At 42.5% G+C, this 288,358-nt stretch overlaps 4 protein-coding genes, 3 long non-coding RNA genes and 1 other non-coding gene across 33 annotated transcripts; 4 read left to right on the top strand and 4 right to left on the bottom strand.

The window, feature by feature from the left end:
- Positions 1 to 23,075: 23,075 nt before the first annotated feature.
- NEUROD4 (neuronal differentiation 4) lies at positions 23,076 to 33,683 on the bottom strand. Its single transcript, XM_013997595.3, has 2 exons — positions 33,177 to 33,683; positions 23,076 to 26,166 (listed from the first exon to the last, which is right to left on the bottom strand). The coding sequence occupies exon 2, from the start codon at positions 26,155 to 26,157 to the stop codon at positions 25,162 to 25,164; it is 996 nt and encodes a 331-aa protein (XP_013853049.3). The 5' UTR covers positions 26,158 to 26,166; positions 33,177 to 33,683; the 3' UTR covers positions 23,076 to 25,161.
- A 39,155-nt stretch (positions 33,684 to 72,838) lies between these two features.
- Positions 72,839 to 72,945, top strand: LOC146403203 (U6 spliceosomal RNA). Its single transcript, XR_014804723.1, has one exon. It is a non-coding gene; the product is annotated as a U6 spliceosomal RNA (small nuclear RNA).
- A 374-nt stretch (positions 72,946 to 73,319) lies between these two features.
- Positions 73,320 to 202,617, top strand: TESPA1 (thymocyte expressed, positive selection associated 1). 20 transcript variants are annotated; one of them, XR_014803295.1, is made up of 12 exons: positions 73,320 to 73,527; positions 74,283 to 74,325; positions 80,805 to 80,854; positions 81,476 to 81,529; positions 82,273 to 82,309; positions 82,856 to 82,954; positions 87,552 to 87,760; positions 89,454 to 90,262; positions 91,563 to 91,656; positions 105,149 to 105,390; positions 160,853 to 160,960; positions 174,506 to 177,091. XR_014803295.1 is itself a non-coding variant. In XM_084955848.1 (11 exons), the coding sequence occupies exons 1-10, from the start codon at positions 73,365 to 73,367 to the stop codon at positions 105,355 to 105,357; spliced, it is 1,767 nt and encodes a 588-aa protein (XP_084811974.1). In that variant the 5' UTR covers positions 73,320 to 73,364; the 3' UTR covers positions 105,358 to 105,390; positions 200,958 to 202,617. The 20 variants fall into 20 exon arrangements, 13 of the variants coding, with proteins under 13 accessions (XP_084811974.1, XP_084811973.1, XP_084811969.1 ...); XR_014803292.1 differs by lacking the exon at positions 160,853 to 160,960 and adding an exon at positions 108,518 to 108,580 and having other exon boundaries at positions 82,841 to 82,954; XR_014803293.1 differs by having other exon boundaries at positions 160,757 to 160,960; positions 174,506 to 176,117.
- On the bottom strand, positions 128,053 to 133,593 carry MUCL1 (mucin like 1). Its single transcript, XM_021091753.2, has 4 exons — positions 133,078 to 133,593; positions 132,559 to 132,594; positions 129,339 to 129,506; positions 128,053 to 128,257 (listed from the first exon to the last, which is right to left on the bottom strand). Exons 1-4 carry the CDS (start codon positions 133,226 to 133,228, stop codon positions 128,223 to 128,225), a joined length of 390 nt encoding a protein of 129 aa, XP_020947412.1. The 5' UTR covers positions 133,229 to 133,593; the 3' UTR covers positions 128,053 to 128,222.
- Positions 148,800 to 151,845, bottom strand: LOC100523787 (uncharacterized). Its single transcript, XR_002343972.2, has 3 exons — positions 151,805 to 151,845; positions 150,096 to 150,188; positions 148,800 to 149,007 (listed from the first exon to the last, which is right to left on the bottom strand). It is a non-coding gene; the product is annotated as an uncharacterized LOC100523787 (long non-coding RNA).
- Positions 202,618 to 259,767: 57,150 nt separating the features above from the next.
- Positions 259,768 to 262,827, top strand: LOC146403202 (uncharacterized). The gene is made up of 3 exons (XR_014804653.1): positions 259,768 to 259,851; positions 261,572 to 261,610; positions 262,723 to 262,827. It is a non-coding gene; the product is annotated as an uncharacterized LOC146403202 (long non-coding RNA).
- Positions 262,828 to 277,863: 15,036 nt separating this feature from the next.
- LOC146403200 (uncharacterized) lies at positions 277,864 to 284,202 on the bottom strand. 7 transcript variants are annotated; one of them, XR_014803284.1, is made up of 5 exons: positions 284,042 to 284,202; positions 282,984 to 283,258; positions 281,301 to 281,816; positions 280,343 to 280,511; positions 277,864 to 278,311 (listed from the first exon to the last, which is right to left on the bottom strand). It is a non-coding gene; the product is annotated as an uncharacterized LOC146403200 (long non-coding RNA). The 7 variants fall into 7 exon arrangements; XR_014803287.1 differs by having other exon boundaries at positions 282,984 to 283,114; XR_014803286.1 differs by lacking the exon at positions 281,301 to 281,816 and having other exon boundaries at positions 283,950 to 284,202.
- On the top strand, positions 281,265 to 283,601 carry LOC146403201 (glycosylation-dependent cell adhesion molecule 1-like). The gene is given in 4 exon segments (XM_084955840.1): positions 281,265 to 281,365; positions 281,996 to 282,040; positions 283,007 to 283,231; positions 283,471 to 283,601. Coding segments are annotated over 4 exon segments (465 nt in total). The 5' UTR covers positions 281,265 to 281,301.
- Positions 284,203 to 288,358: the final 4,156 nt, after the last annotated feature.

The raw sequence follows: 288,358 nt of genomic DNA, 5'->3' as shown, positions 1-288,358 counted from the left end.
GAAAAATGTGGAACAGGGAAATGTGTGTCACTTTGTTGTACAACAGAACTTGATGAAACATTATAAATCACCTATACTTTAATAATAATAAAAAAAATAAAGAAAAATGTAGAAGTTCCCATTGTGGCTTAGCGGGATAAGAACCCATAATAGTTTCCCCAAGGATGTAGGTTTGATCCCTGGCCTCATTCAGTGAGTTAAGGATCACAGACATGGCTCGGATCCCATCCCGTGGAGCTGGGGCTGTGGCATAGGCCTGAAGTTGCAACTCTGATTCGTCCGCTGGCCCAGGAACTTCTGTATATCGCAGCTGGGGCCATAAAAAAAAAAAAAAAAAAAAAGAAAAAGAAAAAGAAAAAAGAAAAATTTTAAATGTAACAGTATTATTTTGAAGTGGTTCTGCATTCTAACTACTTTGACATTAGATGGGATCTGATGAATTCCTCTACCTCAGCCACTGTGTTAAGCTCTCCAGGGCTTCCTTTTTTCATAAGTGGTTGAGCCCTTTAATTCGAAAAATCCTCTTCTTTCTTCTCTCATTTAACTACATGTCTCTTCCCTCCTTCCTCTATGCTTCATTAGCAACAAGTCTTCCACACATTTCTCCATTTTATTCTCCCCCAATATTTTTTAACCTGATAAATGAATCGCCCCAAGTCTACAACTCTAGGAAATCATTTTCAACTTGATTGTCACCGTTGTTCTTACCCAAAATGCACGTTCCAGAGTAGTCATGCCTATTAAATGAGAATCTAAGGTTTTAGCCCTAAAACCTGCATCTCGGCAAGCTCTCCTAGCCTTCCCCCCACCCAAACCCATACCAGGCCATGCTGATTATGTGCTAAAATCTAAGTACCAATGAGCTCTCTGAAAGCTCTCCATAAAAGTACTTCCCATTTTCCACTCTCTAAAATTAAAACTTCTACAGAGCAATTTTAAGGGAAATTATTACAGTATTAGGATGGGGGAAGAGCATCAGAAATGAAGATTGTGACGTAGAGAAGCAGGTTGGATTATGAACAAATTTGAAATTTTTGAACTTAACTGAGTCATATCTCATAACGCATACATTAAAAAAAAAAAAAAAACCTCCTTCCGTCTAATTTCAGGGACTCCTTTAGAAGGTTAAACTAGTTTCTGTGTTGTAGACTTTAAAGCTGACAGAGAACAACAGGTTACTCTTAGCGCCTTAAAGGAGTGAAGAGTGGCTTCTGGGCCAAGGGATGCAGTGCAGGAGAGTGGGGATGCCTTCTGGACCTGTTCTCAGAGGCAGATGCTATTTCCTCTGGAAGTGTAGCACGTTTGCTGGCAAAGGAAATCTCCCTCCAGGGCAGGCAAGGGAGGACAATAGAGCCACGTCACCACCCACCATCTGTCGTGAAAACAGACACCAGCTGACAGAGAGGGAAGCTCAAAATCCTGCTCCCACCCCCACACCAACGTCAGCAACCTCACTGCCTGACCTCCCGAGATGGGGGCTGGGAAAGACGAGGTAGGGATTATCCTGCGGGGGCCTACAGAGATCAAGTTCGGGGTCACCCTGCCCAGATCACTGTAGTTCTCTCATCAGGCCCTCCAAATCATCAAATCTTCACTCTCATCTGGGAGATGAAGGGGGAAGCCACGGCAGATAAGCAGAGATCAGTGTCCTAGAGCCCAGAAACACAATCCCATTTCTGGGTGGCCAGTCTGCCCTGTCTCTGGATATTCAAGGCTCCAAGAGGACTCGAGACATGGGAAAGTCAACCTTGGATAACTGGCAACAGAGACGATCTAAATGGTTTAATTGTCATTGCAACAATCAGGCAAAGAAAGGAGGGTAATATAAATAGAAGACCCAGCGTAAAGGTGGCTTCCTGGAGAGGGGCCTTCAGAGCCGCTCCTTAGGGAAAAGGCTTGGTTTTCAGTAAATATTTTATGCATTATTGTGAGGCCACTAGAGTTGGGAGTCCTAGGTTCTCCTACAACTTAGGTCTGTCCAAGGACAAGTTCCTTCCTTGCTAAAGAACCAGGTCTCCGCTCATCGAAGTTATGATGTTGGACAAGTTCTCAAGGTGATTTTTCCAATTCATGAGTGACACAGGCAAAAGTTTGGGTGGAAGTTCCAGTAATGCTGAAAATACACTCAAGGGCTCGGAGATAGAGCCAGAGAGTTCCCAAATCTTAGAAAATAGAATAATTTCAGCCCCCTCCTCCCAGTACCAGCAGGGCAACCTTTAATTTACAAATGGCCTTGCTCAGTGGGATCCAGCATTGTCCCAATCTATGGTGTAGGCCTCAGCCTCAGCTCTAATTCAACACCTAGCCCAGGAACTTCTATATGCCTCAGGTGCCATAAAAAGAAAATAAAAGTTCCCCAAACCATCCCCAAAACTACACTAATGCCCTAGGTTTCTGCCTCTTATATATGAGGTATAGAAAGGCCATGAGATTTTAGAACTTTATACTTAAAATCCAGAAGAGGAGTTCCCGTTGTGGCTCAGGGGTAACAAACCTGACTAGTAACCATGAGGTTTGGGGTTCGATCCCTGGCCTCATTCAGTGGGTTAAGGATCTGGCGTTGCCATGCGCTGTGGTGTAGGTCACAGACACGGCTCAGATCCTGCATTGCTGTGACTGTGGTATAGGCCAGCAGCTGAAGCTCCAATCTGACCCCTAGGCTGGGACCCTCCATATGCTGCAAGTGCAGCCCTAAATTAAAGAAAGAAAAAAAAATCCTGAAGAAGTATCAGATTAGTGGGGAAATGGTTCAGAATCCAGAAAGACCTATAAAGTTAGGTGAAAGTAAAGACTGTGAAAGGCAGACAGGGCTGATTATTCAGGGACCAGTAATGAGGAATATGAGTATAACCATAGGATATACTTCAAAAGATCATTCCTTTTTTCAGCAGAAAGAACAAGCAAGATATATATGTACATACCCATTCTAGTTAAGTCAAAGCCCCAGAGGCTGTACACAAGCAGAGCAGTGGGTAGGTAAATTATCTATGGATATTCAGTTAACAGTCATCCAGTTGGCTCCACAGTTCTGGCGGACATCCTTGGAAGGGTCTAGGAAAAATGCTGAAGCCACAGTGAAAATCAGGAAAGAAATTGGATCACTGAGGAACAGAGCAGAAAACTTACATTCCTAAGAAACTGGATGCAACACAAAGGTATTTGAAATCTAGAAAAGTCCAAGAATATAGTTTTAAATATTAAATCAGATGACCCCAAAGAGAAAAAGCTTGCAACCATATTGACTCAATGGAAGACATGCATAGAGGTTTTCGATTATTGTTCTTGACTGTTATCAGATCTGATCCCAGAATCTAAGGCATGAGAAGCTTGTGAATGGAAATTGAGTAAAGATTAAAGATATTCGAGGTAAAAAGGCAGAGAACTAGGTAGGACTCTACATGAATTAGAAGTAAGGGGATTTGTTGTAAACCCAGCCTTGACTGTAATATTTTCCCTTTTCATTGAGTTTCTAAGCTGATCGGCCCCCTTCCAGCTCTGATACAGGACTGTATCCCAAGTTTATATGGGCTGTTATCCACAAATAGTCTAGGACTGAGATGGCCTGCATGGTTTTTTTCAAATCTGTCTTATTCCTAAGCAGAAAGCCTTAAAAATAATATGTATTATCTAATCTAAATTCAGAAAAAGATGAGAAACTCAGGGTCACTGTGAACTCAGCCAAGGCTGCAGTGCCTCATACAAAATCCCCAATTTTATAGGTTCTACTTCAAGGACTGACCTTTGTTGGAAGGTAATTACCCAAAAACCTGTCTTCCAGAGCAAACACTCAAATTTATATAAAAGAATGAATTAGCTAACAAAAATGCACTAAGCTAATGCGATTATTAATTATCAGAGTGAACCTGGAAAAATTATGTCCTCTTTCTGTGATCGAGCACCATAATATGTAAAATGAAGTTTATAATTAGTTCCTCAGACTCCAGTAGAGTCAGGAAAAATTCTCCTTTATTTTGTTCACCACCACTGTGAATCATAGCAGCAAGAGGTGGCCAGCTATCTGTTAATTAAATTAATTTAGTTAAATTAACCATCAGAGTAGCCTTTTGATAGAAGTACTATTATTATGCCTATTTTTTTGGTGTCGTTTTAGGCAGGTGGGCAAAGTAGGGACACAGCTAGGCCCTGGGCCCTAGTTGCAGCTGCCTACCTCTGTCTAAGGGCCTTGGGCCAGAGAAAATGCCAAGGTCATTCTATGCCAATCACACAGACCTTCTTACTCTTAAGTCACAGGCTGGCATAGGCCTTGGGGTCATTACCCTCACCCCTGCCAGTGACCCAGGCCTCACAGTCATCCTCTAAGATCAAGGGCCATGGGTTTTCCCTTTCATATGACCTCTTGGGGTCACAGTCTGCTCAAACATCCAACCTGAAGTTTTTTTAATTTTTTTGCTTTTTTACAACTGCACGTGCAGCATATGGAAGTTCCCAGGCTAGGGGTCAAATCGTAGCTGCAGCTGCTGGCCACAGCCACAGCCACAACAACACAGGATCCAAGGCTCATCTGCAACCTGCATCACAGCTCATGGCAAAGCCAGATCCTTAACCCACTGAGCAAGGCCAGCAATCAAACCCACATAATCGTGGATACTAGGCATGTTCATTACTGCTGAGCCACAATGGGAACTCCTATTATACCTATTTTAGAGATGAAAATCGAGTCCCAGAAATGTTAAATAAATTACCTAAGGTCAAGAAAAAAAGATAGTAAAGGACAGATCTAGGATTCAAATCCAGGAATTCTATTGTCAGATCCCAGGACAGTGCTCCAAAGTTTATCTCAGAGAAATGAGCATCCTTCTCCCCTCCAATTTCCCAAATGAAGTTAATTAGCAGAAAACATTCATCATGAGTCTAGGATGGTCTACTTTGACATATGTAGCATAAGGTGTGAGTTATGGCTTCATACCTGATATACTTATCTGCTTTCTCATTTTATGCTAGCCCTTGCCATGAAACACACAAGACCATGTTTTTAAGAGGAAATACATTTTATAGAAATAATGTTGGAATTATTAAATTAAAATTTCCTGGTCAAAGCATAAGAGCAAAAGGTAAATGTGAGAGAAGACACCTAGCACACCGGCTGCATTAGAAACTTCAGTGCATCCTTACTGCTGCCTTTACCCTTTACCTTGCTGCCCACAGATACTTGGGATCAGCAGGGCCTGCATGAGAAGAGTCCTGCAACCTTCAGTCTAGACCCAGCTCTCCCATTCATAACATCTGACCCTTGATAAATAATGTAAACTTTCTCTTTTTTATCCCTAAGTTGTCCCCTGACCCTAAACCACTTGAGATGCTCAATACATTCCCCCATGAGAACCCCATGATGGGGATGAGAGGTGGAGTATTATTGCCTGGGGGATGTCGTTGTCATATCAGACCTGTGAAGCAGAGGGTTGTCCATGGAAGGGAACCTTGAGACCTTAGGTGTGACCAAGGAGAGGTAAAAATTACCATGGGTCAGAAAGTCCAAACTCCCCAGCCACAATTGAATCAGCAATCCTAAACTAGGTAAACTGACAGAAGTTAAGGGAAAATAATTATTGACAGTCAGTAAAGGGAAAGGAGAAGAAAGCTGGCTACAAGTATACATAAGACAAAATGACCCCCACAAAACAAACAAAAGGAATCCTGAAGCCGTTGTTAGAATTAAAGAAGTAGGAGCTCCTGTTGTGGATCACAGGTTAAGAACCCAACATAGTGTCCATGAAGGTGTGGGTTCGATCGCTGGCCTGGCTCAGTGGGTTAAAGATCTGGGTGATAATGAGCTAAAGTTTGTGAACAAATGTAAACAAAGAAGGGTAAGGCACTGGTTGATGGGGATGTAGGAATGTTAACAGTATGAGAGAGAAGGCAGAATGCCGCGCCCAATGACTCCACCAAGGACCACAGTCTGTAAAATAGAGAAAAATAAAAATTTTCAAGGCGAAATTAAAGTTCGTAGTAGGAGGAAAAACTTTAAGAGAGCACTGGGTTGTGTTCGGTGAGCTCAAACCTCCAGACCCAGACAAACTATACATCACAGTGCCAAAGAAAGTTAAAAATCTGATTGGTGAATTGTTCTTTGTAGTATTTAAGACACTTCATCAATGAGACAATGGTCCCACAATCTTCATAAGAAGAAAACGGTCTTGTTGGTCCCATTGTGGCTCAGCAGGTTAAGAACCCGACTAGTAGCCATGAGGATGTAGGTTCATTCAATCCCTGGTCTCACTCTGTGAGTTAAGTGATGTTGCCTCAAGCTGAGATGTAGGTTACAGATGACACTCAGGTCCAGTATTGCTTCGGCTGTGGCCTGGGCCTCGGCTGTAGCTCCAATTCGACCCCTAGCCTGGGAACGTCCATGTGCTGCAACTACAGGAAGAAGAAGAGGAGGAGGAGGCAGGAGGAGGAAGGAAGGGAGGGGGGGAGGAGGAGGAGGAGGAAGAGGAAGGGGGAGAAGGAGGAGGAGAAGTAGAAGAAAACAGTTTCTTCAATCTATAGCCAGTGAGATTGACTTGATTCTAGAATAAAGTTAAAAAATGGATGGCACAGCTCACAACTCCTTTTATCTTTTATCCTGTCTTATTCAGTATATTTCTTGGGGCAATTGCTGAAGAAATCAGTTATGTTTGGATTTAAGCCTGCAATAACCACTTTTTGTTTTATTAGCCCACTTTCGTTTTACTTCAAAGAGAATAAAATACAGGCAGGTCTCTGAGGACATTTTTTTCCTAATAGAAAAGTCTACGTAATTCAGATAGCAATGGATCGAATTAACACTGTTTATTAAAATTTATGTGTAAAAAAATTTCCAAGTGAAAAAAGGAATTATTTCAATAAAATGAACAGCCTACTAGAGGGATAAATTAGGAGTTAGGGCTGAACAGATATGCACTACTAGATATAAAACAGATAATCAACAAGGATGGGGACTCTTCAATATCTTGTAATAATCTGCAATGGAAAAGAATATAAAAATGAATATGTATATATGTTCTTTACAATTATACATATACACACACATATACATATATAAATGAATCACTTTACTGTATACCTGAAACCAACACAATACTGTAAATCAACTACACTTCAATTTTTTTTATTTTTTTATTTTTTTATTTTTTTTATTTTTTTTTATTTTTTTGTGCTATTTTTTGGGCCGCTCCCGCAGCATATGGAGGTTCCCAGGCTAGGGGTTGAATCGGAGCTGTAGCCACCGGCCTACGCCAGAGCCACAGCAACGGGGGATCCGAGCCGCATCTGCAACCTACACCACAGCTCACGGCAACGCCGGATCGTTAACCCACTGAGCAAGGGCAGGGACCGAACCCGCAACCTCATGGTTCCCAGTCGGATTCGTTAACCACTGCGCCACGACGGGAACTCCCCAATTTTTTTTTAAATGAACAACTTACTGTACTTTATACACTCCAAAGCCATCACAAAATTTGGTTGAACTCCAGCAGATATTGTTGCTTTCCTACCCAAACATCACTTCTGTTTACCTTGTTCCCAGTCCTGTGAGAAGAGCTGAAGGGAATAAACTTGGAAAATTTGTTGTATCTATGTAGGAAGGGAGGTGAAATGAAAATACATAAATGAGTGATAATCTAAACAGGAAAGTGTCATTCAAAACAGAAAATATATGTATTTTCTACCTTATGGTATTAGCCTCTATTCTTTCCGAAAATTCTTGCTTGTCTTAGGAAATAGGCGTGTAAGTGTGCATGTTTGTAGATATAGGTCATTTATGTAGTACTGCTCCAACAGCTAATTGCTGACAATCTGAATCATTAAAATATGTATGCTACACACTTGCTCTTGGAAAGACTTTTAAGGCTTCTTGCTTTGTAGTGTTTGTGCTACTCTGAATACTATCAAAAATTTCCTTGAATTGGCTTGCTGGAGACTTTAAGATATTATTCTAGATTCAACAAAATAAAGTGGGAAAGGTGTGCTCTTAGATGAAGAAGGTGGGTCCTCGCCTGAGACCAGCCCATGGCTGTGGGAAGAAGATGTAAGATGTAGGAAGAAGATGTAAGACAATAATGCACTTTAATGGACAGAAACAGAGCAGGGAATGAGTTTAGAAACTAGGAACCTTGAAAGCAGGCATTTGCTGATGTGCTTTGGAATACTCCCATGGCCTATGCGAATACTCATTTATTGTGAATAATTTCAATTTACTTGTTAATATTGTATTGACCTTAATTTACCTAAGTCTTTAAGAGATAGCATAAGGAGGAAGATACTCAAGAGTAGAAGAAAGAGTATCCGGTGACATTTACATGCTCTCTAATATCTGGAGGAACAGCATCAGGTCACATCTACAGTCCCAAGCCATGAAATGAGATGTTTCATTGCAAAACTGGGATGAGCTGGAAAGAGAACATAATCCTGAGGAATCCTTTCCAAGAGAATGATTATAAAGGGATATGATGTAATCTCCTCTACCTTCCTTTTCCATATGTCCTCGAAAAAAAGGGGACTTTTAGAGGAAAAATAAAACTAACACTTTAGTGATGCTATTTGTTGGATCAGTTCATGCACTCAAGAACTAACAATGTGCCAGGCAGCAGTCAGGGCTGATAGTTGGATAGTTTATATCCATTGCCTATCTTTCAGAGTTATTATGAGGGTGAAATAAATAGAAAAGGAGAAAGCACTGCATCAACGAAAAAAAAATGCCTTTGAGTGGAACTAAGTATTAACCCTATAATCTATTCACTCAACAAATATCATTGAACACATAATTGTTATCAAATATTACGAAGGAGGCTGATAATACCAAAATTTGTTGTTAGTTGTCGCTACATACTAATTAACATGGGTCATTAGAAGCCATCTCATGCATGCCAGAAATCAAAATGTAATATGAATATTATTAATGCAAGTGAGTAGGTTGTTTAGAAACAGAAGGGCAGTTGGAAGTAATACCACAAGCTTTTTTTTTTTTTTGAACTTCATGCATTTGCCCTGATCTAACAAGCTGTCCATCCCAAAGATAAGAATCATCTCTGGCTGCCTGGAAAATCAGTTGTGATCTCATCCTTCCCCTTCTCTAGAAAAATGCACAATTGTTATTGGACTAGTTTTCTTTTGTATGGAGGAACAGAGATTCATTTCCTGCCTCCATTATTTTCCAAGGTGGAAACTGAGACATTGGAAAACAATGTGCGTGCAACCAACACCACCAGTTGCTATCTGATAACATAATTTTTAAAAATTAGAAGGCCATGTCAAAGTGATTGCATATATACAGTTCTGACTTGTTTTAAGGAAGCCCTTAATTACTCTTTTAAGAAAGGAGAAAAGGGAGTTCCCATTGTAGCTCAACAGGTTAAGAATTTGACTAGTATCCGTGAGGATATGGGTTTGATCCCTGGCTTCACTCAGTGGGTTAAGGATCCGGTGTTGCCATGAGCTGTGATGTACGTCGAAGACGAGGCTCGGATCCCATGTTGCTGTGGCTGTGGCATAAGCCGGCAGTTGCAGCTCCGATTCCACCCCTAGCCTAGAAACTTCCATATGCTGCAAGTGCAGCCATAAAAAGAAAAAGGAAGAAAAAAAAAGAGGAAAACAAGGAAGGTTTGCTCTAGAAGAGTTTGCGTTTTAAATTTTTCCAATCATTCCAATGACAAATTAACTGCCACTCACTCAAAATATATAACTTGCTTTTCAAAGCTATTTTTATTTACAATAAGGGGTGAAGGACTGGAGAGGGCTGTACTTCAAGATCCAAGGCCCTGGCAAGGATTGGCAAGGGAGCAGCTCATAGCTGTGAAGAGGTTATATGTTCTCCTGACCACAGTTACTAGCTTCCAGCTATTATCTCTCTTTAAAAAAGGATCACCCCAGGGATTCAACAAAGTTATCTATTTCTCAGCTCAGGGTACAATTTAAATGCAAAAATGGAATCTGAATATTTAATTATGTAAGCCCCAGGTAAGGCAGCTGCCTTCCCCAGAGAACAAATTATTGAGGAATTACCCTATTAATTGTGTGGCTGCCTCCTTGAGCCAACATGAATATGCAGGTGAGACTAAGACCCCACCATCCTCTCTGTTGGGAACTGGAAGCAAACCACCAATTTCTCATCATCTTCATTTCCAGCAGAAACCACCTTTGCTCACATCCCCCACACCTCAGTGAATTGGCCAGGATCCTATGAGGATTGAAGAGGAGAAAAGCAGGAAAAAGATAACTAAGTCTCAGGCCAAGATCGGAAGGTTACAGTTGAATCCTGACTAATGATCATAACCACTCACATCAGTGCCTTGAGGAGGCTTGGAGTGACTGTCTTAAAACTAGATCCACTTCGAGGATTAAATCCATGTTAGTGAGTATCAGCTTTGCCAAATAAGAAGAGCTACGGATTTCAGAGAGCAGAGTATAAAGGGTGAGAATAAGGTAGGACAAAATCAAGTGCATAAACAAACATTGTTTGATGGAGAACCTCTCTTGCTATGTATGAGGATCATTTATTTCTTGGCACTGGTACTGGTGTCATTAGAGGTGAGGATAAGACATGGTTATGAAGAATTTAAATGAGAAAGCAAAAGAATTTAAACATGGATCTTTCCATACATCTCTCTACCTTCTTAGGTCTCTACTTAATCCAAGCCCATGTAAATAGGGATTTTTATTTTCCTCTCTTGGAATTCAATGAGATAAACAGTACTCTCTCTTAAAATTGGGAAAATTCTTCCTAATATCTAAACTTCTCTGTTCTCGCATTCAGACTACGTCCCTGACATCCATGCTATATCATCAGAATGTAACAATTCGGAGTTCCCAGAATGGCTCAGCGGAAACAATCTGACTAGCATCCATGAGGACGCAGGTTCTATCCCTGGCCTTACTCAGTGGGTCAAAGCTCTGGAGTTGCCATGAGCTGTGGTGTAGACTGCAGACATGGCTCTGATCTGGTGTTGCTGTAGGTGTGGTATATGCCAGCAGCTATAGCTGACTGGAATATCCATATGCCATGCGTGGGGCCCTTAAAAAAAAAAAAAAAGAATGTAACAATTCCATTAATAAAATTTCACTGAATATGTCATGAACTTTAATAGATCATATAAGGTAAAATCCTAAAACCCAAGCCTTAGTTCCCACACCTGTTGGCAGATTATAAGAGCAGAGGGTCAGTTTCCTTCCTAATCTGAAAAATGGAAATGATAGTGCCCCTGCAAGGGGTTATTGTGGGGCTCAAGCTAAATGAAATGGTGAGGGCAAGCTTCCTGAACTATAACTGGTACACAGTATAGGGTCTATGTGTAAAGCACTGAGGTAGGTTTGCTAACTATACCCTGCATGAGTATCCATGATGTGGATCCATGATGTGGCAGAGAAACATCAGGGTGCTTGAAGGGGGCCATAGCAGGGAAGAGAGACACTAGAATTGGAAGAGGCTGTCTTGTGGACGTAGCACCAAGTATAGTTTTGAAGGACTGAACCAGCATTTGAAGGTCTCAGATGATATGATAGTGTGAGTTTGCAGGGGGAGGTGAACAAAAAGGTTCAGAGTTGGAATTTGTAATTTGGGGATGCTTTCAACTAATCCTACATAGGCAACTAGCATATAGGAGGTCTTGCCGAGTAGAGATACACGCACAGGAGTGCAAAAAGCCCAGAGAAAAGACCTGAAGTTTTTTTAGAGAAAAGATCAAGCAGGCCTCTCTGGTGAAACCTCTACCCAGCCATGCTGATCATTCAGGCCCTAATAGCTCCAGAGGAAGGGGGTTGGAGCCTGTGGGAGGGGGCAGGGGACCTACAGAAGAGGATGGGGTGATGACATCAGGCCCGGCTGCTGAGTATTCCAGCACCTGCCAGGGATGCCCTGGGGACGCCAGGTCTGCCCTGCTGGGGCCCAGCTGCCACCCGGGCCCTCCTGACATCTAACAATGGGCGGTTGAGAGGTCAGGAGGGAATAGGGCAGGCATGACAATGAGATTCCGATGCTATAGAAAGAGGAACAATTGGGTTAGAGGGAGAGAGAAGCCAAGTGTTTTGGAACCGTGCAGGACTGAGGCGGGGGGCCGGGGGGGGGAGGCAAATGTGAGGATAAAATTAGAAGGACTGGAATTTTATGGGGGTGTCAGGGAATGAGGAGGAGCAAGTCTGTCTCTGATTATTTTGTTCAGAATAGAAAAGGTCAGTGTGGCCAGAGAACAGGCTTCCTTGCTCCTGACCTTGGGGTTGGTCTGTCACATACACTGATCTGCTCTGCCACAGGAGTCTGATCTTGTCTCCAGCACAGTCACTTATTCTTCTGTCCGCTCCATGAATGTGTATTAAACTCTTGCTGTGTATTGAGCTCTTTGCAAGGTACTAGGGACAGAGTTTTGTCATTTCTCTTCCTAGTACTGATGAGCCAACTGTCTTCAGGGGAGGTGGATTTAGAGCACAGGAGTGTGGCAGTGCATAGAATGCACTGCAGAGATGGTGGGTGTGGACACTATGGGTGGGAGCTGAGGAGCTATTAGCTCACAGAGCAGGGGAACCTCATCCAGCCTGGGAGATGTGTGTGTGCTGGGAGCAGGATCAAAAAAGCTTCCCAGGGCAAGGGACATTCGAGCTGCATCTTGAAATGTAAGCAGGTCTTTGGCAGGCAAAAGACCAAGAGAAGCTGGAAGGTCATTCTGCGGAGAGAGAACAAGTTAGTTAGGAACCAACTAGAAAAACACCGGTCAAATAAGGTCTTGGATTTTGCAAAGGCTTAAGCTGAAGCCAAGGGTAGGTTATTCAGGTGATTTCAAGGCTCTGGGGAAAAAATTTTTTTAGTCCAAGAATGATCTGGAGACTTACTTCCCTTATCTTTGCCGGAAATAGCATCTCCTTTGTCTCTGATCTGCCACTCTCTTTCCTGTGTGCAGAGATGCCCCATGGATGCTGGTAGAGGATCTCTTCATCAATATATTCAGAAGGGAAAAATGTTCCTTTGTCTCCATCCATATTCGAGGACAAGAGAATAGACATCTGGGGTAGCAAATGTGACCGGGGTAGGGTCTTTAGAGAAAACCAGTTAAAACCTTGAGTATGCTGCATAAGAGGGGTCCCCCCAGGTTTAGATTTAAGGGTTGAGGAAGATGTTGTGTGGGTGAAAAGCAGCTTGGTGAGGGTGCAACTGATGGTGAGGAAAGAAACCAGTGTTCCTGGAGTGCAAAAAGCTGGAAGAGATGTCTTCTTTCCCTCCAAATCCTAAACCTGGTACTTCCTTGGCTACTGTCTAGGGTCCAGAGATGGAGAGCACTTTCTTCTCACATGAAGAGTCTAAGTCCCTCACAGCAACTGCCTAGAGTCTTGTGTTGTGATGGATTGGAGATCCAGGCTCAGTAGGAAAGAGTCCTGCTTGATTAATGGTATCAGTAAGGGCAGGCATAGAGGAAGTGGTGGAAATCACTTTATGTATGTTCCATCCTGTGTGAAAACCCACAATTTTTTTTTTTTGTCTTTTTAGGGCCACACCCAAGGCATATGGAGGTTCCCAGGCTAGGGGTCTAATTGAAGCTGCAGCTGCCAGCCTACTCCACAGCCACAGCAATGTGGGATCCAAGCCACATCTGCAACCTGAACCACAACTCATGGCAACACCAGGTCCTTAACCCACTGAGCGAGTCCAAGGATCGAACCCACATCCTCATGGATGCTCATCAGGTTTGTTACTGCTCAGCCATGATGGGAACTCCCTCCACAATTTTTAGGTGGAAAAATTGGGATAACTGAGAACCTTAGAAATCTGTAGCTTTAGAGAAATGGCATAAAGCTCTGCCATATGTATAGCCCTAACCATATAATGAAATTTAAATTTAAATTAGTTATACTTAAATAAAATTAAAAATTTAGTTTCTGGGCTGCACCAGCCACATTTCAAGTGCTTGATACGAAAGCACTTTTCTGTCATTGCAGACAGTTCCATTGAACAGTGAGGTAGAGAGTGATGGATAAAAGTACAGGCTCAGGTACCAGACTGTCTGGGTTAAATCTCAGATCTGTCACTTGCTTATTAGGCGACCCAGCTACTTTGTCCCTCTGTGCCTCAGATTCTCATCTGTAAAATGCAGACAATGCTAGCACCGATTTCATAGTATTATTCTAAGAATTACATTCTTTCATATATTAAAGGAAGAGCCTTGCCTGGCACTTGGTTAGTGCTCAATCAGTGGTAGCTCTTTTTCTTCTTCTTTTTTATTAAAGTATAGTTGATTCACAATATTTCTTCAATTTCTGTTGGACAGCAAAGTGACCCAACCATGCACAGTTCCCTGTGCTATACAGTAGGACCCCATTGTCCATCCATTCCAAATGTTACAGTGACAGTGTTCGCTCTTATGATTACTATCTGCCCATGTTTATGCAACAATCTAGGAGCAGAAATAGCTAGAAAGTTCTTGACTCCGTATCTAACTCTCTGCACTGACCCATCAGCTGCTCTCAACACTGAGCATCGTTTCACATTCAGAGCACCCTTTCTTTCCTAGCCACCCCAGGCCCCTTATTTCTGTGCAGTGGAATCTCCCATCCTGGGAACCCAGGGCCTTGCCCCACGATTGTCCCTCCCTCCCTCCCTTTTGCTCTGCCTGATGCCCACTTTCCCTGGGAATCCAGGCTGCTGAGAACGACTGCAGCTGCTATCCCTGTTTGCAGCTGCTGCTCAAAAACAGGGCAGCATGGTTCAGCGGTGCTCCCTCTCAGGACTGCTTTTTTTTTTTTTTTTTTTCGCTTATCCTTGAAAATCTTGTTGGACTGTGCCAACTGTGGGCACAGTGTCAGCTGCCCCTTGTCTGTCCCTGATGCTTCTGCTTAGGGACCCTTTGTACTCAGGCTCCAGCTGAGTCACACACTCCAGACTGCAACCCAGTAATTCCTTCTGATGGCTTCAGTTGTTATCCAATACTATTTGTACCTCCACTGGTCCCCTTTTCTCATTTCTTTGCCTCTTCTTTGGTCTGTCTTTCCATTAGCCCCATGTGATGGAGATCTCACCTGCATAGGAAGGGATGATGTTGATAATGATGACCATGACAAAGTACCATTTATTGATCAACAGTAATGTGCCAGGCCTCATGATACATGTATCATAATCATTAATTTTTTTCTTTTTTTTTCTTTTTATACCCACACCTAAGGCATATGGAAGTTCCTGGGCCAAGGGTCAAATGGAAGCTGCAGCTGAGGGCTGTGCTACAGCCACGGCAATACCAGATCCAAGCTGCATCAGCAACCTATGCCAGAGCCTTAACCAACTGAGCAAGGCCAGGGATCAAACCTGCATGCTCAGAGAGACAATGTTAGATTCTTAACCACTGAGCCAAAACAGGAACTCCATAATCATTATATTTAATGTCACAAAAGTCCTGCACCATATTGTCATCACTTGGCGGATAAAGATTTTGAAGTTCTAGGAGTTTATGAATCCTGTCCAAAGTTAAGGACAGTATGTGGTAAACCTAGTATTCACACAGAGTTTGTCCAGATCACAAACCCCAGACAGATCATTAGACCTCAGTGGCTCTGTGAACTGGAGAAATTGATTCGTCCACATCATCGCTAAACCATTTTTGTTTGCTGCACCTTGTCAGGAAAGAGGATATATCCCATGGCCACAACAAATTTCACGTGGTGGCATACGTCTTCTGATGAATGGGGGCACTCAGGAGACCTGTAGTCTTTATTCCTAAATGGGTTATGGTGATGATACTTCTGTTGCTCTGAAGATATAATCTTCAAGGAGGCTTGGTGGAGAGTGTGGTGGTGCCCAGTGTTTTTTGTGTGCTAGGAATTAACACACGTGGCTCCTGTGCGAAACAAAACAAAAGCAACAGCTGCATAATTCCTGAAATGGACCTCACCTCCCCCTCTGCCATGGAGCCCCTGGGTCCTCTGGGACAGTATCTGAAAATACTTGAGATGTCCCACAAGCAGAAGTTGCATCCACGTGCCTTTTCTCTTACCTCTGTTCTGTTCTTTTAGACGTCTCTCGGCTTTGTTCTCTCTCAGTCTCTCTCAGCCTTTACATTGCCTCTTTTCCTGTTCCTCTGGTTTTGTTTGTTTCTAAAACTCTACTCCTTCAACAACTTTAATCATTTTTGTATTTCACTCCACCTTATTTCAACTGGCCTATCTGGCTTTTTCTAAATAAAATTTTTTATCGTTAAGTTTTTGTTCTATTCAACAGCATAGCAGACACTGGGAAGACAAACTCCATGCACTGTTTACAGTCTTTTTCATTCACACATACATTTGTGCAAAAGTCACTCTGACAAAACGTCATCGCTCCCTTCTTAGGAGCTGAGAAAACCTGAACTTTATCTGAACCTCTTTCAGATCATCTGTGAAATGGAAAAAAAAAAACAAAAAAACAAAAACTTTTTTCCAAAGTTGTATGAATTCATGGGAATGTGAAGTTAACATCACAATTCCCAGTACAAGTTCAAGGGCTACTCCCAAAATTGCTTTATTTTCTTCTTATTTTGTGGAAAGGACTGCACTAGATATAAGAATATATATATTTCTTAATATAAGAAAAGAATAAAACAGTCAGAGTCCACATTGTGGCCCAGCGGGTCAAGAACCCAACATGGTGTCCGTGAGGATGCAAGTTTGATCCCTGGCCTAGCTTGGTGAGTTAAGGATCTGGGGTCACCACAAGCTGCAGCATAGGTTGCAGATGTGGTTTGGAACCAGTATTGATGTAGGCTGTCAGCTGCAGCTATGATTTGACCCTTAGCCAGGGAATTTCCATATGCCGCAGGTGTGGCCATAAAAAGAGAAAAAAAAAATGCCTCTCTTCTCAAGGAGCTTATAAGCTAGTAGAAGAGACATAGGTGGAATTTGTAACATCCTAGGATCAGTTAGCATGATTCCCTTCAAAAAGAAGGAGGTAGTAATTAAATAAACAGGAAAAAAGGAGGGGGCAATAATATAAATAAAATAAACATAAATATAAAATAAAGGAGACAAAAATATTATATTCAGTAAAGGCATTATCAAGGAGGAATTTCAGCTCAGTTTTGAAGGATAAATACCATTTCAGTACGATGGAGAAGGGAACAGTCCAGAGAAAGGCATTGCCGGGAACAAAGGCAAGGAAGAAATTTCAGTTCATGTTGATTCGAGGAATGGTAACCCAGAGAGGCAACACAAATGTAGAGATGGTGTAGCAGGAAGTGCATGGAAGGAATGGGATGGGTGGCTTCTAATAAAAATGAGGGGAGAATTAGTGAGATCATTCCTGTTATATAAACCTAAACTAAGACCAATTGTGATGCACAGGTCTTAAATGTTAGGTGGGGAAGTCTGGACTTCATTCTATAGTGATTGAAGAACCAATGCAGGGTTTTGACCAAAGAAACGACATGGCCATGGCTTTGCTTTAAGGTGGTCAGTCGGTCAGGATGGATTCATGAAAGGAAAGAGACGTTGGATGTAAAAGGCTTGGAAGTTTAAAAGAAACACTATTGCATGAGTCCAGACAGAGACCTACTGAGGGGCAGCAAGGAAGACTTTGAGGGTGAAAATGCGTGAGGGAAAGGGAAGAAATAAGGAAGGGAAATGGGAGGGGCATGCCTCTGTCCTGTTGTCTTTATCTCTGACTCTGTCATCTGCCCTGGATGGGCCTCCCTGGACCTCTGACTCGCCCAGATTCTCCCCAAGAGGATTCTTCCTTCCTCTTCTTTGGGGAAACCCAGACAATGAATCAATGCCCTTTCTCAGAGAATTTGCCAGCAGCAAGGGGAAGGCCTAGGTCTTTTCTTTTAGAACTTCTGTTCAGGTGAGAAAACAGCTTGCCTGGGAGCCACTTGGAAAAAAGATTTTAGAACCTCCTTTCAAGCCTGGCCCGTGAGCCAAACCTCTCCAGCGCCTGTCTCCTTTGCTCCTCTGGTACTAAACAGTTTTGAATCCCCCTGGTCTTCCATCTGTCTGCATGTGTCCCAGATCTCCCTGGGCAGGGATTAGGTAATTGTGCCATTCCCATCAGCATGCCCAGGGGTCTGGCAGGAGGGAAGCTGCCGGCTGGCAGCAGTGGGCTGAGCAGGAGCCAGGGGAGCGTCTGCTCCACGAGTCCCTGAGCAGCTTGCGGCTGTGCCTGGCCCTCTGTGGGGCAGCCACGTGCTGCCTGCCCTGGATCTGCCTCAGCTCAGCTCAGAGGCCAGCTCTCAGAGGAGAAGAGAACACTTACCTTTGTCAGGCTGCCCCTCCAGGTTGAACCCAAAGGGAAACTCTAGACCTTTCCCCACTTGCCTCCTTCTCTCTCCCTGCCGCCTCCTCTCCCTGTGCCTGACTTTCTAGTTCAGTTAGTAACTTTAAGTTAATGAAGGAAAGAACTTAAGGACTAGACTTGCCAAAAATTAAATGATCCAGAAAGTGTTTCCATTTGACTTTCAAGTGCATTCAAATTGTGTGTGTGTGTGTGTGTGTGTGTGTGTGTGTGTGTGTGTGTGTGTTTTCAACATGTACCAGTATGTATGTGTTAAATATATACAACTTTGGAGGAAGGGGATAAATTATGAGTTTGAGATTAACAGAAACACACTAGTATATATAAAATAGATAAACAACAAGGACCTACTATAGAGCACAGGGAACTATATATTCAGTACCTTATAATAACCTAAACGGAAAAGAATCTGAAAAAGAATATATACATATATATACACACACACGTAGATAACTGAATGTATATAACTGAATCAATTTGCTATACACCTGAAATTAACACGTTGTAAATCAGCTATACTTCCATTAAAATATACATATACATACTTTCAAATATATATATGTTAACTATATTTACATATATACCTTGATGTTCATTTATATAGATACATTAATAGTATGTATACACCACACACACACCCCTAAAATTTGAAATATATTAACCAGCATAGAGAAAGAAGCTTTACTTATAAAATATTTTTCATTCATCATCTACTATATAAATTATTTAGTATGGATAACAGAGAACATGCTGTATTTGCAGTGAAGGGAACAACATGATCAGCATCTTCCTATTCTTTCCCACCTGGGGTTGGAAAGGCCACAATTCTAGGAATAACACAGTTTCTCAATTTGACCTTTGATGAGTTTACTTTAGCTCAATGTAGATTATGGGCCTTTCAGTTGCCCAACATCTTGTAGTGCTTGTCTCTAGAGAATAAGTTCATTGCCTAGAAAATTGCCATCTAAATTGATAAGTTGAAAGCACACAATTCCTTAAGATAGCTGACTAGTAATTAGAAAACTACCCAAAGCACCCCACACCATGGTGATTTTAATGTTTTCTAGTCCACTTTTGCTTTTATTCAATCATCATTCACTCATCATCTATAGAGAAAATGTACAGTTGCTGCTCATACATATATTAAGATGAGAGAAACTTCAGGTGTCTAATGGCATAATCATTTCATTTTAAAGCTAAGAAAACAAAAGCTCAGAGAGTTTACATGATCTTGCATTGTTCTCATATTTATTTACACACTTCTACATAGGATTTTACAGTATCTGGAACCTCCTTCAAATGACTTATTTTGAAGACTGATTGAGTATTGAGAACTTAACTTTGTGACTTATACCTGGTTTAGATGCCCAATAAAAAATGATTTCCTTTTCCTTACCTTGAGTCTTTAGCCATTGTCTTCTAAAATTTCCTTCAGTTCACATTTAACCGGTTGATCCATTTATTACACACCTATGAGTTACTGACCAAACATTTTATTTTAATGTGTATTATATCAGCCATAATTGGATTCCTTCGATTTTATGAGCAACTACCTCCCTGGTTACTAGGCATCTGAGTCTATCCTTGGCCACAATTTTCTTTGCTTTATTTAACACTTGTAATTAATTTTAGCCATTTTAGCAAAGCAACTGAGACTTTGAGGGGTTAATTAACCAAAGTTATTCAACCAGTAAGTTATCCAGAATTGTCATAATAATCCATTAGCCTTATCCCAGAAAATGTTTTTTATTGAACCACAAATAAAGCAGGACTTTATTTATCTAAAACAAGAAAAAAAATTGTAATCAGATAGTCTCTGACTTAACTTCTAATTGCTTAACCAAGCTAATCAGTAAATGTCTTTGCATATCAGCTTTCTCTTCTGTCAAATAGCGTCTATAATACCTGAACTACCTGCCTCATATTCCTGTCAATATTGAATGATAACTAGGTAGAAAGGCTTTATTAAATTATACTCTGTCAAACTATAAACCTACAAAGCATGGTCATATATTTGTTTCTGTATTCCCAGCACTTGGCTTAGTGCCTGGCCCCTAGGAAATGCTCAGTAACTATTTGCAAAATTGAATTGAAAAGAAATATATAGTACTCTGTATTTGTGAGATAATAGTATTCTTTTCCTACATTAGTCTTAGGTTAGATAACAGCAAACAGTTACCACCAATTTCTAGAAAGAAAAAAAAATGCTTCCTGTTTTCCAAATTCAGAAAATTTGCCTTTGAGGATTTCTGTTAAAGAGATCCCTATGATGAGTTAGAAAACAGCATATTCCAACATGTGGAGTACTCGTCAAAAGCCTGGGACTTTGATAATGTCTTCAGTCAATGATTTGCTGTGCAAATTCAAGGGATCTTCTCTGCTCTCTTGTTCTCAATTTCCTCATCTCCTCCCATCCATTGCCAATAATATTAATAACAATAATAATAGTAAATTTCTTCCCCTGTGCTAGAACCTGAGATAAACCCTTCATTGGCATTGCCATCATGTCTGATTCTCATTTCAACTCTATGGATGTGGTGGAATTTTCATCCCCTTTTTATCAAGAATGAAATTGAGGCATTGAAATGTTAAAGAAATTACCTAGTTATCTCCTAACTCAGCCATTTTGACCCAAACCCAAGTCTGGTCAATTCAGCTCTCTTAGCTGAGGAACACTATGAAATTCCCAAGCCTGCTGCAGTCACTGCGTGCATTCCCCAGTCGTATATTAGAGGCAAAGAGAGAAGGTTATCAACAAATAATATAAAGTACCAGGGATGGTAATAAAACCACGTATTAAATACTTACTATGTGCTTTGGACATATCATCTCAATTCTTCAGAATAACCCTAAAATGAAGCCATTACTATTATTGCCATTTTAAATTTGAGAGAACTGAGGCTTTGCAATTTAACAAAGGTTATTCAACCACTAAGTTACATAACTAAAATATCATTTATTAGCTCCTAAAGCAAAGGCTTGCAATTAATGAACCAAACTATACTCCAAAGTTAGATGGAAGAAAATAAACTTGAAGATAGGATGTTTCTATGGTGATTAAAGATCATATTGTTTTCATGTCTGTAATTTCCTGTTAAAACTTTTTTTTTCTGAAACTCTAAAGCTATGTGAGATGACAGCAGGAAATTGATTTAAGCCCTCCGGAAGATGGGCACTTTCAAGAAACAAAGCATTGATCTGTGAGCTAGCCTACAGCTACATAGTCTAAATGAACAACATATGATAGAAAGTTGAGCTTTTGTTAAAGGAAAAAGAATTTTCTCTCAGATTCTATTTCATTGCTTGGGTACAGGCCATCCCAGGTCATAGATACAACAGGTGCCATATGTCACATGGACAATCTGAGAGATGTGTAAAAGTACCTCCACTTCCACCAACTCTGGCCTTTTGCAGATAAGACATCTATGTACCTACCAGGCAGACAACCACTGAACATCATTTCAAACCTTTTGGATTAACCAACAAGTCTAAATTCTGACTCTACCATTCACTAACAGTGTGAGCTTGAACTCTATGCCATAGCTTCATAATATGTAAAATGAGAATGATAACATGTCTCCTTTATAGGGATTGTTTTAGATTGAATGAACATATGTAAGTCACCTAGAAAAGCGACAGTACATAGTAAGCATTCTATAAGAGCTAAGATGTGATTGTCATAGGTATCTGTCAGTTTACCTTTATTCTTCTAGAATATTCTTTGCCAAATAAAGCTACTCTTACTAAGCATCAAGTGACATGTACATTATCATTCACTCAGTATTGCAAAAGATTGGAAAAATATAAATTTTGTAATTTAATATCATAAATTATGGGGTTTCAACATGGAATGTTAGCCAGCTATAACAAAGAATTAAGAAAGCTTTTTATGAAAATACCCAAATGTAGGTGTTGAAACAAAGTATGCAGAACTGTGTTATATTATGCTACCAATGATAGAAGAAAGAAAAGGATAATGTATGTATATATGTATGTATATTGATGTATGTATACATGTATACATTAATGTATGCATATGTGTATACACATATATGCATATATGTGTGTATGTATATATGCATATGTGTATATATTAATATATGTACCTAATATACCTAATATTTGCTTTTATATGCATAAAAGATCTCTGATAACTAGTAAACTAAAAATTAAAAAGTGGTTTCTAGTTGGAGGGTGGGTCCTGAACAAATGGAAATTGGGATGGGAGGATGACTTTCATTCTGTAATTTTTATCTCTTAAATACTTTAAACCAATTCTCTCTCTTGATTACCCAACTATATTTTATTAAAGTTTATTTTTATCATCATCATTATTATTTCTTTGTCATCAGCAGTTTATGCATGGAAAAAGGGACCCTGGAAATTTTTAACTGTAGCAATCTGAAAGAAAGAAACCAAAAGAAGAAAATATCAAGAAGCAGTTGCTAACAAACATGCTTCATGATTTTTTGAATAGTTGGTTGGTCAACCTAAATTTTGGGTAATAGTTCCTCTTCTTGTGGTCCACCTCTCTGTGAGTCCTCTAAGTCATCTGTTTGATGACTTAGATTGCCCCTAGCCCTACATTCTGTAAACAAGAAGATGCTTTTTTCTCATTTGCAGATTTGCATGGGTTGATTATGTGAGTGGCAGAGTTCTTCTAGGCTTCTAGCTACTTAGTTTAGACCTTTCAAATCTTCTGCCAAGATCAGTTGAAATATGGGGTGTGTAGATCCCTCTGACAGACCAGCCTGTGCTCTGATGCTGCTCATAGGACTTGAGTCCAAGAAAATTAATAGATGAGAGTGAGGAAAAATTCTGAAGACTGACAGTGCAAGACAAGGTCTAATAAGACTCACAGCTTTATTTCTGCTAGAAAAAAAAAAGGAAAAACATTGTTTTACAAAATATTTAAAATTGCTTTGCATTATCAGATAAAGCCCCCAGAAGAATAAGACCACCCTGGATTGGACAGTGGGTTCTGTCCAATTATACTGCATTTCCAAATTTTAATTCAATTATAAAGTCTCTCTGAACAATACCATAATAGTTCATGGGTACCATACTTCCCAACATAAACAACAGATTCCAAAAAAATAACTGGCTCATCTTAGAGTGAAGGGGAAAAACATCTAAAAGTATTAATTTGCATAGCCATTCAAATTATTGCTGCTTTTTATAAAACTGTTACAGGTAACTCTGCACCAACCCTCACCCCAAAATTCAGGAATTCCTAGCAAAATTATGAACTCCTTTCCAAATAACATCTTAGGGAGGGTTTGTAAGCACATGTACAGAACCCAAGGAATTTGCGTGAAAGAAGGGAGAAATAATTTAAATAAATATTATCTAGTGAATAACTCAGGAAACATTCATTATCTACAAACTTAAATGCCAGAAAATGCTAGCTTCAAAAAAATAGATCCCCCCACAGCCTCTTAGGAATGTAAGTGCCAGTGTAGACTCAGAAAGCACATAGGATGGCGTCATAAATAATTTACTTGTCTGTTCCTTCTAGGGCAAATCGTGGTGAAGGGAACAACTTTGGTGGCTGATGGAGTTTAAGATCTCTCTTTAAGGATACTTTTAAGTAGATTTCCAAACCAAGGGTGCAAAATACAGCAGGGTTAGTGCTACAAGGAAAAAAAGGAAAGACGATGGCTTAGACTATAAGGAGATAATAAATAAGAAGGTAAAAAGTCAAGATACACTAATAGTTTGACAGGTTTTAGGGTGTAGCTGAGCTGTTGAAAATGATATTCTAATCCATGTTATCACTTTTTATTCATTTGCCCTGTTTAGATACCTTGCCTGCTTCCTGCACTCATCCTGTCTGGTCAGAACAGGACGTGATCCACCATCATGTAAACCATTTAGGCTTCTGGTTCGTTTTAAATAATTGTCCTGGCAGACCCAACAGCACAGTGAAGTTTTAACCATGTTTTCTTTAACCAAATGAAATTCATATTGCCAAAGAAACTCTAGTGTTTTCCTTACGGGCAGGTGTGAGCTAGAGGGAGTCCCCGAACTATGGGTTAGTATCTAACAGCCATTGTATTGCTCTTGAATTTGACCTCTGTTGTTTGCTGATTCCAATAGCAGTACCTGAGTTTCATCATGAAATGGTCTAGATGACTTCTCTAAGTCCCATTGGTCATCGCCTGAGGTTTCAGTGATTTGCTTGCCCCACCTCTACTACTGAGAAAAGTGCTCTTGGAATGTTATCAAGAATCGAGCTGGTATGAGATCTCTATTATAGTTCTGAAATTACTAAGGAAGATATGTTCGGCTTTCAGCCTAACAAGAAATAGAGCTAGTCTCTTAAAGAACATTATTCACAGTGACAGCCAAGTTAGAAGTTTAGCCTCTGGAAGCTATTTTTAGATAGATGCAAAGAAGTCCTGTCATTAAGTCCTGGAGAGATATGCACCTGGTGCTCCTTTGGCAGCTCCACTTGATCCTTCCACACATAGTGTCCATTTCCTATTAATTCCCAATCCTTCCAGTTTCTAGGAGTTTATAGGAGTGATCGCCAAAGTCACAGATTTTCAGAACTCTGAAGGACTTTATAAATTATCTACACTTAAAACAAATGCCTGATTTTACCAGTAAGTACACAGAGGCCAGAAATGAAGAATCAATTGGCATAGATCATTCAGTGAGTTTTTGGCACCACTAAAATAGGACCCAGGGCTTCTGTTCTATTTTCACATGATTGTAAACAACCAAATAACTTCACTTGAGGACCCTAAATAATCAATACAATTTGAGAAGTTGATGAGAAAAGAGGGTGACAGGTGTAGGAAGGCCTAACCAGACTGGAACTATTGTGTTTGATATACATCTATAGGGTTCCATTAAGATCACTGAATCTTCAGCTCAACCGCTTGAGTTATGGGAAATATCTCCACATCCTCCTCTGAAATGCTGGTCTAATCAGTGAAGATTGTGTTGAGTTGGGCTCCCATGCCGTGGTGGGGGTAGGAATCATAGGACATATCTATGGGAACATCATAGCGGGGGGTACCAGCCTGAAATGGAGTTGAATGCATATGCCCTGAGCTTAGACTTGCAGAGGGGTAATGTGGTATGAAGCTGTAGGATTTCTCCAGGTCAGGGGAGCCATCTTGCTTCAAGGAGAAGTTCCCACTGATGCTCAGGGGGGGAGTAAGTGGGCCCTCATAAGGTGGTGTACTGCAGTCAGGTGGATGGCTCCCGAAGGATGATTCTCCCAAACTCTTGAATACTGGAGGTTTAAGATTAATAAGATGTGTTTCCATATGGCCATAAGGAGGACTGGGGAGCCCGGGAGACTGATAGTTGAAGTTGTGGACAGAGATGGTAGAGTCACAAAGAGGAGATTTCTCCTCATGCTTCTCCAGGAGGACAGACTGAGAGCCCAGCTGGAGGCATCCAGCCACCAGGTTGCTTGTGGGCTGAGAGAGCCCTTTACAGAGCATCTCCACAAAGCCCTTCCCTTCAGGTGTTTGTCCGGTTTCTAGGACCTCAGACAAAGCCCAAATATAGTTCCTAGCCAGTCTAAGAGTCTCTATCTTGGAGAGCTTTTGGGTCTTAGAGTAGCATGGCATGACCCTCCTCAGGTTGTCCAGGGCATCGTTCAGGCCATGCATCCGGGTCCGTTCTCTAGCATTAGCCTTGACTCTTCGAGCCCTGAATCTCTCAAGGCGAGCTTTCGTCATCTTCTTTTTCTTGGGACCTCGTCTCTTGGGCTTCTCTCCATCCTCTTCTTCCTCTTCTTCCTCCTCAATACTGTCATGCTCTTCAGCCAAGCTGCCAAGCATCCCATAAGCAGCTGGTCTTCTCTCCTCCTCCTTCATCTCTTTCTGAGAGCCCAGACCTTTGTCCATCCAGGATGGTGTGTTGACCAACTCTGTCATCTCCTTGGGTTTCACATAAGTTTTTGCCATTTCCAGACTCTGGAAAAGGAAACAGCAGCCTGTGAATATCTGATGTGACTTAAACTTTATTTTTATATTTAGCGTTAAAGCACCGAATTAGTATTGGAATTCAATCTATAGTTATAATTATCTAGTCCAAGTCGTCCATTCTAAATAACCTAAGACTCGGAGTTCCCATCGCAGCAAAGCGAAAACAAATCCGACTAGAAACCATGGGGTTGCAGGTTTGATCCCTGGCCTCGCTTGGTGGGTTAAGGATCCGGTGTTGCCGTGAGCTGTGGTGTAGGTCACAGATGCAGCTCGGATCTGGCATTACTGTGGCTCTGGCATAGGCCGGCAGCAAAAGCTCCGATTAGACCCCTAGCCTGGGAACCTCCATGTGCCACGGGTGTGGCCCTAAAAATAAATAAATAACCTAAGACTCAAATAAATGTTTAGGACACTCATTTAGCTATGGCATATTGTAAGAAAATCAACTAGAGAAAAAGAAATTTGGTTTGATTATTCATTGCAGAGCCAATACCTCAGTTTCATTTTTCTTTTTCTTTTCTTTTCTTTTTTTTTTTTTTTTGGTCTTTTTGCCATTTTTAGGACCTCATCCTCAGCATGTGGAGGTTCCCAGACCCTATAGGGGTCGAATCTGAGCTGCAGCTCCCAGCCTACACCACAGCTTATGACAACGCCGGATCCTTAACCCACTGAGCAAGGGCAAGGATCGAACTTGCATCCTCATGGATACTAATCGGGTTTGTTAACTGCTGAGCCACTATGGGAACTCTCCCCAAGTTCTTTATCCCATGGACATTTTGCAAAAATAACTGACATACAACTCGAACATATTTTCCTTTCTTCCCAGAATTCAGATCATAAAATGGAATAGAGTAAGAAAGTAAATTATTGTCCAAATAGAGAAATTTCTGAAAAGGGAAAGCTGTTAAGGTAGCTATAATTAGATAATATGTAAATAATAATTACAATTATTACAAAATTTTTAAAGCATATTAAACAATAACATAAGTAAACTGTTGCATATTTACACCATAAAATAAATGAAAAATTGTAGTGAGATCATTCAGACTACTTTCTATGTGTTCTGCAAAGGATTACTCAATCTCTAGTTAGAGACATGTTGCATACATCTAACCTATAACATCTCTTGTCTCCCACTGGCTCTGCCAGCTGTTGGCTTCAAGCATGTCCTCAGAATGATCCATGCCACAACTAGCTGGTACACCACGTGATCATGAAATATTTCTCTCACCATCACCAGAAGAGCATTTTGTTTTTCAGTGAGCACCTTATGCTCTGTCTAGTGCTGGTGGTGTTAGGGTTGTTAGTGACGTGGTATTTAGAAAGGATCAGGAAAAGGTTACCACGGATCATCTTCCAAATTCACCCACATGTTAAAAGTGAAAACTCTTCATTGAACATGCATCTCACACGAGCAGACAAGTCTATGGCAGCTGCTAGAATTACAAGCCAAGTCTATTTAAGATTATTTCAGTGCAGCTACTATAGTAAGACTTCATCAAAAGTGAAAAATCTGAAACAGATTTTAAACGTTAACAGAATGTAGTGATGACAAACATAGCAAGGACTGTTTCAGAGACACAAACAGCCAGACTTTCTTTAATTCACTTGCCTAACAGATACTGTTTAGTTGGAATTTTCTGTGAAAAATTTGCAATGATGAAACATTTGAAAACTAGAAGAGACTGGTGATTTGGTCAAAATTTTGCATTTTATTCTAAAAGTCTGAGTTGTTTTGAGATTGATTGAGAGATTTGTAAGTATGTAATTTACCAAATAAAAGTATCTGATAAACTCCTTGGGGCATCCTAGTTCACCAGCTAGACTTTGAAATGTTAAACCCTTCACCGTCTTTGTATGTCAGTAAGGGGAGAGCATGATAAATGTTTTTTGATCCTTGAGGCTTGAGCCTCAAATCAGTGAATGCAGAAATTAGTACATAGCATTTTAAAATATAAATATATGATTTGATTTGTTTCTGGTAATCTGAGCTTGTTTTCCTTGTAACCTCATTTACCTCCTATAAATAATTAATGTGACTGCATTGCAAAAACAGCCTATGTTTCATGTTAATCAGCAAGGAAATCATGTCAGCTTGACTTACTCACTTAATAAGGCTTCCTGGATAAGCAGCTTTATTGAAAACACACGTTGGAACCTATTGGTCAACTGGCTGCCCAGGCCAAGTCAGAAAATCCCACTTTTAATATGGATGATGGAGCTTGTGTTCTGAGCTGCACTTCTAACTCCGGCAGATATCCAGAGGGAGGGCAAAAGACCTAATTAACTTTCTGTTAAAGTAACACAGACCTTTGAGAGGCAGGTGCAATTTTGAGGCCAAAGAGAATGCAGTGGGCTTGGGAAATCTAATGTTCCACATGTCACCATAATAACATTTGTGTAGTCTTAGAGCAAAACTCTGAGGGAAAAGGGGACTGTTATGCTCATTTTATAGCCAAGGTCACTGCAGGTCAGGTAGATTAAGTAATGGAAATGCTAAGACATAGAGCTGGTAGAGCAGGACTTAAAACCCAATTTTCCTGATTTCAAATTGTACTTTTATGTTTTTTCTCCTTTCTTGTTTCATCAAAGCTACAGGAAGAAAGAGGCACTTTGACTTCAGTAGATGCCGATCAGTAGAGCCAGGTCACCAGGAAATGACCATCATCCAAAGGAAGGCTAGTTTAAGTGTGCCCTGTGGTGCCTTGTAACTCTCATATTCCAGGATTCCTTCCTCTTCCACACTGCTTTCTTGTGGCTTATACCCATTTGTTCCCCTCTTCTTTCTTTACTCTGTTTCCTTCTCCTTTGCCTCTTCCTTCTCTTTCTCTCTTCTCCTCTTCTTCATCATCATTACCACTGGGTCATATGTACATGCGTGGAGAGGAGAGAAGGAAGATGCAGGAGAGGAAAGGAGAGTCTCCTGGATTGCCCCTGAAACCGGATACCATCCTAGCCTCTGAATTTGAGTTTTTTTATCATCTCCACCTCCGTACCTCTGGATGCTAGCCAATCTCTGTCAATCCTCACACCCATCACAAAGTGAGATTAGAACACGGTAGACAGCCCTTGCCTTTAATATAGTTTGATGCTTTCTGTAAGAGTCAAAGATTTATAGCAGGTATAAATAAAGGAAAAGAACCAAATGACTTTGGCTAGAACAATAAAAAGGGCAACCAGTTTTCAGCTTTGTTCTCTTACTAACCATGGAAAGGATGTGGTGGCTCCAATTTAACTTGCTCTCTTCCCATTGATATTGGTCCTTTAGCTCTATCAGAATCCCATGAATTCAAAAGCATGGAATCTGGAGTAACACACACTGTAGTTCCCACTCTTTTAATTTCTGGTTGTTGATCTCAAACACATTACATAAGTTCTCTGATCTTTCATTTTCTCTTTGATAAAATAAGGATATGTTTTACATGGTTTTTGCAAGACAGAAGTATGAGAAGGGATTTTTAGAAACTTTAAATGCTATAAAACATCATCCATATATTTATTTGTCTTGTGTTTATTCTTGGGTTCTTATCAATCCATTCACACATTTCCTTATTCAAAAATAAAAATTATTCCTCATGGGTGAATAATAAAAGGATGCTATATTCATTACCATGCCTCTTAGTATCTGGATGGAACCTCCTCTGATTGGCTAAGAAGCTCAGCTGACAATTGCCTAATAACCTTCCCTTTTCCCCAGTGTGGCTACATAGCACCTACCCTGGAGTCAGATTACCCAAATTCAAGTTTCAGCTCAGTTACTTACTAGATTTGTGACTTTAGGCAACTTTCATAATCTTTCTGTGCCTCAGTCTCCTCTTCTTTAAAATGGGAGTAATAATAGCCCTACCTCCTTGGATTACATATGTTTAAAGATTTTCAATAGTGCCAGACTTCCTAAATGCCATGTAAGTGTTAGGTATTTTGTTCCTAAAGTTCACCCTGGGTTTTTCTGGTCAAGTGGACAAAAATAGGTGTAATCGTAATCTATGCTTAGTGTTGACTTTATGCCAGCAAAAGCCAATGGCTCCATTTCAACACCTATTTCAAAAAATCCCCTGATAAACCCAACCCCAAACTTCATAGTGAAATTAAATATCAAAGCTCCTATTCTTTTACAAAAGGGTGAAGAAACAGAGCTCTGTCAGCTGTTTCTACTGGATTGACTAAAGTTCTTCCATCATATTCCATTAGTCTTTTTCACCCTGTTTTATAATTGTGAGAAAGTAGTTGGCTGGACCCTCTCACCAAATCATGAATTTTCAAGTTCATAAAGTTTCTGGTGGAATACAGACAGCTGTTGACACTGAACATTTTTCCCTTTTTTTTCTGATTAAACAATATTTGGGATAAAATTTTCCTATAGAATCAAGTGCCGGAGCTCTGAGGAAAAAAATGAAGTGTCTCTCGAATAGAAGTAACAGCCAGGGCTCCTCAAAGATAAAGAAAAAAATAAATAAATAAACGATCCTTTGACTTTTTCCACCTAAATATCTTCAATGTGTCAAAAGGTTAGCAGGAAAAAAATCCAACTTTCGATTTGAGAGTTGAAAATTTGTGTGGTGCACTTCTGAGTTTTGATCAAGGAACCAACTCTGTTCTCTCCAGAAGAAGTACCTAATTCTACTGTCGCTTTTAGCCTGTTAATGAACCAGCTCAGAGATGCATGTTGGAACTGAAACCCTGTTCCCTCACTCGCTACTTGTATTAGCACAGAAAATTTTTAATTCTTTCACTCTTGAGGCAAAATGGAAATAATATTTTTGTCTTTCACTTCATCTATAGAAGCTTTTATGAAAATCAAAGGGACAATGCCACACAAGTACATAATAATGTTATTATGCAAATGTAAGGGCACTTATTTAATAGAAGCTGTATGAGAAAGTCTGTAGCACTATTTCACAAAAGATTGTGATACACTATTTTTAGATTTCCCCAATTCCTAGAAAAGTAATTAGCTCTCAAAATATACATGAAACAGACTCCAGTATGACAAAAATCAATGAATACTGGCTCTGGAGGCACAATGCAGATACCCCTGCCCTCTCCCCAACACATTCTGATCCTATAAAGCTCATTTTATTCTTTGATCTTGAAATCTGTATTTCCTTATGCATCTACACAGTATAACAGAATTGCCCTCCCCTTTTTGAGATCCTTCTGTGAAATTTCAAGTTTAGCCAATTCCCTTGATTCAAAATTTTCTTCCACTTTGTTTTTTTTTTTTTTTCTGTTTTTTTTAAGGCTGAATCTGCATCATATGAAAGTTCCCAGACTTGGGGTCAAATCAGAGCTGTAGCTGCTGGCCTACACCACAGCCACAGCAATGCAGAATCTGAGCCATGTCTGCAACCTACACCAATGTTTATGGCAATATCAGATCCTTAACCCACTGAGCAAGGCCAGGGATTGAACTCCTGTCCTCATGGGTACTAGTCAGGCTCCTTACCGCTGAGCCACAATGGATGCTCCGTGGTTTCATTTCTTAATCTGCTCTAGAAAAATGTTTGCTTAGGCAAATATTATGACTCCCCAATACTTTCATCAGTGGGCTGAGGTCACTGGGAGTTACTGTCATGTGGAGCTGTTCTGAAATTCATCCTACTCCTTTACTAATTTTTGAGTTGCTGTGGAGACATTTCAGTTGACAAATAAGTGACTAAAGAGCACGTGCATGTGTGTTTGTGGTGATTAGTGTCTTTCCTCTGGAAAGCTGATTGTACTAGCTTCCGCACCTGATCTTATGACTAAATCCTCGATACAGTAGGAAGGAGAGTGTTTGACTCAGTTTCTAAGGAATCTAAGGACCAGACAGACCAAACATTTTGCCCAGAGTTGCAGTCTTTACACTAAAGACAGATCAGTGTGTTGAAAAGTTGCACTGCCTGGAAATAGCCAGTAAGCTGTTCTGTGCCCTTCCTGGTCAGCCTTTTACACTCTACTACTTTCCCTCTTAATTAATACCTGTATACACACACACACACACACACCCTTATCCAGCATAGCCATGTCATACTTTAGTTTTCATAGCCTCAGATCCTAATGGTGAACTTTGCAAACAGAAGTTACTCAATCCTTCAGTTTTCCCTCCTTGTTCTTCAACATTTCATCTCTGGTCCCTCTGTCAAAAAATGAGGGAGGCATTCTAAATTTATTAGTACTTTTCTGAATATGTTTTGGGGGGTGGGCAAAAGACGCCAGGTGGAGGAGGCAAAAATATTCACGGACAGTCTCGCTGTTCTTATTTCCCATCTGAAGAAGCTGAGGAAAAGTAAATGCCCCTCCCCCACTCTGTGCCAGCCAACTATCCAAGGATTTTTAGCAGAACAAATGGGGTCAATGGTGAGAATATACCCCATGGCTTTCAAACATCTTCCCTCATTCCCAAGTCTATTTTCATTTCCTTCATCCCCCTCTACCTTGGCTTCATTCCTTGCATAGCTTAAAATACTGTGAGCAAAGTGGTGGATTGGGTCAACTCCTCCAAAGTACTTGCTGAGCCACCTCAGGAAAGCAATTAAACTGATCAGCCTTTTTCTTCTGCATTAATAAAATGGAAAAATGGGTTTGACACAATTGGGGGATAATATGTAATCTCTTTGTTTTTCATTTGGCTGCACCCAGGGCATGTGAAAATTCCCAGGTCAGGAATTGAACCCACAAGGTTGCTGAGACCTGCACCTGCACCACAGCTGTGGCAACACCTGATCCTTGAGCCCCTGTGCCACAAGGGAACCTCCTGTAATCTCTTTTTTATAAAAATCATTGAGAGTATCTATATCACATTGAGTGAGAGGTGTTATGGAATTAGTGAAATTATTAAGACTTTATTATCTGTCCCTAAGTGTTCTGACTCTGTTCTCTGTTCAAGATTCCTAAATCCTACTCCCTCCTCACTTAGCCCGGAAGAAACTTAACCTTGCCCCAACTGCTCCTCTAGGACTGCAGGAAACACCCACAGAAACTTTATAGTCCCCGTACCACCCCATCCGCTGGCTCACCTCTGTCAGTGGCAGTCCCTGGCGTGAAACTCTGTGAATCTGTGTCCTGGAGGAGACTCAGAGAAGCCAAGTCTCCCTGACCATCCAGATCATAGGAGGAGGTGCTTTTAGTGATCCATGTTAAACCCGGCCACTGCCTCTTAGCAATGCCCCTGGGTCTGGTTTCTCTGACTGCTATTTATTCTACTCCTTCCTTGGCGTTCCGTACACTCCTCCAGGACGCCTATGGGCTGATGGCCCGTTGCAGCTGGTTTAGTCGATCTTCAGTACCTCCTCTCCCTGGTTAGTTCCCTGGAGTGGAGTTTTCAGGACCACAGCCTCTGGGCAGCTCCTGCGCTCTGGCCGGAGCCACTGAGTGGCAGCCGTTTTGATTGCTTTCCCAGCTGTCCAGGGAGGGGTGATGCTGCCCGCAGTCTAACTCCTCCCTTTCCCCAGCTGAAGGACACGCCTTTTTCAAAGGGCTCCTCTGGCCAGGTCCAGCTGAGCCAATGGTTGGTTTGTTTGTCTGTTTAAATGGGGATAGAGGTTGGTAGAAGGGGAATATGGGAGGAGAGTTGCTGAAGTTGAGAGGTAAAGAAAAAGAGGACTGGAAATCTTTGTACTTAAAAAGATAAGAAATGGGAGTGGTCCAGTTTAGGCAGTAAGGGGAAAGAGAATTGGATGTATACTTGGAGAAAGAGCTAATAAGGGCAAATGAAATTGTTTCCCATGTCTGAAGAGTCAAAAAATGGGAAAGATACATGCTTAGGACACAGCATCACTGACTGTTATCTCACATATATGAATTTGGCTTTAAAACTTCCAAACTCTAGGGAGTCCCTTTGATGGCGCAGCAGGTTAAGGATCAGGCATTGTCACTGCTGTGGCTCAGGTTGCAGCTGTGGCATGGGTTCAGTCCCTGGCCCTGGAACTTCCACATGGCACCGGTGCAGCAAAAAAGAGAATAAAACAAAACTTCCAAACTCTAAAATAGAAGGAAGAAGAATCTTCCTCTCCCTTCTTTCCAACCTGTCAAACATATTCCCGTATTCCCTTTATTTTAATTAGTGAATGTAGACAAACCTGTATATATATAACTATAGTATAATATATATGTGTATATATATATATATATAGTACTGTTCTTTCAACTTTTATGTATCTTTAAAATTTAAAAACCAAAAAGCAAATGAATGAAATCTTTCATTTTGTGGACCCTTAATTCCTCAAATTACAAAGTGGGATCTGCTATTATTTTTCAAAATATCATATTAAGCCTTCAGCAGTAATGATCACTTGGAAGTAAAGAAGGGTCAAATAATTCCTAAAACTCCTGTGGCATCTGAAGTAAGATGAAATTGCTAAAAGAGAAAAAGAAAACTATACCCAAAAAGATTTAAAGGAAATATATGTGTATGCTTAATGACAGAGAGCTGTGGGCCAAGCTACCAAGTCAAAGTGTGGAATCTTCATTGCAGAGGTTGTCAGATTTGTAATACTACCTTGTGTAAAACTTGACCAATGTTAATTAAATAATTATGAGCCCATCTCAAGGAGTAAAGGATTTTGTGAACTTCCAGTGATTCTGAGGAGGAAAGGGAAGGGTGCTTGGATTAAGCAACCAGCTATATGATCTTTAATGGTCCAGCTCCACTTGCAGCATCAATTTTCACAAGTGTAAAATGACCTGATCACTTAGGTCTTTTCCATCAGTAGCAAGATAGAATTCCAAGTCCAAGCTCAACCGCTTTTTGAAATTGACTCAAAGGCAATTCTCCAGGCCTTTTGGAAATCACTTGCTCTACCAATATAATTAGCACATGTGTCTAATAGAGATAGAGAGGTATAAATATGCCTTGTTATAAGGAAAGGTGCCAAAGTTAAAACGAAAGATAGTTTTACTGCCAATAAAGTTGAAAAGAATGCCTTAGGTTGGAAACAGTTAATTTTTTTTTTTTTTTTTTTTGGGAATTCTGATCTGGGTATCATGTGACTCTTTCTCCTTCACAGAAAACCAGAAAAGAGAAATTCACGCTTTTTCCCCACTTTCATAGGAAGTTGTCCATAGGAAAATCTCTAAACTCTTAACTAATCTTTGTTGCATCCTTATCCAGGAAATACTGACTCACCAAAATAAACTTCATTTTCAGAGTCATTAAATACCACATGCCAGCCGATGGTGGATTTCCAAAATCCAAACAAGAATCCACTCCTCAGCCAGAGAAGTTTATCTCCTGAGTAATTTGTGTTTATGGTAGAGCTGAAGTGAGCACGTATAGAATAGATTGATCCCCTGTTTGTGTCCTAGAAGCCATATCCAGGGACATTTGAGAGCTGAGGATACTGGTGGTGTTAGGATCCTGCCTGCCAAATGTTTAGCAGCCCCGGGAGGAGAAGTGGATTAGCAGAAAGGTGAACATATTGAGACAAAGATGAGGGTGGGGACAGAACATTCTGTGGGGCTCCTGGCTTTCTCTGACAGATGTAAGGGACTGGACACAATAGGATTAGCTCTCAGAACACGTTCAATTGTATGTACGGGTGTGGGCCTGCGCGTGCAGCCTTGGTAGGGAGTCGAGGAGGGCACTGAATTTTTCTTTAAGAACTGCCTTTTTCAGAGGGAGGGATGGAGTCTATTTCATCAGGGTCACCCTCAGCACCCCTCCTGCATGGTTATACAGTTGGCTATTCAACTCAGAGAGAGCAGGGAGGGGAGGAGTGGGGGGGGGGGGCAGGCAGAGGCAAGGGGGTGGTGACTGAATGCCGGACAGTTGTTCTCTTTCTCTCCCCCACCCCACACAGTTCCTGGGCTCGAGGGCCCATCCCCAGCCCTTCCTTCTTTCTCAGCCGCTTTTTGTCAAGCTCTGAGCTAACCTGTTAGAACCATCTGCTGGGCGGGGAAAATGCAACCAGCGCTCAGTGCTCAGTTGCCGGCCCACAGGCCTGACGCTGCCGGGAGCCATTGAAGCAGAGAGAAGGGAGGCAACAGGCAGATTTATGGGCAGCAATCTGTTACCCTGCCCCCCCAAGGCTCCTCTGCCAGGAGACAGCTTGATAATCCATCAACCTCACTAATGAATTAATTAGTATTCCCAGTAATCCCGACCCCCAAAGGAGACCGGCCTGCGGGCCCCTAAGGGGGCTGGAAACTGCCTTCTTCAACCAGACACTGAAGACTAGGGACCAATGCCTGACATTAGGCCCCAGGGTGCTGAGCTGCAAGGCACAGATCCTGTTGTTAACGATCCCCAGATGTCCCTCCTTCTCACCTTCCCTCGGGAGATGGCTAGCTTTTGCTGAATTAAAACCAATACCACCAACAAATGGAGTCTGGAGCCATAAATTAGGGACTGTGGAGAGTAGGACAGTGAACTTCCAGCAAGTGAGTATTCTGGCTGCCTATATCCAGGCTAAAACTTAAGCAGAGCTCAAAGCTCTTCTCCAGAGATGAGTACAGGGTTAGGGATGGGAGGCAGAAGGCCAAGCAAGCACAGTCCCTGAAGGCAAGAAGCTCAGTGCTCCGGCAGGGAAATAGCACAGTATCAAAAATCATTATGAAACAGATTGGAGCACAGTGATTTGTGACATGAATCTCTACTAAATAGAGACTGGAGTAAAACAGTTGTCAGCTGAGTTTCTGAACAGTCTGGAAAGTGGAAGATTCAATAACCCTCCCTTACAAACAGCAAAGTCCTTCATTCTTTCACTCCATGATGCTGTGGGGTGAAAAATGCTTAGAGCAAGGAAACCTGTGTTCTTACGTTTTGGTCTTCCTCTACCTGTGTGACCATGATGAGTGATCTAAGCTCTCTGGGCCTCACTTCGCCCGTCAGTAATCACGTTGGATTATGATCTCTTGAGTTCCTTTGGCTCTGCCATTCATTGATGATGCCATGGTTAAATGCTATAATTCCCCTCGAGGGTGAATAACACTAGCCCATTCAAAAGTGCGCAGTCTGAGTCCTCAAGTTTGAATGGAGTAACCAATGAGGTGTGTGACGAAAGTGTGTCTGGAAACCAGGTAATAGTCTTAAGCATCCCCTCTTCTTTGGGAATCCCCAGATTCCTTGTCTCTTTGGGGAAGGACATGTGACTCATCCTTCTCCCACCTGTACATTTGGGCACTCGCAGGGCCTAGAGAGTGGCGCATTCCAGCTCTAAAAATACCTCCACTTGTTGAAATCTGTTGGGAAACCGCTGCACCTTTGAAAGCTCTGTACCATCTGCCTCTAGCATCCTTTTTTCCACATCCTCACCAATATTTGTAATTTTTAGACTTTGTGGTAATATCTTATTGTGGTTTTGATTTCCATTTCCCTAATAGTGATACTGAACTTCTTTTCATGTACCTGTTGGCCATCTGTATGTCTTCTTCAGAAAAATGTCTATTCAACTCTTCTGCCCCTTTTTTTAACTGGGTTTTTTATGTTGTTGAGCTGTATAAGTTCTTTATGTATTTTGGATATTAAACCTTTATCAGATATATCATTTGCAAGGTCTTCTCCCATTTGGTAGGTTGTCTTTTCTTTTTGTTGATGGTTTCCTTTGCTGTGCAGAAGAGCGTTTTTTTGTTTGTTTGTTTGACGTAGTCCCATTTGTTTCTTTTTTGTTTTGTTTCCCTTTACTGAGGAAACATAAGGAGTAAGATATTGTTAAGACTGATGTCAAAGAGCAGACTGCCTATGTTTCTTTCTAGGAGTTTTATGGTGTCAGGTCTTACATTCAAGTCTTCAACCTATTTTGAGTTAATTTTTTATGTATGTATGAGATAATGTTTTACTTTATTATTTTTTTTATGTGTCTGGCTAACCATTTTCCCCAACACCATTTATTGAAGAGACTGTTCTTTCTCCATTGTATGTTGGTTATATAATTATATAATACATATTTCAAAAACTCCACTTCTCTCTGTCTTTCTAACATAATTACTTATGTGCCCAAGGAACCATGTATGGACTAGAGATGTTCATTGCAGTACTGCCTTTAATATGTACTCTAGGAATACATTGACTAACCAATGGTTTAGCCAAATAATGGAATACTATTTAATTTGTATGAGTTGGTATTAAAAAATGTACTTTAAGTATTAACATACTGTGAAGGAATTAAAATGATTTTTAGAAGTATAAGTTCCATGTGATATGCTTAACTTATAAAATGTACACACATACATTAAATAATATATGTATTATACATACACAAACTGATTGACAGAGAGTCTTTATTTCATAATATCTCAGGACTAAGATAAAATAGATTGAGATTAGGTAGTTATCAAAAAATATTGATTTCTTTTTACATAAGTATAATGTATTCATATATAACTTGTGAAAGTAAGATTGATATTAAATATGCTATCTTGTGGCTCAGCGAGTTATGAACCCAACTTGTATCCATGGGGATGCAGGTTTGATCCCTGGCCTCACTCAGAGGGTTAGGGATCCAGCATTGCCATAAATTGTGGTGTAGGTTGCAAACACGGCTCGGATCCCAGGTTGCTATGGCTGTGGCATAGGCCGGCAACTACAGCTCTGATTCAGCCCCTAGCCTGGGAACTTCTATATGCCACAGATGCTGCACTAAAAAGCAAAAAATAAAAAATAAGTAAAATATGCTGTCTTTAAAAGCCTATTCCCCACTAATAGCCAAACCTGTTTTTTAGAAGAACCTGATAGCCCCCAACCCTAAACTCTGGAGGGTTTAAACGTGGTTGTATGACTCTACCAAGAAAAGATTGCTTTACCATCTCCCACCAACTCTGCTCTTATACTCTCATCCCCAGAAGCATTTGCCTGGTCTTAGTAGCAAACTTTAGGTTGAATTTAAGAGGGTTCAATCAAGCCCTGAGAAATATCTGGTGGGGGCAGTGGAGGTTTCCTAAGAATCCAGCCTTAATTTATACTACTGGAAGAAAATTAGGATAATGAGTGGAATAATACTAAGTCTTCTGAGAGGGCCAAGCACTGGCCTTGGCCTCTCAGATCACAGCCAGAGCTCAGTGACTCTAAGTGGACACTGCACCGTTACAGACACAGTCCCCTTGCATCCACAGAAGTTTTCAGTGGCCTGTTCCTGTAGGTCAGTGCTTCAGTCATGTCACCTCTCCTAAGTATTCATCAATTAAGTGAGGTAGAAGTCACTGAGAGGAAACTATTTACTTACTAACTGTAATAGTTATAGCTACTCCCTACAGGACATTTGAGTGTATGTGAGAGGATGTTTTAAGTGCTTTGCCTGTATTCATTTATTTTTATCATCACAACAGCCTTATGAGGTATTATTATTATCATCATCTCTGTTTTACACATTAAAAGATCAAATACGGAAAGGTTAAATCACTTGCCCAAGGTCACATAGTGAGTGAGGGTATACTAAATGATGGTGCTGGAGTTTGGATACAAATGTCTACCTCCACTCTTCGATATTGCCTTCCTATAGCAGATAACTATACATCCAGAGCCTATTCCCTGGATGCTCCAGGAGGCACACAAAGTAAAATGATTAACAGTGGCCTCTCTGGAGCACCTGGCAGGATGGCATTCTTATCTGCTTCCCCGTTGTCCAGGATATGTTCGGAAGAGTCATGTTTTGCCCACAAGACACTTGCCTGAGACTTTTTACCACTACAGCTGCCAATGCAATTTGAGGAGATGGTCACATCTTGGTCCCTAGAAACTCCTGCAATAGAAGAGATACTCCCCACTCATCCGGCCCTCCCTGAGCCCCACTCTGTCCCAGATCTCCTGCTCTGAAACAGTAGTTTATGAATCCAGAGCAGAAAGGATAACCTCTCTTATGAAACTAAAACATAAAATACCTTTGAGCCAAGCAGAGTGTTGAAAGAAGACCACTGTGGAAGCTAACTGTGGGAGCAGGCTGTATACTCACCTGCCTGGAACTCATCTTCCAGATGGGGTTTTCTCTTTCTCCCATTCATTTTAAGGGAAAATACCAAAAGGATACAAGAAACCCATCCACAGAGCCCAGTTCCCAAACTCTTGCATTCTGCTTCTATAAGAAATGAAATTCAACCACAAAGGTCTGGTTGAACTTCTCAGACATTTCCCCCTTCTTCCTATTCTCCTATTCTCCCACCTAGAATGACCTTTATTTCTTGACCCTTCAATTCCTGGTATGAGCTAGGAAGGCAGGGAATTAGGCAATCCAGAGAATACAAAACTACACTGGCCGATGGGGTTCAAAGGTGAGTATTTTAAGACACTAACACTGCAGTGTAGGGAAAGGATAGGGATAAAGGAGGAAGTGGACATTTGCAAAGGGTCTGTACCATGCAGTTGTTGGATCAGTAGTCTGCATATATTGTTTCCTTTAGAAATACTTAACATCCGACATTTTCTGAATGTTTACACTGAATTGAGGGTTTTATCTCCATTACTTCATTTAATTGCCATAACTCTTTGGGATGAGAGCTCTTGTTATCACTTTTTTTAACAGATGAGGAAAATGAGGTCCCTTAATTCACTCATTCTATACATATTTAACTGCTTCTTACATGCTGTAGGTCCTGGGATGTATTAGCAAGCAAGCAAATCAGAAAGAACAAGTACTTGCCCAAGATCACACAGCCAGGAAACGAACACTGTACTTGGAAAACCTCCTTATTGTTATATCCCTTTTACTTATTTTTATTGTTATTTTATCCTTTTAATCCTTAAACACTAGGAGGATAGATTTAAAGGAAAATGGAGTAAGTTAATACTGCATCTCCAAGTCACATGGGTTAGGTAAAGGAAAGGGATAGTCCTAGATAGTTACCATAAAGAGGGATTCTCTGTGGAGCTAAAGTTTCTACATCCCCCCTTTCCCTCCCCGCAAATACACACATGCACGCGCGCACACACACACACACACTCACACACACTTACATAAAGGTAATACACAACTGTAGGTTACATGCCAATTTATTGATCTCCAGGATGACCATAAGTTCTAGTTTGCTTAGTACAGTCACATTTTGTACCTGATGGAGAACAATTAGTCTGTTATTTTTAAAGCCCTTTCTCCTTTTAAAACTGTCCCGGCTTTAATGTACCCTGATCATCCTACTTGCACTCTGCACCTCGCGAGGTTCTGAACGTGCTCATTCCTGGGCTTTAGGAGCTTAGTGCTCCCTGTTCATTTTAGTTGACTGCACCATTGAAGGGGTCAAGCCTCTCACACCTTCCCCAGACTCAAAAGGATCATGATGCCGGGAGGTGGAGGGGGGTGGAGATAGTGTGTGGGGGGGCACTTTATAAATAGGAGATTTGAGGGAAGCGAGAATTGGGAAAGGTAAGGTGAGAGAGGAGAGGTTAAAAAGCAAAGACAAAGACAAAGTCCCTCTCTTCCCCATCCAGTGACCCCGTGACAAAATATCCCCAGGCTCAGCCTCTTGATATCCAGCCCCCACTCCTCCCAGCTTCCCCCAACTGAATCCAGGAGTTAGAAACCCAAATCCAGCTTTAAGGGTGGGAGCAGTTTATTCCCTGAGGCTAGAAGGGATTTAACGTCTTTAAAGGCTAAATTAAGGCTCTGAATATTTTCTGTGGTTACCAGCTGAGGCCAGGCTAAAACCACTGTGCTCTCCTCTAGAAACCTCCCACAGTAATTGGTGGGGAGAGTGCCACCTATTTATTATTAAAGATAGTGGTGAAGTCTTGCTCTAGATATTGCTTCCCCTTCCCAGACAGTTATCTATTGGTGGAATTGAAATTTTAGTCTTACCTAGACATGAGAATTGAAATGCCCATCCAAGTTCCCTGCAGTCTTAGGGCTATTGTGACTCTCTGACCCTCCCTGTCCATTTCTCCTTACTTCCCAGCTGGTCCAGAAAAACAGTAGCCTCCCAAGACGGGACTTTCTTCTCCTTTTTCTCTCCCTAACTAATGCTGCCCTCTCTTCTTCAGGCTCTGAGGGGGTCTCCATCTCATTCTCTCAGCCCCTCCCTACTGTGTGCCTTCCCCCCCCCATCTTTCCCCTTCTTTAGTGCACATGTTCCTCAATTTGATTTACTTCTGTACATTGTGTAGCTTTGCAACGGTTGGTCCTTAGAGAGCCCTCAAAGGGAGCACTCCATCTGTCACCCTTTCAGCATCCCCTCCCTGGCCTCCAGCCATCGCCCCCTCCCTCCCCCTTTCCCTTCCCAGGGGCAGTTTCAAAGGGAGCTGTGGAAGATTTAAGCACACTTCCCTTACCCCACTTCTTCCCACCTCAGCCCTCACTCAAGGCTTTTCCTTCTTTGCTTTACCCCACCCTCACTCAACGTGATTCCTGCCATCCCCTCAAGGAAAGCCTTTGAAGTCACAGAAATTGGTTGAAAAAGTAGGATCCAAGGAAGTCACTTTGCACCCTCTCTCCTACGGGGATGCCTGATGCTATATAATTAAGACTTGCTGATCTAACAGTATATTGGGTTATCGGTAAATTCAGGATTAGGCACACCGACAGTAGGGAGCAATGGTGCAGAAAATCCCAAACTGCAGATAATCCAAAATTATATCTCATGCCACAAATATCTATTTGTTCAAATCTTGTAAGGTGCCAGAGACACAAATGTGACCAAAATCGGCACACTCCAGGGATTCCAGGGATTGACAATCTAAAGGAGGCTATTTACACATGTGAATAACTTTAATCAAGGAAAAGGATGATGAGCGCAAGATGTGCTCTCAGACTCTAGGAGACGGTGTCTTGTGGCACAGGGAATGGTTCTAGAAGGAGGTGGAATCTGAGCTGTCCCTTGGGACAGAGAGACAGACCGACATAGCTTTTGCATGTATCCCCATCAACTCAGCACCAAATGAGAACTGGGAATTTAGGTGCATTTGCTCTAAAATGCCACATCATCTATTTTATATACTGTATATAGATAAACTCATAGGACTTTATTTGCTTAAGGTAAAACCCTAAGATGTTTTGTTTTGCTTGTGATTGCTGAGGAAAATCAGCAGATTTACTCATTTTATCATTTTTTGACTGGGGTTGTTTCTGGGAGATGTGTTGCGTGATTGTAAGATTCTGACAGTTTGGAACCAGGGAGATAAATAGCAAACTCATATTTACAGAGAGCTCTAAATATCTGCCTTATTTTTTTCCTCCCTTGGGCAGAAAGTCTGAATTATTTTGTGCATGGGGGAAAAAAAAGAAAAGATAAAATACCCATAGGGAGAGTGAACTTGAGTGAGGTTATCCACTGAGAGGGCTTGACTCACGTGGCTGGAGCTTATCTGGCTGGAAACAACCACAACAAAACCAAAAACTGCTAATAGCCATGTTAGTGTTAAGATGTGACTGCAATTCTTTGATCCCATAATTTCACTTCAGATAACCTATCTAAAGGAAATAATCTCAAATTGAAACTATCCTTGTGTATAAGTAAATTCATTCCTGTGTTATTTTTATAAATTAATATAGGAAAGAATTCCGTTGGGCTCAGCAGAATAACACAGTTTAGGTTAAGTTTGTGAGATAAAGCTTTACAGCTTTTATCTGGTGCTTACAGCAGATTTTGAAGACATAGAAAAAAGGGAAAAAGTAAATAAAAAGAATGTAATATTCAAAATTTTGTACATAATGTGATCTCAATTATTTGCAACATATACTAAGAAACGAAGCCTTTCTACACCCCTACAGCTTACTGTATGCAGTAACCTGATTTCCCTATTCAGGAAGCTCTTGGCCAAAAGGAAAATTCTTTCAAATAACTGCACTGTTTATCTCAGGAATTTTGCTCAAAAAAAATTTTAAGGTAATTCCCAGTGTGGTAATTAAGAATCCAATTACAGCAGCTTGGGCTGCTGCAGAGGTGCAGGTTCAATCCCTGGCCTGGCGCAGTGGGTTAAAGAATCCAGCATTGCCACAACTGTGGCATAGGTCACAGCTGCAGCTCAGATTCAGTCCCTGCCCTGGGAACTGCCATATGCTATGAGTGCAGCCATTAAGAAAAAAAAAAAATAAGTTTAAATAAACATTGAGTGGTAGTATCCAATGGTACATCCAACACTCCTCAAAATCCTCACCTCATAATCCTTGCTTTGCTTTCTTTCTCAATCCTAAATTATTATATCATTATCTTCATCCAGTCACCTTCTCACCTCACAATGAAGCTACACATTCTTCTTAAACTACACCTCCACTTTATAACTATTCTGACCCCTTACCCCTCTAAAAACAAACAAAAAGAACACTCTTAAGTCTCTGACAAGATAGCTATCCCCCTTGCCATGGAGAGCAAAAAATTAAGCTTTGCCTTGTAAACAGGGTATTTTGATAGAATTGTGGAAGAATCCAGTACTTTCAAATATTCAAAGAAAAAAGTCAGGAAAGAAATATGACAGACTTTGGTTATCCCTTAGGCAATAAGCTATGTTTGAAAATTTCTTTTTTTTCTTTTTAGGGCTGCATCCAGGTTCCCAGGCTAAGGGTAGAAACAGAGCTACAGCTGCTGGCCTCTTCCACAGCCACAGCAACGCAGGATCCAAGCTGCATCTGCGACCTACACCACAGCTCACAGCAACACTAGATCCTTAATCCACTGAGCAAGGCCAGGGATCAAATCTGCAACCTCATGGTTCCTAGTCTTATTTGTTTCCACTGCGCCATGGCAGGAACTCCAAAAATTCTTTACTTAAAACAAATATCTTTGTTCTAGGCTTCGAGGAGCTTACGCCTTTAAAATGCTTAAAACACTGCATAAGCAACTTCATGAAATGTGTTATAAAGTGTTTATGTGCATGGCAAGAGGAAAGAGTGGAGTGAGATGCTAAAGAATCCAGGGAGTTCATTTAGACTGAGCAAAAAGGAGAAAGAAGAATAGTTCAGAATAGGGACAGAGAGGAAGCAAAGTTGGTCCTTCTCTCTCTGCCTTTAACCAGAGCTACTCCATCTGGTCCCCCACTGCTTTTCCTCTCCTCCAAACCAAATGGGGCCAAGACCTAGGTATCACTCCGGTGTCTAAGGTGTGCTCCGTAACAGCCGTGTGTGTGTGTGTGTGTGTGTGTGTGTGTGTGAGAGAGAGAGAGAGAGAGAGAGACAGAGACACCAAGAACCAGGATCAGAGACCGAGACAGAGAGAAAGAGAAGGAGAGAATTGTGTGAGAAACAGAGAAGGACTTTGGCCTAAATGAGCTCCTATTCCTGTTCCCTGGGATTATGGTGACAGATCCATACCATGGTGAATAGAAGCTCCTCGAAGGGCAGGAACACCCTAGATAAATTTATAAAAGAAAAACAGAACTTCAATAAAATAGATTCATTCAATATGTATCATGCTTAATTATGAGCAATACGTCCTTCTCATTCTCAAAAATGTTTCAGTTTGGACAATACACAAAAGATTATTTTACTTTCGTGGAACATTAGAGAAATAATATATCTATATATCTGATATATATGTGTGTATGAGCTTATGAAACCAGGCTTCCTGGAAGAGGTGATGTGGCAGGTCTGATGGCCAGGATCAAGATTAACCTCCTTCTAGACCCTATAATCCTCTGCACATCTTGCTCTTGGATAATTCACCCTCTGGCCGGGGCAGGGTCAGAGGGGATAGTGGGGGGATGAAGCAGAAGAGAAGAACAGTGGAGGGATAAAAATGGCCCTGATAAAGCAGCAGGTCGAGTAAACTGCAGAGACCTGCACAGCATTTTATTTATTTATTTATTTCAGAGTTAGAAAGAAACAAACTACGTGTTCCTCTCCCATGTTCTGAAGGCAGTGCCAGTTAACCGAGCTTAATAATTCCTATTGTTCTGCAGTTGTTTCTCAGCGTTGTTGTAGGTGGCTACCATATTCACTAGCACTTTGTAAAATACTTTCTTGTGGACATGTATTTGAACCGCTTTTAGTCCATTTATAAGCAAATTGTTGGGTGTCTGCTCTGACCCAGGTCCTGGGAAAATGAATACCAATAACTCTTGTGAATCATCTGGGCTCTTAAGGACATGAGAAAGAAAAGGAGCCTGTCCCTAGCCAATTTCACACCATTTTCTAATTTAATATTTGTGATGGTTAATTTTATGAGACAGCTTGACTGGGCTGAGGGATGCCCAGATAACCTATAAAGCACTTCTAAGGGTGTCTGTGAGCGTGTTTCTGGAAGAGACTAGCGTTTGCATCAGTAGACTGAGTGAAACTCATCCTCACCCATGCAGGTGAGCATCACCCAGTGTGCTGAGGCCTGAACAGAATGAGAAGGTGGAGGAAGAGCCAGTTTGCTCTCTGGGCCTGAGCTGGGGCATCCATCTTCTCCTGCCCTCAGATAGCAGCACTCCTGCTTCTTGGGCCTTTGGACCAGGACTCAGACTTATCCCATCAGCTCCCCTGATCCTCAGGCCCTCAGACCTGGACCGAATTACACTACCTGCCTTTCTGGGTCTCCAGCTTGCACTCAGCAGGTGGTGGGACTTCTTGGCCTCCATAATCAAGTGAGCCAATTCCCATAATACATAACTAGATATCATTGGCTTTGTTTCTCTGGAGAACCTTGAATGGTGCAACACCCGCCCCCCCCAAAGCTGGGAAGAAACATGGTTTCTTCTGCAGATAGAGACTGGACTGTTCCGAAGAAAGTAAATCACCAAACGGTTAGGTGCCGCGGCAGGGCTGTCACCCACCCTGACCTGACCACAAAGTTCATGATCTTTTGATCACCTGGTGTGGTTGGGGAGATAAATATGGTCCAGGTGTGAGGAAAAATATGAAAGGCAGCCTATAAGGTATGAATAAGCCCATACAAGGCACACGCTGAGGAAGTGGCAAGAATCCTCTAGGGCTATGGAATTTCAGACCCAGCTTAGCTCGTTCTGATACACTCAATTGCTTCTTCGAAGAAGGGTCTTAAAAACAAGTGTCTGGCAGTCTAGTCATCGCCTTAGCCCCACAAGGACTGAGAGGTGCAATTGGCTCCCGCTGGGATGAGTCCTTGGACCAGCACTAGGAGTACTGGCATATCATGTTACTCAGAGAACTTTCTAAACAAGTCCCCAAACCCATCGGATTTCTGGAGAAGGGCCTGGGAGACTCAGTATCCAAGAGTCCAGGCTGGGGTCATTACATGATTCATGAGCCAGAATCTCTTAGACCACCCGTTTCGAAAAGATCAACAGAAAAGTGTATCTGGGGATCGGCAGTTAAATAGTTTTCAAATTTAATGAAACTGCATATATAAGGTAGTATTCAGTGAATACTTGCAAAATGTACAAATTATTCATCCATACCTATGCATGAGCTGTATTCTTCACAGCAGCAAAACTTAGTTAAGTGCAAGTGGGTTGCTGTAAGGTGTTATAGATAAATTTTCTTCTGGTCAATTTTTCTCTTAATGTAAGTTTGGCTTAATATAAAGCCTGTTTGGCTTTACCCGTTTACTTTTGTTATGTAAAGTTTGTACATTGCATTTATTCAATAATCAGAGCCTTTCCTGGGAAATGCAAACCTAGGTACACACGATGGTGGGTTAAGAGAGCTCAACTTGTTTCCTTCATTTTGTCTTTCTCCCTCTCTGGGCATCACTTTCCTGACATTTCTGGATGCAGAATAATTGAGTTGTTGCTTCCATGTGCTCTCCAGGTACTTTACTTCCCCACATAGCTTTATAGTAAACCTGGACACTAAAAGAGATCCTGGGGAGTGCAGCAGGTTAAGGATCCAGTGTGGTCACTGCTGTGGCTCTGGTTACTGCTGTGGCGCAGGTTCAATCCCTGGCGCAGGAACTTCTGTATGCTGCAGGCACAGCAAAAAGAAGAAAGAAAGAGAAAGAGAGAAAGAGAAAAAAAGAAAAGAAAGAAAGGAAGAAAGAGAAAGAAAAAGAAAGAGAGAAAGAAAAAGAAAGAAAGGGAGAAGGAAGGAAGAGAGAAAGAGAAGGTGGGGAAGGGAGGGAGGAGATTTCTGTGTGTCTTCCCTTACAACCTGCAACTTTAAAGACAGTTAAGTCAAGGGGAGTGGAGAGGACATAGGGACAGTAAATGGCATGAGTCTAGATACCCTACTTGACCAACGGGACCTGCTGAAAGTCTTCATGCCCTAAACATCCTTTCTATCTACCCATTTATTCAACCCATGAACATGTGCTGCACCGGATGTTGTGCAAAAAGCTGGAAATATGGAGGCGGGTAAGAAGGAGTCTATTTCCTTTGGGATTTTTATCTTATTGGGAAGTCAGAGATGATGCCCATGCCAGCTCTCCTGCAAGAGGGCTGCAGGAGGCCATTGCAGCCATAGAGAAAGAGCCACCTACCACTTTCCTTTTCCCCGTCACACGTACTAACACCTCAGGCTCCCATTTGTCGGCGCTCAGAGCAGTAGGTCACAAGTCTGTAAGTAAGACACGGTGTCTTGCTGACACCAAGTCTACACATCTTAGTACCTGTCACTATCTGATCCAAAACTTCTCAGGCCTGTAATTCACTGCTGTATTTCTCAATATTCCACTCTTTAGCAACAAGAAACTCTTCACACTTCTCTGGTCTAGTCACATCTTTTCTATGCCTTTATGCCACTTCTGATGTTCTTTCCTCCACAAGAACATCTTTTCCCAAATCACCCTTTTGGTTAATTCTTACTCAGTTTAGTTTGGAGTTCCTGTTTTGGTGCAGCAGAAACGAATCCAATTAGTATCCATCCAGTTGTGTGTCTGATCCCTGGCCTCAATCAGTGGGTTAAGGATCCATCATTGCTGTGAGCTGTGGTGTAGGTCACAGACATGGCTCAGATCCCGAGTTGCTGTGGCTGTGGTGTAGGCCGTCAACTGTTGCTCTGATTCGACCCCTAGCCTAGGAACTTCCGTATGTCAAGGGTGCAGCCCTAAAAAGCAAAAAACAAACAAACAAAAAACTAGTTTAATCACACCTCCAGGAAAGTTCTTGACACACCTAGGTTAGGTACCTGAGGCAAGTGAATTGTGTTCCCTCCAAAAAAGATGTGTTGACATCTCAAATCCAGATGCCTTAGAAGGTGATTTTTTATTGGGCATTAAGGTCACTGAAGATGTAATTAGTTAAGTTAAAATGAGGTCATACTGGAGGAGGGGTGGGATACTATCCAATTTGACTGGTTCCTAATAAGAAGACAAGACTGCCATGTGCAGACAGAGATGCTCAGGGAGACTCCATGTGAACAGAGAGGATTGGAGTGATGCATATCCAGGCCAAGGATGCCAAAGATTGCTGGCAAACCACCAGAAAGTAGGAAGAGAAAAAGAAGGATTCCCTACTGGCTTCAAAGGAGCATGGCTTGGCTGACACCTTGATTCTCAACTTCTAGCCTCCAGAACCGTGAGACAGTACATTCCTGCTATGTTGAAACTATAGCAAGTCTGCAGTGCTTGGTTACAGCTGCCCTAGGAAACTAATACAGGGTGCTTCCCCCATGAGCTCACCACACTCTGCTTTTAATTATCTATGGATTCACCCACCTTCTTCTAGATTAAATCCCTCAGGGAAAAGGACTGTCTTATTCCCCTGTGCTGGAGCATTTCTAGAATAGTGGATGACACACAAAAGGGCCTGGAAAAGTATGTGCTAAATGAACAAATGAATGGATAAAGAGGTTGAGGAGATTGGTGACTATGTGAGATGACATCTGTGATCCAGTGGAAGGTTTTTGTTTTGTTTTGTTCTTGTTTTATTTTATTTTTGGCAGTTCTACTGCCGGAATTTTTGCCTTCAGTTCTTTGGAAATCTTACCTTCTTCCTTAAACGTGCCTTCCAAGGAAATAATCATGCAAGAATAGAACATTTTTTTTTGGAGGGAGGGATATTGCAGGCAAACTTGAGAAGGAAAATAGATAGCAAAGGAAAGGGCCCTAACTGGGGGAGTTCAGGTCTTTGAGAGGCAGAGTTGTCCTCCTTAAGCTAAGAAGACATGAATTCTGGGCCCCTAAAGATCCAGAAATAAAACATTCTTCTACTTCTCAAAACTCATCCTTCTGGCTAGTTTTCTTATCTTATTCCTTGTGCCTCATATACAGATCATGAATGTCTATACCTTTCTTGCCTCTATATTTCTGATTGCTCTTCCCATAATTCTTGTCCTAATTTTAATGGTTTTCTGAACAATTTTGCAGAACTTCACTCAAGGGTCGCCACTTCAATAAGGCCTTTGCTCATTCCTACCCCAAGCCTCTGTGCCAACACTGCATCACACAAAGATTTCTTGAAGGACCTACTTGCACATCACGAAGATTTGCTCTTCTTCAAAGGAGGAATTACACCTTTACTTGCTTTAATATCCACCTCACTATGGGGCGTATGGTACATCCACAGCAAATGTTGATGGAATTAAGAAATGAAGGACTGGCAGACTTTGTCTCTAGGCAATTTGAAATCTTTATCATGTTCCAGCCACGAAGAAGTAAAGACAAAAGTTGGCAGGGGTGGGCGTGTAAACTGTGAAACAGTATTTGGTAAGGAAAGTAGCCTTCTTTTCCACTTGAGACAGACGTAAAAGAATTCAGCAACAACTAGGCAAGTGGCCATGAGTATGTAGAGAAAGGACCTTGGAGTTGGGAGGAGGGGAAGGACTCAGAAAGGTAGTAACAGAATCTCATTCTTTTTTGGCCGTGCCCACTGCATGCAAAAGTTCCCAGGCCAGGGATGGAACCTGCACCATAGCCGTGACAACACCAAGTCCTTCACTGTGAGGCCACCAGGGAGCTCCCTAGAATCTCATTCTTGAGAAGGAGTTCCAGGCCATGCTCTTTTCCCTGGCCTGATGATGGTGGCCAAGCACAGCCAAGCTAGCCAGCAGGAGGATGGATGGGATTTAGGAAGGACCTTTGAGTAAACCGCTCTTCTTTTCTTCCTGATCTAATCTAATTCCAGGGGCCCAGATTGGTTGGGAAGACAAAACCACCCAGGCAAGAGGAGTCAAATATCCTCAGCAAATATTGACAGTGCTCATTTACTCCTCATTGGGCGGGTACCCCAAAGGTGGGAGAAGAGAATTCCAGGCTGAAAATATAATTAGTCAGCCTGCTGGTTGGGGCTCTAATTTAATCTGGGCAGCTGTGCCAGGAGCCCGTATTAGCATGACACTGGGAGGCGGAGAATATAATTACTGAGCAATAGAGTAGGAGAGAAGTGAGATGGTGACCGGTTTGTGTCTGTGTTAGAGGGTGGGGGGTGGGGGGCGATGTCAGTGGAAAGGGAGGATCCCCCTGGGAGGAGGGCATAGGAAAGAGGCTTCTGTCTGTGGATGGACGGGCGACTTTAATTTGGCTTTTGAGAAATTATGTATGTGGTGCACAGGATGTGGTGTTGGTGTGTTGATGGGGGTGGGGGCCGGGTAGCTAGGGGCCAGTCCACTCTGCATGACAAAGGTGAGCTTGAGAGTTGATGGATGGGCCTTGTTGGCTGGAGTGGAGGGGAAGGGGCTGGGAGCTCTGAAGCAGATTATGGTTGAATTCTGGACAAATATTCTCAGCTACTTTCTCAGTGGGTCTGTCTACATGGGGAAAGAAGAAGACAGATTTTAAATCTGCACACTCATTATCTCCTTTTTGTCTTAAGCAACAGAAATGTGATTGAAAAAAATACTTTGTAGGCAATTTCATCTAGACTGAAAAGCTACCAGCTACTATTTTTACTTTTTTTTTTTTTCTTTGAATTTTACTTTTTGGATGCCTACTTTGTGCAGAGCTCTGGTTAAGCAGCTTATCCTCTAGTGTCTGAAATTGTCTTTAGAAAGCTCGACCACGCATTTGCTATTATAATCCCCACTTACCAGTGGAAGAAACTGAGGCTCAGAGATGTTAATTACAATACCCACAGTCCTACAGCTAGTAAGTGTTGAAAGTACAATTTAAATCCAGGCCTATGTGACTCAATGCACGATGCTATTACCCAGCAACCCAAAATAGGTGTTATCCTCTCTGTATATCTTTGGGGAAATGGAGGCTCAGAGCAGTGACATAATTTGCCTTCGCTCAAAACATGAGTTAACATCACAACTGGCAATAGAACTTGGACCTCACATAATGCTGCCTTTTTGCAGCGAGGACACATAGGGGAAAGAAGAAGATATTACTTACCGGGGAAAGAACCAGGTATCTTAAAATACATAGAAATAAAAGGACAGTTTTCCTCATCTCAATCCCACGCTCTTTTCACAATAAGTAAAAAGTGGTATTCAAACAGTCAATTCTTTGCTCACTTACTGTGCACTAGCTGATTCACTAAACTTTATACACGGATTGCACTCTCACAGCACTAGAGATAAGCACTATCATTGCCCTGGGTTCCATGAGAAGACCAGGGCTTCCAGGCCGTGCATCTCGGCCCAAGCTCACAGAGCTGGTCAATGACAGAGCACCAGGGATTCACATCCCGACAGCCCACTGCGTTCATCACCGTCTCCCTGTGAGACACACTGTTCCTTCAAGTATCACCCTTGAATCCACCCCCGCAGAGTGACATAAAACTTCAGAGAACCACAGAAACCTTCCTTTATTTCAGTCCTAAGCCCACTCCACTCATATCTCAGCCTGTTATTTGGGGAGTGGGGAGACAGACAGATATTTATTGGGGATCTTTTCTCTACTCTCAGAGTTAACTTGCCCTGTGGCTTTTAACCTTTCCCCACACCTGGGAGGTCCTGCAGATTTGTCCTCTGGCCCATAGCCTAAGGGCCTCTTGTCTTTTAAGCAAATAGCAGAGGTGAAGCTTGCCTCCACCTTTGCTTTTGTATTTTGAGGTTCCATTACTCCTTCATCTCTCTTTTCCCCAGGCTTCCCCTGGGGGCTGTGAGAGCCACTGGGCGCAGGAAGGGAGAGAAGCCAGCTCCTGCCTCCAGAGGGAGGGAGGGAGGGAGGGAGGCTAAGCTCTAGGGCCTTTGACAACCACAGCTTAGCTGGAGGAGATGGCCCTGCCTGCCTGCCTAGTCCTGCTTGCTCAGCTGCTCAGCATCTGCCCTGCACCCGGGAGTGGGTCTTCTCCAGGGTCCCTGCCAATCTCCTGGGCTCTGGCAAAAGGAGTCAAGAAGGGCGCAGATGTGTCCTGCATGCCAAGCCCGCGGGCACCAGTGGGGGGTTCCACAGCCCACATCCAGGAAGCCAGAGAGGCATCTTGCTTTCACGGGTCTTCCTTCCCCTGATGTCCCCACGCCACCCACCCCCACAACATCTTCTGCTCCCCGCGTTTTCTCCCTCAGCGCCTCAAATCCTCTCCTCCCTCCTCAGGCAAAGGCACATACTATAAGTAGAAAAAGGTTTTGACTGAAAGCTAAAAAGGTTAGTTTTGTCACTAGCCATGCGGGCAATATCTTCATCCATAAAATGAAACCGTTGGCATCTGCTCTTAATTTCAGTCACCAATTTGGGAAGAAAATGGATGAAGGATGCCCTCTTTGTATGGGCATCACAATGAGTGGAGGTATAAGCCAATGACACAGGTTTGAGAGTCAGACAGACCAGCCGCGAAATCCTGGTCTCCTGCTGAGACTGCTGGACTTCGTTTTCTTCGTCTGTACATTGGGAAGAGTACCACCTGCCTTGAAGGGTTGCTGTGAGATTTAAGCAAGGGGATGTATAAAGAAACGTCTAGAAGATAGGTGGATCGTGAACGCTTAGTACATGTTTGTCCCCTCTCAGATCCTAATGGTCCCTGAGTCCAGTCCAGAGCTGCAGGCTCTGGTGCTCATTGTTGGGCTAGTTGTACCTTGTGCAGGGGCATCCACCCAAGGGAGAAAGTTCCAGCACTGGTCTGGAAGACGGGTACCCTTTTCCCCTCTGATCTACAAAGACTGTCAACTGCTAGACTCAAGGTTAAAAGATTTCCTGAGGCAGGTTAAGACTCCAGTATCAGAGTTCTGGATAGGAAGACAAGGTTAGGAGTTAGAGATTGTAATATCTCTCTCTCTCACATACACGCACGCACGCACGTACACGCGCGTGCACACATGCACACACACACACACACACGAAGACACAGCTTCCAAAATGACATTTCTAAACATGGTTCTGATTATATCCTGCCCTATTCTTACAGCCTTGTTATATTTTTGACTCTCTACCATTAAGAAAATATAATACTGAAACTGGTAGGTAAAAGTTGAAAGTGTGAAAAAGAATAGGATATTTAGAGTTTCAGAATATTTAAAAGTGCTCGTTAATTCAGTAGGAGAATTAGGACTTCACAATGGAAGACAAAACAAAAGGAAACTACCACCTGATGTTACCAGTAATGGTGAAACTGATACCATGCACTTCCCGACGTGACGCACTGAGAGGGATGCTCATCACACCCAGCAACCTGACCTGTACTAGTCGTCTGACCCACAGCTGATCACAAACACACCCACTTGAGGGACACTCTGCAGAAATGTCAAGGTCATAAAAGAGAAAGGGAAGCTGGGGAGCAGTTCCAGATGAAAGGAGTCGAAAGAGACATAAAATCTATGTGTCATGTATGACTCTGCCCATTATGGGGAAAATAACACAATTTGAATAAGCTCTAGATGAGATAATCATGGTGTATCCATGTCAAATTTCCTGATTTTGATCATTGTACTAGATTTGTGAAAATCATTATCTTTGATTTTAGGTGAAGGGTAAAAGGGCCTAATATCTGCGAATTATTCTCAAAAGGCTCAGAAAAAAAAAGTGACTGTGTGATAAAGCAAAATATGAATATTTGACAAAATATGTCAGTCAGGGTGACAGGCATCATGGAGTTCTCCTTACTCTTCTTACAATTCTTCCAGAAGTTTGAAATTTTTTCAAAAGAAACATTTACAAAATAAAACAAAGCTCAAATGCTGAACCATGGCATCCAAGGATGTCTTAGATCTAGCCCAAACTATCCTAACAGTCTTACGTTCCTTCATTCTTTATCATACAATTCACCTTGTGTACTTGAATCTTCCCCAAGATGCCCTGTATTTTCCACCTTGGTACTTACGTCACTCAGATCTGCCAGCACAGCCTTTATTTTATTCCTTAACCTTTTGAAATTCTATTCAGCTTTGACCCAAATTAAAATTTACACAATCTGAGAAAGAACCTTCATTTACCCACCTAGCTTCCCAAGTCCATCCAATTTCCTGGGTGAATTCATCAGTTTGAGTTAGGCCAACCTTCTGAGCTGTGGGCTATTTTCAGATTCCACCTAGATAAAGAACCACAAGCAGAACTCAGCGAATGGGTGTAGGCTGCCACCTAGTGGTCTTTAGGGGAAAATCATCTGAAGAATTCATCTGTGCACAGAGGTTTGCAGGATGGGAAGCATCAGAACACAAAGATTCTGGAGTTCCCATTCTGGCACAGCAGAAATGAATCTGACTAAGAATGATGAGGTTGTGAGTCCGATCCCTTGCCTTGCTCAGTGGGTTAAGGATCTGGTGTTGCCATGAGTTACAGTGTAGATTGCAGACACGGCTCGGATCCTGCGTTGCTGTGGCTGTGGTAGGCCCGCAGCTGTAGCTCCGATTCGACCCCTAGCCTGGGAACCTCCATATGCCGCACAGATTCTGCTTAGTCTCATTTATCTCAACTGTGAGTCATAAAATCCATTCTATAGAAGGAGACTTTGAAGACTAGAGTTAAGATACATTCATTGTTTTCCCCACAGTATTCATTCAATAAATGGTAGTGAATATTATTAGAAACATAAAATATTATACTCGAAAGAACTTTAAAGATCATTTATTTTCATCTAATTATTTCATACTTAAGAAACCTGGAATCCAGGAGAGATGCAGAGCAAAGCCTAAACGACAGGCTTTTTGACTCCTCACTCCTTCGCCAAACGTAGGTCAGGAGAAAAAAGTTCATCCTGAGTGTAGCAAAAATTATGGTATGTAATTGTAGAAGGCTTTGGTTTAAATCTCATTCATACCCACTCTCTCATTTCCTCCTTCTAAGGTAGGCCTGGTCAGCTGCTAGCTCTGAGTAGGTGAGCGCAGGAGAGGCTCCAGAAGAAGGAACTGTCCCCTTGGTGCAGGAGGAGGTTGGTTGTGGCAGGAGCAGGTGCCCGCGAAACATGAGGTGTTTCCTCCATGAGGTCGACCAGAGCAACTTGCCTTTCAAAGTCAGGGTGGTTACGCTCCAGTTTTACTTTCTCTTGTGTGTGAATCACTTCCTTTCAGATTCTCTCTCTGGGCTTCTCTCTGGTTTGGTTTCTCTTCTTTCTTCTCCTCCACTTGTTCCTCTTTCTTTTTCTCTCACCCTCACAAAGAGAACTCCCCCCCTCCCCCGCCCCATTGGAGCTGAGAGTCCTGCCCAGACCGAGAGAGCTGGGGTTGACACCGCACCGTCTCCCCTCTGCGCTCTACCTCTGATGAGAAGCTGACAGTTATCCCACTTCCTCTGATTAACCGCCACCACACTGGTGCAGCATTGTAACATTTTAGCATTTTTCCAGAAATCCTGGTTCATTGTTCTCCAGTCCATCACTGGGCTCTGCCCCACACTCTCACCAGCCCCATGTCCACTCTGCCCACCAGGGTCTCTGGTCCACTCTGGGCAGGGAGAACAGTCTAACTTTGGTGAAGGCTTCCCTCTGTAGTGATGAGAGGAGGATGAAGACTTAGAAAAGAGCCCCCTCTCTTGCTCCAATCCGCTACCACCTGCCTTTCCTCATAGGAACCCAAGTTTTTGTGTACAGCCTCTAAGCCCTAACCCCACACTCAAACCCTACATTCCCCTCTTACACCAAACCTACAGCAGCCTCCAAATTCTATCAGCTGTTGTGGCTTTTAATGCCTATCCTATTTAAGATTTTAGAGTGCTGGACCTAAAGATCCCAGCTTTAAATGTTCCCCAAATCCATGAGGTCCCTAACCTGCTGGCACGTGCTCCATAGTTTCTCAAAGGTTCAACCTTAAATGCTTTCTCCCAAACCCTCTGATGGCTCTTCAGTCATTCCCCTCCTTCTTTTCCTACCACCAGTTATGGCATTGCTATGAGTGTTGATGTTACACCAGGTACCGGATAGAGAGGAGAACCCTAACAGAAAATAAATGATCTTTAAGGTTTTTTCCAGTATAATATTTTGTGTTTCTAATAATATTCGCTACCATTTATTGAATGAATACTGTGGGGAAAACAATGGATGTATCTTAACTCTAGTCTTCTTTTCTTCTGGATGGGGAGACCAAGCAGAAAATTATTCTACATTTCTTTTCCCTCAAGTCCTTGGGGTTGTCCCAGTCCCCAGAGTCCCATGACTCCCATCCTGTGAAGTCCCCAGATGCCTTCTCCCCTTCTGCCTTTACCCTCACATTCTACGGACACCAAGCTCTGTCCTGCTCAGAGTGCTTATAAAACACTGAGCTCTTGTAGTTTTCAGAGTATAGGGTCTTTTGTCTCCTTAGGTAGGTTCATTCCTAGGTGTTTTATTCTTTTTGATGTGATGGTAAATAGGATGATTTCCCTAATTTCTCTTTCTGATCTTTCATTGTTAGTATATAGAAATGCAATGTATACTCATTTTGTATTCTGCAACTTCACCGAATTCATTGATGAGCTCTAACAGTTTATAGCCAAGACATGGAAACAACCTAAGATTAAGAAGATGTGGTACATATGTACAATGGAATACTACTCGGCCATAAAAAAGAACAAAATAATGCCATTTGCAGCAACATGGATGCAACTAGAGAGTCTCATACTAAGTGAAGTAAGCCAGAAAGATAAATACCATATGATATCATTTATATATGCAATCTAAAATATGGCACAGGTGAACCTATCTACAAAACAGAAACAGACCCATGGACATAGAGAACAGGCTTGTGGTTGCCAAGGGGGAGGGGGGAGGAAGTGGGATGGACTGAGAGTTTGGCGGTAGATGCAAACCATTACATTTAGAATGGATAAGCAATGAGGTCCTAGTGTATAGCATAGAGAACTATATCCAATCTCTTGGGATGGAACATGATGGAAGATAATATGAGAAAAGGAATGTATATGTGTATGACTGGGTCACTATGCTATACAGCAGAAATTGGCACAACACTGTAAATCAACTATACTCTAATAAAAATAAAATTTAAAAACAAAACAAACAAAAAAACCCCACTGAGCTCACTACATGAATCACACATGAGACCCCAATGAGGACTCTAAGTTAAACAATGTGCTTCTAAATTAAACAGGCTTGATCAGAAAAAAGAACTTAGGTGAGTTCCTATTGTAGCTCAGCGGTAATGAACCTGACTAGTATCCATGAGGATGTGGGTACAATCTGAGGCCTCACTCAGTGGGTTAGACATTGGGCCTCGCCATGAGCTGTGGTGTAGGCCAGCAGCTGCAGCTTAGTTTCAACCCCTAGCCTGGGAACTTTCATATGCTGCACCTGTGGCCCTAAAAATCAAAGCAGAGGGAGGGGGAGGAGGAGTGGGAGGAGAAGAAGAGGAGGAGGAAGAAGAAGGAGAAGGAAAAAAGCATAGTTCACCAGACACTCAAACAATCTGTGTTTAAACCATCTGAGTATGATGAAAAATACAAACATCATTATTTAATCTAGAGAAAGCAGAATTGAAGTGGCTGTAGTGGAGACCAGCTTTCCCACAGGTAATTTCTTTGGGATGCTCCTCCAAAAATAACAAACCAAAAGAGAGTAAGACCTTTGGGAAATAGAAACTCCAAGAGAGTCACAACATATCAGCTTATTAAAAGCATCAAGAAGTTGTGCCTTAAAGAATCAGGTTTTTCTTCTGTTAACCATGTATTTCCCCAAATTATATGATCACACAAGAGAGTAAGCCCTCCGAGGGATTGCATTTTATATTGTCTCTTCTTATATCCCCTTGGATCTATCTTATCTCAGGAACCTAGAAGATCCCAAATTAAACACATTATTTTTTTCTTTTGTTGTCCACACCTGTGGCATATGTGAGTTCCCGGACTAGGGGTTGAATCAGAGCTGCAGCTGCCAGCCTACACCACAGCTTGCAGCAGCACCAGATCCTTAACCCACTGAGCAAGGCCAGGGATCGAACCTGCGTCCTCACAGAGAATATGTTGGGTTCTTAACCTACTGAGCCATAACAGAAACTCCTAAGTACAATCTAAATAGAAGTATAATTCCAGATCTCTAAAGGAATACCCTCTGCAGAGGCCTGTGGACATACAGCTCTTTAGTTCTGCTCAACTTACAAACAAGGAAGATACAGCAAAACAAAACAAAGAACTTTCCTGCTATTAAGTTGAGTGATTCAGGGGAACAGGTGTCATTTTTACAAAGTTAGCAAAGCCTATTTCTTGGAATCCTGTACACATAGTACACAGAAGCAGAGAAAAGGACGAGATGACCTTGGAGGACCCTTTTTCATGTGGGGAAAGTTCAGAAAACCCTCAATGAGTTGAACCCCCACCTCTTCCTTTAGGGCTCTACCCCGAGCTCTCTCCCCACTGTTGAGCGTTTGGTACAGGAAGAAGACAAACTCACTCAAACTCCCACATCAGTCATTTGAAGAAACAGACTCTGTGGAAAACGGCGGTCTGTAAACCCCAGGATCTGAACAAGGAGAAAGCTGAGAACTGAAATGGCAGCAGATCACTCGCATCTGGGCCTGGGCGGAGGGGCCCAGCTGCTCGGCCCAGAGCAGAGGCTGCCAGCAGCAGCTTCTCCATCATGGGACAGCCTCAGTGGGCAGCTGTGCTGGCTCGGCCCCAGGTCTGGCTGGGCAGCCTGCCAACTAGTGCTCACTTCTGTAGCTTCAGAACTCGGCCCAACCCCAGCTCATCTGTTTGATGGACACCTCGGTGCTCAGAAATTGTTCTTACTCATCAGTGTTATCAGGTTACATGTCTGGACGATAGTATCATTCAAAAGCAATTCTTACTTGGCTATGCAGCCGACAACAGTTCCCCCCAGCCCAACAAATTCTCTTACCTTTCTAATGACTTCTTACCAAAGATCTGTCACTTAATATTTTCATTTTCCATAAGAAACCACACAGTTACATGAGAGAAGAGAAAACAATGTGTGTACGTATTATAGATTTCTAGAATCAAGAGAGGCTTGGAAAATATTTCTCTAGTTGTCAGAAGAGGAACCTGATATCCAAGGAAATTAAATAACTGTTCTGTAGCTAGTATTAAAGTCCGATGGCTTTTTTACTCACTGTTTAGTGCTTTTACTAAAATTCAAAAAGCATAAGGGAGGGCCCCCTAGAATAACCAGCTGGCCATGTGATAAGGCGTTGAACTGCTGAATCGCATGGGCAGTAGAGAGCTAACTCAACATCTCGGTTAGTTTAAGGGCTTTTATTTTTAACCAGGAAAAAAAAAAAAAAACATCAAAATCTCATAAAAATCTTCTGGAATTCTGAACTGCATCTAAAAGTAAAAAGACAATCAGTTATGTTTTTTGCAAGGCTATGGAATTTGTGATCAGAGAACTTCACAATGTCCAAGATATAAAGGCTCTTAAAGTTATCAAAGGACAGAGGAAGGGTGGATGAGAGAGCGAGAAAAAGTACAATTATGGAAGAAGACCAGCATCATACAGGAAGTCTGGGTGTCCTTGCCCTCCTGGGAATCGGATAACCTTCATCCTATTTTTCAACAACTGCTTGTGAAGAAAGCATGTCTTAAAAACAAACAAACAAACAAAAAAACATACATAGAATTTTTTTAATTAACAAAAATAATTCTTAGAAATCTGTCTGGGAGTTCCTGTTGTGGCTCAGTGGTAATGAACCCAACAAGTATCCATGAGGATTCAGGTTTGATCTCTGGCCTTGATCAGTGGGTTAAGGATCTGGCGTTGCTGTGAGCTATAGTGTAGGTTGCAGACTCAGCCCAGATCCCACGTTGCTGTGGCTGTGGTGTAGGCTGGCAGCTGCAGCTCCGATTCAGACCCTAGCTTGGGAACTTCCATATGACATAGGTGCAGCCGTAAAAAGCAAACAACAACAACAACCAAAACAAACAAACAAAAAGAAACGTATTTGTGAAATGGCTTCTTTAATGAATAAGGTCCTTTGATGGATACAAGGATATAGAATGCTGGGTAAATTGAGAACTTGGTCTTAAAGAGCCTCTTAAAAATAGCCACAATTTGTTGAGCATTTGCCATGAGTTAAGCCCTGAACTAAATGCTCCAGCTTCCTGTTTTTCCTATAGCTTCACAACCACTCCTTTAGGAAGATTCTCCTTGTTTTGCAGTTAGGCATTGAGGTCTGGAGGGGTTAATTAATGTCTCCAGAACTGTAGAGCCACCTGGTGCCAGGATCTGACTCTGACCATGAAACCACACGTGTTTATCACAATGTTGACCAGGGACAGTCATTCCCGATGCTGAATAGTCCTGTGCCTTCAAAGTCATTTGATATCCCAGGCACTAAATAGCAGGAGCAGCTTCCTATCACTCTAAAAATTAAAATGCCCTGTAGAGGTGGCACTCTCCCTGTCCCCAATATGTTGAAGATAACTGTGAAGGAAAATAATGAATTTCAGAAATTTAAAATTAATTTGAAGAGTTCCATTATTTAGTTTTTGTAGTTAATGTGTACAGAAAAAAATATATATAGCGTTAAAGAGACCAAGGGAGTGCTAGGCTTGGTTTTTTACTTGTTGATTTTGAGTTACTTCTCAAAAAAGTATATATTTAGCAACTACTATGTACTGGAAAATGTGATAGACATTCTTATCCCTACATGTAAATGAATGTTGTGTGTGTGTGTGTGTGTGTGTGTGTGTGTGTGTGTATTAGAGAGACAGACAGACAGAAAATTATTTTAATCCTATTTATCTTTGAAGAAAATGATGTTTAGAAAACTTAACTTGCTGAGCAGAAATTTTATTTAGGCTTCTTTCCATGGTACTATAACTCTACTTCGAATATCCAATGAAGTAGTCCTATTGGCAATTGGAAATGGAATTTGAGAACAAGGTAAAAAGAGATCCAGCTGTAGTTACAGCCATAAAATAGAAAGAAAAAAATAAACACGTGAAAATCAGTCACAGTTAGCACATTACAGGTGTGTCTTGTACAAAAATATTGTGATAAGTATGCGTGAGTAAATGATACAAGGAAGAAAAGAGAATTAGGACCAGGAAGGAGAGATAGGAGATAACTTGAATGGTGCACCACCAAACAAAGAAAGAGTGTTAGGAGATATTATCGAGGATGTTGAATGCTGGTCAGGAGTGAAGGTGATAGAGGAATGGGGAAAAAAAAAAAATTCTAGCATCTAATAAGCCTTCTTGGACCTAAAAGCCAATACATTGAAGACATCTCAAGGGTGTGACAGATTTTTGAAAATCTTTGGGAAAGCAATCATTTATTTAAAAAGAGAAATATCTTGGCATTGGTTTGAGCATAAACACAAAACATTAAAGAAAGTCAACACAGAGAAGACAGTTGCTTACAATGGTGCCGTATTTGGAAACAAGCTTCTGGGGAATTTACCAGAGTGTGAAGGAGTTATGAAAACAGATCCACTCTGGCTTTGAGCCCTCTCGAGTGTGTGATGGGGCTGTTAGCATCTTCTCTGAGATAAATGTGAGATATTTTTCAGGAGAGAGTATTACCATTTTTAGACACTTCTCTTTCTGGGACAGAGTCTTATGTACAGCAGTGGGATTATTTGAGGCAATTATATGGTTAGAAGACCTCCCTATATACACATCCTTAAATGAGCTGTACCTTCCCCTTAATAGGAAAAGATCTGAAAGGCCGAGGCAGCTCTCTGACGGGAAGGGCTTCCTGGTGGTGAGCTCCGGGCACTTCGGCTATTTTGTTCTTCAGTCAGGCTTCTGAGCGAAAGAGCAGAGGATGTGGCTGGGTGGGAGGCGGAGACTGTACATGTGTGTGTGTGTGTGTGTGTGTGTGTGTCTGTGTGTGTGTGTGTGTTCTTATTTCCGTTTCCCCTTTCAAGCTGGCAGCAGCAGTTTAATGAAGACAGAGAGAAAGGTACAATATGCAATATGATACTTTCTCACTGTCCTCCCCTCCAGCCCAATACTCAGGAAGGGCTTGGCCCAGCTTTGATAACTGCTTTGCCTCTAACTCAGCTCTCTACCAGCGGACCGGTGAGTAGAACTTCCACCTCAGTTTTAAGACTATATTGATTCAGGATGGTGCTGGAAGATAGGAGGAAACAAGGCAGAGAAAAATCAGGCTGCAAAGAAAAGGGAAAAATCAAGAAACAGGTTCCACATCCCTGGCTTCAACCTTAAAAAACTTCTCACTGTGCCTCTTGAGACAAGGAGGTCTCGTTACCTTTTATTTCCCTTCGTGTTATCAGAGAGGTACTCTTTCTAGGGTTGGAAAACATGGGTTCCTTTGCTAACCTGAGTTAATATTTAGGAATTTTTCACATCTCTCACCTGAGAAGTTACTCTCTCTGTCCTGCTGTCCTCGCTTTCACTGTAATTTCAATCTAATCTGATTCTCACTTTGAAAAGCTCTCTAGGAGAAAGGTTTTCTTAGCTTCATCCGGGTCCTATTCTAGCATCCATAGCTCTGACTCTCGGGAATACTCAGCCTAAGGCAATTTTGCTTCTTGTGGATCTCACCACTTTCTTCAGAAGTTGTAGAAGGAAGTTGTTGAGGGGATTAAACTATAGCTATAGAAACGAGGGTAGAGGGGAGCAAGAAATTATACAATTGGACAACGCCAGGTCACATTAACTGGAAGGCATGAGATGACTAACCACCTGCCATGTTGGTTTCAAGTTGTCCGTCTCAGAGATGGGGAGATGGATGCATTGACCACTTCATGACCTATGTAATCCTGAGGGGGGATGGGGTCTCTTCCTCCAGCACACCTTGTGTCAGCTGAATGTCACCACCTGCATGAGTTCGGGGGAAGGTAGAGGAGTGGAAAGATCCTCTACCCTGGGGTTTTCCCATGCCCTTGTTGGTACTGAACCCACTAGGGGGTGGAGGGGCTAAGGTGGGTGCCCGGTGCAGAACAATGACAAGATAAAAGAGCCCCACAAAAGGGCTTCAATAAGACCTTGACAGGTTTCAGAAGAGATACCCAGTGACTCCAGCTACCACAAATGGCCCTGAAGAGAAGGGTAAGGGAACCTTCTAGACAGTACATGGCAGCGCTGAGGATAGGAGGCTGGAGGTTGTGGGCTTTCAACTCGTGTGTCCAGGCTTCATTTATTAGGCTTGACTGATTAGAGCTCAAGATCTGGTGTAATTTCCCTGTAACTTGAAACATGATTAAGAAGAGGGTAAGTCAGGCTGATTCTCTATGCTACCGAGAATATTATCAGAGATGACGAGCCGAAGCTATCACAAGAGGGCTAGAAAGAGATCTAACAAATGATTTCTTGTTCACAGCTCAAGGAGTTTAGAAACTCTTTACCACCATACTAATAACACTTTCTCATAACTCCTTTGGCCCCCTGAAATGTAGGTGGAGACCTGTGATTGAGCTTGATGTAGTGGCTGGAGACTCAACACCATCATTTTTCGTTCAAGTTTTATGATTCATATTTTATTAGATAATAGAGAGGAGGTTTGGTCCCAGCCCAGATCATGATTCATACAGCAAGAGAAAAATATCAGACGTCTATCTGCACTTGATAACTGCCAACTGTTCTGTTTTCCACCTAAAGGACAAGATCAAAGCGGGCCTTCCCGTGCCCAGTCTAGTGTGCCCTACCCACCCCCACCCACCAGGTCTAATGCAAAAAGACTTTATACACAGATTTTAGGCAGGAGAAGAGAGGGTTCTTGTAAAAGAAAAAGTGGGAAGAATAAACATGAGTACATGAGGGACAGAGCTTCTTTACCAAAAAAAAAAAAAAAAAAATAGGACTGAAGAATTCAAAATAGGAATTCATAGAACTAGCTCAATAATGGAGAAATCTGCTCATTCTCACTCTTGTTGCTAGACTGAACCACCTGTAAACCAGTCCTAATGAACTGATGTATCATATTTTTGATGCCTTGATAGCCCATCCAGATGAAAGACTCTAAGTCTCCCAACACCAAGAGCACAGAATTCCTTTTTTTCAAATGTGCAACTTTAACATTTCCTGTAGGAGTTTACAAGCCTTCCATAAAACTCATCCTCATGGTGGAAGTGGAAGGAAGAAAGAGAAGGAGAGAAAAAAAGGCTGAAGATGGTCTTTCAGGATTTGCTCAGCTAAACTTATTTATGGGAAAAAAGGGGAAGAAAAAAGAGGGAAAAGAGTTGTAAAATTGAATGAGCGTTTTTTTTTCTTGGTATTATTTATCAAATAGCATCCCTCTTTCTCCTCAAATAGATTGAACTGCTCCCTTAGACCACAGAAGTCTCAGAATGCAAAAATACTCTGCTCAAGGTAATTTTGGTTCAGATGACCTTCCAAATGGCAACGTCATGGAAGAGGGTTAGTCCTATCTGTGAAGGAATGTGAGAGCCTGTTGCAGGGGTTGGGGATATGGAGAATGGGGGTCGGGGGACAGTCAGCCTGGCTTGAGGTGAACTTTGTCCTGTCCGCACACTGAGAAACTGGCTGCCCTGGGATTTCCCACAACCCTTTGCAATGGTAGTGATGTCTGCCTTGGCTGTGAATGCGGATAAGGTGCATAAGTTTCGGAAGGTCTTATGGGCCCCATCATGGAAACTCCGTTTCCTTTTTCTCTCCTCCCACACTTGTTTTCATTCAGTCCCAATTCATAGGCACTGCTTGGGGTGTAGGCACAATACGGACAGAAGAGAAGAGAGGTCTGCCTGATACAGGTCCAGAGAGGAGGCCCAGAATGTAAAAGAAAAACCAGGCACGAGGTCTTAGAAACCAAGAGTGGAGGAGGAAGGCTGTGTGGTGTAAAGAAAGAAAGCACACACCTCGGACTCAGAACCTGTGTGTGTCCCCTTGATAACAATATTCTATGTGACTTCAGATAAGCCCCACTGCTCTCTCCCTCTCTCTCCCTCTCCCTCACCCTCTCTCTCCCCTTCTCTCTCCTCTTTCTCTCAGTTTCCTTAACTGCAGAATAAGTGATCAGGGTTAGATGATCTCTCTGACCCCTTTGGGCATAAAATAAGAACAAAGGAGACCTAGTCACTGCTTACTTTTCATCTCTTCTTAACAACATCATCCTTCTTTCACCATCTGGATTTGACATACATTTCTGTACCCGGCTGCTCATTCCTTCTTCTTCCTTCTTTCCTCAGGCCTGAAATGTTCCGACTTTAGTGAACAGTTTCGATTGAGGGAAAATTAATAATGACAATAATTGTATGTATTAAGCACCTCCTTCATAAATCAGGGACTTAATATACATTCTCTAATTTTAAACCCCAATAACCCAACAAGTTTGGCACATTCTCTGTTTTACATATGAGGAAACTTGGGTTTGGAGGGGGTAAGGACACATATGCAGTCAGTAGACAGAACCGTGATTTCAAACAAGGCTTACTCTGCCTCCACAGCCCACACTTTTTCTAGTTTTCCTTCTCAAGGGTTGACCATCCTTTCTAGGCCCCTTAAAAATACCCCCATAAAATTGTGGCACAGCTGAAACGAATCCGACTAGGAACCTTGAGGTTGCGAGTTCGATCCCTGGTCTTGCTCAGTGGGTTAAGGATCTGGCATTGCTGTGAGCCGTGGTGTAGGTCGCAGACATGGCTAGGATCCTGCGTTGCTGTGACTGTGGTGTAGGCCAGCAGCTATAGCTCCGATTAGACCCTTAGCCTGGGAACCTCCACATGCCGTGGGTACAGCCCTAAAAAAGCAAAATAATTTAAACAACAAAACAAAACAAAATACCCCCATGGCTAGATATCTGTAGGTAGAGCTGATATTTGGCAGATTTAGATTGGTAGGTCCATAGTGGTTGTTAACATGTTAAAATAGGTCCATTTCAAATTATGATAAATTCGTTGCTCCAAGCCCTCTGAATGCCCATCACTAACTCAGCTATCCCAGCTCTTCCTATAAGATTCCCTGGGCTGGCACCCAAAACTCAGTGCCATACTAGCCATGAACTTGAAGGGCCCAGTCAACAGACTCTGACTGCTGTCTCCTCTGCTTTGCCTGTGCTGCTCCATACCCACTCCTGAATGGTCTAAGTGCCACAGCAATCTACAAGGAATGTGACATTCCAGGCAGACTCACTCCTCTGAACTAGAACCTAGTTGGACCCTTGCTGCTAAACCAGTCCACCATCCTGTGAAGGCAAAATTGCTTCATAACCACCTGGTTCGGGTCAACAAGGAAAACTATGCCAATAATCAGACAAAGCAACGCTTCCTTTCCTAAGATTGTCACAAAGTCAAGTATATATTACTTCTGGGTTATCAGCCTCTCCTATGTTAGGCTACAAAATGGAGAGTTTATGTAGCAAGTGAAACAGAGAATTTACTAAAATAGTTTCTCCTTCCCTTTATATTAAATTACATTTACTGGAGTTCCCCTTGTGGCTCAGGAGATTAAGAACCCGCCTAGTATCCATGAGAATGTGGGTTTAACACCTGGCCTCGCTCAGTGGGTTAAGGATCTGGCGTTGCCATGAACTGTGGTGTATGTCACAGACACGCTCACATCCTACGTTGCTGCTGGCAGCTGCAGCGCCAATTGAACAACTAGCCTGGCAGCTTCCATATGCCGCAGGTGCAGCCCTAAAAAAAAAAAAGAAAAAGAAAAAAATTTTTAAGTAAATTGCATTTACTGCTGACACCTGCATGGTGATCTTAGATTATTTTCTGATTCTATTGTTAGTGGAAATTAGAGTCAGACCAGTCTGAGTTTAAATCTCAGTACCAAAAATCCTAAATATATGATTAGCCGGGCGAGGACTAGTCACATATCTCTCAGTGAGCTTCAGATAACAATATTTAGCTCAGAGGAGATTGTTGGGATTAAGCAAAGTAGTTTGTTTGAAGGGTTTTATGGAGAAATACAAGGAACTCTATGCATCTCCGTTATTCTGAATACCCACTGCTTTGACTTGCCCGTGGTAATAGGTAGTGAATCTCTAACGCCATCTCTCTTACAAAACAGAGATGGAAGTAGTGACGCTCTCAGTGGAGTAAGAAGAACACACCCACAAGGTTTTCTCTGCTTCTAAAGTTACTGCTTCTGATGAGGACTTTTGTTGGAAGGTACTCATTTCAAAGCTCTTAAACTACTCCCTAGTCTTAAACCACTAAGAGTGATCCCTCTTGTTAACTTCAGTCCTGTCTGCCCCAATTTCTTCTTTTTACTGAAACATCCTCAGAACAAGGAGAATGCTCTCCTGCTCTACTTGGTTGTAGTCAGATTCCAGAACACTCGACAGATTGTGAAGAAATATTTGGGGAGTAAACCTTTAGAGAAATGTAGGGCAGAAAGGACAGCAGTTCCCGTCGTGGCGCAGTGGTTAACGAATCCGACTAGGAACCATGAGGTTGCGGGTTCGGTCCCTGCCCTTGCTCAGTGGGTTAACGATCCGGTGTAGCCATGAGCTGTGGTGTAGGTTGCAGACGCGGCTCGGATCCCGTGTTGCTGTGGCTCTGGCGTAGGCTGGCAGCTACAGTTCCGATTAGACCCCTAGCCTGGGAACCTCCATATGCCGCGGAAGCGGCCCAAGAAATAGCAACAACAACAACAAAAAAGACAAAAAGACAAAAAAAAAAAGGACAAAGGACTGAAAATGATAGCAGAGGGGTAAGATAAGGCTTTGGGGTGATTCGGGCAAGTAGTAATAGAACCAGTGTGGTATTTGAGAGGGGTGTGTTTAGTGGGAGTGTCAGAGAGAATCAATCAGAAGGCATCAGGCTTCCATCCTCACAGAGTAGAGATTAAATATAATATTATAATATAAATCAATATCCAGAAAGATGGTACTCAGATTTCAGAAGGAACTTTTGACCAAAGAATAAAAATTTGGGAGTTCCTGTTGTGGCTCAGTGGATTAAGAACCTGACTAGTATCCCTAAGGATGCAAGTTCAGTCCCTGACCTCACTCCATGGGTTGAGGATCTGGCGTTGCCACAAGGCTGTGGCTGTGGCATAGGCTGGCAGCTGCAGTTCCAATTTGACCCCTGGCCTAGGAATTTCTATATGCCATAAGTGCGGCTTTAAAAAGAAAAAGAAGAAAAAAAGAAACTTTGCAGTGGAAAGTTTTGGAAAATATGTTTTAAGAGAATTTGATAATTTCAGCTTATAAAATTCAGTGAGACTTGTGTGAACCTGTTTTCTATCAGCAGAGTGTGGACATGACTAGACCCTAAGCCTTTTTCCTCTTCACTGCAAGCAATACAAAATATTATCATTAGGATTCGAGACCCTGTGGTAGGTCAGGAGCCCCTGTCCTGTGACACACGCTAGATGAAGATAATTTTTCAGCACTAGTGTGATACTTGGTCCTCTGCAGGCACAGTATCTACATGAGCCCTTTCTGTTGCAAGGTACTGTATGCCCAGAGGTAAGGTTTAGGGGAGAGGTTACCTGCAATGGTGGATGCAGGAAAGGTAGCCACTTACATCTTGTCAAATGTGGTATAAGGAGGGTGCTAGAGTTGGGTAAGCGAAAGGAGACGGCTGGAGGAGGCCTTCAAAGGGTAGATGGAATTTGTTTGAGTAGAGATGAAGGTGGATGAAACTCTGTAAGTTAAAGCAAAGAAGCAAAAAGTTCAAGAAATGCTGGGGGGGGGGGATGGGAGGGCATCAGTGAGCTCTCCTGACTGACTCTCACTCCTAGGGCTCCTTCTCACCATGGGGTCATGGGAAGCTGGAGGTCCAGGAACCCCAAAAGTCAATGTTAATCTGAAAGGAAATTTGTTAAATGGGATGTAACTCCAGAGGCCACTGGCCATGTCCTAATTCTTATGGGAAAAACTACACAAATGCATTTTTTCCACAGGTATTATTCCTACAAATATGTCTAACTCAACTAGAATAAATGCATAAGCCTTGGTATCTGAGGCACACTTCTACCACATTGAGTCCCACCAGTTCATTTCCTAGAGGATGAAATCAATACCCAAACAGAAAATCGAATCAACTTGCCAAAAGTCAATTAATTGGAGGAAAGCCCCAGTCTCCTGATTCCCAGTCTGTGCTCTTTTCACCGCACCAAACTCCATTGCACGTATAGGCATATGTTTGTGGATGACTCGTTTGGAGGAAATATCTCCACGCCCTTCTCTCTATCACAAGGTCCCCCAAGGCCTTCAAAGATGCCATCCTGATAGCTGTGTACATCCATCCTTCAATTCTTTCTAACACTCTCGCTGCTGATGTGCTTGTCTGATAATCATTTGCCACTTCCTCTCGATTCCCAGAAAGAACACCCACTTTTATCTCCCAGCAACACAGCTTCCTTCTGTTACCAGTAACCAGACAATTCTATTTCTCCCTGCCTCAGAATATTGCTGTATTTATACTGTTCTCAGGTAACGCCTCATGAACCGATCTCTCTAATCCAAGAGTGGCAGAGATGGGGAAAATCAGATAGATTCTGTTTTAGGCATCAGGAACACAGCAGTGAACTACCCAGACCAAAAAATCTCTGTCCTGATTAATCAGAAGAGTAAACCATAAATTAGATTAACAAATAAAATAAAATATCTTAGTGATAAGAACTATGAAGAAGCAAATCAAGCAGGGAAGGAACTTGGTGAAGGTGACTACTCTCTGGAGGCTCTGGAAGCCAGGCCTGGCCTCACAGATAAAATAGCTAAGAGTTGGGCTTTGAAGATTAAATGTGCCACAGGCTGAGGGAAAGGAAGAGGGAGAGGGGAGAACATGAGAAAAAGCTTAAGATAAGAGTGTAAGAGGGCAAATTAGCTTATGTGAGTATGATTTCTATTCACAGATGTAGGAGGATAGATACCCATCACAGAGGATGTTGAAGCCCAAGTAGAAACCTTCATCACTCATCTCAGTTAGGGGATTCTTGGCACTGTGCTAGGCTTTAATGTTTTCTTTCTTTCTTTTTTTTTTTTTTTTTTTTTTTTTTGCTTTTTAGGGCCGCACCCAGGGCATATGGAGGTTCCCAGGCTAGGGGTCCAATTGGAGCTGTACCCACCGGCCTACTCCACAGCCACAGCAATGCAGGATCCAAGCCGAGTCTGCAACCTACACCACAGCTCACGGCAACACCGGATCCTTAACCCGCTGAGCAAGGCCAGGGATTGGACCCGCAACCTCATGGTTCCTAGTCAGATTCGTTTCCACTGCGCCACGATGGGAACTCCAGCTTTAACGTTTTTGTTGAGAAAATGAGTCCAGAGAAAGGGATTGAATTTTCCAAGGTTATACCTTTAGCAAGGAGCAGAATAAAGCGTGGGAATCGGATGTTCCATCCATCCTTCCTTCCTTCCTTTTTTCCTTCCTTCCTTTCTTTCTTTCCTTCCTCCCTCCCTCTCTTCCTTCTTCCGTTCCTTCCTTCTCTTTTTCCTTCCTCCCCGCCTACTTTCCTGACTTCCTTTCAAATTCCCCTAATCACCAAAGAAGTTCTTCTTGTGCGCTAAAGATTTCCTGTGATTTAGGTCCATTTTCTCCAGAAATTAAAGACAATTGGCAAGTCGGCCTTTGACATTTTCTTCCCCGGGCTGTTAAATATTAAATATTTTGGAGGTGCAGGGCTAAGTAAATGCAGTCTAACAAAGTTTTTTAGACTCTTTTTCAGAAGTCTTTAGGGGCAGTTTCATCTTCATGTCATCGCAACAGCTCTGACCAAAGGGCAACAAATTCTCTCTGTTACCCCTCTTTGTGGCTTCACTCTGTGTCACAGGCTTAATTCAATCAGTTAATTTCCCCTCATAGGCACAGGCAGTGGACAAAGGGCCAGGTGCCCAGGGTTAATAAATTTCATAGTGCCAACTACTATCTCTCCCTCAGAGAAAGAAAACATGACTTAGACTGGACCTGAAGTAAAAGAATTTAGGTCAGACAGCAGTAATTATGTACTATTTTCCTCTGGATGTGTTTTGTCTGTAACAAGCAAAGGCATCCAAAACAACTTTATGGCGCTAGGAATGCATTTTATGTTCAGGATGTTCTTTTCCAAAATAGCTATTTTAGTGCCTGCATTGTTGAATGCTTCCCTGATGATTTTGTTTTTAAGTGTTTGAAAAGCAGAAGTCTCTGGAAACTGGCATTCTTACTAATTTTTTTTCGTTTTATTTTTCCTTACTCCATCAGTTAAAGGTGTAGCTACGCGGATATAGCATTTACAGCAGCTCCAAGGAATCAAGGGATAAGAGAGGGATGAGGGCTGGCCCCACCTGCACCTGTTCACTGCAGCAGGTTGGGAGTATGGCCAGTGGGCAAGAGACAGGGGGATGGAATATAAGCCAATGATTGCCCATTAGCCTCAAGTCTTTGGAAGCTCCAGCTGGACAATTGAATGATTCATCCCCTCTGTCTTACATTTTGAATAAGTGGGTCATGCCATCAGAATGTATCTTTTGGAAGAATACAGAGGTGTTGATTAGACCGTGGGAAATGGAATATTAGCACATTGGGGAACTGAGGAATTAACTGAGAACAATGGAGAAACCCAACCTGACACATTAGAAAGTGATGATCCTGAGGGTGGTAACTGCTAATTGCTTCAGGCAGTGTCTTGTTGTTTTATTGTGGGATTCCCCCACCCACCCACCCCAGAGAAATCCTATGTGAACCCCTAATATATTAAACAGGAAACAAAACAAGCCCAGAATGACTGTAGTTAGGGTGACATCCTAGTTATGAGACCTTAGAAAACTGGTTTAACCTTTGAGATCTGAGATGTCTTCATATGCCTTTATAAGGATCAACTGTCTGAAATTTACAAATTGCAAAGTTAAAGATTTTTTAATTTTGTACCCGCTTGAGCAGCACACATACCAAAACTGGAAGATGCGGAGAATGTTAGCATGGTTCCCTGGGCAAGGATGACACACAAATTCATGAAGCATTCCATATTTTAAAATATATGTATTTTTTAAGTTCAAGGGAAAATCCTGGGAGACAAAATTCTTACAGATTAAGGAAAATGTTTACTAATATAGCATTTCATCGATCACGAGAAGTAGCAATTCTTTAAGTCGAAAGTACTTTCCCAATGTCCCTTAAATCACTTGACATGTTTGAAGTTTCTGGATTTGAAAGATTTGCCCTGGTATTTAGATTGTTCAGAGCATCTCTTCTTTTGGAAGACAAAGGAGAAGCCAGATGTTTCCTCCCTCTTCCTGGCCAGAGGGGTTATGCTCCTTTTGCACAGCTGGGAAGATGCAGGGCAGCCCTGGGAGTGGTGGCTTCTGAACAGAGGATGCAGAAGGATCACTGTGTTCCAACTCTCAGGACAGTGTCCCTGCAGCGGGCGGCCGTGAAGTCTGAGCCAAGGCCATGGAGGGCTCTGTGCTGAGCCCCACATCCTGGGAGAAACGTCGGGCCTGGCTGCGTCAGAGCAGGCACTGGCAGACCCAGGTCCTGGAAGAGGAGGCGGCCGCTGCTCTGCAGGATGTCCCGGATCCTGAGCCTTCCAGCCCTGATGATGTTTTCCAGGAAGGTAAGAGGCATCAAACAGACCTTGTCTGGTAGTAGGAAAATGTGTCAGATGCCCAGGTCTGCAGTGTGGGCAGCAGGGGCCAGGTTGAGGCTTGTTTTACCTGGTTTCAGTGAGTTTAAAGGAAGACAAGTAATGTAAGATATGAGTTATGTGAGAGACGGCATAAGATTAAGAAAAAGGAAGAGGCACACCTCTGCATCTATGAATGGTTGGTATGTTTCTGTTTTGTCTGTGTAACAAGATGACGCTCAGTCTGGGTGTCTGGACTCACTGCGGCTCAGCTGTGTGGTGTCATCTTGGGCCAGTCACTCACCCCTCTAGGACATTCTTGTTTAATTGAAGTATTAGTACCTGAAATAGTAACAGTACCTTTTCCATATGCCTCTCAGAGCTTCTTTCAACCTCTTTTGGGACTATAGACATGAGATTGAAAAATTAAAAAATAAATTTAAAAATAAATCTTATGTAAATAAACCAATCCTTGCTTATTGTGTAGGAAACGAAAGAAGCACAAAAGCAAAATTGTGGTTTTTTTTCCTCTCTCTGTCTTTTTTTTTTTTTTTTTAAGAGAAGGAGCCACCCCTGTTTCTAAACCGTGGGGCATTTTCCAAGTTTTAGGGAGGAAGGGGGCAGGGAGACAAAGAAAGATGATATATCCGCTATTTTAAGGATAAGCTTGTTGAGTGGTGTGAGTTTCAGGGAGGAAGTCTGATTTCCTTCAGGTCCCGCAGTGATCTGCTGTCTGACTTTTCTAGGGAATCCAGTCAACAAGATTGAAGGCTGGCTGCAGGATTGTGGGTGAGTGCTGGTGAGGCCCCGGGTCTGAAGGTGGTTGATGGTTGGATGTGCCAACAGGCACTGACTCTTGGGAACTCAGAGACAGGGACATGAATTTGAATTGGGCTTAGTGATTAGAAGTGAGGTTGAAATGAGGGGAAGGGGATTGTAAGGATTCGGGTGAGTGGGAGGCTTGGAGCTGTGACTCAAGTGCATCATTGGGCTGAGGCTAAGGTAGGGTCAAGGTCTGGAAACATAGGCTAGATCTGGTCTAAAACCAAGAAGGATGGAAATAGGCAGCCACAGGGAATGGGTGGGCTAAATTCCAGATCCTTGCTCCCTTGCTCTGCCCTTCAGACTAGAGTCTTACACTATGTAACAAAAGAGGAGTAGAAGCCTAACTGTTCTTATGACCAAAGTCGTTCATCATTATGAATCATTATGTTGTTTATTTCTACTGCAGAACACAGGAAGGGGGGCTAAGGGTTTGCTTCCACTCATTCACAGACGAGGTGAACAAGGAACTTCAGGGCAAAATATAGTGGCTCTTCCCTGAGAAACACTTTAAAATCTGAGACTCCACAGCCCATCAGCCTATACCATTTTTGGCTCAATCTACCCAGACACAGAAGGAAAGCTTCTGTGACCTACTTAAGTATGATCATTTGTGTGATAATGAATTCTCAGAACTTATTAACTCCTGCCCGGCTCCTGGCTCCTTACTTCCCTTCCAGAAGTGTTTCAAGCTTTATATAGCCTTTAATCTGAACTCATTTATTAACAAAGAAATAAACCCACCCTGGCTTATTTGGTAGGAAATAAATAGCACTGCTTAATCCAAGGTTGTTTCTTTTAACACTGCCCTGGAAAGTAATGCAAGGAAGGATTTATTTTGTATTTTTGTTTTTTACAAACCATATTGTCCTATTGTCCTAATCTGGTTCAGAATTCATTGACTTCAAAGTCAAGGGTAATCAAAATATACAGAAGTGAAGGGATGGTGGTAATAGAAATGTTTGCAGCTTTAGGTGTGTGAGAATTGTCCTAGGATTTCAAATGCGTCCCCAGGAATGCATGTGGTGCAGTAGGTGAAGAATCCAACTGCAGCATCTCGGGTTGCTACAGAGGAGGTGTGGGTTCAATCCCTGGCCCAGCGCAGTGGGTTGAAGGATCCAGGCATTGCCTCAGCTGTAATCATAGGTCGCAGTTGCAGCTCAGATTCAATCACTGGCCCAGGAACTTCCATGTGATGCAGGTGCAGGAGAACCAGTGGGCTCAGTGACTGTCTTTATCCCCTTAATTACTCTTGAGGCTTATCAATTCAAGTCAACAATTACTATTGACTGTGTATTTGATAACTGTCTGATTGTGTACATGGCCTGGAGGGCTGCCAAGTAGTTTAAAATACACTCCTTGACCTCAAAAATACTACATTCTAGCTGAAAAGAAAAAATTCTCAGAAATACAAGACTGGGTGGGGGAAAAAACTGTAACTGCAATGTATACATCTAAGGATGACCTGACCCCCTTGCTGTACAGTGGGAAAATAAAAAAAAAAAAAAAGAAATACAAGACTGTAAATTCTAGAGCTCCCTTCTCTACCTATATTCCAAAAGATCAACCCCAAACCCAAATATGTGATGGAAAAAATAGTCTGGTGAATGAAAAACTCCAAGATTTGAGCCTAACTCTTGTACTAGCTGTGTAACCAACTGCAAGCAAACAACTAAAAACTCTGTCTCAAGCTCCTCTGCTATAAAGTGAAGAACTAGAATAATAAAGTTTCAAAAGTTTCTTGTAAAATTTAGATGATATGTGTACAAGAGATTTATGCTCAGTGGTAATATGGGAGTGGTGAGTGTCAGGGAGGAAGAAATTTTTCTCTACCTTCTGAATTCTTCGGGCTGCTGTGAGAATTAAATTGACAGGAGACAAATTAACAGAAGAAAAATCAAATAAAAGTTTAATATTATGCATACATGGGAGCACCCAGGAGAAGTGAGTGCTCCCATGTACTCACCAAAATGGGGAAACCTTAGCTTTAAGTACCATCTTCAGCTAAAGACAAAAGATGCTCTTTAAGGTACTGCTTTGGGACTTTGAAGGGGAGGAAGGCAATTCAAAGGGAGATAGCAAATGTTTGGTAAACAAATAATTACTGGACCCTGTCAAGACAATGGGATACTGAGTGGACTTTGATCTCTAGAAGTTCCCCCACCGCACCTAGTTCGTGTTCTTTGCAAATATCTCTAGTGATAGCCCTCTATTCAAATTCTTTAGGCAGCTGAGAGGGAAGGTCAAAGTTTCTTCCTAAATCTTTTGAGCCTTGGTTATTTTCTGCTTGAAATAATCCACATGCTACAGACATTTTGGGGTGGCAAATGTTGCTCCCTACATGGGGTTTATAAAGGATGGGCTTCATGCTTCTTTAAAAGTTCACAAAATAAGTCTATCTGTATACCTTGCAGTGTCTATCTGCATCATTTTAGTTATCAGGAAAATCCAGATGTGATATCGCTCAACTTTAGGATGGTGGTTCCCTCTAGGAAGGAAGAAAGTTAGGAAGGAACAGAAGTAAGATTTCTCCTGAAAATATCTAACTGTTCGAAGGCCAGTTCTGTCAGTTTTCCCATTGCACCAGGTGCCTCATTCTGATCTTTGCCCTGATATCCTTTCAGGGTGTATGCAGGTCAATGACTGCAGTGGCTAATGACTGGATTCTTATAGAACTGGATGGCAGGCAACATTCTTTATTTTACAGTCCCTTCCCTTTCAGTCTTACTTTTCACCACAGTTTGGGACGCATTTCGTGACCAATTTGTCCCGTGGCACTAGAAATACTTATTCCCAGGTCAGGCAAGGATTTCATGCATTGATAGGCCACACAATATGCTATTACTGGACTAGGTCCAGTTAACAATACTCAAAAGCCTCTGGATCACCTGTCTTACCTGTTTGTTGTGGTCTAGGCAATGGTTTCCTTTTGTTGCTTCTTCCCACATCTAGAGTTACACCATTACAATCATTGATCTTATAGCACTATGTATCTGATCAATCATGACAAGTAGCCAGTGATCATTAATTTAATTCCCAAGTCACACCTGGGAATACCAAAAAAAAAAACAGTAATCCTATAAAATAAGCAGAATCCGAGTAATATGGCTAGTACCATTAATACTTATAAGTAAGTATTTAAGCTAAGACCTTCCATTAGCTGCTACCTAGTATCACTCCAGGTCATCTGACCAGTCTGTTGTGCACCAACTGCTATCTTTAAGGGAAGTGATATATTGGCATTTCACCTAAAGGTCACCAAAGATGTGCACACATAAGGTTAGTGGTAGGTCATAGTGACCCCTGACAGGATTGAGATAGAAATATTATCATCTAAGGCATGACATGACTGGTGCCAGCAGGAGAAAAATTGATCTCTATGGTTGAACAGATATTTCTGCTATTGAGGAGACCTGGTTAATGCAAAATGCAGGTGCACAATGCACACTGGGGAGGAGGGAGGAGACCAAGTGGGCCAAGAAAAATTTTATGTTTCAATTTTTGTCTTGCCTTAAAATGAATTTTTATTTTATAAGTCTTTACAGACAGAATCTATGGAAATTGCTAGAAGCTAAACATAGCCATATCCTTCTTCTCACAGTCCAATTCTCTCTATTCTTTGCTTATGAGTTGGGTATACAAGAAGAGCACTTACCTGACTCTTCTATGGCAGACTTGAAATGATGCTAAGGGACCTTTCAGTGCAAGCATGGAGAGAGAGGAGCAGCTATGGATCTTATCCCTAGTCATTGATGTGATGTTCTAAGCAATATCCCATAGAAGGCCTGGGACTTGGGTAGGGCCATGAAGTTTCAAACCATTATGCTCAGTGAGAAGGCATCAGTAGATCCAGGCTATGTCCTTACATCCATGGTATGTCTCACTTACTCATAGAAAAGCACACATTCCAAGGGTCAGCCTGAGCTGGTCCTCATATAGTGAATATGGAAATGCCTGTCAGGGCACAACTAGAAAATGAAAATGTCACACCCAACAAAAACTTGTATCTAATGAATGATACCAATCTTTCTTTGGACAGACAATGAATTTTATTGTTGGTATTTTTTAATGTAAATTTTGTTGAAGTATATATATATATATATATATATATATATATATTAGTAGCATTTTTAATATAAATTGTAGTACAACTCGATTGGCACAAGTTTCAGTTATGCTAGAAGAATAAATTCTAATGATCTTCTGAACAGCATAGTGGCTGTAGTTAACAATATGGTATTCAGCACTTCAAAATTTGTTGATAGGGTAAATATCATATTATGTTCTTACTTCAAAAAAAAATTCAAAAGGAAACAAGAATCCTCTGGAAGTTGTTGGATGTATCTGCTCCCTTCATTGGTGATGGATGGTATCAAAGTATTTATATATGTCCAAACTCATCAAGTAACACACACTAAATATATGTAGTTTTGGGGTATCAATTATATCTCAATAAAGCTGTTAAAATATAGCGATATGAATGGTTATTGAAGTATAAAATATGTACTGGAAAATAAACGAGTATTAAATATATGGGTCAGTGAATTTTTTCAAAGGGAATGTATTGATGGAATCTGAAGTGCAATATCGCCAGCACCACAGAATCCCCATCTGTCCCTCCCATTCACTGCCCTGCTTCCGAGGGTAACCAGTACCCTGACTTGCAGCATCATTGATAAGTTCTGAATTTTTTAAACTTTATATAAGTAGAATCATACCATATGCACTGTTTTATGTGTGTTTCATTTGTTCAGCATTATGTTCATCCATATTTTGCATCCAGAAATAAGTCATTCTTTTTCATTGTTATGTAGCATGGATCATGCAATTTATTCATTTTATATTACTAGAGATTTGAGGGTGTCCCAATTCTAGGTTATTATAAATATTATTTCTTCTGATGAACATATACAGGCATTTCCATTTTTTTGCATACCTAGAAGTACAGCAGTAGTGTGTTTTATTGTAGTTATATTCATAGTAAGCTTTAGTAGTTGCATTACTGGGTAGCTACAGCATAAGCATTAAGTGCAGTAGTAAATCTCAGCATCGTAGTAGCTGACTATATTAGTAATCATAGTTCATTTTAGTAGTAATATGAAATATTAACTTAGACTAATATTTGTAATATTTTATATACTAACAAATGTTTGCAGTATTATGTATTTTTATGTAATTATATATTAGGATGAGAAGAATATACTTGTAGTCCTCGTTGTGTTATAAGAGTTACATTCTGAATCGGCTTGAGTATCAGTCCATACTTTATAACATTGATGTATAGTTTTTTCCATGAAGATGTATAAAAATCCAGATTTTAGAAAATACAGTTGATTTTTTCATGACTGAAAGGAAAATACCAACGAAGGATGTCTACATGTGTAGTGATTTGTCTTGCAAAATTTAAACATAGTTTGACCATAGACATTGAATCAGTAAGCCCATTTTCATTATCAAACCTTTCACAAAGTAATCCTCCAATAGCCTGTGAGCTGCCTGGATGGCTGGGTAGTGATAAAGGAGAAGGTTCTTCTAAGACCAGCTCCAACGGATGCGTGCCAGTCAGTTTCCCTGTTAAGTCATTTTAACAACTCTTGTCTGTTCCAGCCTCCCTTTGAGATCCCATCCAAAGCTTCATGTGCAACTTCCATTTTTAAAACTTTCAGGAAAGCCAACTATAAAATTCACTTCCTATCAGTGCTTGAAGGGAACTTAGCTAACAATACTATCTAAGCATCTAAATCTCCTTTCTTAATATTTGAGAACATAGCAGCCCCCAGGAGCCAGGATTGGAATTCAGTGCTCTGGACCCTGTTCAAAGCTCTTTCACGTGTTTTAGACAACAGGTTTCTTCCTTGTTGAAGTTGTTTCTCGTGACCATGTATGCTGATGTCCATCTGTTCTTCTGGTAGAGAGCAGTAAATGTTTGATAAGCCCATAACTCAAAATGTAGAAATGTAATCTCTAACCAAGATGCAGTTCTTGCTACTTCCTGAAAGATGTGATATTCGGCAAGAACATGGCTCAGAGAAAAGGAAGGAGGTGTGAGTAGATACAATGACCTCCTAAGGTTTTTTTTTTTAATTTCAATATTTGTATCTGTGACATAAAGTTTATGGCATCCAAGCCCCTGCTTCTCAATATATTTCTCCGGTTTTGCCTCCTCATTCTCTTTCCTATTCTACTAACTACTGAACGGTCATCGCGCAGCTGACTGGAGACAGTGTGGTCAGTACTATGACGGCTCAATCTAAAATGCAGTGCGCGCAGTACCTCTGTGAACTTGTCAGTCAAATCATCATTCTTTGTTTTCTGCAACATAAAAGCAATTTAAGTAATACTGACCCTCACTGGAAAATTACGTGAACTTATGGGAGCTATTTGAAGCAAAAGCCCCTTGGAAAATGTAGTGATTTAAAACCTATGCAATTCTTTTTGGTTTTTAGATATTCTGAAGACGGGTTTTTTGAGGAAGCAGGACAGTCGATCTGCAATGGTAAGTAGAGGCTCTATTCTTTCCTCTCTTGTTCTTCTACCTTAGACAGTGACATGATTCTGTGTGACTGGTGTGTGCGTTTGTGTGTGTGAATGTATGCATGCACATGTGTATGTGTGCAGAAGATGCTGACTATCTTTTAACTGCCTGGAGAATCCCTGTTAGTGGTCAGAAGGCAGATCAGGAGGCCCAGAAGATAGAGTAAGCATTGGCTCAGAGCCCACAGGCCGACTAGTCCTCAGAGGTTCTCTTTGGTTGTGGTTGCTGAGCTAACAACCACTGCTATGGGCATAGAGCTTAATAAAACATGTGTGTATGTTTATGTGGAGATTGCACACCCCCATGTGCTTAGTCTTTGGCAGAAAATTGTGTACATGACTTTGTGCTATAGGGGACAGGTTAATTATAGCTGAGTGTTTATGTGACTGTTTCTGAATCCAAATATGAATGTGATTTCTGAGGTAGTGTGTGGATAGCTGAGAGCGTAGTTTTGCAAACATATGGATGTATGATGTAATTGTGTGGTTGTAGATGTGCGTACAGGAGTGTGTGTGTGTGTGTGTGTGTGTGTGTGTGTGTCTAAACTTGATTTTCTGTGGCCTTTGCCTTATTATTTGACAGGGTGCTCCAGCCATGGAACCAGCTTTGAAGATGACTTGACCCTGGGAGCAGAGGGTAAGTGGCACAGTTCTCTGCAGCTGGGACTGAGGAAGAAGCTATTCATGGGATGAATTAAGGATAAATGGAAGGGGAGAATGGCAGAAAGAAGTGGCCCATCTCTGGGGTCTTATCTGTAGGAAAAGAGCAATCTCATGCTTTAATGTAAAACTTTAATGTAAAGTTTAATTACTACTTTAAATGTAAAACTCAGAAAGCATCACATCCCCAGAAATACTTACCCGCCAGGCTATTGGTCCATAATTGGAGCTTTCCTTTGGCCCCTGGGAAGATAACATAAAATCACCCTTACATTGGCTGCCCAGACATCTTTGGTATGATTTTCTGTACAGGGAGCCCAAAGCAGCCTGAGTGCTGGGTGTAAGCAAGACTGCACTGTAGGAAGATCAGGGCTGGAATAAGGGATGGAGGTACAGCCACCTACTAGGGTCTTCTGGGACCAGAGAAATGCATGTGGTGAGACAGGAGCTCTAGCCTCCTCAGAACAGAGAAAATCTTGCCTAGACACCAGGCATAGTTCAGAAGTTCAGTCTTGGGGCCAGTTTTGCTCTGCCATATGTGTCTGCCTTCCAGGTCTGTGTTTGATAATCTTTAGATACTTCCATAAAGAGCAGAGTTCATGGGGTTCAGGAAGCCTATAGTTGTGGCAGAGGGGGCTGAGTTTTACGTTCAGAAGGACCGTTTAGGTGATCTTCATTTTCCCTTCTAACTTTCTCTTTGCCTTTCTGTTCCTTGTCCAGCCACACTGTTGGCCGCCAACAGCAAACTCTTCTCCAGGTAAGTGTTAGGTTCAGCCAGGCTGAACAATGGCTCCTTCAGGAGCTACTGAACTGGGGTAGGTGTCAGAGTCAAAGAGATAAACACCAAAAGCTGGAGTTTCCGCAGTGGCTCAGTGGAAATGAATCCAACTAGGAACAATGAGGTTGCGGGTTCAATCCCTGGCCTCGCTCAGTGGGTTCAGGGTCTGCCGTCGCCGTGAGCTGTGGTGTAGGTCACAGACATGGCTCGGATCTGGCGTTGCTGTGGCTGTGGCATAGGCCAGCGTCTACAGCTCCTATTAGACCCCTAGCCTGGGAACCTCCATATGTCACAGATGCAGCCCTAAAAAGACAAAAGACAAAAAAACAAAAACAAAAACAAAAGCTGAAGATTCACAATAGAGAGTGAGATTTTCCAATGAAGAATGAAACCGTAGATGGCACTTTTACAGTAGACAGTTCAAAGGTACCCAAGAGGGAGTGAATATGCCCCACAGAGTATGTCTTGCAACCAAGGTACAGACTGCTTACCAGATTAGTGTGATTTCAGCTTTGATCCCTGCAGGAGTTTCCTGGAGACAGCCCGGCTTGGACAGCTACGGGATCTTGGCTGCAGTTTGGCTTCTAGCAGCATGACTGGTGGGACCAACAAGACTAGTTCCAGGTAGGCACTGAGTTTGGCAGGGCTGTAGGGATGGGGAAAATGAGAAGCGGAAGAGAACAGAACTGAGAACCACTGCCAGTTTTTTTTCTGGGATGTTTTACTAGAGCTTTTATGGAGTCACATACTTGAGAAGTATGAGCATATTTGCTTCAAGAATGGTAGGGGCTTCAGAGGAATCTACGGCATGGAGCTGGATGCTGTGTGTGAAGTACAGGTATCTCTTCCCCCGAACATTATACTCCAGGAATTTGTACAAGGAAGTGGTACTGATACCATCATAGATCCTGCACTTATAATAAGTGTACAGTAAATAATGAATAAATGGATTGAGTGACTGAATGATCGATTGAGACAATAAATCTCGATTCATTCAGGCAATTTTGTATCCCCAAAATGTGGGCCAGGCAATGACTGTATGGAATTGGAAGATGAAGCAGAGAAAGAGCTTGCCCTCAGGATTTCAACAATCCTATAGGGTGATTGAAACATGCACACAAATTACTTTAAAACAAGTTGGAAAACATGATGGAAAGTGATGAAAGCTATTGTTGTATAATAAAAACTTGTTTGGAATTTGGATTCAAGGTTTGAATTCAAACTTATTAACTTACTGTCTTTAGTGATTTGTCCGCACTGAGTTTTAGCTCTGGCCACACCCCATTTCAGCTAACACAGAACCTCCGGAGGTGAGACTCAAACATCTACATTTTTAAAAAATTTTTTATCAAAGTATTTACAGTGTCTCAGGTGTTCAGCAAAGTGTGGTTCAGATAGACGGTTAGGAGTTCCCGTCATGGCTCAGTGGTTAACAAATCTGACTAGGAACCATGAGATTGCGGGTTCAATCCCTGGCCTCACTCAGTGGGTTGAGGATCCGGCGTTGCTGTGAGCTGTAGTGTAGGTCGCAGATGTGGCGCAGATCCTGCGTTGCTGTGGCTGTGGTGTAGGCTGGCAGCTGTAGCTCCAATTAGACCCCTAGCCTGGGAACCTCCGTATGCCATGGGTGCAGCCCTAGAAAAGAAAAAAGAAAAAAAAAAAAGATAGATGGATAAATAGATATTCTTTCTCAGATTCTTTTCTATTATAGATTATAACAAGATATCAAATATAGTTCCCTGTACTATATAATATGTCCCAGCTGTTTATTTTATATACAGAAGCTTGTTCCTATTAATCTCACACTCCAACTTTATCTCTCCCCATCCCTTTTGTTAACCATAAATTTGTTTTCTACATCTATGAGTCTGTTTCTGCTTGGTAAATAAGTTCATTGTATCATTTTTTAATACTCCACATATAAGTGATATCATGTGATATTTTTCTGTATCTGTCTGTCTTACTTCACTTAAGTATGATAATCTCTAGGTCCATCCATGTTGCTGCAACGATGGCATTATTTCATTCTTTTCATGGCTGAGTAATATTCCATTTTATGTATACCACATCTTCTTTATCCATTCATCTGTCAGTGGACACTTAGTTTGCTTACATGTTTTGGCTATTGTAAATAGTGTTGCTGTGAACATTGTAGTGCATGTATCTTTTAGAATTAGAATTTTCCTCTTTTCCAGATGTATATACAGGAATGGGGTTGCAAGATTATATGGTAACTCTATTTTTAATTTTTTAAGGAACCTCCATACTGTTCTCCATAGTAGCTGCACCAATTTACATTCCTATCAGCAATGTAGGAGGGTTGCCTTTTCTCCACGCTCTCTCTAGCATTTATTATTTGTAGCCTTTTTGATGATGGCCATTCTGACTAATGTGAGGTGATACTTCACTGCAGTTTTTATTTGCATTTCTCTAATAATTAGTGATGTTGAGCATCTTTTCATGTGCCTTTTGGCCGTCTGAATGTCTTCTTTGGAAAAACATCTATTTAGGTCTTCTGCCCATTTTTTAATTAGGTTGCTTTTTTATATTAAACTGTATGAGCTGCTTCTATATTTTGGAAATTAATCTCTTGCTGGTGGCATCCTTTGCAAATATTTTCTCCCAGTCCATAGGTTGTCTTTTCATTTTGTTTATGGTTTCCTTTGCTGTGCAAATGCTTTTAAGTTTAATTAGGTCCCGTTTGTTCATTTTTGCTTTTGCTTCCTTTGCCTTATGAAACAGATCCAAAAAAATGTGTTGCTACAGTTTATGCCAAAGGGTGTTCTGCCTCTGTTTTCTTCTAGGAGTTTTATGGTTTCTGTTCTTATGTAACAGTCTTTACCCATTTGGGATTTATTTTCTTTATGTGATGTGAGAAAATGTTCTAATTTCATTCTTATACATGTAGCTGTTACAGTTTTCTCAGCACCACTTATTAAAGAGACTGTCTTTCCCCTCTGTATATTCTTGCCTCCTTTATTGTAGATTAATTGACCATAAGGGCACAGGTTTATTTCTGGGCTCTCTAGTCCTAGCTAAAATTTTCACTGTGTTCATCTCTCTTTTCCCTAGTTGTTTAGCATTCTTATTATTAATGTTTTGAACTATTTCTCTGGTAAATTATTCATGTTTCATTCCTTATTTTTTCTCTTGTTCTTTAGTTTGAAACAAATTCCTCTGTCTTCTCATTTTGCTTAACTTTCTCTGCCCATATAAAATCAGGTGAAGTTGGGATAGTTACCTATCCCGGTCTTGAAGAGGTGTGCATATGAAGGAGTATGCCTATACAGTCTGCATGTGCCCAGGGGCTTTGGTGGGAGAGCTGGATCTGAAGTCACATCTTCCCACAGGGTGTGCAGGACCTTAGGGGAAGGTGTGCTGCAGGTGGAGGGGCTAGAGCCAGGGCCCGGTGTGAGCCACGGCTCTTCCCATGCTCAGTGGCTTACACTACCCTGTCTGGGGCAAGATCGTGTCCTAAGTTGTTGAAGCAGAATCCCCGAGGGTCAGGTCCAAGCTGGTTCCATTCCTTCTAAGCGTGTGCTTTCCCCCATCCCTGCATTGGTACCTTTGCCCCAGCAGGGAGCAGGACTGGAGCAAGAAAAGCAGGAGCAGGTGCCCACTCTGGAGCAGTCCTGGCATAACAGTAAGAGTTTGAGATCACTTCAGTCTCCCTTCTCTGTGAGTGCCAGTAAAGGCTGCCATCACCCCATTCAGATGTAGTGCCAGGTCCAAGCCAGCCCCATCCCCCTCACCTACACGCTCTCCTCAGTCATGGCCGCCTTCACCCTACCCTAGTGGAGAGCTGCACCGTGGAGGAAGAAGAGCTGGAGTGGGTGCTCAGTGTAGGTCTCAGGAATCCCCTGGCACTCTCAGTCTCCTTCCTCCTCCTTGTTTCGGGGGTAAGCAGATATGTGCACACTCTTCATGGGCGAAGTCTAGGGTTCTTACAGCTCTCCTGTCAGTTCCAGGGATTTTCAAGCCAGCTAATGGGACTCCTCTGCCAAGTATCAGACCTCAGAGCTGGGGTGCCCAGCTTATGATTTGAACCACCCACCCCCAGGGAGGATCTCTGAGCCCATGTAATCCCCCTCCTACTCCCTGTCCCCTTCTAGGGGTGCAGGTCCTGACCTACCATTTTTATTTTCTCTTCCTACGCAATTTCATGTAGATGTTTCTTTACAGCCTTGGTTGCCTAAGAGTCTTTCTGCTAGTCTCCAGTTTGTTTTTAGCAAGAATTTCTCCTGATGTAGTTGCACTTATGATGTGCTCATGGGGGGAAGTGAGCTCAACATCTTCTTTCTTTGCCACTTTGATCTCCACCCTCCTCAGTGATCTGCTTTATGCCCACAGTTCAGATAAGGTGACTTAGGACTATGGAGACAAAATTAGCACCTAGGAGGAAAGCACAAGAATAGATCTAGGGATTCCAATTATTCTGCTATTAATTGAACAAGATAACCTTGGTTTGGATCAAAAAGCCTAGCGTCCTTTCTGAAGGGAGGAACAGTGATTAGACAAAGCTTCAAATAGCTCACAGTTCCCCTACCCCCATCTGTAACAGGCAATTATTGAACTCTAGTGTCGCCCAGCTTGGTGCTACAAAGATTTGGATGTAAACATATATGTTGGTGCTATACCAAGAGAGAGACAGATAGATAGAGACAGAGTTCTTGATCCAAAGGGTCCTACTTCTCAAAATTAGGTTTTGCACATAACCTGTGTTAAAAGGTTTTTATCCTCAGGGTGAAAATAAAATGAGTTTGATGTTACTTACAAACTCATCACCTGGCTAGTCCACACAGCCACTGGTGCAAGCTGGGTAGCAAGTTAGAAAGCACTTGGCCAAAGCCAGGTGTGTCATAGTATGTGCAAGTGGAAACTGACTGGTTAATAACACAACCACAGAATTCTTTGCATCTATACTGCTTTTGATTTTTCAAATCCATCTCATAGCAAATTTTCACTCATCTGCAATTACTATACTCAGTTGTTCCAAGTACTGTTACAGACTCTCATTCAATTGCTAAACCAGGGCTGGATTGTAATCGCCATGTTTCAGACAGAGAGTTTAGATTCAGAGAAGTGAAAGCTTTCTTCAGTCACAGTGGTCTATAGGGAAATGGCCAGAAAGGCATCTCAGTCTCCTGACAGTTTTTCTAGATACTCTGGATTACCCCGTGCCTCAAAGTTGCCCTTGTTTACCCAAACTCCCTCTTTTTAGCATCTCAGAGATTCTGGACAAGGTGCAAGAAGATGCAGAAGATGTCCTTTTCAGTCTGGGTTTTGGCCAAGAGGACCACAAAGACACTTCCCGGATTCCTGCCCGATTTTTCACCACCCCCTCTCAGGCCAAGGGCATTGATTTCCAGCTCTTCCTGAAGGCCCAGGTGCGGAGGATTGAGATGGAGGACCCTTGTCTCATGCTGGCCAGTGAGTGTTAACCACGGACCCATGCCCTGCTTTTCTTCCAGCCTCCAGACATTCATGGCAGGAATCAATGACTCTAAATCCTACTTTCTCTTAGTCAACTTCATTCAACCCTTTGTCTCTTAGGTCTGTTTCTTCCTATATTGTCTTCAGTGAAGATGGAGAATTTCAACTTCTGCTTCTCTCGCTGAAGGACGATTTCTTCAGGAGGTCTCATCACGATAACCTTCCTTAGATCTTCTTTCCTTTAGCTGAATCAAATGGAACAACGTCTTTAAATCTTATCCCCATTTTCTCTTTCTTTTTTTTGCCATTGAATTCAAAGAGGAATTTATTGTAAAAAAGGGACTTACATTTGAGGTATTGGGAAAAACTAAACTTGAGAAGTTGTGGACTTAAAAATACCATTTTCTTATTTCTTAATTGGAGTTATCTAATGTTCTCCATTTATAGCCACTACATTAAAAATAATTTCCATTTAGGGCAGTGGTTCTCCAAGTTAAGAATGTTAAACTATGCAGGAGTTTATAAAACATCCATATTCATATGCTTTTTCTCTCAGAGCAGGTGGTAGGGGGTGCTCAGGAATATTTATTTTAAACAAGCACCCCGATGATTTTTCTATGTAATCCTTCGATTACACATCTAGGGAAACAATGATTTAAGCTGTCCTGATTCCCTACTAAGGAAAGACATGAGGAGGCTTTTCTACCTCTAAGAGGAATATAAGACTAATTTATTCTGTATGTGAGAATATATTTCAAATTATATTCTTTTACAGCCCCCCCAATATAATGGTGTTTCTGACAGTGTTGTTTCATAGTCTTTGAATCAGATGCAACTTAAAACTTTAGTAAAACTACACTTGAAAGCTCCACCTACTGAAACAAGGGTTTTGAGTTGGAGAATTTTCACAACCATTTTAGATGATTTTTATGCACACTAAAGACTGAGGATGATTTATGGAATTTCTTTTATGTGCTGGATACATAATCAGATGTTAAATTCTGGAAGAACAGTCTCTAGGCAAGAGGAACGGGATCCTTTAGGACACTTAGAGTTTAATGGATATACTGTTTATAATGGCACTTTGTAACTATAGATGTGCACATGAAATACCAAAGGATACTGTTAAGATGCTTGAGATACAGCCTGAGATTCCCAAATTCCCAAATGGTGCTGATGCTACTGGACTACTGCCCGCACTTGGAGAAGCAATGTTTAGTAGAAGTAATACAGTCAATCTTAATTTATCTACCCTGTCCATTGCCTAGTAATTGCTATCCCTCAAATTTGCTGCTACCAGGAATCCTTCTATAACCCTAAAGTTTTCCTACCACCTAAGAAAATAATGTTAATTTTTCCCATTTTTAGTCATGTTTGTCATCCAAAGCGAACACTATAATAGAGACCGTTGTATACCGACAGCAGAAAGGATGTGCTAAATTAATATATAGAAAAGTTTCTCATCCTGTATAGAAGTAATCTTTAGACTGCTTAGATTAGGGAGTCGAAAAGTCAAGAAGCTCTAGAAAGGAAATCCCAGGTGTCAGAAATCTAAATGGGAGAAAAACAGGCAGAGCAATTGACACCATCTTTCTGAATTTTGAGCTTTAGGGAGATTATTGAAGGGAAAGATTCAAGAAGTAATTTGCTAATGACCCCTGGGCTCACATTCTTCAACCCTTGTCTGCAGGCAGGTTTAAGCAAGTGCAAACACTGGCCGTCACTGCTGATGCCTTCTTCTGTCTCTACTCCTATGTGTCTAAGACACCTGTCCAAAAGTTCACACCATCCCACATGTTCTGGAATTGCAACAACGCAACTGATGTGCCATCCATCAAGATTCTGACCCCAGAACCTGAACCTCACTCACCCAGAGAGCGCCTCCGGAAAGCCATCTCCAAAATGTGCCTGTACACATGCCCACGAGATCGGCTCTCACCACCTGACAACACCCCTAAAAGGAACAGTTTAGACCAAGTGGTGTGGGAGGTGATGGACAGAGTGAGAGGAGAGAAGTTGGTCCTCCAGCAAGACCCTGGGTTTGGGCCAGGCCCATGGGGAGATCCTGTGCCCCCTGTCAGGGATACAAAGCTGCCCACTTCTTCCTGTCCATGTGTCCTCTGCCCTAAAGAGGAAACACAGCAGGGGATGTCTACAACACAAGCATCAGCACAAACTTGGGATTCTAACCTCAGGATTCCCTGTTGCACACATTCTCTGCGCAGAGCAGATCTACAGTGGAATGCAGACCCTGCTCAGGTAAAGAGAGAGATGTGGGGTCTACAGGCCACCAGCAAGGAAGTCCACTCAGCCAAAGATGAGACCTTCTGGAAGAGAAAGAGCAGAGCAAGAAAGAGCCTGTTTCAAAAGAATCCCATGGGCAGGAAGGTTAAATCGCTGGACCTGTCCATCATCCAACAGAAATGGAATCCTAGCCAAGAGAAAACAGAACTGCACCGATCTCTAACCCAGCAGCTGCAAGACACCTTTGACTTGGAGGTGAGTGGCTTGGAAGTGAGGGGGAGGCTGGCAGAGAAAGTCTCTGGATTCTAGCCCTTGGGTGAAGGAAATCCATGTTCCCATTCCTTGCCAGATATACCAATTCTTGAATCACATCCAGAAATCTTTGGTCTTGAGATAGAAATTGATGGAAGATAATATGAGAAAAAGATTGTGTGTGTGTGTGTGTGTGTGTGTGTGTGTGTGTGAATGACTGGGCCACTATGCTATCTATACAGCAGAAATTAACACAACACTGTAAATCAACTATATTCTAATAAAAAAATAAAGTTAAATAAATCTTTGGGAATGGGTTAATACAGGAGGAAGGAGAAAGAGAAATGGGCCTCCTTTCTCAAGAGCATCCAGGTTTGTAGCACTGTTTTTCTAATTCTTCATCCAATCTGATCGTTAATGAAGCTCCTCATCAAGTACACCTGCCCCTATCGATAGGTTTGTGGGATCTACACAAGAGTACAGATAGAGGCCAGTTATACACTAGGCTAAACACTGTTAAATGAAACATCTTCTCTTCTGCCTTGACAAGTATGTAATCATAAAGACCTGGAAGTTCAGGTTCCAATCTGGAATTTCCACTCTTGGGACTTCAGTGCTAGAACAAGGCAGTGGGGGCAGAGCTACTCCCCAGCCCCGGCCTGTCTCTTTCTCTTCCCATGCCCAGGTCGGTCCTGTACCCTAAGGGATTTCGCACACACATATGTGAACACCCCAGCCTGCATATCCAAACGCCACACACTCCCTGCCCACAGACAAAAGCATCCACTGGTCGTCCACTCAGGCCTGGGAGTGCAAACTCTAGGAGAAAGGCTGGCCCTTGAGAAAACAGACACCCAGCAAACCAATGCATTTCTCTAAAATAGGTTTGAGGATATATGAGTAGCATTTGGGGAGATTCTGGGTATCCAGAGCATGTTCTAGAAGGAGTAATGCAAGATCAAAATGCACACATCCTCCAGGTCCACCAGCTCTTCATCCCGTGAACTCTAACATTCAGGATTCCTCTTGCCAGGGTCTAGAGATAGTAATGCTATCAAGTGCTGGGGTCTCAAGAGAAAATTCTCAAATCTTTGCCACAAGAGAAGCTTTAATGATTTGCATGGGTGTCCCCTCTCTTTGGATGTGGAGCTGCTCCTGCCTTCCTCACTACCAGGTTTCTAGCACAAGAGAAGAGGCCAAGTCTCTCAAGTACACTCAGCCTCCTTCCCCTACAGCTACCTGCCAGCTTCCACCTTTCTCCACCACTGGCGCTGACTGAATTCTGCCGGGGTCTTGGTTACAGGTGCAAAGCGACAGTGAGGAGGAGGAGAGCCATTGGCCCATCAGACCCAGGAACTCCCACTTCTACCAGACTTTTGCTGGCAAAGACTCAAGAAGTAAGTGGGCCTCTCTCTTTCTCTCTGGTTCTCAAACCTGGCTGCCCATTGTAAGACCATGGGAGGATTTTTTTAAATATTCACAATGAAGGGTCCCACATCCTGCCTTCTGATTCAATTTATATGGCCTGGACACCAGGGGCTGGTTTCTAAGCTCCTGAGGTGATTCTATTACAGCTGGGTAAATACTTCTTAGATCAGTCATTCTCCGACTTGAGCCTCAAAATCAACTGGAGGGCTTGTTTAAACTACAGATGGCTAGGTCCTAACTCCCAGAGTTTCTGATTAAATAGGTCTGGACAGGGCCTGATAATCTGCATTTCTAACAAGTTTTCAGGTGATGTTGATGCTGCTGGCCTGGAGATCACCATCTGAGAACTGTTGTGCTGTGGGATAGTCTGTGTAATCTTAATATTCAAAATGTAGTCTGCAGACCAGACGTATTAACATCACTCATCATCATTCGTTAGAAATGTAGAATTCCTGCCCCTCCACACCCCAAGACCTGATGAATCACAATTTTATTAAGAGCCTTCAGCAATTCACTTGCACATGGAAGTTTGAGAAGCATCGTTGTGGTTGTACCACCAGGTAAGGAGCAACCATGGAGATTTACCCCAGCACCTGCTTTTCTAATTAGCCCATATCATTGGATTTAGGAAAGATTCCTCAATGTACCTCACAACTATGTTCATTTAGGCTCTGGAGTTCCTTTCTGCAGCTAGGGTTTGATTACATAGCTCTCCTTCCCTCTTACAAAAGAACAATGAATCTCACATAAGTCTTTCCTCCAGATGTGAAATTTGAGTATTAACTCTTTTAAAGCTGTCCTTCGTGTTTTTTGTTGTTGTTGTTGTTGTTTGTTTTTTACATTTTGGCTAAAGATTTATTATTAAACTAGGCAGAAATTAGTGTGTCCTGGTGTTCTGCCTTATCCCCTAGGACTACAGAGAAGGTGGCCTCAGGGATAATGATTTTTCCAAGGTACTAGGAATTGAAATGTTTCTTGAATCAAGTAAATGAATCATCTTGCTTAGCATTCCCTCCATTTTTAATGTCTTAGTACTATTTACTGCACATACTACCCTGATAGCTTTTTGGAGAACACCAGAATTTCACTATTACGGATCCAGAATCACAGAGGTCTTTATGACCCTAATTCCTTTCACTCTAATTATGTATAGTTTTAAGGCCCTAATCACTCCTTCTTTCTCTCTTACCCATTACCTTCATCTCCAGGTATATAGATTGTATATATCCATCACTTACAAAAGAGGTAAATAGTAGAAGACAGCAATATACTATATGTTGAGTTTAGGATATTGAATCAAATGACCTACCCCATACTAGCTCAATGATCTTGCAGAAATCATTTAACTTTTGTTTGTTCCTATGATACTTTGCAGGGACTATGTAGAGGTAATGTAACACATTGGAATAACTTATAATATTGCTGCTACTGATAATGATGATAATTTTAGAAAAGGTAATCATTGGAATGAAATATTTAGATCAGTGGTTCTCAATCTTGAAACCTTTAAAAAAAAAAAAAAAAAAAAAAAAGCTCTTTCCTGGACCCCACCCAACAGAATTAAATACAAATCTCTTAGGTTAGCACTTTGGGCATGATTGTTTATTCTTCTTTAAAAGCTTTCCTAGTATTATCAGTTACGCAAAATGTAGTAGATTAAAGGCAAATGTATTTATTATTTCTCACTATTTTGTGGGTTTACTGGGGGGCTTCTGCTTCTCTCACTTGGGTTCACTTCCCCAGATGCTTTTGGCTAGTTGACTGGGCTGAACGAGAAGGTCAAAAATAGGCCCACCCACAATGTTGCTGACCTTGGTGCTGAACCTCAGTCCTGAGTGTCCGCCCGTTGCTCTCTCCATGTGCTGAGTCATTCTTCAGTAGTCTAACTTATCTTTCTTACGAGGATGTTCAACAAGAACTGAAGTTGCAATGCCTTTTTTTAAGGATATGTTGCAGGTTGCAACGTGTCTCCTCTACCACATGTTATTGGTCAAATCAAATTACAGATTCAAAAGAAAGGAAACAGACTTTACTTTTTTAATAAGAGTGGCAAAGTCACACTGTGAAGAGGCATGTGGGATGGGAGGGTTTTTGTGGTCATCTTTATAAACAGTCTATCACAGATAGAGATTCTAGTGCCTGGTGAGGGTTAAGAATGACTAGTTTAATTAAAGAGCTTTATCCTTGCCCATTAAAGATGCCCTGAGGGTAGGCTCTCATTTTCAAACTCATCAAAAATCAGCCACAGAGTACAAAATTTGAAAAGAAAGTTAACTTCTAGATTTGTCAAATTCAAATAGAAAATGTGGAATATATACTCCACAGCTAGGTTCCCCTGCCAAAAAAAAAATTAATTTAGTCTAAAATACTAAACTTTGTTCAAATGTTATTTGTCCAGCAGATGTCAGCCTCACACAAGAAAATGCTAAAATGTCCAGCAAAGCAAGCGATGCAGGAACTATGTGATTAATTATACCTTTCTAGATAATTCATGTGATACCCAAGACATCAGTTCCTCTCACAAACTTCTTCCATGTTTGACTAAAAAACAGTATACAAATAGATTGGAATTCAGTTGCCAGGGAGGAATTTTCTGGGAGTTATCCTTTTTTTTTTTTTTTTTTTTTTTTTTTTGAAAGGGCCGCACTTGTGACATATGGAGATTACCAGGCTAGGGGTTGAATCGGAGTACAGCCACCAGCCTACGCTGTAGCCACAGCAATACCAGATCCAAGCCGTGTCTGTGACTTACATCACAGCTCATAGTAATGCCAGATCCCCGACCCACTGAGCAAGGCCAGGGATCAAACCCACATCCTCAAGGATATTAGTCAGATTCGTTTCCGCTGTGCCACAACAGGAACTCCTGAATCATACATTTTAAATAAGTAACTAGATTCCATTTTCTGCAAGGGTGAAGGGATTTCATTACAGCAAGAGTTATTGTGCTTGGAGATGTTGTATTTCACTTATTCTAAGATATAAGTTTTTCTACATTTTAATATCTCTGAAGTAGAATGGGTCTAACAACTGGCAGTTGTCAGCAGATATAATTTTGTGTGTGTATGTATGTATAATTTTAATAAGGATGTAAACTTTGCATATAAGTGTTATTAAGGAGGCAAATATATGTAATTAAAAGTCTTAAAAATGGTAGCTTATAAGATTCAATGAAACACAGTAACTTTAGAAATTAAATGCACTTAGTCTCTCAGGTAAATTAGGAGATGATTTTTGTAGGTTTTCCTTTTATGATTCCCTAGAAGAATGATAGATCTCTTTCACTGAGGCAGGGGATTACAGTAGTTCCCAAATAATTCCAATGTTCTATGAGTTGTTTAATAATCTTCTCACAAAGCTATAAACTATTTCTCTCAATCATCCTTTAAAAGATCACAAGGAGTGAGGAATAGCTGTGAAATAGCTCAGTACTGCCAAGAGCAAAGACTGCATGAGAAACATGGGTAGAGAAGTTCACTTATCACCATCAAAGGCAGAACTAGAGGGACATATATACTACCCCTTCCAGGGTCTGTCAGTATCTCCTAGGGTCCCTCCACCTAGCTCCAGGGATTAATCTACTACTTGTTATCAGGCACAGGAAAGGTGCAAGCATGGATGGAAAGTGGTAGCAGCATCTAGCCGGTCACTTGTCGAGTTGTACAGTCCTCATGTTGCACAAAGGCATTCACTTGAAAAGGAAAATAAGGGTTGGAACTCAACTCTACTGAGTTTATCTTCCAAAATCTCAAGGGTCTTCATCTTCTGAGACGGAATTTCTTATTCCCCTAATTTATCTACATAAAGTGAGTGTCTTTCTGTAATTACGCAAAGGCACTTTTTCTGTTAAAGATATGGTCCCCAGCTATCAGCTTTCTTCTCTCCCATGGTATCACTTAGTATCTGCCAGATAAGTCCTAATCTTCCTCCAAGTTCCTGGCAAAGAATGACCCTCATCATTCTTCATAATTTGCACCATGCTCAAGAATTTCAAATTCACAACCCTCTTACTGGTGCACTGTTGCTGTTAAAGTATTTGACCTTTACCACATTTATAAGAAGCAGGGTCAAGAAGGTTTCTATTTGTGTTTGTTTGTTTGTTTGTTTGTTTTATTAGGTCTGAGATAGCATAAGACAATGTATATTCTATTTGTGAAATGATCATATCTAGAGGTTTCGTTTTATGGTCAACTCTGCTGGTGGCAGTGGAAGAAGAGATGAGCGTGATGGGTGGGGAGGCTGGTGCAGAGCATAGATAAGGGAAAAAATTAGACTGAGACAATCCCAAACAGTGGGTAACTCAGTGCACTATCTGTTTGTGAGCCAAGTAGCTACAGACTTGCTCTTTGACATAAGATCTTCCTATATGATAATATTAACAACAAACACATATATAGTGCTTATTACATGTCATACACTACCCTTAGCACTTTATAGGAATTAAAAATCATTTAATCTTGTGATATAAGTTCCCCATCTTATAGATAATGACACTGGGCAGTTATTTTTATACCAAAATAAATTCTGAAAAGTGACTATCAGATAGGAAGTATAAGGAGAAATGGGAAAAGGGAGAGGGGAGGGAGAGAGAACATCATGAGAATGTGATGATTATTTTTCTGCCTCATTTACAATTCTTACCAAGATCATTCTGTGTCTGTTGGGGAGATATAATTAAAAACAAAGTCTTCCGCCACCCAGAAACCCTCTTCAGGAGGATATAAGAGAAAGAAAACAGCTTTGTTTTTGAATGAGCACTAAACCAGAATATGATGTGCATCACGGACAATTCATAAAGAGATTGCAAAGACAGAAGGAAAGCTTATCCTCCTATATAGCCAAGAAGATACAAAGCATTATATATATGTTGTCAAAATAAACAATAACTAGTCCTCAGGTAAGAGGATTTGACAGCACCACTTTTCACATATAGTGTTTATCCTAGATTCGCCTGGTAACTGAAGTGGACAACTGTATTAGCTAGTTGCTTTTATTCAGTGGAAAAATAAATACCTCTCATATTTTTATGGCATATGGTGGTTTTGCTGTTGGAGCCAAGCACTTAAAATTAGACTCCTACCCTCCCATGAAGGGAGGTGGGGATGCCATAACCCTTAATCATTACATTTCAAATCAATGGCTTCTATATTCTTGAGAAAGACATTTTTGATTTGTAATGGTGGCAAGAGGCTTGTTTGTTTTTTTTTTTTAATTTTATGTACATGTCAAAGAGACAAATAAACAACTTACAAGTTTTCTAAAAAAAACATGCTTTAACCAGCCAGGTGAGTGTCCTGCCCCTGTGTGATACTCCTCTATGGCCCTGCCAAAGTGAGCAGGCAAGCATAGACCACACAAGAGATGCTCCTTCAGTGCATAGCTGTGAATTTCTGGGTCCCACAAGTCTGAAACCATCAGAGAGACAGTTCTTAGCAGGCTACCACCCCTAGGGAACTGCACAAACAACAAACTGAAACACTTCTTCAATCTTCCTGAGAAAAAAGGCATTTTTACTTATCCTGAACTCAGCCTGAGGAATAGGCTTCAAGTTTATCACATATCCCAGATGCTAGAGAAGTATCCTCAGGGAACACTGGCCCAGGGATACCATCTCTGTACTCTTACCTAGCCTTGTTACAGCTTGCCAATACCTCGATTATGGTGCTTATATACTCACCTGGACCTCAGATTTTTGCAACATTTACTAAGGCAATACCTCCAGTGCTCTTGGCCTGGAAGCCTGAAGAGTCTACAATTACAGTCCCACTAAACTGTATGTATCAGCATATCTTAAAAGCTGCTACCTGAGGGTCTAACTTCCAATCTACCCAAAACTAGGTGCTGACGAAGATCCCTCCCCCGGAACCCTCACAGATTATGGCACACTTCCAACAACTGGGATTTATCAAGAATAAATCTGGCTGCTTAGACAAGCACAAAGGTTTGAGAGACAACCAAGAACTAGGGTAAAGTTAAATGATAAGATTCATCTCCTACACAAGGCCACTCTTTCAAGACTGAGAGACATAGCCATTTCACTTAACCAATAGAAACAAACACAGAGTCAAGCAAAAATGAGGAGACAGAGGAATATGTTTCAAATGAAATAAAAAGATTAAAAAAAAAAACAGAAAAAACCTCAATAAAGTGAAGATGAGTAATTTACTGCAAAAATATTCAAAGTGATGGTCATTAAAATGCTCATCAGGAGTTCCTATTGTGGCTCAGTGGTAACAAATCTGACTAGTATCCACGAGGACACAGGTTGGATCTCTGACTTTGCTTCAGTGGATGAAGGATCTGGCATTGCCATGAGCTGTGGTGTAGGTCACAGACACCGTTTGGATTTGTGTTGCTATGGCTGTGGCATAGGCTGGCAGCTACAGCTCCAATTTGACCCCTAGCCTGGGAACTTCCATGTGCTATATGTGCAGCCCTAAAAAGACAAAAAATAAAATAAAATATAAAATGCTCACCACACACAGGAGTGGATAAACACAGTGAGAACTTTAACAAAGTAATAGATAATAAAGCACAAAACAGAAGTCACAGATTTGAAGTATACAATAACTGAACTAAAAAGTACACTAGTATTGTTCAATAGCAGACTGGATAAAGCAGAAGAAAGAATCAGTGGTCTGGAAGACATGGCAGTGGAACTGACCCAAACAGAGCAGCAAAAAGAAAAAAGAATTTTTTACAGCAGCTATTGATGACATTGTAAATTAACTATAATAATTTTTTAATTAAAAAAAGAATATTAAAAATGAAGATGGTTTAAAGGACCTATGGGACAACATCAAGAGGAAAAACATTCAAATTATGAGGGTATCAGAAGGAGAAAAGAGAAAGAAGATAAGAGAGTATATTTGAAGAAATAATGGCTAAAGATGTCCCTAACTTGGGGAAGGAAACAGACATCTAAATTCAGGAAGCCCAGAGTGTTCTAAACAAGATGAACACAAAGAGACTCACATGAAGATTATAAATAAAATGTCAAAAATTAAAGAGAGAATCTTAAAAGTAGCAAGAGAAAAACAACTTTTTATGTTTAAGCAAACCCTCATAAGACTATCAGCCAGTTTCTCAGCAAAAACTTTTCAAGCTGGAAGTGGCATGATATAGTCAAAGTATTGAAAGAAATAAATTTCCAACCAGAAACACTTTCCAGACAAACAAAGGCTCAAGGAGTTTATTACCACTAACCTGACCTTGCAATAAGGGCTAAAGAAATGTCTTTAAGTTGGGAAAAGAAAAAAAAGGAGCTAATTAGTAACAGGAAAACACATGGAAGTAAACATCTCACTGGTAAAGGTAAGTTTTATCTTTACTAATATATATAAAGGTAAATATATATTAAACATAGTGGATTAATCACTTGTAAAGCCTGTATGAAGGTTAAAAGATAAAACTAGTGAAAATAACTAGAACTAAAATAATTGGTTAAGGGATACACAAAATTAAGAATTATAAAATGTGAGATTAAAAACTCAAAATGTGAATGGAAAGTTTAAATGTAGAGTTTTAGAATGCATTCAAACTTAGCTTGCTATGGAGTTCCCATCATCATGGCTCAGTGGTTAACGAACCTCCTGACCAGTATCCATGAGGATGCAGGTTTGATCACTGGCCTTGTTCAGTGGGTTAAGGATCTTGTGTCACCATGAGCTGTGGTGTAGCTCATAGACGTGGCTCAGATCCCAAATTGCTGTGGCTGTGGTATAGGCCTGCAGTTGTAGCTCCAATTTGACCCCAGCTGAGGAACCTCCATATGCCATGGGTGTGGCCCTAAAGAGACAAACAAAACAAAACAAAACAAAACAACCTTAACTTGCTATCAACTTAAATATATAAAAACTCTCAACAAAGTGGTCATAGAGGAAACACGTCTCAACATAATAAAGGCCATATATAACAAGCTTACAGCCAGCATCATACTTAGTGGTGAAAAGCTGAAAGGTTTTCCTTTAAAATGAGGAACAAGGTAACGATGTCCATGTGTACCATTTTTACTCAAAAAGGAACCAGAAATCCTAGCCAGAGCAGTTGGGCAAGAAAAATAAGAGGCACCCAGACTTGAAAGGAGGAAATAAAGTTGTCACTATTTGCAGATGACATGATTTTATATGTAAAAAATCCTAAAGCCTCCACAAAAAAACTGTGAGAACTAATAAACAAATTCAGTAAACTTTGAGGATACACAATAGATATACAAAAATCTGTTGCACTTTTATACACTAACAACAAGCTATCAGAAAGAGAAATTGAGAACAATTCCATTTACAATTACATCAAAAAATAAAAATACCTAGAATAAATTTAACTTAGGATGTTAAAGACCTCTACACTGAAAACTATAAGACATTAATGAAATAATTAAAAAAGACACAAGTAAATGGAAAGGTACTTTGTTGTCATGGAGTAGAATAATTAATATTGTTAAAATTTTCATAATACCCAAAGCAATGTACAGATTCAGTACAATCTCTATCAAAATACCAAGGGTATTTTTCACATAAATCAAATAGACAATTCTAATATTTGTATGGGACTACAAAAGATTCTGAATAGCCAAAGCAATCTTGAGAAAGAAAAACAAAGCTGGAGGCATCACAGTTCCTGTTTTAAAACTATACTGCAAAGCTATAGTAATTGAAAACGGTATGGCATTGTCATAAAAACAGACATATAGATTTTTTTTTTCTTTTTGTCTTTTTGTCTTTTGTTGTTGTTGTTGTTGCTGTTTCTTGGGCCGCTCCCGCGGCATATGGAGGTTCCCAGGTGAGGGGTTGAATCGGAGCTGTAGCCACCGGCCTACGCCAGAGACACAGCAACGCAGGATCCGAGCCAGGTCTGCAACCTACACCACAGCTCACGGCAACGCCGGATCGTTAACCCACTGAGCAAGGGCAGGGACCGAACCCACAACCTCATGGTTCCTAGTCGGATTCGTTAACCACTGCACCACGACGGGAACTCCCAGACATATAGATTGATGAAACAGATAAGAGTGCCCATAAATAAACCCGCAAGTATATGGTCAACTAATTTACAACAAAGGAAGCAAGAATATACAACGTGGAAAGGAGAATCTCTTCAATAAGTGGTATTTGGAAAATGGACAAGCATATGCAAAAGTATGAAACTGGACCACTGTCTTACACCATACACAAATATTAACTCAGAAGGGATTAAAGATTTGAATGTAAACCCAGAAACCACAAAAATCATACAAGAAAACATAAGCAGTAAGCTCCTCAACATTGATCTTAGCAATTTTTGGGGGGCTCTGAATCCAGAAACAATAGAAATAAAACAAAAGTAAACAGGAGTTCCCATTGTAGCTCAGCAGTAACAAACCCAAGAGGATGCAGGTTCTATCTCTGGCCCCATTCAGTGGTCAGTGATGGCTGTGAGCTGTGATATAGGTTGTAGATATGGCTCAGATGTGGCATTGCTGTGGCTGTGGCATAGGCCAGCAGCTGCATCTCTGATTCAACCCCTAACCTGGGAACTTCCATATGCCACACTTACAGCCGAAAAATAAGTAAATAAATAAATAAAAACAAAAAGGCACCAAAAAAAGTAAACAAATGGGACTACATCAAACTAAAAATCTTCTGCACAATGAAATCAACCATCAACAAAATGAAAAACTTACTGAAGAGGAGAGGATATTTTCAAATTGTATATCTGACTAAGGATTAATATCCCAAAATATGTAAAAAGCACATATAATTCAATTAACAAGAAAAACAAACAATCTGTTTAAAAAGTATGTGAGGTCTGAATAGACATTTTTCCAAAGAGGACATACAGATCAGGTCAGCAGCCTCAACATCACTAATCATTAGGGTAATGCAAATCAAAATCACAATGTGATATCACCTCACATGTGTCAGGATAGTCAAAAAGACAACAAATATTAGGTGTTGGCAAGGATGTGGAGAAAAGAGAACCCTGTGAACTGTTAGTGTGAATGTAAATTGGTGCGGCCACTGTAGAAAATAGTATGGCAGTTCCTCAAAAAATTAAAAAGTAGAGGAATTCCCTTGTGGCTCAGTGGGTTAAGGATCTGTCATTGTCACTGCTGTAGCTTTGGTTACAGCTGTGGCACAGGTTCAATCCCTGGCCTGGGAACTTCTGCAAGCCACAGGTACAGCCAAAAAAATTAAATTAGAACTAACATCTGACCCAGCAAATGCTCTTCTGAGTGTTTATCCGAATAAAATGAAAATGCTAATTTAAAAAGATATATGCACCCCTATGTTCATTGAAGCATTATTTACAATACCAAGATATGGAAACAACGTTAAGTGTCCATTAATGAATAAATGAATAAAGAAAATATGGTGTATGTATACAATGGAAAACTCAGCCATTAAAAAAAGAAATCTTGCCATCTTCAACAACATGCATGGACCTTGAGAAGATTCCATGCTTCTATGTGGAATCTAAAAACAAAACAAACAACCATTCCCATTATGGCTCAGCAGTTAATGAACCCAACTAGAATCCATGAGGACTTGGGTTCAATCCCTGGCCTTGCTCAGTGGGTTAAGGATCCAGAGTTGCCATGAGCTGTGGCGTAGGTCACAGACACGGCTCGGATCCCATGTTGCTGTGGCTGTGGTGTAGACCGGCAGCTACGGCTCCGATTCGACCCCTAGCCTGGGAAGCTCCATATGCTGTGAGTGAGACCCTAAAAAAAAGACAAAAATATTAAATAAATAAATAATAAAAACAAAGCAAACAAAACTCATTATACAGGGAACAGACGGTGGTTGCCAGAGGGGAAGAGAGTTGGAGAGTAAATGAAATGGATGAAGGAAATCAAGTGGTACAAGCTTCCAGTTATAAAATAAGTAGTCTGTGGGGATATAATGTATAGCCTGGGTTCTATAGTCACTAACAGTGTATTGCAAGTGTTAAAGTTGCTAAGAAAGTAAATCTTAAAGAGTTCTCATCACCCACACAGACAAAAAGAAACATGCTTTAAGAAAGGGTGGATGGGGGCAAAGCCTATTTCTCAACAGGGGAATTTACGTTTCTTATTTTGAATTTGTATTTGCCATTATACTTCCTTATATCTTCATTTTTCTTCCTTTGCTTTCCCTTTATCTGTACTGCCCCATTCTTCTTCATCATCTTTTTTTTTTTTTTAATTTGCTTTTTAGGGCCACACCTGCAGCATATGGAAGTTCCCAAGCTAGGGACTGAATCAAAGCTGCAGCTGTTGGCCTACCCCACAGCCACAGCAATGCCAGATCTGAGCCATTTCTGCAACTCACAGCAACACCGGGTCCTTAACCCACTGTGCAAGTCCAAGGATCAAACCCATATCTTCATGGATGCTAGTCAGATTCTTAATCCACTGAGCCACAAGTGGAACTACCCCCATTCTTCTTTAGAGCTGTAGAAAGCAGAAGAACAATTTCTATGTGCATTACATAAAGTTCATTTTCTGAGTTATACATTTCAGATGTTTCAGCAGATTACCAAGGCCGTATCCCAAGCAATCAAGCCACACAGCTTCATGTGCCAACATTCACGTAGACTATAGTATAAACATTGCTCCTGAAGATATGGAGAGCAGAGTCCCTGGTTCCAGTCACACTACCTTACCCAGCCCCTCAGGTAGAAAATATCTCTAGTGATTATATAGCATTTTTGGAGACATCAGCTCTCTAATCATATAGAGAACAAAAACCATTTTATGCTTGATAAGAGAAGGAAAATTATTTAGCGAGACTATGTGACTAGTTAGTATCAGAATCAGAGCTAGAACTTAGGTCTCCTGACTCCCAAACCAGTGCTCTTTTCATCAGAGCACACCACTCCAAGTCTGCAGGAGTTCAAACTGTAGCTGTGGCTCAGAACAAGCCTCACTACCAATACTTGGGGCTCATAATTTGATGAAAGATATAACAGGAACATTGACAGTTACTCTGACTTAATTTCGTTAGATGCTCTGGGGACACAGAAAAATGAACTTCCCGAGGTTAACATACCCAGCTGAGTCTTGACAGATGAGTAAAGACTGAACAGGGGAAAGGTAGTAGGGGAGGTAGAAGAAGAAAGAGGACATTGGTATCCTGGGTAGAGAGAAAATATCTTCAAAGGCGGAGAGGAATGGAATATCAAAACACTGTATCTTCAGAAACTACCCCTTGTGCCTAGTGGGAGAAAGGGGATATGTGGGAGAAGATCAAAATTAAGAATAGGAAAGATAAAGATAAATCAGATTATGAAGCAAAGTCTTCTGTGTTATTTTAACTGTTTTGATCTAGTCTAGGAAGACAGGAATCTACTTGAAATTTTATGAAGGAAGTAACATGATTAGAAAGATCATTCTAGGGGAGTTCCCGTCGTGGCGCAGTGGTTAACGAATCTGACTAGGAACCATGAGGTTGTGGGTTCGATCCCTGCCCTTGCTCAGTGGGTTAAGGATCGGGCGTTGCCGTGAGCTGTGGTGTAGGTTGCAGATGCGGCTCGGATCCCGCGTTGCTGTGGCTCCGGCGTAGGCTGGCAGCTACAGCTCCGATTGGACCCCTAGCCTGGGAACCTCCATATGCCGCAGGAGCGGCCCAAAGAAATAGCAAAAAGACAAAAAAAAAAAAAAAAAAAAAGAAAGATCATTCTAGCAGAGGTATGGGAGATGGATTAAATAGGGAACCAGAGGAATGAGGAAAATCATTTAAGAGTCTACTACAAAAGACTGAGGAAAATGTAATGACCAGAAATAAGACAAGAGGACTGAGAATGGATGGGGAGAAGAGTGGGATTTTGAAATTTAATACGCACTATGGCCAAGCCTAGGACCAATCAGATTTGTGCTCATGATAGAGGGAAGAGATGAGAAAAATAAATATAGGGAAATTTTCAGGTTCCTTCTTGAGTGACTAAGTGAATATTAATGTCCTTTTATTAAGAACAAAATGCAGGAGTTCCCATCGTGGCGCAGTGGTTAACGAATCCGACTAGGAACCATGAGGTTGCGGGTTCAATCCCTGGCCTTGCACAGTGGGTTAAGGATCCGGCATTGCCATGTGCTGTGGTGGAGGCCACAGACACGGCTCAGATCCTGAGTTGCTGTGGCTCTGGTGTAGGCCGGTGGCTGGCTACTGCATCAATTAGACCTCTAGCCTGGGAATCTCCATTATGCCATGGGAGCAGCCCTAGAAAAGGCAAAAAGAAAAAAAAATGCAGTAGAAGTAACAAGTTGGAAGGCAGATATTTTAAAGTATAACTTTCAAAAGGCTCTTCTCTCCATGAAATGAGATTCCTGAAAAAGGTCACCTCTTAATCTTTAGACTTATGAAAGTATACCCATACTTTTATTCTTATTCCTTTTTACAGACTGCTGAAGAAAATGACCAAACCATTGCCAATCCGTCTTGTGCACCTGGAGCTGAGCCCTGACATTCTGTACCTAGTGTTTCTTTTCACTTTCCATTGCAGGCTTTCAACACCACCACCACGGCACATGCTCTGACAGCAGTGGCTTCATAGAGGAACCTAATTCCCACCTCTTCTTGCAGAAAGTTGTTCAGCCTCCAATATCTGGCTCCTGCTCCCTGGCCCTACAAACTCCTGATCTCAGCAGGAGAAAAGCAACATGGTACCCCAGACAGAAGACCAGAGTGAGAGACTTGGAATCTCCGTCCTGATACTGTTATGAACAACATGCGCAGAGATAGACCGTAAGCCGTCACTTCATTTCTCTGTGCTTTGGTTTTTTCTAGTATGTGGGTATTAGTATTCATGAGCTACATGATATGGACAGTGGTAAAGTGGCCAAAGATTTAATTTTCTCCCAAGCTTTGACACTCCCTGGGACAGTTAGAGGATTTAGAGATGATCCGGTTTGAGGAATAAGGGTTGCTACTAGAATACCCTCAAAGGGCTCAAGCTAAAGGAAGAAGAAGAAATCCCACTTTCAGGCTCTGAAACCCTGGTGCAACCTACAGTGGAATTCCCTCTGTGCCTCTACTCATCCCTGTGTGCCCCAGTTAAAGTCCAGGAGGTCTTCCACCACCGTACTCAAGCCCTGTTTTTCTTCTTGAGGGCTCACTTGAGAATTTCCATTTGAAACCTCCCACCCCTAAAACCAGCTTCTCCCTTTATCCCTAATTTTGTATCTTCATAGGAAAAGAAATGAGTGGGATTCAGAGTCCCTCCTCTTGGCCATTGCAAAAAAACCCACAGTATTTTCTGCTGGCAGAAAACGGTACAAATAAAACTATGTTTTTCAACCTTGGCACTTTTTTTTAAAGAGAATTAACAGTTGTGGTTTTTGTCAGACGGAAAATGCTTTGTCAGCGAATGAGGCTTAAACACCTCCAGTGCTCTACTAGGCGTTATGGGGTATGGAGCATCTTAGATACATTCTTTCCCCAAGAAAATTTTAGTAGAATGGGAGAGGTCTCTCTCTCTCTCTCTCTCTCTCTCTCTCTCTCTCTCTCTCTCTCTCTCTCACACACACACACACACACACACACACACACACACATTCCTACGGTAATGTATTACTTGGTTGCCTAATACACTGCAAGATAGCAAAGACCAGGAAAGAAGGATTCTGTGGAAAGCATAATCATGATTGTTAAAGAAAAAAAATCGTGCCAGATATGATGAGCAAACAGTCTATTTTATTTCCGTACTGTTGCCAGTATTACACAGACCTGACTGTCTGGTTGTCTAACTGGGTGGAAATGAAGGGCTGGAGAGATTTTAAGAGAGTGTCAGGCATCTTGGACCATCCACGTTTGCTGATTGTCCGTACACAAATGAAAAGGAACCTACCTACCTGGTATCTTCTTGACAGGAGGTAGTTTTGCAGCTTGGAGCTAGCCCTTCCCTCTCTTCCCCCCCCTAAATTAAGCTCCTACCCTCCTGCAGAAACTGGGAGATGTGAGGGCTCTTCTTGATATTTGCCTTTCAGAGAAATGGTTCTTAGGTCGTAGAGAAAGACTTTCCTTGGTTGTAAAAGTGGAATGAAGCTGGGAGAAGATTTACATCTCAAAGGGACAGAGGTCAGGGCTTAGAGTCAGGAAGAAACCTGTCCAAAGTTTAGTCAAGCTGAGGGGAACTTTAAGGCCATCCTGATCCTGACAGAGAACAGAAGGAGCTGACATTATTTCATCTAAAGAGCTTAATAAGACTAATAGCCCATTTGACCTCATCACCTTGAAGAAATAACTTGGGGCTGCAGAAGGGGTAACCCTTTCTTTCTGCTTTCTGGCACAGCTTCTGCCAGATGCTCCTATTAGATGCGGGAATGAATGCCTGAAGATTTCAAGAGGGCTTATTTGGAGGGCGGTGGGGACAGGATTCCAGAGGCTGGGTATGCAGGATAGCCTCTGTTCCTCAGCGGCTTCCTGGGGCTCTGTTCCCTCAGGCCCACACGGCCTGAGAGCCTGGAGTAACTGACCCTGCCCCCACGGAGGAAAAGAAACACTGCGTTCTGCCTCCCCTTCCCTTCCCAGGCGGATCCTGAAAAACTCTGAAAAGTAAATCAGAATCATTTGTGGAAGATTCTATTATTAGCCTCGGGAACAAAAGCTTCTTCCCACCGCTTGTCTCTCTCCGCTGCTCCCGCCAGCATCTGCATGGGCTCCACTTTTTGAGTGATGGATGAGAGGGGCGGGGTGTGGAGAGCAGAGCCTGCTCAGCTTTTAGGAAAAAGGGATCAGACACGTGGTAATTCAGTGGCTGATGAACTGAAGCGCAGCCACTGGAGTCTCCGCAAGCACCTTATACTCCTTTTCACAAGCGGGCCCTCTTATCAGGACTTCCAAGCTGCTACATCCCTGTGAGCCCAGCAGGAAAGGGGTTAATATCTCCATTCCACTGAGAAAAACTGAGGTCTGAGAGTCATGGGATATCACAGCTTGAAAGGACTGGTCCAGTTGTCTGTAAAGAAAAAAAGGCCCAGAGAAAGGAAAGAAATGCGTGACCAAGCACACCCATGCAGGTGGGCTAGAACTCAGGTCCTCTGATCCGGCCTAGGGGGACTTCTTTCTAGTAGATCCATTCTCGGTGCTGCCCAAGCATTTCTGCACAATCCTCTTTAACCAACACCCTTTCAGGGCTGATTTATCTCTGCCACAACCACTCCCACCCCACCCCCCAACATTTCACGGCCATCCTGGGTCACCTAATACCTTCACTGCCATCCTGCGTCACCTAGGAAGCCCTGCGAAAGGAAAAGGAGCCTATCTGGGATGTCGGACACCCACGGGAAACCGGCTGCTCATACTTGCAGCCCGCAAGGCATTATGGCAAGTGTCTTTATGCAAATTGCAGCTTCCAAGTGAATTCTAAGAATAGGCTAGAGAAAGACAGGGTTCTTACAGGGAGCTTGTTTAAAGGACAGTAATGTGCGTGGAGCTGGAGATGGCTTTCCGGAACTACATTAAGGCTTCTGAAGGCTGCTGGAGAGAAGGATGGAGGGCAGGGACCATGGGAATGGGGATGGAGGGACCAAAGGTACTTAGCTGGCTTGCAGAGACATCCATAGTTACTAAAATCTGAGGACCGAGTGGTTATTTCAAGTTAGCCCTTCCTTCCCAGGAGTCTGCCACTACTTAGAGTCACAGCTCAAGAGAGCAATGAGGATTTAAACCCTACTTGGGGCCCCAAACTCATGGAAACAAATATATTTATTTGGATCATTCACTAGCCTGCTGTGTGATTTAAGCAAGGTGCTTAAAACTCCCTAAGTTCTCCACTGTAAAGATACTGATAACTGTCCTGTCTAGTATATTGGATTGGAGCAAGTGAAGTAATGGTATAAAAGTGCTTTTAACACAGCAATATTTATTCTAGGAAGGAGTCTCAGGAGACAGAAATCCCGGACTCACAGCATCAGAATGTCAGTAAAGTGAGGAGGTAGGACCAGAATCTAGTCACTCACTGACTTTATTCATGGCTGTTGCAATAGCAGAGAGAGGCCAGAATTAAGCCTGAACACAACGCTGCTGAAACCAGAGTAATAGTTTTTGAGGGCTGAAGTGAATTAATGGAAAAGCACCAAAGGACCTGAGGAGGTGGTCACAGACCATCTGTACTTGCTAATTGGCTTTATCCAAAGGAACAATCTCTCTATCTTTGGGACAGAAGGTAGTTTCTCAACTTGCGCTAGGTGTCCTCTGATGTTAGACTCCTACCCTCCAGCAGAAACTGGGAGATAAGGGTACTAATCTTCTTTGATGATTATGTTCCAAAGAGATGGCTCCTAGGTCCTTGTGAAAGACAGCCCTGTGTTGTAAAACTGTCAAGATACTGGGAGGAGATTTACCCAAAGGAATTGAGGAAGAATTTACAATGGCAAATGTTGGGAGCTTGGGGGGGGGGGTATTTTTGATATGGTAGGGTTTTATTTTCTTTATTATGCTTTGTTTTTTACTTTTTAAATTGAAGTATAGTTGATTTACAATGCTGTGTTAGTTGCAGGTGTAGAGCAAAGTGATTCTGTTATATAGATATATACATATATTTATTCTTTTTCAGATTCTTTTCCATTATAGGTTACTACAAAATATTGAATATAGCTCCTTGTGCTATACAGTATGTCCTTGCTATTTACATATTTTATATATAGTAGTGTGTATATGTTAATCCCAAACTCCTAATTCATCGCTCTCACTCTTTCCACTTTGGTGACCATAAGTTTGCTTTCTACATCCATGAGTCTGTTCCTGTTTGGTAATAAATTCATTTGTATCATTTTTTATATTCCGCATGTAAGTGATATCATATATTTATCTTTCTCTGTCTGACTTCATTTAGTATGATAATTTCTAGGGCCATCCATGTTGCTGTAAGGATGGTTTTATTTCACATTTTTTATGGCTGAGTAACATTCCACTGTATATATTATATACAATGGATGTGGATGATATATTATCCATTCACCTGTTGATGAACATTTAGGCTCTTTTTGTGTCTTAGCTATTGTAATAATGCTGTGATAAACATTGCAGTGCATGTACATTTTCAAATTAGAATTTTCTGTGGATAAGTGCCTAGGAGTGGGATTGCAGGATGATATGGCAACTCTATTTTGAGTTTTTTAAGGAACCTCTTTACTGTTCTCCATAGTGGCTGCACCAATTTACATTCCCACCAACAGTGAAGGAGGGTTCCCTTTTCTTCACACCCTCTCCAGCATTTGTTATTTGTTGACTTGTTAATGATGGCCATTCTGACCAATGTGAGGTGGCACCTCATTATAGTTTTGATTTGCATTTCTCTAATAATTAGTGGTGTTGAGCATCTTTTCATGTGCCTGTTGGCCATCTTTATGTCTTCCTTGGAGAAATGTCTATTTAGACCTCTGCCCATGTTTTGATTGGGTTGTTTTTTCTTAAAATTTTAAGCTATATGTTGTGTTTGTGTAGTTTGGAAATTAATCCTTTGTCAATTACATCATTTGCAGATATTTTCTCCCAGTCCGTAGGTTTTCTTTTCATTTTTTTTATGGTTTCCTTTGCTGGGAAAAAAGCTATACGTTTGATTAGGTCTCCTTTGTTTATTTTTTTTCTTTTATTTCTTTTGCCTTGGGAAACTGACCTAAAAAAATTGCTATGATTTATGTCAGAGAATGTTTTGCCTGTGTTCTCTTCTAGGAGTTTTATGGTTTCATGTATTATATTTAAGTGTTTAAGCCTACAGTGGCAATTTCTCTAAAGGGAACACTCAAAGAAAATGGAGATCAGTTGCCTAGAGTCAAGAAGACATCTGCCTAAAGCTTAGTTATGTTGAAGGGACTATTAAGGCCATCCTATTCAATAATAATAATTGCATTTACTTCATAAGCTTCCTGTGAGCATCACATGATTTATTCTATGGAAGAGCAGAGCAGAGCAGAGAGCCTGGCACTTATTAATCATGAGAGAAGGGATTTAAGTTGTTATAATATTACAAATGAGGTCTGAGATTTTGTCCATTTTTTTTTTTTGAGGTTTGTTAATTCTCTAGGACATGATGACTTAAATACCAGAAAACAATATTTTTTTTCATGAAACCACTGTAAGTCTCAATTTCCTGGGCATCAGTTTCTATTCTTAGGTAGTTTTCCAAGGTGAATGTTTAACCTCCAGTCACTTTCCTGCCCTTGCTCAGCACTCATTCTGCTGAGCAAAGTTTTTTATGGCTGAGTAATATTTAGCCATAAATAGTAATTATTCACTTAAGCTCTCAGGAAATATAAACTGACTTCACAGTCTTTATAAACCAAAACAAATTAGTGATGTGAATCTTCTAGGGGTGGATAAGGCTTATGTTTGGTGCTTATTAAAATCTAACCCAACATGACTTTTATACTGTCTGCTAGTTGGCATAATCATTTCCCCCTATTACCAACCTCTTTGTTTAGTGTGAAGATGGGAATTAATAGTATGGGGGTATCCAAGGAGGACCTCTGCTTTATCCATCCTTCCTCAGTCCTGTCTTCATGAGGACATGATTCCATATGAGGCTATGATGGGAGACCTGAGCCTGGAGGGCAGATGAGTCCAGACACTTCCATTGACCCTGTTGTGTAAAGATCTTCTATCCTAAGAAAATTTCTTTCTCAGATGTTTAGTGCATAATAAATTTACCATTCCTTAATACAACTGTCTTTCATATGCATTCCTGTGACTAGACTTGGTCCCCAGTAAACAATCATATGCAAGCAGGTGATGTCTCTACATGCCAACAAACAAGCAACAAGGTTGCATGTGTTCACACCCTTGGGCCCATTACTTGTATACACCATACTTCAGTCAGAACTGGTTAGGGAGAGTTACTTAGGCCCAGCCATGAAGGCTACTTACTATTGTGTGAACCTTATCAAGTGATCTTTACCACTTACTCTCCTTGGACCTCAGTTTCCACATTTGTTAAAAATGATAATCATAATATGAGGTCAGCTCTCCTCTCAGGGTTTGTTGTGAAGACCAGATGAAAAGTAAGAGTGCTTTGCAAAGTGTAAATCATATACGTAACATGGCATTATATTATTTATTTTTCATAAGTTCCATTGAAGGCACAGCTATTCTCTTTTTATATCCTACCACTTCCCAAATGTACCTTTAAATTCAACATTATTAGTATAATCAAAATCAAAGTTACTGTATTGAAAGCATTTGAAGAAAAAATGCATTGTTCAGCATTCTTCCTTTGGCTCTCATCACTGTGAGTCAAGATAAAGTCATTTTCAGTCAGGTACCTTCTGAGCTTGGCACGTACAGGAAAAATAGAGGAATGAATATGAGATTTCGAAACCTCAGAGTCGGAAACCTTGGCTTGTGCTTCATCTTAGCTCTAACCTACCGTCTGATCCTGGACAAGTCTCCTTCCCTCTCAGAGTCCTCATCCACTTCCTGTTACACCTGTAGCAGCCCCTTAATCCATAGCCCCCTTTCCTGCCACAATTTTTAGCTCCAGAGCCTATATTATTTAACATTCTGTGTTTACTTATTTAATTTGTTTATGGCCTCTTTTTCCTTAATAGAGTATAAACTCCTTGCAGGAAGGCACTTTATCTGTTTTGTTCACCACTGTGTCCTCGGGGCTAGAAAAGCCACCTGATGCGTAAGAATCACTTTCTTTGATAAATCAATGAACCAGTGAAGAATGAGGAGATCAGATTAAATGATCTCAACTATTAACCATTGAATCTTTGATTTAATCTTGAGGTATTTCATCATTTGTTTTCACTCCACTTTGTATCATCTTCCTCCAAATGAACTATAATAAATGCTCCTCACCATCTCATGAACTTAACAGTAACCACAAAGATTCAGGAGGGATGCAAAGCTTTTCTCATACATTCAAATAAAGTCCATGTTAGCTCTTACACCAGAAATGGCTCCAAATTTGTCCCACAAATAAAATGTGTCTCCCAAGATATATTAAAACTAATAGAAGACAGGCACTGGGACATTCTCTTTCTCTGCATACCCGAAGGAAGAAGGTGAGACATTTGAAAGTGGGGCGCTAGTAGTATCTGAAGAAATAGTAGAGGAAAATTTGGGATTCACTCCCTCTGCTTGAATATCCCAATACTTCAGAAGGAAGAAAGAATATTGCTCTACCAGGCAAGAAGTGATCCTTCCCAGATGGAGAGAGAAGAGTGATATGAATTTTCTAAGTTGCCTGTTGCCAAAAGTGCCTTGAAAAATAGATTGGACTGTTTCAGTCAGTCCAATGGGCATAAGGATGATTCAGGTGAAGAGAAGGCAGATTGAGTGAGAATTGAGTTGTTGCTTTACATGATTAAGCCATGTTGTTACCTGCAGAGAATGGGGAGCAATTGTTCTTCCCTGCTGCGGAATGGGAGGAGAGAAAAAAGTTAAGATTTCAGCAGAATGAAATTAAGACTAAACCCAAGGGGGGTACTGTTAGTAATAACCATAAGACAACATAGTAATGATGACTTAGCAAGATGCTACAATAAATTTCTGCTTTACAACTCTTTGAAAACAAAAATTCTCCAAAGAATTCAAAGGACAGTGAAATCAGAAAAACTTTAAGGATTCATGGCAATTGAGATATGTCCTTAGAGATCAATATGCTTCAAGTCAGAAAGAAGTGTTGGAAGTAGAAAGAGGTAATTAATCCCACTTGACCAATTTTCCAGGTTTTATCCAAGGAAGAAAATTGGTTGAAACCACTTGTTCCCTCCATATGGCTGTACCCCCTTTAGAATGTCTGTTAAGTTGAATAATGAGAGAATTTTGTGGTGCATAAGAGGAGCATAGGTTGTTTAAATGTCAAAAGGAACACATTCAAGAGCCAGAGATATTCTACTTGAGACATGAACTGTGTGTGTGCAAATATTAGCAATTAAGAGGAAGATGGTGGCAGGTAGGAAAGAGAAAGTTCAACTAGATCTCATTTGAACCCATAATGAAATCTTGTCTCATTAAGATAAATATTAGAAGGAGTTTCCACCATGGCTTAGTGGAAATGAATCTGACTAGCATCCATGAGGATGCAGGTTCGATCCCTGGCCTCGCTCAGTGGGTTAAGGATCCGCGTTGCGGGTGAGTTGTGGTGTAGGTTGCAGATGCGCCTCGGATCTGGAATTGCTGTGGCTGTGATGTAGGCGAGCAGCTACAGCTCTGATTTGACCCATAGCCTGGGAACCTCCATATGCTGCTGGTGTGGCCCTGAAAAGACCAAGAAAAGAAAAGATAAATAATAGAAATGTATTGTTTTATGTATCTGGGAAATATAGGGATTGAGCTTTCTTCAGGTGAGGCTCAAATAATGGGACCAAAGGAATTTATTCTTTACATTCCTTGCCTCTGCTTCTTTAATGATGGTTCTATTTTCAATGAGTTTTGCCTTTCATAATCCAGAAAAGAGTTGCCACTCAATCCAAGGCTAAATGTTTCCCCAAGTATGAATAATAAAAAGAGTAAATCTCTTCTCCCTCTTTCAAAACAAAAGTTTCAGGCTTCAGTCTGATTGGTTCAACCTAAGTCACTTGGCACTCAACAGCTAGGACAAATTCTTAGAAATGTACAATTTCCCAAGACTAAATCAGTAAGAAATAGAAAATTTGAACAGATAAATTACCTATAATGCAATTGAATCAGTAATTTAAAAGCTACCAACAAAGTTGAGAACCAGATGGCCTCACAGGTGAATTCCACCAAACATTTAACAAGAGTTAACACCTATCCTTCTCAAACTGTTCCAAAAATACAGAGGAAGGAATTCTTCAAACTCATTTTGTGAGGCAGACATCACCCTGACGACAAAAACCGAAGATATCACAAAAAAAGAAAATTGTGGGCCCATATCACCAATGAACATGCATGCAAAATCCTCAACAAATGATTAGCAAACTGAATTCAACAATACATGTAAAAAATCACAAACCATGGTCAAGCGTGATTTATTCCAAGGATGCAGGGATGGTTCAATATACACAAATCATCTAGTGTCATTAACAAAACAAAGAATGCAAATCACATGATCATCTCAATAGATACAGATAAAGCATTTGACATAATTCAACATCCATTCATGATAAAAATTCTCATCAAAGTTGGTATAGGGGCAGCATTTCTTAATACAGCTAACATCCTCATCAACATTTAAAAGCTCAATGTGTTTACTCTAAGATAGGAACCAGACAAAGATGTCCACTCTCACCACTTTCATTCAACAAGATTTGAAAGTCCAAGCCAAGCAATCATACAAGAAAAAAAAGTATCCAAATTGGAAGAGAAGAAGTAAAACTGTCCTACTTGAAGAGTACTGATGATACTATATATAGAAAACACTAAAATCTGTGACAAAAAACTGCTAAATTTAATATATAAATTCATTAAGGTTACAAGATACAAGAAAATATACAGAAATATGTTACTTTTCTATACACTAATAATGCACTGTCAGAAAGAGAAAGCAAGGAAACCACCCCATTTACCATCACATCAAAAACAATAAAATATCTCATAATAAACTTAACCAAGGAGTTGAAATATCTACACTCTGAAAACTATAAGACACTACAAAGGATATTGAAGATGATAGAAGTAATAAGGTATCCCATATTCATGAATTGGAAGAATTAATACTGATAAAGTGTCCCGTCTACCTATCCAAAGCAATCTACATACTTAATGCAATCACTACTAAAATACCCATGACACTTTTCACAGAACTAGAACAAATAATTCTAAAATGTGTATGGGATCACAAAAAACTCCAAATAGCCAAAGAAATCTTGAGATGGAAGAACAAAGCTGAAGGTATCTCACTCCCTGACTTAAGACCATACTCCAAATGTATAGTCATCAAAACAGTATGGTGCTGGCACTGAAACAGACGTGTAGATCAATGAAGCAAAATAAAGATCCCAAAACCCTCCTACACTGTTGATGGGAATGTAAATTGGTACAAATGCTATGGAAAACAGTGCGGAGGATCTTTTTAAAACTAAAATAGAGTAGCAGTATGATCCAGCAATTCCACTCTGGAGCATATATCCAAAGAAAACCATAATTCAAAAAGATCCACAAACCCCAATGTCACAGCGGCACTATTTACAATAGCCAAGATATGGAAGCAACCTAAATATCCATTGCAGGGGAATGGATAAAGAAGGTGTGGTACATATAAACAATGAGATAAAAAAAAATCACTCATTAAAAAAGCATGAAAAAATGTCATCCTTACAGCACCATGGATAGACCTAGAGATTATCATACTAAGAGAAGTAAGTCAGACAGAGAAAGATAAATATCATATGATATCACCTATATGTGGGATCCAAAAAATTGATGCAAATGAACTTACTTACAAAACAGAAATAGACTCACAGGCTTCAAAAACAAACTTATGGTTACCAAAGGAAAAAGGGAATGGATAAATTAGGAGTTTGGGATTAATATATACACACTACTATATATTAAATAGATAATCAATAAGGACTTATTGTATAGCATGGAGAACTCTAATATTCTGCAAGACCTATATGGGGAAAGACTCTGAAAAATAATGGAAATAGTATATGTGTAAATGAATCACTGTGCTATACACCAAAAACTAAAACAGCATTGTAAATTTACTCCAATATAAAATAAAAATTAAATTACCTTTTAAAAAACAAAATAGGAGTTCCCATTGTGGCGCAGCAGAAACAAATCTGACTAGGAACCATGAGGTTGCGGGTTTGATCCCTGGCCTTGCTCAGTGGGTTAAGGATCCGGCGTTGCCGTGAGCTGTGGTGTAGGTCACAGAGGTGGCTCAGATCTGGTGTTGCTGTTGCTGTGGCTGTGGCATAGGCCGGCAGCAACAGCTCGGATTAGACCCCTAGCCTGGGAACCGCCATATGCCACAGGTGAGGCCCTAAAAAGACCAAAAATAAAATAAAATAAAATAAAAAACAAAATAGAGAGCCTAGAAATAAATCCACACACATATGGTCCAATAATCTACAACAAAGAAAATAAGAATATACAGATGGCCAGCAAATACATGAAAAAATGCTCAACATCACTGATTATAAGAGAAATCAAATCAAAACTACCATGCGATACCACCTCACACCTGTCAGAATGGCCATCATTAATAAGTCCACAGATAGCAAGTGCTGGAGGGGGTGTGGAGAAAAGGGAACACTCCTGCACTGTTGGTGGGAATGTAAGCTGGTAAAGCCACTATGGAGAACAGTTTGGAGATACCTTAGAAACCGATACATAGAACTTCTATATGACCCAGCAATCCCACTCTTGGGTATATATCCAGACAAAACTCTACTTAAAAGGACACATGCACCCGCATGTTCATTGCAGCCCTATACACAATAGCCAGGACATGGAAACAACCCAAATGTCCATCAACAGATGATTGGATTCGGAAGATGTGGTATATATACACAATGGAATACTACTCAGCCATAAAAAAGAATGACATAATGCCATTTGCAGCAACATGGATGGAACTAGAGACTCTCATCCCGAGTGAAGTAAGTCAGAAAGAGAAAGACAAATACCATATGATATCACTTATAACTGGAATCTAATATCCAGCACAAATGAACATCTCCTCAGAAAAGAAAATCATGGACTTGGAAAAATAGACTTGTGGCTGCCTAATGGGAGAGGGAGGGAGAGGGAGGGATTGGGAGCTTGGGGTTATCAGACACAACTTAGAATGGATTTATAAGGAGATCCTGCTGAGTAGCATTGAGAACTATATCTAGATACTCATACTGCAACAGAACAAAGGGTGGGGGGAAAATGTATACATGTAAGGATAACTTGATCCCCTTGCTGTACAGTGGGGGGAAAAAAAGGAATATACAATGGAGTGAAGATAGTCTCTTCAAAAAGTGGTACTGGGAAAATGGACAGCTACATGTAAAAAAATGAAATTAGAGTGTTTTCTTAAATTGAAAAAGTTTTCCAATCTAACATGTTTTGATTTTATTCACAGTACATATTAGATGTTTTAGATTGAAGTAGTGCTTCCTTTTATTATAATTTCCATATTAAACTATTTGAAAAACATGTAACAAGGACATCTTAAATTTGTAACACTTCAATATTCCTCCATGCAAACAAAGGTCACATCTTTTTCTAATGCCTGGCTTTACCCAACGATCACAAACCTGGCCTCAATCACCAGTGTACACACTAATTTGGAGCATTTAGATAGAGAGCCAAGCCCTGAGCGGAAACCAGAAAAGAAGCCTCAGCCTGAAAGCATGAGAGCAGCATCAAGACTTGGTCTGAAATCAAATCCTCACCACAGGTCATACCTCACAGAGGAATTGGAAGATTCTGCAGCAGTTTTGGACTGGGCTGGGCAAGGACACCTGGGTGAGTTTCCAATAAACAAGTATTAACTAGACACAGACCAACAGCAGGATCAGACACAGTTTTTAAAACAAAGAATAGGAGTGAAGAGAAGTCCTAGGGTGATGCAAGTCAGGTAGGATTTGGTGTTAGGATCAAAGGCCAGATCTCATCCTGTTCTTCTGTCAGAAAGAGGAGCTGAGGCGCACTTAGGGCTGCACAGTGACTGCCCGGCATTAGAAACCAGAATGTGTGCCCGTTTCTACTAGTCATCAATACCTGTGACTTCTGCATCCATGACTGCAGTTCAGGCTGCTCTTAAATATGACCACTTTACAAAAGACTTCATTGGCTCCCAAATTAAAGTAACCCTCAACTTGTAAGCAGGTAACTGTATTCTGTATTCATAGTAATATTTTTCACTCCCTTGTATTTCCTTTTCTCTGTTTCTTTGCTTTTGGCTTCTCTGGAGTTCTGATTCCCTTCTCAATAAATATGTGATTAGAGAACAAAACTGGGAGCTTGGGGTAAATAGATGCAGAATGTTGCCTTCGGGATGGATTAGCAATGGGATCCTCCTGTGTAGCACTGGGAACTCTGTCTGGTCACTTATGATGGAATATGTAATGTGAGAAAAAAAGAATGTATTCATGTATGTGTAATTGGGTCACCATGCTGTACAGTAGAAATATATATATATATATATAAATGATAAAATAAAATATTTATTTTGTTTAACTCTTATTTCACAAGACCTAAAAGAGTGACAAGCACAGGAGGCTTCTTCATGATTGTCAGTTAATTAGAAGGATGAATGAATGAAAGAATTAATGAAATACTAATTCATAAAATAAGCCTAAGACAAAGAGGGAGGAGTTAGAGTATCAGGAAGGGAGTGTGCTGTCAAAAGCAGGGATTTAGCAGCATGTGGATGAGAACTGGGAAGGTTGAACCTCAGGATATGATTGTGAGTTATGATGTAAAGTAGACACAGAAGGGTTAGGAAGGCAGGAACCCCACTAACAGAATTAACTATGGAAGAATTCTTCTATGGAAGAATTAACTATGGAAAAATTCAAGAAGAATTCTTTCTCATCTCAAAGTTCCGTAGTCACAGAAATCTGGATATACAGAGTTCCACAAAAAGCAGCATGCACTTAGAGATGAAGATTGATGTTTCACACGTGAGTGAGCCATAGTCATTATTCGGCTGTACCTAAGAAACCTCCCAAGTACTTGCTGCAGGGAAAATTCAGGGAAGTTCTGTCCAGACCTTCCCTGCATCTTGGTTGATTATTTGCTGTCAGGAAAGACCTCTCCTAAGTACAAATTCCCTCAGCCATTAGCTTTTCATAATTAAGGAAAAGAACACCTAAAGCTTTCCCTAATTCGCATTCTTTTCCCAATCCAGGTCCATCCCACTCACTGCTTTATACCAGTTTCCTCTAAGTGCCCCATCTTGTTCCCATGAATTTTGAATGGCTCCTCTGCAGTGGGAAACCCAGCACAGACCATAAAATGCTCTCCTGATGAAGCCAGACCATCAGAAGAGTGATGTTCCCAATGTTATCATTTTACATCGTTTCCTCTTTCTCTCTCTGGGACTATCCTAGTGTTTCTTCTTCCTTTTTTCTTTTTTCATTCTCTTGCTTTTTCTGAGTATCTTTTTTCAGAATCTCTTCCTCTTTCTTTCTCCAAGTCTCTGTCTCTCTGGAGGTCTCTGTCATATTGTTTATGTATAGCTCCCATCATCCTTCGCCCTCATCCACACACTGCTAACAAATGGCCCTTACTTTACTTGGATAAATTGTGGAGGCTGTGCAACATTCTCTGGCTTCCCAGACTCCCTTTCTAAAACTCTGAAAACAATTACACACTGAGACTGCCCTCCCAACACCTCGAGAAGACACCAGAGAAAACAGACTTCCGAAACACCCTTCCAGGATTTCCCTGCTGGCCTAGAGGATTAGGGATCTGAACTTGTCACTGGTGTGGCACAGGTCACTGCAGTGGCACAGGACCACCTGCTGCAGGTGCAACCAAACAAAAATCAAAAAACAAAAACAAAAAGAAAACTCCCTTCCTACAAATCTGAAAACAAATACACACCAAGATTGTCCTCCTGACACCTTGAGAAAACATACCTCTGGTCACTGTGTCAAGTTTCTCCTGGAATACTTACAGGAGCATTTTCTATCTTCCTCCTCATCCCCCTCAACCCACACCCTTACTCTCTCAATCTTGGAGCATCCCCTTACCCTCCTGAACATCAGACAGCACTTCTATTACAGAGAGTCCTTCCTGACACCTGAGGACAGTATCATTCTGAATACAGTGCCAAGCAGACCTTGAAATACCTTCAGTCCTCCTTCCTGCCCCCCTCTCTCTACACTAGCTTTTACCTTGTCTTCCATCACTTGCTAGACATTTACTTTGCACACTCTCAAGTATTTCTTCAAAAACTTGACCAACTCACTTGAACATTCCGGTGATTTTTATCTGGAATTACTTTTGAATAATTTAGCACTGTTGTCCAAAAAAGGGTTATGGACTTTGATGTGAGAAGCAGATTCTGGGCTGAGAATAATTCATATTGAAATTTCAAGGATATATCTCTTTTTTGAAATTTTACTGAGATATATTTGACTTACAATATTATATTACTTTCAGGTGGACCACATAATGATTCAAAAATTTTATAGCTTATACTCCATTTCCAGTTATAAAATATTGACTATATCCACCATACTGTACAATATATGCTTGTAGCTTATTTATTTTATAGTTAGTAGTTCAAATATTTTAATTCCCCTACCCCTAAGCTCTCCCTCACTCCTTCCATCATTTAACTGGTAATGACTGGTAATTAATCATTTGTTCTTGATATCGGTGCTTTTTTTTTTTTGCTTTTTAGGGCCGTATTGTGGCACATGGAGGTTCCCAGGCTAGGGATCAAATTGGAGCTGTAGCTGCTGGCCTATGCCACAGCCACAGCATCACAGGATCTGAGCCATGTCTACAACCTACACCACAGCTCATGGCAGTGCCAGATCCTTAACCCACTGAGCAAGGTCAAGAATCAAACCTGCGTCCTCAAGGATGTTAGTCAGATTCATTAACTACTGAGCCATGATGGGAACTCCTCTTTTTTATTTTTTGTATAACCACTAGTTTGTGTTATTCTTTTAGATTCCACATAAAGTGATGACATACAGTATATGTCTTTCTCTGACTTATTTCAGTAAGCGTAATATCTTCCAGAACCATTCATGTTGCTGCAAATGGCAACATTTCATTCTTTTTTATGCTGAGACTTATTCCATTGTGTATATGTACCCTATTTTTATTATCCAGCATCTTTTGATGGACACGTAGGCTCCTTCCATATCATAGCTTGTATAAATAATACCGCTATGAACATGGGGGTGCCCATGTCTGTTCAAACTAATGTTCTTATATTCTTTGTATATGTACCCAGGGGTGGAATTCTGAATCATTGGGTGGTTCAATTTTGCGTTTTTGGAGGACACTCCATACTGTTTTGTGCACTGGCCACACCAATTTGCATTCCCACCAGTAGTACTGGGGTTCTCTTTTCTCTGCGTCCCATTAGCATTGATTATTTGCTGTCTTTGGCCAATAGCCATTCTGACAAAAGACAGATGATCTCTCACGTGTTTTTGATTTGCATTTTTCTGATTGTTCCAGATTTGAGGATTTTTTTCCTGTGACTGTTGGCCATCTTTATGTCTTCATTGGGAAAATGTCTATTTAGGTCTTATATGCATTTTTCAGCTGGGTGTTTTGTTTGATGTTGACTCGAATGAGCTGTGTATATATTTTGGATATTAACTCCTTATCTGTCATTTCACTTGCAAATATTTTCTCTCACTCATTAGATTGTCTTTTCATTCTGTCAGTAGTTTCATTTGCTGTATAAAAGCATTTAAGTTTAATTAGAGCCAAATTTTGTTTTACTTTGTTTTTATTTCCATTGGTTTAGGAGACAGAACCAAAAAGTGTTGTTACAATTTAAGTCAAAGAGTGTTTTGCCTATGTTTTCTTCTGTGAGTTTTATGGTTTCAAGTCCTGCATTAACTATTTAAGCCATTTAGGGTTTATTTTTGTGTATGGTTTGGGAAAATGTTCTAATTTCAGTCTTTCATATGTACTGTCCAGTTTTCCTGGCACTACCTATTGAATAGACAGTCCTTTTTCCGTAGTATATTCTTGCTTCCTTTATCAAATGTCAATCGACCATAAGAGTGTGAATTGATTTCTAGGCTCTCTGTTCTGTTCCATTGATTTAAGTGTCTGTTTTTGTGTCAGTACACTACTGCTTTGATATCTGTGGCTATAGTATAATCTAAAGTCAAAGGTTGTGATCCCTCCAGTTGTATTCTTCCTTCTCAAGATCGTTTTGGCGATTTGGGCTCTTTTGGAATTTCATACAGATTTTTATTTTTAAGGCCTCAACCATGGCATATGGAAGTTCCCAGTATAGGGGTCAAATTGGAGCTTAGCCGCTGGCCTATACCAGAGCCACAGCAATGCAGAATCTGAGCCACATCTGTGACCTACAACACAGCTCACAGCAATGCTAGATCCTTAACCCAATGAGCCAGACCAGGGATCAAACCTGCGTCCTCATGGATGCTACTTGGGTTTGTTACTGCTGAGCCATGATGGGATATCTTCATACAAATTTCTAAGTTATTTGTTCTAGTTCTGTGAAAAGTCCCATTTCTATTTTGATAGGGATTGCATTGAATCCTTAAATTGTCTTGGGTAGTATGGTAATATTAACAATATTCATTCTTCCAATCAATGGCTATAGTATATCTTCCTATCCATTAACTATTTTTGTTCAATTATTTCATCATTGTCTTAGTACACTGATGTACCTATAGTTTTATGGATACAGGTCTTTTGCCTCCTTACGGAAGTTTATTGCTAAGGTGATTTTTTGTTTTGTTTTTGATGCGGTTTTAAATGGAATTATTTCCTAATTTCCCTCTTTTTTTTATTTTTTTTGCCCACACCTGTGGCATAGGGAGGTTCCCAGGCTAGGGGTCAAATCAGAGCTGTAGTTGTCAGCCTATACCAGAGCCACAGCAATGCCAGATCCGAGCTGCATCTGTGACCTACACCACAGCTCACAGCAATGCCAGATCCTTAACCCACTGAGCGAGTCCAGGGATCGAACCCACAACCTCATGGTTCCTAGTCGGATTCATTTCCACTGCGCCATGATGGGAACTCCCCCTAATTTCCCTTTCAGATAGTTCATTGGTAATGTATGGAAATACTTCAGATTTCTGCATATTAATTTTCTATCCTGCAACATTATGGAATTCATCGATGAGCTCTAGTAGTTTTTTTCTTGGCCTCTGTAGGATTTTCTATGGATAGAATCATGTCATCTGCAAAGAGTGACCTTTTTACTTCTTCCTCTCCAATTTGGATTTTTTGTTTCTTTTTCTTATCCAATTGATGTGCTGGGGACTTCCAACACTACACTGAATAGCAGTGTGAGTGTGGGCATCCTTGTCTCATCTCTCTACCTTAGAGGAAAGGTTTTCAGGTTTTCACCATGGAAAGATTTTCAGCTTGTCATATATGGCCCTTATTATGTTGAGAAATGTTTCCTCTGTACCACTCTCTGGATAGTCTTTACCATAAATGTATGTTGAATATCAGCAAAACAATTTCTGCATCAATTGGCATGATCATATTTTTTATTCTTCAGATTGTTAATGTGTTTACATGATTGTTGTATGAATATTGAACTATCACTGCATCTGTGGGATAAATCCCACTTGATCACAGTGTACGTTCATTTTAATGTATTTTTGGACTCAGTTTGCTACTATTTTGTTGACGATTTTTGCATCTATGTTCATCAGTGATGTTGCCCTGGAATTTTCTTTTTTGTAGTGTCTGTCTGGTTTTGGAATCCATGTGATGCTGGCCTCACAAGCGTTCCTTCCTCTACAATTTTTTGGAACAGCTTGAAACTAGGTGTTAACTCTTCTCTATATGTTTGGTAGAATCCACCTGTGAAACAATCTGGCCCTAAACTCTTGTTTGTTGGGAATTTATTTATTACTCATTGAATTTCATTACTGGTAATTAGTCTGAACTTATATTCTATTTCTTACTGGTTCTGTCTTGGGAGATTGTACATCTCTTGGATTTGGTTCATTCTTCCAGGTTGTCCAATATATTGGTGTATAGTTGTTCACAGTAGTCTCCCAGTATTCTTTATATTTCTGTGGTGTCAGCTGTAACTTCTTTTTTATTTCTGATTTTTTTGATTAGGGCTCTCTGGTTTTTTTAATGAGTCTAGCTAAAGGTTTATTACATTGGTTCATCTTTTTGAAGAAAAAAACTCTGAGTTTCATTGATTTTCTCTATTGTTTCATTAGCTTCTGTATCATTTATTTCTGATTTGATATATATGATTTATCTCCTTCTATTAAATTTGGGTTTTGTTTGTTCTTCTTTCTCTAATTCCTTTAGGTGCAAGGTTAGGTTGGTTATTTGAGATTTCTCTTGCTCCTGAAGTAAGGTTGTATCAGTATGAACTTCCCCCTTAGATTGCTTTTGCAGTGTCCCAGATTTGGGATCACCGTGTTTTCATTTTCATTTGTTCTTCTTTGATTTATTCAGTGGTCTATTGGTCATTAGAAGCATAGGGTTTGGTTTCAACATGCTTGTGTTCTTTACAGTACTGTTTTTTTATGGGTGTGTGTGGTTGACTTCTAATCTCATAGCGTGGGGTTGCAAAAGATACTTGATACGATTTCAGTTTGCTAAAATACTGAGGCTTGTTTTGTGACTTAGCTTATGCTCTATCCTGGTGAGTATTCCATGTGCCCTTGAAAAGAATGTATATTCTGCTGCTTTTGGATGGAATGGCCTACATTTATCTATGATGTCCACCTCATCTAAAGTGTCACTTAATGTTTCTTTATTGATTTTCTCTCTGGATGATCTGTCCATTGATATGAGTGGAGTGCTAAAGGCCAGTACTATTATTATGTTACTGTCAACTACTTCATTTGTGTCTGTTAATATTTGCTTTATCAAATTGTCCTATTTCAGCTGCCTATATATTTCCATACTTCTTGGGTTGATCCCTTGGTGATTATATAAGGTCCTTCCTTGTCTCTTATAACACTCTATATTTGACATTCTTTTTGTCTGATAGGGCTACCAAGGCTTTGTTTTTACTTCCATTGTGGAATACCTTTTACCATCCCATACTTTCAATATTTGTGTGTATTCTGAGCTGAAGTGAATATCTCCTAGGCATTATATATATCTAGTCTTGCTTTTAGAACCATTCAGCCATGGTTTGTCTTTCAATAGGAACATCTAGTCCATTAACTATTAAAGTAATGATTGTTAGGAATGTACACATTGTCATTTTTGCAGTTATTTTTCTTACATCTTTTTTTCTGTTTTATTGTGATTTGAGGACAATCTCTAGTGTTATGTTAGGATTCCTTTCTTTTTTCTCTGTGTGTTTATCTTTTATAGATTTTTGGTTTGTTGTTACCATGTGATTTATGCATAGTAGTCTATGTATCTGTGATTAATTTAAGGAAGTAATCTCTTGCTTTCCAATGCATTTTAACAACACTGTATTTTTACACTGTTATTGTCATGATAGAGGGTTTATTTTCTCTCTCCATCTCTTTTTTTAACAGCTGCTGCCATGGCACATGGAAGTTCCCAGGATGGGGGTCTAATTGGAGCAGCAGCTGCTGGCCTATGCCATAACCACAGCAATGCTGAATCCATGTAGCATCTGCAACCTGTGGTACAGCTTGCAGCAACACTAGATCCTTAGCCCACTGAGAGATGCCAGGGATCAAATCCACAGCCTCAGGGATACTAGTCAAATTCTTAACCCACTAAGCCACAATGGGAACTCCTGATTATGGTATTTGCCATCATATTTCATGTCCATTTTTCGTGTGTGCCCTAACTTCTTGTTGTGGATATAGATGATTTTACTACCTTTGTCTGTAACTTTCTATTGGTTCTCGATGTGGTTGATTTATAACCTGTATGATACATTTACCTTGGCCAAGGAGCTTTTCCTGTCTTAATTTTCATGTTTCTAGCTTTGGCTTTTTCTTTCTGATTTAAAAAAGTCCCTTTAACACTTCTGTACAGCTGGTTTGGGGGTTCTGAACTCTTTAAGCTTTTCGCTTTGTAAAACTTGAACTTTCTATCAGATATGAGACACTTGCTGAACAGAATATTTCTGCTTTTAGGTTTTTCTGCTTCATCACTTTAAACTAGGAATAAATGAAGATTTCTACCATCTAATACATGGTATTTACAAAATACTGCAGCTAATCTACATTATTGGAGAAGAGCTAAAATCTTTCCCCCAAAATAAGGAATTGGAATCTAGTAAGGTTTTCTGTTCTTATAACTTCTATTTGATATCTTTCTGATGTCTAGGCTTGTAGTGGGCACAAGGGAGCAAAAATAAGTAACAGGTACCCTTTTTCATTCCTCCAGAGAAGTTGCTTGGGTCCTTAAAAGGAGTAACAACAAAGATGGATCCATGGGTTGGGCAAAAAATGTAGCTTGTGTGGTCTTCCCACCCCCTTAGTGATGTTGTATGCAGGGACTATGTGAAGTACACGGATTTTCCTCCAGGCATCTCAGAAGCCTTTTTGTGTCTTATTGTTCATATTTGCCCCAACTGCACATCCAAGGAGTTATCATTAGTCCCTTAGCAGTCTTTGTATTCCGATGCTCAAGGACATTTGTCCAGGTGCAAGCTCTCCGGCAAACAGTCCCACATCCCAGATCTGAGCCTGTTTTAATGTCAAGTCCAGCTGTAACAATTAGACATTTAATAGTCTCCACTAACTCTTGTTAAGTGGGATAAGAGAATTACTTTAAAGAAAATCTAGTAGTCCTCAAATTTCAACCTCAGTCCGTTCATTAATCAAAGCATTAAGGCTGTTTTTCTTGAATTTTGCACTGCTTCATTTACTGATGGAAAGAGCTCAGGCAGTTTTAAAGGAACTCATTGGGCAAGCCTCTCAGAACCATGCAAAGCTGAACGAAGCAAATGTCAAAAGTGAGAAGAACAAAAGTACCACCCCTTGGCCTTATACCATGTGCATCCCAATTATATGTTGAGGTATTAAAGCCCTCCAGCCAAAAGCCCTCAGGAGCACAGCTATGGATGAGTTGGGTTGGATTTGGCACTCCTTGCAGTGGGGAGGACATAAACCCTGGGGAACTGTACACAGGTGCCTTACTGCAGGGGTTTTAGAACAGGCTGATTACAGGATTTGAGCCTGTGTCCCGTGATTTGGGGAGCAGTTTGGGGAAGGAGCCCTCTGCTCTGGATTGGTGACTTGAAGGAATACAAGTCACGCTGTGACTGGGTCTTAACAAAACTTATCCAGAAGGAGAAGAGACTAGAGTGAGGCAAGAGCCGCAGTTGGTAATGAAGCTGTACTCACTCATTGCAGAGAGCCTGGATGTTTAGTGGGATTTCATGGTTTGCACACCGACCTGGTTTTGTCTTTATTGATACAAAATTATGAACTGGTCAGAAGTTGAAAGTCGCCGAGAGCCCTTGAGTGATGTTGGTGTTTGTAAAATTGTGTCCAACAAGAGAGCCCCATTTCCAAACTGAGAGCCAGGTCAAACCCCAACAATCCTGAAACCCACATTCCCAGACCTCAGGATCTCCCTCCCTCTTTTCTCACCTGCTATGTCACTATAGGTAAGTAAAGAATTATGTGTCAGTTAATAATAGAGTTTAATGGAATCAAAGCAAACATTTGTGCCGAGGAAATGTTGACTAGTGCATTCACGTAAGAGAAAACTCTAGTCATGGATGATATACCTAAGAATTGTGTCTTGTTTTTAAAACTTGGATGAATTTGTAGCGAGTCCATTGATTCAGAATAACACAAGAAAGAACTAGGTAAAAGGCAACCTATCTGTCACTTGAATTGACTAAACTCTTGGACAACCATCACCTCATCACTTAGACAAATACTCTTTGGATATTGCTCATTAATTACTTTTTATTTCAAAGCCAATGAAGTGATCAGAATTAAGATTTAGATGGTAAGGCCAGAAAGTAATTGCAGATCAGCAGATTAAGGGACATTCTGGCCCATTCCAACAGGGTTAATTGCAGAAGGCCTTGGCTGATTCCATCGCAGTGACAGCTCTCAGCAAAATAGTAAGTGAAGAATTGGGTATGAACCTAAAACAGAAAAAAAGGCATTATCGGGAGTATTCAAAAATTATGAAGGGTGTGACTTCATTCCTTGGAATATGCAAGCAGACTAACAACTATCAAATGTTTCTGAACTCGTAGAGTTAAAAATACCATGAGATTTGCATTTCTGGAAGATAGACACTGAATTCCTGTCACTAAGAACTGAACATGCTGTAGCCTGGGATGAAAAGCCTTGGTAGGCAGAGAAAATAAGGGGAAAAAAGAAAGAAAAAAAATAGTTAGCATGGATTAGTTTTCCCATATATTATGGCACAATGGAATCCAGCTTTCTTCTGATAAGAGATAAACATTCCTGTGCTCACCCAGAGGCCACCCCATGCAGCTCTTTGAGGCAGTGCCAAGCATTGGCTCAAACACTAAAAGAGTCTAAAACAGATTGTTAAAGATTCCTCAGAACTTTCATTGTTTCTGTACAAATTCATCCCCTTTCTTACTACACAAGGTTCAAGGGAAAGTTTCTACGGCAATTTTTCATTTCATCGCCTGTCAAATCTTTCCTCCATAGAGATACTGTGAGATTTAAATTGAACTGTATATGTAAATTTTAGACCACACTTCCTGTTGTATATTCAGAATCAACCACAATTGACATAGGTTTCACCTGGTTGTTGAAGGAAAGAGGATAGTGCACCAGAAATAAGAAGACTGTACTGTGATGCTCAATGGATTTCCAAAGTCCAAGAGGTATTCTGAGTAACACTCAAAGCTTTCTGCCTCAAGGAAGCCTCAATGTAAAGCTCTTTTCTACTTCTGGAAAATCCTTTACAGGAAACAAAGAACTTTCTGATTTAAAAAAAAAAAAATCATAAAGAAGTACCTGACCATATGGAAGCAACGTATTTATGTCTCTCCAGTGAGATTTCTATGAAAGATGAATTTTGCCTATTATGTGTCAATATTTCAAGAGCCACACAGGTAAACTTGGTAAGCAAGTGACTACAAACTCGTGGCCTCTCTGACGTCTGTCTGTTGACTGGATTTGTAAATCCACAAGGAAAAAGAGAATAATGAAAAAAAAGAGGAAGTACTTATTGGGTGGACTTACACAATGGAGCAATGGTATGGGCAGCTGTGGTCTTGTGGGCAGTGGTCGTGGTGGGATGAGCTGCAGTGGTGGTGGGAGCAGTTGTAGCGGCAACAGCTCTAGATGTGGTGGAAGCAGTTGAAGTGGCAGCAGCTCTAGATGTGGTGGCAGCAGTCCTGGTGGGAGCAGCTGTAGTGGCAGCATCATTGGTCATGGTGGCATCATCAGGAAATGCAATTGGAAGGAAACATTCCAGTCAAGACATTTGACTCTTCCTCAGGGGAAAAAAAAAAAAAAAGATTGCCCCCCAAGCATGGACGTGCATTTCTCATTCTGAATTCACCTCTGCAAATGTCATCAGTCCTTCACACCTCTACTCTGACTACCCAGTCCTCTTGTCTCATTCTTGGTAGCCCCGTCCTTGGTGAGGAACAGAGCATTTAGGCTTTCCCTGCAAAGGGCATGAGGATGATAGAAGAGACAGGCCAATCCCTTCTCCAGGGCATGAGCACAAAAGACCTAATCCCACATGTGTCTCTATGCACAGGGACCTCTGCTCAGAAGCAGAAAGATCCCTTGTGGACTGACATTCTGGTGACTTCCCACAGAGTAACACAGAACTGCACAGTTTCCGTTGCAGCATGAGGAGAAGAAAGAATAAGGCAATGCATCGCAGATGAGAGTACTAGTATCTCCGTTCCTTGAATGCAGTGAAAGCTCCTTCCCCAGGTTCTGGCCGGGAAGCCTGCTGAACTTGTCTCATCTTTTGTGTGGCCTTGTACCCCCACCTATTGGGGCAGTAATTGTGAGAGCCACTTTAGACACAGTGGGAGGAATTGATAAAAATGAGCAAATGCTCCATCACACGATGTTCAAAGGGACTATGGAAAGCTTTATGAACATTATGAGTCTTACAGAGCTGCTAACAAACAGCAGGAGTCAGACCCCCAACTGTGAGCGAAAACCACCTCAACACCTGGGCCGCTCCATGTCCATGTCCACCCTCTAGCTGTCTGTCTCGGGCCTCATTCAAGGGAGAGAATCTCTTTTTAAATGGAGCCCCGGAGTTCCCGTCGTGGCGCAGTGGTTAACGAATCCGACTAGGAACCATGAGGTTTCGGGTTCGGTCCCTGCCCTTGCTCAGTGGGTTAACGATCCGGCGTTGCCGTGAGCTGTGGTGTAGGTTGCAGACGAGGCTCGGATCCCGCGTTGCTGTGGCTCTGGTGTAGGCCGGTGGCTACAGCTCCGATTCAACCCCTAGCCTGGGAACCTCCATATGCCGCGGGAGCGGCCCAAGAAATAGCAACAACAACAACAACAACAAACGACAAGAGACAAAAAAAAATTAAAAATAAAAAAAAAATAAATGAAGCCCCAAGGGCACATATGACACAGTGCATGAGGCCTGACCAGAATTAATGCCATTATGATCAGAGGACACAAGTCCCCAGGCTGAGGAGGCTGAAAAGAGAGACCTTGAGAATGACTGCATGAGCACGACACACAGAGCATAGAATGCACAGGACGCCAGAGGAAGAGCCTAAAAATGACTAGGAGCTCTGGTCCACAACCTTGGCTTTGAGGTTAAAGGAGGAAACAGACCTCATCCTGGCAATAAGGCGTGGGTGCCATTACAAAGAGCAAGGCTTAGAGCCCTTCTTCTACTTGACCCCTACATTCCACATACTGACCCCACCCCCTCACGTGGTTCTCATGCCCTCACTTTTTATCACTTTCAGGAATGACATTCTCTTCCTTCACTTTGGTGAAACTGCACTCCTTGTATGGCACTGGAACCCAGCCATACTTCACAGTGAGACTTGAACCCACAATCCCTGATTTAGGAGGGGATTCAAACCCCCGGTCTTTTCGTTGAAACCACACTCCTGTTCTCAGGACTTCCTGAAGCTCGGGTTCTTTGGGTCTCAGCGCAGAAAGAATTCAGGGAGAGGCAAAGTGGCAGGCAAAGCGGGAGCTTATTAGCCTAGGATGCTTGTGGGAAATGCAAGCAGGCAGGAGCGGGAGTGCAGCCCCCAGACAAAGAGGGCTACGCTTTGATAATCAAAGAAGAGTGGGCAGGGGAGCAGATCAGCTTCTTCCTCACTTGGGGGTAGACATTAAGGCTTGCATTATTATTTGCTGCTTTCATCCTACGTGGTCTAGCTGGGACAGTCCCAGGACCCCACTTAAATCATGTGGGTATGAGCTAAAGGGTGGTGACATATGCCAAACTATAGTATCCCCTCTCAGGTTTCAGTGGACTGTCCCCCTTCACCTAATTCCTTTCCACTTTCACTGATGTTCCTCTCTTAACTACATGCAGGAATGCAGCTTTTCAGGATCTGGCATTTTATAGACCTCCCAAGGCCAAATGCAGGTCTTGTATCCATTTTCCTGTGGTAAAAGATGCTGACCTAAGTCTGTTTGGTTTCTCAGTGTTCTCATTATTGCTGAGCTGCCAGGTGTTCTGGGCATTTCTTGGTTGGCGGCTAGCTTATGATGATCCCCTGAAGTCCCTCTCTATCTGTCTTCCCCTAACGGGATTGCTGCCTGTGTAAATAACTCTCTTATTCCATCCCTATCACTGGAACTAACCAGACCCTCATTTAGACACTGGTTTTCTTGTTTGGTTGGTTGGTTGGTTGGTCTTTGTAGGGCTGCACCCACGACGTATGGAGGTTACTGGGCTAGGTGTCAAATCGTAGCTGTAGGCGCTGGCCTACACCACAGCCACAGCAACGCCAGATCCGAACCAAATCTGCGACCTACACCAAAGCTCACGGCACTGCCAGATCATTAACCCACTGAGCGAGGCCAGGGATCGAACCTGCCTCCTCAGGGGATGCTAGTCAGATTCATTTCCGCTGAGCCACAATGAGAACTCCTACACAATGGTCTTATCCTCAGCCCTTTGATTGAGGGTAACCAGAAAAGCTTTACATGCACCACCCGGAAATTCTCAGGCCACAGCATCAGGCCGCGTCTTCCCATTCCTTCTGCTAGAGAAAAATAAAGGACCCCAAACTTAAATAAATCCATGCCAGAGATTCACGTTCTCTCATAAAGTGTAAGACATAAGCAGATAGGCCGTGTCCACCGTGAATGTTTGAATCTGGATTCTGACTTTCCCAGACTTGTGCTCAAGATTCCTCATAACCTAACCCCCATGGAAACTTGGAGATCAGGCTGGGATGGAAAACGGTCCTTGCAGGAAGGAGATGAGGTGCAAGTGCGGACTCACCAGTGGAGGGGCCCAGTGGAGCAGCTGGTGTACGCTCTGAAAGAGAAAAGGGGCAAGTAAGATGTGAGTGAGCACCAGTTTGGGTGTGGAGGGAGGAAGAGTGTGGACAACAATGCAGGCTGCCACAGTTGAATGATTTTAGCCTTCGCTGCATTGGCTTCAGGGGGAGCGGAGATACACACAGATAATACAAATCCCACAGAAACACAGTAGGTGGTCACTTTTGCTTTCCTGAAATAAAGTTCTGATTTGCATTCTTAAACAGAATATGCTGACTCTACTCATGAAGTTGGATTCCCAAGTTCAACTGAACAAAGATCTGACTGAATTAGGAAGAGCCTAAGGGTAGAGCCCCATCTGTGGCGAATGGTCAGTGAGAATGGTGATGGCACAGGGGAGCAGAGGAGAGGACAGAAGGTGCCAGCATTCTAGGCTCCCCCAAACCCTCCTCCACATAAGGTTCAGAACCTGATGTGACGTTCCTTCAAACCTCATTTTCAGGTGTGAGTCTTTACTTACGGCCAGAGACCAGGAAGCTGGAAGCTGCCACCAGTGCCAGGACCACCACGAGCTTCATGATGCTAAATTGAAGAGCAGGCAGCACAGATGGGAAAGCCTCAGAGCCCAGAGGAGGGTCAGACTCTGAGTCCAGAATTCCACACCCTGACATTATATAGGCAGAGGGCACCAATCAGAAGCTGCCAGATCAGAATCCAGGTTAGTTAATGTCAGGAATGTTAGTTAATGTCAGGATACTCAGAGAAACCACTAGAGAAACAACAGCACAGCCAGAGGCTCTTGGAAAGATTATAACGTCAATCTCTTGATACTGATGTAAGCTTTCATTCAACAGTTTTACATATTAAATAGTTTCCGGGCATCAACTTCTCCTCCAGGCTTCCCCTGACCTCGTACAGAGAGTGGCACCATGATTAGCAGCCCTTCTGACACGCTGCAGAAGCCCCCACCAAGCCTTCCTGATTTCCTCTAGTCTGCAGGGCTCCTTTCAGAGACTGGGAAGCTTGCTCAGCCCTGTGTCTCCTCAGTGGGGAATAATCAGGTTGAGCGACCTGGCCAAAGAGCCATCCTCTGTGAGTCAGGCTGTGCATTCTTCAAGCTGGGGCCTCCCTCCTGCACGTGTACATCAGTCAGGAAACACGTAGAGAGAAAGAGAGCCCAACACTGATGTGATCTCTCTGCATTTAAGTGTGTCTTGTGAAATTTTTCAAAATCAAAGAGAAAGACAGTAGCAACTAAACTAATGTTTGTTCATTAATGCATCCTTTGACTCAACATATTCATTCTACAAATATCCATTGAGTGCTAGATATCAGCGAAACAGCAAAGAACAAAGTATACAAAAATTCCATGTCGTGCGTCCTGTCGTGGGAGTTCATTCACTGAAACCTAAATAGGAAGAAAGGAAGGAAAGAAGGGAGAGGGAAGAAGGAAGGAAAGAAAGAAGAATGGAAAAGAATCCTTTGTATCCTACGCAACCCTGTAATAAACTGTATGGGAAAAGAATCTGAAAAGGGAATGAGGGAGTTCCTGTCGTGGCACGGTGGAAACGAATCCGACTAGGAACCATGAGGTTGCAGGTTCAATCCCTAGCCTGGCCTTGCTCAGTGGGTTAAGGATCTGACATTGGCGTGAGCTGTGGTGTAGGTCGCAGATGCGGCTCAGATCTAGCATGGCTGTGGCTGTGGTGTAGTCCAGCAGCTACTGCATCGATTAGACCCCTAGCCTGGGAACCTCCGTATGCCATGGGTGTGGCCCTAAAAAGACAAACGACAAAAAAAATTTTTTTTTAATTTAAAAAAATAAAATAAAAAGGAAATGGTAGGTGTATATGACTGATTTATTTTGCTTTATACCTGAAACACAACTTAGCAAGTCAAACATACTCCAGTGAAATTTATATAAAATAAATAAGTAAACAAAGTAAACACTTGTGACAAGGAAAAAAGAGTATGTTGTGTGTAAGGTGATTAGTGCTAATATAATAACACGGGAAATAAGGAAGAAAGAATTGGTGGAGATGGAGAGTGAGGCTATAGTTTAGATAAGTAGCCACAAAAGGCTAAATAATCCATAATGTCAAACTAAAATTAAATCCAATCACCAATTCCAATTAAAGTCATAATATATCTCCAAATAGTTTTACTTTTTTTTTTTTTTTTTTTTTTTTTGTCTTTTTGTCTTTTCTAGGGCCGCTCCCTTGGCATATGGAGGTTCCCAGGCTAGGGGTCGAATAGGAGCTGTAGCCACCGGCCTACACCAGAGCCACAGCAACGCCAGATCTGAGCCACGTCTGCGACCTACCCCACAGCTCACAGCAACGCGGATCCTTAACCCACTGAGCAAGGGCAGGGATCAAACCCACAACCTCATGGTTCCTAGTCAGATTCGTTAACCACTGCACCACAATGGGAACTCCACCAAATAGTTTTACCACTGCACTCTCCCATCACTTAATTATTTTTATAATTTTCACTCTGAAATAGAAATTAGAGGTACATGTAAGAAAGTACAATTCCCCACATCATCTAACACAATGAGATAAATGAAATTACTACTTGGGTCACTGTGTATTTCCTGAACACTTCTATGCACATATGAACTCATGCTCCTCCTTGCCTGGCATTCCACACTATCACTATTACCACTACCTTAAAACAAATTTAAAAGAATTTCTCAGTTTTCCCAATATCATACGCAAATATATATATATATACACAAATGTATGTATGTATGTTTCTTACAATATGGTGTATAATCAGCATTATACTCTGGACCTTTCTTTTTACCTTGGGCACTTGACATTATGTCTTAGAAATCGAAGTCAGCCACTGGAGATATCATTCCTATAAGTGGCTTCTTATTTTTCATTTTTAAAATTTGTATTGACGTAAGGCTGATTTACAGTGTTGTGGTTTCTTCTGCTGTACAACAAAGTGATTCATTTAAATATGTACACACATATCCATTTCTTTTCCCACATGGATTATCACAGAATATTGGGTCGAGTTCTCTGTGCAGGTCCCTGTTGGCCAATCCTTCCATATACCTCAGTGCACACACGGAAGTGGCTTCTTTATATTGTAATTGACTCTAGCATTCTCTGTTGATGGAAAGTGAGGTCACTTCTGATTTGTAGCTGACACCAATCCTGAAGCCATTTATATGATTTTCAAATGTACCCTTATGTACAAAATTTTGTTATAACAATGCAGTAGGTTGCCAGAGGTTTCGAGTAAATCATATCTGTATATCTTTTTTTTTTTTCTTTATGGCTGCACCCACAGCATGTGAAAGTTCTCATTCTCAGGCCAGGGATCAAATTCATGCCACAGAAGTGACTTCAACCACAGCCGTGACTTCGGCCACAGAAGTGACAGTGAAGAATCCCTAGCTTGACAGGCCACCAGGGAACTTCCTGTGTAGTTTTATCAATACCAAATTGCTTTCCCAAAGAGCTCAAAAAATTAATATTAAAACAAGGAAAGTAAAGGAACACTTCTTTCCAACCATCTTGCCATCAGTAAATGTACCTCAGTTTAATTTTGCCAACCTGATAAGTCAGAAGCAATACTTCTCATGCTTATTTGCATTTCCCAGATTACAGTAAATATGAGCATGTTGCATATATTTATTGCAGACATGAATTTCCTCTTTCATGATTTGATATTCAAAAATTTTAATCTATTTTTTCTGATCTTATCATTAGAAGACTTGTCCTACATGTAAAGTTTTAATATTTTAGCCTTTCATAAGTCACAGAATTTTCCAATCAAATACATTTGTTTTCATTTTATTCACAACGTATTTTTAAACTTAAGTAAACTACTACTTTGTTGTACTTTCTATGTGAAACAATTAAAAAAACATGTAACAAGGACATCTTAAATTTGTACCATTTTGATATTTTTCCATGCAAAGATCACATCTCTTCCTAATCTCTAACTTTCCCAGTGATCACAAACCCGGCCCCAGGTACCAGGACACTCTAATTTGGAACTTTAAGTAAGGGGGCCAGGTCCTGAGAGGAAGCCAAAAAAGAAGCCTCAGCCTGAAGAAAGGTCTCAGAAAAGAGTACTGAGGACTTGGTTCAAAATCAGTCCCCTTGCAGCTTGTCATACACCACACCAAGCTTGCAAGATTCAGCAACAGTCCTAGACTGGGACAGTGAGGGCACATGGCTGAGTTTCATAAAAACGAGAATTAACTACACACCAACGAACAGGAGATCAGATACAGAGTTTTTAACAGAGAATAGATGTGAAGAGGGTCCTAGGGTTATGCGAGGACAAGTAGGATTTATTTTTGTTGCAAAATTATTTGCTTTTATGCTGTGGATTCAGTCATTAGGCGTGTGCATGATTTATACCCGATGATGGGAATGAAGACTGAAGAAAGGCTTCTGGGGAAACTGCCACTGCTTATTTCTGAAAATTGTGGAGCAGGATTTTGATCTTGTTAGGATCAAAGTTCAGATCTCATCCTGTTCTTCCATCAGAAAGAGGAGCTGAGAAGCACACAGGGCAGCACAGTGACTGCTCAGCATTAGAAACCTGAATGTGTGAGCCATGTACCATGTAGAGACACAGCATGCTTCTACTAGTCATCAGGACCTGTGATTCTCTCATCCGTGATTGCTGTTCAGGCTCAAATTAAATACCACCTCTTCATGGACGACTTCGATGGCTTCCAAACTAGAATAACCCTCAACTCATGAACACGTGACTGGATTCTATTTTCATCTGCCTGATATGTTATGGTCTCATTGTCTCTTTGCTTCTCTGATTTTCTGCCTCCCTTCTCAATAAATTCGCTCAAGAGAAAAAAACATCTACTTTTTTTCCAACACTGTTTCACAAGACCTAGATGAGTGCCAAGCATTAGGTAGGCTTTTGAAAAGTATGAGATGGAGTTCCTGTCATGGCTCAGTAGTTAACGAATCCGACTAGGAACCATGAGGTTGTCAGTTCAATCCCTGGCCTCGCTCAGTGGGTTAAGGATCCGGCGTTGCCCTGAGCTGTGGTATAGGTCACAGACACAGATCCCACGTTGCTGTGGCTCTGGCGTAGGCAGGCAGCTGCAGCTCCAATTACACCCCTAGCCTGGGAACTTCCATATGCCACAGATGCAGCCCTAGAAAAGGCGAAAAGACAAAAAAAAAAAAAAAAAAAGAGTTAACTACAAGTTCGAATGAATGTGTGAATGAATATAAATCCAATAAAACAAATTCAAGACAAAAGAGAAGGACTTTGAGTATTAGGGAGGGAGGATGCTGGGGAAAGTAAGCAAGATATAGATGAGATGCTGGAAGGTAAATCCTCAGGATAGGATTGTGAGGCGTGATGTAAAATAGACTAGACACAGAAGAGTTCGGAAGGCAGGAATCCTATTCACAGAATTAACTATGGAATAATTCCAAGGGTGTTTAGGTACAAAGTTTCCTTTTCATCTCTTATTTCTTTGGTCACAGTAATCTAGATATATGGAATTGCAAAAAAAAAAAAAAAGAAAGAAAGAAAGAAAATAAGCAAACACAAAACCCCAGCATGCACTTACAGGTGAAGATTGATGTTCCCCACATGAGTGAACTATAGCCATCACACAACTGGACGTAATAAACCTCACAATACTTCCTGTACTGAAAATACAAGGAAATTCTTTCCAAACCTTCCTTGTGTCCTGGTTCATTATTTTACCGTCAGGAAAGATCTCGCCTAAGCACACATTCCCTCCACCACTGGCTTTTCCTAGTTAAGCTGCAAATCCTTTCCCTAATTCTCCTTCTTTTCCCGATCCAGGCTCATCCCACTCACTGCTTTATATCATTCCCTATACCTGCCACGCTTGTTGCCACCAATTTTGAAAGGCTTCTCCAAACTAAAAACCTACAACAAACTACAAAATACCCTTCCGTGAAGCTAAGCAATCAAAAGAGTGATATTCCCAGTATTTTATCACTTTACATTTTTTTGTCTGTCTCTCTGGGAATACTTTACTGTTTTTCCTTTATGTTTTTTTTTTTTTTTGTATTCTTTTACTGAGTATGATTTTCTGAGTCTTCTGCTATTTCTTTCCTCAAGTTACTCTACCTCTCTGGATATATTGCATACTCGGTTTGCCTTTAGGTCCCATCATCCTTTGCCCCCATCCAAACTGTGCTAAACAAATGGACTTTGCTTAGATAGATTTTACAGGCTGTGCCACATTCTCAGGCTTCCATAATGTCCTTCCACAAGTTCCCAGGTGGCCCAGTATGTTAAGGATCCAGTGTTGCCACTGCTGTTTCTAGGGTCATTGCTGTGGCAAGTGTCCATCCCTAGCCCAGGAACTGCCACAGGATGCAGGTGCAGCCCAAAAAAAGAAAGAAAGAGAGAGAAAGAGAAAGAAACAGAGAGAGAGGAGGGAGGAAGGAAGGAAGGAAGGGAGGGAGGGAGGGAGGGAGGGAGAGAGGGAGGAAAGAAGAAAAGGAAGGAAGAAAAGAAAGAAAGAAAAGAAAAGTCTTTTCCTAAAAATCTGAAAACAAATACATACCAAGATTCTCCCCTTGACAACCTAAGAAATCATACCTCTAAATACTGTGTCAGTTTTACCCTGGAATACTTAGATGACTTTTCTTGTCCTCAGCCCCCTCAACCTGCACACTTTCTTTCTCAGTCTTGGATTGTCCCTTTGCCCTCCTGATCCTTTGACACCACGTCTATTACAGTGTCCTTCCTGACCCCTGAGGGCAGTGTCACTCTGAACATGGTGCCAAGTTGACCCTGAGATCCTTTCAGTCCTTCCTGCTCCCCTCCCTTGATCCTACCGCTTACCTTAGTCTTCCATCATCACACTTTCTGAATATTTACTTTGCACACGGTCAGGTGTTTGTTGAAAAACATGATCAAGACACTTGGACATGCTGGTGGTTTTTATCTGGAATTACTTTGAATTAGTCAGCAAGATTCCCAAGAAAGAGGGTTACAGATTTTGATAAGAGGAATAGAAGGGATTCTGGGTGGAGGGTAATTCACAGTGAAACTTCAAGGACCCTTCTTTATGTTCTTTTTTTAATTTTTTTACTGAGGCGTATTGGTTTTACAAGATTATTTTACTTTCAGGCAGGCAGCGTAGTGATTCAAATTTTTTAATAATTATGCTCCACTTACAGTTATAAAATATTGTCTATATTCCATGTGCTCTAAATATATCCTTGTAGCTTATTTATTTTATACTTAGTTCTTCTTACCTCTTAATCCCCTACTTCCGTGTTGCCCTCCTCACTTCCATCGCCCAAGGGTAACCAATAGTTTTTCCTTTATATCTAGAAGCCAGTTTATTTTTGTATAATCACTAGTTTATTTTTTAGATTCCACATGTAAGTAATGACATACTGTATTTGTCTCCCTCTGTCTGACTCATTTCACTAAGTATAAAAACCTCCAGGACCATCAGCGTTGTTGCAAATGGCAAAATTCATTCTCCTCCTATGGCTGAGTGGTATTCTATTACACCACCAAGTGCTCATCAACAGAGGAATGGGTAAAGAAGATGTGATATGAGACTGTTTTTTCTCCTTGGTATTTTCTTCAATCTTTTGCCAAATACTAATTGGCCAGAAGTGTGTGATACCTGTTCTTAACCCATCGTCTGTTGATGAGCACTTAGACTCGTGTATCTTGGCAGTTGTAAATAATGCTGCTATAAAGATCGGGGTGCTTAGATTTTTTGGAATTCAGGTTTTCTTTCTCTTCACTTAAATATCCTCGAGTAGAGTGGCGGAAATGGATGTTGTACTTTTATTTTTTTGAGGAATCTTCAAACCACTTTCCATGTGGCTCTACCACCAATTTGCATTCCTGCCAAGAGTGCCCTAGGGTTCTCTTTCATACTTCTTCTCCAACGCTTGTCGTTTTGGTAATAGCCATTCTGGCAGAAATGGGGTGATGTCTTGTCATTTGCATTTGCATTTCTCTGATGGTTACAGATTTAAGCATGTGTCTTTTCATGTATCTATTGGCTATATGTATTTCTTCTTTGGAAAAATGTCTATTTGGATCTTCTGCCAATTTTTTAATTAGGTATTTGATGTGGAGTTGTATAAGCATTTCATATATTTGGGATATTTACCCCTTATTGGACGTTTGATTTGCAAATATTTTCTCTCATTCATTACTTTGTCTTTGCATTCTTTCCATGGCTTAATTTACTGTGCAAAAGCTTTAAAGTTTATGTAAGTCCAATTTGTTGATTTTGTTTGTGTTTCCTTTGCCTTAGGAGGCGGATCCAATAAAGTGTTCCTACAATTTATGTGAAAGAGATTTCTGCCTATGTTTTCTTCTAGGATTTTGATGGTTTCTGCTCTTATGTTTAGGTCTTTCATCCATTTTGAGTTTATTTTTGTATGGGGTATGAGAAAGTGTTCTAATTTCATTCTTTTACCTGTAGCTGTCCAGATATCCCAACACCACTTATCAAAGAGACTATCTTTTCTCATTGTATATTCTTGCATCTTTTGTCAAATATTGATTGATCATAAGTCTCTGAGTTGATTTCTGGACAATATGCTCTATCCCACTGAACTTTATGTCTGTTTTTGTGTCAGTACCATACTCTTTTGATAACTGTAGCTGTGTAGTATAGTTTCAATTAGGCAAGGATGATCTTACTGGCTCTATTCTTGCTCTCCAAGATTATTTGCCTATTTAGGCTCTTTTGGCTTTCTACGTACATTTTTAAATCACTTCTTCTCATTCTGCAGGAAATGCCATTTATATTCTGAGAGGGATTGCCCTGAATCAGTCAATTGCCTTAAATTGTATAGTCATTTTAACAGTATGAATTCCTCCAATCCATGATTATGCTACATTTCTTTCCACCCCTTTCTGTCTTCTTCAATTAGTTACTCAGTATCATAGATTTCCAAGTACAGGTCACTTCGCCTCTTAGGGAGGTTTATTCCTAGGAATCTTATTCTTTTTGATGCCATTTTAAATGGAATTATTTCCTCAGTTTCCCTGTCTGACAGTTCCTTATTGGTGTATGGAAACACAACAGATTTCTGCATGTCAATGTTCTATTGCGCAACTCTTCTGAAGTTACTGAAGGGCTCTAGTAGTTTTCTGGTGGTGTCTTCAGGATTTTCTCTGGGTAATGTCATGCCATTTGCAAACCATGATATTTTTAGCTCTTCTTTTCCAGTTTGGATTCCTTTTATTCTTTTTCTTTGACTGATTGATGTGGTGAGGACATTCAACCCTATGTTGATAACAGTGTTATGTGTCGGCCACCTTGTCTTGTTCCTTATCTTAGAGGAATGTTTTCAGCTTTTCACCATTGAGTATGCTATTGGCTGAAGGCTTAACACATGTGGCCTTCAGTATGTTGGGATATGTTCCCTCTATAAACATTTCCCAAACAACTTTTATCCTAATTGTATGTTGAATATTGTCCAAAGATTTTTCTGCATCTGTTCATCTGATGGTTTTTATTCTTCAGTTGGCTGACCAACTGGCTGACCAATGTGCTGTGTCACACTGATGACTTACGGCTATTCTACTATCCTTGCATCCCTGGAATAAATCCCACTTGATCATGGTGTAGGACCCTTTTAATGTCATTTTGGATTAGGTTTGCTCCAATTTTATTTGGAGGGGTTGCATCTATGCTTATCAGGGATATTGGCCTATAAACACCCCTCTTCAGACTGCTTTTGCTGCATCCCATAGATTTTGGATTATTGTGGTTTCCTTTTCTTTGTCTCCAGGTGTTTTTCAGATTTCTTCTTATGATTTCTTCAAGGGTCCACTGATGTTAGTACCATTTCATTCGAACTCCACACAGTTTTGTTGTTTGCAGTTTTTTGTATTTTTATACTTTATTTCTAGTCTCATCGCATGGGAGAGGAAAAGAAGCCCAGTATCATTTCCATTTTTTAAAATTAACTAAAGCTTGTTTTCTGACTTAGTACATGATCTATTCTGAAGAATGTCCATGTGCACTTGAAGAAAAGTGAGTATGCTGCTGCTCTTGGATGGAAAGTCTCTACATTTACCTATGATGTCCATCTCATTTAATGTGTCATTTAATGTCTCTTTGTTGGTTTTTCTCTCTGGACAATCTCCGGTCATATGAGTGAAGTGTTAAAGTCCCTTCCTTTAACACTTGACATCTGGGTGCTTTGTGAATGCCTTAGATGCTTGGTGTGTATAGAGGTGATTTTACTACTTCTGTCTTGTAAACTTCCTACTGGCTTTCTATGTGATTGATTTACTGCCTGTATTATGTATTTACCATTATCAACAAGCTTTACCTCTCAGAATTTTCATGTTTCTAGTTATGACTTTTTTCTTTTTCACATACAGAAGCTCCTTTATCACTTGTTGTACAGCTGGTTTGGGGGTCATGAGCTCTTTTAGCTTTTGCTTCTCTGTAAAACTTTTGAGCCCTCCATCAAATCTGCATGAGAGCCTTGCCAGGTAGAGAATTCCTGGTTACAGGTTTTTCCCTTGCATCACTTTAAGCTAGGAATAAAAGAAAGTTTCTTTAATCTGACAAAAGGTATCTTAAAAAATACTGCATTGAATCATATATATAATGGACAATAGGTGAAATCCTTCCCCTAAAATCAGAAATTACAAGTCTTTTCCTTCTTATCACTGGCATTTTCTACCTTTCTGGTGTTTCTATCCAGTGTAGTAGGTAGGAAGTAAAGAAATGTAAAACGTTCAGAAATAATGAAGTAAACTGACTTTACATGCTGGTATATAGTTCTGTACATATAGAACCACACATATGCACAAATATATGCCAGAAACAATAAGTAAATTAAGGTCATAAGAAAGTCATCATATAAGATTCAACTGTATTTCCACTTGTGATCAAAGGATCGTATGGATATTGAAAATTTTTAAAACATTATTGGCAACAACATCATTAATATAAAATTATTGATGGATGCATTTATTGTAATTAAGACTCTCTCAGGGAATATGAAAATTCTTTTAATTATGGCAAATAACACCTAACAAATATTGATAAATTATGTTCATTTTTTTAGGAAAAAGCTATGTTAAATATCCATTTATCTATATCTTTAATTCAATCCCAGTCAATCTTTTGAGGTTTTTTTGTTGTTGTTAAAATTGACAAATAGATTCCAAAATGGATATGAAAAAATTAAAAGTGTCATGGAGACCAAAAACCTTTAAAAAGAATAACATTATAAGACTTACACAACTAATTTCCAAACTTATACAGCTTCATTACTAAATCTTGAGATTTCTGACATAAAGATAGAAAAATAGACCAATGGAGCAGAAGGAGAATCTAAAACTAACCCCACACCTATACCGTTAATTGGTTTTGACAAAAATGCTAAGGATGGAGTTCCCATCATGGCTCAGTGGTTGACAAATCCAACTAGGAACCATGAGGTTGCGGGTTCAATCCCTGGCCTTGCTTGGTGGGTTAAGGATCCAGCATTGCCATGAGCTGTGGTGTAGGTCTCAGACACCACTTGGATCCCGCGTTGCTGTGGCTCTGGCATAGGCCGGCAGCTATAGCCTCCATTGGACCCCTAGCCTGGGAACCTCCATATGCCAAGGGAGCGGCCCTAGAAAAGGCAAAAAGAAAAAAAAAATGCTAAGGATATTCAAAGAAAATATACTGAAAAAAATAATAAAACAGAAATAACTATATGATAACAAAAACCTGACACATTTTTCATACCATACACAAAATTCAAAGGCTTGACCATAAAAACTAAAATTATAAAACATCTACAAGAAAACCAAAAAGAGCATCTATCTAAATATAGGGAATGATAACATTTCCTTGACAGAAAAATAAATAAATAAATCAGAGGAAAAGGAAAATTTAAAAACTGAATTTTATCCGCAAAATCATGTTTCCTTAATCACTCAGTACATTGAATAATAGTTCATAGCAACAATATAGTCCATAATGTGGGGAGAAAAATAATCAAGTTGACCAATATCATAATGAATTGATTGTTCCACACTCTAATTGTATCTCTAAGCTTGCCTCTATAACAGGATACGCAAAGGCTAGGGTAGCATGAATGCCCAGTTAACACCCAGGACTTACACACATTTGCAGAATACTGGGGCTACCAAGAGATGTCCAATATGATCCCTTTTCCAGTGCCAGGTCATTTCACCCACAGTCATTATTAGGCCAATCCTTTCCTCTTAATATGGATGCATTTTCTCCATTATGTCCTTTCTTTTTGTTGTCTTCAGGGACAGTGTGTCCATTAATAGGGCCTGACCTGGACTTCCCCATGCATGCTCTTTTCATGAATCCAGGTGTGTCTAGGAAGCTGTGTCAGCATTCCAATCCCTTTCATAGCTAGCATTTTTTTATTCATATTTTAAGAATATTAACTCTACTCCTAAATCCCAAAGATTTTCTTAGCTGAATATAAGTAATATTTTTTGCCTAGTTACCTAGAGCCCATTTGCCTGACAATACAGGCAACTCTTGGCTGCAAGCCAACCATCTGTCATGTTGAAATGCCTCCCAGGAGGCAGAATCCTAAATCTTTGTCCACTGGTATATAAGGAACTTTCAAGTCTACTCGATGAAGAGATTGACTCTTGCTTTCTTTCCTTAGTATTTTACCATTTGCAGGAGTCTGCTTGACTCTGGCTTCCGAACAGCAACGCTGTCCTCAACTCAAGCACTTACATTGGCAATCCAATCGTTTTGTGCCCCAGACCCCCTGGGTGAGGTCACAAAATGTTTTTGAGAGGCCATTTCCCACCAACAAGTAGTAATACAATTTGTTTCTGTATGTGTGGGACTCTCCCTGAAATTTCATTCTAAGCACATTCTTAAAAACAAGTTTCCACTCAATTAGTCTTTGAAAACCACCCACTTCTCTGCTACAGACTAAGGCAGGGGCCAAAGCTTCCTGGGGGTTCTTGGGATTTGCAGAGGCTTCCAGGTGAGCTCCTGGGAAACACCTGCTTCCAAGATGCAGGCTGAGGTGATCAGGGTGGCTCTTCCAGCCCTTCCAACAATTCTAGAATCCTCTTATTCCCTGAATTAAAATTCTCATTACCTGGAAGACCAAATAAAGAAAGAAAGAAATTTCTACTCTATGAGGGAACATTTCTGTGTCACCCTCGCTGATTATCTCCCACCATTCAGAATATGACAAAAACCCATAGGTACTTAGGGCCTCGGAGGAGTCTGATGCTCTTCAATGGTGGGGCTATTTTAGCAAACATCACTGAGAAGCTAGCTATTTTTCAAATGGCCTGGGAGAAGAATATGCCCGTGGTCGATTTCATATCAAAATCCAGGAGAACTTTGCAAAGAAATCCTGTTTGATTTCTGCCCAAGGTTCATCTGCACATTTATGACAGCAGAAACTTCAGTCATATGAACAGTCAGAACCTATGGGCTCATAGGGACTGCCTGGGGCCTGCTCTCAGTAAATCTAATAAGGGTTTCTGCTTAGGATCCTACTGAAAGTCAGATTTCCACCTGGTGGCTTTGTGAGAAGAGGCTAATGGGATTCCCAGGTTAGGAGTTTGATTTCGCCAAAACCAAGAAGGGTCCTACTGGACTTTCTTACTTCTTAGCTTGATCTAAAAATTGACCACATATTGCTTAAGTTGAGAATTTCTCTGGTTGATCCAAACACATAATTCCCAGGAATTTCACAGGTGGAATTAGGCTTTGAATATGACCTGAAAACCACTGCTCTCTAGCTATCGTATGAATAGTAAGGAAAGTTAATTCTTTTTTAGTTTACTCCTATGAGAAAGCAGTTATGATTCTATGTGTTAATTTGCCCTTAGTGGTTATTAACTCAAAATCCTCCCTAACTAGATTATAGCAATATACTAATAAACTAAATATCTTTGTGTCATTATAGTCAAGCTACACAGATTTCTATCTATGTAAATTTAAATTGTACCTGGGGGAACTGAGAAACTCTTTTGGAAGGGAAAGTGTTATCAAAGGGCATAAAGGTTCACCAATCCCTCATGGTATGTTGCCCTTCCAAAACAGTCTTTTTCATGTTTTTGACCAACCCTGGCCCATAAATCTTTAATCAATAGAAATTGATAAGAGGCCAGACCAGAGTTCCAGGCAAGGTTTACTAGGGCTGTGCTGTAGCATGCAGGACTGAAAACAAAGAACAAGTACCCCTGCTTACTCCCCAAGAGGTGTTGCTTGGGTCTTTAAAAGGGGGAACACTAGACTGGTCCATGGGTTTGGCAGGGGGCATCCTTGGTGGTGCTGGAGATGGGATCATGGTCACAGGTAGTGCCAAGGTTTTGCTCCCAGCACCTCAGGGGAGGCCATTGGTTTGTGGCCTTTTTGTATCTTATGGTTTTGTATCCCATTTGTATCTTATTGTTAGTCTTTTACAGTTTCTTTGCATTCTGCTGCTGGAGGAGATGTTGTCCAGGTGCAAGCATTCCATTAAAGGATTCCAAGTCCCAGGTCCCAGCTTATCTCAATATCACATGCAGTTCAAACCATCAGGAGACACCCCTAACTTGACCTTTAATAGTCTCCTCTGCCTATTCTTAAGTGGCATAAGATAATTTTTCTTCTTTGCTGAACAGCAGAAATTGACACATCACTACATCAACTGTACTTTAATAAAAAAAATTTTAAGGGGCTTTTTCTGCCACATACAACATGAGAATGTAGTCATATGTGTGGTTTTTGATTTAGTAAGCATCAAAATCCAAACTCAACTATTTTCTTAATTAAGGGAGAGGGAGGAGCAGACAGCAAGAGGGAGGAGAGAAAAGGGAGAATTTTTTGAGAATCATCCAAGTCCATTATAAAATGATATGGAGATATTTTGCAAGAATTACTGGCTGTACTAGGAAAACACTTTCTGAACAACCAGGTATATTCTTACAGATTTGTAAATGAAATTTAAAAAGAAAACAAGCTGCTCAAATTAGAACATACCTAAATCCTCTAAACTTTTCGGTGGTAATGTTTATAACATACTAATGTGCTGCTATGAAATTGTTGGTCTAAAAACATCTAGCTAAAACCTATTAATTTAATTGCCTTTTCTCAATAAATCATTATGAGCAATGGTTCTCATCAGGTGCAGGTTGAAATAAGGAAAAGATTTAGTAAGCATCAAATTCCAACCTCGGTTATTTCCTTAAAAATGGCATTAATGTTTTCCTGGAATGTTGCACTCCTTCATTTACTGCTGGTGAGAGCTTAGGCAATTTTAAAGGTTCCATTTAGCAAGCTTCTCACAACTGGGCAAAAAGGAGCCAAGTAAATGTCCCAAGGAGGAAGAAAAAGGTACCATGCTTTGTTTTTATATGATGTCCATTCCATTAATACATTTGGTGTCAGAGCCCTCCGGCCAAAACCCACCAGGAACACGGCTAAAGTGAAAAAAACAATTGGACTTTCTACTCATTGCACTGGGGAGAACGTAAACCATGGGGAATTGCAGAGAGATGCTGTAGTCCAAAGGTGTTCGAAAGGATTTATTGCAGGATTTAGAGCTGTAGGAGGTAATTCGGGAAATGGTTTAGGAAAGGAGGCTCCTGCTCTGGATTGGTGCCTGTAAGGGAGCTTGAGTAATGCTGTGACTGGATGACTTAACAAACCTTAGCAAGAAGAAGAGATTAGAGTGAGGCTAAAGCTGTAACAGGTAATGAAGCTATAGTCATTAGCTGGCAGTGGGGATCTTTGGTATTTTCTGACTGGTTTTTGTCTTATTGAAACAAAATTATGGATTGGTCAAAATTATGAAAGTCACTGAGAGCCCTTGAGCGATGTTGGTGTTTGTGAAATTGTGTCCAACAAGAGGGCCCCATTTCCAAACTGAGAGCCCAGGTCAAACCCTAACAATTCTGAAGCCCATGTATGTCAGGCCTGTTCCCAGACCTCAGGCGCTCCCTCCCTCTTTCTTGCCAAGTTGCTGCAGGTAAGAGATAATTATGTCTCGGTTAATAATAGAGTTTGGTAGAGTCAGAGTGAACATTTGCAGCTAGGAAATGTTGATTAGTGCCTTCACATAAGAGAAAACTCTAGTCACTTGTAATATACCTAAGGATTGTGTCTTGTTTGGAAGAAAATTGGATAAACATGTAGGAAGACCATTTATTCAGAGTAACACAAGGAAGAACTAGGTGATTGCAAACGATCTGTCAATTGGAATGATTAAGCTAGTATACAACCACCACCTCAACACTTCAAAGAAATACTCTTTTGGATGTTGCTCACTGATCATTTTTATTTGAAAGCAGGTGAATTGATCCAAAGTAAGAGAGACATGGTAGGGTTGGGTTGGAAAGTAGTTCCATCAAGACAAATCAAGGGACAATTTGGCCCACTCCAATGGGTTAAATGCAGAAGGCCTTGGCTGATTCCTTCACAATGATATCGCCTAGCACACACCTATCTTAATCCACCCAAAGACACCTGAAAAAGAAAAAACACATTATCAGGAGCATTCCAAAAAAGCAGGCAGGATATGATTCATTCCTTCAAATGGTGCTAAGTTCATTGAAGTCAAAAAGAACATGAGATGTGTATCCCTAGAAGATGGTCAACTAATTCCTGTCCAGAAGAAACTGGACATGCAGCCTCGGATGCAAACCTAGGAAGAATGGAAGTTTAGAGAAAATGGAAAGAAGACCAATATGGAGTGGTTTTCCATATACTATGGCACAAAGCAATCCAGATTTCTTCTGATAAGAGAAAAATACTGATATTCTCACCTATAGCTTACCCAGTACAGATTCTTGAGCCAGTGCCAAGCCATGGCCCAAACACTGAAAGAGTATAAAGCAATATTATAAAAGATTCCTCAGGACTTTCATTGTTTATGTACAGATTCATGGCCTTTCTTGGTGCACAATGTTCATGGGAAAGTTTCTATTGCAATTTTTCATTTCATCATCTTTAAAATACTTGTTGCATAGAGTTACTCTGAGATTTAAATTGCACTGTATATGTAAATTTTATACCACTTTGTCATATATTCAGAATTAACCACATTTGTCACTGACTTCACCTGGTTATTGAAAGAGAGGTGATAATGAACCAGGAATAAGAAGACTATACTGTGATACTTAATGGATTTCCAAAGCCCAGAAACATTCTGAGTAACACTCAAAGCTTTCTGCCATGAGGAAGCCTGAATGTAAAGCTATTTCCTATTTTGGGAAAATCCTTAAAAAGGAAACAAACAATTTTCAGGCCACATGGAGCCACGTACTTATGACTCTCCCGTGACATTTCTATGAAGGATAAATTTTGCCTATTAAGTGCCAGTAGTTCAAGAGCCATGCAGGTAGAATTGGTAAACAAGAAGCTGCAAACTTCTGGCTTTCCTGGTGTCTGCCTGTTGACCTGATTTCAAAATCCATAAGGAATTAGAGAATAATTAAAAGAAAAGAGGGCTTTTCTCATGATCTTTCCTGCCCTCAAAATATAGTCTACTGTGAGATAGGAAACAAAGAGAACCCAGGAGACCCATGAAGAAAGTATTTATGGGTTGGCCTTACTGAATATAAACCAACAACCATCAGTAGTCCTGGTGGCAGAGGTCACGGTAGTAGCACTTGTGACAGGATCCTGAGAGATCGAGGTGACAGCATCTGAAATTAAGAGGAAATCTTCCAGTCAAGAAATTTGACTCTTCCTCGGGGAGCAATATTTTTGCAAACCAAGCTTTGACCTGACCTCATTATGAATTCACCTCTGCAAATGTCATCAGTTCTATCACAGCTTGACCCTGGCTACCCACTCCTCTTTTCTTTCTTTTCATAGCCCTGTTCTCAGTGGGGAAGAAAGAATTAGGGTTCCCTGCATAGGTAATGAAACTAATAGAAGAGACAGGCCAATACTTTCTCCAGGGCATGAGCCCATAAGACCAAATCCACTTGTGTCTCTATTCACAGGGACCACTTCTCAGAAGCAACAAGGAAATCCCTTGTAGACTGACATCCTGGTAGCTTCCCATGGAATAACTTAGAACTGCATCATTTCCATTGCAGCATGTGGGGAAGAGAAGGAAGAATAAGATGATGCTTCTCAGATTAGAGCAATAGTATCTCCTTTCTTTAAATGCAGTACAATCTCTTCCCCCAGGTTCTGGCCTGGAAGGGGGTATATTTGTCTCACCTTTTGTGGGACCTTGGACCCCACCTATTGCAGCAGTAATTGTGAGACCCCCTTTAGACATAATGGGAGAAATTGATGTTATTGTAAGAAAAATAAAAATGAACAAAAGCTCCATCATCCCCTGGAACTTGGTTCAAAAGGAAGTTGGTGAGACTTATGAGAATTATCACTCCCTACAGAGATACTAACAAATAGCAAGAGGCAAACTGCACAACAGTGAACTAAAACCACCTCCACAGCTGGGGATCTCCATTTCCACACCCACATGCTAGCCATGCTGCCTCAGGCCTCATTCAGGAGAGAGAATTTTTTTTTATATTGGACTCCATAGGGTACACATGACACAGTATATTTGCCCAGACTAGAGTCAATGCCTTTATGATCAGAGGGCACAAGTCCCCAAGCCAGGGAGGCTGAAAAGAGAGAATGCCTGCATGAGCACAAGACAGAGAGCGTAGAATGGGCAGGACACCACAGGAAGAGTCCAAGAATGACTAGGAACTTTGGTCCACAACCTTGGGTTTCAGGTTAAAGAAGGAAAACATCCTTAACCTGGGAATAAGGCATAGATGCCATTACAAAGAGCAACACTTAGAGCTCTTCTTCTACTTAACCCCAACATTCCACATGCTGTATCCCACACTCCAAAGTGCTTCTGATGCCCTCATTTCTGCATCACTTTCAGGAAGTACATTCTCTTCCTTCATTCTGGGACACAATGGCCTCTCATTTACACATTGGCATATATTCAGCACTTTTATGTAGGATAACCAGAGAGATCTTTCCACACATCTCCCCAAAATTCTTGGGCCACAATCAGGTCTCATTCTCCTGTTCTCTCTGCTGGAAAAAAATAAATGATTGACCCACAGTTTCAATAAACCCACAGCTGAGATTTCATATAATCTAATAACTTATAAAAAATAAGCAGATTTTCCATGTTCATCAAGGATATTTGAATCTGGAGTATGGCTTTCTCAGACTTGTCCTCAGGATTCCTTATAACCTATCTCCAATGAAAGCTTTGACATCAGGCTGGGATGGAAAATGGTCCTTGCAGGAAGGCGATTAAGTGAAAATGCTGACTCACCAGTGGAGGGGTCCAGTGGAGTAGCTGTTATATTCTCTGAAAGAGAAAAGGGAAAAGTAGGATGTGAGTTGAACACCAGTTTGGGGTGTGGTGGGAAGAAGAGTGTGGACAATAATGCAGGCTGCCATAGTTGAATAATTTTAGCCTTTGCTGCATAGGCTGAGGGGGAAAAGATGCACAGATAATATAAATCCCACAGAAACATAGTATGTGTAAATGTGATTTACATTCTTAAACAGATTTTCCTGACTCTAACCATAAAATAGGAATCTAGGGTTGGAACTCAGCAAAGATATGATTAAATTAGGAAAAGCCTGAGGTAGAGTCAAATCTATTGTAAATGGTCAGTGAAAATAATGATGGAAGAGTCATGATGGGATTAAGATGGCAGAATAGAAGGACTGGAGCTCAACTTCTCTCCTAAAAACAACAAAATTTACAACTAAAGACTGAGCAATCTCCACCCAAATGTACCAGAAACCTTCAAAAAGATATCCTACTCCAGAAGAAAAAGAGGCCACATCAAGAGGTAGGAGGGGTGATTTCATGATATAACCAACCCCATACCTCCTGGGTGGGAAGCCCAACAGACTGGAAAGTAACTGGCTCACAGAGACTCACCAGTGAGTCTGAGCCCCACATCAAACTCCCACGTGTGGGGACCTGGCACAGGGAGAAAGAGCCCCTGGAGCATCTGACATTGAAGGCCAGTGGAGCTTGTGAGCAGGAGCTCCATGGGACTGGGGAAAATGGAGACCTCATTTTTAAAAGGTGCACACAGACTTTCAGATGCACTGGGTCCCAGGGCAAAGCAAAGTCTCCATAGGAATCTGGGTCAAACCTGACTGCAATTCTTGGAGGACATCCTGGGAAAACAGGGGTGAATGTGACTTGTTGTGGGGAGGGACACTGGAAGCAAAGCTCTCAGGAATATTCAGCAGCATGCCTTTCTCTGGAGGTGGCCATTTTGGGAAAATCTGGCCCGCCAATCAATGCTGACAAGCCCCAGGGCAAACAACAATCCAGGTGGGATCATAGCCCCACCCATCAGTAAACAGGCTGCCTAAAGACCCCCCAGGCACACAGCCACTTCTAATCCCATCCAAAGACAAAGCCCCACACACCAAGGAGGGATAGGAATAAGCTCCACCTACCAGTGGGCAGGCATCAGTTCCTCCCATCAAGAAGCCTACAGTAAGCTCCCATACCGACTTCAGCCACAAGGGGGCAGACAGCAGAAGTAAGAGAGGCTACAACTCTATTATCTGTAAAAGGTCAACACACCAAAAACCTAAAAAAATGAAAAGACAGAGAGCTATAACTCAGATGAGGGAGAAAGGAAAAAAAACATAAAATCAGCTAAGTGATCAGGAGATTCTCAGCCTCCAGGAAAAAGGCTTTAGACTGTTGATGCTGAAGATGACACAAGACATTGGAAATAAACTAGAGGCAAAGATGGATAACTTACAGGAAACACAGAGCAAAGAGATACAAGATATAAAACTTAAACAAGAAGAGATGCAAAATACAACAACTGAAATAAAAAATTCACTAGAAGCAGCTAACAGTAGAATACAGGAGGCAGAAGAATGAATAAGCAAGGTGGAGGACAGATTAGTGGAAATTACGAATGCAGAAGAGAAAAGAGAAAAAAGATTGAAAACAAATGAAGAGAGTCTCAGAGAACTCTGGGACAACATTAAACACACCAACGTCCGTATTATAGGGGTGCCAGAAGGAGAAGAGAGAGAGAGAAGGGGACAGAAAAAATACTCGAAGAGATAATAGCTGAAAACTTTCCTAACATGGGAAAGGAACCACTCACTCAAAGACAGGAAGTGCAACAAGTACCATATAAAATAAACCCAAGGAGGAATACATCAAGACACATATTGATCAAACTGACCAAAATTAAATACAAAGAGAAAATTTGAAAGCAGCTAGGGAAAAGAAACAAATAACATACAAGGGAACCCCAATAAGGTTATGGGCAGATTTTTCAGCAGAAACTCTTCAGGCCAGGAGGGAGTGTCATGATATACTAAACGTGATGGAAGGAAAAAAAACCTCCAACCAAGATTACTTTACCCAGCAAGGCTCTCATTCATATTTGAAGGAGAAATCAAAAGCTTCACAGATAAGCAAAAGCTAAGAGAATTCAGCAACAGCAACACTAAACTAGCTTTAAAACAAATACTAAAGGAACTTCTCTAGGCAGAAAAGAGAAGGCCACAACAGGAAACAAAAATACCACAAATGACAAGGCTCACCAGTAAAGGTATACATACAGTAAAGGTCAGAAATCATCCACACACAATTATGCCAACAAAATCAGAAATCACAAGAAGTGGGTACAAATGCAGGACACTGGAGATGCACTTGCAATTAAGAGACCAACAACTGAAAACAATCTCATATAAGTATAGATTCTTATATCAAAACTTTAGAAAAACTGCAAACCAAAAATCTACAATTGATACACAAACAAATAAGAAAAATCAACTCAAATACAACACTAAAGATAGTCATCAAACCAGAAGAGGAGAGAACAAGAGAAGAAGGGAAGAAAAAAGAGCAACACAAACAAATCCAAAGCAATTAATAAAATGGCAATAAGAACATACATATCAATAATTACCTTAAATGTTAATGGACTAAACACCCCAACCAAAAGACAGAGACTGGCTGAATGGATACAAAAACAAGATCCATATATATGCTGTCTTCAAGAGATCCACTTCACCTCTAGGGACACATACAAATTGAAAGTGACAGGATGGAAGAAAATATTCCATGCAAATGGGAATCAAAAGAAAGCTGGAGTAGCAATACTCATATCAGACAAAATAGACTTTAAAATGAAGAATATTTTAAGGGACAAGGGAGGTCACTATATAATGATCAAATGATCAATCCAAGAAGAAGATATAACAATTTTAAATATCGGGAGTTCCCGTTGTGGCGCAGTGGTTAACGAATCCGACTAGGAACCATGAGGTTGCGGGTTCGGTCCCTGCCGTTGCTCAGTGGGTTAACGATCCGGCGTTGCCGTGAGCTGTGGTGTAGGTTGCAGACGCGGCTCGGATCCCGCGTTGCTGTGGCTCTGGCGTAGGCCGGTGGCTACAGCTCCGATTCAACCCCTGGCCTGGGAACCTCCATATGCCGCGGGAGCGGCCCAAGAAATAGCAACAACAACAAAAGACAAAAGACAAAAAAAAAAAAAAAAAGAAATTGTGCTGGCAAAAACATAGAACTACCTGTATGATCATAAAAACTTGATTTATACCAAATACTATACACAAAAATCAAAATTTTAATCATAAAGTATAAAATAATATTCTTAGGGTAAAGCATGATGAAAAATGGTGTGAGAAAAGGAATATGTGTGTGTGTGTCTTTGGGTGGGTGGGTGGGTGTGTGTATATGGATGGTTCGCTTGAGAAAAAACATGATCAAATGAGCCAAACTATGATGAATTGATTGTTCCACACTTTAATTGTATCTCCAAGATTGCCCCTTTAGAGGATAAGCAAATCCTGGAGTAACATGAGTACTCAGGACTTACACACACAGTTACAAGACACTGGGGCTACCAGCAGAGGTCCAATACGATCCACTTGCTCATATCAGGTCACTTCACCCACAGCCATTATTAAGCCAATCCTTTCCTGTTAATATGGATCCCTTTTTTCATTACATCATTACTTTTTGTTGACTTCAGGGACAATGTGTCCACTCTAGCCAAAGGGGCCTGACTTGGCTTCCCTGAGCATGCTCTTTTCATGAGTCCAGGTGTGCCTAGGAAGCTAGGTCAGCATTCCAATCCCTTTCTCAGCCAGCAGTTTTTTTACTCATATCCTAATGCTATCAATTCCTCTCCTGCATTCTCGAGGTTTACCTTATCTGAGTGTAGGTAATTTTTCGAATAGTTACTTAGAGCCCATTTGCCTGACAATACAGGCAACTGTCAGCTGCAGCCCAAGAGTCTGTCATATCTAAATACTTCCCAAAGGACAGGAGCCTAAATAAACCAAGAACTTTTCAACTCTACTTACTGAGTGGATTTCCTTTCAATAGTAAATTAGTATCTGACTTCCAAATAGCAACACTGTACTTAATTTAGGAACTGTCATTGGTAATTTGGTCATTTTAGGCCCCAGACCTCTTGGTAATGACAGTCAGGGGGTGGTCTTTGAGAATCTTTTTTCCCACCCAACTAGTAGCAATACAGCTTGTTTGTGTATGTGTGGAACTCTCCCTGAGTGTTTTTTTCTCAGTAGGCTCATTAAAATAAATTTCTACTCTATGAAGGAGCTTTTCTGAATCACACTCATGTGTTTGACTATCTCTCTCCCATCATCTAGGACAGGACAGAAAACTATAGGTGTTATGGCCTCAGAATAGTCTGATGCTCTTCGGGGTGGGGCTACTTATATCCACACCACTAAGAAGCTAACAACTACTTGTCAAACGGTCTTGAGAAGAGTCTGAGTTGGATAGTTTTCAAATTAAAAAACCCAAAAGAACTTTTCAAAGAAATCCTATTTTATTTCTGCCAAAGAGTCCAGTCTGCCCATAGATGATGGCAGAAATTAATATCACATGAACAGTCAGAGCCTATGGGCTCACAGAAACACCTAGGGCCTGCTCTCAGTAAATCTATTAAGGTTTCTGTTTATGGTCCTGCTAAAATTCAGATTTCTACCTGGTGCCTTTGTGAGAAGAGGCGGACAGGATTCCTAGATTAGAGGTATGATTTTTGCCAAAACCAGAAGAGTCCTATTGGACTCTGACTTTCTTGCTTATTAGCATGATCTAAAAAACACGACCACACACATAATTAGAGCGATGTCTCTGGTTGCTCCAACACACATAATTCCCAGGAATTTCACAGATAGAACTAGGCCTTGAATATTAACTGAAAACTACTACCCTCTTCATCACATGAATACTAAGAGTCAGTAATTTTTTGGAGTTTATTCCATTGATGAACCAAGTATCATGATATGTATTTGCCTTTAATGGTTATTAACTCCAAATCTTGTCTAACTAGATATGGCAGTGTGCTAATAAATTCACATGTCACTAAGAGTTTGGGGTTAGTAGAAGCAAACTATTGGATTTGGAGTGGATAAGCAATGACATCCTGCTGTATAGCACAGGGAACCATATCTAATCACTTGTGATGGAACATGATGGAGGATAATGTGAGAAAAAAGAACGTATACATATATATATATAACCTGATCACTTTGTGTACAGAAAAAATTGATAGAACATTGTAAATCAACTATAATAAAAAAATTTAAATAAAAATTAAAAAAACAAACTCACATATCCTTGTGGTAACAGTATCAATGTACAATGAGTTCCATTCCATAAAAATTAAAAATTGTGCCTGGGGGAAAGAAGGTGTTACCTAAGTCTTTAAGGGTTCACCAATCCCTCTTGGCCTGTTGCACTTTCTAAATAGTGTTTATCATGTTGAGCAATATTAAAACAATCAGAGGACACACCTTGATTGGCCTTTGATTATCTCCTCTACTTGTTATTACGTAGCATAAGAGAATTGTTTTTTTAAAAAAGAAAAATATTTAATAAGCTTCAAATTCCAACTCAATCATTTCCTTAAACAGAGCATTATGTTGCTTCTCTTGGATTTTGTACTGCTTAGTTTCCTGCTGGTGAGAGTTAAGGCAATTTTAAAGGTTCTCCTTTAGCAAGACTCTCAAAACTGGGCAAAACTGACCTAGCAAATGTCCAAAATGAGAAGGACAAAAGTACCACAAGTTGTTCTTATATAAGGTCCATCCCAATTATGCATTCAGGTGTCAAATCCTTCCAGCCAACATCCCACCAGGAACACAACTATCCTGGGTTTGTTGTGAGGAAAACAGAAACCATGGAGAATCCCAGGGAGGCGCATTAGCACAAGTGTTTAGAAAGAACTAATTACAGGATGTGGGCCTGTGTGAGGTGATTCGGGGGAGGGTTTAGGGAAGAAGTCCCCTGCTGCTCTGGATTGGTGACTGTAGGGGAACATGAGTGATGATGTGACTGGGTGACTTAACAGACCTTATGCAGAAGGAGAAGAGACTAGAGTAAGGCTAAAGCTGTCACAGATGATGAAGCTGGAGTCCCTCATTAGCTGGGAGAAGGGGTGTTTAGTATTTTACGGTTTGCAGGCTGACCTGTTTTTTGTATTTATTGAAACAAAATTATAAAATTGGCCACAATTATGCAAGTCACTCCGAGCCCTTGAGTGATGTTGGTATTTTGTGAGACTGTTAGTGTCCAACAAGAGGGCACCACTTCCAAGATGTGAGCCCAGGTCAAACGCTAACAATTCTAAAGCCCACATGTGTCAAGCCAGTTCCCAGACTTCTGGAGCTGCTTCCCTCTTTCTCATCTGCTAAGTTACTGCAGATAAAAGAATAATCATGTGCCCGTTAATAATAGAGTTTAATGGAATCAAAGTGAACATTTGTATCTAGGAAATGTTGATTAGTGCATTTATATAAGAAAAAACTCTAGTCACTAGTGATATACCTAAGGATTGTGTCTCATTTCTTAAAATTGGATAAATATGTAGTAAGATCACTTATTAACATCAAACAAGGAAAAACTAAGTAAAATTCAAAATATCTGTCACTTGGATTAGCTTAGTTATTGGACAACCGCTACACCAGACCCTTTAAAAAATACACTATTTTTGATGCTACTCACTACTATTTTTATTTGAAAGCTGATCAGAGATAAAAGAATAAGTAATTGCATTAAATCAAATCAAGGGACATTTTGACCTAGCCCTGCAAGATCAATTAAAGAAGGCTGAGAATTTTTCCTTAAGAAATTTAATCAGACTGCATCAAAAAAAAAAAAAAAAAAAAAAAAAAGAGGGTTCTAATAAGGGATGAAGAGTGTGGCTTCATTCCTTGGAATCTACAAGGAAACTAACAAATGTCAAATGGCACTGAATTCAACGAAGTCTAAAAGACCATGAGAGGAGTTCCCATCATGGCGCAGGAGAAACAAATCAGACTAGGAACCATGAGGTTGCGGGTTCGATCCCTGGCCTGGCTGAGTGGGTTAAGGATCCGGCGCTGCTGTGAGCTGTGGAGTAGGTCACAGACGAGGCTCGGATCCTGCGTTGCTATGGCTGTGGCATAGACTGGTGCATACAGCTCCAATTGGACCCCTAGCCTAGGAACCTCCACATGCCATGGGTGCAGCCCTAAAAAGAAAAAAGAAAAAGAAAAAGAAATAAAAAAATAAAAGACCATGAGATATACATCCCTGGAAAATTACAGCTAATTCTTGTCCAGAAAATTGAACACACAGCCTTGGATGGAAGCCTAGATAGGCTGGAAGTTTAGAGAAAACAGTAAAACCACTATGGACTAGGTTTCCATACACTAAGGCACAGAGCAATCCAGCCTTCTTTAGATAAGAGACACATATTCATATTCGCACCCACAGGCTACCCAGGAACCAAGCATTGGCTCAGAAACTGTAGAGTATAAAGCGATACTTTAAAATAATTCCCAAGACTTTCATTGTTTAGGTACAAATACAGTCCCTTTCATTATTGCCCATATGTTCAGGGGAAAGCTTCTCATTGTAATTTTTCCATTTCTTCATCTTTAAAATGTTTATTGCATTGATTCTTTTTTTTTTTTTTTTTTTTTTTTTTTTTTTGTCTTTTGCTGCTGTTGTTGTTGTTGCTATTTCTTCGGCCGCTCCCGCGGCATATGGAGGTTCCCACGCTAGGGGTTGAATCGGAGCTGTAGCCACCGGCCTACGCCAGAGCCACAGCAACGCGGGATCCGAGCCGCGTCTGCAACCTACACCACAGCTCACGGCAACGCCGGATCCTTAACCCACTGAGCAAGGGCAGGGACCGAACCCGCAACCTCATGGTTCCTAGTCGGATTCGTTAACCACTGCGCCACGACGGGAACTCCTATTGCATTGATTCTTATGAGATTTTAATTACATCATATTTGTGAATTTTATACCACAATGCCTGTCTTATATTCAGAAGCAACGACATTTGTTATTGATTTTATCTGAAAGTTGAATGAGGGGGGAAATGAACCAGAAATTAGGAAGGCTGTACTGTGACCCTGAATGGATTTCCAAAGTCCCAAAAATACCCTGAATGACACTCAAAACATTCCACCTCAAAAAAGCTTCATTGTAAAGGTATTTTTCTACTTGGGGAAAATTCTTAAAAGGAAACAAAGAATTTCCTGGTTAAAACAAACTAACAAACAAAAACCATAAAGAGGTGCCTGGGCCATGGAGGCACAAATCTTTGTTTCTCAAGTGACATTTTTACCAAAGATGAATCCTGCCTTTTAAGTGCCAGTACTTCAAGAGCCATGCAAGTAGAATTGGTAAACAAGAAGCTGCAACTTTTGGCTCCCCTGATGTCTGTCTGTTGACCTGACTTGAAAATCCATAAGGAATTAGAGAATAATGAAAAGAAAAGATGCTTTTCTTGTGACATCTCATGCCTCCAAAATATAGTCTACTGTGAGAATGGGGAACAGAGGGAACCCAGAAGGCTCATGCAGAAAGCACGTGGAGGGGTTGGTCTTACCAGAATTAGCAGTGGTGTCATCAGCTATGGTGGTATCCTCAGGAGCAGCAATTAAGAGGAAACATGCCAGTCAAGACATTTAACTCTTCCTCAGGGAAACAAAATTTGTCCCACCCAAGCTTGAGTGTACATTCCCAATTCCCCTCTGCAAATATCATTGATTCTGTCCAACCTTTAACCTGGCTACCCACTCTCCTCCTGTCTCATTCTCCTAGCCCTGTCCTTGGTGGACCAGAAAGAATTTAGGGTTTTCCTGCAAGGGCCATGATACCACTGGAAAAGACAGGCAAATATTTATACCCACCATGAACACAAAAGACCAAATCCACATATGTCTCTATTCACAGGGACCACTCCTCAGAAGCAAGAAGTAAATCCCATGTGGACTGACATTCTGCTACCTTTCCAAGCAATAACTTAGAAATGCCCATTTTCCATTGCAGCATGAGGAGAAGAGAAAAAAGAATACAATGATGCATCCCAAATTAGAGTAATAGCATCTCCTTTTTTGAATGCAGTAAAATCTCCTTTCTTGGGTTCTGGACTGAAAGGTAGGTGTGTTTTTCTCACTTTTTGTGTGGAATTGGACCCCACCTATTAGAGCAGTAATGGTGAGAGCCATTTTAGATAATGGGAAATATTGCTACTATTCTGATAATGACAAAAATCGGCAAACATCTATCAAACACCCCGTGTTCAAAGGGAACTTTCCGAGGTTATAAGAATGATGATTCCTTACAGAGCTACTAACAAATAAGAGTCATACCTTGCATTTGTGAGCTAAAACCATCTCAGCACCTGGGCAGAGCCATCTCAATGTCCACACTCTCCATGTCCATTCTCTCCTCTGAATGAGGCTGCCTCAGTTCTCACTCGGAGGAGAGAATACTTTTTAAAATTGGACCCAACATGGCATGTAGGAAACCCAGCACTGTGTGTGAGCTCAGACTAGAGTAAGTGACCTCGTGACCAGAGAATACAAGTCCCCAAGCTGGGGAGGCTGAAAAGAGAGATCGTGAGAATGCCTGCATGAGCTCAACACAGAGAGCATAGAATGGGCAGGACACCACGGGAGGAGTCCAAGAATGACTAGGAACTTTGGTCCACAACCTTGGGTTTCAGGTTAAAAAGGAAAACATCCTTAACCTGGGAATAAGGCATAGATGCCATTACAAAGAGCAATGCTTAGAGCCCTTCTTCTACTTGACCCCTACTTTCCACATCCTGTATCCTACCCTCCCATGTGGTCCTGATGCCCTTATTTCCAGAACACTTTCAGGGAGTATATTCCCTTCCTTCTTTCTGGACCAACTGGCCTCTCATTTACACATTGGCATATATTCAGCCTTTCCATTTAGGGGAACCAGAGAGACTTTACATGTACCTCCCAAGAATTCTTAGGCCACAACATTAGAGCACATTTCCTGTTCTCTCTGCTGGAAAAATAAATGATTAACCCCCAATATATATAAATTTATCAAAAGACTTTGTGTTTTCTAATAACATTTATGAAGCAGATTTTCTATGTTCAGCATGAACTTTAGAATCTGGAATATGGCTTTCCCAGAATTATGCTTAGGATTTCTCATAACCTATCCCCCGTGGAATCTTTGACATCAGCTGAGATGACCAGAAAAGATAAAACCCACAAAACTCTACCAAAAACATAATATGTTGTCACTTTAGCTTTCCTGAAATAACCCTTTATTAACTTTTTTTTCTGTCTTTTTTTTTTTAAGGGCCGTACCCATGGCATATGGTTCCCAGGCTAGGGGTCCAAACAGAGCTGTAGCCGCTGGCCTACGCCTCAGCCACAGCAATGCAGGATCCATCTGTGACCTACCCACAGCTCACAGCAATGCCAGATCCTTAACCCTCTGAGCAAGGCTAGGGATCAAACCTGTGTCCTCATGGATGCTAGTCAGGTTCGCTAACCCCTGAGCCATGACGGGAACTCCTATTCTTAAACAGATCTTGCTGACTCTACCATGAAGTTGGATTCCAAGGTTATTACTGAACAAAGATCTGACTGAATAACAAAAAGCCTAAAGGTAGATTCACCTCTATTATGAGCGGTCAGTGAAAATGGTGATGGAATAGAGGAGCGGATTAGGGGACAGGAGGTGCCAGCATTCTAGCCTCCCCCAAACCCTCCTCCACACGAGGTTCATAGCCTGGTGTAATGTTCCTCCAGACTTTAAGTTAAGAATCTTTACTTATGGCCAGAAACCAGGAAACTGGAAACTGCCACCAGAGCCAGGGCCACCAAGAGCTTCATGATGGTAAACTGAAGAGCAGGGAGCACAGATAGCAAAGCCCAAAAGCCCAGAGGGAGGAAAGACTCTGGGTTCAGGATTCCATGTCCTGACATTATATAGGCAGAAGCTGCCAGATCAGAATCCAGGTTAGTTAATGGCAGGAATGTTGGTACTGTTGAATCAATACCACAACCAGGGGCTCTTGGAAAGATCATGACATCAATCCCTTGATACTGACATAGGATTTCATTCAAGAGTTTTGCATATTAAATATTTTCCAGGCATCAACTTTTCCTCCAGGCTTCCCTTTACCTTGTAGAAAGAGTGGCACCATGATTTTACCAGCCCTTCTGACACACTGCAGAAGCCCCCCACCAAGCCTTCCTGATTTCCTCTAGTCTGCAGGGCTGCTTTCAGAGACCTGGGAAGCTTGCTCAGCCCTGTGTCTCCTCAGTGGAGAATAATCAGGGTTGAGCAGCCTAATCAAAGAGCCATCCTCTGTGATTCAGGCTGAGCATTCTTCAAGCTGGAGCCTCCCTCCTGCACATGTACATCAGTCAGATAACACGTAGAGAGAGAGAGCCCAACACTGGATATGATTTCTCTGCATTTAAATATGTCTTGTGAAACTTTTCAAAATCAAAGAGAAAGACAATAGAAAACTAAAGTAATATTTGTTGATTAATGCATCCTTTGAGTCGACTCATTCATTCTACAAATATCCATTGTGTGCTAGACATTAGAGAAACGGCAATAAGCAAAGCACACAAAACGCCATGCCATACCCTAACCCTAACCCTAACCCTAACCCTAACCCCTAACCCTAACCCTAACCCTAACCCTAACCCTAACCCTAACCCTAACCCTAACCCTAACCCTAACCCTAATATAAATTCCTAATATATGGCATGCCTAATATAAATTCCTACTGGGAATTTATACATAAAAAGTAAACAGAAAAGAAGGAAAGAAGGATGAAAAAGAGGAAAGAAGGAAGAAAATGGTATATTATATGTCAGGTGATAAGCCCTAATAAATAATACAAGAAAGAAGAAGGAAAGTGTTATTAGAGTGGAAAGTGAGGTTATAATTTAAGATAAGTAGCCTTAAAAAGCTAATCAATATCATGTCAAATTAAGTCCAATGGACAACTCGAATTCATAATGCAGCTCCAAAACTTTTTACTAACACCCTTTACCATCATTTATGTATTTTTTTATTTTTCATTATAAAAATTAAAATAGAAGTATATGTAAAAGAGTAGAAGCCACAAGACCATCCATTACAGTGAGATAAGTGCATTACTTTGGTACTTACATATTTTCTAAAAACTTTTATGCCCATATGAACATGTGCTCCTCCATGCCTGACATTCCACACTATCACTGTTATCACTACCAAAAAGCAAATATGAAATGAATTTCTCCATGTTCCCATTACCATATGCAAATATGTATGTATGAAAATGTGCATATATATATTTCTTACAAAATGATATACCAGAATGACATTATATTCTGGACCACTCTTTCTTCCTTCTATGTTCAATCTCTTGTAATCAAAGTCAACCACTATAAATCTATATCATTCTTTCTGTTGACCTAGTTATACTATAATTGACTCTAGCTTTACATGTTGATGGGAATTAATGTCATTTCTAGTTTTTGCTGCTACCAATCATGAATCCATTGATACATTTTTTATATATATATTTGGCCATCCCATGGCATATGGAGTTCCCAGGCCAGGTATCAGATCCAAGCCACAGTTGCAAACTTCACCACAGCTTCAGCAATGCCAGATCCTTTAACCCACTGTGCTGTGCTAGGGATTGAACCTGTGTCCTGGCACTGCATATACACCACTGATCCCATTGCACCACAGTGGGAACTCCCACTGATACACTTTTTATGTGCTTTTATTTACCAAAAATTTTATATCAACACTAAAGTTCACCAGAGGTTTTTGAATTAAATATGTGTGTTTTTTGTGGTATCAAATTGCTTTCCCAAAAGACTCTAAAATTAATATTAAAAGAAAATATAGGAGTACATTTGTCCAGCCATCTCTGGTATAGGTGAATGTATCTTAATTTAATTTTTTCAACCAGATAGGTCAAAAGCAATATTTGTTATGCTTATTTGCACTTCCCAGATTAAAGTAAATTTGAGCATGTTGTATGTAATTATTGACCACTTGAATTTCCTCTTTCATGATTTGCTATTCAAATATTTTAAACTAGTCTGTTTTATGATCTTATCAGTTTAAGAATGTATCATATATTTTTAAATATTAATATTTTATCTTTTATAAAAATCACAAAGTTTCCAATCCAACACATATGTTTTAATTTTATTCACAATGTATTTTTGATGTTAAATTTAAGTAGTGCTATCATTTCATTATAATTTAGGTTAATAGGTCAATATACCCAAAATATATAAAGAGTTCATATAGCCCCATGTCAAAAAAAGCAAACAATCTGATTTAAAAATGAGAAGAGGACCCGAATAGGCTTTCCCAAGAAGACATTCAGATAATCAACAGGCACATGAAAGGATACTCAACATAGTAATCATCAGAGAATTGCAAATTAAAATCAAAATTAGACATCACCTCACACCTGTCAGAATGACCATTGCCAAGAAGAAAATGAGTTCTATTCAACAGTTTTGGAAGTCCTAGCTGCAGCAATCAGTGAAGAAAAAGAAGCGAAAGTATCTAAATTGGAAAAGAAGAAGTAAATCCATCATGGTTTACAGATGACATGGTACTATAATAGAAAATCCTAAAGATACTACCAGAAAACTACTAGAGCTCATCAATGAATTTGGTAAAGTTGCAGGATACAAAATTACACAGAGAAATCTCTTGCATTCCTATACACCAAAAATGAAAGATCAGAAAGAGAAGTTAAGGAAACAATCCATTTACCATCACATCAAAGAAAGTAAAATACCTAGGAATAAACCTACCTAAAGAGGCAAAAAACCCATACTCTGAAACTATGAGACACTGATGAAGGAAATCAAAGATGACACAAACAGATGGAAAGATATACCATGCTCTTGAATTGGAAGAATCAACATTGTCAAAATGACTGCACTACTCAAGGCAATCTATAGATTCAGCACAATCTTTATCAAACTACCATGGCATTTTTCACAGAACTAGAACAACAACAACAAAAAAAAATGTTTTAATTTGTATGGAAAGACAAAAGACCCTGAATAGACAAAGCGTTCTTGAGAAAGAAAATTGGGACTGGAGAAATCAAGTTCTCCAACTTCAGACTTTACTACAAAGCTACAATAATCAAAATAGTTTGGTTACTGGCACAAAAACAGATATACAGATCAATGGAACAGGATAGAAAGCCCAGGAATAAACCCACACGCTTATGGTCAATTAATCCATGATCAAGGAGGCAAGAACATACAATGGAGAAAGATAGCCTCTTCAGTAAATGGTGCTGGGAAAACTAGACAGCTACATGTAGAAGTATATAATTAGAACACACTCTAACACCATGCACAATAGTAAACTCAAAATGGATTAAAGATCTAAACATGAGACCAGATAGTATAAAACTCCTAGAGGAAAACATAGACAGAACACTCTTTGACACAAATTGCAGAAATATCATTCTTGATCCACTTCCTAGAGTAATGAAAATAAAAACAAAAATAAACAAATGGGACCTAATTCAACATAAAAGTTCATGCACAGCAAAGGAAACCACAAACAAAATGAAAAAACAACCCACAAAATGGGAGAAAATATTTGCAAATGAAGTGACTGACAAGGGATTAATCTCCAAAATATACCAACAACTCATGCAGCTCAATATTAAAAAAAAGAAGAAGAAAACAATCAAAAAATGGGTAGGAGATCTAAACAGACATTTCTCCAAAAACATGTGCTCATTTTGGCAGCACATATACTAAGATGACAGACAGATGGCCAAAAAAAACGTGAAAAGTTTGTAGTGTTTGTCACACAGCAATAGGGAAATTCACAAAGCAAGTATAGCCAAGATAATCACAGATAAGAATAAAGTTGCAGGAATTACAATAGTTCATGTGAAGTGTTTACCATAAAGCTACTGTACTAAATAGTCCAGGGTGGAGCAAGAGTAGAGAAATCGAAAGATGGAGCAGACTAGAGGGCTCAGAAAACAAATTTACAAACATAAAGTCATCTAATTTTAATAAAGCTGGGAAAAGATTAATTTTTAAAATAGGGTAGTCATATAAACAAAAATGAATACTGCCACCCACCTCACTCCATACAAAGAAATATATGTTTATTTTCCATAGGTAGTCTATTTAGATGTGCTATATAAAAAATAAGATGAAATAAGGCTTCTAGAAGATAGCATAAGAAAATGTGCTTCACAGCTGGCATATGCAAATTCTTGTTAAATAAGAAACACTAAACTAATGAGGTAGTAAAAGACAGATGCATTAGGCTATAATAAATAAAGAAAATTGTCCAAAGCAGGTTTCAGCAGACTACAGCCCTCAAACGCGTCTACTGTTTCATGTAAACAAAACTTTCTTGGGACACAGACACATTCATTCATTCACATGTTTTCAAGGGCTGCTTCAGGGCTACAATAGCAGAACTGATTAATGGTAACAGAAATCTTATGCCCTGCAAGCCTAAAATGTTTCCTAGCCTGACCTTTTAGGAAAAAAAAAAATTGCTGACCCCTGATCCAATGTGAAATGTGAAAAGATCATCCCCAGAATGGGAGGAGACATTTACAATAAATATAACCAACAAAGGACTAGTATTTAGGCCATGAAATGGTCCTCCTAAAAAATTGATAAGAAAAAGATGATCCAGAAGAACCATTAGGAAAGCTTGGAATAAGACGTCACAAAAGGAGATAATTAAATAATCAATGAGCGTATGAAAAAGTGCTCAAACTGTTGGTTATCAGAGAAAAGCAAATTAAAACAACAGTGAGATCTACAGCTCATCAGAATAATTAAAAAGACTGAGAATACCAAGTATTGGCAATGAAGTGAAAAACAGAAATATAGGTGGAATACATCCACACAGAAAACTATTAAACTTCAGGAGTATAAATAAAGGAAGCCAAAATAAATGAGAAATATAGCATATTTATGAATTGGAGACTCAGCATTGAAAAGAGATCAATCACCCCAATTCTGCTTAAATTAATCTATACATTCAAGACAAAACTAGCAAAAATCTCTGAAGATTATTTGGTGGGTAGCAAATGATAAGCTATTTCTTTGGGGGGAGGCACACCTGTGGCATATTTCCCAGGCTATGCAGCTGCTGGCCTATGCCACAGCCACATCAACGCCAGATCCAAGCTGCATCTGTGACCTACACCACAGCTTACAGCAACGCTGGATCCTTAACCCACTAAGCAAGGCCAGGGATGGAACCTGCATCCTCATGGATACAAGTCGGGTTCGTAACCCACTGAGCCACAATGGGAACTCCCATGATAAGCAATTTCTAATAATGTGCATAAAAGACCAAGAGCAAAAAAAGAACCAGGACATTTCCAAAGAAAATCAGAGAAGACCTGCTCTGATATCAAGACCTAATTAATAATTAAGACAGTGTAGTACTATACAGGAGTAGACAAGTAGGAAAACAGAATGTAATAAACGACCAAAATAGAAGAATTGTACATTTTTTAACCACAAAGGTGGCAATGCAGAGGAGTCAAAAAATGTTTGTTTTTAAATAAATGGTGCTGGGACAATTACATTTAGAATAAAGTGAAAATTGACTTCTACATCACTGCTCACAAAAAAAAAAAAAAAGTTTCAGGAAGAATTTAGATTTAAATGTGGTACCAAAACCAAAGAGTTTCTAGGAGACAGAATAGAAGAGTGTGTTGAGATGGGACCCTGAGAAAGCAGAAGCAGCATAAAGTAGGAGGGGAATCAAAGCCCAAAGGCTATAAATCAGATTCCACTTGACTGTAAAGGTGACCCATAGGGGAAAAAAAGTTAAAATGTTGAAATAACTTTGGTCTCCAATTGAATTTGTTGTTAAAACAAAGTGAATTCTCTCTGAAAATGAACAACGCAGCTTCCCAGACACTACATGGTACAGTAGAAAGAAAATGGTTTCAAATACAATATGTTATCTATTTCTAGATATGGCTATCCTATCATTTAATTTCATTTTTCTTTTACAATTCCAATAAAAAAATTGTGCTATAAATCGATATCTAAATTACACAATACACATTGTAGCTGCTGCATTATTTAAAGGCATGTAAGCAAATGTGACTCTCCCAAAAAGTGGGAAAACAAAGCTCTTGTCTTTCTAAAAGAAAAAAAAAACCTAATTAATGGAACCATAGACATGCAGTGAAATCTATGCATCAAGAATGTGATAAAGAAAATGGAGACACACAGAAGAGCTTCTAGGAAGCTGAAAGAGAAACAAAGGCATATCCTAAAAGAAGGCATCCATTAGGTTTTCTTTTTTAAACTGACTATAACTCTCAGGAGTCATTTGTCCTCACATAACACAGTTTGATCTGTGTACATGCAGACTGTAAAGAGTTTGCTCTGCTAATATTTCCTTTCGACACCAGTGTTGCCCAATATTGGCAGCGATGAACCAGGATAAAGAACAGTGGTAAGTATGTGGGTCTGAATTTGGTGGGCAGAATGGTTCCCTAAGGTCACCTGAAGCCCAGGGTCAGGCTTCTAACTCTTCTAAGCCCTGAGTCTGTATTGATTTTCTTGAGCTTGAGAAAACAGAACTGAGAACCAGGAAACAACTCGCATCAGCCTATGTCATGACTTCGTTAAATCCGCGTTGGTTAAGTGGAGCCCTAGGGTGTCGAATGGTGAGCTGTAGATCAACAAAAAACCACAAGGGAAATGCAGCAAGATATGTCCTATAAAGCAGACTCCAGACTCCACACTCTTCAGCAAATAAGAAATTGGACACCAGTTGAATACCAACTACCATTTGGCCTAGTGATTCATGCCGCTGTTGCATCAGAACCTAAAGTATGGTGTAGCATGTGCATGTGGCTGCTTAGGATGGCTGACCATTGCTGGATGCCTTTTAATCTTTGATCTTGTTGGGCGAGGGCGTTAGCACCTGTCACAGTGCCTGCCAGTCCAGTGATGAGAGGCAGTCCCCACAAGATAAGGCTACGAATGGCTCTTTTGGAAAAGTTTTAGGAGAGTAAGAGGTGGCTGGATTATTAAAAGTAATCATGGTGCATTAATAGGGGTCATCTCCTCCGAAAATGTATTGGTGGGGCCGGGTCAAGTGCACTTGCCCCTGACCCCATGAGTCAGGTCTGCAATGGAATCTGATTGGTGCATTGTTTACTGTTAGGAGGCCATGGGTACGCAGGGTGAGGTCTAACCTTTGTGTTCATGTATACTTGATAGCCTTTAGAAAGTATCACTGCAGGGGATTGATTTTTTTTTAATAATGATTTTTTTTAAATTGAAGTATAGTTAATTTACTATGTTCTTTTAGTTTTTGGTGTACAGCAAAGTGGTTCAGTTACACATATACATATATTCATTCTTTTTCAGATACTTTTCCTCTATAGGTTATTATAAGATATTGAATATAGTTCTCTGTGCTACACAGGAGGTCCTTGTTGTATCTATTTTGTACATAGTAGAGTGTATATGTTAATCCCAAACTCCTAATTTATCTCTCCCCCCACTCCCTTTATTAACCATAAATTTGTTTCTATGTCTCTGAGTCTGTTTCACCTTCATAAAAAAATTTATTTCTATCATTTTTTTAGATTCCACATGTAAGTGGTATCATATAATATTTGTCTTTGACTTACTTCACTTAGTATGGTCCATCCATGTAGCTGCAAATGACATTATTTCATTTGTTTTAGCATTCCACTGTATACATATTCACTGCATCATCTTTATCCATTCATCTGTTGATGGACACTTAGGTTGCTTCCATGTCTTGGCTATTGTAAATAGTACTGCTATGAACATTGCAGTGCATGTATCTTTTTTGAATTAGAGTTTTCTCCAGATAGATGCTCAGGAGTGGGATTGCAGGATAATATAGCAACTCTGTCTTGAGTTTTTTTTAAAGAGCCTCCATACTGTTCTCCATAGCGGCTGCACCAATTTACATTCCTACAAACAGTTTAGCAGGGATCCTTTTCTCCATACCCTTTCCAGCATTTATTTGCAAACTTTTTAATGATAGCCATTCTGACTGGTATGAGGTGGTACCTTATTATAGGTTTTTTTTTTCCATTTTTTTAAATTAAAGTATAGTTGATTTACAATGTAGTGCCAATTTCTGCTGTACAGCATAGTGACCCAGTCATACATACATATACATTCCCTTTCTTATACTATCTTCCATCGTGGTCTATCCCAAGAGACTGGATATAGTTCTCTGTGTTACACAGTAGTTTTCATTTGCATTTCTCTAATATAAGCTATACTGAGCATCTTTTCATGGGCCTTTTCGCCATCTGTATATCTTCTTCGGAGAAATGTCCATTTAGATTTTCTGCCCATTTTCTAATTGGGGGTTGTTTGGGAGGTTTTTTTTCATATTAGGCTCTGAGCTGTTTGTATATTTTGGAAATTAATCCTTGTCTACAGCATCACTTGCAAATATTTTCTTCCAGTCCATATGTTGTCTTTTCATTTTGTTTATGGTTTCCTTTGCGGTGCAAAAGGTTTTAAGTTTAATGAAATCCCATTTATTTGTTTGTTTTTATTTCTATTACTCTAGGAGGTAGAACCAAAAAAAATATTGCTGTGATTTATGTCAAAGAGTGTTCTGCCTATGTTTTCCTCTAGGAATTTTATAGTATCCAGTCTTAATTTAGGTCTTTAATCCACTTTGAATTTCTGTGGCGGGGGTGGTTAGGGCCATACCCACGACATATGGAGGTTCCCAGGTTAGGGTCGATTCGCTGCTGCAGCTGCTGGCCAACACCACAGCCACAGCAACATCAGATATGAGCCGCATCTGGAACCTCCATAACAGCTCATAGCAACACCAGATCATTAACCCACTGAGTGAGGCCAGGGATCAAACCCTCAACCTCATGGTTCCCAGTCGGATTTGTTTCTGCTATGCCACGATGGGAACTCCCATTTTAAGGGTTTTTTTTTTTTATTTTTTTTACTATAGTTGATTTACAATGTTCTGTCAATTTCTGCTGTACAGCAAAGTGACCCAGTTATATATACATATTCTTTTTCTCACATTATCCTCCATCGTGTTCCATCACAAGTGATTAGATAGAGTTCCCTGTGCTATACAACAGGATCTCATTGCTTATCCAATCCAAGTGCAATAGTTTGCATCTGCTAACCCCACACTCCCTGTCCATCCCACTCCCTCCCTCTCCCCCTGGCAACCACAAAGTCTGTCCTCCATGTCCACGAGTTTGTTTCTTTTCTGTAGAACTTGTACCATGTATTAGATTCCAGATATAAGTAATATCATACGGTATTTGTCTTTCTCTTTCTGCCTTACTTCAGTTAGTATGAGAGTCTCTAGTTCCATCTGTGTTGCTGCAAAAGACATTATTTTGTTCTTTTTTATGGCTAAGTAGTATTCCATTGTGTATATGTACACATCTTCTTAATCTATTCATCTGTCAGTGGACATTTAGGTTGTTTCCGTCTCTTAGCTAGTTTAAATAGTGTTACAATGAACATAGGGGTGCATGTATCTTTTTCAAAGAAAGTTCTGTCCAGATATATGCCAGGAGTGGGGTTGCTGGATCAAACAGTAGTTATATATTTAGTTTTCTGAGGTACCTCCATACTGTCTTTTCCATAGTAGTTGTACCAATTTACATTCCCACCAACAGTGCAGGAGGGTTCCCTTTTCTCTACACCCTCTCCCACATTTGTTATTTGTAGACTTACTAATGATGGCCATTCTGACTGGTGTGAAGTGGTAACTCACTGTAGTTTTGATTTGCATTTCTCTAATAATTAGTGATATTGAGCATTTTTTCCATGTGCCTGTTGGCCATGTGTATGTCTTCTTTGGAGAAATGTCTGTTTAGGTCCTCTGCCCATTTTTCAATTGGGTTGTTTGTTAGCTGTTCAGTTGTTTGAGTTTTTTGTATATTTTGAGATTAAGCCCTTGTTGGTTGCATAGTTTGAAACTATTTTCTTCCATTCTGTAGGTTGTGTTTTTTATGGTTTCCTTTGCTGTGCAAAAGCTTGTCAGTTTGATTAGGTCCCATTGGTTTATTTTTGGTTTTATTTCTATTGCTTTAGAAGACTTACCTAAGAAAATATTTTTCTGGTTGATGTCAGAGAATGTTTTGCCTATGTTCTCTTCTAGGAGTTTTATGGTGTCTCGTCTTATGTTTAAGTCTTTAAGCCATTTGAGTTTATTTTTGTGCATCGTGTGAGAGTATGTCCCAGTTTTATTGGTTTACAGGGCCTCTAGGATCACCACCACCTGGGTTATACCTATGATTACATCAAACATGAAGGATAACACAGCCTTGAAATATTACATTGACCAGCAAGGGTGATGGATTTTTCAGTGAAATTAGGGTCCAAAATCAGCTGGATTTAAGTGAGTCAGGGGGAGAATATCCTGAGTGGGCATGTCTTAATCAGATACAAGACATTTAAAGAAGTCTTAAGCCATCTCTGAACTCATAGACACGCTTATGCTGGTCTATAAGAAGCAACCATGTGTGTGGTAAGCCAGCGGTAAACATTAATACTTCTTTGCTCTTACTCATCTTTCTCTACAGCCGAGCTCATCCAACTATCTTTTAACCATTCTTTTCATGGTTCAGAGATGGCCCTGTTCCCAAAATGTCAAAGCCACCATTCAAAGCGCAAAAGTCTGAATAATAACAAAATTAGCTCCAGTAAAGCCAAAGAAGAGGAAGAATCTTTCTCAGTTTTCTCTTTGATCATCTCTCTCTCAGAATGTTCCTCTATTTCTCTCCTCATATCCTTTTTTCTTTCTTTTTATTTTTGTTTGCTTTGCTTCTCTTTTTGGGCATGTGAAACTATTCCTGTTTCTATATGCACATTTCTTTGTCTTTCTGTGGCTTTGTCATGTTCACTTTGTATATAATTCTCATAAAACTCCATCCCAGGGTTTGCTAACTCATTTTCATTGTTTATGTAGATATTTTCTGCATTCAGTACAACTTTCTCAGGTCACGTGAAAAATTATATTCCAAGAGTCTGTTTCCTAACACTCTGGAGCAACAGTCTTCAGGAAACAGAGGCTCAGAATAAAATCCTTAAGGAGGGAGTTCCAAAGGAAACAAATCCGACTAGGAACCATGAGGTTGCCGGTTCAATTCCTGGCCTCACTCAGTGGGTTGGGGATTTGGCGTTGCCATGAGCTATGGTGTAGGTCGCAAATGCAGCTCAGATCCCACGTTGCTGTGGCTGTGGTGTAGGCCGGCAGTTCTAGCTCCAATTTGACCCCTAGCCTGGGAACCTCCATATGCCGTGGGTGTGGCCCTAAAAAGCAAAAAAATAAATAAATAAAATAAAATAATAAAATAAAATCCTTAAGGAGTACTCGTTCCTCCTTCTTGACTTTCTCTGCCCTTCTGCTTGCCATGTCAGCCTTTGATTGTCACACTGAAGGTGACTGACGTTGACTCTGCATGCTGCCAAGTTTTCATTCAGAAACCTGCTCAAGCACCACTTGAGCTACTCTGGCACTTCTCCTCTAGCATTATTGCTGAACTATTCAGATAGTTGGAAATGAAAGCGTCAAGCCTTGGCTGAGGGGAATGGATTCTGGGGCAAATAATGATTTCTGCTACATCGCATGGGGCTTCAATGTCCTATCTTTTATCCACAGAAAATCTTCAGTACGTCAAGCCTGAAGTCAAGAATATTGTTCCAGAGTTTCCGTCACAGCTCAGCAGTTAACAAACCTGATTGGCCTCCATGAGGACGCAGGTTCAATCCCTGACCTCGCTCAGTGGGTTAAGGATCTGGCATTGCCGTGAGCTGTAGCGTAGGTCGAAGATGCAGCTTGGATCCTGTGTTTCTGTGGCTTTGGCATAGGCTCGGCAGCTAAAGCTCCAATTGGACCCCTAGCCGGGGAACCTCCATATGCCACTGGAGCAGCCTAAAAAGACGAAGAAGAAGGAAGAACATTGTTCAAATGAGCTTAAGGAATACATGGACTTAATGAAAAACCATGTAAGCAGGGTTTTGAGACTCTTTATTCCACCAGGATGGGATCATTCAAGTGAATGAAATTGTCTGAAAATAAAAGCCAAATAGGTCCTGTATAAGAAGAGCTCTTTTTAATACAGTTTATGCTATAGAATGGGGCTTATTTCTTTCTTTTTTCTTTTTTTTTTTTTTTGACCGCACTGTAGCATATGGAGTTCCCAGGCCAGGGGTCAGATCCCAGATGCAGTTTTGACCTATGCCCCAGCTGCAGCAATGCCAGACCCTTAACCCACTGTGCTGGGTGGGGGATCAAACCTGCATCCCAGCACTTCAGAAACACTGCCATTCCTATTGCGCCACAGCAGGAGCTCCAGTTAAGGATTATTTCAAAGAATAATACAAATAAATAGTGTGGATATTCTATAAAAGATCCAGTGTATAATATGCTTATTCTAGTCGAGATTTCTACCTATAATTGGTGAAAACTTCACTACTGGGAAATGTCAGAATATTCTCTTGTTTTTCTTAATTATGCCCATTCCTCAACTCTTCCTGGTCCATGAGAGGCAAAGTTAACAGAGCTGACACCAAAGGTTGGTTTCTAAAATCACTAAACATCCAATACTAAAAATAATTAAGGAACTACAGAAAATCAACCAAAACATACTTTTAATAGAAAAACATGGGCAAAGGATATGAATAGGCAACTTACAAAAAAAGGGAACCCAAAAAGCTAACCAGCAAATGACAAGATGCTTGAAATTACTAACAGATGCTGATTAAACTCATTGAGTTATCATTATACATCTGTTAAGCTCAAGAAAAATTAGATTCACTAACTATTGGGGAATTGCAAATAGAGTTAACGTAAATTGTCATTTATGAATAATCCATTTGTGGCATGTTTCATGTTCCTTGAATGAACACCCAGAAGTGGAATTGTCAGGTCATAGTATAGATATTTTTTAAATCCTGCCAACTACTTTTCCAAAGTGCTTGTTCTATTCTACACTCCCCCCAGCAATGTATGAGGGTTCTAGTTGGTCCACATCCTTGCCAACATCTGCTATAATGCTTTTACATTTTAATCACTCTAGTGGATATGTAGTGATATCTCATTTTGTATGTTTTATTTTGTATGTCTTTGACATTTTGATGGCTAATGAACCTGAACAGTCTTTTAATGTGTATATTTGCTGTTAGTACATCTTTGTAAATTGTAGCTTCAGGGTTTTTTGCCCATTTTGCCTGTCTTTTCATTATTAATCATAAGAGAGTTTCCTCAATTATCAGAGATGTGTGTTTTTAGTACTTTATCTCAATCTGTGGCTTGTTTATTTTTTCTTGATGGTGGTTTTTGATGAGCCAAAATTTTTTATTTTAATGAAGTCCAACTCATCAATTTCTTATTTTAATGTTGATATAATTTGTGTTCCTTCTAAGAAAATTTTAGCTGTCACAAGCTCATAAAATATCCTTCTATGTTTATAACTAGTAACTTTCTTATTTAGGTTTTAGGTTTATATCTATAATCGATCTTAGATTTATTTTTGGAATGAATTACATAGGTTGAAATTTATCAAATACCATTTATTGAAGAGGTTTCTTCTTTCCTCATTGAATTGTTTGGCTAGCTTTGCAAAGATTCTCTGACCATGTTGTGTATCTTTGGAGTAAGTCAGGAATGAGCTACAGCATGTGCTCCAGGTTGAAAGCTCCTCAAGACTGCATTGATTGAATTTTTTAAATTTTTATTAGATTATAGTTGATTTACGATGTTTTGCCAATTTCTGCCATATGAATTTTGCATACTAACATAAATAACAATGTTAAAAGTTGGCAAAGGATCGGGATTTCCACTTGTGGCTTAGCAGAAACAAAACCGACTAGTATCTATGAAGATGTGGGTTCAATCCCTAGCCCTGATCAGTGAGCCAAGGATCTAGCATTATCATGAGCTGTGGTGGTGTAGGTAGCAGATGCGGCTTGGATCTGGCATTGCTGTGGCTATGGCATAGGCTGGCAACTATAGCTCAGATTCGCTCCCTCCCCCTCACCTGGGAACTTGCACATGCCACAGTGTGGCCCTAAGAAAGAAAGAAAGAAAAGAAAGAAAGAAAGAAAGAAAGAAAGAAAGAAAGAAAGAAAGAAAGAAAGAAAGAAAGAAAGAAAGAAAGAAAAGGGGCAAAAAATTGGCAAAGGATCAAAAATAATATGTAGGAATCAACCTACCCAAGGAGACAAAAGACCTGTACTACAAAAACAATAGTGAAAGAAACTTAAGATGACACAAACAGATGAAAAGATATACTGTGTTCTTGGATTGGAAGAATCAATGTTTTCAAAGTGACCACACTACCCAAGGCAATCTTCTGATATCAAATTACCAATGACATTTTTCAAAGAACTAGAACAAAAGACCTAAAAATAGCCAAAACCATCTTGAAAAAGAATGGAGCTGGAGGAATGGGGCTCCCTGACTTCAGACTATCCTAAAAAGCTACACTAATCAAAATAACATGGTACCGGCACCAAAACAGATATATAAATCAATGGAACAGGATAGAAAGCCCAGAAATAAACCCACACACTTATGGTTAATTAATCTATGACAAAGGAGAGGAGAGTATACAATGGAAAAAAGACAGTCTCTTCGATAAGTAGTGATTACATGGATAGCTACATATAAAAGAATGAGATTAGGATATTCTCTAACACTACAAAAATAAACCCAAAAATGGATTAAAGATTTAAATGTAAGACTGGATACTATAAAAATCCTAGAGAAAAACATAGGCAGAACACTCTTTGACATAGATTATAACAACACTTTTGGGATCCATCTCCTAGAGTAGTGGAAATAAAAGCAAAACTAAACAAATGGGACCAAATTAAACTTAAAACTTTTATACAGAAAAGGAAACCATGAACAAAATGAAAAGACAACTTATGAAGTGGGAGAAAATATTTGCAAACAATGCAACTGACAAGGGATTAATTTCCAAAGTATGCGAACATCTCACACAGCTTAATATTGAAACAACATACAACCCAATCAAAAACTGGGCAGAAGACATAGACATTTTTCCAAAGAAAACATACAGGCCAACAGGCACATGAAAAAATGCTCAATATTGCTAATTATTAGAGAAATGCAAATCAAATCTACAATGAGGTACCACCTCACACCAGTCAGAATGGCCATCATCAAAAGGTTTACAAATAATAAATGATGGACAGGGTGTGGAGAAAAAGGAACCCTCCTACATGGGAATGTAAATTGGTGTAGCCACTATGAAGAATAGTATAGAGGTTCCCTAAAAAATTCAAAATAGGGTTACCATGTGATCTGGCAATCCCACCTCTGGGCATATATCTAGAGAAAACTCTAATTCGAAAAAGATACATGCACTGCAATGTTCATAGCAGCGCTATTTACAATAGCCAAGACAAGGAAGCAATCTAAATGTCCATCAATAGAGGACTGGATAAAGAAGATGTGAAATATATAATATATATATATATATGTAATATATATAATACATATATAATGGAATATTACTGAATCATAAAAAAGAAGTAATGCCATTTGCATCAACATGAATGGACCTAAAAACTACAAGTGAAATAAGTCAGACAGAGAAAGGCAAATGTTATATGATCTCATTTATATGTGGAATCTAAAAAAAATTATAAATGAATTTATTTATAAGACAAATTCACAGAAATGGAAGATAAACATACGGTTACCAAAGGGGAAAGGTAAGGAGGGATAAATTAAGAGTTTGGGATTAATATACACACTCTACTAAATATAAAATTGATACAAGGACCCACTGTATTGCAAGGGAACTATATCCAGTATCTTGTAATAAACTATAATGGAAAGCAATCAGAAAAAGATATATGTAGATATAGATATACACTAAAGTTGGTATAAGATTAAAATAAAATTTTATATGTGAAATGATTAAAAGAAATATATATCTGAAATGTGCTCATAAATCTCTAGATTCTGGATTTATTTACTATAAGTAATCCCTAAATCTGGGTATCCAGCTAAGGCCATTCTCTAAATAAATCTCTGCCTCTTAGTATTTACCCAACATCCAGCTGAGAACATGATTCCACTGGGTTACGTGCATTCCTTTACTTCCTCGATGATTTATCCTCAAGAAAAGATGGAGTTGGCCAACTTGGTTTCATTGATTAAATAATTAAACTGCCAGGAAGGAAAAACTACCATTTTTGCCAGAATTAAACTGCCTATGGCCTGGGTTCCTCGGGTCTTTTGCACCTTTCACACACATTTTATTTCCTAGATTATGTTATTTAGTGCAGAGGCTCCATGCTTAGTACTTTAAGTTTCTAAAGTGTGGTTGCCAAGGGGGAGGGGGAGGGAGTGAGATGGGCGGGGTGCTTGGGGTTAATAGATGCAGACTTTTGCTTTGGAACGGATTACCAATGAGATCCTGCTGTGTACACTGGGAACTATGTCTAGCCACCTATGATGGAGCATGATAATGTGAGGAAAAAGAATGTATACATATATGTGTAACTGGGTCAACATGCTATACAGTAGAGAAAAAAAATAAAAATAGGAAAATACAAAAATAAAAAAATAAATAAAATGCAGCCCTAACTCTGGTTGTTCCCTGAGATTTCCCCATTACTATCTCAGTAGTTTTGAAAGAAGAAACAAAGTCTAATTTTGATGTGGCTTTATTTGAATGCTGATAAATTTATTGAGAATAGTAGATGAGAAGAGAAAGTAGGCAATCCAGTGAGATGAAATGTGGGCACATTCTAGCCCAACAGAGCCAAAGACAGAAAGGTCAACATATGCATATGACTGAGCAGCTCAGTGACTTCACCAGATACCCACCAGGAGTGAGGCAGTTCATGCAAACGAGCCTGTAACACACATTTTAAAAAGAGAGAGAGATTACTGACAGTTCCATAGAAATTTACAGAATGAGACCCACTGATTTACCATCTGCCAGGGGAATAATGTTGCCTAATGCCATGAAATTCATAGCAGTCAAAGAGATCTGAACTCCTAGAGCCTAGTACATGTGAGAAGATCAACTTTTCTCCAAAAGAATGCTGTCTATGCAAACCAGCATGGGAAGAGGAATCCCAAGACTTTTTTCCAACAATATGCGCTAAGACAGTCTTCTTATGAAAAGAAGATAGGCCAAATTTTTAGCCACAGGCAGTCCAATACATTTCCTTGATCATATGCCAAATTAGGCCCAGCCATTGAAATGATATAAAGCAATGTTGGTAATAGCTTCTTCAGTACTTAGACCACTTGAATACAAAACAGTTCTTGGCCATTGACACCCTGTATTCAAAAAAGCTACACACTATTTCTGTACATCCATTTCCACTTCTTCAAAAATTGCCACTTCAGAGAGTATGTATGAGATTAAACCTGTATTTAATATGTAAAATATTTACCATGGTATCAGACAGAGTCTTAGATTAACAAATATTATAATAAATATGCTGGTGGAAAGGGAGGAACAGGTAAATCTGCAAGGCAGGGCTAAATCTCGAGCTTCAGTAAGATTTAGGAAATTCTCCAAAGGAAAAGTGAAGTGACTGATCATAGCTGCCATAAAAAGGGACATGGCCAAATGTTGAACATTTTTAGTCTTTACAGTATAATTTCTATTAAGAAGACGTTGGGCAGAATGTATGATAAAGGAAAAAGTAAGTCAAGGTCATGGCCAATAAGTACATACCTTGTGGTCTCAGTACTTTCTGTCTAGTTACTGTGGAAAACCAAATGAAAGTAAAAAACAATGAGAACAGAGAATTTCTTACATGTTTTCCTGCCTCAGCAGACATAGTTCACTGTGAAATAGGTAACCTAGACAATCCAGGAGCCACATAAAGAAATCCACTCAGAATGAGGATATTAGCAAATATAGCAGGTATAGAAAAGATAACCTACTGAAAGGGAGAATATGTTTGCTAATTATATAACCAATGAAGATTTACTATCCAAAATACATAAAAGTTCATACACTTACTTTTTAAAAATGCAACCCAATTAGAAAAACAGGCAGAAGGGCTAAATAGACATTTTCCCAAAAACATACAAATGGCCAATAGGCATATGCAAAGATGCTCAACGTGGTTAATCAGCACAGAAATTCAAATTAAAACCAAACTGAGATATCACCTCACACCTGTCAGAATGGCTATCATCAAAAAGAACACAAATAAATAAATGTTGGTGAGGATGTGGAGAAATGGGAATCCTTGTACATTGCTGGTAGGGATGTAAATTGTTGCAGCCATGGTGGAAAACATTATGGAAGTTTCTCAAAAAACTAAAAATAGAGTTGCCATATCATCCTGCAATTCTGCCCCTAGGTATATACCGAAAAAAATGAAAACAATAATTTGAAAAGATACATGCACCTCGATGTCCATAGCGACATTATTTATAATCACCAAGATATGGAAGCAACTTAAGTGTCCATGGATAAAGAAGATGTGGTATATTCACAATGGAATATTACTCAGCCATAAAAAGGAGTGAAATAATGTCATTTGCAACAACATGGATGGACCTAGAGATTATCATACCAAGTGAAATAAGTCAGACAAAAACAAACATCACATGATATCACTTATATATAGAATCTAAAAAATGATACAAATGAACTTATGTACAAAATAAAAACAGACTCACAGACATAGAAAACAAACTTATGGTTACCAAAGGCAAAAGGTGAGGGGGAAAGGGATAAATTAGGAGTTTGGGATTAAAATATACATAATGCTATACATAAAATAGATGGCCAACAAGGATCTATTATGCACAGGAACCTCTACTCAATATTCTGTAATAACATGTATGGGGAAAGAATCTGAAAAAGAATGATATCTGTATATGTACAACTGACTCATTTTGCTATACACTTGAAACCAACACAACATTGTAAATCAACTATACTGTAATATAAAATAAAAATTAAATTAAACTTAAAAATAAAAAATAAAACAGGAGTTCCCATCGTGGCACAGTGGAAATGAATCCAACTAGGAACCAAGAGGTTGCAGTTTGATCCCTGACCTTGCTCAATGGATTAAGGATCTGGTGTTGCTGTGAGCTGTGGTGTAGTTCGCAGATGTGGCTCAGATCTGGCATTGCTGTGGCTGTGGCGTAGGCTGGCAGCTACATCTCTGATTCGACCCCTAGCCTGTGAACCTCCATATGCTGCAGGTATGGCCCTAAAAAGACAGAAAGACTAAATAAATAAATAAATAAATAAAATAGGTGGTTTTTTAAAGATGTGATATATACAGATATAGATGTATAGTGGAATACTACTCAGCCATAAAAAATAATGAAATGTTGCCAGTTGCAGCAACATGGATGGATTTGGAGGGCATTATGCTAAGTAAAATAAGTCAGATAAAGAAAGATAAATACTGTATGATATTGCCTATATGTGGAATCTAAAAAAATACAACAAACTAGGGAATATAAAATAAAAGAAGCAGACTCATAGATATAGAAAACAAACTAGCAGTTACCAATTGTGGGAGGAGGGGCACTATGGGGTCGGAGAGGGGAAAGAACAAACTCCCACTCTCCACTGGGTGTAAGATAGGCTCAAGGATATATTGTACACCACGAAGAATATGACCAATATTTTGGTTTGGGTTTGGGTTTTGTTTTTGTTTTTGTTTTTGCTTTTGCTTTTTGGGGCCCTACCCACAGCACATGGAAGTTCCCAGGCTAGGGGTCGAATCAGAGCTACAGCCACTGGCCTACGCCACAGCCGCAGCAACACAGGATCCGAGCCATATCTTTGACCTGCACCACAGCTCACGGCAATGCCAGATCCCCGACCCACTGAGAGAGGCCAGGGATCAAACCCAAATCCTCATGGATGCCAATCATATTCATTTCTGATGTGTCACAACAGGAACAATATTTTGTAATACCTGTAAAGGGAAAGCAATCTTGTATAAAAATAAAAATTTGTTAAAGTTTTCAGACCATATTCTTTACAAACATTTCCCTTTTTTTTTTTTTGAAGTTTCTTTTTTATATTCCTATCAGGAATTTCTAATACATAACTTTTTTATAACTCTATGAATCTTGTCCAGTTTTTAAACTATAAATCTTCATCCACAACCCAATGAGGCCATATTCCTCCTTGCTCTGAGAAGCCTCCTCTTCCAATTGGAACTTACAGTTTGAACTGTTCCAGCCATTGTAATTCACCCTCGAATGAATGCATCCTGTGGGCTGCTAATCATTCTAGAACTCCTGTCCTGAAACTGTTCCAACTCCTCATCTGCCTGGAATCTGATGGTTCTGGATTCACTAGTGCTTCCCCCTTCTCGGAAGCCTTCCTTGACCCCACCCATCTTGGTTCAGTGAGCCACCCCTCTTAGCCCGTTTCACCTTCTGCTTTCTCTATTCCATTCACTTTTACTGTAATCATTCTCTCTCTCCACATCTAGACACCACACTTCTACAACACTCATGTTGCACTATTTTCTTAAAAGATAGCACAAAGCATCAGCTAAATACATTGATAAATATGGGGGAAGGAAGAATCAAAAAGGAGAAAAGTAGAAAGAGAGAGGAGAAAAAGAGGGAGGGAGAAGGCAAGAAGGAATCACATTCAAGTAGGAGTTTTAGGTAAGTAATTGGTACCAAAAGGAAGATAGCTATGTTTCATTCTCTTCTTTGTTTCTTGCCTGTCTCTCCCTTTGGAAGGCAAATTCCATAAGGAAGAACTTTGTTTAGGGGAGTTCTCGTGGTGGCGCAGGGGAAGCAAATCCGACTAGGAACCATGAGGTTGCAGGTTCGATCCCTGGCCTTGCTCAGTGGGTTAAGGATCTGGCGTTGCCATGAGCTGTGGTGTAGGTCGCAGACGCGACTCAGATCTGGCATTGCTGTGGCTCTAGCGTAGGCCAGTAGCTACAGCTTGGATTAGAACCCTAGCCTAGGAACCTCCATATGCCACAGGTGCAGCCCTAAAAAGACAAAAGACAAAAAAACAAAAAACAAAAAACAACTTTATTTAGTTTGTCTCATTCACACCTGTAGCCCCATGGCTTCGAATGGCGTTTAGAACCAGGTGGGTACTTAATGGAAATCAAAAGCATCAGCAATGGAGTATTGGCACCATGGAGGTGTAATGTCAGCTCTGCTACATTACAGGGCAAGGCCTGGACATGTCAGAGAAAAATCCGGAGCTCAGTTTTATCAACTGAAAGAGTTCGATAAAACCTGCCCTGTCAACCTATTTTGTTCTGCTAAATAAGGCAGTGAGTATAAAACTTCTCTGAAAATACTCTACCTTCCAGGGTTTCAGAAGTTATGTTGGGAAATGTGGGACACTATTTTGGAAAGGAACATAGCAGTAGTACAAAAGCCACACATGAAATGATCTGAAGAACAGATTCAAAGGAAGAAAAATGTTGAATGTGGAGTTGCCACCATGGTGCAGCAGAAACGAATCCGACTAGGAACCATGAAGTTGCAGGTTCGATCCCTGGCCTCGTTCATTAGGTTAAGGATCTGGCATTGCCGTGCGCTGTGGTATAGGTGGCAGACACGGCTCGGATCTGGCATTGCTGTGGCTCTGGTGTAGGCCAGCAGCTACAGCTCCAATTAGACCCCTAGCCTAGGAAACTCCATATGCTGCGGGTACGGCCCTAAAAGGACAAAAAGACCAAAAAAAAAAAAAAAAAATTTGAATGTATAAAAGTGATTATTGCTACATTGCTTGAAATAACCCAAACCTAGATATAACCCAAATGTCTCACAATAAAGTGGTTTTAACAAAGTGCTAGGCTATGTAATAATCATTAAAACAAGTTTTAATTAACAATGAAAAGCAAATAACACAAAAAGGATATTTATAATAAAACCAAATGGCAAGAAATCCAATGTTGTCTAGACAACTATGCAAAATGAGCATGCCTATTAAAGATAAGAAAAAAGTAAAAATAGGAGGGTACTTAATGTGAACTACTCTTGTCTAGGCTAATTTCAGCAGAAAAATAACTTAATACAGTTTATCATTTGGTCTGTAAGATCACTGCAAGGGCTAGAGAAACAGATGAAGTCAAAAGTTCCAGAAATAACAGCCATACCTCTGCCACAGGACTGGTCTAGTGAGAAAACCACATGACAACCACAGCTGCTGCCAAGCGCTAAATGCTAAGAATTTGATTCGCGGCCCTAGTAAATGCTACCTGTAGAATGTGCTTCTGTGTCAGCATTCAGTTCTGCAACCACTGCTCTCTTTTAACCTGGATGTGTCGGCAGGCAATACATGCCAGCAAAGTGAAGACTGTCTTAGACATGCTCATGTCCAGACTAAGGTCTTGTGAAAGTTGCTAGGATTAGCAGAGCCGGTTCGCAAACCTGCCTCCTGGTTGCCAGGGGAGCTGGAAAGTGCAGTTCAGTTTCAGTGTTGGGAGACTACATACAGCATCTTAGTTAATTCTAAAAATTAAGAACAAATAAAAACAGCTGACATTATGATCTAGGTCTTGCCAATAGAGAAATTGAGCTAGGTCTGGTTTATAAATGGTAGATTGGTTCAGGTTTCCTGTAGCGTTAATAAGATCATCCACAAAAAATGACATTTTTGTCTGCCTTTCCAACTATTGAATCTTTTATTTCCTTTTCTCATGTTCATGTTCAGGCTAGGGACCTAGTGCAAGGTTGAAAACAAGTGGCGATAGCAGCATTTTCTGAATTACTCCTGTTTTTAGGGTAAGAATGTTCAGTAATTCATAATTATGATATTTATTGAAGGTTATTTTTAAATGACCTTAATTTTTTCATGTCAAGAAAGTATGCATTTATTAACATAAGATACCCTGGTGAAGGAAATTAAGAGGCTAAAAACTTTCAGTTATAAAATTAATAAGCCATGAGGATGTAATACACTGCATAAGGAATATGGTTAATGATATTGTAATAAGTTTGTGTAGTGATTACTAGACTTCGAGTGGTGATCATTTCATAATATATGCAAATGTCAAATCACTACGTAATGCACCTGAAACTAACATAATACTGCATGTCAACTATATGTTAATTTTTTTGTTCCCTTTTACTCTCCATTTGCTAAAGGGTTTTAGTAACAAATGGATGTCGAATGCTACCAAATGCCATTTCTGCATTTAATTAAATAAGTATATGTATTTTCTCTCCCTTTCTCTCTCCCTTTCTTTTTTCTTTTTATAGCCACACCCGCGGCCTATGAAATTTCCCAGGCTAGTGGTCAAATTGGAGCTGCAGCTATTGGCCTATGCCACAGCCCTACAGCAATATCACATCCGAGCTGCATCTGTGACCTACCCCACAGCTTGCAGCAACAGCAGATACTTAACCCAGTGAGTGAGACCAGGGATCAAAAGCACATCTTCACAGAAACTGTGTGAAGTTTAACCCACTGAGCCACAATGGGAATTCCTGTGCATTCTCTTTTAAGCTCTCAACATGGTAAATTACCATAGTAGACTTCTTGTCTTAAAATAGCTTTGCTTTCCAGGAAGAAATCCAGTTTTCCTAATGTGGTGCCTTGCCTTTAAAGAGAGTTGGATTCAGATTGGTGCTAATTTGATTAAGATTTTTGCATCTCTTCATAAGCAAGATCTACATGATTTCTTATACTGTGCTTGGAAAGTTTTAGTATCAAAGTTATGGTATGTTCATATAATAAGTAGAATAGTATTCCCTCCTTTATATCTTCAGATGGAGTTTCTAAATTTGGAATGATTTTTTAAATTATTGGTATGACTCATCTGATGGGAGCTGGAACTTTCTTTTCCACTGATGTCACACCTCTAAATTATGCATTTTTTTAAGTTTGCACATTTCATCTGTTTTCAAATTCATTATCACAGAGTTATTCATGACATTTTCCTTACATCTGTAGTTATGTTCCCCCTTTTCACTACTAATTTTTTTCATTTGCACATAAGCAATGTCCATCCTTAGAAGGAAATTCCCTTCTGATTCCCTCTAGTTCTCCTAAATCCCACAGCACAGCAGACAGAGCCCAGAGCCATGGGCATGCTATAAACTTTGATTTTATAGATGCCCAACACCCTTTAAATATTCATTTATTACTATTAGTCAGACTATAATACCCATGTGCCCCTTGGGCAATCAATCAATTTTAAAACATTCAGTCCAAAATATCAGAAATACCAGGAGTTCCCATCATGGCTCAGTGGAAATAACTCTAACTAGCATCCATGAGGACGAAGGTTCAATCCTTGGTCTTGCTCACTGGGTTAAGGATCAGGCGTTGCCATGAGCTGTGATGTAGGTCACAGTTGCGGCTCAGATCCCACATTGCTGTGGCTGTGGTGTGGGCCGGCAGCTACAGGTCCAATTCAGCCCCTAACCTGGGAACCTCCATATGCCGAGGGTGTGGCCCTAAAAAAACAAACAAAAAATCAGGAACATCAAACATCAAGGTAAATGCTGCCCATCCAACAAGCAGGACAAATTCTGGGAAAGCTCCCCCACACACACCCTTAGGTAGGGGAAACACACAAATCATAAAAAATAATAATGTAGTAGTTGATGATTATTACAGTTCGGTGGCAGTTATTCCAATCGTGAACATGAGTTAAACATGCCATGACTCAATACTATGAGCAGATCCCAATTAAATACTCCTAATTTCATTTCCTTTACTCTGTTTCACAGTATCACCTGGGAGCTATACAGCTATACAAAGCCCACCTATGTTTCTTCTGACAACTGACCCCTCATCTCTCTGGGAGAAAGAGTGCTGCTCTACTTGGTTAGATTTCAGAACAAGTGTGAAGATATTTTTGTGCGTGTGAGGAAAGGCAAATTGGGAAAAGCCTCTTGGGCTTTTTTTTTCCTCTAATATTTGTAGGTATAAATTCTTCATTCCATTTCAGTAGCAACTTCCAAGATTCAGTCTTGAGCCAGGAAAGGAGGGGGCCATTTGGGCCCAGAGTCAAAAAAGATAGCCATAGGATCTTAGCCCAGTGACCCCTAAACAGCTCACTCACAAGCACCCTAAAAAATTCAGATCAGCTGCATACCCTCTCACACATTTTTCAATCGACCTTTAAGATTTTTAAAGAAATGATTTAGTTGCAAGTGATATAACTTCCAGCACATTAAAATACTGACATTTTAAATAAAACTGTTATTTCACTCTTTTAAAGGTATCCAATGGAATCTAAATGCCATAGCAATTTGACACCCACTATCAAACATTTTTAAGACAAGATGTTTTTAAAGTTAAAAATTTTACAAAATTCCTTTTTCTCTTTAACCTGTATTTATAGCCCACTCCCCCACAGAACTCCATCCTAATATTTCCTTATGCTTTGAAAGCATTTTATGGGAGTTCCTGTTGTGGCTCAGTGGGTTACCAACCCAAGTAGTATCCATGAGGATGCAGGTTCAATCCCTGGCCTTGCTCAGTGGGTTAAGGATCCAGGGTTGCTGTGAGCTGTGGTTAGGTCACCGATGTGGCTCCGATCTGATGTCAGTGTGGCTGTGGTATAGGCCAGCAGCTGTAGCTCCAATTCACCCTCTAGCCTGGGAATTTCTATATGCCACAGTTGCAACCCTAAAAAAGCAAAAAAAAAAAAAAAAAAGCATTTTATGGATTCTGCTGTTGTGTTCTTCTACAACACATATATGTATATTATTTAAATCTTTTCAGTAGCCATAAAATTCCATGTGTCAAAAATTTACTTCCAGAGTTCCCTGGTGGCTCAGTGGATTAAGGATCCAGGATTGTCACTACCATGGCACAGGTTTGATCCCTGGCCTGGTGGGAATTTCATGCTGAAGGAGCAGCCAAAAAAAAAAAAAATTACTTCTGTATTTAGTTATTGTTACAATTTTTACTTATTCACTACAGATCAAAATAGTACGTGAAAATTCTAAATCTTGACAAATATCAAGTATAAAAATATATCGTCGGGAATTGGAAATGCATTCCATAGATGGACTTTTCCCCAAGTATGTATCCAAGAATGAATATTATGGAGTTCCCTTCGTGTCTCAGTAGCTAATGAACCCGACCAGGATCCATGAGGATATAGGTTTGATCCATGGCCTTGCTCAGTGGGTTAAGGATCCAGCGTTGCCGTGAGCTGTGGTGCAAGTTGCAGATGCAGCTCAGATCCTGCATTGCTGTGGCTGTGGTGTAGGCTGGTAGCTGTAGCTTCATTTCGACCCCTAGCCTGGAAACCTCCATATGCCACAGGTTTGGCCTGAAAAAGCAAAAAAAAAAAAAAAAGAATGAATATTACCTAATGCTATGGAGTTCAGAATCAATACTATTTTTCTTTATTTTTATTCGTAAGACATTGGAGACAAACTAGAGGCAAAGACAAATAATTTACACCAAACACTGAGCAAAGAAATGCAAGATCCATTTTTGTGAGCACTGATAAAATTTTTTCAAATAAATTGGTAGAAAAGGATAAACTTTTCATTTTAATAATGTCACTCAATTCTTTGAATTCCTTCTTTAAGTTATGTGTTTAAAAACATCATATAATCATTATCAAAAAATAATAATGTGTCACATGACAAATATTTAGGAACCACTTGATCTGCAAAATGATTGGCTATTCAGTTATTAAGAGTCGTTGACTTCTCCAGCACTGGCACCATATTTCAAATATCCCTCCGTTTAATGTCCTAGAGTTTTTACCCATCAGGTTAATGCATCTGTTCTACATGGATGAGAAATACACTTTTCTTTTTAAAGTAGGAAAAGAGAAATTGTGAAATCGGAGGTGGGAAAGGCCAGCTAGCATGATTCCTTGATCACAGACTGGTTCTCGGGCAAATACATTCAGGGAAGGATGTGTGTAAATTGAGAATCTGGAAATGCATCCCCTTGAAGTTATCTGTAACTGTATAACTCTAGGGTATGGTCACCCAGGTGTTCCCCGGTGGCTCAGGAGCTCGGGTACAATCCCTTGCCGGGGAACTTCCGGGCCATGCATGGGACCATGTGTGGGACAGAAATAAGTAAGTAAATAAATGAATAAATAAATAAGGTATGGTCATCCAGTTTTGTTTGTTTGTTTGTTTTTCTTTTTAGGAACACACCCGCGGCATATGGAAGTTCCCAGGCTAGGGGTCGAATGAGAGCTGCAGCTGCCGGCCTACACCACAGCCACAGCAACGCAGGATCCGAGCCACATCTGTGACCTACACCATAGCTCACAACAATGCTGGACCCTTAACCCACTGAGCAAGGCCAGGGATCAAACCCTCATCCTCATGGATCCTGATCAGGTTCATTCCTGCTGAGCCACTATGGGAACTCCAGTCATCCAGTTTTGAAATTAGTAGTCTAACCCAATTTACTAGATAGCTCTAATTTAGAAAACAAAGAGTTCCCATTGTGGCTCAGTGGGGTAAGAACCCAACTAGTGTAGGCCAGTAGCTCCAATTCAGCCCCTAGCCTGGGAACTTCCATATACCACAGGTGTGGCCCTAAAAAGAAAAAGAAAAAAAAAAAAAGAAAACAAATATAAGATAATCATTTCAATCGATCTAATTCAATAACTGCTTAATAAATGACTACCGAGTAGCAGGTTATAAAAATGTACAACAAAGAGTAAGAAGGCCCCAGGTGCAGCTATAAAAATAAATAAAGAAATAAAAATTAATAAACAGCTATAAGAGGACAAATAGAGGTAGGAACACTGGGTGATGATATCAGGGATTAAAACAGAAAGGGTGACTGAGCAACTCCTGAAGTCCTCAGTGTGTGGCCAAGGAAGTCTGCAGTTGAGAACCATGAAAGCAGGTGCAGGTAAGGGAACGTGCTGGGTTTGAACCTGAAATGCAGGATTACAAACAGCCTCTGCCTGGGGAGCCCACAAGAAGAAGCATCCACAGGAGAGAGCCAGTTCTCAGGAAAGCAAGAGAGCAGGGGAAAGAGGTGTGAAACATGAAGGAATTTCTTTCTCTCTTTCATTCTTTCTTTCTTGGGCTGCCCCTGTGGCATGTGGAGGTTCCCAGGCTAGGGGTCGAATCAGAGCTACAGCTGCCGGCCTACACCACAGCCACGGCAATGCAGGATCCGAGCCACGTCCGTGACCTATACCACAGCTCATGGCAACGCCGGATCCTTAACCCACTGAAGGCCAGGGATGGAACCCAAATCCTCATGGATACTAGTCAGGTTCTTAACCTTTTGAGCCACAACAGGAACTCCCATGAAGGAATTTCTTAACCACATACCAAAATTTTGTTGCTTTTAGTTTTCTAGATTCCATTGTAGATTTCCCTCCCTAAGGAATTTTGCTCAGAAGAAAGGTGGCTTGACCAAGACAGAATATACTTCAGTTTCTCTGGAATGATTTTAAAAAAAAAAAGAAAAAGAAAAAACTTTCTCCTTGAAGGGAGGCTTTGGCAGCTGACGTTGACAGGACAAGCTTCAATGTCCTTGAGGTCCCTCAGGAAATGGAGAAATAGAATAAGCAGGACAGGCTGAAGGCATATGGGCCCATGTGGCACCCACACTAATCTCAACATCCTAACACCTGGACCCCTGGAACACGGGCAAAGGAGAAAAGCTAGAATTTAGGTTTCATCTACCAACCCTAAGGGGGAAGAAAGAGGCCTCAGAAAATCCCTGTGGGTGCAAGATAGCAATATGCCTCAGATGAAATTCCTTGAAAAATGAAACATCTTCTTCTCCCAATAGCTGTCTGTTTCTTCTCCCAATAAGCTTTTGATGCAGATGCTGTAAGTGAAAACATAGCCAGTAGAAGCCCAGGCCCTGAACAGCTGCAGGGGAAGCTACCAGCTTCCACCCAGGCCCTAGAAAATATTCATGTGGCTGTCACTGAGTAAAAGAGGAGGAAATATTCTTGACAGTCAATTTCTCTGCGGAATCAAAGGACAGGATATTCAATTTAGAGACATTATTTTTTTATGGAAGCATGAAAATAGAAGGAAACCAAAATTGTGCAATACTGAGAATGTTTTAAAATTACTGGCAAGGTATAAATTTGGGTTATACTGCCACCTGGTGGTCATCTTAAAATTGTGCAATGACCAGGCTCGGCATCCGAGGGTAAACACAGAAAGAAGGGAACAAGGAGAGGCAAATTCTTACTGCATTTTATTGGAGCTAACTGAATTAAGTTATATCTTGACACAATTCATACTCTTCTCTGGCAACATCAGAGAAGCTTTCTGGTCGATTGCTTTGGTCTCGGGTGGGTACATGTGTGATAGCTCACTGATTTTTCCACCGCATTAGCTGTAGTAAAGCCACACACACAGGGGAAACAAATATGACTAGTATCCATGAGGATATGGGTTCAATCCCTGGCCTTGCTCAGTGGGTTGGGGATCGGCGTTGCCATGAGCTGTGGTGAGGGTCACAGATGCCGCTCGGTTCCTGAGTTGCTGTGGCTGTGGTGTAGGTCTCAGCTACAGCTTGATTCTACCCCTAGCCTGGGAACTTACATATGCTACAAGCATGGCCCTCAAAAGCAATGGCTTCTCATTTCTCACAAGGCTCACGTAACGTGGCCTCCAGCCCCTGCTCTGATCTCCAGCCCCGGCACTGGCTCTTTCTCCCCTCTCCCTGCCAGGGTGGCCTCCTTGCTGGTACTCACGGAGAGGCATGCTCTGCGAAGGACTGGACCTCTCCTTCCCAGAGAGCCCCGAGGCTCCTCCTCCACTCCCTTCAGAGCATCACCCCAGAGGATTCCTCCCGAACGCCACCATCATAACAAGAATAGTCACATTCTGATTCTGCCTTTTTCAGAGCCCCTAACCATCTGACCTGTATTTATACATTTACTGGCTTGATTGTCTGTCTTTCTCCGCTAGACTGTAACCCCTGTGAGGGCAGGAGCTTTCTTTTTTCACTCTAATGAGGCCAGACAACAGGTCTTTCCTCTTGGGCACGAACCTACTGACAAAGCCACACTCAGAACCGACTTCTCATTCCTGCCTCCTAATTGGTCAGATGAGATCAGAACCATGTGTCCCCCCAGACTATCTAAGCATAGAGGAACTCCTTCCATGTTCAGATGGCCAGCTGGACCCCCCGCCTTTGACAGCTCCCTCAACTATAAATCACACCGTCTGGAACTGTCTTCCCTTCCCTGTGACAGCTCAGGCGTATCCCCCCTGCGGAGACAGTCTGACTTGCAGATCTGCACATGCTCTTTGCAAAAGCCTGAACAGAATCAATCTCCTTACTTATCTGGCTGTTGTTTATGACACGTCCTGTACCTCCGTCATATAGAACAGCTTTTGATACATAGTCAGCCAGTAAAAGTTTGTTGAATGAACGAATTATGGAGGGAGAGTTTTCCACGTGATCCTGCCTGACTTCTTGGAGGTCTACACTGGAGGTGACCACCAAAAACCTGGTTAATCACAAGGAACTGCTTTGATTTTGGTTCTGATTTTGCGTTGACTCTGCTTTTGCTTTTGCTTTTCCTCTCATGTATTTATAGCCCCTATGATCTCTAAGGACTGAAGAAGTGACAGGGTTGACATAGGGTTCTGGTTTTTCTGGTCCTCCTCGCCTAATAGCATCTTAATAATTAATACCTCATTATTTCACTATTCCAGGAAGGCTAGCACATCTAAGAGACAGAGAAGTGAAATTTAAATATTCCAAGAGAGTCACTTTGCTGTATGGTAGAAATGGACAGAATTCTGTAAACCAACTACAATGGAAAAAATAAAAATCATTTTTAAAAAAAAATAGAATTCAGAGGCAAAGATCAGACTTGTCACAAATGCTGCAGTTGAAGGAAGTATATGGTCAGTGCCAAATCTGCAATGTAAAATCAAAGTGATCAGAAAACAGAGAAAGCAATGAATAAATAAATAAATACTCCAGTAGAGGTGTGTACATGATGTATATAACAGGTGCTCAGAAGAGAACTGTCTAGTTGATGAGTAAGGGTATATGTGTCTGTTAAATATTTGACACAGGCCTTTGGGACTTAGCCAAATAACTCCTGAGGGCCTGGCACAAGGAATGAGGAGCAGGAGGGAGATGCAAGCTGTGGAATCTATAAAAACTAAGGATTCCTCCTTGGTCTTTGAAGCTGCTTTTCCATTTTGACATCAGCCCCAGCCTTTAGCCAAATACCTCTCTCCATTTCTGACATGACTGAGCCTTCGCATGACCAATGATTCTATTATCCGATAGGTACCTTCATAGCTAATAACCTAAAACGATCAGCAATACAAACAAGCTGTGTCATTCAGATGCACTGCTACTTTCACACAAGCGTTCTGTTAGCAGAATCAATTCTGCAAATTCGCAATGAAAATGTAGCTTTGCAGGCTTCGGGTGTTCCAACCTTGCACATTCCAAAGAGGGTTTGACTGCCTTCTGGATGATAACCTCTAGGCCTTTGGTACCGCCTGCCTGATAAGACTGTCTTTGCCTGGAACTTGGACCATGCCAAATAGTTTAAACAATCTGATTTATGGGGAATATCTGTTTCTGTTCGCTTGAGGCCCTGGGCCATACCTCATCTATTTGACCTCTGTAGAAGCTAGAGACTAAGTCGCTGAGGTCAGACACACAGGGGCTCCATGCCTGCATGACTGACCTCCAATAAAAATGCTGGACATCCAGGCTCAAGTGAGTTTCCCCCATTGGCAGTAGTTCATTCATGTTGTCACAGTGGAAAAGGACGGATTATCTGTGTAACTCCACTGGGCAAAGACAGCTTGAAGCTCATACCTGGTCTCTCCTGGACTCTGCCCTTTGTACCTTTTTCCTTGCCTGATTTTAATCTGCATACCATTGCTATAATAAACTGAAACCATAAGGACAATCTCTTTTCTGAGTTTTATGAGTCTAATGAGTCTTTGACTTGAGGGTGGACTTGGGGACCTCTGACACAGCAGGGATTAACAATGAATGTAAAATCCACTTATTTTATGTATAAAAATAACTTAAGGACTTTTAAATAGTTAAATAAATCATCAATACAAATATACAGGAAGCATAATCATCTGGTTTTGCCTAGATGATCTTGGAAAGAATATAATATCCTTTGGTGCCAACAAGTATTTATAAAATATATTTTAAAGGATAATAAAAGGAAAACTAATCAATATTACTATTGGTAGAATTGTTTGGTGTACCAACATAAATGACATTAAATAGAAAAGCTTTAAAAAAAAAAAAAAAAGCTAAGAATCATACTTAAAGAGTTCCCTGGGGACCTAGCAGTTAAGGATGCTGTGTTGTCACTGCTGTGGCTCAGGTTCGATCCCTGGCCCAGGAACAGACTGTGCCATGGATGTAGCACAAAAAAAAAAAAAAAAAAAAAAGAATCATACTTAATTTTTAGTATTTTAATTGCAGCTCACCATGAGTCTTTCACCCAAAAAGTCAGAAATTCTTCATATCATGTAAGGATGAATTTAAAGCAAAATGTCAACTTCTCCACCTCAAAATTTCATGACAGAGAAAAATCCCAGCTTCAAGTATCTATCAGACACATCTGCATTCACACAGGAACCAAGTGAACCATTACAAAGATTTCAAAGCATATGAATAAAACAGGAAAATGATAGAGGGATCCTTTGGGAAGTATTGGAAAAACCACATTGTGTTCTTACTAATCAAACTTCAAGCCAGGAGTTCCCATCGTGGCCCAGGGGAAACGAATCCAACTAGGAACCATGAGGTTACAGGTTCAATCCCTGGCCTCTCTCAATGGGTTAAGGATCTAGCATTGCCGTGAGCTGTGGTGTAGATCACAGACGCGGCTCGGATCTGGCGTTGCTGTGGCTGTGGTGAGACCAGCAGCTACAGCTCCGATTCGACCCCTAGCCCGGCACCCTCCATACACCGCGAGAGCCGCCCTAAAAAGACAAAAACAAACAAATAACAACAACAAAACTTCAAACCAACAAGCTTTACAAGAATAATATAAGATGATGCCGCTATCGAAGTTTAAAATGTTAACAAAAAGCCTGTTGAAATTATTGTTATGGCCTGATGACCATGTTTCATTGTCGAAGAAGGATTTTTGAAATTTTTCTCAACCTTGAGCTTCAGGGCAAATTTTTTCGTAGAAAGTGTGCCACCTGATTATATTTACTGGTGCTCTTCTGTGTTCTGCTTTGGTACCTTGTGCCTGCACAGCAGGGTTGGGTCTGGATAACTTCATCTTTCTCTCCTTCGCTTGCCTACTGAGTCTCACGCAGCGGTTAGTGAAGTTAGTTGAAGAAATATTTATAAACTGTAAAAGCAAGAAGGAAACTCTCGCAGTCCCATCAGGCTGGGTTCACCCCCCGCCCCTTGTTTACTCAGAAAGCACAGTGTCATTAACACAATGACTGGCTGAAACCGGGGAAAATAATGAGCCTCTTTCACCATTTTTCTGTCTGTCATCAGAGATACTTTAGAGGTTCTTTGTCATGTAATTATGTTCAAACAAACCGGAATAACAGCTATTACGTGTTCTTAAAAGAGCCAGCACTAACTCTGAGGAGGCGGGAGTGGTAAAGGGCAGAGGAAGAGTGAGTGATGAAACACCTTGTGGGCTAGCTGGATTTTGAAATGCTTTACAAAGTAGAGGAAGCAAAAATAACATGCTAAATACCTGGGTACATTTCTGTGAAGCCCGTGAAGTCGACTCACTGCTTGGGAGTCTGTCTCTTGAACAGCAGGTACCGTGCCTGCTCCCTTTGCCACAGGGCAGTCTATGAAGTGACAGTCTGACGGGCACTAGGCCGATGGGCACCTGTCCGAGCATCCCCATCAGATGAATGGAGAAGATGAGATGCAGGCAGATGGTCGATTGTCCTCCCCTGTGTCATCAGATTGGAGAGATGTTCTTTGGAATGGGAGGTAGAGCTGTCATCCCCATGAAGAGAGCCAGCTGGAGCAAGAAACGTCACAACTCTGTAGATGCCTTTTTCACCACTGGACCCCAGAGCAGAGAACAGAGTCCCTCGTGGTTTCATGAAGGACTACAGAAAAAAGGACAAGGAGGAAATGAAAGATGTTTGGAAATTAGGAAGGAAGAGTTTTCAAAAATTCTACAAAACTTGGAAATGGCACTCCTCTCCCCCAAATCACTGTGTACTCTTTCTCTTTTTTTTTTTTTTTTTTTTTTTTTTGCCTTTTTTGTCTTTTCTAGGGCCATACCCGCTGGCATGTAGAGGTTCCCAGGCTAGCAGTCTAATCAGAGCTGTAGCCGCCGGCCTACGCCACAGCCACAGCAACAGCAACAAGAGATATGAGCCATATCTAGACCACAGCTCACGGCAACACCGGATCCTTAACCCACTGGTCGAGGCCAGGAATCGAACCTGCAACCTCATGGTTCCTAGTCGGATTCATTAACCACTGAGCAACGATGGGAACTCCCACTGTGTACCCTTTCAAGTTCATATATGACATTGTCTAACAAGACAACTTAAGGATCATTGATTGTCTAGGGTATACGGTGTCATCTGACTCACTATTTATTATGGAGTGGTGCCCAGACTTTGTAAAGTTAGATGTTAATTAGGAAAAGATTATGAATTTCTAATAATTTTCTGTCCCAGAGAAACGATAACCCTGGAGTTCCTGCTGTGGCCGAACAGCATCAGCAGCATCTCTTTTTGGATGCAGGTTCAGTCCCTGGCACCGCACAGTGCATTAAGTATCCAGTGTAGGTCAAAACTATGTCTCAAATCTGATTCCTGGCCCAGGAACTCCATATGCCAAGGGGAGGCCAAAAAAAAAAAAAAAAAGAAAGAAAGAAAAAAAAGAAAAAGAAAAGATAAGCCCAAAGGTTGAGTTCTGGACATTAACCAGTTTTGTATCTAATTTTCCAATCTTATTATACTTTTTGTTTTTGTTTTGTTTGGTTTAGGGCCACACTAGGGGTTGAATCAGAGCTGCAGCTGCTGGCTTATGCCGCAGCCACAGCCACAGCCACATCAGACCTGAGCCATGCCTGCAACCTACACCACAGCTCACGGCAGCGCTTGATCCCCGACCCACTGAGCAAGGCCAGAGATCCAGCCTGCATCCTCATGGATACCAGTCAGATTCTTTTGCACTGTGCCACAATGAGAACTCCTAATGCTACCATTTTTTTAAATTTAACAAATATAGTGATCCCTCCTATCTTGCTGATTCCCCATTCATGAGTTGAGTAGATCCCCCCTTGCTGTGCTGTATGAGAGTCCTGGGTGTGTTAGTTTGGTTTACATTTTTGAATGGTAGCGTTTGATGGCAGGGAAGAAGGAAGAAAAGAATTTTCTTATCAAATTACCCTCAGTAAAGAGTAACTCTGGCACCCTCCCTCCCCTTCATTGTCTCCTGCCCCTTTTTCCATCTCTCCTCCATCTGCAGACTCTCTCAGTAAATCCCCAAACTGAAGAGGAATACAAAAGGCACATTCTGCTGCAAACACTACAGAGCTCCAGAGAGCTTCCAATCACAGGAAGGCTTCCTTCCCACTGCCTCGTGGAGGAAGAAGAAAGCACGAGGTATAATCCAAAAAGCCTAACTTCCCCTCTGCACAGCAGTCACCTGCTGGGTTGAATGAGGGCGCAGAACTAGAGCGGCTCTGCCTAACTGCACCCTACAAACTCTGGGCTGTGCCTGGAGCCCCGCCATGGGAGCAGAGGCCGCGTCGGGGGCAGGGACTGTGTGAGAGGGCTCTGGGTTCTCGCCTGCCAGGGCTTGCAGCAGGGGAGCTGAACTTTCAACTTCTTTAAAAACCACACGTCCTGGACTTCCCGTCGTGGCACAGTGGTTAACGAATCCGACTAGGAACCATGAGGTTGCGGGTTCAGTCCCTGCTCTTGCTCAGTGGGTTAACGATCCGGTGTTGCCGTGAGCTGTGGTGTAGGTTGCAGACGCGGCTGGGATCCCGCGTTGCTGTGGCTCTGGCGTAGGCCGGTGGCTACAGCTCCGATTCAACCCCTAGCCTGGGAATCTCCATATGCCGCGGGAGCGGCCCAGGAAATAGCAACAACAAAGACAAAAGACAAAAAAAAAAAAAAAAAAAACCACACGTCCGAGTCAGATTTAATTTAAAACAGAGGATATTCCTAGTGAGCATGACTAATAATAATAGCCTACATTCAACTGCATTTTATGATTCACAAAGAACTGTAGCAATGCTTCTCAAACTTTAATGTCCATATAAATTACCTGGGGAGCTTTCATTTTTTTTTTAATTGAAGAATAGTTGGTTTTTATTTATTGATTTATGTTTATTTTCTTTAGGGCCACCAGTGTGGCATATGGAAGTTCCGAGGTTAGGGGTCAAATCAGAGCTGCAGCTGCCAGCCTACACCACAGCCACAGCAACGCGCCAGGTGGGAGTCCCATCTGTGACCTATGCCAGGGATCAAACCCGCATCCTAATGGGTACTAGTGGGTTCTTAACCCACTAAGCCAAAACGGGAACTCCAAGTATACGTTAGTTTCAGGAGCAGAGCAAAGTGATCCAGAATATATGCATTCTTTTTCAGACTCTTTTCCATTATAGGTTATTACAAAATAGTGAGTACAGTTCCCTGTGCTCTGCAATAGTTCCTTGTTGGTAAACGGGATGGAATTACATTTAAATGTTAAGAGTTGTGTGTTCTTTTTTTTTCTTGTTTCTGCTTTCTAAATTTTCTAAAATAAACACCGTTTAATTTTATAATATGGAAACTAAAAAATCAAATGAAATCAAATGAAACAAAGGATATTACGGGGGGTTATTTCCATATATATTTGAACTGTTCGTATGACATTGAAATGCTTCAAATATTACTTTTTAGCATTACACTTTTCAGTGTGGTATAATCATTCCATTTAAATAATGCGTGTGCAGAGGATTTTTCAAATACATACAATAGAGACACATCTATAACTAAAATGGCCAGCATCATATTGCTGTTATCATATCTATTGCTATATAGTATCATAAATGAGCGCATAACTGCATCTTGTCTAAAATACTTCACTTTTATGTGGCATTTGTGTAGCATTTAAATTATTTATTTTCTTCCATAGAACAGTGAATTAACCTCCTTTGTCCATTTATGAGTGCAATTTATGCCTGATGTTGAAGCAAAGAAAAGCTTGCTTGTGGCAGATATCATACGCTGGAGAAAATGCACATCACCGAGGACCCATCAAGCCAAAGCCAATATCAGGGACGCGGGCTTGCTGTGTAATTGCCAGTCAAGTTTGCAAAGCAGCCCCATCCCCCAAACCCCAGCAGTCTATCAAGTGCTTTTATTCAAACAGGAAGGTCTCTGAGGGGAAAGAAACTATAGCTTTGTTTGTTGGGTCTTTTGATAGTCCAGTTGAATGCAACCCATTGCTCAAGCCCTATCTTTCAGCTCTCCATACCGCCTTCTCTTCTAGACGGTTCTTCTGGATTTTGTTGTTGTTTGGCTGGTCGTTTTCGAAAATGCTACATTGGATTTGTTTATGATTATGTCAGTTGAGGAAGGAAATGTCAAGATTAGATCCACGAACACATTTCTTTTCTCTCTCACATAAGCATAGGCGAACCAGGACTGTCCTGGGGCTCTAGCATTACCCAGTTGCCTTCTTCCTTGTTATACTTCCATCCCAACATGTGGATTCTACATGACCTCCTGGCTGAAGATATCTCTTCCACTTCCACATGCTTTCATCCTGGCCAGCAGGAAGGGGGAAAAGGGGGCGCACCCATTCTCCCCTCTAAGACAATGCTCAGGAGAGGCACCACTTTTTTCCATGCACAGACCCTTGGCCAAAGCATAGCCCAAGGGCCAGAATAGCCTCAATGGCAGTTGGAAAATCATCTTTAGGTCCAGCAACCAAGTATCCAGCTAACATTTGAAGTTTCTGTGACTGAGGAAGGAGGGAAGAAGAGAGAGTAGGAACCAACTTGAGAGTTCCCTGGTGGTCTAATGGTCAGGGCTTGGCACTTTCAGCACTGTGGCCCAGGTTTGACCTCTGATCTGGGAACTGAGGTCCCACATCAGGCCACCTCTAAAAGGAAAAAATAAAAATAAAAAACAGGTATTAGAGACTAGCTTTCAGTCTCTACCACCATCAGTCTTTTTGGCCTCCCAGCTATATCAATGTATATCCTTCTCCCAACAGCACACGCACACCTGCTCCTCAGAAAAGACAACGGCAAAGTCCCAACCAGGCACAGCCTCCAGGTCAGAGGCAGGAATCTCTGGACGAGGAACTCTCAGTTGGGTCTTGATATGGCTCCTTGTGTTACGGTGACGTATAAGCCACAAGACTTCATCTGCTGCAAACACACCCAGGATGCAACGGGGAAGCAAGAAACAGAGTAAATCTACAATTTGGTACAGAGGAGCAGGGAACATACATGGCAGTCACTAGTCCCTAACAATTAACTAATTCCGTTGTCTTTGGTAGCAACATGCTCCTTGTTTTGACCATCCAACTGGTCTTGGGGAGGAACTCCCTTGTCCACCATCTGTCCTGTCTGTCCTTCCTCATGCGTCACCTTCCATAGCCAAAGCCAACTTTAGAAACCTTAGAAAGCATCACCTTCTTAAGAGCTACACGATCTGCCACTGTTCGTAGGTTTTACAGGTGGAAAGAAATCATGGGCTTTTACAGCCAGGCTTATGGTTTCTTTATCAATATAATTCCTTAAAAAAATTAGTAGAGATCTGTTCTGTTTGCATCTGGTAAGTTCCAGATAGCCCACATGCAAGAAACCCAAAGAGTTTTTAGATCTGGGGACTCTGCTCTGTACTGACTGGCCTCTCCCCTCTCCCCACACCCCCCTCTATCAAGTTAATGGCAGTTATCCAGAAGTGGTCCGAACAAACACATAAAAAATAGTTTTAGCATAAAAGCAACATTCTTCTTTTCTTTCTTTCCTTTTTTTTTTTGATTTTAAGGGCTGCACCTGTGGCATATGAAGGTTCCCAGGCTAGGGGTCAAATCAGAGCTGCAGCTGCTGGCCTATGCCACATCCACAGCAACTCAGGATCCAAGCTGCATCTGTGATCTACACCACAGCTCACAGCAACTCTGGATCCTTAACCCACTGAGCAAGGCCAGGGGTCAAACCCGCATCCTCAGGAACATTAGTCAGGTTTGTTACCACTGAGCCACAACGGGAACTCCAAGGCAGCATTCTTAATCCAATCTTTGCTACTGCCGTAGGCTCCCATTATCTGGCAGAAAACTCTTCGTAGAGAAAGCTAAAAAAGGCTAGAGTCCATGGTTTTATCTCCTGTTTAGACTGTTTCTTCACAGGACATTTCAGGACATTATAGGGATTATCTTTTCCAAATTTCAAGACTCCCAAATTCCAGACTTTCCGTCAATTTAAATTAGAGGACCAGGGCAGAGAGCATCCCCCAGGGCTGTACCGCCTCCCGCCTCTGCCTGCAGACTGATGAGCATAAGCCTGAATTCCTCTCTCTTCCAGGACTTTGATGAAAGTGGCAGGAAGCAGCCAACCTGCACTAATACTGCATTTCCCATCACTGCCACTCGTACCACACACCCTCCGTCAGCAGGCAGGCAGCTAGCTTTCCAACTCTGGCACTTTCCCCTTTTTCAAACATGTTGCCGTGAATGACAGCAGTCCCCAGACTTTCATGCTGCGAAATCTGGGGCCTCGCTGCCCACAATCAGCAAGCCACTGTCATATTTTTAGTTTCTGTCTGATGCATCTTCCCATTTCCTTCGTACCAACATAAGTTAGGATTAGATCCAGCAGGAAATAAACAAATAAAAAATAAACAAATAGTGGCTTAAACATGCTAAATATGCTCTCCTCTCCCCCTTTCTCTCTCTCCCTCCTTTCCTTCCTCCTCCCCCCACCCCCTGAAAGTCTGCAGTTGCCATGACCAACCCACCATCATAAGGAACCCAGGGTTTTTTGATGCTATTGCTCTCCCCATGCATTTTTCATCTCATGGGCCAAGATGGCTATTCTAAACTCACTTTGCCTTATCGAGGATGCAAAGGCAGATGGCCACCATGAAGAACCGATCCAAAGAAAATGAAATCACTGTATTGAAGAGATATCTGCATTCCCCCCACCACCGTACGTTCCCTGTAACATTATCCACAGGCACCAAGATATGGAAACAACCTAAGCATCCATCAATGGATGATGGATAAAGAAACATTGCATAGGAGTTCCTGCTGTGGCGAGACAGGATGGGCAGCATCTTGGGAGCTCTGGGGGTTCAATCCCCTGTCCAGCATGGTGGGTTAAGGATCCAGCATTGCCGCAATTGAGGCTTAGGGTGAGCCTGAGGCTCAGATCTGATCCCAGGCCCTAGAGCTCCATCTGCCAAAGGGCAGCCAAAATTGAAAAAAAAAAATAAAAAAGAAAGAAAGAAAAAAGAAAAAGAAGAGAAACATTGTGTGTATACATTGTGGAATTTTTTCAGTCATGATAAGGAAGAAAACCCTGCCATGAAGACAACATGGATGGATCTGGAGGATGTTATGCTCAGTGAAATAAGCCAGACACAGAAAGATAAATTCTATATGGTATTAATTATATGTGGAATCTAAAAAAGTGCAAATCTTTATGAACAGAGAGGAGAATGGTGGTTGCCAGGAGCTGGGGTAGGAAAAATGGAAAGACGATGGTCAAAAGGCACAAATTTTAAGTTATAAGATGAATAACTTCCAGGGATCTAAGGTCCAGCATGGTGACCAAAGTTAGCAAAGCTGTATTGTATGCTTGACATTTGCTAAAAGTGGATCTCAAGTGTTCTCATCACAAAAAAATAAAAAACAGTGACTACATGAGGCGACGGATGTATTGATGAACCTGACTGTGGTGATCATTTTGCATTGTACAGGTAAATCAAAACATCAAGCCGTACACCTTTTATATATATATATATATAAATTTTATTCACCAATTATACCTCAATTTTTAAGTTTAAAAATAACATTTTAAATGGCAATTTAAAAAAAAGAAAGCAGGGCAATAGAATAAAGATGAATGGGAGTCAGGGTGGATAACCTGCATGACAAGAGTGTAGGAAAATCTGTCTGGGAAAATAAATTTTGAACAGAGGCCTTAAAAAGTGTAAATAAAAGAGCAGGTATAAGATGATGAATTCAGGAATCTATTCTATGACGTTATGACTTAGCTAATGATACTGTTGAACCCTTTCAAACTTGTCAAGAGGGTACATCTAATGTTTAGTGTTCTTACCACAGTAAAAAAATAAAAAATAAGAAGGCGGAGTTCCCATCGTGGCTCAGCAGTAACAAACATGACTAGTATCTGTGACGACACAGGTTCGATTCCTGGCCTTGCTCAATAGGTTAAGGATCCAGCATCGCCATGAGCTGTGGTGTAGGTCATGGAGGAGGCTCGGATCTGGCATTGCTGTGGCTGTGGTGTCAGCCAGTGGCTACAGCTCCAATTCAACCCCTAGCCTGGGAACTTAAAAAGAAAGAAAGAAAGAAAGTGAAAGAAAGAAAGGAAGTGAAAGAAAGAAAGTCACAAAGGAAATAGAAATGGCCAATAGACATATGAAAAACAAAGCCTTCAACTTCACTAAAGAAATGCTAATTAAAATAATAAGAAGCTCCTTTCATATCCATTATATCTACCAAAAAAAAAAGTTTGGCCTTGGAAGTTCCAGAGTCAGGGACTGAACCCAAGGCACAGCTGTAAACAGCCACAGCAGTGACAATGCCGGATCCTTAACTAGCTGAGCCATGAGGGAACTCCTGAGAAATTTGTAAAGGCTGATAATATCGAGTGTTGGATCAGTGGGAGCAAATGCCTCGTGGGTACCCCCACTGCAGAGCATCTGGTTGGACCATTTTTTTAAACAACTCGGCAAGGTTCAAGATGTTCCTGTCACACAACCTTACAACTCCAACCCATGGACAGAAGAAGACATGAACAAAACTATCCTTGTACTAGGGGACTAATACAAGAAAGAAATGGGAAAACAAATATCCATCAACAGGGAAAAGTAACAAATTGATTATGTTCATAAAATGGGATGCAGGACAGTGCATAAATAAATGAACTAGGAATACACTCATCACCAGAGATAAGTCTCAAAAAATATCATGTAGAGTGAAAAAGAAAGCACGTTTCAGAAGAAAACAGAAGTGTCAGATCATTTATATAAAATTAAAATCTATAAGGCGATACTGTATAATACTAATGGAAACATGTTATGTAACAAAAAAAGCTGAAAGCATGAAAGAGAGGAATAAACACCCAGTTAGTGACAGAGAATAGTTCCTGGTGGAAAGAGAGTAGTCAAGCTTCAATTGACACTTTACTGTTTAATTTTTTATTGTTACTAAATACATGTACTGTTACAGTTTGCTCAAGCTGGATAGCAGGTACGTAACACACGTGTTTATCATATAATTATATTATTGTATGTTTATTTGATGTACTTCACAAACTACATTAATTGCAATCAGTTTAAATACCTATAACAGAAGTATCAAAAATGAAATCCTCACAGCCACGCAGTTCACACATGAAAATCTAGTTAACAGCGCCCTCTGTCGCTCCCAATAGGCCATGGCAGACAATTTACAGGAAAAATCAACACTGAAGCCAGCAAGTTCTCCCACACGCTTCCCTTCCACCACAGCTGGAAGCAGCCTATGCATCAGAAGTAGCAGGTTTGGGGATCCAGAGAAGATGGCAAAAAGATACGGTTTTTGGAAATTATTCTCTACAAGGGGTTTCTCCCAGGCAAATGAGGAACCAAGAGCTTTATCTGCGGAGCACACACCGAGAAAGAAGCCTGTCTCGACCTCTGTGTGTCAGTGTGGAAGGCAAGAGAAGGCAGAGGAGTTGGGGGGTGGGGGGAACTGACCGAAGGAAGGCCAAGGCCAGGATCTGAGCAGCCCGTGGCCTGAGAGAAATCTGATTCAACCCTTTTATTTACAATGAAGAGTTTGAGCTTCCAAGAGGAAGATGATCTCTTCCGGGGTCACCCAGTGGCTTCAAGCCACGTGAGGAAGAGCATCCAAGGAAAGTGGGGACTCAGCACTACTCTGTCCTTGCGCATGAGCCCTAATCAGCCTTCCTGATCATTGCCATGGACGATGCGCTCAAGCCCACCATATGCTCTCCTCCCCCACCATCTTCACCATCACTCACCTCCTGGGCATGAGGGGGCTGTCACAGAAGTGTCCTCCCATATTAGCTCAAAACTCAGAACTGCCTAGGGTTTTGCCCTAGAAGGACAATCTCCCCAGAGAGAGAGAGGCAGCTGGACCAAGTGGCCTGCCAAAGAGACTTGCCTTGGTGTACATTTCCTGTTGCTGCCATAAATTATTGCAAACCTAGTGGCTCAAAAGCACACAAATCTTACAGTTCTGGAGATCTGATGTCTGAACTGGGTTTCACCCTGTTAAAATCATCTGAGATGTTAGCTGGACGTGGGATGGGACGCAAAACTGTGATCCAGGAGCCAAAGTCTTAAATGAAGGAAGATGTGTCTCAAAGAGGTGTGTGGATAAGCAATGAGAAGGGGGGTGGAGGGTTTGGAAACTTGCAGTGCGGACCAAAGAACCCGCGGGCCTGTGGGCTCAGCTCCCAAACCCAGCAAGACAGAGCGGGCTGCACTTCCGGCGCCTCCCAGGAAGGAGGAGCTCCGGAGAGCCTGGCGTTCTGCTTGTGGTTTTCTGTTAGGATGACTTCCGCTTTTACATCTATTAATTCCTCGCATATATTTATCCATCCATTTATTATTAACCTTGCTGCGTCCTCCTAGTCTCTTTTGGCTTCTTTGGCTTTTACATCCTAATATCTAAAGTTAACGGTTTTTTTCCTTTACTTTCCACATACTCATTTTGCAATAAAAATTACCAAAAATGACGAATTCTCCAAGAACCGCAGTGACTGCAACCCACACAAGCACTTAGGTGGTCCGTTCCCAAAGAGCCAGGCATTGGGTGATACCCGGTTTTCCTTTTGATCAAGAACTATTTAGAAAACTGCTTTTAAAAAATATTTCTAAGTGGTTCAAAAATTCTTGATTACAATCTTAATTACAGTTTAATTCTCCTTAATATTGAATTATTTCGGAAAATGTGACCTGTACATTTCCAACCACGGAGATATATTGAGATTTCTTTCGTGCCTAATATTGATCAATGTCCCACATTTAAGGCCCCATGGGAATTAAAAAATAATGGTCATTCTTTGATCATTGTGTGCAAAGCCATCATAAAGCTTCTTTGTCCCAGTTCTCAATTATCTATGTTGTTGAGGGTTTTTTATTTTCTGAGAGAGTCATTTTAAATGTCTCCTGCTATGATTGTTGTGCTTTTTTCCTCCTAGTTTTGACAGATTTTGATTTATTTGTCTCAGTACAAAGTAGTTTTGATATATAAAAGTTCGTGACTGTTCTAGCTTCTTAGTGAATAGTAGCTTTTTAAATATATATATAAAAGGCATTCTTTGTTCCACTTAACGATCTTGGCTTTGATTCCACTTTGACAAACATGGCTAACCTTGTTTTCTTTGGGGTAGCATTTACCTGCATATATTTATCCGTCCATTTATTATTAACCTTGCTGTGTCCATTTATTTATGGTACATCTCATAGAAAACATACAACTGGATTTTACTTTTTGACTTGGCCATCTACTGTCGTAATATTTTCCCCCTGTTTTTTGGTTCATTTATTTGTTGGAGGGGTTGTTTTGTTTTGTTGTCTTTTGTCTTTTTTTTTTTTTTTTTTAGGGCCGCACTGGTGGCACATGGAAGTTCCCAGGCTAGAGCTATAGCTGCTGGCCCACCACAGCCACAGCAAGGCCAGATCCGAGCCTCATCTGCAACCTACACCACAGCTCATGGCAACAATGGATCCTTAACCCACTGAGCAAGGCCAGGGATCAAACCTGCAACCTCATGGTTCCTAGTCAGATTGGTTTCGGCTGTACCACGATGGGAACTCCTCCATTGTTTTCATATTTTTCATTTTATTCCATACTGACCTTGACAAGATCAATTGAGTTTGGTTGCTTTTTCTGTTTTTTTCTTCTAATAGTTTCAAGGATCGCTACATCAATTATATTTGATTCCACTGAGTAAAGCAGAAACCCTAAAACAAGAGGAGCTTAAGAATGTATATTCTTACATGTAAAAGAAGTCTGGAGCAAAGCAGTCCAGAGCTGAGATGGAGGCTCCACTGACTCAGGAACCTAGACACCCACTCTTTCTGCTCCACTATTTACAAAATGTAATTTCCATTCTCGAAGTCATAAAGTGGCTGCTAGGGTCTCCCACCATCATGCCCACATTCCATGCAGCAAGAATGAAAGGAGGGGGAGGCCATAAAAGGCATATCTCGGCTGAATCAGCTCCATTGGAGGAGTCTTCCCTTTACATATAATCAGCCAGAACAGAGTCATGCGGATGTGACCACATCTAGGTATTATATACTTAGTATACACCCAGCTGCAGGATGGTTGGAAAGTGTGGCCTTTCAGCTGAGCGTAACACCACCTCATTCTATTCTAAAGAAGGAGGATTTCCTGTTGTGGCTCAGGGGGTAAGACCATGATGCTGTCTCTCTGAAAATGCAGGTTCGATCCCTGGCTTTGCTGCAGGGATCAGCTTTGCTCAGATGTGGCTCAGATACAGTGTTGCTGTGGCTGTGGCATCAGCCTACAGCTACAGCTCCTATTCCAGTCCTGTCCTGGGGGGAGTTCCCGTCCTGATGCAACAGAAATGAATCAGACTAGGAACCATGAAGTTGAGGGTTTGATCCCTGGCCTTGCTCAGTGGGTTAAGGATCTGGCGTTGCTGTGAGCTGTGGTTTAGCTCACAGATGTGGCTCAGATCTGGCGTTGCTGTGACTGTGGTGTAGGCCAGCAGCTGTGACTCCAATTAGAGCCCTAGTGTGGGACCTCCATATGCCGCGGGTGAGGCCCTAAAAAAGGCAAAAAATTAATAATAATAATAATAAAATAATTTTAAAAACCCACAAAACCTAACTTCCATATGCTACAGGTACATCCATAAAAATATTAATAACAAATTTTTTAAAAAATAAAGAAGGGGAAAAAGGACACTAGAAAGCCAATCAAAATCTCTGCCAAAATCTACGTGGTATAGCCTTTCTACCAGCCACTACATTTAACTTTTTAACAAAGTTATTTAAATAGGCATTTCTCTATAAACATTGATTAAATCACTATGATCGTCCCTCAAGATATATATTGTTTTTGGAGTTCCCTGGTGGACCGTGGGTTAAGGATCTGGTGTCATCAATGCAGGCGGCTTGGGTGGCTGCTGTGGCTCAGGTTCAATCTCTGACCCAGGAATTTCCAAAAAATATGCATCATTTCTTTACTTTTCTTTTTCTTGTCTTTTTTTTTTTTTTTTTTTTTTTTTTTTTGTCTTTTTAGGGCCACACCAATGGCACATGGAGGTTCCCAGGTTAGGGGTCAAATCAGAATGGTAGCTGCTGGCCTACACCACAGCCACAGCAACACCAGATCCAAGCTGCATCTGCGACCTACACCACAGTTCACGGCAATGCTGGATCCTTAACCCATTGAGCAAGGCCAGGAATGGAACCTGTGTCTTCATGAAATGTCAGATTCATTTCCACTGAGCCACAATGGGAACTCCCATTTCTTTAATTTTTTATCTTTCCCAACATTCCTCCCAAATAGTACTGAAATATTACTTCTATATTATAATCAATTATTATACTATACACTCTTTTATTACAGGAATCAATTCTTAATAAATGTATGAAAGATAATATTGATAATAATTTATTACTAAATTTAACTGTGATAGTTGCCTTTCTTCCCAACTCTGATTGTAATCCACGTTATCTTCTTTCTTTAATTTTTCAGAAATGGTGTAAGAGTGGCAGTGTTATTTTTACCTAATTCCTGTATGATATTTTCTAACTACAGAAACTCAGTTTCTCAATTCTTTGTACTCAAAACCAAGTAGCCTCTGCTTCCTTTTCTACTGGCTTTTAATCTTGTAGGCAACAAGTCTTATACCATTCCAGTTGGCTTTCCTTTACATGTAATTTTTTTCTGGAAACTTGTAAATTATTATCTTTAGCCCTAAATTCCGAATTTAGAAATTCTGCCTCACTACTTCTTCCTACCCTTAGTATGTAGTTTCAATCGAAAGTATTAAATATATCTTCACTTTTGAAATTTTTCTTCTCCTTTGCCTTCTCCTCCTCCTTCTCCTTCATATTCTGATTTATTCTTCTAACCTCCTCTTAAATACATATTTGATTTCCTGGACCTGGCCTTCATGTCTCTCATCTTCACCTTCCTGATTTCTACCTCCTTGTCTTTTGGGTCTATGTGATGGGAGCATGCTTGATTTCCAAGTCGGTGATTTATTTTACAGTATGTCTTCCAATACTTAGAACTTTCTTTTGATAAGCAATTTTTTTTAATTTGTAAGAACTTTTTTTTTTTTTGTCTTTTTGCCATTTCTTAGGCCACCCCTGTGGCATATGGAGGTTCCCAGGCTAGGGGTCCAATCGGAGCTGTAGCCACCAGCCTACACCAGAGCCACAGCAACGCAGGATCCGAGACACATCTGCAACCTACACCACAGCTCACGGCAACACTGGATCCTTAACCCACTGAGCAAGGCCAGGGATCGAACCCGCAACCTCATGGTTCCTGGTCGGATTCGTTAACCACTGAGCCACGACAGAAACTCCTGTAAGAACATTTTTTGCCTGTGGTTGATTTCTGAACATAATATCCTGTCAACATTTTCTGAAGATAGTAATTATAATTTTTGAAGTGGTTTTTTGTTTTTTGTTTTTTGTTTTTTTTTCCTGTTTCCTTCTTAGGTAGTTATGGCATCAGTTCTTCTGGGTCTTCCTTTTTATGTTGTTAATTTTCCTCAAAGATTTGCTAATGCTTTTGCTACAAGGGCAGTGCTAAGTGGACTTGATAGACAGCAGGTGTTGGCTCCACGCCACCTTGCTCGTGGTTGCCCTGTCTCCTTTGCGGATTCCTCTCGTCTTTCTGACTTCGTCCTCTTCTCTCTCTGCACACCAAGTTTGAGGTGGTCTCATCCAATCTCTCAGCTTTGACTGTCATCCAGCCCAGAAATAGCTTCTGAACTCCAGCCCTATGTATCAAGCCACCTGCTTGAAAGTTCCACCAGGATGTCTACTGGCTTCACACTTAAAATGGCCAAGACAGCACTAGTGATTTCCAAAGCCACCTTCACCCACTGGGTTCCCTCAAAAGTCTTTCTCAATTCTGTCCATAGAAACTCCCATTCTTACAGCCACTCTGCCAAAGACTGGCATCATCCTGGACTTCTCTTGGGTCAGTGGCAATAAATAATTTTCCAGCAAATTCTGTCAGGTTTACCAAGAAGACAATATGGAATCTGACGACCTCCCACCATTTCCTTCACCACCACCTGGTACAAGGCAACATTCTTTCCCCCCCAGATTAGGCAACAGCCTTAACCGTGTGCAGTAGAGACTAATGGCCACCCAGCACCCATCCTCCCCTTCTTCCTTGGTGACAAACACCTGGACAATAAGTGCAACGGGTAAACCCTATTTCCCAGCTCCCCTTGCAGTTAGATGTGGCCATGTGACACATTTCTGGCCATATAATTGGAAGTGCTGCACGGCACTACTGGGAAGATTTATGGAAAGAGAGTGAGCTAGGCCTTCCTTGTCCTCACGCCTGCTGCTGCCTTCAGAGTGGCCCGTGGCTGATGCGTCAGCGTTCATTCTAGAACATGAAGTGTCCGTGGCTGCGGAAGCCAGGCACTGAAGATGGTGAAGCAAAAATGTAGACGCTTGAGTCCTTAATCACTTTGTGGTGCTCCCCTACCAGCCCTGAACTGTGTACGTCTGGGGTTTTCTTAATATGGAAAAATAAAACTATCTCGGTTTTTGTAACACACAGCAAGCATAGCTGATAATGGGGTCTCTCTCTGCTGCCACAACCTGGTCTCCACTCAGCAGCCACAATGATCCTTTTAAGATGTAGGTCAGGAGTTCCCGTTGTGGCGCACCAGAAACGAATCTGCCAAGCATCCATGAGGAGGCAGGTTCGATCCCTGGCCTCGCTCAGGGGGTTAAGGATCTGGCATTGCCATGAGCTGTGGTATAGGTCACAGACATAGCTCAGATCCAGCATTGCTGTGGCTGTGGTCTAGGCCAGCATTGCGGGATCTCCAATTCAACCCCTAGCCTGGGAACCTCCATGTGCCCCGGGAGTGGCCCTAAAAAGACAATAACTAAAAAAATAAGAGGTAGGTCAGATCACACAGAAAACAAACTTGGGGTTACCAAAGGGGATAGTGGGGGGTAGGGTGGGGGGTGTAAATTAGGAATTTGGAATTAGCATATACACACTGCTATATATAAAATAGGTCAACCACAAGCACATAGAACTATACTCAGTATCTTGTAATATACTCTACTGAAAAGGAATCTGACAAAGAATATATGTATATGCATAACTGAACCACTTTGCTGCACACTTGGAACCAACCTGGTAAATTAACTTGTACTTTAATTTTTTAAAAAAGATGTAAGATCATTTCGCTTCTGCCCTCGACATCCTCCCGCGGCCTTCCTTGTCACTCAGAGTCAAAGCAGCCCTCCTCACAATGTCTCCTTAAATAACCCGCACCCTTCTCCCCTATTCTGAATGCATTTGCACTACTTCTGCTCTTGCTCACGCGACCTCTGCCACCGGGTTTCTCGTTGGTCCCCAACGTGCCAGGAGGCTCTGGCCTCAGGACCTCTGCCTGGCAAGCTCTTCTTCCCTACCCTCTTCTGCCAGCTTCACTTTCTGCAGCTCGAATGTCACTTATCAAAGATGTCTTTCCTCACCACCCTGCCCCCCGCCTGAGTTTTCTCTTACCCACCTCCAGCATCGTTATCACGGCCTCTTGGTGTATTTCGTGTATCTGCTTGTATTCTGTGCCCCGCTACCCCTACCTCCTGCAAGAATACAGCCTCCACGGCTACCAGCACCTTGTCTGTGCCATTACTGCTCTATCCCAATCAGGGCCCAACTTGGAAAACAAAAGTAAATCTGATTTTTTTTTTTTTTTTTAAGGACCATACTTGCCGCACATGGAAGTTCCTAGGCTAGGGGTTGAATGAGAGCAGCAGCTGCCGGCCTACACCACAGCCACAGCAATGCAAGAGTCGAGCCACATCTGTGACCGACACCACAGCTCATGGCAATGCTGGACCCTATGTCCAAGCCAGGGATCGAACCCACATCCTCATGGCTACTAGTCAGGTTTGAAACTGCTGAGCCACAACAGGAACTCCTAATATGATTATTCCAAAGAGGGCATTTAAAGCAGAGAATAGGTACACAGATGAGAAAGAGGTCAGAAACCACTGCCAACAAAGAAAGGGAAAGAAGAAGGTAAAGCTGCAGGAGACGTGGGTGAGTATTGGCAAGGGAGGCAGGCAGGAGGGGGGAACTGGACAGAGAGCCCATGGGGGGACCATCCAGCCTCGGGCTTCCGAGTGATGGGTCGGAGTTGCACAGGCTCTGCCACAGTGTGTATCTCTCCCAGGCCTGGACAGGACTTGCCGAGTGTGCCACGCTCAGTCTCAGCTCCAGATCACATGGGTGCCATCCAACCCACAGGTCCAGGTGTTCGTCGTGCCCGTGGCTCAGCCGTCCCTTTATGAACCCTCCTGGGCTCTACTCCAGCCCCACCCCAGTCAGGGCAGATGACTTCGCATCACTCGGCTAGGTCCATACCTCCCTGTCAGCAGAGGCAGGAGGCATCTCCCAGAAGCCTCAAGCCATTCGCTCCTGCGGATAGAGGCCAGGTCACAGCCCTCAGAAGAATGACCCATTCACCTCAATTCCTCCTTCTCTCCTCTAGCCAGATAAAGCCCACTGCCCTTGGTTGGGTCCCTACCGAGACCCAGTTCTATCCTCATTCCCAGGGAATAAGTATGCCTTTCCAAGCTGCAGCCACCAGAGTCAACCACAGTCTTAGAATTCTCTTGTGGTGCAGTGGTTTTAGGATCTGGCATTGTCACTGCAGTGCCTTGGGTTGCTGCTGTGGCAAGAATTCAGTCCCTGGCCCGGAAATTCCATATCGAGGGCAGGCAAAAAAAAAAAAAACCAGTCTTCTCTCCATGAACCCAAACATGAAGAGGAGGGGATTTCTCACAACAGGCATGAGTGCGTGTGTCTGTGTGTGTGCGCGCACACATGCACATGAATTTATTTCAAGATATCTTAAATGATGCAATTTATATTCTCAGAGGGGGAAACAAAGATCTGACTATGATATATTTCATTGCCGATTTGAAGTTCAATGTGATGAACAAAGTCGGTTGTCAGTTTTATTAGCAACAAATCGTAGAGACATGCAAGGAGACTCCTTTTAAATTGGAATATTAGGAGTTCCCTGGTGGCCCACTGGGTTAAGGGATCCATTGTTGTCACTGCTGTGGTTTGGGTTCGATCCCTGGCCTGGGAACTTCCACACGCTGCAGGTGTGGCCAAAAAAATGGAAATTGGAATATTAGTGCTACTAAGACAATACATAATCGGTATCCAGAAAACACCCTCAAACAGGTCTGTCTGGGACAAGTGTAGGACTTTTGACACTGGCATTGACCGAGGAATGGGTATCCTAATGAAATACTGCCATGACTAGGGGATACTGTGCCACACTCACAGATATGGAGGTTCCCAGGCTAGGGGTCAAATCGGAGCTGTAGCTGCTGGCCTACGCCACAGCCATAGCAATGCCAGATTTACTATGTCTGCAACCTACACCACAGCTCACGGCAACACCAGATCCTTAACCCACTGAGCAAGGCCAGGGATCGAACCCGCAACCTCATGGATATGGTTCATTACCACTGAGCCACGGTGGGAACTCCCACTGTGTCCCCTTGTAATGTGACTCAGAGAAAGTTCCTTTGCACACTTATTCCCCTCCTGTTCTAAGGACAGACTTTTTATTCTCCCTCTCCGAGTCTCTCTCTTGATCTCTCTTAACATTGTCTCTCCAAATCTTTTCCTCTCCCCCTGGCCTCTCTCTTCCAATTTTTCTTGGCACGTGTCCCCATCTCCATGTTTATCTCTGCACATTCACCCCAAACCCTGCTCTTCCCTCTCCCTGGATTCACCCCAACGTTCCTTGCTGTGAGCATGTGCTGCAGTTCCTAAATCCTCACCCAGAAACGTGAGACTCCAACCCCAGGGCCTCATCTGTGCAATTCAGGGAAACCATCCCCAGTAACCCTGGCAGGGCTCAGACCACCTGGCCCAAAGGCCCCTCTGCAAGTTCCCTTTCTCCTTCATCCTTCACTTGTCCCCCAGACCCATTGATCTACCTCCTGCTGCCTGAGAGTGTTGACTCTGCATTTTGTCAAGTGTTTTCCAAGGTTCCTGCCAGCAATAGCTTGGTGCCTTGAGTTGCTGCTCTGCTTTGCTCTCCCAAGGTCACAGTGCAAGCTGGCTGGGGAAGGGGAGGGGGCAGTGGTAGAGACTGGACTTTGTCCAAGACACCCGGGTGCCCACCTCCCCTTGACAGACGACCCTCATGGCTCCAAGCCCTGACTGCCCCTCTGGAGGCTCAGGAGGCGCTGCAGCACTGGGAAACCACGGGGGACAGGCCTCTGTCGGGCTCAGTCCCTGGCCATCTCTGCAGGCTCCACAGAGCAGTGGGGCTGTTTATGTTCCTTCTTCAGGTCCTGTCACCTGCCCTGCTCCCTGAGGCACTCCTTCCCCTAAGACTGGCCCTGGCAAATTAAAATTAAATCAGATGAAACATACAACTTGTGGCATCCCCATTGTGCTCAGCGGTAATGAACCCGACTAGCGTCCATGAAGACTCGGGTTCAATTCCCGGCCCCACTCAGTGGGTTAAGGATCCAGTGTTGCCCTGAGCTACAGTATAGGTTGTAGATGCACCTCAGATCCTTGTGTTGATGTGGCTGTGGCAGAGGCCGGTGGCTCCAGCTCCAATTTGACCCCTCACCTGGGAACTTTCATCCGTCATGGGTTTGGGCCTAAAAAGCAAAAAATAAAATAAAATAAATAAATGTACAACTTGTGCACAAACTCGCAGACAAAACAGATACACATATGCATACTGTACACACACTCACAACACATACATATGCATAACACACACCAACACATAAGACGCACACACTTTCTTCCTCTTCTTTTTTTTCTTTGCTTTTTAGCTTTTTAAGAGCCATGCCCATGGTAGATGGAGGTTCCCAGGCTAGGGGTGGAATCGGCACTGCAACTGCTGGCCTACGCCACAGTCACAGCAACACAGGATCCGAGCTGTGTCTGCGACCTACACCACAGCTCATGCCAGATCCTTAACCCACTGAGCGAGGCCAGGGATCAAACCCACAAACCTCATGGTTCTTAATTGTATTCGTTTCCACAGTACCACATGGGAACTCCCTGCACACATTTTCTTAGACACAACACACACACTCACACACACACACACACACACACCCCACCGCCTTGCACTAACCCCTCAGGCTAGCAGCACTTCTCACCTCTCCCTGCGTCCTGTCCTTGCTGGTGTGGCCGTGTTTACTGAGTGCATCCCCTCTGCTCCACCCCTGCTATCCTTAGACCCCCACAGACCCTTAATCTCTCCCTCCCAGCCCTCCATCCTACTTTACCGGCTAGAGGAACCTCCAGTCCTGCTACTGAACTTTAATCAGGCCTGTAGCTTGAGAACACTGTCATACACCGCTCTCAGACACCAGAGCCCAGGATCTCTTCAAGGTCACTCAGCAAATAAGGGGCAGAATTGGGATTCAAGCCCAGCCACTCTGACCCGAGAACGCGTGCTTTGCTGTCTCACAGACAGGGTCCTCGCCTCTCTCTGGTCAACTCCAAGCCACGGCTCATTGGCCATCCCGTCCTACTTCCTGCTTCCCTAGGTAGCTGATCCCAACTTCCCTGAAAGGACAGGCAGACATGCCCCCACAAGGCAGTTTCCATCATGGCTCAGCAGAAACGAATCCGACTAGGAACCATGAGGTTGCGGGTTTGAACCCTGGCCTTGCCCAGTGGGTTGCGGATCCGTCATTGCTGTGAGCTGTGGTGTAGGTCACAGATGCAGCTTGGATCTGGCGTTGCTGTGGCTGTGGTGTAGGCCGGCAGCTGTAGCTCCACTTTGACCCCTAGTTTGGGAACTTGTGTACGCTGCGGGTGTGGCCCTAAAATCAAAAAAACCGAAAAAAAAAAAAGAGAGAGAGAGAAAAGAAAAAGAAAAAGAAAGGAAGGAAGGAAGGAAATGCCGCCTCCACCCAAATCCTGAGAACTCTCTTACCCGCCTCCACCCAGGAGCTCGTCATGCACAGTCTATTCCCCTCCAACTGCCAAGTGACCCCTTCCTCCCCACACAGAATCAGCTCTGGTCCCGTTGCGGCCATTGGCCAGAGGACAGGGGACTCATGGGGTGCCTGGGAGGGAGGGGGAGAGGCTCTGAGGCTCAACGGCAGAACCTTGCTGGGAACGTGCCCCCTCTCCCACTGCCCAGGGAGTCACCCCCACCCTCAGAGCCTCCTCCCTGCTCTCCTCAGCCACACACACACACACACACACACACCCCTCATAGAGACCCCAGAGAGTAAGAAAACTCTACACCCAAAATTCCTATTGCCTCCTGTCTTCTAGAAGAGTGACAGCTTTCAATCCCAGAGCAGCAAGGGGTTTTGTTGGCTTTGTTTTGTTGCTTACACATATATCCTGAGGACTTCTGACAGGCCTTTGGTCAGAAAGGTGAGGTTTCCCTAGACATGAAGGCAAAGAAAACTAAACAAACCAGCATGCAGAATGTGGCCCACGGAGCACTCAACAAATGAGTGTTTCATGAATGAGTGAGATACATACGAAAATAATTAGGACGAGGGGCCCTGAGGAGAGAGACACTAGCCGGGGGCAGGGGAGGGCCAGAAACGGGTCTGAGCAGGAGGGCAGATAGTGGGAAATTCTGCGTCAGCCATAGCCAGTGAGCCTACGCCGTGCCTGATGAAACCTCCTAAAACTGTGTGCCATCTGTGATGTCAACCCAAGCCTTCAGCAAGAGCCTGTCTCACACGATAATGCGATCACTTCATGTTGGTGATGCTGATGCAGGGGGCAGGTAGAATTCAGAGAAAGAGGACGAAGTCGCAGCAAAGCCACTAGAATAGCTACAAGGAACGAGATGCCAGAGAGATAGCAGTTCTGCAGGAAAAGGAAATCTTAGGGATAGAAGAACCCCCTGATAGGTGGGGGTCTGAGCTCAACTTCCCTAATGTGTTATTTTTCATGAAGTAGAAGATCTTAAGAAGGTTGGAGGATTTCCCGTTGTGGCTCAGCAGGTTGCAAACCTGATTATTATCCATGAGGACTCAGGTTCGATCCCTGGGTTAAGTATCTGTCATTACTGTGAGCTGTGGTGTAGGTCGCAGCTGTGGCTCAGATCCCGCTTTGCTGTGGCTGTGGTGTAGGCCAGCAGCTGCAGCTCCAATTTGACCCCTAGCCTGGGAAACTCCATATGCTGCAGTGGCTCTAAAAAGAAAAAAAAAAAAAAAGTTTGGAGAATGAGAAGACTCCCAGCCTTGAGACAAATGTGTTGCTGGACACCCAACCATAGCATATATCCAGAGAGTGAAGTTACGTATTGACAGCAAAAGGTAAAGCCAGAATGCAGAATCATTCTCTCACCCCAGCTCCGCTCTACCCAAGACACTGCACATTTTCTTCCCACCCCCCACCAGCCTGTCAGATATGGGTAGAATGACACCCACCAAAGCCCCTTCCCATCTAAGCATCTCTGAGTTCTTACGGAAGCCAAGTCCTTCCATGTATCCAGCTGGCCCCCTTCCTTGCTGCCAACTCAAATCAGGAAGAGAGGGAGAGAGCGGAATTCTACCCAGGATAGAACCAGGGATCGTGGCCATTTGGGGCCTTTGGGGACACAGTGGCCTCCTAAGTTTCCTGGAATCTCAGCAGGAAGCAGGAACTGTCATGTCCTTCACCGTCCACTGGGCAGCTCCTTTTTCCCACCCCCAGGAACTAACAGGAGCATAAAAATGGTATTTATCTAAGTCATTCCCTTGAGTGAACTTGCAATTCAAGTATCTCTGGTGCCTCCAGGGATTAAAAGGATGTGTCAGCAGGACACGGGGTTGGCGAAGACCCAGATCCAATCCAGGTCCCATCAGTACTTTAGAACCGGCTCCCATCGCCAAAAGCAGATAAAGGCAGAAAGCTAAGCTGGCAGCCCCTTTCCTGCAGCTTAGGACTCCATCTTACCATAGCCTCCCATAAAAACCATCCCAGGCTTCGAACAACTCCCACCACCTCACCTTTATGTCACCCTTCATCTATGGGTGTCCCCAAAATCAGTTCGACAAAGCTGATTTGTCCTGGCTTTGCCTGTCCCCTTCTCTATCCAAGATCCACGAGAAGTAGACTCTAGCTTTGTGGAACTTCCACCTGCCCTCCTTTCTAACTCTGCCCCCTAGGTTTCCTCCTTCGGGAGGTCCCCTGAAATGAATTGGCTCCCCCACAATTTCCTAGCACCTAATGATGCCTCAGCTCTTCATGCCTTTGGGCAAAGGAACTTAGCCTTCACTAAATATGTCAGTGACCTTGCTAAGTAAGACCAAGTCCAAAAGAGGTGATGACAAGGTGAGAACAGCTTTGCCACAAATAATTCAGAACTTCTATATCTCAGTGGTCATTGCCCTCTTCAAACTCGTCACTCTGAGAGACAAAGCACTTATTCCGAAAGAGCATCCAATTATCGCTTATAGGTGGAGTCTAAAAAAGTCTAACTGGAGTTCCTGTCGTGGCGCAGTGGCTAACAAATCCGACTGGGAACCATGAGGTTGCAGGCTCGATCCCTGGCCTCGCTCAGTGGGTTAAGGATCTGGTATTGCCGTGAGCTTTGGTGTAGGTCACAGACGCAGCTCGGATCTGGCATTGCTGTGGCTCTGGTGTGGGCCGGAGGCTACAGCTCTGATTCGACCCCTAGCCTGGGAACCTCCATATGACATGGGAGCGGCCCCAGAAAAGGCCAAAAGACAAAAAATAAAAAATAAAAATAAATTAAAAAGTCTAACTCAGACAGAACACTGTAAACCAACTATAATGGAAAAAATAAAAAACCATTTAAAAATAAATAAATAAATAAAAATTAAAAACTCTTAACTCGGAGAAATAGAAAGCAGAGGCATAGTTACCAGGGGCTGGGGAGGAAATGAGGTGATATTGGTCAAAGCAGACAAATTTCCAGTTATAAGATTAGCAACATCCATTATGGTGATTATAGATAATAATACTGTATCACAATTATTAACAGAGTAGATATTTTTTTCTTTTTACAGCTGAACCTGAGGCATATGGAATTTCCTGGGCTAGGGGGTCAAATCAGAGTTGCAGCTGCAGGCCTACACCACAGCCACAGCAACACCAGATCTGAATCGCTGCTGCTCCCCCTGTGCTGGAGCTTTTGGCAATGCCAGATCCTTTACCCACTGAATAAGACTCGGGATCGAACCTGCATTCTCGTGGACACTATGTCGGATTCTTAACCCCCTGAGCCACAACGGGAACTCCAGCAGAGTTTGAATGTTCTCACCACAAAAAAGAAATGGAAAACTATGTGACAGCATGGAAGGGGTAATTAATTCTAGTGTGGTAATCATTTTGCAACATATAACTATATCAGATCTGCACATTGCACACCTTAAACCACCTTAAACTCATATAATGTAATGTGTCAATTATATTTCAATAAAGCAGGCATATGGAGGTTCCCAGGCTAGGGGTCAAATCAGAGCTATAGCCGCCAGCCTACACCACAGTCACAGCAATGCAGGATCTGAGCCGCATCTGGGACCTACACCACAGCTCACAGCAATGCCGGATCCTTAACCTACTGAGCAAGGCCAGGGATCAAACCCACATACTCGTGGATGCTAGCTGGGTTCGTTAACCACTGAGTCACGTCGGGAACTCCATCAAGCCCTATTTTTCAACCTAAATCTCTCCCCTCGTATTTCTCACAGTTGGAGCTTAATGACATTTGATTATTTCCAAACATCAACTCAGCCTTTAGAGGACTGTGAGGTGTCATGTGAGTGTATTCAAGGCCTGGGACATTTATTTCTAAGGTGTTTTTCTGATAAGGCAACTTCTTTGCCTTCCGGTCATGCCCGGTGCCCTTGACTAAGGCGACTAGTCAGCTTGCATCTACTCAGGGAAACTACTCGTTCCTGCAGTGCCCTCAGGGGCTTGGCAGAGGACCAGTGAAGTCCAAGGGTGAGATGGCTCATGTCAAGACAGTTTACACTTGTGTCTTGGAGGGGCAAGGTGCCTCCCGCATCAGGCTGGGAGCTCCCAGAGGGATCTGGGTCATTCCTTCCCAATGAGGTCTGCATGCTCCGTCCCCCACTCTCTGGGAAAGGGCTCTGTGCGCAGAACAAGGACTAGAGAAGGAACACGAACATCAGGAGCACAGCCAGACATACAACCATTAGGACCTTCCCTGGGAGCTTCAGGGAGGCCAGCCTCAAACCACCCAAACACAAAGGGGTATGTGTATAACTATTTCAGGAGGAAAAAAAAAAATAGCCCTTTCTGGAGTACCCCCTATCTCTACCATCCTAAGCCTTCCCACTCTGATCCTACTTGAGATGACCATGAAACTTGGGTCACTTTTTAAAAACTAATGAGGTGTTCCCGTCACGGCGCAGCGGAAACCAATCCAAGTAGGAACCATGAGGCTGCGGCTTTGATCCTCGGCCTCGCTCCGTGGGTTAAGGATCTGGCGTTGCTGTGAGCTGTGGTGTAGGTCGCAGACTCGGCTCGGATCCTGCGTTGCTGTGGCTCTGGAGAAGGCCAGCAGCTGGAGCTCCAGTTTGACCACCCCCTAGCCTGGGAACCTCCATATGCTGTGGGTGCGGCCCTAAAAAGCAAAAACCAAAACCAAAACCTTAATGAGAAGGTCTCTACCACACAGATCCCTGCCTTTTACTCCTGTGAGTCCAACCCCTTCAATCCCTGAGACCCCGACAGAAAAAAAGGCAGGAGGGCTGGAGCTGGAGAGGGAAGTCCTGCTGCAAGTTCTGAGTCAGGAGCCCTGAGGGCCAGTTGGCAATGAAAAAAGCCTGGGGCCAATAGCAGGACCAGCCACTGGTGTATTTTCAATGATCTATCCAGAAAGTCCTGTCTACACAGCCTCCAAACACACACATGCACACACCGCACTTGGATTCCATCCTCCATCTGTCAAGGCCACACACCCCCTTGCTCGCTTACAAGGAAACCCCAGGCCTGCAGCACCCCTGCCAACTCCCCATCTTATCAGCAGCCAAGTCCTGTCTTTATAGACCCTGCAGCATTTATCCAACACACCCCCTTCCCTCCACTCCCACAGTTCCTCAGCTACTATCCCTCGCTCATAGAGCTTCTTAATACAGTTTAGATTGATCTCAAAATCTCGACACTAAGCTCCATATCAGTCCCACACTATAAATTTCTTGAAGGGAAGAATCTTGTCAGATTAATGTCTCCCACCCTGGCATCTAACAGCTGGATGGAGGGCCAGAGAGAATAGTGTAAGGTGGGCTGGACAGAAGCTGTAGGCTGGGCCTCGCGTGTCCAGCAGATACCAGACACTCCAGAACCAGACCACACAGCTGCCCCTCCCAGCTCCCTTCAGCCACCTGCCTTTCCTGCCCTGGGAGAAGGAAAAGAGATGCGGTTTATACTAAGCTTGGTAGTAGAAAATTTGAAAAATAATAAAAATCAAAAAAGCCAATGAGGTGGCAAGAAGAGGCCAAATCATGAAGGATCCTGTAAGCCATGTTTAATTGCTAGGATTTTCTTTTGTGGGCGAGGGGATTTAAACTGAAGTATAGCTGATTTACAATGTTGTATTAGTTTCTGATGTACAGCAAAGTTTTATACATATGTATATATTCTTTTTTTCAGGTTCCTTTCCGTTATAGGTTATTACAAGCTATTGAGCAGAGTTCCCTGGGCTAAATGGTAGGTCCTTGTTGGTTAGCTATTTTATATATAGTGGTATGTATATATGAATCCCAAACTCCTAATTTATCCCTCCTCCTCATGTTTCCCCTTTGGTAACCATAAGTTTATTTTCTAAATCTGTGAGTCTGTTTCTGTTTTGTAAATAAGTTCATTTGTATTCTTTTTTATTAGATTCCATATATAAGTGATATCATATGATATTTGTCTTTCTCCATCTGATTTACTTCGCTTAGTATGATAATCTTTAAGTCCATACAAGTTGCTGCAAATGGCGTTATTTCTTTTTTTACGGCTGAGTAGTATTCCATCACATATATATGGAACTCAGAGCATATATATATACCACATCTTTCTTATCCATTCATCTGTCGGTGGACATTTACGTTGTTTCCAAGTCATAGCTATTGTAAATAATGCTGCTATGATCTTGGGGTGCAAGCATGTTTTCAAATTAGGGTTTTCTCCAGATGTATGTTTAGGATTGGGATTGCAGAATCATATGGTAACTTTGTCTTTAGTTAAGGAACTCCCCATACTGTTTTCATAGCGGTTGTACTAATCTACATTCCCCCCAACAGTGGAGGAGGGTTCCCTTTTCTCCACACTCTCTCCAGCATGTGTTATTTTGTATACTTTTTAATGATAGCCATTCTGACTGGTGTGAGCTCATACATCATTGTAGTTTTGATTTGCATTTCTCTAATAATTAATGATGTTGACCATCTTTCCATGTGCCTATTGAGAAAATGTCTGTTTAGGTCTTCTGTCCATTTTTTGTTAGGGTTTGTTTGTTTATATATTGAGTTATGTGAGCTGTTTGCATATTTTGGAAATTAATCCCTTGTCAATTGCACCATTTGCAATTATTTTCTCCCATTCCTTAGGTTGTCTAATTGTTGTTTTTTTAAGTGGCAGGATAAACTAAAGTGCAAGAGAGGATGGAAATAATCAACAGAGCAAAATTTCTGAGAAGGCGGAAGATGGGAATTCAGAGCATAGATGAAGGGTTAAGTCTTAGAGGAGAGAAGTAAAAACTCTCATTTAGTCACTGTAGAAAAGGAGGGAAAGGTGGATATAGTACACGTGAGATTGTAGATATTACCAGGAAATGAAGGGAATAAATGTCTCAAACCTTATATTTTCTCTGTAGGCGAGGCAGAATGTGATAGGATGAGTGGTCGAAGGAGCTGGAAGAGGGGCTGCTGTAGCTTCCGCGGAGAGAGGGAGGCAGCACTAACAAGGAAAGCATTGTGGATTTGCTTGGGCAAACTAGCTGAGATTGTACACCACAAGTTTAAATAAATTATCTTTATAATTTTGCATCTTCTTTTCTAGATGTGCTTAATAAGTCTGGCATAGGGCCAGATGAAGTAGATAACTAGGTTTATCAGGGGTTGAAACTTTGCCAGGCTTTGTGTAAAAGTGGGGCCAGAGAGGAACACCTATTGGTAGAAGAGTGGTCTAAGTTGGTGGACCACATAATTTAGTGGAAATGAAATCAAGTGAAGGCTGGAGTAGATATATATATATAGGGGGGTGGGATAAAAAAGGAAGTGAATCTTGAAAAAAGAGATACAACGCAAGTGTCAAAATGATAAAGTTGGAAGAGTAGGAGACTGTGTCAGAGGGGTGTTTTCAGGAGTGGAGTAGCTCTGAGTGATGACCAGGTCCAGGTCGGGCATGGGGGTTGGAATGAAAGTCGTGATAAACTCAAGGAACTGGGAACCCAGATTGCTGGGCAGGACCTGCTCATGATCCCCGAGGTTGTCTACAATCTTGAGTCAGAAGAGATGATGACCATCCAGGAGTCAGTCTTCCATGGAGGAGGAGGAGGAACTGAAAGCTACTGAGTAGATGACATGATGAGGAGGTGTAGACAGATGACACACGACGCCTGGCAGTGGAGTTGTTAGTGACCCATCTGATGCTGCTCGGCATCCAAAGTGGTCAACGTGTTAGCATATCCACTGCTACCCTGAGGAGCACAGTGAGTGGACCACACCTCAGAGGGAAAGGGAGCCTGTGGAGAAACGTGATTTCTCTGTTGGCATTGCCTCTTTTTTTTTATTATTTACTAAACTATAGTTGATGTATAATATTGTGTTACTTTAGATGTACAGCCTCATATTCTTTTCCTTTATAGGTTATTAGCTTCTTTTTAAATTTAGTTAATTCTATTTTTATGTCTACTAATTAATCCCTTCTCGCTCTCCTTTTATAAAGTTCTTTGGCCATTTCCTAGCCACTAAACTTGAATTTATTTTTGCTATTTTTAGGTATTTTTTTCTCATAAAAGCACTAACCACTAGGGATCTTCTAAGAACTCTGGTGGGTGGAATCCAGGTAAAGATGTAGAGTGCTCACATTAAAAAAACAAAACAAACGAACAAAAAAACCCCACATGATTTAAGGTTCCATTTTCCTTTTGACCCCAAAATTAAGACTGTTCTTTTACCCAGGGGTTAGTGTTTTTAGTGATTGTCAGTTCCCTTTCATTTTTAATTTCTAACTTGTATTCTACTGTGATAAGAGAATGTGACCTTTATAATTTCTTCTTTGGAGAATTAATTCAGATATTCTTTGGTACACAGTATTTACTCAATGTTGTAAAGCCCAGTGAGTGTATGAAAAAAAATGTTCATTCTCTGTCATTGGGTATAACATTCAGAGCAAGCTTTTCCATTGCCTTATTCAAATCCTCTATATACAAAATTTTACTTGGTCCACATGAATCAGCACTTCCTGAGACTTCCTGCAGAGATTACGGTTTTGTCAAAATTCATCATATTTTCAACAGTCTCTGCTTTGCTTCAGGGCAAGTTCAGTGCATAAATGTTTGTAACTATTTTATCCTCTTGGCGAAATTTTTTTTTTTTTTTTTTTTGGTCTTTTCTAGGGCTGCACCCGAGGCATATGGAAGTTCCAAGGCTAGGGGTCCAATCGGAGCTGTAGCCACCAGCCTACGCCACAGCCACAGCAATGCCAGATCCAAGCCATGTCTGTGACCTACACCACAGCTCACGGCAACGCTGGATCCTTAACCCACTGAGCAAGGACAGGGATCAAACCTGTAACCTCATGGTTCCTAGTTGGATTCATTAACCACTGAGCCACTACAGGAACGCCTCCTCTTGGCGAATTTTACTTCTTTCTATCTATGCTATCTAAATAGCATTTCATTCTCTTTCATTATTTTGGCCTTGAATTCCATTTTACCACGTATTAATCGTGCCATCCCACTTACCTAACATTTTTCCAACCATCTCTTTCTTTTCAACTTTTGTGTGTCATTTTATTCTTGGTGTGATTTTTACAAAAGAAATCTATGGCTTCAGGTCACTTTCTGACCCTGCCATTTATTTATTTTATTTTCTTGCTGTTGTTTCTTTTTTTGTGGCCTTGCCTTCTTAACCATTGCTGGATTGATTAAAATTTTAGTTGTTGTTCCTCTTTGACCTCTCCCACTATGGAAGATCTGTATATCAGTTAGGGCGCGGTTTGGCTGCATGAAACAGAAACTCCTAAATAAGCAGCTTAAAGATGTGAGCGCTTTCTTCCAAGCAAAAGTCTAGAGACAGTCTGGTGCCGTCTGTACCAGTTCTACCAGGACTGGGGTGAAGGCCCCACTGGCTTCAGGAATCCAGCCCCCTTTCTTCTTTCTTTCTTTCCTTGTTACTGCCACACCTGCAGCATATGGAGGTTCCGAGACCAGGAGTGGAATTGGAGCTGCAGCTGAGGTCTATGCCACAGCCACAGCAATACCGGATCCGAGCCGCCATCTGTGACCTAAATGCCGCAGCTTGAGGCAATGCCAACAACAGATCCTTTACCCCCTGAATGAGGCCAGGGATGGAATGCACATCCTCACATACACTATGTCAGGTTCTTAACCCACTGAACTACAGTGGAAACTCCCACCCTTCTTTCTGCTGCACAGTGCTTAGACCACAACTCCCATGTCGCAAGGTCATAAAGCGGCTGCTCAGGCTTTAGCGAGCCAAGCGTAGGAAGAAAGAAGAGAGGGAAGCGCAAAGGGCAGGGTCAGCAGAATTGGCTCCTTTTGAGGAGACTTTCCCAGTGTTTCACACAGCACCCCATTTACATTCACGGAGGCAGGAGTTCCCGTCATGGTACAGCGGAAACGAATCTGACTAGCATCCATGAGGACGCATGTTCGATCCCTGGCTTTGCTCAGTGTGTTAAGGATCTGGCATGGCCGTGAGCTGTGTGTAGGTCGCAGATGCGGCTCGGCTCTGGTGTTGCTGTGGCTCTGGTGTAGGCCAGCAGCTGTAGCTCCCATTCGACCCCTAGCCTGGGAACCTCCATATGCTGTGGGTGTGGCCCTAAAAAGACCAAAAAAAACCCCAAAAAATTCGTGCGGCCACTACTCACTGCCGTACTACTCACTATGGCTGGGAAATGTCATCTTTTAACCAGAAATGTTTCCTCCCTAAATGACATCAGAATTTTATTTCAAAGGAAGAAGCCAAGAATAGACACTGACTGGGAAAGTAACACCCTGCCAAAACTACATGCTGTACTCGTTCTTTTAGTAAATATATTTCTATTTCTAACAAACCTACTTCAATATTTTTGTATCAATATCAACAATTAATATCCATGACGCTCCCCCTGCAAAAAAAAAAAAGAAAAAAAGAAAATAGACCCGCATCATGCATAATTTTACATATAATTTACCCCTCTTGCCTATTGAGGCTTCCAACTTTTCTTGACGTTATCTATAATTTTATTTCAGATATTTTTCATCTTTGCTATTATAATATATAATAATATAGAGACTATACATTGTAGGAACTATGTCTTTTTTTTTTTTACCAGCCACATCTATAGCATATGGAAGATCACAGGCTGGGGTCGAATCAGACCTGCACCTGGGTCTACGCCACAGCCACAGCAACATCAGATCCTTAACCCACTGAATCAGGCCAGGGACTGAACCTGCATCCTCACAGAGACAACATCAGGTCCTTAACCTGCGGAGCCACAACAGAAATTCCCTAGGAATTGTTTCTTTTTCTTTCTCTTTTTTTTTTTTTTTTTTTTTTTTTTTGACTTTTGGTGTTTTTTGTTTTTTGTTTTTTTAGAGCCACACCCTTGGCATATGGAGGTTCCCAGCTAGGGTTCTACAGCTGCCAGCCTACACCAGAGCCACAGCAACTCGGGATCCAAGCTGCAACTGTGACCTACACCACAGCTTAAGGCAACGCCGGATCCTTAACCCACTGAGCAAGGCCAGGGATCGAACCGAGTTCTCATGGATACTAGTTGGGTTTGTTAACAACTGAGCCATGATGGGAACTCCAGGAATCTTTTCTTAATAACTATGTTAAACACAGTGGTGATAACAAGAATCTTTTAATGGTACATTCTGTTGGTTTCTCCGCTTACCAATCTTTCTTGTATATTGGGTTTTACTTCATGAAATTGTATTGTTCGTAAACCAATTTTTTTCAAAAGAGGAGCATGAATGAGGTAGCTCCATAGCACTTTATTTTGCCCTCAGAATATTTAACTGGCTACAGAACTCTGACTTAGAAAGGTGACAAGCTCTGGCCCATGATCCATTAGCTTTCCGAGGTAGGAGATAGGACACCAGTGCTAATCTGATTCGCTTTCTTTTGTGAGTGACTTTTTTCTCTGTAAAGTAATAAGGTTTTTCCTTACCCTTGAAATTCAGAAATTTCAGCTCAGTGGAGTTCCTGTCATGGCTCAGTGGTTAACGAATCCGACTAGGAACCCTGAGGTTGCGGGTTCGATCCCTGGCCTCCTCAGCAGGTTTAGGATCCCGCGTTGCGGTGAGCTGTGGGGTAGGTCGCAGACATGGCTCGGATCTGGTGTTGCTGTGGCTCTGGCATAGGCCGGTGGCTACCGCTCCGATTCGACCCCTAGCCTGGGAACCTCCATATGCTGTGGGTGCGGCCCTGGAAAAGACAGAAAGACAAAAAAAAGAAATTTCACCTCGAAATGGTTTTTTAAAATTTTTTTTTATTAAAGTTGACTTACAATGTTCTGTCAATTTCTGCTGTACAGCAAAGTGACCCAGTTATACATACACATACATTCTTTTTCTCACATTATCCTCCATCATGTTCCATCACAAGTGATTGGATATAGGTCCCTGTGCTACACAGCAGGATCTCATTGCTTGTACACTCCAAATGCAATAGTTTGCATCTACTAACCCCAAACTCCCAGTCTATCCCACTCCCTCCCCCTTCCCTTTGGCAACCACACATCTGTTCGTCATGTCCATGAGTTTGTTTATTTCTGTAGATAGGTTCATCTGTGCCATATATTAGATTGCAGATATAAGTGATATCATATGGTATTTGTCTTTCTCTTTCTGACTTACTTCACTGTGTTTAGATGTGGGTGTCTTCTTTCAGTATTCCTACCTTAGTGGTCACTTGGGATCTAAGATCTTGAATATATGTGGCCCTCAGGGAAATTTCCTTCTATTATTTCCTTGACCTTTTGTCTTCCCTCTGTTTTCTTTCTCTTTAATTTCTCTTCAATGAATATTTCTTCTCCTGGACATATCCTCTATATCTCTTAATTTTAGTCCCATAATTTCTATTCTCTTTTTCCTCTACATTACAAAAAATAAATGAACCTTAATTTCCAAGTCATTGGTTTCTTCTTTAGCCATGTGCTTTCAGTTACTCAGCCCTCCTATTTTGCTTTCTTTTTAAAAATCATAAATACTTCTCATCTGGCCATTGGCTCTTCTTCATTGAAATCTGTCCTAGGTTTATGGATTTAATACCCACTCAATGATTCCTAAATAATTATAATTTTCATGTGAAATGAAAAAAATTTGTTTCATCATGACTTAGTTATTCTCTATATGTGTCTTGGTTCTTCTTTTTCAAACTTCATTTTCCTCAAGTACTGGGTAATTCTTTTGTTTTTTGTTTGTTTGTTCATTCGTTTTTTTGTCTTTTTAGGGCCACACCCCACACATATGGAAGTTCTCAGGCTAGGGAGTCAAATCAGAGCTGCAGCTGCCGGCCTACACCACAGCCACAGCAACACCGGATCCTTAAACCCACTGAGCAAGGCCAGGGATCAAACCTGCCTCCTCATGAATAGTGGCCGGATTTGCCACTGCTGAGCCACAATGGGAACTCCGATAATTCTCGGTTTGAAATGAGGCACTTTATGCTAGAAATGTCTAGCAGAGTTTTCTACAACTTTCTCTATGTCTGTTTCCACTGCAGATGGCTCTCCTTCTCCTGGAAGGAGAAGCAAACAGGATGAGGAAGTTGACAGAAGGGTTTCTTATTTAGGTATGTGGATGTTATGGAAATAGGGTCTACAGGTAAACCAGTGTCTCTCCTGAAGAACAATCCTTCCTTTCTTTCTCCCCTGTGACCATTTGAAGGACCAGAGCCACCTCAGGTCCTGGTTCATTCCTCTCTCTGTTTGCTCACTTCAGGTCAAACCCTTCAGCCAGTCACTCTGTAAACAGGAGGGGAGGGGGAATGACTCGCCTGGCTGTTCCTGGCTGTTCCGTTTGCTTATTTATCTTCATGATTATCCCCTTGGTCCGTTTCTCCTTGAGCTATTTGATTTCTGGCTTCAAGACTCTCCAGCACTCCTGGGGAAGAGCAGGTTTCCTTTCTGCGGGAGCCCTGTCCTGCTTTCATTTCTGCTTGAGTTGCTCCATCCTCTGGTCTCAGAAACTTTCTTTCTCTTTTAGCTTTTTAATTGGAGATGTATCTGGTGTCAATTCATTCAACAAGTATTCATTGAGCTCCTCTTCTGGGCCCAGGAGATATAGCAGTGAGGTTTTCCCGATTGAAGAAGGCTGAAGAGATAGGAAGACCAAATACATACCTGAACTTAGATTCAATTCTAGAAGAAAAGTCAGGCAGCATAGAGACGATTTTGTTGTTGTTGTTGTTGCTGCTGTTGGTTTTGTTACAAGAGATATGAATGTATATTTGAATATGGATTAGATGGTAGTTTGTGTCAGTGTCAACGTTCTGATTTTGTTGGGTACACGATGCTGATTTGATCAATGTCTTCATTTGTAGGAAATACACACTACCTATTTAAAGGTAATGGCCTCATGTCTCAAATGGCTGAAAATAATAAAAATACATGAGAGAAGGAAAAGGTGAATGTGATAAATTACTAGCAATTGAGAAATCGGGGCGAAGGTTATACGGAAGGTTGCTGTTTGTTTATTTTTGTGACTTGTACTGAAGTTTGAAAGGACTTCAAAATAAAAGGCTGGCCACTCTTTGGGGAATATTTGCAAAGGATGATCAAGCTATCTTTCCTACTGATAAATCTGACAGCAGAGAATAAAGCTCATATCTGCAGGAAAGAAGCTGTCTACTACAGGACCCCTGAATTAAATACAGCTGCCCATTCATTCAGTGCTGGGCTCCCACAGGCCGTCCCACAGGAGGCCCCCAGCACGGAGGAGAAAAATAGAGCATGCACTCTCCAAGGGCTGGGGGGGTCCCAGGGGAAAGAGAACAAGGCACTCGGCCCACCACACCTACCCAATCTCTTCTTCCCGATCCCCAGTCATTTAAGTCATCTGCTTAGGGGTGAAAAGAGGCCCTGAGTATCATGCTTGGAGTTTTCTTAATACGGGAAGAGGCATTCTGAACGGAGGAAAACCGATCATTCTTTTAACAACCTATGATAAACAAAAAGTGAGTAAGGAAAGTATTTAAGGAGCTACTATCAGAAATAATGAATTTTGAAAGAAGCCAAAGAACATAAACAAATGATTCACAGGAGAGAAAATAGAAGGCTAGTAATCCTATCGAAGGAATATCAAACACACTGGTAACGAGGGAAATGCGAATTAAAATAACAACAAAATGCTATTTTTTTGTCCACCACGTTAGCCAAAATTTTAACTACTGACAGTATCTAGTAGTGGTTAGGGAAGGGGAAACTGGCACTTTCACACACTATTGCTAAAAATATAACTAGGACAATTTTAGGAAGATGGTATCCACCAAGATGTTACATGAACCTATCCCTTGAATCAGCACTTCTAAGAGTCTCTCCTTCAAAAATATTCACACATGTACTCAAAGAATTCCACTTCAGCATTATTTACAATAGGAGGAAATTAGAAAAAAAAAATCCCCCCTCAAAAAAAAACTATCAGTAAGGAAGTGGCTCGGAGTTCCCTGCTGGTTCAGTGGGTTAAGGATACGGCAAGGTCACTGCTGTGGCTCAGGTCACTGCTGTGGCATGGGTTCAATCCCCGGCTCCAGAATTTCCACATGCTGCAAGTGCAGCCAAAAAAAAAAATAGGGAGTTGCTAAAGGAGAGAGTGCATTCATTCTTTGAAATACTAGGCTATTTTTTGATTATTTTTTAATAAGATAAAGCTAATATATACCAATATAATAAGAAAGATATACAAGAGGAGAAGTCAAATCAGGAAAGTAAATAGAAATATGATCCTGTTCTTAATTTTTAATTCTATACATATGTTTGTAGATTGGTGGTAAAGGATTTGGAAGGATACATAGAAAATTAAACCAGCTTCTCATAGAGAGGAGAGAAAAATTTCAATAATAAACAGGAACATTCACTTTCCTTATTTTCTGAATTTTTATCTGAGCATATACTGCCTTTGAATCCTTAAATAATTAAAATGAAAACTATACTCCATCAGGGGAAGCATGTGTATGTAGAGTTCTTTTTTTTTTTTTTGTCTTTTTGCCATTTCTTGGGCCGCTCCGGCGGCATATGGAGGATTCCCAGGCTAGGGGTCGAATCAGAGCCGTAGCTACTGGCCAGAGCCAGAGCCACAGCCACACAGGATCCGAGCCAGGTCTGCAACCTACACCACAGCTCACGGCAACGCCGGATCCTTAACCCACTGAGCAAGGCCAGTGATCGAACCCTCAACCTCATGGTTCCTAGTCGGATTCGTTAACCACTGAGCCACGAAAGAAACTCCTATGTAGAGTTCTTAACACTGAAAAATATTACAATATAGTGTCCTTTGAGAAAAGCCATGTTTCTGTAGCAAGGCAAACTTCTTTTGAATGTTTCTGTGTCCTGTGTATGTAACCAGATGTTTGGATGGGAACTTTTTGTCTTTGTTTTGGCAAAAGGCCCCAAGAAGACAAAACCAAATAATAGGTACCAAGTACCCTCACTTCAAAAACCAAGGTGTGGGAGTTCCAGTCATGGCTCAGTGGGAACGAATCTGACTAGCATCCATGAGGATTCAGGTTCAATCCCTGGCCTCATTCAGTGAGTTAAGAATCAGCATCACTGTGAGCTGTGGGGGTAGGTCACAGAGATAGCTTGGATCTGGTGTTGCTGTGGCTGTGGTGTAGGCTGGTGGCTACAGCCCCGATTCAACCCCTAGCCTGGGAACCTCCATATGCTGTGGGTGAGGCCCTAAAAAGACCTCCCTCCTCCCCCCCGCCAAAAAAAGCAAGGTGTGATCCCACCTAGGCAGGGCATAGATAATTCAAAGAATCCTGCCATTCCCCATCGCCCAGCTCCAGAGTCTATGAGAGAAACCTCAGAATTCACTGGGCATTTAATGCCCTGTTAGTAGGCATTCCTTTGGAGAAGAATGTCAGAGTGCCAGCAAGGAAGAGTGTGCTTCGTCCCTTCCCGTGAAACTGAATGAGAGAAGCATCAAGAGAAGCATTCAGGCAGCACGACATCTGTCCTCTGGATCTGAAGGAATGGGGAGTGAAATTGACTTTTCTCCTGAAAACACCAAAAGGAAGACACTCTCCTGTCACACTGCTCCACCCGATGGAATCAAAAGGGCTGCGTTGGTCACAGCCCACATGTCGAGGAACAGGCAGGACAAATGGTACGTGAGTTTCCCATGGGCCGGAGAGCATCCACCTGAGAGGACATCTCCTTAGATCTCCTTGGGATGGACTCTACCAGGAGGACATCCCATAAAGTGACACAGGGGAGAGGGGAGCAGGGACACAGCGGGGGTCACAAGGACACAGGCTGCAAGAAAAAAGCAGATGTGGGGTCTGCTACATCCAAGGGGACCAACACCAGCCGGGCAAGACTTTTTCTCCTGTATCTCTAGTCTAACCATAGAAGAATCAGATGCAGCCTCATGGATGCAGAAGGAGTTAAAAACAGGTGGTAAAGAAAGTTCAACTTGCCTGGGATGCCACTCCCCGGCTATGTGCCTCCAATCCCAAATAGTCCATAAGGGAAGGGGAAGGTTTTGAATGGATGAAAGTTTAGAGTTTTGATATTATGCGTGACTTTTTATTTATTGACAGTGTCTGAAAAGGGTATAAAAGTTGTTTGCAATTTTATCCAGGAGTGGAAAAAAAGCAGTTTTATAGAGAAGGTTTCCAAAGATGGTGGTGAGAAAAATATTGTTTCTCTTCATTCCTCCTACCAAGTCCAGCTCATTCAATAAACAATTGACAGATGTTAACAGTGGCAATGATTTCACTGTGGCACCGGCTCATAGGAAAGTACTCAACGGCTCTGCATAGTTACCTTCGGTCCAGAGGTGAGGATTCCTCCTCGGGTTCAGCCTCATCATAGATATGTAAGTACATGGCCTGCCCAGGGGGCTTTTGACAGTTCAGGATTTTTTTCTTTTTTTTTTTTTTTTTTCTTTCTCTCTCTCTTTTTTTTAGTGCTGCACCCACGGCTTATAGAAGTTCCCAGGCTAGAGGTTGAATCTGAGCTGTAGCCACCAGCCTACACCACAGCCACAGCAACTCGGGATCCAAGCCACTTCTGCAACCGATGCCACAGCTCAAGGCAACACTGGATCCTTAACCCACTGAGTGAGACCAGGAATCAAACAGGCATCCTCACGAATACTAGTCTAGCTCATTACCGCTGAGCCATAATGGGAACTCCTCCCCACCAAAACTTGAAAAGCTCTCTCTCGGTGGTAACATTTCAAGTGATATTTTTCATTCTCATTCTTTTTTTTTTTTTTGACTGATTTATTATTTTATTTTTCTAAAATTACCATCATATGTAATTTTATGTATAATATAATTATATGTATAGCACTTTGTATTGAAACATGTCTGGATTTGTAAGCAAGAAAAATTCACATTGTTAATCTGCAGGCTCTTTTTCATCAGCATTTAAATATAATCAAGCCTCTCTTATCTTGGAGAAAACCCTCCCTCATCCCCGCATCCCTGCCAACACAGACCTGTCACCACCCAGGCCCAACTTCTTAAAAGTGTCTCTACGCCTTCTTCTCACTTCTTCGTTTCCCTTTCTCGCCTCACCAGAAGAAGCAGCCTCTAATTTCCCTTCTTGGCCAAACATCAGAGTCACTTGTTTTTCTCACAGTAACTACTGCAGCCCCAAGTGAGGAGCTGACCAGGAAGGCCAGACTATCTACTGAACATGACTGAGGACACTGCCATCCTCAGATACATAGGGAATTCCGTACCTTTCCAATCAAGACGAAGAACTAGGAGTTCCTGTCATGGCTCAGCAGGTTAAGAACCCAACTAGCATCCAGGAGGACGCAGGCTCCATCCCTGACCTCACTCCATGGGTTAACGATCCAGCATTTCCATGAGCTGCAGTGTAGGTCTCAGACACAGCTTAGATCCCTCGATGCTGTGGCTGCGGTGTAGGCTGGCAGGTGCAGCTCAGATTCAACCCCTAGCCTGGGAACCTCCATATGCTGCAGGTGAGGCCCTAAAAAGAAAAGAAAAGAAAAAGACTAAGACCTATTCTCTTGCTTGGATGACATGTGTTTTTGCTTTTGGAAAACCGTCAGGAGAAAAAGTCAAGCCACAAGGTCCCAAAGGGGAGAACAAATCAAATATTAAGACTATGAATTAATCCCTTAATTGCAGGACAGGAGCTAGAAGAACATGCACTAAAATATAAACATCTCTTAAGGAAAATAAACCAAAACATCCCCATATCCAAATTAGGAATAAGAGAGATGGAAATTGAGAGCAATTAAGAGAGGAAATACAGTCTAGTGGTTGGTTTGTGGAATCTGGAGACAGGTAACCTGAATTCAAATGCCATCTATGCCAGTTATTAATCTGGACAAATTCCGCAACAGCTCTTGCTCTGATTTCCTAATTTGTAAAAACATGCAGACGTTAACAGGTTTAGATAAGAAGATATATTACTAGCATAGTACCTGATACATACTGATATTATTTTTTGCCATCACCATCCTGCCAGCCCCAAATCTTTCCTTAATTCCATACCTATAGATTGCACTGCCTAAATCAGATCTTGGATAACACCCTGCTCAATACAACATTCGCAATACCGAAATCATTATTTCAATCCATCCTCCAGTGTTCAATAAATATTTTTTTTCTTTTTATGGCTGCGCCTGTGGCACATGAAAATCCCCAGGCTAGTGGTCGAATCAGAGCTGCAACCTACACCACAGCCACAGCAATGCCAGATCTTTTAACCCACTGAGAAAGGCCAGGGTTCAAACCTGCATCCCCACAGAGACAATGTCAGGTCCTTAACCCAGCAAGCTGCAATGGGAACTCCTGGACAAATATTTGTAATGATGGATTTGTTCTCTTCATCTTGTTTATCCATGTTTTCAAATATTTTAAATGAATGTGTATACTGCAAATGGTGAATACTTTTATTTGTAAAAAGGAAACTGTTCAACAAAATCAAATATGCAAAAGAAATAACAAATAAGGATTTTTTTTCTGAAGGAGTGTTAATGCAGAATCCAGATAGGTGGATATAGGAGTAAATGGAGAAATGAAGAATAGAATAAAAACACGATGAAGTTTGAGTTACAGGTAAAAAAAAAAAAATGACAGAGCAGGGAGAGGGGAGGACAGGATTAAAGAGAGATTTCTCTACAAGGAAGAAATAAAATAATGTTGGTGGGCTGGGGGTGGGGGTGGGGGTGGAGGCTACTACCAGGAGAGGAATAAGTTCAAAATGCTGCATGAAAATGTGGGAATAAAATCAAGGGTTTAGGAGTTCCCGTCGGGGTACGGCGTAAACAAATCCGACTAGGAACCATGAAGTTGCAAGTCCAATTCCTGGCCTTGCTCAGTGGGTTAAGGATCCAGCCTTGCCATGAGCTGTGGTATAGGTCGCAGATGCAGCTCGGATCCCGAGTTGCTGTGGCTGTGGTGTAGGCTGGTGGCTACAGCTCAGATTCAACCTCTAGCCTGGGAACCTCCATATGCCGCAGGTGTGGGCCTAAAAAGACAAAAGACAAAAAAATAAAATAAAATAAGGAGTTTAGGAACAATGCTGTATCCTCTGAGATTTGGGGGCATGGGGGGAAGTGTTGAGAGTGAAGATTGAGGGAGAAGGAGGAAGTAGGGGAACAGATAGACACCTCATGTGTGTATGTATATATGTATGCTTGTGTGTATTATGTATGTATGTTTGGGAAATTGGGAACCATTATTTCCCAATATTTGGGCATCCAATGGATGAAATGACCTCAAATAAATGAAGACTCTAAACCAAACACCAAAGATTTTGATGAACCTGGGAGACTAACCAAGAAGTCAGTAGGTAAACAACAATCCAAACACAAAATGAACCCCGAGGGAGTTCCTGTTGTGGCCCCACAGAAACTAATCTGACTAGTATCCACAAGGATGAGGGTTCAATCCCTGGCCTTGCTCACTGGGTCAGGGATCCAGCACTGCCATGAGCTGTTGTGGTGTAGGTCACAGACTCAGCTCAGATCCTGCATTGCTGTGTCTGAGGCTGTGGACAGCAACTGCAGCTCCAATTCAACACCTAGCCTGGGAACGTCCATATGCTGCAGGTATGGCCCTAAAAAGTAAAAAATAAAGAAATAAGTAGATAAGCAAATAAGGAAATAAATACATAAGAACCCCAAGTCCTAACCAGGAAGAACTCCCGGTGGTTTGGTTTAAGATGGGTCTAGAATGTGTTCACCTCGTCAGATGACTTTCAGCTTCCCCAAAACCAGACTCTGCTTCAAAAAAAACACTAATTGTCTACCTTTCTGGCATTAGATGAAGTAGAAGCAGGAAAGATCACGTGGCTACAGGTCCCTATTATAAATACAGTGAGCACTGATCATTGTCAGCTGCTCCCAAGAAACCCTAGAGAAAAGGGAGAAAGTACAGTCTCATTTTCTTTTTTTTTTTTTCTTTTGCCATTTCTTGGGCCGTTCCCTCGGCATATGGAGGTTCCCAGGCTAGGGATCGAATCATAGCTGTAGCCACCGGCCTACGCCAGAGACACAGCAACTCAGGATCCAAGCCGCGTCTGCAACCTACACCACAGCTCACGGCAACACCAGATCCTTAACCCACTGAGCAAGGGCAGAGATCGAACCCGCAACCTCATGGTTCCTAGTTGGATTCGTTAACCACTGAGCCTCGATGGGAACTCCTACAGTCTCATTTTTAAGCACTGCCATCCTCCCAAAGAAGGTGCTGTCATTGCCCCCTTCAGTCATCAAGGTCTCTGTTTCCCAGTCCTGGAAACAAGAAGTGTGTGTCTGAAGCCCACGTTCTATCCCATCTAGCGTTGTCCTCCTAGGGATTGAGAAGCAGGACATCGCCATCAGTGGGATGAGGTCCGTAACGACCATGACCAAGCATGCAGAGAAGGACATGCATCCTTTAAGCCCCAGGGGAGCATCCTTTCAGGAAGCCCCGAGATGGAGAGTGGTCTAGATCTATGTCATGTAAAGCAAAGTTTCCCTGCCTGGGTCCCCCAGGTCTCTAGAGACCTATGAGGATGATAAGGTAGGGCCTCTAACTCTTTGCTGTCCTTCAACGACTCTAATAATAATTACACATGTAATTAAGAAAGGCACATAGAAGAAAATATAAAATATAACTCTTTTTATTTTAAATTATATAAAAATCAATGTGTCAGGCCGAATTAGCTTATGTCAATGGGGTTACAAGTGTCTTACACAAATATTGGCATTGATTATTTCTTATGCAATGGGATGCCAGGGAACACAGAACCTAAGATTTCGCCAGCCTCTTCCATGCCTACAAAGAGAAAGGGTCACTGCTGAGCAGATTTTCATTATTCTGGTAGGAATCACTAAAGAGTAATTTTAATTATACAGTTGCAAGGCGGGTGGGTATCCACTCTCCAGGGGAAATGGTATTATCAGACCTTGGATATATGATCAGACCAGGCTAGTTTATTTACGATCCTCAGCATCTAGGAGTTCTCTGCAGGTGAAGAACCCGGCGAGTATCCATGAGGATGTGGGTTCAATGCCTGGCCTCGCTCAGCGGGTTAAGGATCCGACTTTGCCACAAGCTGCGGCATAGGTCACAGATGCAGCTTGGATCCTGTTTTGCTATGGCCATGGCATAGGTCAGCAGCTGCAGCTCTGATTCAACCCCTAGCCCGGGAACTTCCATATGCCGCAGGTCCAGCTGTCCCCACCCCACCCCCACCCCCGGCAAAAAAAGAGAAAAAGATTCTCAGCAAAACCCTGGGATGAAAGTGACAAATATGCAGAGTCCCACAAAGTTTCTAGGAGGAAAGGGATCATTGAGCCCTTCTCTCCTGGGATTATACAGTAATAACACTCCCCTCTCATCGTTTGGGTTACCCCAACAGGGTCTGTTGATAGAAAATGATACTAGGGACTCCCCAAGAGGGAATTCACTGCACAGGGCCCAGGGTGAGATGTTGGGGGAGCCGGTTCTCGCCCAGCATGGGGCTGTGATCATAACATCACTTCACGCAGAAACTCTGGCCTGGTGCAGGGGTGGGGGAATAAAGACAGGATATGAGGTCAACAGAAAGAACCATGACTTTGCACCTGATCAGGCCTGGCACTACTGCTGTTCTGGCTCTTCATCACTCAGCACACTGACTGCCTCTATCATGCCAGAACTTCAAGCCGGGCACTCACCTTCTCTTGGATTCATCAGCCCTCCCAACCTCTAAATGAGGCGGCCAAACGCTGAAAAGTGAGCCAAATTACATACGGTGTGTCCTTGCCTGAAGTCAAGACTAAGAAGATTAGAATGTCCCAGGTGGCCGGGAAGAAGGGGAGGGCAGTGCCAAAGACCACAAACTCTGACGGAAACCAGTAGAGGGAACACAGCCCTAAGCCAGAAGCCCTAAAAGAAGTTGTGGGTCTCCAAGAATTAAGCAGGTAATGAAAGATCCCAGGCTCCTTCACCTAACAAGCCCAAGAGACTTAGCGCCTAAGAAGTGGTAATGGCTGGACCAGGCAGATTTCTGAATCAATTTAGATTGTGAAAGAGGAACAGCGTACCATGGGGGCAAGAGCCAGGACTAAGAATCAGCCAACCCAAAGTTTAGTGCCAACTTTGTACTTTATGCGTTGGACGACCTGGGAGGGTTATTCTAGGCAAAAGGAGCAGCCAAAGTTGTGGTGGGGGAAGGAGCCCTGAGCAGTCAGAGAAACCATTAGTGCTCAGAACGGAGACATCAGAGGACTGCAGAAGACTGGAGAAAGGCAGGAAACCTTCTAGAAAAGGACTAGATCTTATTTTAAATGTTTATTGTGGGAGTTCCCTTCGTGGCTCAGTGGTTAACGATTCCGACCAGGATCCATGAGGATGCGGGTCCGATCCCTGGCCTCGATCAATGGGTTAAGGATCCGGCTTTGCTGTGAGCTATGGTGTAAGTCGCAGATGCAGCTCGGATCTGGTGTTGCTGTGAGCTGTGGTGTAGGCCGGCAGCTATAGCTCTGATTCAACCCCTAGCCTGGGAATTTCCATATGCTGTGCGTGTGGCCCTAAAAAGCCAAAAAAAAAAAAAAAGGCTAAATAAAATAATAAATGATTATTGTAAAACAAAATAAGATACAGAAAAACAAAATAAATGTCTGTCTTAACATACATATACCCCACCACACACATCATAGAATTTTACTAGCCACCATAGAAGCCTGACGGAGGGTCCCATCCCAATTACGATGGCCTTGCTGCCGGCCAAAGCGACCACTATCTTGATGTGTGTTAGTAATAGTTCCCTCGTGTTTGTTTATGGTCTTATCACCCACAAGAGCATCCTTGCCCACTACAAGTTTAAAATTCCTTTTTAAAAACTTTGTAACAGGAGTCCCCATTGTGGGTCAGTGGGTTAAGAACACAACATGGTGTCAGTGAGGACACAGATTCGATCCCTGGCCTCGCTCAGTGGGTTAAGGATCCAGCATTGCCACAAGCTGCGGCACAGGTTGCAGATGCAGGTCCAAGTGTTCCATCTAGTTGTTGCCACGGCTGTGATGTAGGACAGCAGCTCCAGCTCCAGTTCTACCTGTAGCCCAGGAACTTCCACACACCACAGGTGCAGCTGTAAAAAGAAAAAGGTAAAATTAAAACTTTGCAGTGTTTTCAAGTCCCTTTAATCTAAAGGTGCCTCCTCCATCCCTCTATTTTCCTTTCAATGTATGTATTGAAGATAGACTTTTGATCGGCAGGTAGATATTTGACCTGTATACTTTCTGATGGTCTGGATTTTAGTTGATTCCATATTCATGATTCAATTCAACATGTTTCTCTCCTCTGTATTTTCAGCAAATCGACAGCTGAATCCGGAGCCTGGGTCAGACTGATGTTTGACCCTTTTGGTTAAGACCATCTAGGTGGTGTTTTGTTCTTTCACCAAGTGTCAGATGATATCTGATTCTCTCTTTCGTGTGTGTGTGTGATGGTTGCAGTGATTGATGTTCCATGTCTAAATCCATTTAATTAACTAGGGGTTACAAGGTGCAGATATTCTAACATTTTTTTTAATTTCTTAGTTGGAATGAATTTATTAAAAGACACTTCTTGGGAATACCCGTCATGGAGCAGTGGAAATGAATCCGACTAGGAACCGTGAGGTTGCAGGTTCAATCCTTGGCCTCGCTCAGTGGGTTCAGGATCCAGTGTTGCCGTGAGCTGTGGTGTGGGTCACAGACGTGGCTCAGATCTGGCGTTGCTGTGGCTGTGGCATAGGCCTGCAGCTCCAGCTCCAATTAGACCCCTAGCCTGGGAATCTCCATATGCCATGGGTGTGGCCCTATAAAGAAAAGAAAAAGGTTTTATAATATTTGACCTTAATTCCTTTCTGGTGCTCAATTTTACATAAAATTAGTATTCCTGGACTTTCAGAAGCAAATGCGGTTCAGGGTAGCTTTTCTAACTCACAGATCTCCCTCTTCTGTTGTTTTCAACATAATGTTAAAAAATATGACCACTTACTTTCTGAGATTTCCCAACTCAGTCCCCCACCTCACCCTTAACTTTTCTTCCCTGTCTTTTATCTCTCTTGTCCCTATTTGGCTTTTCTTCCACTCCCCGTAGTTTCTCCTCCCTGGAGGGAGCCCTGATAGTTTCACATCAATGGATCCCAAGGGTTTGACTGCTCCAGTCAGCCAGCCCCTTCAGTCTTTTCACAGACCCCTGGCTCCTACCCACCAATGGGGTGATGAAAGCCTTCTCAGCTTCAGCTGCTGTTCTCAAGTTGGTCTGCAATGCCTTCCAGGGAATATCTGTGGGCACTTAGGAATTTTTCTGCTCTTGAGTGCGCAGTTTCTTGTCTTTGCTGGTCTCTGCTCCCTTCCTTCTAGATACCAGTGACACCCTCTCATGTCAGGTGACTGCCCTCATCCCCTTGTATTTGAGGGTTTGTGAAGGTATTGACCCCAAATCTTGTTATAAATACTGTTCATGATTAGGGGATTTTGCTATTTAGTTACTCTGTCTTTAAGTGGGAATTTGGAAAACTTCTAAGCCGATGCCACAGCTGCCCCATTATTCCAGAATCCCCTAAAAGGAGGCTAGTTTTTTAAAAGCCTTAATGCCATGTTAAAGAGTTTAGAATTGACCCAGCAGGTTATGGACTGACAGAGATTTTTTTAAGTTAAGCTGGTATAACTCGTTACGCTTTTTCAAAATTCATTCTGGCCGAACCATGGGGGACAAAAAGACTGGAGGCAAGGATACCAGTTAGGAGGTTTGTGCCATAGGACAAACAAGAATTCCAGGAGCCTGGGAGTTCCCCCCCTCCCCATGGCACAACAAAATTGATGATGTCTTGGCAACACTGGAACGAAAGTTCTATCCCCAACTCGGGGTTGCTGCAGTTGCAACCTACACTGTGGCTGGGGAGCACCATATGCCATGGGGCAGCCATAAAAGGAAGAAAAAAAAAAAAGCAAAAAATAAGAGTTCCAGGCACCTGGACTTAGTGACAATGATGATAGGTAGAATTTAGAGAATTGACACCCCCTCACAACATGCCATGTACATTGTTTGGACATGTTCCTTCTTAAGGAATACATAACCTTTGATTTTCAGGCATCTCTACAAAAAAAAAAAAAAAAACAGCAACAAAAAAAAAGTAATTTTTAAGTTAAAGAAAAATGCACCCCCTTTATACATAATCTAGCCCCAATTACACAATTACCTATCCCGACTCATCTCCTACTGGTCTCCAGCACCTCCTTTCTATAGACCAAGGTGGTTCCTTCTCATGATCATCACCAAGCCCAGTCACCCCCACTTTCAACTCCCAAAGCAGGAATCACCTGCCCCCTCCTCCTGAAGTCAGCCATGTCCTCCACCCAGTCCACGTGGCCTCCTCACTCCCACTGTGGATATTCCCTGCTTGGACCCGAAGTCTACATTCCACACATCAGAAATCATCTCCAAAGTGTCCTCCGTTCCATCCTCTCTCCACACTGCTCACCTGCAAGCCCCCTAAAAGCCCACAGCAGTCCCCTGGTGTATCCACCACCCTGCTCAAGGGAAAGAGCACACAACTCAAATGGCCTGGGTTCCTCCCCAAGGGGGCCAGACTGCAGAGCTCAGGCCATAACCCCATCTTCCTTCACATCAGGCCTCACCCAACAATGAGCCCCAGAACCACCCAGAGAGAAGGAGACGATGCCCCATGACCCCATGTCCTCCAGGACCTCAGGGCCTTGGTTCTTCTCCCGTTAAAGACAGCAGGAGGACAGCCCAATCTTCCTTCGGGGCATGGTCCTGGTTGCAGTCTCTGGCCCTCTGTCTGGTGGTCTCCCTCTCAAAGATATTCTTGACATTGGATGGAGCCTCCAGGGATTCAGTCAAATAAAGGAAAGAGCCTGCACACAACCAGAACGGTCATTCAAGCCTGCTGCTGAGGACTCAGCATGGCCTGCTTCCATGTCTCTAGCCACTTGGGATTATCAGGCCTTAGAGGGAGACCTCAGTATTCCAACAAGGCTAGAGAGGGACAGGGAACCAGGTGGGGTGGGAGCCCCTCACCTTCGTCCATAGAAGCAGGAACTAAGAGGTTTTTTTCTTTGCATGATTCATTCACTTGACAAACACACGTCAAGTAATTTCCATGTAGAGAGCACTGGAAATTACAAAAATGAAACAGGCAGAGGCGGGACTGGGCTGGATGAGGGAGAGTCTGGCTCAAAGGCAGGGGTGGCCTGAGATGACCTCTGAGAGAAAGGAAGGTCCTGGGGACCATGAGGCTGCTCCCACAGCGCCCTCTGCTGTCCAGGATTTGCTGTGGATGGGATGTGCCTCCCCCACCGCACTTCCATCCAGAAGGCAGCCTGGGAGAAGCAGAAAACACAAAGCTGGTAGGAAACTGTTCTGAATCCAGTGTTTCTCTCAGTCAGAAGTATCCTGGGCCTGGGGGAAGACAGATGGAGGGGCGGGGGGTCAGAGGGTGTGAATACTGTCAGTCCAAAGCCTGGGCTCAGAATCCTCCCTGGAAAGGGAACTTTCCTCTCGGGCGGGGTTCCAGCCCAAGTCTCAGGCCGTCTTGCATCCGCTGGGGAGCTCGGGGAGAGGTGGCAAGGGCCAGCTCGTATACTTGGTCACAGAACTGTCAGGGGCCTGACAGGGGTCTCATGAAACCCACTCGCTTTACCCAGGAGGAGGCAGCGGCCAAGGGAGGGGTGGTAGCTTTCCAGAGAGACCCAATAAGCCAGTGTCACAGGCGTGAGATAGAACCCAAGTTCTCCCGGCTTTTCAGCAGAAATATTCCCAGGGAACAACATTCACAGACCAAAGGTGAAGCAGACACGGTGTGATATAACCAGGGCCCAGAAATGCAAGGTTTACAAGCCTCAGCTACAGCAAAAGTGAAAAACATTCTAAGACGAAGGGAAGGGAGGTCGTAGCAGGTGGCCGCCTACTGGATAGGGAAGCCCAGGCCCTGGAGAAGCTCTGATCCAGACCCAGAGCATGTCCATGGTTCTGACAGAAACCATTCTGCCAGGTGAGTCCCTTTCTTCCACTCCTATCTCTCACTCCCATGCTCTACTCAAACGGGGCCAGTTTGCTTGCTGATCCCCACACCACAGCCTCTCTTTGAAAACTCCGTCCTTAAATGAGCCTTAGATATAGAAACAGTTCTCTTTTCTTTTTTTTTTTTTTTTTTTTTTTTGTCTTTTTGTTTGTTTGTTTTTTTAGGGCCACACCTGAGCCATATGGAGGTTCCCAGGCTAGGAGTCGAATCAGAGTTGTAGCTGCCAGCCTATGCCACAGCCACAGCAACCTACCCCACAGCTCACAGCAACACCGGGTCCTTAACCCACCAAGCGAGGCCAGGGATCAAACCTGCAACCTCATGGTTCCAAGTCGGATTCGTTTCCACTGCACCATGATGGGAACTCCCTAGACACATTTCTCTTTTCTTACCTCTAAACTCAGAAACACTAAGCAAGCGTTTTATGCTGGAAGAAACAGAGGAGAGAGCCAGGCCATGGGCTAGAATGTCCATAACCAGTTTGTGGCAGAATGGTTTCTGTCAGATCTGGCATTGCTGTGGCTGTGGTGTAGGCCGGCAGCTGTAGCTCCGATCAGACCCCTGGCCTGGGAACCTCCATATGCCAAGGGTGCGGCCGAAAAAAAAAAAAAAAGAGAGAGAGAGAGAGGCAAAAAAACTCTGTTTATTTTCCTTAAGTAAAATCATGCAGGACATTCCAGGCTAATTCCGCCCTGCTAAATGAGTTAAACAAAGGGTATTTTTCCATACACAAGCCCAGAAAGATGTCAGGGGCCAGAACATGGTGGTGTGGCAGGGCCCTTCTCCAAGAAAATTTATGGGGACATTATAGCCTAGCTCTAGCCCCTGTCTCTTCCAGCCCCTGTCTGGAACTCCATAAACAGAGTTGAAAAACAAAAATCCAGGATTCACATGGCCCAGCTAACAGAATCCTGATCCTCCCAGGGAGCCCTCACTGCCAGGCTCACAGGCTGCCCCCTGTACCTCCTGCGTCACGAGACAGCTGCTGGGATCCTGAAACAACTGTTGGAAACCTTCAGGCACCCGGCCTAAGTTCTGAGCTTCCCTGGCCCCTGGCCTGTATTCATCCTGGAGAACTTGCTTCCACACCACTGCCTAAAAAGGCATCACTGATAAAGCCACGGTGCCTCCAGTAAACTCATGTGTGCCAGTCAGCCAGCAATCTGGGGTGGGTGGTGGGAGGGGGCGGGGCAGTGGGATGGTGGGAGGGGGCGGTGAGAGGGAGGGGGCCGAGACTCTGTGTGTCAACCAGCACCCAAGGAATTACCTCAGCCTCCAGGTGGGACCCTCCTCCTTCTCCCCAGGCCCTCCTCACACACACCAAATTACAACAGTCTTGTTACAGAACACTTCGTACCAAAAATAACTGACTACAGACCTCCTACCCTCCAATATAATGGCACCATTTATCCAGACATACATCTTTTTGTGGCTAAGAGCATATTTCAGTGAGCCTTGGGTCATGTCAAAAGAAATGACCTCAACGAATTTCCTATTGTGGCTCAGTGGTTAACAAACCTGACTAGTATCCATGAGGATGCAGGTTTGATCCCTGGCCTCACGCAGTGGGTTAAGGGTCAGGCATTGCTGTGAGCTGTGGTGTAGGTCACACATGCCACTCAGATTCTGCGTGGCTGTGGCTCTGGCGTAGGCCAGCAGGTACAGCTCCGATTAGACCCCTAGCCTGGGTGCCTCCATACACCATGGGTGCAGCCCTAAAAAAGAAGGAAAAAAAAGAAAGAAAGAAAGAGAGAACAGACCTTGCTTTGGGTGATATCAAAAGAAAACTTGAAGATTCAGAAGCAGATGTGAACATTTAAAATAAGGTATTTTTGGAGTTCCTGCTGTGATGCCATGTGTTGTGGAGCCATAGCTGTGGCATAGGTCTCAGCTGTGGCTTGGATTCAATCCCTTTCATAAGCCATGGGTGCGACCAAAAAAATAATAAACACAGAAATAAAATAATAATAAAATAATAAATAAAAATAAATAGTAATAATAAATAACAATAAAATAATAAATAAAAATAATAAATAAATCAAATGTTTTTATTTGCATTGTTTACAAGGAATTCCTTCAGAAGAGTTGGCTCTCTGAATAAGACACACAGCCAGGAAAGGAAAACAGCAAAGTGACTGTTGGGCTGTTCCCTATTTCCCTGGGAGAAGAGCAGTCCACCACCCCCACCCCCGACTATCACGTCTATGAGGCTCGTGATATCGTCCGCAGCCACTGGTGGTGTAAAGTCAGAAACTCCTTCTCACTTGTGAGTCAGCAATTCATAAGATAAAGGGTCAGGATAAAGGGACAGGGCTGTGTTTTTTCACGAGACAAGGATTTTTCTCTGACTGTCCGAGTTAGTGATATGCACATTTGGTCAAAATGGTGGCATGACCCGGTGTCAGTTTTGCGTTCTCAGTGGAGAAAGGTAGGGTTCCCCCAAGTAGTAAGAGACAGAGAGGACTAAACTACTTGGAGTTCCTGTCGTGGCTCAGTGGTTAACATGAGGCTAACCACTGGACTAGGAACCATGAGGTTGCGGGTTCGATCCCTGGCCTTGCTCAGTGGGTTAAGGATTTGGCGTATCCATGAGCTATGGTGTAGGTCACAGAGGTGGCTCGGATCCCACATTGCGGTGGCTGTGGCGTAGGCCGGTGACTTCAGCTCCGATTTGACCCCTAGCCTGGGAACCTCCATATACCATGGGAGCAGCCCAAGAAATGGCAAAAAGAAAAAAAAAAAAAAAAAACTGCTTAAACTAACCAGTGAGCAGAACAGCGCACATGGTAAGTACTCAGTGAGCATTTATTGAGTGAACAGATGAAAAACAAAGTTCAGTAAATGGACAGAGGTTGCCAGGGACAAGGGATGGCTGGGAGACTGTGAAGGTCCAAGGACACAGAGATAGTCCCTGTGGCATCAGGGCCAATGGAACTGGGGACCGGGATGATTGATATGCACAGTTAAAGTGTTTTTGTGCTAGAGTTTAACCCCAAATTTTTGGCAAAGACCAAAACCTTATGTTGGTGGTTCTCAGAAAAATTCAGAGAAAGGGGCTGTGTCCCATATTTGGGAAGGGGCTGGGATTCAGGGCTCAAAGAATAGCTCAAGGAATTAAAACACAAATGACACTGACGATTTAGCAGGAAGAGGAAATCTTAGGGATCAAAAGATCAGAAGCTCCCGGGAAGATACACAGATGTAGACGAGGAAGTCAGATTCCTCCTCCAGGGAAGAAAGGTCAAGTCTATTTACTGTGAATTAAAAATAAGTATTAGGGAGTTCCCGTCGTGGCGCAGTGGTTAAGGAATCCGACCAGGAACCATGAGGTTGCGGGTTCGATCCCTGCCCTTGCTCAGTGGGTCAAGGTTCCGGCGTTGCCGTGAGCTGTGGTGTAGGTCGCAGACGCGGCTCGGATCCTGCGTTGCTGTGGCTCTGGTGTAGGCTGGCAGCTACAGCTCCGATTCGACCCCTAGCCCGGGAACCTCCATATGCCGCAGGAGTGGCCCAAGAAATGGCAAAAAGACAAAAAATAAATAAAGAAATAAATAAAATAAAATAAAAATAAAAATAAGTATTAGAGGAGTTCCCATCATGGCGCAGTGGAAACAAATCAGACTAGGAACTCTGACATTGTGGGTTCGATCCCTGGCCTCCACCAGTGGGTTAAGGATCCGGTGTTGCTGTGAGCTGTGGGGTAGATCCCAGATGCGGCTTGGATCCCATGTTGCTGTGGCTGCGGTGTAGGCTGGCAGCTACAACTCCAATTTGACCCCTAGCCTGTGAACCTCCATACGCCATGGGTGTGGCCCTAAAAAGACTAAATAAATAAATAAATAAATAAATAAATAAATAAATAAATAAGTATTAGGTACTCTGTCGTAACCTATATGGGAAAAGAATCTGAAAAGGAATGCATATATGTGTGTGTATAACTGATTCACTTTGCTGTACCCCTGAAAATAACACAGCAGTGTAAGTCAACTATACTCCAATAAATCTTTTAAATGAAATAAAAAATTAAATTAAAAAAATAAGTATTAGAGAAGAGTAGAGCTAAAGGCTTCCTCCCCTGCCCTTCCACTGAGAAAGCTGGACTGTGCATGAAAGAGAAAGTCCTTGAGACAGCAAAAATACACATCTATAGTGTATGTCAAAGCCTAAGGGTAGGGTTTACTCTCCCACCCTCTCCTTTACCCCCTCAGCTTGGCCCATTTGCCTCCTTCTCTCTGCCAGTCTGATGGATATGGAAGGAATGACTTTCCCTAAGTGGCCGAGGAGGCTAAATGTTCCCACTTCCCCAGGGGACCTGTTCCTCGTCATTAACTCAGAAGAGGAAGCAGAGAAGAGGTTGGAATTCTCCCCAGAAGAGCACCAGGGGACCAGAGGGAGCCAAGACTCGTGGCCAGTTGAGGACACTTCGGGCCAGTAGCCCCCCAGAGTTCCTAGAATCTCAGCAGGGAACAAGTGGCCTCCTACAAACCTCAGGCAACCCCATTCCTCAACCTCCAGCCCACAGCGCCCTAGGCTCACACATGAGCTAATAAGAACATAGAAATCCTGTTTGCACAAATCCTCTCCATGAGGAAACTGGCTCTCCAGGCAGTCAGGCCTGACCCCCCAGCACCCCCGGCACCTCTGGGGATTAAGGAGGTGGGTCACAAGAACAGGAGCTTGGAGAAGATCCAGACCTACTTGGGCCCCACGTATCCGAAGGCAGAGAAGGGTGTGCAACCAAGACGCCCTCCCCTTCCTCCTGTTTAAAATCCCATCGTGACTGCAAATGGCATGATTTTGTTCTTTTTCAGGGATGAGTATCATACTAAGTGAAGTCAGAGAAAGACACTTGGCATATGATATCACTTACATGTGGACTCTTAAAATATGATACAAATGAAGTTATTTGCAGAAGAGAAATAGACTCACAAGTGTCAAAAACAAGCATGATTACCAGCGGCGAAAGGATTGGAGGGATAAATTAGGGGTTTGGGATGAATAGACACACGATTATACATAAAGTAGATAAACAACAAGGACCTACCATATAGCAAAGGGAACTATATGAAATATATTTTAATAACATATAATGGAAAAGAATCGCCTGAAATAACACAACATTGTAAACAAACATTTAAAAAAATACTAATTCCATTGTGACAATTTAACTTGGCTTTCTACCAGCTGCCCCCCTCATCTCTGTTATTCTCTAATTTTAAGGGTCCCCAAAATCAATTCCGCTCAGTTCATATGCCCCAATCCTGCATCCAAGCCTTTCGCTGACAAGTCCTCAGCACCAAAGGCCCACACGTCCATCTCCCCTCCTCGAGCTTCCTGCCCAGGATGTCTCCCCAGATTAACTCCGTAGCTGATAACTCCTGAGCTCTCCATCCTGTCAGGATAAAGGAACTTAAAATGTGCTGAGTGGGGCATTCCTGTTGTGGCTCAGTGTATTAAGAACCCAACTAGTGTCCATGAGGATGTGGGTTCAATCCCTGGCCCCCCTCAGTGGGTTAAGGATTCCGCATTGCCATGAGCTGTGGCAAAGGTTGCAGGTGTGGCTCAGAGCCCATGTTGCTGGGACTGTGGTGTAGGCCAGCAGCTGCAGCTCTGATTTGACCCCTAACCTGGAAACTTCCATATGCCACAAGTGTGGCCCTAAAAAGAAAAAAAAGAATGTGCTGAGCCAGCTAAGGCCATGTCCCAACTTGATGGGAATAAAGAGAGGAGGACGCATTTGTTGCAAATAAATCAGAATTTCATCATCTTTAGACCTCTCACCTTGGGAAGCTATATTCATCCCAAGCCAACTTCCATTGCTCCAAAATTGTCTCCCCTCTTGAACTGACTTTCAGGACAGGTTCAACAGCCAGATAAAAACAGAGCCTCATGCTGAAGTAAACTAAGGCAGTTTTAACCCAAAGCTCCCTCCGCCTTGTCCCTCACCCTTGGTTCTTAGTGATAGTTGATCATTTCCAAAGATTAACTTGCCTTTCAGAGGCAGGTGATGTGTCACTCTGGGAGTGTTTCAAAGCCAGGGACATTACTCTGAGGACATTTTTCTGGCACGCATATCTAAAATTCATCCAGTTGACCTGGTCATACCCAGTGCACTTGCCCGAGGTGATGGGCCAGCTTCTACCAGCTCAGGGAAACAACTCATGACTGCAGTCCCCAGGGGGTCCTGACAGAGAGACCAGTGATGTCAAAATGGTCAGGGTGGGGTGACCAGGTAAAGGCACCTTCTGTCGACACCTTGGATACAGGAAGCCTCGCTCCCAATCTCCTTAAAGGGAGGGTCACCTCCTCCCTCTGGATTCCATGCTTCCCACCCTGCTGAGAGGGAGAGAAAATGGGAAAGATGACACAGGACAGGAGGGTCAGATCTGCACCCTGACCTTCCCAAGGATGTTCAACCAGGCATCCAGGGACAATCGCCCCCTCAGATGACCTAGATGACCGGACTGTGCTTTTCTTTAACCACATCCGGGGAAAGATGTCCCCCTGCCTTCAAGGCCCCACCCTTGCCCCTGCTCCCACACCATGCCCCTCCTCCCGCTCCACTGTGGGTAACAGCCCAGGCTTGGCAGTGGGTCATTAAGGGTCTGCTTTAAATTTATGAAAATTATTTTAAGTCAATGAGAAAGTCTTTACCGTACAGACCTCTGACCTTTCGGCTACCACTGCGGGGAGCCCCTGCCCCTTGAATCCCTAAGGCCCAGAAAGTAGAGGGAGTCAGAGAGGCAGGATGGTGCAGAGGCTGTTGGCATCACCGACTCCAGGACCCTGAGGGCTGACTTCCTCCTGGAAAAGTCTTGTGCCCATAGCAAGAATTGTTCCTGTTGGTTGTGTAATGAAGTGAACAAGATGACTTCTGGACTGAGAAGAGTATCCTCCTCTGCCCACACATACCTCCCACTAAACACACCACACCACCCACACCCCACACCTACACACCCCCCCCACACACACACATACCCCACACCACACACACACCATACCACACACCATACATACGTATGACACATACACACACCACACACACACCACACATACCACGTACACACACCATACACACCATACACACATACGACACACACACACCACACACTACACATACACCACACATGCACATGTACTCCACACCCCATACCACACATACACCACATACACACACCACACACACACCATACACACATGCGACACATACACACACCACATACCACACAGCATACACACATGTGATACATACATACACCACACACACACACCATACACACACCATACACACACACCATGCACACCATACACACACCACACATACACATACCACACATCACATATACACACCATGCACACATACATACACCAAACACACACAAAGACACACACCACACATACACACCACACACACACACACACACACACACACACACACACAGAGTCTGCGTGCTCTCCTGCAGCTGGACCCTTCCACCACCTCGGGCCCTCCCCCTCACAGAGCCTCTCCACACTTGGCTGCAGGTCCTTGGAAATGAGCACGTTCTCTCCTCACTCTCGGGAGCAGCTGCCTCTCAGCCCTCCCTCCAACATTTCAGCTCTGCTCTCCGAACATCCCTGGACTGCATCAGACCTGCACTTTGCCCTCTTCTAGTTCTCCCCGCTATAGGCAATGTTAAGAGCAAATCCGGAGCTCCCGTTGTGGCGCGGCAGAAACAAATCCGACTAGGAACCATGAGGTTGGGGTTCGATCCCTGGCCTCGCTCAGTGGGTTCAGGATCCGGCGTTGCCAGGAGCTGTAGTGTCGCCTGCAGACCTGGCTTGGGCCCCTCGTTGGGCTGTGGTGTAGGCCGGCAGCTGTAGCTCTGATTAAACTCCTAGCCTGGAAACCTCCATATGCCATGGGTACAGCCCTAAAAAGCAACAAAAAATTTTTTAAAAAAATAGAGCAAATCCTTTCACCTATTTTATTAGCAGGCCTGGGCTGTGTGCTCCATGAAGGAAGAAGTAAGCCTGTCACACTGATCTCTCGGCCTCCAGTGCCCAGTATCTGCAGAAGGACGGGAGCTCCAGCCTATCTCCCTCTGAATTCTCCCTGCTCCTCCCTACACGGGCCTCCTCACCCACCTGTGATTGGGAATCATCCCCCCAGCTCCTAACCTGATTCCCACCTGGACTACAGGAATTCCCTGACCCTTCCTTCTGGAGACCCAGCCGGAAGCTGGCCGTTAAACAGGGCAGCCCCAGGGTCTTCCCGGCCCCATATCCCCTGTATCTTCACCTGCCCCAGGGCCCTTCCCGGGGAGTCCCACCATGGACTGGTTAGGAATTGGAAGCCCAGGGCCAGCCCTCTTCACCAGGGAACCCCACAGAGAGACTCTGCACGCCTTTGAGAACAAGCAAGCTCTCTCTCCAGATTCAAGGAAGCCTCTGTGACCTGAATCAGCGGGTTTCTGTTAAGCAGGCACCTGTTAAGTCAACAAGGGCTGGCTGGGGTTGACTTGTTCCCCACCTAGCAAGATGGGGGGCGGGGGCAGGGGGCAGCTATCAAGCTAGGCTCTCTGAAGAAACCCCACAGATATTCCAGCAAAGTGCACATCAAAACAAGTGACTGCGTATGTAAAAAGAAATTCCCAGTTTGGGCGTTCCTGTCGTGGCACAGGGGTTAACGAATCTGACTAGGAACCATGAGGTTGCAGGTTCGATCCCTGGCCTTGCTCTGTGGGTTAAGGATCCGGCGTTGCCATGAGCTGTAGTGTAGGTCAAAGACGCGGCTCGGATCCCGCGTTGCTGTGGCCCTGGTGTAGATCCTTAGCCTGGGAATCTCCATATGCCGCCATGCGGCCCTAGAAAAGGCAAAAAGATAAAAAAGAAAAGAAATTCCCAGTTTCCAATGGATTAATGTCGCTAATTATTCTGAGTCCACCAGCTCCACATCCCTTTGGTCCAAACTCAGAAGACGTGTATTTCCACACATTTATTCTCACTCCATTGAAATAGGCTGCCTTCTTACTGGGTGTCAGATATCTTGATTTGGGCCGGGGATGCACGTGCTAATTAAACAGGGTCCCAAACTACACCGCTCAGAGTCTCATGTAGGAGGCCCAGCACTGTGCAGACAGCCTGAGGAATGGGCTGATTGATGCAAAGATAAAAGTGCAAGAGCCCCTAAGACACCCCACCCGGGACTCTGACCTAACTTGGTGGGGAGAGGGAGGAGGATGAAAATGCCAAGGAAATATCCAGGAGGAAGTCATTCCTGATCTGAACCTGAGAGGATAAATAGAATGAAGGCATGTCACCCAAATTCAGGAGGTCATGAAAGACAGCACGTGAAGGAAAATTGGCAGAGAGGCAGAGGCAGGAGAAAATAAAACCTATGCAAGGAATTAAAAGAAACTTGGGAGTTCCCATCATGACTCGGTGGGTTAAGAACCAGACCAGTATCCATGAGGATGCAGGTTCGATTCCTGGCCTCGCTCAGTGGGTTAAGGATCCAGTATTGCCAGGAGCTGTGGCATAGGTTGCAGATGTGTCTCAGATCCCCTGTTGCTGTGACTGTTGCATAGACTGGCAGCTGCAGCTCCAATTCGACCACTGGCCTGGGAACTTCCATGTGCCATACCTGCAACCCTAAAAAGAAAAAAAAAAAAAATGGAGTTCCCATCTTGGCACAGTGGAAATGAATCCGGCTAAGAGTCACAAGGTTGTGGGTCCAATCCCTGGCCTCGCTCATTATGCTAAGGATCTGGCGTTGCTGTGAGCTGTAGTGTAGGTTCCATATGTGGCTCAGATCCCTATTGCTGTGGCTGTGGCCCAGGCCGGCAGCTGTAGCTCCGATTCGACCCCTAGCCTGGGAACCTCCATATGCCACAGGTGCGGCCCTAAAAAGACAAAAGACAAAAAAAAATTCCGAAAATAAATTTTAAAAATAAAGGAAATTTGATGTTTGAGGAAAAGTTCAGATGAGGAAGTGAGGCGGCTTTGAAGTTGAAGGGAGAGACAAGAGCCCGCTCGTGAAAGGCTGCGTGTGTTCAGCCACAAATTTGCACATGAGAAATCACTTTAACAGGAGGTGATGGACGCCAAGACTCCCAGAGGGAAAATCAGTCGTGGAGGTAAACGGTGAAGCTCTGGAAGAGACAAAAGGGCAGCATGCAAAGAGGGAGACCTGAAGAGGCCTCCAGGTTCTTGTAACATGGGTGTTTCAGAGGGAAGGAAAAATGTAAAATTCCTCTCGGAACTTGCTTCTGATTCGTGGTGAATGTTGAGCCTGTTAGAACAGAAAGCAGTGGAGGGGGATGTGCAGATGAAGCAGGGAGGCTGGAGGAGGCCAGTTTTCTCTGCGGGGTTTGGGAGACTTGTGGTCCACGCTGCGACCCTGCCCATCAGTTGGTGGGTGTGACTGTTCAGGAGAAGGATCTGGGCTGGGATTCGGGTGTGGGAGTCCTAAGCGTGACTCCAAGGATGAGTCACACAGGAGAGTAGGTAAGAGGATAGGAGAAAGGGGCTAAGAATAGAACAGGGGAGAAGACGGAAGAGGCAGGGAAAAGTGAGTCAAAGGGGGCGAAGGGTGATCAAGGGGGGAGAGAGCGTGAATAAGAAAGGGAGGACACACCCCAACATTTCAAGAGATGCGTGTTAGCACGATCACAAACCCACGGGCTGGCAGGTGGAGATGGTGTTTGAGTACCTCGGCAGCCACAAGTCTATTCTCCAAGTCTATGATTTTCTTTTCTGCGGAAATGTTCATTTGTGCTGTACATTCGATTCCAGATATGTGCTATCACATGGTATTCGTCTTTCTCTTTCTGACTTATTTCACTTCGTATGAGAGTCTCTAGTTCCATCCATGTTGCTGCAAATGGCATTATTTTGTTCTTTTTTATGGCTGAATAGTATTCCATTGTGTATGTATACCACATCTTCCTAATCCAATCATCTGTCAATGGACATTTGGGTTGTTTCCATGTCTTGGCTGTTGTGAATAGTGCTGCAATGAACAGGTGGGTGCATGGGTCTTTTTCAAGGAAAGTTTGAGAGAAGGCCAATTTTGACACACATATTCCTCAGTAAACCTAGGAATAAGGTCTATAATTCCCCAATCATCAAATGAAAAACAGTGAAGTGTGCTACAAGGGAGTTTCCTCTCCTAAGGCCACACAGCTAGTAAATTATGAGGTCGAATCACAGTCTCGTCGTTGCGGGGCTGGCTCTGTCATCCCAAAGCAAACCCAAGTCCGCAGGAAGCCATTCCAAGGCAGCCAGAACACCTTTGGATTTTCCACTCACCTGGATTTTCTCAATACTGGCCACTCTCCCCATCTGAAGAGCAAGTGGGGAATGGCTGTATCCTCTGGCTGATCTACTAGAATTTCTGAAGCTGAGACTCATTAGCTGGGACAAAAAGCACCTTAGTCAGGTGTTCTCCAGAGGCTGGGAAACTTGGGCTGCAGTGTGGAGACCCCCAGAGAAGATCCAGCATCTCTGGGCCTTAGTGAGGTGGGGGGTCTCCAAAGGCCCTAATGGCAGCCTCCTGAGGTGGGGGTGGCCCCCTGTGGGGAAGCCCCTGCCACTCCATTCTCTGAGGGAGGTTGAGTCTGACGTTCTGAGTCACACACTGCATGGCTGTGAGCATAACTGACGCCATCTTGGGCCCTTGGAGTTCCTCCTGTCTTTTTACTGACCCAACCAAGGACTGTACTGGGTGATGAATCAGTACCCTGTCATCACGGGCTTTGCGGTTCATAGATACTGTTTAATAATCATTAGGAGCGGGTAGCCTCTATGCTCTGTTAGCCCCCAAACAATGATGAATACCTTCACTGACATATATTCCCAGTTCCCATTTATAAAACTTAACTTAGGCGTGTACATTCCGAGCACCTCCTCAAATACCTAGGTTAACTATGAATTGTCCCAATTTTATGGCTGGTGCAGAGTATAGCTGCAAATGCTTCCAGATCATTGTCAACCTCATCCCACCCTCTGAGTAAGTTACCCATCATTAGTTGACTACATGGAGCTGCCTGCTCCATTTTTCAGTCTCAAGATGCCCTCTCAGCTTATTCCATTTTTTTTTTTTCTTCTTACATCCACACCCGTGGCCTATGGAAGTTCCCAGGCTAGGGGTCGAATAGGAGCTACAGCTGCTGGCCTACGCCACAGCCACCAGAAGGCCAGGTCCATGCCACATCTGCAACGTATACTGCAGCTCATGGCACTGCCAGCTCCTTAACCCACTGAGCAAGGCCAGGGATCAAACCCACATCCTCATGGATACTAGTCAGATTATCAGCACGCGGAGCCACAGTGGGAACTCCTGTATCCTTTTTTTAGATTCCGCATATAAGTAATATCTTATGATGCTTATCTTTCATTGTCTAACTTCACTTCATATAATGGGCTCTTTTATAAAGTAATGAAAATTTTCTATAGAACAAATGAACTTATCTTCCATCTCACTCCTGTTTATGTCAATACCTGCCTCTCTAATTCCTGAGGCGAGTTTGTCTAACTTCACTTCATATAATGGGCTCTTTTATAAAGTAATGAAAATTTTCTATAGAACAAATGAACTTATCTTCCATCTCACTCCTGTTTATGTCAATACCTGCCTCTCTAATTCCTGAGGCGAGGAGGAAGATCGGGAGAAGAAAAGGGCTGAGCAGTGATATTTGGAAAGACCCTGATCTGTGACAGCTCTAGTTGATGCCAACATTCTGATTTCCTCTTAGAAAAAATGTGTGCAAATATTACAGTTTGCTTCTGTTGGCTTTGTTAATGTGCTCACTGAGACTGCTTGGGATCTGGAGGCTGAGCTTCTCCTACCGTGTACGCATGGATACACATGAGCGCACACACACCCCAGGGCATTGATGCAGTCAACACTCTCTCTTATCCCTCAGCCCTCCTATCCCAATTAAGGCCACCACCACATTCAAGGCTCCCAGACCTGGACCCCCCAGGCAGGCAGCCAGTTGTCACATCCTGTCCCTACATTAATTCAATGCATCTCTCTTCTTCACCTACTGGCCACATGAGGTACCAGATAAATCTTAAATATCAAATCACACAGGAGTTAATGGGGGAGCCCTCGCTTTAGCTCACTCCCATCCTCTATGTCTGGAGATCAGAATGCATCTTACCTGGAAGCCAAGAATGCAGCTGCCTGCATCTTACCTGGAAGCCAAGGATGGATGAAGTGGCTGGAAAGGTCCCCTTCTCATGCCTATAATGTCCCACTCCACTGATTTTCTCCTCCATTATCCATCAAAGAGATTAATGCCCTGAACCCAGACACCCAAAATACCCCCATGTCAAAAGTTCCCTGACACCCCCTTTCCCAAGCTGATCTTCATTTTTTTGCCTATGGAGGTTCCCAGCATAGGGGTCAAATGAGAGCTGCAGCTGCTGGCCTACACCACAGCCACAGCACTTCAGGATCCAAGCTGCGTCTGCGACCTACACCCACAGCGCACAGCAATGCCGGATCCTGAACCCACTGAGTGGGGCCAGGGATGGAGCCCACGTCCTCATGGCTACTAGGCACGTTTGTCACCACTGAGCCACAACAGGAACGCCTCCACACTGATCCTCAGAGCAGCTGTGAGGTGAAGACCGCAGGACCCCCTGGGGCAGCTGAGGGCCAACGCCAAGCAAGTGGAGACTCACAGACGGTATCAGGTGCCTATAGGGATAGGCTCTGCCCCTCAGTCCCTTGATGGGCTCTGGGTTCTCCTCGGCCCTGATCTGTTAAACTTTTAGCATCAGCCTGAACCAAACCCCCCCAGAAAGATGAGCCCCCTGCAAAGTTCGACACATCCCACACCTCTCCATAGAAAGGAACTGTCCAGGAATGCTCTGGCACTTGTTATCTCACTTACTCTGCACTACCATCCTGCACAGAGGAACTGTAGCTCCTCGATGACACTTGAAGGGAGAACCAGGTTCTAAATTCACTAAACTTGGAGAACCTCTTGGAAACATGGGGGCCCGCCAGTTGGGCCTGAAGATAGAGTTTGACAGGGTCCTGTGTGGGGCTGGGGAGCGCTGCCTGGGGGTAGATAATTTCAAGAATAGGGGCCACCTCTGGAGAAGCCATACCTCCAATGTCTGCAGAGCCAACCCCTCAAGAGAAAGGAGCCATGAACTCAGGCCCCCAGAATCCTGAGTGTGGCCTCCCGAGGAAAAGGCTCACTCAGCCTGGGGAAGGCTTCAAGCTTCAAGCTCCGAGCCCCGCAGGGATGGAGGCAAGAGGCAGAAGTGATCTCTTAAGCCCCCAGCCTCCGCGTGGAGAGATGCCAGTACTCCAGTTCTACCAGGATCCTTAACAGACACATTCCAGAATCGCCCCCAACGAAATCTGCTCTGCCTCCGGTCCCTGCCAAACCCAGAGATGTGACCCCGGAGGGCGGGTGGGGCAGAGAAGGAGGGAGGGAGGAAAGAGATGGCTGGCAAGCAGGAGGGAAAGGACCTCCTTGTAAGGATGCCAGGCATCAGCCAGCCCCAGCTAGCCCTTGTTGACTTAGCAGGTGACAGTCTGCCGAAGACGGGGTGGAGGATGCGGCTGTCCCACCCCTCCAAGCTTGATTCCCATTGGCCCATGATACCCTTAAAAGAGCCCAGCTATCTCAGCACCATCATTCTCGGACCCTAGGAGGACCCTGTGGTTACACTCACTGCTCGTTCCAAGACATGAGATTCACAGCTCTCCTCTTCCTGGCAGCTCTGGCTGGGACTCTGGTCTGTGCCCGTGAGTATGGCCCTTCCTCTACACCCCACCAGAGCCCACGTGGTCCAGGGCAGCCTTCACTCCTGTCTTCCTGCCTCTCTTCCTCTCCCGGTGCTTCCCTCACTCCACCTGCCTCTGCAAGTGGCTCCCGACCCCGGTCCCGCACAGGTGGGGGAGTCAGGAAGCCCCCAGCCCTGCCTGCTCTCCTGGCCCATCGCCTCACTCACCATCCTCTACCCGCTATACTCCAGCCACACTGGCTATGTGGCAGGGCCTCTGGGCCACCACATACACCTGGGCAGGTTGTCCTGTGCACAGGGGTGCCAGGCCAGGGATAGTGGGAGCTGAAATCTAGCCCACGCTCTACTTGCCAGGCAGTGCGTCCTGCTCCTGACCTTGTCTCTCAGGATGGCTTTTCCAACCTCACCAAAGCACTACTTAGACTACTCAGGCCAGGAAAACCCTGTTGTTCCTCCAGCATCGAACATCAGGACCTTTCTTCTTGCTCTTAACCCCCTGCCTGGAATGATTTTCCTCCTCCAGTCCTTTCTGAGCCAACTCAGACTATAGCACTATAGCTTGGCCAAGGCCTTTTTTTTTTTTTTTTTTTTTTTTTTTGTCTTTTTAGGGCTGCACCCACGGCCTGTAGAAGGTCCGAGGCTAGGGGTCAAATTGGAGCTGCAGCAGCCAGCCTATGCCACAGCCACAGCAAAGCCAGATCCTTCACCCACTGAGCAAGGCCAGGGATCGAACTTTCATCCTCATGGATACTAGCTGGGTTTGTACTGCTGAGCCACAGTGGGAACTCCTCAATGATTTTTTTTAATGCGTCAAACCTCAGTTGAGATCTCTGTTCCTCAAAGGAGCCTTCCATGAACAAGTGGAATGAATTAGACCCCGGCTGCCCTTATCACCCCCTGCTGTGCCTGCCCCTCTAGCAATGAGTAACTATGGAATAGGCTATATATATATATCTGTCAGGCAGTCTGCCTGCCCCCTTCAGCACTGAACCCCCATCAGTTAGCAGAGGGCATTGATAAAAATTGTGCTGAAAGGCCAAGAGAATGGGGGTTCAACCCCAGAAATCACAGGGCACAACCCCTTGGCCTCTGCACTGTCCTTCTCCACAAAGGACCCTGACCCCCCGGCCTCGGCCGGCTACTCGACAGGGATCTCGGGGACCTCATAAGCCAGAAGCAAGTCAGGAGGAGGGCAGTTTTCAGAGGAAAATTACACTTTTCCAGGGAGCACCTGCTTCAAGAAACTGCAAGTGGGGAGTTCCCGCTGTGGATCAGTGGGTTAAGGACCCTACATGGTTTCTCTGAGGATATGAGTTCAATCCCTGGCCTCAATCAGTGAGTTAAGGATCCGGCGTCGCCATGAGCTACGCTAGGTTGAAGATGCGGCTTGGATCCCACCTTGCTGTAGCTGTGATGTAGGCTGGAGGCTGAAGCTCTGATTCGACCCTGGCCCTGGAACTTCCATATGCGGCAGGTGCAGTCGTAAAAAGAAAAAGAAAGAAACTGCAGGAAGAGTTATATATCAGAAAAACAGCCAGGTGGACCTAGCAATGTGGCAGGAGGCCGTGTCCAGCCTACAGAGAAATGTGTCCGCCTGCATCCACGGGCATCCTGAGAGATGGGGCCTGGGAATGGGAGGGAGAGTGGCTCCAGGGGCAGCTCCGGGGGCAGGTTCAGCCCTCACCAAACTCACTCACCGTCAAACCTTTCCTCTGTTACAGAAGATGCTACCTCTGCTCCTGCCCAGGACCCTGTGACCTGTGAGTCCTTCCCTCCCTCCCGTTCCTGCCGTGGGAGGAGGGTTTAACCTCCGGGGCTGTCAGTGGAGAGGAATCCAGGGGGAGGGGCTTTGGGTCCTGCACTTGCTGGTCGTGGGAGAAGCGTGGATTGGTGGGGACAAGGCTAAGGACAAGGCTCAGGCTAAGGCGACCCAGGCGGGCAAGGTCAGTGGGAAGTATGGAGGTAAGATGTGTTGTGAATAAAAAAGAGAAAAAAATGAGGTTAAATGACAAGGGAAATAGCCCACATGGTATTCATACGCTCACTCAGCAACCCCTCCCCTCACTCCCACTCCTTCGTAAGGCACCTGCTATTCGGTCTCATGGCTCACTTCCAGCCCCGGGGGCCACGCTTCTCCTTCCCAAACCATCCACGTCAGCTCTCCTGGACGTGCCTGCACTCGGAGCAACTGTCCCATCCATGCTCTCGCTGACTCCCTCCCAGCCCCCCAGGAAGGCCCCTTAGAACCTCCTCCCGGCCAAAATCCTGCCTTCAAGACCCAGCTGCTCTCTGACAGGCTCCCCAGTTCTCCCCAGACCCCCACCCAAAGCTCTCCCCAACCCTGCCCACCTTCCAAGAGGCACTGCTTCGTCGTCTGACCTGAGTGCTCCCGTAGATCACCATCAACCCGGAGGGTCACACATTGGAAATATATTTCCATAGACTCGAAAGTCCAGGATCAGGGCACCCGTATGGTCGATTCTGGCGAAGACCCTCTTACAGTTTGCAGCCTGCTGACTTCTCTTTGCAGCCGCGCATGGCAGACGAGATCTCGGGGGTCTCTTTTACAAGGGCGCTGATCCCGCTCATGAGAACCCCACCTGCATAACTTCTTACCTCATAGACCCCCCACCTTCTACATCATCACACTGGGTTTAGGATTTTAACATGAATCTGAGGGAAATACAAACATTCAGTCCATAACAGGCCATGGTGTGATTTCCCTTAACAGAGCAGCATTTATGCCCTATCGCTTCTATATCCTGGCACCCAGCATGTATTAGCTACCCTGGGGCTCTGCCACCCATTCCAAAGGGGGACAAAAAAGAAGACCCACTTTGATTTTGCTAAAAATCAATAAATTGGTTTGTAGCGAAAGCTGAAGGGGAAACCGCATCTCCAGCCCCAAACAGCAACCAAATAGCCCAGGAATCATCACCTGCAGATGAGGAGAAATTCATCTCAGGACTCAACCCCCTGAGTAAGTTTCAGTCTCTACCCCAGAGAACGACCAGAGAAGCCTCTGGCAGCGGGCCTGTAGGACGCCTCCACTCCTGGGAACAAGCCCAGGGAGAAGGAAACGTGTTCATTCACCAGAACACAAAGGCACAAAGGGGGGTGCACACGGCACAGAGCTTCTGCAGGAGTAGAAGTTGCTGCTGCACCAGAGGTGGTTCCTTTCCTGATCCAGCCACCTTCCCACGAGAGAAGCTGGGCCCCTGGGGCAAAACGTCTCCCCTTTAGGAATTTGTCCAAGGATAATATCTGGTGGGGGTAGGGGCAGGGGGAAAATCAGGAATCCTCTTTCAATGATATGACGTTTCCACTGATGTGATTCATCTGCTCCAAAATTAGACCTCGGGTTCGGAAAAGGTTTCGAGGTAGTCCATGGAATAAGGAAAAAAATAAGTGAAAAAGTTGGAGGTGGAAAAAAAATCATCAAAGGTGAGTTCATTCCAAGGCAAAGGCTGGTGGCAAAGGGAATACATAGCATCCATTGTCCAGGGTTGGGAGGCGAACCAGACTACCACCTGCACCCACTCCTGGGTCCTGGAGGCCTGGCACTGTCACAGCCCCGCCCCCATTGAAGCAGCCCTCAGGGTGTGCCTGCACATGTCCCCAGTTTCTCATCCGCATTCACACAGCCATGGTTGCCTGATCCCAGATACCCCTGGAGTCGGACCCCCAGCCTTCCCCCTACCCAGCCGGCTTCTCTCCCTCTCGCCCCTGCCCAGGCGTGGGGAGAGGGCAGGTCCTTCGGCCTCAGATGAATCCAGCCTCTGATTCCCGTGTCAGGCCCTCTGAGGGCTCAGCGAGGCTGGGAAGCAGAAGATGGAGTGAAGGAGGATGGGGAGGGTGGGGCTGGTGTCCTGTTGCTCCGAACCTCGTTCTCATCTCCGCTTTCTTCTAGATGGAGCACTAGGCCTCCGGGAAAAACTTTTTCTAACAAAATTTCTGCGCTGAGAAGCTGAAAAGAATGAGGTCTCTGGACTTCATGCCTTTGCTTGGAGCTTGTTGCAATTAAACTGAAAGCATCCAACTTGTTGCGTACCTGTGCTCTGTCGGGTGGGCCCTGGAGGAGCAGGGGGAGGAAAGCCCTCCCTGACCCACGCTTTCAGCCCATCACAGCCGGCCTTGAGGACACAGGCTCTCACAAGCCCTTTGATGCTCACTGAGCCACAGCCACACAACGGGGCCTCCTTCGGGTCCAAAGGCAGTTCCAGTCATGGTCTGCCTTCTTACTCTTCACACTCATGGCTGCTGGTGACATTTGAGCATTTCCGAAAACTCAATCAACCTCCAGAGAAGCAGGATTTATCATCCTGAAAAACAGTCAAAGTGGGAGCCCTTGCTGTTAAAAAGCCACTTTCTCAGGCCTGTCATTGAAAACGCACCTCCCGGCCCACCATTCATCCTTCGTACCCTGGGCGAAGTGAATGGCAACAGCCAGTTAGATCAGATCAGTAACATAACGAGCTGCAGCAATGGCTGGCACTTGACTGAAAAGGTCCGTTGAATCCGTTGCCATCACCCACATGCTTAGCCTGTATCGCCTGCTTCCCTCCGCCGCCGACCAGGGCTGTGCTTTGCACATAGATGGACGGGGAAGGACATTCATGACCACAGAGGAAGAGAGAACCAGCAGCTGTCCCAGCAGCCCACTCCGTAAGCCCACCCTCAGCATGTCCGTGCTCTAACACCCTGGAGTCATTGATTGATTCTAGACGGTCCTTCCTCCCACCCCATCAGATGCCCTGCCTTCTATCCTGGGTGCAGGGTGGGAGGCATTCAACCTAGACCCTGTTGTAAAGGAATAAAGCAATACATCCTCCTACTCATGCCTCCCACCTCCACCACACCACCTCCACTCCTGAGAACACTGCCAGGGAAACAGTGGGAGAGACTTGGGCGCAGGCCCCCTCAGAGCACCCATTATGATCAACACTGGGTACACAGGGCATTTCACACTCTAGTAGCCTACCACCCTGCTCATGGGTTGAATTGCACGCCCCCCCAACCCCACCCAAAAACTTTATTGAAATCCTAACCCCTGGTACCTCAGAAGGTGGCTTTCTTTGGAAATCAGGTCATGGCAGATGCAATCAATTGAGGTCATACAGGAGCAGGGTGACCACCCCCCCAAAACCAATATGACTGCTGTCCTTATAAGAACAGAGAAATGTGGACACAGGGACACAGAGAGGAAAGGCATACAAGGGCAGATGGCCATGTGACAATGAGGCAGAGACTAGAGTGATGCATTTGAAGGCAAGGAAAGGCCAAGGATGGCTGGCAAACACCGGAAACCAGAGGAGGTGATGAGAACAGAGTCTCCTCTACAGGTTTCCAAAGAAACATGGCCCTGATGACACCTTGATTTTGAACTTCTAACCCCCAGGACTATGAGACAATAAATTTATGTTGCTTTAAGTCATCTAGTTTATGGTACCTTTTATGGCAGCCCTAGGAAACTAACACACATGCCGATTTCCAGATTCAGCCTCTCATCAGGTTACTGGCTTCATCTTCTACCTGGAAGTTCAGACTCTTGGACCACCACCACCCATTTCTCCCACCTCCCAGTCCCTGGCCGCCACCAATCTCCTCTCTGTTTTGTTCAGTTTCTTTTTAGATTCCCCATATAAGTGAGATCGTGTAGTATTTGTCTTTCTCCGTCTGACTTATTTCACTTAGCATAATGCCCTCAAGGTCCATCCAAGCGGATGCAAATGGCAGGTTTTCCTTCTTTCTCATGGCTGTATAATACTCCATCATATTTATAAAGTCTTAAGTTTTTAGCACACAGATTTTTCTCCTCCTTCGTAAAATTTATCCCTAAGCATTTTATTCTGTTTGATGCTATTGTGAATGGGGTTTGTTTTGCTAATTTCTCTTTCCTATAATTTATTCTAAAAGAAATTTTTTAAGCTAAGTTTTTAAAACCCCTTCACACATGTTAAGCTGGCATCTGGAACTTTTTATTCAGGGTTTAAATCATTGCAAAGGACATACATTAATATCTGACACGTAATCTAATGGCTCACCGTCTCACTGCTGCCAGATCTTTGGTTCAAATGTCACTCTCAGAGAGACCTCTCCTGCCGAGCCTGTCTAAAATCACAACTTTCTCCAACATATTCTCTACTTTATTTTTGTCCTTATCATTTCTTTTTTCCTTAGCTTTTTGAGGTGTAGTTAAGATGTTTTTTAAAAGTTGCACATATTTCATATACACATTTCGGTGAGTTTGGACATATGCACGCACCCATGATAACATTACACCACAATTAAGGTAAAAACATACCCATCACCTCTGAAAGATTTCTTATGTCTCCTTTCCGTGTGTGTGTGTGTGTGTGTGTGTGTGTGTGTTAAGGACACAGCATCTTAGCATGAGATCTACCCTCTTAAGTTTCAGGTGCCAACAACACATTGTTAACACTTGGCATTATTTTGTAGAGCAGATCTCTAGAATGTATGTATCTCATTGCATTTCTCACTATATACCTTATAATATACTTATTTGTCTGTTTTCTTCATGAGAACTAAAGCACCATAAGCGTGAAGATTTCTGTTCTTTTCACTGCTGCATCCACAAAGCTTAAGACGATGCTTAGAACATACAGGCATAACATACTCCATAAATATGAGTGGAATATTCAAAGAATTCACCACTTTTGCCCACCTCTCCATTCTCATCCTGTGAAATGAATGTTCCCATCCTCTTTTTTTGTGCTTGTTTCAGCCTATCACTAACCAATGTTGTGCTGGACCACCCCTTGTGGTTCTTAGGATGATTGTAAGATGCCCTTCAGCAATAACAATCAGGAAACTTTGGCAGGGGTGGGGGCGATTTATTATTTACAGGATCTGGAAATTACATGGCACACCTGGGACCAGAGAGTGCATTCACGTTGCAGGGGTGGGAGTGGAATTGGGGGAGGGAATGGAGGGATGAAGACCTGTGGTTCCTCTTTTACTGGGGCTAAGAGTGCAGGCCTAAGGGTTTTTTGTTGTTGTTGTTGTCATTTTTCACTACTCAAATGAATTTATCACATCTGTAGTTGTATAATGATCATCACAATCTGATTTCACAGGATTTCCATCCCACAACCCCAGTGCATCCCCCCACCCCCCAAACTGTCTCCTCAGGAGACCAAAAGTTTTTCAACGTCTGAGTCAGCATCTATTCTGCAAAGAAGCTCCGTCTGTCCTTTTTTCAGATTCCACATGGCAGTGAAAGCATTTGATGTCGGTGTCCCATTGTATGGCTGACTTCACTTAGCATGATAATTTCTAGGTCCATCCATGTTGCTAAAAATGCCGGTATTTCGTTCCCTTTAACGGCTGAGTAATATTCCATTGTGTATATGTACCACATCTTCTTGATCCACTCCTCTATCGATGGACATTTAGGTTGTTTCCATGTCTCGGCTATTGCAAATAGTGCTGCAGTGAACATCGGAGTACACGTGTCTTTGCGAGTCGTTGTTTTCTCTGGAAGGCCTAAGGTTTTGAGGGCTTACTCATTATTGGTGAATTTAAAACCTAAGAGGAGGAATTTAAAGCACGGGAAGAGAAAAAACAAGTGACCCAAAAGGTCAGCTATCAAAATCAGCCAAGATCTCTAGAACAAAGTAGCCTCTCTGGGGGAGGTGGCCTGGTTCTTCATCTAGTTCTGGGGCTGGCAATTGAATTTATTCAAGATAACCGTCTTTGGGAGTTCCCTTTGTGGCTCAGTGGTTAATGAACCCAACTAGGATCCATGAGGATGCAGGTTGGATCCCCAGCCTCACTCAGTGTGTTAACGATCTGGCTTTGCTGTGAACTGTGGTGTAGGTTCCAGACACAGCTCGGATCCCGCACTGCTGTGGCTGAGGCTGTGGCAGTAGCTGGCAGCTGTAGCTCTGATTCAACCCCTAGTCTGGGACTTTCCATATGACAGGGGTGTGGTCCTAAAAAGCAAAATAAATAAATAAATAAATAAAATATCTTTGAAGTAGACACACAGCAAGCCACATGCCAAGACACCAAGAGGTTTGCAGCAAAGAAAGAATGTATTCACAAGGCAGCTAAGTGTGGAAAATAGATCTCAAATCTGCCTCCCCAATGGCAAGAGGCTTGGAATATCTATGCGCCAGAGGAGCAGGGTGGTCTGAGGTGGGGAGAAAAGTGACTGGAGGTCCGGAAAAGCAAGGCAATCAATTTCTGCACAGGTATGTCTGAGTTGCATGCTTCTTCATGGGATGCATGTTAAGAAAATGGCTTTTTTGGAGGAGTTTCCATCGTGGCACAGTGGTTAATGAATCCGACTAGGAACCATGAGGTTGCAGGTTCAGTCCCTGGCCTCACTCAGTGGGTTAAGGATCCGGCGTTGCCATGAGCTGTGGTGTAGGTTGCAGATGCATCTCAGATCCCGTGTTGCTGTGGCTGTGGTGGAGGCTGGTGGCTACGGCTCCTATTCGACCCCTAGCCTGGGAACCTCTGTATGCCCCGGGAAGTAGCCCTAGAAAATGACAAAAAAAAAAAAGGCTTTTTTATCATGATCTGAAGGTGGAGTTTTTGGCCCTTTGACATCAAAATGTCATTGATGTCACACTTGCAAAGACTCGGTTTAAAGTGGTGGTCCCCACCTGTCTTAGCCAGCTCAAACTGGACAAGAGCTGACTCCATGTTCCTGAAAAAACAACTTAAGCAGCCACTACTGTAGCAACTCATATGTCAGAAGTATCATCTACAGGGGGTGGTTAAGTCATCTTGTGATATATAACCTAGGCTGCATGAAATTTAAAGGGTATGAAACTTGCCAAAATAACTAAAGCGAGTTTAGTCAGTGAAGGCAGGTTACAGGATATTACTTATAAAGCAAGTTTTGGTTAAGGCCTCCTAACAGATGACTGCCTTCAGTTTCACTTGCATTATAGTAAAAAAGAGAAAATCCCACTGTCAGTCTCACTACATATCTCTATTTTCAGGGCATATTTTTTGCATGTATGTTACCTCTTCATCAGATAGGTAACCTTTGGAGGTAGGTCTATGTGAGAATCGTCTCAATATTCCTAATACATGACGGGTAACAGATGCCTAACAAGTGGTCCATATTTTTTTTGTTTATTTTCTTTCTTTTTATTTATTTTTTTTATTTTTAGGGCCACACCCAGGGCATATGGAAGTTCCCAGGCTAGGGGTTGAATCAGAGCTGTAGCTGCTGGTCTACACAACAGCCACAGCAACACGGGATCCAAGGTGCATCTGTGACCTACACCACAGCTCACAGAAATACCATATCCTTAACACACTGAGTAGGGCCTGGAATCAAACCTGCATTCTCATGGATACAGTTGGGTTCATTACCACTGAGCCACAAAAGGAACTCCTCATTTTGTTTCTTTTTAGGACCTCACCTGCAGCATATGGAAGTTCCCAGGCTAGGGGTCAAATCAGAGCTACAGCTGCCAGCCACAGGCACAGCCACAGCAATGCCAAATCCAAGCCACATCCATGAGCTTTGCCAAAGCTTGCAGCAATGCCGTATCCTTAACCCACTGAGTGAGGCCAGGGATTGAACCCACATTTTCATGGATACTAGTTGGGTTCTTAGTCCACTGAGCCACAATGGGAACTCCACCAGTGGTCCATATTGAAAGAAGGAGCGTCCTGTAGCTCAGGCTCATACCTGCAAACAGCACTTCTCCATTCTCTCCATTCTCAGGTGCCATGAGAGCTGCCATTCAGCACCCCAACACATCCCCCACCCCACATCGAAATATCTGAGCCTTTAGAAGCACAGTGATCACGACAAAGCCTGATGCAGGGGGAAAGTTTTCCCAGATAGTTTCAGAGGACACCCCAGCTGAGATACAGTTTTTTTCAACCCTGAAGACAGTGGCAGCAGTCCAAAAGACCTAGACAGATGGCAGTCCACCCTTCCTACAGACAAGCTCCACAATCCTGGATTCAACCGGCCACAAATTGAAAATGTGCCCCCCCAAATTACAGAAAGTTCCAAAAAGTACAACTTGATTCTTGCCCTGCCCAGGCAACTATTTACATAGTATTTACATTGTATATACAACTATTTACATATCATTTACATTGTATTAGGTATTGCAAGTAATCCAGAGATGATTGAGCAGGACTATATGCAAACCCTACACGATCTCATACAGAGGATTCAAGAATCTGAGTATGGGGCGGGGGGAGGCCCTGGAAGTAATGCCCTGCAGATACCTAGGGAGGACCGCACAAGAAAAAAGGAGCTGACAGCTCCCCCTGGTGGTGTGGGTCCGTCCACTCAAACACGTTTCTTTGGAGGGGGCGGGCAGTGCAGTGCACAGAGTGGTCTGTGGGACAGACCTCTCCAAGTGCACACAAACACATCTGTATCCAGATGCAGGGCTAAGCACAACTTTCTACCCCCTTTCCCCCTCTAAATTTCATGAAATGACCCCAAATAATTGTTTAATTAAAAATAGGTTTATTTCTGAGTTTGCCATCACTTAACCTGTTTTCTAAGGTTATGGAAGTTTGATGTTCAGACATGGATGCGGGAGAAAAAACACTCAAAACACATTTCCAAATGTAATGAGCAGAGGTAAAGATATGCCCACCAAGGTCTTATCTCTGAAACCAACTGACTTGATTACAGCACAAAAAATACCTACAGATGTGTAAATCTTATTTTGGATGAAAATAGAAAGCACTTACAACCCCAAATAACACTTACTATGGCTCACTTCTGCCAAGTCCAGTGAAATTGGAGCCAAACTGAGGGAAGATGCTGACACAGTGTGCTGTCATGCCAGATGATGGGCAGAGCTGGCAAAGGACAACTTCTCTGAAGACTATGATTTATTCAGAGGAGCAAAATCAAGGACAACTTAACGTGTAACTAGACCCACCCTATGTATAATGACTGCTCCTGAAAAAAAAAGAACTGAACACTTAAAAAAGAAAAACAAAATTGAAAACAGGGTTTCTTAAAAATAAAAAAATAAAATAAAAAGACTTGAATCTGGCTGGGAAGAGGGGAAAACACGGAGTTATTTAAGGCGTATAGAGTTTCCGTTTTGCAAGATGAGAAAGTTCTGGATATGGGTTGCGCAACACCATGAATATACTTAGCACTATTGGACTGTACACTTAAAAAGATTTAGGGTGTTCCCTGGTGGCCTAGGGGTTAAGGATTCACGTTGTCACTGCTATGGCTCAGGTTCGATTTCTCACCACAGGATATTCCACAAGCCACAAACATGGCAAAAAAAAAAAAAAAAAGATTTAGATGGTTCTTGACTGAAAAAAATGCACGATCTAAAAGTTGAGGATTATGTTTTATTCAGCAGACTTGCTGAGAACTTAAACCTGGAAGTCAGCTCTTCAGATAGCTCTGAGCAACTGCTGCAAAGAGGTAAGGGAGGAGCCAGGATATAAAGGAGTTTTTGCAAGGAGAAGAAAATGGATAGTCATAACATCAAAAGATTACTGTTAATGAAAGAAGACCAGACATCTCAAGTTAATGAACTTAGTACTTTTCTATGCATGGGAAGATGCAAGAGTCACTGAAATCATTCCTTTGATATACACCTTAACCATCTAGGGCCAGTATCCTCTTCTTGCCCATCCTGGATCCCCTCAGGGTGCATTGCTGAGGGCAGCTGCAGTGGCTGATGGCTTGGTGGCAGGCAGCCCGACTGTTTCCATCCTAAGTTCCCTCCTCAGGTCTCAGCATCAGGGGTAGCTGTAGGGGTTGATGGCTCAATGGCCACTACATACTTTGTTTGCTGATATGGCAGGTGGCATTCTTTGTCCACATGATAAATTCTATAGGATCTGTATTTTACACAATTAAAAATTAAAAACTTGAATCTACAGATTAAAAGGAAAACTGATTTAAAACAACCAACGCTGAGACTGGCCTAATGAAGATCCTTATCTTCCAAGATAAAGAATCACTGGGCATTTACATGTATATATATGTATGTATGTATTCAGGCTGGCTCCAGACTTCAGCAACAAAAGACAGTGGAGAAATTCCTATATAGTCCTCCAGGAGAAGATAAGTGAGATCCAAGCATTTTGTTCTTAATCAAACTATTTTATCAGGCTAAAGGCAACAGACAGCATGCAAGAATTCAGGGAATTTCATTCCAACGAACTCTTTCAAAAAAAAAAAAAAAAAGGATTAGGCAATAAACTCTAGCCAACCAAGAGAGACATGAAGAAAACTAGGTGAAAGGATTATCTGTGAGTGTTAAGTCCACTTTAATACAAGACAAAAAGCTAAAAATGCTGTGGGAATTATGGTTACAGAGCAGAAGGTAAGTGTTATAAACTACGAAAATGTAAACAAAGATCAGAATAGGAATAGTTGAGATAGAAAAGAGTGGAGTTAATATAAGTAGGCACACATATAATCTTTATAGTTGGAATATTAAAAACTATTTTAACCTGCTAAATCAAGTAATAAAGATATAGAGGAAATCACTTAAAATTAATAATACTATGATCATGAAAATCAGCCAGTGAAAGGAGTTCCCACTGTGGCTCAGTGGTAATGAACCCAACTAGAATCCATGAGGACGCAGGTTCGATCCCTGGCCTCTCTTAGTGGGTTAAGGATCTGGCATCACCGTGAGCTGTGGTGTAGGTCACAGACACAGCTTGGATCCTGCATTACTGGGGCCGTGGGCCAGCAGCTGCAGCTCTGATTCAGCCCCTAGCCTGGGGACTTCCCTATACCATAGGTGTGGTCCTAAAAAAAAAAAAAAAAAAAAAAAAAAAAAAAAAAGGAGTAAGAAAAAGAAAGAAAATCAGAGAGTGAAGAGGAGGAGAGAAAGAGAAAATATGTTATTTTTTAATTGAAGTATAGTTAATTTACAACATTGTGTTACTTTCATAGGTACAACAGTGATTCAGTTATACACATTTTTCAGATTATTCTGCATTTTAAGTTATTAACAAAATATTGAATATAATTCCCTGTGCTATACAATAAATCCTTGTTGCTTGTCTATTTTATGTATAGTAATGTATATCTGTTGATCCTAGTCTCCTAATTTATCCCTCCCTCCCTTTCCTCTTTAGTAAGCATAAGTTTGATTTCTGAGTCCATTTCTATTTTATATTATTTTTAAGATTCCACAGATAAGTGATATCATCTACTACTTGTCTTTCTCTGACTTACCTCACTTAGTATGGTATTCTCTTTTTTTTTTTTTTTTTTTTTTTTTTTTGTCTTTTTGCTATTTCTTGGGCCGCTCCTGCGGCATATGGAGGTTCCCAGGCTAGGGGTCGAATTGGAGCCATAGCCACCAGCCTACGCCAGAGCCACAGCAACGCTGTATCCAAGCCGCGTCTGCGATCTACACCACAGCTCATGGCAACGACGGATCGTTAACCCACTGAGCAAGGCCAGGGACCGAACCTGCAACCTCATGGTTCCTAGTCGGATTCGTTAACCACTGCGCCACGACGGGAACTCCGAGTATGGTGTTCCCTAGGAATCCATGTTGGTGCAAGAGGCAAGATTTCATTCTTTTTTATAGCTGAATAATATTCCTTTATACACATATATATCAGAAAGTACACTATTTTAGGAGTTCCCATTGTGCCTCAGCAGGTTATGAACCCAACTAGTATCCATGAGGATGCGGGTTTGATCCCTGGCCTCATTCAGTGGGTTCAGGATCCAGCATTGCAATAAGCTGTGGTCTAGGTCACAGGTGTGGCTCAGATCTGGCTGGCATTGCTATGGCTGTGGAATAGGCTGGCAGCTGCAGCTCCTATTCAACCCCTGGCCTGGGAACTTCCATATGCCACAAGTGCAGCCCTAAAAAGAAAGGAAAAAATATATATACACTATTTTAACCATTGCTAGTAAAGACAGTCAACTCTATGTGCTGCTAGTGCGGCCCTAGAAAAGACCAAAAAAAAAAAAAAAGTCAACTCTAAATAATAAAGCACTGAGTATATCATTTGAAGTTATGATTGTAATGATAATCAATAGACAAAAAGTAAAAATATTTTCTATTATCAGAAGAACTATTAAAAGGAAAAAGAAACCCAAATTATAGAGCAAAACATAGATTTTAAAACTGCTTTTTAAAAAAGGACAGAGGTTTCCACCATGGCGAAGCAGAAACAAATATGACTAGGAACCATGAGTTTTCAGGTTCGATCCCAGGCCTTGATCAGTGCTTTAAGGATCCAGCATTGCCATGAGCTGTGGTGTAGGCTGTGGACTCAGCTCGGATCTGGCATGGCTGTGGCTCTGGCATAGGCCAGCGGCTACAGCTCCTGTTAGACCCCTACCCTGGGAACCTCCACATGCCAAAGGTGTGGCCCTAAAAAGACAAAAGACAAAAAAAAATAAATAAATGAATAAAATAAAAAATAATTTTCAAAAGGACAAATGAAGAAGAAAAAAATGAGTACCGAACACACTTTTCATATGAATAAATAAAATAGCACAAATTCTTGTATTGAAAGCAAAGATCCTCAAATTGGCTCCAAAGCAAAATCAAACTATAAACAATGGATTAAAAGATGTATCAGTGACAAAGGAGCTGCTTCATTTTGTCTTCCTTCCTGCTTGCCTGCATTTCGGCCTTCCTCCCCAATAATCCAGTGCAAAAGCCAATAGGTAGAGCCCAGCAAGGTTGAACTGGAGTGAGATGAGGAAGATTTCTGCCCAAGGGTGTGGGGGCAGGGGATAAGCAGGAAAGATGCGGTGACCCAGCATGGGACAAAGTGTCAGAGTTCAAACAAGGTAAGAAGGGGCTCTATATGCTGCAGGGTGGCTGAGCCTGAATTCTGTGGTTCCAAACTGGAATTGGAGCCAACAGTGATATTTGTTTGTTTGTTTATGTGTATATATGCATCTAGATATAAATGTGCATGTATTATTTACTTGCATGAACACACATCCATATATAAAAATGTACCTAGAAACATACATATATATGAACCAATGGGAGGGCCTGGAAGCAGCAGCATCCCAAGAACAGTGAGCATACCTAGAGCCTATTTTTTTGTATCTAAGAACCATTAAGAGGACAGAAACCCTTGGAGAAATGGCTGAGACCAGAGATGGGGTAGAGAGAGTCCATGATGAGCCTGGAATTTCTTATTGTGCTAGAAAGTAAAAAAGTGCTCAAAGAATGATGGGGACATGTCAAAAGAATACAGAAGTTAACCAAAAGGCTAGCTCAGTCCCCTCATTGTCAAATTGTCTCAGAGCAACCAAGTTCAATGGAAAAGAAAAACATTATAAGAGTATAATTATAATAATCATCACAATAATAACCAGAAATAATGATAGCAACAGGATTATAATTCATTGACTAAAGAGAAAGTCATGAGTCCATATTGATATAAACAAGTGAATAAATAAATGGGAAAGTGAAAAATTCTGCTGTTTTCCTTCCAGCAGAATGGCAGCTAATGAATGGAGAAGGAATGATTGAAATAGAAAATCATTGTTTGGCAACCATCACAGGAATAAAGAATTCAGCCAAGAAACATCAATGAGTGCAAAAACTAATTGGGAAAAATTTGATGAGGGATAGGATATTTACAGAGTCTCAAAGTACCTTCCCGCAAAATATTCATTAATTATGAAGAGGAAAAAGAGCTACTCCCCAGTGGAGAAAACCCGACAGACGGCGCATTAATCAGTGATCAAAGTTAACATCACAAAAATGGGCCAAATCAAAACTGTCCCACCTGACAGAATGTAATGTGAAAAATACAGTGTCACTTGCTATTCCTGACCAAAAAAAAAAAAAAAAGCAGAACCTGAATCTAATTGTGAGGAAAAATCAGATAGATACACCGAAGATGGGAAACATTCTACACAACTGGCCTGTAAACTTCAAAAGTGAACATCAAGGAAAGACTGAGGAATGGTGGCAACTAAAGACTATGCAGAATCTTGGATTGGATCCTTTTGTCATCAAGGACATTACTGGGACAACTGGCAACATTTAAATGGGGCCTGTGGTTTAGACGGTAATAAGGTATCAACAGTGTATCAAATGTTACTTTTCTGATTTTAATGGTTGCATTGAGGTTAGGACAAGGATGTCCTTGTTTGTAGAAATTACACAAAATTCAACGGAAAAGAAAAAAAAAGTAATTCAGAAAGACCCACAGTCAAAAGATGGGCAAAAGCACATAGGCAAATTTTTAAATGCAGAATATTGATCTTAAGATCAGATAATATTTATTTCAGCGCAAACACACATTTCCACTGTGGTGCCAGGGGATTGATGGTGTCTCTGTGGTGTCAGGTTCAATCCTCTGCCCAGCAAGCACAGCGGATTAAAAGATCTGGCATTGCCGCAGCTGCAGAGTAGGTTGAAATTGCAGCTCCAATCGGATCTACAGCTCTCGCACTCTTGGTGTTCAAAGACATCCCCCTCTCCCAACCCAGCACAGGGTGCAGCGGGGGCACTGAGCAGCCTGCGATGAGGGCAACATCCTTGAGGCCCCATCTCCCGCGTGGAGCTCGCTTTCCACCGGCTGCCCAGGCGGAGCCAAGATAGACTCAGACCTTCCTGCGGAGAGACTAGGCGTGGCTGCCGTCGTCGTGGCAGCCATGGGGCCTTGAACCAGGGACCTGGAGACTCCCTCGGGAAGAACCGCGGGAGCCCGACTGAGACGCAAGACGCCGGAAGCTGCCCTTCCCGAAACCAGCTCCAGGGCCCCTGGAAGTGGAATCTTCCCGCGCTTGGCTGCCCCTAGCGGACTCCCCCCGACCCCCTGCACCCCGCACCTCCATGAGGACCTGCTCTGTCTGGCTCTGTCACCCTTCATGCTCCTCTGTCAATGGCCTTCTTTTCCTCCCTGTTCTAGCAACCGGCTCCCCTACTGCTCCCAGGCGTGACGCAGTCTGCAAAGGATGTGGAGGCAGAAACATTGATTTCCCCGATGAGTCCATGGCCTTGTGGGAAATAGCACAGCGTGCGTGAAATCGAGCCCGGCTGAGAACCCAAGGGTCTACGGCGGCTAACTGTGGGGTTGACTCTGGTGATGCTCCAGATGGAGGTGGGGAGGGCACTGTGGAAAGAGCCTGGGAATCAGATCGCAGGGGCCACTCTGGGTTCAAATCTCAGCCATGCCCATTGACATCTATGTCGCCTCTGGTAAATTAACTTCTATGAACCTCAACTTCTATGGGCCTCAAAAGCCACAGTTTTCCCAGTCTGCCAGAGGCTATTACTACTACCCCGCCAAGTGTTGTAAGAATTAAGTCATCTTGTAATCTGGCTTAATTAAGGTCAGACCTCACAGGATGTGAGTCTTCTTCTCTCCAACACCCTATGCCCCAGGCCAGCAGCCACCATAGTAATAATAGACACACACTCACACACACACACACACACACACACACACACACACACACACTCAAAAGAATAGACCCTCTGCCTCCCAAAATCCCCACCAGAAAAAGAGTTTGAGCTTTTGCTTGTTGCCGTTCTCAACATCTCTACATCAGAAGTGCCCTGGACACTGGTTTTAAAAATGCAGATTCTTTGAATTCCCTGGTGGTCTAGCGGTTAGGGATCCGGCATAGTCACTGCTGTGGCTCGCTCGGATCGCTGCTGTGGTGAGGGTTTGATCCCTGGCCCAGGAACTTCCGCATGCCATGGGCATGGCCCCAAAAATGCAGATTCCTGGGCTGCATCTCAGACCTACAACATGGAGAGGAAGGCAAGTTCCCCCGCCGATTCTGGTGAGCCTTCAAGTTCCAGGCTGACCAGCCTGATGCTGTTCTCCTTCTTGGAGTGACAGTCTCCAAAAAGCCACCACCCAAGACTCAAGGGGGTGTCATTTCCTGGAACAGGAATCCTAGAGATCCTTGGAGGTCCCTCTGGGCCCTTCCTTTCCTTGCTAGGAGGAGAATGAGGGCCAGGGAGGGAGTGGGGCTGGCCAAGGGCTGCACAGTGAGGGAATGGCAGACTGACCCTGGGACATAGGTATTCTGACTTAAAGCTAATTTTTTTAAACAAAATAGGTTTTTTCAAGTTTATTAGACTCATTCAGGTTACATCAAGTGACACTGGGAAGGATGTTCAGGAAAGCAGCCCTTGGTGGAGGGCTGTGCAGGGTACAACCCTGACTGTGCTGTGGCCCCTCCAGCTGCTCTGGTGACAGCCATCTTGATCCAGGTTCTGCCCCAGGATGCGAGCTGCACATGCATCAACCTCTCCGTCTTGCCAGCCTCTCTCTGCCTCCTCCTCTCCTCCTCTGCGTCTATTGCTTTTGCATCTCGTTGAGTTTTTCTTTCTCCCCATCTCTCATTCAAAATTCCCTGAGAGGGATCTCGCTGACTTGGTGAGCGACCATCCAGAATGGAGCACCGGAAGTGGACACGTCTCTCCCCCAGGCCTCCTCAGCAGCCACTGGTCTTCCTTATGTCCAGCCCGTTGATGGCTGCCTCTGGACAAGACCCAGACTTCCTTACCAAATAGGAGGAAGCAGAACAACAGGGTCATGGGAAACTTATGTGTAAAGAACCACTGTGACCTCTTTTCTCAGAAGGGAGCTACAGGCATAGCACCTAGACACCCCTCCAATCCATCTCTCCCCTACACCTGAGCCCTTAAGCACACAGGTCCAGGCTCTGTCTTGAAGAGACAAGATGGCAGAGGGTGGAAGTGGATCTGGAGCCTTGGGGTAGGATCGCCAAACTTGGCCAACAACATACAGAATATGCAGTTAAATGTGAATTTCAGAAAAACAAAAAAGCAACTTTTTAGTATAAGTATGTCCCAATATTTGAGATATACTTATACTTAAAAAATTATTCACTGGAGTTCCCATCGTGGTGCAGTGGTTAACGAACCTGACTAGGAACCATGAGGTTGTGGGTTCGATCCCTGTCTTGCTCAGTAGGTTAAGGATCCGGCATTGCTCTGAGCTGTGGTGTAGGTCACAGACGCGGCTCGGATCTGGCGTTGCTGTGGCTATGGCATAGGCCAGCGGCTACAGCTCCAATTCCACCCCTATTCTGGGAACCTCCATGTGCCGCAGGTGCGGCCCTAGAAAAGACAAAAAGATAAAAATAAAAAAGTATTCACTGCTTCTCTGAAATTCACATGTAACTGAATGACTTGCGTTTCATCTGGCAACCGTACCTGAAAGAGCAAGGATCCAGTCTGTTTTGCTCAGTGCTGATGCTCAGGCATGACATACCTGGCATACAGCAGACACTCATGCATGCTCGTTGCACTGTTCAGTTGTAGAAGAAGGCCTCTCAGAGGTCCCTCCCTGCCCACAAAGGGTAAACACATCCCCCAGGGGCCGGCTTTGAACAGACACATTGACTCATGCAATTTATCAGACTGGAGCGCTTCGCAAGTGTTAGGATCTGTGTTAAATAAATTGAGATACAGAGATAAAGGATCGCTCTGGTCCTCAAAATGGTAGTTGACCAGTAGGAGCAATCGATCCAAACAGAGAATTTACAGTCCAGTGCGATAAATGCTGGACAACGAAGGCCACGAGGTGGGAACCAGGCAATTTTGCTCCCCACCGTATCTCCAAAACTTGCACCATAGCAGGCACCCCAGAAATAGCAGGGAGAGGGAATCACAGAAAGATGAAGATCTGAAGAATGTATCAGGGGACAGCAGAGGGGCGGCGATTAACCAAGGGAGGCGTCCCAGTGAGAAGGTAGGGCGCACTCCCTGGGGAGGTGTCACCTGATCTGGGTCCTGATACAGGAAGTTGGCGAGCAGACCGAGAGGAAAGCCCGGTTCTGCTTGAGCAGGTATAACGCCTCAGTGAGCAGGGAATAAGATGAAGTCAGAAAGGCAATCACAATCCAGTTTTATAGTATTTCTTGAACACGTGGCCAGGGAGTTTGGACTTTATCCTCCTGATAGGGATGGTCATTAGAGACTTTTGAGCTGGGAAGTGGCCTGACTTGGAGGGATTCCTCCAGCATTAGCACAGAGAATGGCTCTAGCGGAGACGGCCTGGAGGCCCAAAGGGCAGGGAGAACCAGTGAGAAACAGCCTAGACTGCAAAGGATGGAGACCCAAACTTGCAGCTTATTAGGAGTCTTAGGAAAGAAGCCTGCAGGGCTGCAGCCATGTCCCCAAGGACACTGTGAAGGCCCTCTTCTGTCCCTGCCCTGGGGATGTGAGAAGGGAGGCTGCTGGTCAGTGGGTGGGGGGGTAGGGGGGCCGCTCAGGGAGGGAATCGGGGCTGAAGGGCAGGTGGGAGGCAGCCCAAGACAAACCACCTCCACCTCTCAGACTGGCCTAAGGAGCAAGCAGCGCCTGAGCAATTGGAGGTTGACTGCCAGCCCCCAGGCTCTTGACCCCTGCTACCCAAGATAGAGGAGGCCCCAGCTCGATTGGCACAGTCCAGAGCTCTCTGTGGTCTGCAGGTGGGACCTTACTCTCTGTGGGACCCCCATGTGTCCAGCAAGCCAGGCTCCCTGCTGAGGACAGGAGGTTCCATCACAGGGCAGCAGCCCCCACCTTCTTGGAAGTGATCCAGAAACAGGTTCCAGAGAGATCATCAAATCCTTCAGCCAGAGGAGGGCACAGGAGGTCAAGTCCTTCAGTCTCGGGCCTGGACCCAGGCTCCAGGTCCCCAATGCCTCTTTGTCTGCTGCTCCATCTTGCCCCGTTCTAGATCCACCAGACCCTGGATGTGTAAGACATAGGGTGTGAAGTTCGGATCCACCCTGATGTGTGACCTTGTGTAAGTCACCTCACCTCCCTGAACATGTTTTTTCCTTGATAAATAACATATACTTCACAAGCATCGTGAGTTAAATAAAAGATCCCAAGTGAACAACCTCAGGACAATGCCTGGCCTGTAACTGGAATTCCTATAACAGCCTGGCCCTTTCCTTCCTGAACATGTGTGGAGATTTATCCATAGCCTAGAGGACAGCTTAGCTCTTTCTTTATTCATTCTCTCTGCTAATATATTCTGGGCCCCCACTGTGGGTCAGCTCCTTTCTAAGTGCTGGCCCACACTTAGAAAAACAATGACGAACAAAACAGAGGTAATCCCAGGCATTATGGAAGTCTCATTCTCCTGGGGGCAATAGACATTAATTAAATGGTCATGCAAACAAAAGTAACATTCTACCAAGAATAAGGATCACGAAGAAGGGATGCTTACACCCAGGCAGTTTCTGTGGAGCCTGGGGCTGGCCCCCCTGGGCACATTCTGGGCTGGGGGAATACTGGGGACCCTGCTTTCCTCTTAACTGGTTTTCCAGAAGCTCCAGTTCCCAAAAACAAATGTATTCAGAAGAGGGAATTTAGGAAGGAAAACCTGGAATGTTCCCAGGTCCAACCCTGAACCAGGTTCCCAGAGCCCATCCCCACCCCAGAATAAATAAGGCTCCTGCCAGGCGGCCCCCTCTGCAGCACCAAGCATTCCCCCCCCTCCCCGGAAAAACAGATCCCACTACAGCCCCACCATGAAACTCTTTGCCGTCCTGCTGCTGGCCAGCTGGGTGTCCACATCTCTCGCCGTCCTTAAGGGTGAGTCTGGCTTCCATCAAACTCCCTTCTGTCCCCTAGGGTCACTGAGCTGTCAGCTGGAGAGACCTCAGTGCTCCAAAGGGCTTTCCTTAATCCTTGTCATGTGCTGAGTGGAAAGGTTGGGAGACGGAGGCAAGGATCTGGGGCCCATGACCCCAGAAAGCCTGCAGCTGGGGCCAGAGGAGCCAAACTGGACCCAAATCAGAGCAGACTATGGATCCATGGAGATTCAGATTTGATTCCAGCCTCAGATGCTGCTGGACACCCCAGGCAGAGTCACTATCCTTCTGTGGACCTCTCTGCCTCCCTCTGTACAGTGAAGGCAAGACATATGCACGCACGCATTCAGCACCTATTTACCGAGCACCTGCTCTGTGCCAGGCACCTAGCTCTAGGTGCTTTAGATACACTATCAAAACGCAGAGACCTCGGTCATCGTTGAGATCACATTCTAAGGGGAAGAAACAAACATTAGGCATATTCAATAAATGAGAGTATGTTAGAAATGCTAAGAAAAACATGGAGCAAGATAAGGGAGATGGAAAATGCTGGGGCAGGAGGGGGTGCATTGGAGCATCTTGCATGTTTAAGTCTTAAGACCTCTGGAGATGTTAACCCCTTATTTTTCAGAGCCAGAAGATGAAGTCGACATGGAGGCTCATCCCACAGCTGCCTGTAAGTCTCATGTTGGCATCCTTTAGAGTAAGCCCGTAGTGCTAAAAGACTGTCCAGTACATAAATGATGGCCTCTCCATCTGAAGAGGAAGTGGCGCAAAGACAATCCCTCTGGGGGTTAATCCTTCCCACTAAACTAATTGGTCCAGCTCTAGGGGCCAGAAACCATTGGAACAGCACTTCACGCTGCATAGTCCTTGGAGATGGGAGTGGGGACCACATCTCACACCCGAACCCTAGCAAGTGAGAGGTTTCAGCTCACCTTGAGATAAGGATGCTCCTGGGCCCCAGGCTCCCCACCCCCACAGCCCTAAAGCCATGACCATTGACCATGACCCGTCATTGTGGATTATCCATCAGCATGGTTTAATCTCAGGCTAACTTCGCCCAGCCCCACCAATTTACCTGACAGAAGCCAGAGAAGGCAGACTCAAGAACTACCCAAAATTCAGAGGAAAAGAACCAATATTTGGGGGTTCCCTGGTGGCGCAGGGGGTTAAAGATCCAGCGTCAACACTGATGTGGCTGGGAGTTCAATCCCTGGCCCTGAAACTCCTGCATGCCTCAGGCATGGCAAAGAAAGAAGGAAGGAAAGAAAGAGAGAGAGAGAGAGAGAGAGAGAGAAAGGAAGAAAAGAAAAGAAAAGAAAAGAAAAGAAAAGAAAAGAAAAAAAAGAAAAGAAACAAAATTTATTGAACCCCCTCCTATGCACCAAACCACAGGACAGGTGTTTGCAGAGTTAATCTCTTTTCATTAAGAAGGTGAATTTGCTAGAAGTGCAAATCCTATTCAAAGGCATCCAAAATCAGGTGCTCATGGATTTGGATGCTGGCATGGAACATCAATCCTGGGCCTTGACTCAACCCTGATATCCTCTTCATGGTAAGGGATACGACACAGTGCTGGCTGGCTGCTCCTTACCACGCTCTTTCTCTGCCCTCACCTCCTCCATCTCCTTGGTCCCAGCTGCCCAGTTCATCATCAGCAACCCCCGGGTCTCCAAGAAGGACCTTTCTAAGGAGGCTTCCATCTCCAGTGAAGAGCTGGTTTCTGAAGAGGATGCTGTGATCCGATCTGCCAGGACACCACGGAAATAGAATCTCCAGCTGCCTGACCCCATGCCCCAGGAGCAGAGTTTCAGAAACAGTGCCCTTCAATCAGAGGAGACCACAGGATTCACTCCCAGGGCTGGTAGGAGCCAGGAGAGAGGGGAAGAGGCTGGGAAAACAGGAAGCCACAAAAAGTCAGGGTTGGAGCAGAAGGGGGAACAGCTGGGGTTAGAAAGAGAAAAGGAGCAGCAGGGGGAACAGGAATTAAAGGCAAATCAGAGGATCTGTTGGTTGTCTTTGCCAGCACAGTGGAAAGTCCTTGCTGGAGTGTGTGTGGGGGGGTGGGACTACCTTGCCCCTGTCTTTTCCAATATTCCCCAGCCACCACCTCAGAGGGAAAATTGGCTAAACTCAGCCATAAAATCGGGAAGAATTTGGAAAACACAGTGAAAGAAACCATGAACTATCTGAAAAGCCTACTCCCTCAGGCCTCTGAAGTCATGAGGCCCTAAGGAGGGGATGCCCACATCCCAGGCAGGCCCATAGCACCCGCGTGTCCCCCGATCATCTCTCAGCCCCTCACATTCCTTATTAAAGCGTTGCGTCCCAAGCCTGGCTCTGTGTTGGCTTTATAGCGCCAAGAAGGAAGGCTCGCGGTCCCCACTCGGCCAGGATTCTTCCTTAGTTGCCCTTTGATAGTAAACCCCTCCCCCTCCTCAGCTTACAAACCTGTTCAAGTCTCCACCTCCCAAAATACCTCAGCCCTCCCTCCTCCAGCTGCCCCTCCTCCACCTCGCCGGTCGTTGCCCCACCACCACCTCCCCGCCAGGTTCCGCACCCACCACACGTTCCTCACCCACCAGGCACAGGACTCATCCGCCAGGCACAGGACCGTCCACAGTCTGCCTGGTTCCACCCACCAGCCTGCAGCCACCGCTCTCCCAAAGCTCACCGACAGCACACCTGTGACTCTCCTGCCTCTCTTCACTTCTCTCTGTGGCAGCAGACGGAATTCCCCCTTCTAGAATGTTCTCCCATGATGCTGCCCTCTCCTGGTTCTCCAAGCTCCCTCTTCCAGTCCCGGCACATTTTCTGACAGTGCAGGTTCTGCTCCCAGGGCCCCATCCTGTGCCCTCTCGTCCTCTCTCCACCTTCCTGGAAATGGAGTTAATAATTGATCATGCCTACATGAGGAAGCCTTTCTAAAATCCCAGTAGCACGGGGTTCAGAGAGCTTCCAGGTTCCATGCACCCCAACTCCACGGGGACAGAAACTCCAGCCATCAGGACCCTCCCAGACCTCACCCTGTGTATTTATCCATCTGGCTGCTCATCTGTATCCTTTAATAAATTGTCATCTGTCAAGACTTCTGCTTCACCTCAGAGTAGGTGACTCCATCTGCCCACTCAGCAAAGACCCATCAAGTGCTTACTATGTGCCAGACTTGTCTACCTAATACAGCCAGCTTCCCCCAACCCCAGCCAGTTTTCACTGTCAAGGCACATGGGACTCAGTGGGAGAAAAGAGGCTGGGGAAAAAAATCTTCCCTCCTTACAAATGGAGGGAAGGCTGTTCACTGAAGGGCCGATAGGATGGCAGGAAGGGAGCTGCCAGATAATAGAAAATGTATAGGGGAGTTCCCCTTGTGGCTCCATGGGTTAAGGACCCGGCGCTGTCCCTTTGAGAATGCGGGTTCGATCTCTGGCCTTCCTCAGTGGGTTAAGGATCTGGCATTGCTGTGGCTGTGGTGCAGGCTGCAGCTGAAGCTCTGATTAGACCTCTAGCCCAGGAACTTCCATATGTCACAGGTACAGCCATAACAAAAGAAAAGGCGAAAGAGAAGGAAAGAAAATGTATAAATTGATCTCTGCCCCCGAACCTCCCATTCCTAGAACAGAGCTCCTAAAACCCCTGTCATTCCCTAAGTGATAAGAACCTTAGGAGTATCATTTGTTCTAATATTTGGTCTTTGACTGGGTCTCTGACACAGGGCTCCCAAAACCCTTGTAAATTCCTAAGTGATAAAAAGCACCAGGACCATCTTTTGTTCTTTTAGGGGGGCTCTTGGATGGGAAGCCATGACTAGAAGCTTGAAATTTTCAGCCCCGCCCCCAACTTCCAGAAAAGGGAGAGAGCCTGGAAATGGAGTTAATAACTGATCATGCCTACATGAGGAAGCCTTTCTAAAATCCCAGTAGCATGGGGTTCAGAGAGCTTCCAGGTTGGGAACACATCCATGTCCCAGGAGGGCGATGCACCCCAACTCCACGGGGACAGAAGCTCCTGCCATCAGGACCCTCCCAGACCTCATCCTGTGTATCTCTCCATCCGGCTGCTCATCTGTATCCTTTACCACATCTCACATCCTTTAATAAACTGGTAGATATGTTAAGCGTCTCAGAGTTCCTGCTGTGGCACAACAGGATCAACGGTGTCTTGGAAGCTCTGGGATGCAGGTTCAATCCGGCACAGTGGGTTGGGGATCTGGTGTTGCTGCAGCTGCAGCTTATGTCCCAACTGTAACTCTGATCTGATTCCTGGCCCAGGAACTCCATATGCTGAGAGGCAGAAAAAAAAAAAAAAAAAGAGCTCTCTAACAAATTAATGGAACCCAACGAGAGGATCATGGGAACTTCTGACTTAAAGCCAATTGGTCAGAAACACAGGTGAGAACCTGGACTTTCAATGAGCATCTGAAGTGGAATGGAAACAGACTTAGGGGTCTGAGCCCTTAATCTGTGGGATCCAATGCAATCTCCAGGCACCTAGTGTCAGAACTGGGTTAAATTTAGGACACCCAGCTGGTGTCACACAATTGTTAGGTAGGGAAAAACCCACACTCATTTGGTGACCCAAAGAGTCAGAAGTGATGTAGTCTGCGTGAGCTTAAAAAAAAAAAAAATGCTCACAGGTGGAAAGTTTTTCCAACTCAGGAGACGTCTCCGATCTCTATTGTCCTACTGTCAAGAAAATAAATAAAAAGTTGGGGAGTTCCCATCGTGGTGCAGTGGTTAACAAATCTGACTAGGAACCATGAGGTTGTAGGTTCGATCCCTGGCCTCGCTCAGTGGGTTAAGGATCCAGCGTTGCCGTGAGCTGTGGTGTAGGTCACAGACGCGGCTCAGATCCTGCATTGCTGTGGCTCTGGTGTAGGCTGGTGGCTACAGCTCCAATTTGATCCCTAGCCTGGGAACCTCCCTATGCCCTAGGTACAGCCCTGGAAAAGACCAAAAAAAAAAAAAAAAAAAGAAAAGAAAAAGTTGGGCTCAGACGATCAACAGAGTGATCGACCTCCTGCAAAGCAGGGCTGGCTCAGGAAATGTGAGGTGGGTTCATTGCCAGAGACAGACAGAAATCACATCCTTCCTCTGCTTTGTCCTGGTATAGAAAGTTGCCACCGGCCCATTCTCCCTGGTTTACCCACCCTCTCCCCAGAACAAGAACACATATCTCCACCAAAAACATCTCCCTGCCTAGATGGAAAGTTCCATTTTGAGTCTTTCTCAAGCTTTATCTTGAGACAAGGCAAAAGTCCTGACCAAAAATGACAGAGGAGGTAGAAGGGCCTGAGATTATGGAGTCTGGGAAGGAAGTGGAAGTTTCCTGAGATGATTAGATTATGGAATGTGAAGGGTCTTGGAAGTTAAAAGCCCCAGACTCGTCTTCGTGATCCTCCAGTTCAGACCAACACAGAAAATGAGAGGAGAGTTGTTACCTAGCAGGGCTCAAAGCAAAGTATCCACCTTCCTAATGGCTGGACAGATGTGCTGTAAACCCCAAATGCAGGGCTTGCTCTTAAAGCTGGATGGAGACCCCAGGTCAATGGGACCTTCTAATCTCCCCTTCCCCCACCTCGCCCCACCTGATTCATTGATGGATCAGATGGGGGCGGTGGGGAGCTCCTGTCAGGCTCTCATCTGAAGGGGATTAAGCAAGGGGAGGAAAGGTAGCCTGGAAAGTATCCCCTCCAACCTGCTCCTCCTGCAAAGATGGGACATCTAAGCAGGAACGCCCCCCAACACAGAATGGCCTTCTCTTTTCTCCATTCTTTGAGGTAGTAGGCCTGGGATGTCCAGTCAGCCCCAGGTGTGACTGGAGGAATGGCAGAGAGGGGACCAGCATGCATCAGAGCAGTCCCCACTCTGCAGACACTTGGCACTCGTGACCTGCAAATGGGGCCATATCCTATAGTCCCCTGATCTTCATAGTTCTCACTGTGTGGCAGGAGGAAAGAAACACATATTTCAAACAGGAAATTTGAAAACAGGTTTCCAAGGGAAGAACTGGGAGGGTGGGAATAACATATACACACTGCTGTATATAATAGATGATTAATGATAATAAGTGGCATCATTTGTTTTTAAAAAATCAGGTTTCCAAATGCATTATAAGATATTCAAATCGGCTACAGCTCCAATTTGACCCCTAGCCTGGGAACCTCCATATGCCACGGGAGTGGCCCAAAGAAATAGCAAAAAAAGACCAAAAAAAAAAAAGTTATTCCAATTTTTGGATGAAGAAAATGAAGTCATGGGAATTCCCTGGCAGTCTAGTGGCTAGGCCTTGGCGTTTTCACAGCTATGGCCCAGGTTCAATTCCTAGTCAAGGAACTGAGATCCCACATCAAGTCGCTTCACCCCGCAGCCATAAAAAAATAAAATAAAAATGAAATTACAGGGAGTTCCCGTCGTGGCGCAGTTCTTAACGAATCTGACTAGGAACCATGAAGTTGCGGGTTCGATCCCTGGCCTCGCTCAGTGGGTAGGAGATCCGGCGTTGCCGTGAGCTGTGGTATAGGTCACAGGCATGGCTCGGATCCCGCGTTGATGTGGCCCTTGTGTAAGCCGGTGGCTACGGCTCCAATTCGACCCCTAGCCTAGGAACCTCCATATGCCGTGGGAGTGGCCCTAGGAGAGGCAAAAAAAAAAAAAAAAAAAAAAAATGAAATTACAAGCTCTCATCACTATTCTTTGCATGCCCTCCTAGAATCAGTGGGCCAGCCTATTTACTGTTGCTTCCCAAGGCCCCTGAATTATATCCAAACAAGATACAAGTTAACCCCAAGGCTGTTCTGTGCCCTAAACTCTGTCTCTCCTCCCCTATCGGCTCAGTGCAACTCATCTGCCAGTTACAGAATAAGCACTGCCGGAGTTCCTGTTGTGGCGCAGTGGTTAACGAATCCAACTAGGAACCATGAGGTTGCGGGTTTGGTCCCTGGCCTTGCTCAGTGGGTTAAGGATCTGGCGTTGCCGTGAGCTGGTATGGGTCG

This window comes from Sus scrofa, chromosome 5 (genome assembly GCF_054392235.1).
Source record: "Sus scrofa isolate SSC_HxYL_T2T_F1_AM1 chromosome 5, Sscrofa_HxYL_maternal_Yorkshire_Landrace_v2.0, whole genome shotgun sequence".
Taxonomy (NCBI): domain Eukaryota; kingdom Metazoa; phylum Chordata; class Mammalia; order Artiodactyla; family Suidae; genus Sus; species Sus scrofa.
The sequence above is the reverse complement of the archived record's forward strand: the minus strand, read 5'-3'. Positions and strand labels throughout refer to the sequence as shown.

Coding starts and splice junctions, on each gene's coding strand:
- NEUROD4 (XM_013997595.3), bottom strand. CDS start 26,157: ATGGCAAAAACTTATGTGAAACCCAAGGAGATGACAGAGTTGGTCAAC.
- TESPA1 (XM_084955843.1), top strand. CDS start 73,365: ATGGAGGGCTCTGTGCTGAGCCCCACATCCTGGGAGAAACGTCGGGCC. Junction 74,326..80,804: donor GGCTGGCTGCAGGATTGTGG/GTGAGTGCTGGT, acceptor TTTGGTTTTTAG/ATATTCTGAAGACGGGTTTT. Junction 87,761..89,453: donor CCCTTGTCTCATGCTGGCCA/GTGAGTGTTAAC, acceptor CCTTGTCTGCAG/GCAGGTTTAAGCAAGTGCAA.
- MUCL1 (XM_021091753.2), bottom strand. CDS start 133,228: ATGTCAGGGTGTGGAATTCTGGACTCAGAGTCTGACCCTCCTCTGGGC. Junction 129,507..132,558: donor TCCACTGGGCCCCTCCACTG/GTGAGTCCGCAC, acceptor CTGCCACTACAG/CTGCTCCCACCAGGACTGCT. Junction 128,258..129,338: donor CCATACCATTGCTCCATTGT/GTAAGTCCACCC, acceptor TTTCTGTTTTAG/GTTCATACCCAATTCTTCAC.